General features: G+C 38.5%; 4 protein-coding genes across 7 annotated transcripts; 1 reads left to right on the top strand and 3 right to left on the bottom strand.

The window, feature by feature from the left end:
• Nucleotides 1–3192: 3192 nt before the first annotated feature.
• Nucleotides 3193–6484, bottom strand: KCNJ11 (potassium inwardly rectifying channel subfamily J member 11). The gene has a single exon (XM_082057380.1). It carries the CDS (start codon nucleotides 6364–6366, stop codon nucleotides 5164–5166), a length of 1203 nt encoding a protein of 400 aa, XP_081913506.1. The 5' UTR covers nucleotides 6367–6484; the 3' UTR covers nucleotides 3193–5163.
• Nucleotides 6485–11624: 5140 nt separating this feature from the next.
• On the bottom strand, nucleotides 11625–92129 carry ABCC8 (ATP binding cassette subfamily C member 8). 4 transcript variants are annotated; one of them, XM_082057771.1, is made up of 39 exons: nucleotides 91919–92129; nucleotides 90391–90532; nucleotides 87551–87672; nucleotides 81673–81839; nucleotides 79158–79400; nucleotides 78146–78334; nucleotides 73046–73210; nucleotides 70870–71025; nucleotides 64671–64805; nucleotides 63041–63203; nucleotides 58346–58386; nucleotides 57885–58030; nucleotides 53367–53472; nucleotides 53035–53145; nucleotides 51012–51087; nucleotides 50817–50922; nucleotides 46042–46077; nucleotides 44419–44454; nucleotides 41269–41367; nucleotides 40023–40107; nucleotides 38298–38378; nucleotides 35732–35869; nucleotides 33322–33447; nucleotides 32522–32621; nucleotides 31685–31932; nucleotides 30484–30644; nucleotides 29528–29597; nucleotides 28704–28861; nucleotides 27429–27521; nucleotides 23765–23867; nucleotides 22235–22348; nucleotides 21488–21608; nucleotides 21207–21337; nucleotides 20432–20510; nucleotides 19431–19539; nucleotides 17769–17872; nucleotides 16840–16973; nucleotides 15400–15462; nucleotides 11625–12305 (listed from the first exon to the last, which is right to left on the bottom strand). In XM_082057771.1, the coding sequence occupies exons 1-39, from the start codon at nucleotides 92106–92108 to the stop codon at nucleotides 12168–12170; spliced, it is 4785 nt and encodes a 1594-aa protein (XP_081913897.1). In that variant the 5' UTR covers nucleotides 92109–92129; the 3' UTR covers nucleotides 11625–12167. The 4 variants fall into 4 exon arrangements, 3 of the variants coding, with proteins under 3 accessions (XP_081913897.1, XP_081913898.1, XP_081913899.1); XM_082057772.1 differs by lacking the exon at nucleotides 73046–73210; XR_014184554.1 differs by lacking the exons at nucleotides 11625–12305; nucleotides 17769–17872.
• Nucleotides 92130–107631: 15502 nt separating this feature from the next.
• Nucleotides 107632–155854, bottom strand: USH1C (USH1 protein network component harmonin; the record flags this gene model as incomplete). The annotated part of the gene is made up of 21 exons (XM_082058293.1): nucleotides 155799–155854; nucleotides 151881–151948; nucleotides 149742–149885; nucleotides 149029–149167; nucleotides 141808–141916; nucleotides 141675–141699; nucleotides 140922–140979; nucleotides 140098–140201; nucleotides 138762–138846; nucleotides 138283–138342; nucleotides 137945–138001; nucleotides 135956–136098; nucleotides 135284–135349; nucleotides 132277–132401; nucleotides 129597–129673; nucleotides 111987–112028; nucleotides 111632–111685; nucleotides 110903–111002; nucleotides 109407–109516; nucleotides 108658–108713; nucleotides 107632–107731 (listed from the first exon to the last, which is right to left on the bottom strand). Exons 1-21 carry the CDS (start codon nucleotides 155832–155834, stop codon nucleotides 107632–107634), a joined length of 1758 nt encoding a protein of 585 aa, XP_081914419.1. The 5' UTR covers nucleotides 155835–155854.
• A 5714-nt stretch (nucleotides 155855–161568) lies between these two features.
• OTOG (otogelin) lies at nucleotides 161569–269226 on the top strand (the record flags this gene model as incomplete). Its single annotated transcript, XM_082059239.1, has 54 exons — nucleotides 161569–161653; nucleotides 169746–169796; nucleotides 171825–171917; nucleotides 172138–172292; nucleotides 172683–172801; nucleotides 173207–173412; nucleotides 174950–175080; nucleotides 175888–175994; nucleotides 176899–177008; nucleotides 177840–177965; nucleotides 178641–178749; nucleotides 179613–179659; nucleotides 180484–180629; nucleotides 189639–189771; nucleotides 190768–190945; nucleotides 192739–192863; nucleotides 194301–194513; nucleotides 196108–196273; nucleotides 196770–196844; nucleotides 199099–199142; nucleotides 200184–200337; nucleotides 213278–213385; nucleotides 217633–217771; nucleotides 218006–218140; nucleotides 219188–219334; nucleotides 219991–220110; nucleotides 220983–221099; nucleotides 222555–222711; nucleotides 223746–223772; nucleotides 226514–226681; nucleotides 228808–229086; nucleotides 237459–237576; nucleotides 238269–238348; nucleotides 238751–242562; nucleotides 243184–243352; nucleotides 244318–244454; nucleotides 245514–245603; nucleotides 245977–246160; nucleotides 248970–249190; nucleotides 250100–250238; nucleotides 252353–252547; nucleotides 253422–253634; nucleotides 254384–254488; nucleotides 254853–254963; nucleotides 256135–256236; nucleotides 256685–256783; nucleotides 257468–257508; nucleotides 258707–258782; nucleotides 259714–259892; nucleotides 261112–261216; nucleotides 261644–261763; nucleotides 262993–263038; nucleotides 267604–267683; nucleotides 268954–269226. The coding sequence occupies 54 exons, from the start codon at nucleotides 161569–161571 to the stop codon at nucleotides 269152–269154; spliced, it is 10593 nt and encodes a 3530-aa protein (XP_081915365.1). The 3' UTR covers nucleotides 269155–269226.
• Between the last annotated feature and the right edge of the window lie 11633 nt (nucleotides 269227–280859).

Here is a 280859-nt window from a genome sequence, read left to right as displayed (position 1 = left end):
TACTTTTAAACCAAATCATTTCCCTGTGACAATTATATTAAAATAGGGGTGTAAGCCAGTAAAACGTGCAACATACTGTCCTCTGTAGGCACCCAGCAGGGCTAAGAGAAGGGTGGAGGCAGCAGTATCTGCAGCCTCTCAAGAATGTCTTCTGCTCTTTTAATAGTTCTCCTCGGAGGGGGTGTGGAGGTTTATATCACGTATCTTTCTCCTGCTGCTGAATCAAAAATAGTACACTGAGTCATTTGTTACAGGCAGTTAGACAGTCACCAGCCACGTTGAGCATGGGTTCCCACCACCTGCTCTCATCTAGCTTACTCAGGACCTCCTTCACACAAGGATCTTCTTACCTCAAACAGTAGCTTTGCTTGAGTAATGTCTGCAGCGCTGGTTAAATTCCTCTTTCTGCTACAGCACATGCTTTCAGCAGGTTGGCAGATTACGTCCTTTGATCCAAAAATCCACTGAAATGGATGGGATATTTTTCTACTGCCTTCTGGGAACCTTGGGTCAGGGCTGTTGGGTTGGAGAGGTCTGCCTTGGAATGGGGCAGCTGGCCCTGGATGAATGCAGGGCAACACGGGCACATGCACTGCAAAGAGCATTGACCCTGCCCATTTTTAAGTGTGAATACCAGTACAACTTGGAGCATGTGAGAGAGAAAGGTGTAACCAGGGAGCCTCAAATGCACTCGTCTCCCTCAACTCAAACCCAAAGAACTAAACCACTTTCACTTCCACAGGGACTTGCAAAACAGGGAATAATCTATGGTAGTTTATTAATATCCAGTTCCTAGGAATAGATATTTCCAAGCTTTGCACAAGGAATCTCTGTGAAAGTTGCAAGTTTGGCAATTTCACAGAGATTTTTTGGGTTTCTTATACATATATATATTTTTATATATACATACACATATATATATATGTCTATATAGACATATACATACGTATATGTATATATAAAATTTTATTTTCCAAAGCCTTCTTGTGCTTTATCCCAAATCAAAACAATCTGTGCTAGCAGACCTACAATAATTACTTTTAGGGATGACTGATATACAAAGAGTAGAAGATAAAGGAAAACGTGAAGAAACAAATGCAGTTTTCAAAGAACTATCAATTATTCAGTAGATTTGTATTATTGACTATTAATAAATAACCACAAGAATAAGAATCAGTTGCCACAAATCCCTCCTAGCACTGCTTCCAACAGGGCTCTGTTGTACCTTGCTCGACATGCAGCAATATTTACTCATGGGATTGAGCAACGCTGGTCATGCCCAGCTTGCAGTCTCGCCTTACAGGGCACACTGACTTTTGACATTGACTTGGTTGCTAATCTGTTCTAGCACGAAAGCCCTGGCCTTGTTAAAGACTTTTATACCAGGCTCTCAGATCTGCCCTTTAGGTCTTCGATCTCTTATCTCTGCATCATCTCACCTTTCCTGGTGTGAAGGGCTTAAAAAAAAATAGTTTATTACTTCTTGACATTGTCTGTGTGACATCCACTGTGTCACTTGTAGATTTCAGATGTGTTTAGTTTGTGCCCCTGACCCTTTTCTGACTTAATATGCAGCCTCTTGAATTCACTTCTTCTTTGTATCTATTTTATAGTGACGCTGTCTTAGTGAAACACACTGCTATAATACTACAGTTACTTGGGGGGATAAAGTGTTTTGGAGGATAAAGAGACCAATTCAGACCTTGTTATATTCTTATTTTGTATATTGTAAGTGTTCTCCAGTCTCTGATTAATAAGCCCTTGATCCTTCTGTCCCTCCAAACACCAGTTCTAAAGTGCTAAACAGTGTGAAGTATGACTGATCATGGTCTCTGTACTCTGAAGCCCATGAAAGGTAATTCCCACAGACACAGTCGGTTCCACCACACCCTAAAAAAAGCAATGGGTCGTGACAAAACCCACCACTTCCCACTTCTTGTGTCCGTGTCCTCCCCTCAGGATAAGCCCTGAGCATGTCACCTCCAGCTTCCCTCACACTGGTTGCTGTGCAGAAGACACGTGGAGAGGTAGTGGCGGTGGGAGCCACAGTGCACACTCCCAGCTGCTCGGCAGGATCCCAGCTGCGATATCACCTCCCAAGAAGCAGACGTAGGCTGAGAGAGAAAGATCAAAAGCCCACTCACTTTGCACTTCAACTATGGAAAACGCAGCATTTGCTCATTGCTAAGAATGAAGACTTTTCTGTGTCAAATAATAGCACTGACACCTACAGAAGTACAACTTTAAGAACAATTTCAGATACCTGTGTTCCCAAATACTTTGTAAATGACAAAATGAAAGGATTCTCGCAAAGAAGTAATATCCCTAGTACAAAATAAGCACACTTATTGTTCCTTGCTCTGCCCTGATATGCTTCCGAGTATTTAAAATAGTGAAAGAACAGAAGGAATTGAAATTACAAGAATCCCCAGATTCAAAATCACCAACACTTTGATTGAAATAATTCAATATGGTGATTTTAATAGTGCAAATCCTGCCTTCCTCGTAATCTTATGATGCCTATTTATTGCAAGACTTCAGAAAATGAGGCGGATTCTTGTAAAAGTAGAGAGTGACATAAAAGATGGTCCTGAAGGCAGCCCAGCAAACGCAAGCTGTTTCCTCCTGTCTTTCCCCTCCCACCTCACAGTGAACAAAGAGAATTTTCTACCTCACTGTAGCACAGATTTCCCTGAGGGAAAAAGAGGTTTGCATCAGTTCCTGAAAATAGTTCCATGGTAGTGCTGCTGAAACTGCTCCACATTTGGGTCAAATATTGAAAAGAGCTTTACAATACTACCAGAGCTGAAGAGGTTTTATGCAAGAACCTTAAGGTGTATCTTACACATAGAAATAAGAAATAGAAAGAAGCCAAAGATTTGAAGTCACTGGCAAGCTAACTCTATTAATATTTCGTCTATGACTCTTGTAAGAATTGAGCAGTGGTATTGTGACAAGTGATAGAGAACAATGCACTTTCAAAGGAACAAAGGTGTCTGGGAAATGCAAAAAGCTCTACTGCTATTTGTAGTAAGTGCCCCTCTGATGGGCAACAGGAGGCGGAACAGAGGCAGCAGAAGGGAAAACTGGAAAATAATGTGACAATTAGACTCAGTCTTACAGAAGTAATTTAATCATTAAAGGCATTTAATAGTTCCTATTTAAAAAAAATAGGATTTTTTTTTTGTGATTACAAATGTAAATTATGCCTTTCCAAATTTTCTTTGCTGACTACTTGTTAAAGGCAATTTGTCTGCCTTTTCATTGTGAAACACACACCACATTTGCAGAGCTGTTCACAGAATAGTATTGGTGTTTGGGGAATTTAGAAACTCAACAGGCATTTACTCTCTTAACTAGCAATCTGATAATGCTGATACAGGTCTTCATAAAACTGAAATACATAAATATTGAAAATATAACTACTATTTTGCCATTTTAAAACAACCTTTGATTTTACCCAAACATTATTTCATCTTAGAGATGCCTGAAAACATTCTATCATCAATATGGAAGTTTTGTTGCACTTTTGAACAAGTTTGTCATATTGTTACACTGACAAGGCAGCAAAAATTTGCCATATTACTGCTGACACAAAACATTTTATGTGTCTGTTGTGAACCACATAACACACAAGAACTTAATACTAGAAGCTCCTTGAGTAATCATGTTGAAAGTAACTTGGTGCCTCTCTGCACAGTTTGTGTAACCAGGTATTGGATCAGCTTTGTAATGCTTAGTTCAGTATTATTCGGACAACATTATCTTTTTTTCACTTGAGTGGCAGTTTGCCCTGTTAATAGCACACTGTAGTTAATACTGTTGCTATCTTCTAATAACCCTCCACAGAAATAAAATCGCTGCTGTTATTAATATCCCCAGACAGAAGATTTGCAGGAGTGTGCTGAGGGGAATTTCTCCCGCAGTCACTGTGTAACTGAAGGGGTGAACACGGCTCCTTCAGGTTTGCCGGTAAATGGCAGATCCAGAATTCAGCTAAAAACTAAGGCAGGCACCGGCTGTGTATGGGGTCAGGATGTAAACGGAAATGGAATAATTTTCTCAGCAGGAGTATGTTTTGTGACACAGCATCCCAGAAGTGACCACGCTGTCTTACACATCCCTCCATTCCCTCAGCACAAAAACCTTAGCTTGTTTTACAAAAAAAGGGAGCAAAAGGTTTTACCTACTGCATGCAGATATAATTTCAGCATTCAGCATTGCCTTTCATCTAAAATATCTAATTCTATTTATATTCCCTGATTATCTAACAGAATTCACTCTGACCTAAGGGAGAGATTAATTTTTTTACTGGGTATCCTATTGCTGTGTGGCTGAGTGTGGGGAGATGTTGCTTCTCTTCATTTAAAAACTAGAATACAGAATTTTTCCTATTTATAAGTAATTTCAGTTGCATACTATCTGCTACTCTTTTTGAAGGCAAAGCAAAGCATTGCTTACTATCAGAAATGTACAGTCCAAAAAGGTATTCCTGTTTTATTTTGGAAGCAAACAAGGTTTTAAAATAAACAAAAGTAAATATTCAAATACATTTCATATTGCATGAGGTAGGCGTGCCTTCATACAATATGGATGAAGCAAACCCAGCAGTTAATTTCTTTGAGACACCAAGTATAAAACACTGACACTTCCAGACCTCATCTTGTGTCACAGATAACATTGCCTCACCCTTTTGTTATCACTTAAATCCAGCCTACTTTATATTATTAATCTTTTCTTTTGCTATATTGATTGTTCAAGTTAGAAAAAAAACAGTTAAAACCTATTGACTTGAGGACACTGCAAGACTCAAAGTACTGCAATCTCTGAGGAAAAAATCTACATTTATTTTTTGAGAAAAGATGTCATTACCTGCAGATGAATCAATGAAAAATGATCGTGCAATTAAATAGGACAGTCTGAATTGAAATTTAAAGCTGCAGACCATGATTTTCCTACTCCCAGTGCTTCTTGAAATCCCTCACACGTTTAAAAAAATAGAATTAGCTTTAGATTTATCCCACAATAAATAACATGATAACATACCTTGTGCTAGCAACCTGAATTAAAGAAAAAGAAAAAAGTAAGAGGCCACCTCAGTGTTTTGAGTTTATGAGATCTTTCAGACACAAAGCCCTAACAGAGTTTCCCAGTGAAAAGGCATCAGGAAGGCTTATCGCTTATGGTAAACTTGGGCTTTAGCTTGACGGACCTTTTCCTCATTGTGCCTTTAGGAGACAATGGCATGGTGTCCATAATGCTCCTGTCCTCCTCCAGCTGCCTAGCAGTACACGAAGGGGTGGGCACTTTCACCGTGTTGCCAAATTTAGAGTAGTCCACAGAGTATCGCCCATCTTCCTCTGCCACGATGGGCACAAACCTTTGGCCCCAGAGGATTTCATCCGCCAGGTAGGAGGTTCTGGCTTGAGTGGTGATGCCAGTGGTCTCCACCACTCCTTCCAAGATGACAATGATCTCCAGGTCCTCATGGTGATGAAGGTTCAAGGGGGAGATGTCGTAGAGGGGGCTGTTCTTGTCTATCACGTGATAGATGATGAGTGGGGAGACAAGGAAGATGCTGTTGCCCCCCACAGGGTTCTCCATCTGGATGTCAATCTGGTTGAGGGGCACCACCTCCCCCTCCAGGCTGGAGGTCTTCTTCACCACCTGCATGCGGATGGTGGCGCTGATGATCATGCTCTTCCGGAGGTCACCCACCCGCAGCATGAAGCAGAGCTTGCCCTCCCGTAGAGCAATGACCGCGTGCTTGCTGAAGATGAGGGTCTCGGCCCGTCGGTGCGCCTGTGAGGTCTTCATGAAGATGCAGCCCAACATGATGGCATTGATCACCAGCCCCACGATGTTCTGCACGATCAGCACCAGGATCGCAGCTGGGCACTCCTCCGTCACCATGCGTCCCCCAAAGCCAATCGTCACCTGCACCTCGATGGAGAAGAGGAAGGCGGAGGTGAAGGAGTGGATGCTGGTCACGCAGGGCACAAAGCCAGACGGGCCACCTGCCGCCCCCTCTGCGGGGTCACGCTGCAGCCGGGTGCTGTGGTCCAGGTCTCCGTGGGCGAAGGCGATGAGCCACCAGACCATGCCGAAGAGCAACCAGCTGCAGAGGAAGGACATGGTGAAGATGAGCAGCGTGTGGGGCCACTTGAGGTCCACCAGGGTGGTGAAGACGTCCTGGAGGAAGCGCCCCTGCTCCCGGATGTTTTTATGGGCCACGTTGCAGGCACCGTTCTTGCCCACAAACCGCGCCCGCCGCTCCCGCGCGCGGTACCGGGCATGATCCGGCACATCCTCGGCCAGCCGGGTCAGCACGTACTCCTCGGGGATGATCCCCTTCCTCGACAGCATGGCTGCCCGCCGCCGCTCCGCCGCTCAGCACCGCCCCGTGCAGCCTGCGCTCCGCCGGGGGCGGGAGCGAGGGGTGGGGGAACGGCCGCGCCGCGGGGGCCGAGCGGGCGAACGGCGCCGCCGCAGCCCCCGCCGCACCCGGCCCGGCAGCGCGGCCGCGGCGCTGAGGCGGCGGGGCCCGCGGCGGCCACCAGGCGGCGCCGCCGAGGCCGGGAACGGTCGAGCGTGTGGGGCCCAGTGCGACCGTCCCCGGCCTCGTTGTTGCGGCCCCCGAAGCGCGACCGGCCCCGAGGCGTAACGCCGCCGCGGTTCAAACGGCAGCGGTTCAAAACCGTTGGGTGCCGCTCCTCGGCGTCACCCTTGTGGGAAGGGAAGAGGGGGGCGAGTCCCGGATTGCTCCACGGGGAGCGCTGGGTGCGTTTCTTTACCTTTATACCCTTTTTTGTGTGTTTTTGTTTGGTTTTGGTTGTTGTTTTTGTTTGGGTTTTTTGTTTGTTTTTGTGTTTTGGGTTTTTTTTTGATGGTTGGCTCGTGTTTTTGTTTTCCCGAGGAGGTGTGCGTGGGGTCGGGCTTTATGCCGGGGAGGTGTGAGCGATCCCCTTTCCCCGGCGCTAATGTCTGTAAATATTTGTTCAGGGGTGGGTTTGCTGCCGGTACTTGGCTGCCATGGGCAGCGGCTGCTTTGTGGAATCGTGTGGTTTCAGGTCGGGCGATTATTCCGTGAAACAGGAAAAAAAAAAAAAAAAGTGCTGGGGATCTTTTAATAGGAAATCTTTAAGGCAAAACAAATAAAAAACAATACTGAAATTTGCCTACACATCTTTATGTAAGTAGGAGAAAAGCATTCAAGTAGTGAATTGTGCAGGCAGTGGCAGACAATTTGCTTGAGGAGGCCAAGTCCAAGGATGTGATGGTTAAACAGAGATGGAACTAAGGGGCTCATTTCCACTTATAAAATTTCCTAGTTATGTAGCCTTCACTAGGGAAGGATTTTTCTGAAAGAAGTAGCTTATGAAATGACATGAGTGGTAATGGCAGCTGGCTGCACAGGAAAATGTCTAATGTTCAAATAGCGGTAGAAGTTGCAAAAGAGTCATCCATCCACAAATGGTTAACCCACAGTGACATGAGCTTCCAGACACATCAAAATCGCCAGAAGAGGCAACAAAAGGAGGCAGGAAAACAGAACCTGTGTATGACAGGATGATGTCCGTGTGTGTATAAATGCATACATGTGCATGTATGTAACAATGTATCTTTGTGACAAGATGTGTTACTTAAAATCTCTCCAATGTGAGGGATCCACTGTTTAAATAGCAATCTATTCATGTGTTTACTTAGTCTGATTTAAATATTTGGTTTCTATTTCAGTTTACACACCAAAGTTGTAGAGCTGCATCCTAGGATATTCTGGATAAGAGACTTTTCTTTAGTGTTGGTGGATTTATGATAATATGTTTCTAATTGCATTTGTCCATGGACTTGGCTCCAAGTGCTTTGGCACACTGTGTAAGCAGCTACTGGCAAGGCAGTTGCCCAGTTGGTGGCTGGGAGCCAGCTAGTTGGGGTTGAAATTGACTTTCACCACCTACAGCTACTTACTGCAGCTACTTACAAGACCTATAATAACTCGCTAAGAAGTTATTATAGGTCTTGTAATTAAATTATTACTATTACTTTATTTCTACTTTTTATGTATGATTAGTTGCATGGCCTTGGATTCCTTTTGGAGGGGTCAGTTTCCCAATACTCCACACTTCCTCTTATTCTGGGTTGTCTTTCTTGCTGCTTTGATAAATAAAAATGACAATGAGGTGCCCTGGCACTAGGCTGCCAGGCTGCTGAGCTTAGTATTTGTTATATTTTTCTTTCTAAACATTTTTTTTTTTTTTTAAAAAGAAGGTATTTGGAGGTTTACTCGTCAAGTTGTGGTTCTCCAGTTGAGGTCAGCTCATAGTTACTTCCAGCATTTTGAAGTGAGCAAAAAAGGCTCTGTAACACCATGGAGTACTCACTGGTAACATGTCATGCTCTTTCGTAGAGATGGAAATGGGTAATCAAGAGGCAGTCATGCCTTTTGTGCCACTTTTCCTTGCTCTTTTCTAATCGTGGCTTATTCTGTACCTTTTCCTCTACAGAGTAGTAACTTCATGAATGTAAAATGAAAATAAGTTTATCAGGGAGGAGTGTTTTAAAGGTAAATATCTTCCAAGTCTGGTGCTAGGAGTGACCCATGGAGCCTACTACAGCAAAGGATGTTGCATGAATGTGCTCACCATGTTAGTTTTAGGAATCCTGAGCTCTACAGAGCTAGAAGGGTGTTTCCTTGCTTCTACTTCTGTTCTTTATTGGGACTGTCATTTGCCACTTCACTCACCTCTGAGCACTTGTTGGCTGAGATGGGACAGCAAGGCAAGTGGCTTCTGCTGAAGAATTTCTAGTGCAGAATAACAAGCAACCCTGTCTTTGTGGATCAAATAACAGATACTTAAAAGAAAAAAAGTGACAGATCTTCTGAGTGAGCCAACATATTTGTGTTAAGAGCTGTTGAACAAATTAGGCTTACAGGAATGAACAATCCCACTCTATCGCATTGAATCATGAGGGGTAAGTTTTTCCACCCACAAATTAAATTTTAAATTTCAAAACTCCCCCTTACCCCAATTTATCCTAATTTTAATGGCTATGAAAGAAGGTATTACTGTAACTGTTAAATTTTAATTTAGTTGGCACCATGGTATTACTCTGCCTTTAGAAGCAGACCTTTCTCTCACAAGCTACATGGTGTTATCCCAACATGAAGTAAGCCTCACAAACCACCTTGCTGTGTGAGAGGGTAGATAGAAGAAAAGAGATCAGAGTGGGTTATTCAAAGCCACAGGGGAAGGCATGAGCAGAGCTGGGATGGGGGCTAGTGTAGCAGGTACGGTGTGCTTCCTGGCCTCCCTTAGAAATAAGTAGAACAGGATGAAATGGCCACACTAAGACAAAGAGATAAATGCTATAAAGGTTTTTGTGTAACGGGAACATTCATAGATTGCAAACAAAATAAGCCCTGGTTTCATCTCCATGGGCAGTCCATCCCACTAACACCTTTGGGACTGAGCTGAGTCCCATCCCAGAGGACAAATGACAGTCCAGACATTGTAGCTCCCCTCAGCAGCTTCACATGGCTGTTCTGGGGCTGTCTTGCACGCATTTTAGTACAGCACTTTGCTTAGTAATGCAATTGCCATGCACAATACATTTGTGAGCCTGATTCAATAGAGACTGCTGGAATAGCTATCTTGAGGCAACAGGTATAATGACTCCAATAATGGCAGTGAGCCTCCCATCATAGAAGAATTTTCTTGGGTACTGCTTCTGGTCCCTGTTGAGATTCTAACCCTTTGGAGTTAGTGGGCAGAAACTCCCTGGGTCTTGGTCCCATATAAACAAGACTACATAAAATGTGCTGAGGAAATGTGAAGTGTATTCTGGCCAAGTGGTAGCTAAGAGCTTTCCTTGTTCACACATAATTATCCAACAGTGTGCTACCATTTAAAAGATACATAATTGCTGGATATGAACCAGCTCGCCCTGTTCTCCTGCAAGGCTGCTTTGTGAAATATGAGCCCCATTTACAATGGAAACATATGACACTTGTACTTTGTGTTCTTATTTCTCAATACTGCAAGATATAATATAGTCTTCTTAGCAACATGCCCTGTCCTTTAGTCCCTTGCATTCCCTTCCAGGTAAGGTTGTCAGAAGTCTGTGGAATAGGAGCTAGTCCAAATTGCAGTGTCAAATCCCAGGCACTTTTTTAAAAGCATAAGAAACCTCTCTCTCTCTCTCCTCTTGCCATTAAGATCCAGGGTCTTTCACAGGTGGTTGCAAAGCTTCTGAGGATCTCTCTCTGCAGCATGAGTTTGAGATATCCTGCACAGTGGTGTTCTCCTCAGCCTGTACAGGATGAGATCCTGCTTTAGACCAGTGCTGGGTAGCTGGGAGTTGGCATGCACAGTAGCTGTAGTAGAAACCTGCTCTGCACTCACTGTGCCCTTCTGCTACACTGGAAGGATAGTCATCTGTCTCCCATTTATTCCTTCTTAGCCCTAATGGACGCCTGGTATCCCAGAGTGAAAACACATCAATAGTTCTGTAGCTATTTTTTTCTTTGATGCTGCCCAGCAAAACAATTCCCCAGAGGAGCAGACACCTCCTGGCTGCCCATTTTCTCTGCTGTAGCAGGCAATGACAGAGCTCATGCATTTCATCTGCATAACTGTATTCTACCTCCTCACTTCTACCGTTGTTCATCCTACTCTCTCCTGTTGGATATATATTCTCTGGCCCCAGTTTAATGCCCAAATTGCCCAAATTTGTATTGCACAAATAATAGCAGGCAGATGCTGCAAACACTCTGCTGTGGAGCTGGTAACACTACTTAAACAGCAACAGTTTTCCTTGCTCTCTGCTGCAGTACTAGAAGAGAAGTAATGCATTAAAAACATCATGTATCCCATGAGAACACTGAGATGTCTTTTTCTAGAAAGCAAAGCCTTTGGAGAAAAAAATAACAGATTCCAAATCAATTGATTAGTCTCAAGAGATTAAAAAAAAAGAGAAAGGAGTTTTCCCAACTGCTAGGAATTCTTCAAAAAGGGGAAGAGGACAAAAATATATGTAAAGCCCAAGTTGCTACACAAAGAATAATAGTGAAAATCTCGTTGTAGCCTTCCGTTGGGTCATTGACATTCAAACCCCTTAGCAATTAATAAATCCTGGAACAATTGATAGGGCAGGGATGAGTAGTAGTCTAGCCAAATTAGGATCATTTCAGTAGTTGCAAGTTATCTTAATAAGTATACATAATTTATTGGTAAAAAGCACAGTGAATCTAGAAAAACTGTGACAGTGGGTGAAATATATTAAACTAGGAGACGATGAGTCAAGCTCTCATGGCTCTGAGCTACAGTGAAAGGTTTAATGCTGTTTATTGACCAGATTAGGAGGGATAATTTCCAGATGAATTGGTACATCTGTACTGGTCTGGAAACAGTGTGCAGTAAACACTGATAGTTGATCACAGCCTGCCTCCTCTTAGCTTCTTCAGAGCTTGGGAGGGACTCTGGCTCAATCCCACCTGGAATCAGTACAACATGATTCAATGGGGTAGAGGTGAGGCAGCCTAAGAAAGACTAAAGGAATCAGCTTGTGATATATTTCTAAAAGGTATTAAAGTAGAGACCAAGACACACGGGCACTATCAATAAACCACAAAATTTAAAAAGTTTTATAGATTTTATATTTAGATATTAAAGCTTTACAGAGTCATATGATTAAAAGAGATACAAGCTTTTGAGAAATACCTTTGGTATATAATTTTTACTTTAGCATTTAGTCAGTCATGAGCATTATCTACAGTACTATGACACATAAAAATAACATGTTAATAAAATGACAGGAGATGTTTAAGAGTTACATAAAAACTCCATGCTGGCTATTTTTATTTTTGTTTGATGTATATCCTGTCATATTTCACCCATGTAGCTTGTTGTTGTTGTTGTGGGTTGTTTTGTTGTTGTTTTTTTCCCCCAACTATATTTCATGATTCTTTGGTAGCAAATAAAGAGCAGTAGTATACAAAAAAGGAAAGTACATGGATAATTCATTAATGCTTCAAATGGAGAAAAATGGCTCATTTTATTAAAAAAAAGAAAATCCTCTGTTTATTATGAAATAATATTTATTTACAGGTATTTTACATTTTTAGAAAATAATACAATTGTACTTTAAAATGCTTCATTTTTTCTTTACTACTTATCTGCTTGTACAAAAGAAGCAAAGACACTGTCTTCTTGTTCTAGCAGAACCTCAGGCTTGTCATATTCCAAAATAACCCCTCGCTTCATTACAATAACCAAATCTGCATTGAGGATTGTGTGCACACGGTGCTGAAAAACAAATAAACAAAATGCCAGTTCAGTGCATCTATAAAATGTATTCCAGGATAAGACAGACTTCCAGAAATTAATTTTCCTGACAAGTTCAAGTTTTATTAAGGCTACTTATCCTAGTTTTCATCCTGATTTACTGTGCAAATACTGCAGATAAATACACAGACCAAGAGCCACATGGATATGCAAGTACCTAAATTGCACATAGGTACTTGAATATGAAGATTCATATGAGTTCAGACTACAATGTCCATACCCCACTGTGGTGCCACCACCCGTTGGCAAGAGTAGAGTGGGAACATGGACTGTAAGTGTGGTACTGCATGCGAGTACTCTCTCAGTCCTGTCTAGATCAGGGCGTTTCCTGAGCTTGCTGAGTAGATCTCTCTTCTAAGACCTTGTCCATGTCTTCTCTTGAACTTTCATAGAAGTTTTGCATCCACATCCTTTGGAAAAGATTCTTCCAGGCCTGCTTCCCGCTACATGAACAAATATCCTCTATTGTATGCTCTGGGCCTCACTGCTCAGAGCTGCTTCTGATGTCTCGTCCCTTGCCTCAGGATTTCACAAACCTCTCTCACATGTCCTTATGTTGTCCTTTTCCAGGCAGAAGAGGCCTAGCCTACTCAGATGCGCCTTAAGGGTTAAGGAGCAGTTCCACACCTCTGGTCAATCTTGTGTTTCTCAACACATTTCAGTTGTAATGTGTCATTACAGGGATGCGGAGACTGGAATTACATACAATATTCGAGGTATGTGTCCACTATGGACCTATACAGTGGTATGGTTTATTTTTTGTTTTCCACCCTTTTCCTATTAAGCCCTAACGCTTGATTATTTTATTTGGAAAAAACTGTCCCAGTATTTTCCACAGTGAATAATGAGAATAGTTCATTTAGCTTTTTGCAATGGCATCATCTTTCCTGAGGATTCCTTTCATGTATTGATCATCAATCATATTGATAGACTTCTTGGTCCTGGTATGTTTTAGGGATTTGTGGATTCCTTATTAGTTTTGATGGCTTCCAGAAGCTCCTCTCATACTTTGTTTTTCTTTTTTTTTTTTTTTTTTGGCCTGCCTTATTGCATTTTCCCATGGAACATGCCAGAACTTACGATCATTTCTGTTTTCTTTATTTGGCTATGAGTTCAGCTTTTACAAGAACGCCTTCTGGTTTCCAATAGTCTTCTTTTTTGTTTGTTTAGCCATACCAGCTTCTTTCTATCCTTACTCAGTCCTTTCCTACTAAATAGCATGCATTGGCTCTGGGATTTTTGCATAAAATCTTTCAATAATTTCCATGATCCCTGTCAGATTAATGTTTATTTGCTTCCTCTTTCAGGTGATTCCTCCTCATCACACTCCGTTCCTCCCCCCCTTTTAATTTTTTTTAGCAAGCCTCCTCATTTTTACAGAATTCCACTTTTTGAAGTTGAGTGTAACTGTATTGCATTTTTGGGGTCTGCATTACTCTTGGAGGGATATTTAAGACTACTGTGGTCCCTGTTACAAAGTCACTCTTCACCTATAAGGTTCCTAATCAGGTCTTGGGCACTCTCAGTACCAAAACAACTCTTGTATTTCCTTCTGTGGCTTTCTAGCCAGATGTTCCATAAAATAATCACTGATGGCATCTACAAATCCCATCTCTGCTGCAGTCTCCTGTGACATTTATCCAGTCCACAGGCAGGGGGAGGGGACTGAAATATCACATTCCAGTCGTACTTGTTGCCCTTGTTGTCTGATCTCTTTCAGTGTAACACAATCAGTGCTGTTATCCTGGTAAAGTAACATAGGTGATAATATATACCCAATACTATACTCTTCCTATTCTCATTCTTCCTAAGCACAAATTAAAAATGTATGGCTTTGTTGGAAAACAAACAAACCACAAGACAAAACAAACAACAAACCCCAAAACAAAACCACAGAACTCACATCACACCAAACCACCACCACCAAAAAACAAACAAAAAACACAACAAAACAAAAAACAAACCTGAAATCACTACCCCAACCCTCTATATCTACTACAGAGCATTTTGAATGCAAACCCACCTGCTGTAAACCACATTTACCTTTCAAAGTAAAAACAAAGTGAGTTTATTCCAAAATGCTGTGTTCGAATTGTGCAGTTTGAAACTCACTAAGAGAGTGAAAGACTAGGCTCTCTCTTCCTATCCCCAAACAAAGCAAAAGAAGACACATAAATACAAAATGCAGTCCAATTCAGAATTTTCACACAGAGAAATTGGGAAATTTCATGCTTATGATTCCTTAGCTTTTTTTAATAATGACACAGTGAATGGATACCATAAAATGAATCAGGTTTTCTATTACACGTTTGCTAGGTGAAAACAAACAGATGCTGTAAGATTCCTGAGCATAGACTTCTTGACTTGTATTTAATTTTTAAATTTTAAGAAGCCTAATGACTTTGTTTCACCTCCCTGATATATGAGTATTTTTAGAACATAGAGGACCGAAAGATATGTATTGCTTCTGACATATCTGTTGAGCCAACTGCTTTGATTCAGGTCAAATCTCTTTCATAAACAATTTTTTTAATAGATACTTGAGATCTTTGTATAATCACTTTAAGAATACGCAAACTTAAATTCACCGTCAACAGGGGTGAAATGTTTATTTTTAAAAGTTAGTAAGATTCTAATTATTTGTTTAAATTCTGAAATAGAATTGCTTTATCCAGTGGCAGAACTATTACAATTTTACTTGCCCTTAGTTAAATGATTATTTTAGCTTCATGAAACTTATTCTTAGATTTTACAGCAGTCAAAGTCATGTTATATTTTAAATTAGCCTAAAGTGGGTAACAGAAAATAGACCACATACTTATATTACATGCTTTTACAGGCAATCAGACATAGCATTATGCAACACATTTAAGAAGCTGTTGTTTTGTATTTAAATAAGAAAGTAGTTTAAAATGAAAAAGAAAGCTTACACTTAAAAACCACTTAAAAATAATTAATTACCAAATTAACACATTTACTAAGACTGACAAGAATTGACTAATGTGTCATTTCTGATTCATGTTTGCATTAGAACGGCAGCAGAGACTGTACTTACTGCTATTGTAACCACAGTACGGTCAGCAAACGCAGTCATGACTACCTTCTGGAGTATGTTCTCCTATGTAAAGAAAAACATTTTTTGCTTTTCAAACAGCAGAGGTTACAAAATAGACACACAGACACTAAGAAGGCTTAAGAAACCACAGATTAGTCCATGCTTTTATTGATCCTTCATTGCAGAAATGAAGAACTACATGTCAGAACCAAGTTGGAGCCTGGTTTCCAGTCAGGCAGCCCTGCTTGCTCCTGCCACACTCACTGCCTCTGGGCTTCAGCGCATGCCAGAGCTGTGCCCTGGCCCCGATCCCCCGCCATCCTGACCACAGATTTACAATGAGGAAATCCAAGGTCAGTTCAGGGTCCTGCCAGGCTGCCCGCATGCTGGTGCCCCTGTGGTGTGTTCTTCTGCTGGAAGCCCAGGAATGTCCCAGCACACTGGAGACATCTAACACCGAGGGGTGGCAGGGATAAGCAAGGGAGTGTGCTGTACCTGGCATATTTAACAGCAGAGATTATATTTAAAATGGTCTTAACACACATAGTTCTCACTCAAAGAGTACTCATCCTTCACTATTTAGGAAACGTGTTGTGTACCAAACTCTGCCTAGAAATGTCACTAGCACAGATGCTTTCATTTGCTATTACCTGTTCTTTAGATAGATATCTCAAGGGAGGGACTATATCCTCAATGTGTCAAGATTCAAAATGTGTTTTAAGTGGGCTGCAACACAGTCTAATTCCCAACCGTACTGACATCCAATACATTAACATTTTACAGAACTAAAAATTGTAGCCATTATAATAAACTCCTCCAATTACATTCTTTACTCAAGAATAATCACGAAGACTGAAATAATTATGAACAAGACTGAAATAATAATTCCTCATTTTTCCTCATAATAGAGGAAAAAATCCTAAGAATGTACTGTTCTATTTGGCTAAAATCCAGGCAGTGTACTATTATTGTGTGGTTTAACCTCTTGTCTAGCAATTTCTGGCAATTAATGCAATAGTCTTTGCTATGTCTCTCGTCTGTTTCCTTGATGCTACTTTCAAGCCTTGTAACTTTCTGACTTGTCTTGCCCACCATGCTGGAGAAATTTCTCTGCTTGCCAATTTACCCTTCATTGACCATCCCAGTTGACCCTCCAAGCTTTGCTTACTTTAGAAAATCAAACTGCTAATGAAAATAACATGCTTCATTTTCCTAATGCAAGCAATACTGGAATAACTATTAAACCCCTAGTAAAATAATTTAAAAGCTCTTTAGATTAGTTAGCAATGACTCACAACTACCTGGACTTGTAAACACATGTGCATTAAAAACAGTGTAAACATATTACAGAGTATATAAAATTGCTTTCCACCTTCACATATTAGCAGTTGCCTCCCACCCCCCCAGGAAAACAAGAAATCAGAAACACTGCAAACTCACTGTTGCCATGTCAATAGATGCTGTGGCTTCATCCATGATGAAGATGCTTGTCTTCCGCACAAAAGCCCTTGCTAGGCAGAACAGCTGTCTTTGGCCCTGGCTGAAGTTTTCACCCCCTTCTGTGACTATAGCATCTGGAAATGACAGAGCAAACCCAGTATTTATAGGGTATGCACAACTGTGTATCTGAGAGGGTCAGATCAGAGTAGAGCATATGCTTGGAAAATCTCTCACCTTCAGCATAAAGATTTTCAAAGTAACGTTTCCTAAGTCTACAGCTGCTGATGACCCAATTTTGTCTGTTTATTTCCACTGTTCAAAACAGCCAGTACTTCTGCCTCATTATATTCTTTACAGCTATTAGACATCAAAGTAGCTGAGGATGCTTAAGAGTGACTTTCTCTGGAACACATGTAGTCTTGGACACTGCATACCCTGGTCAAAGTGCCATCCATCATTTCTTTACCCTAAGGCTGTATAACCTAATATTTTAAAGGTTTGTTTGTTTGTGGGTGTTCGTTTGTTTTTTAAATGATTAAATAATTCACACCTTTAAGTTTCTGAAATCTTCCTCCATGGATATGACCATTGGAAAATACCAAATAACATATTCTGTATGACACCTGATTTGTTGACACCTTATTTGAATTCACAAGACTCATAAACCTCAATACTTCATAATGAAGACAGACTGGAAAAGAAAAAATGACCCTTGATTTGAACAGAAACAGGATTCTGCCCCACAAGTGCAGTTGATAAGGGAGTTAGATGGATATAGAGCCTTTGTCTGCAGGCAAGCACTTTTTGTCACCTTCCATAAACCTTAAAAAGCTTTTTCTTCAGCAACTACATTTTTAGTAGATAGTAAATGTGAAACAGGAACATTGGGAACACTGGAAGCAATCTTCTCAAGAAGGAAGTCTTATTACCTAGGCCCCCAGGGAGTGCTTTCACCACATGCTTGAGCTGTGCTATTTCCAATGCTTCCCACAGCATGCTGTCAGTGCACTTCTTCTCAGGGTCCAAGTTAAACCTACAGTTAGGTGTTATTCAAGAATATCAGTCAATATAAACTTCTGCAATGTATTTCTTCTTTTAGCATGCTTAGAAACAAACTTGCAAATAATTATAATCATATACTAAGGATCTAGGTCTGATTCTGATCTATCATTGGTATAAATCCATCGAATTTTGCAGTCTTGGTCAACATGTATACCAATGTGATTAAGAACAAAGTTTATCTCTTTCAGTTGAGCAGAATGGGAAAAGCTTTCTGTTCTGCAAGTATCTTTGTGGTTTTAGAATTTATTTTGTTCTGAATAAAATAAAGAAATTCCCACGTTTTACTAGAAAAAGCTCTGAAGAAAAACATCTGTGAATACAATCAGTTTAAACTAACATCCATTTTTAACAAAGGACCAAATTCCACCATCTCTCCTTTTAAATCCAATGTCTCTTTGTTCTTTATTGGTATAGAAATGCTAAACAGAACAACCAAGCTTTGTACTGAATTATGAAATACAAGTCTTCACTACAACAGAACAAATCTTGGATTTCTAAACAGATGAATATTATTTTAGCTTGCTGGAACCCAGAAATGATAGCAACAAATGTGAATATCATATCATATTAATATACAGAATGATAATTAGAAATATTCAGTGGTGCATAACACTTTCTATTTTTACTCCTACTATATGTACTGTGAATTACTGATGATGGCCTATTTTTTTTTTTTTTAATAGGTTAATTTATAAAACAAAGGTATACAGTCACCTCATCTTCTGACATGAATTAATCATGCTCTATTCAGGCAAGTTCAGGAGATAATCTTGGGATTTACATTAAGCTGGAGTCAGGAAACCACAGAAGCCTCTGTCATTTTCGGTGAAATCTAATGACTTTTATTTAGAAACTGTAACTGTAGGAGATGTAACTCCGCACTGAGGAGTTCCTTTCTAAGTTAAATGCCACAGACATAGGGATGGACATTTGTTGGAAACTGTGGAGCTTTTTGCCACTGTTTCTATTGCATCATCCTCTCAGAGAAAGAGGATTCTCCCAGATATTCTCACAGGTGAAAGAACATCTCAAAGACTAGATGATCAACATAGATAGAAGCTCCAGAATAAAATACCCCAGACCTCCCCCAGTACTTCTCACATTGTCTATTGCTTCCTATTTTTTTACATTAATTTATTAGCCTGCATTTTTTCCATCTCATTTTTAAAGACAGGGAGACGAAAACAGATGTAGGAGAAAGTTTCAAGAAGTGCTGGCTGGTTATGGGTTGATCAGTGAGCTAAACTAATTACTTGATCCTGGAGGAACAAATAGTGACCTTGTCTGTGTCACAGGCATGGGATGCCTTCTGCGGGCAGCATGCTGACCAGGAGCAGGCACTGGGAAGGTGCAGTCTGGCAGGGGTGGGTAGAAAGCAAGGACAGAAGGCAGTGACCTCCCTACACCAACTGAGGAGACTGGAATTGAACAGTTTGCTATCAGCAATTCTGTAAAAGTCATCATATGGTATAATATATAACAGCAAGTAAGTCATTATATGGTTTTTATTGCTTGTGCTTAATGCTTACCGGATTGTTCCGCTGAATAAAATGGGATCTTGGAGAATGATTGACAGCCTGGATCTCAACGTCTGTAAGGGGAGCTTAGCGATATCTATACCATCAATGATAATCCTTCCTATTCAAAAGAAAATGGATAGTCTGCTACACTGTTTATCATGCCACATAGCTGCTGGCAAAGACATGGCTCCCTTTCAGCTTGCAATACAGTACAGCAGGAACAGGCCTTGAATTCATATCCCCTTATTCACTACTGAAACATGTTTTAGTTAAGCCGCAAGCACAATTGTTTTGAGTCTAAGCCTCAGCTGGGAAGAAAATGAAGTACACTTGTCATATTTTGTGAATTATTAGACACACTACCTATCTGCTAACCAGTATAAACATCTGTCAAACAAGGTAGGAGCTTACATCAACCTTGGAACTAGTTAGCAGGGGGAACAAGCGTTTCAGAAAGCCAAATTACTGTTGAAATTTTATCTCCAAGTACAACTGTCTGGGTCTGCATAGGGGTCCTGTGAGCGATGTGGCTGAGAAACTGAGGCTAAAGTTTTTTGAGATGCACAGGAAGACACTCCATGAGGTACATGGAGATAGCACACGTAGTAGGAAGTATGGCAGGAAATTCCAGGGCAGCAGACCAGACTGCAGTCCCCAGTTGCTGACTTTTCTGTGCCCCATGGGTCCTGTCTGTGTCTTGTGCGTTGATCCTTCATTGCACTTGAACACTTTCCCCTTCAATGCTTTGCTCCTACTGTTATTTAACAGCACAAAAGGCTGTCAGATGTCACTTAGACGTGGACTTTTGCTTCTGTCAAGTAGAATTTTTATTAAGCCAGCTTATCTATGGCATAGCAGTTAGGTGAGAGATGACGCTGTACTTAAACAAGGCCAGAGAGTGTGTCCTGCAGATTAAAAAATCATACTTCAAAGCTGTGGCTGTTAAGGAAAGGGCTATCGAAGCACCTTGAGGAGCCAAGCTTGACCAATATGAAAGGGTGTAATCTTACCCTCGAAAGTGTCAACCATTCTGAAAAATGCAAGAGAGAAGGAAGATTTTCCACTGCCTGTTCGGCCGCAGATCCCAATCTGTGACACAGAAAGCAGATGAACATTAGGTGAGCAGAAACAGATTATGTCTGTATTTGACAGTTAAGATGAGTGGATGGAGGAGCAGTTTCGATCCACATGATTCTCATGTCCTCCTGACAGTTCAGTCAGACTGAACTGGCCATAAGAGAGTCTCTAAGTTCACTCTTTGTCTTGAGGAGTCTCAGCATTTACAGACAAATCAAGGCCAGTCCAGGAAAAGCAGGAGAGTGACATGGGAGCAGGAGGAGGACTGGCCAGTGCAGCAGGCAAAACTTAGGATCCTGAGGTGGCCTTGTTTAGCAAGAAGGATACAGACAAAAAAGGACTAAGAAGGAGAAAAATAACAGAGAGAAAAGAGATGCAATGAAGCAGAAGAACAAGATGGGAATAAAGCTGAGAGCACCACATGGGAATGATCAAAGTGGGTTTAACACAGTAAGGGGTCACTGTCACTTCTTTCAGCACCATGTGCTGACAGCAGGGCACTGGGATACTAAGAAGTGGTGTGTAACTCTAATGTGCCTAAACACGCCAAACTAAGAAACCCACAGACTCCTTTCCAGTGCACAACATTCTTTTAGAGCAAAATTTCTGTAATTCAGTCATCATAACATACTGTGGTATGGTTTATTAACTCTGATTTCTGTGATGCGCTAGTCTAAAGAACTTCTCAGAACCACTGCAGTTCTTTACCTTTTGTCCTGGAGAGATGTGGGCATTGACATGCTTTAGCACTGGCTTTAAGTTGCTGTCATATCGGACACTGAGGTTCTGGATTTGGATCTCCCCTCTGTCTGGCCAGTTCTGGGGAATCTGTGAGGAAGCTGTACCAAGAGCACAGGGAAAAAAAAAGCCCTCTCATAATAAATTCATCAGCTCATTAAGTGATTTACTACATTTTTCATGGTAATACACTGCAAAATCATAAAAATTTCGGCAAGCTCTTTCTGCATGCTGCACAAAACTGCACTTACAAAGGAGCCCTTCGTAATTTTCAGCTTCTGTTTTGAGAAGGCCATTGATTCTTTTCACTGCACCCAGCTGGATCTCCATGTCAGCCAGGTTACGAACCATCCAATTCAGATAGTTAGACACCTAATGTAAAGCAAATACACTACTAAATTCCAGTCTTTTAATAGTTTGCATCATTTGACCAGCATGCAGTTTATATTCCTCCACAATGACACTTTTTCAGCCTTAATAAGCTGAAGTTGTGAATGAACTGTACACTGCATGTCAACAGGGTGACAGCAATGACTAAAGGTTAAATTTCCTCACTGCAGCGCACAGATACTTTGGTACTATTTCATCTACACCAACAGGAAAGACGGAGGGGAATGGTAAAGAGATGAAAAGACATCATCTTGGTAACTTAAGGTTTGATAGTCAAGAGCAATGTACCAGGGCAAATACAACTGATGCACTAAAAAAACATTCTTCACAATGGGAGACAATATAAAACAAATATGATGCAACTTGGCCATATTTTGTTGACATATTTGAACTAACACCTCAATAAACATGTTATCTAAAAAATGAAGAAAGCATACACTCAAATATGCCAACCATTGAATGTGAACTGAAGTTAATACACAGTTTCAGTGATGTTACAGTACCCACTATAGATGGACAGACACCTTCGATCTTCCTGTTCATCTTTGTGCCCTGAAGAATTACAAAAACATGTTTGGGAGAGACAAACAGGGTCCCGAGATTCTTACCATAAGAGCATAGGTTAGTCCCAAGCCTACAAGTCCTGAAGAGAGTTTACTATACAGGCAACTGGTAATAGAAGTGACAGCTGCTATGAGTACCACACATGCTCCAATGTACTCCTGAAGGAATATGAATAAGCTCCATCACTATAAGACTACAAATGATTACAACGTTCTCATAACTTTGCATACCAAATAGCAAACCCGTGGCACAGTTTGAAATACAGGCAGGAAACACCACATAACTCCATAGAGACCCTGCCTAGGAACTCATTCTCATTGCCTTTAGTGTGGCTGTGCTGTTTGGAAATGCTGTTGTATGCAGGAGTCGTACCAACACTCCTAATCTTCTCCTGGAGAAGTCAACACAGATATCTTAAGCATGTAATGGAGTTGGCTGAAGCCGTGGAGCTGATGCTACCTGGGCTAGGAGAGAAACGCTCATATGATGCCCTCTGTGAGCGGATCCTCTCTGTGTCTGATGACTGACTGTGGGGAGGCAGTGCAGTTTCTGCTGGGTGGCTACCATCCATATTTGTTCACACAAGATGTTCTTGCACAGCATGTATCTATTAGTTGGACTGTGTCCACACATGATGGGCTTTTGCTGCTTTAGTTTAAATCACTAGTGATTTGACTTCCCACAGACAAGCCTTTGAGTAAAATTACATATCAGACTAGAAAATTAACTCAGTAGGAGGGAAATGGTCACTCATCTATGTTTGTATTGTTTAGTGATATAGGGACTTCAGATGGTCTAAGACTGAACACATAAGAGGGTAATAACATTTTATTTAAGTCTTACTGAATGTCTGAATTTATGTAGCAAAAGGCGCCAGCTAAAATGAAGCCCAAAGTGGAGGTATAAAGTGTGACATGAAATACGAGTTAACATACACTAAGCACATATAAAAGAAGCCCATGTTACCACAACAGCAGTACTACACCTGTATCTAATAGAGCCTGATACAAATATCACTACCCACAAAACAAAATTCTTTGATTTGCTATTTATTTTTAATAAATAATTTTTCAAGCCATGCCAATTTACTGAGCACTTTAAGGAAATGGGCACTTGAATATGTTTGGTGTTCTTCAGATGACCCAAAACAGGCACAAACCTGTCTGAGTCCTTCTGCTCATTAAGAGAGCTTCCAGGAGGCTGAAATGTTCCTGGGGACCCACAAGCAAAGGCCTGCTGACCCTGACTAACACAGTCCCATAAAGGCATCCTGGCTGGCGGCACAGCTCCACCAGCTCTGAGCCCTCTGCACACACAGAGGAGCCAATGTGACCTATAAAAAACTATTCTTGTCTTGGAGAAACAGCTGCAGGCTATGGGGCAAATCTGTACTCCATTCAGTTTCCAGGACAGGTTGGGCACATGTTGATGACAGATAGAGAGATATACATATCAAGTGTAAAGGCATAACTTCAAAACGCAGCTGAGGCTGGCTAACTGTTGAATGCCTCATCAAATTGCTTGGAATGAAGTCTAATAAATTCATTGTGTATACACAAAAATGATGTACTTGCCATGCGGACTTCTAGCCAGCGATTGGCAGCTGTAAGGAAAAGGGAAGCGATGTTGTTGGAATCTGTGTATTCAAGAAGTTTTTGTCGAAATTTGGCTTCATACCTAAAAAGGAAAACAAAAAGAATCAGGCCTTGGTATGCTGAAAAAATGAAAAGTTAAATATAATTTCTGGGGGTATATGCTCATGGGCAGCTTGACACAGGATCTAAATCAGCCTATCAATAGTTCGGAGTGACATCATCTGTAGACTTGTGTTAGACAAGTGCAAACTGCATTTGTAAAGTATCTTCATGAGTAAACATGATATTATTGCATTGATGAAACTCTATGTGAGACTTCTAGATCACACTGTCTCTTTTCTAAATGTATTTTATTACACTGTAAGAGACAAATCTGAAACTAAAAAAATTAAAAATATATGTGAAAGAGAAATAATACATGCCATGTACTTGTGAAAAGTAGTATTAGTACTGCAGAATGCAGTTTCTCATGTAATCATATAAGCTTAAGCTTTAAAATTGATATTACTGTAGTGCCTAGAAATTGTAACCATTTAAATGTATACACTCTAAGTATCTCCAGTCATGGTAGCTTTAGTGTTAGATAAGTATGTTTGTCCTTATCACGAAACAAATGAAAAGCACTTAGGAAAACAAAAGTCCAAATACATGGTACAACAAAAAGTAACAAACTGGAAGGAACTGTGTTTCCCACTCCCCCAGATGAATTGGCCACGGAATACAAAATAAGATTAATGGCAAATAGGTCTGGTTACAGTTTATTGTAGTGGATCCGCACCCACTCATCCGAATAGCTGCCTCAATAATTCTGCCTGAAGCCAGCAGATATGGAAGACGATCCCATGCTACAGCTATTTGTGCCGGGGTCTTGGCAAGTATGCAAGTCAGCCAGTCACCCCTTCTAGCTGGGCATATTTATTTGCATAGGTGTAAATTAATGTGATGTTAATAATAAAGTGTATCAATAATTATGTCTAATGATAAAGGAGAAGTCTGGCACAAAAGCCTTTTCCAGGGTGGTAATAGAAGCTTGAATGCTTGAAGATCTACTTTAGGCACCCAAAGACTGACATTTTTCCCCCGTTTATTACACTAGTAAGTTTAACAAACTTGCTAATCTCCCCCTATAAAGCTTTGCCCTATTTATATCTTTAGCTATTACATTTGCAACAAGCACTACTTATTTATAAACTCAGCTCACCTTATGCTGATATGAAAGATATGACAATGTTTTGTTTAAGTATGAAGTACATGGCTTAGAGAAGCTTTCAAATTTCTTCACTGCAGAGTATATTAATCCTTCTTCTGAGTACACTATAACAAAGTTACAACTTCACATAAATCATTTATGCTCTTGAGGAAAAGAAGTAAGTGCCACTTTGTGGAAGCAATTTAGCTGTTCACAACTTAGCCATGTGCCACGATGGAAGAGGCATGTCTGCTGTGTGCAATGAAGAACAGCCCGGGCTGGCTCTGAGAGTGCTGGTGTGTTTGCATAGCCAGGAATGGTTGTTCTGCAAGTGAGCATTAGTGTCACGCAGAGTCAGAGCTGGGGAGCCCTGCCCTTCCGCAGTCCCCTACCACACGGACCTGGCCATGCTGCTTCTGGAATCAATTCAGTCACATTTAACTTTCATATCTCTATACCATGAGGTATTACGTGACGCAGATACGCCTTAGAAGATGTGAGGTATGCGTCATGAATCAGTCATGCATATGCACATGGATGGAGGTGCAGACAAAGTTAACACCGTTGGCGGAATACTACAGAAATATTAGAATTTCTCTTCAGAAAGTGTTCCTCGATTATCAAGCCTCTCAGAATACAGACCAGTCTTTGCAGATGCCTTCACATTTGCATTTTACTGATTATTTAGCACCAACGTTATCTGAAGTACACAATAGCAACCTAGAAATCGGGCCAGGGCATCTGCTGAAGGTGTATTTATAGCTGCAGTAGTAGCTGTCTTTCTGATCTCCCCCTTGGCTTTTTTGTACATCTCTTCCTTAGGTATTCTGAGTAAGTGCAGGACTGAGAGTTACCAAGGGTAAGGGTACTCCACGAACAACTGGCACCTCCTAACTTTGACTGGATTCCCAAATTAGTGTTATTTTTAGAGATGCTCAAGCTAGCAAGTCTAAACTCCACTCCTGCTAATATTTTAGGCAGCTGGAAAGCTACACAGTCCTAAATATAGCTAGGTTACCAGCTGATGCAGGAGGCTGGCGGGCAGATGGAATACAGAGTTTACTGAACACACATGGCTGTTGGGTCAGACACACTTCAGTTACTGCAGGATTTAAGAAAAATGAGGCACCAGACACAATTCTTTGACAGAAGAATTCATTTCAAAGTGGCAGGAAGAATCAAGACGTAATACTCTAAATAACTGAATATATCAGCTAGATGGCATTGAATTTTATTTATTGTATCAATATCTGAAAATATACAGCCATAATACTCTAAAGAACCTCTTGACAAAGTAGAATATATAGATAAATGAGAAAAGCAACTGTTAAAAGAGAAATTGAATTTATTTAAAACTGAATGTAAACATAGCTACAAATCAGAGAACACCGTTGGCACTTAAAATAAATAACCAATAACAGTAATTAATATAAAATACTGTGCTGTTCTACCACTCTTTGGGAAACTACCTTCAGTCAGAAAGAAACAAACTCTTAAATTGGTTGTTATTTCATTGAGCTATTTATATCTTATTTAGAATAATTTAGGCAAAGTGAACTTTGTGCATTGCTTCTATTATAAAATTAACATTATAGGTTTGGAGGAATAAGTACTAGCATTTCAAAGATAGAACAGTAACAGTAATAATAACTGCCAAAACATGTAGACATCTAGATGTGGTATGGAAGCCAGTTGACCGCATTTGAGTCAACTGGGAAAAGACAAGAATAGCACTAGTGCAGGGCAAGCAGCTGGTAGGCTCAGCAGTAGTTTTATTGGTACCTCTACAAGTATCGGTGTGGCTGCTGTTTTTGTAACACGGACACACAATCCAGGCATGTATCAGGTATGCCTGGGATGCTCTCCTGTGAGCTTATGTGGACAGGAAAATGAATCAAAACAGGTGATGAAATACTTTGTCTCCAGCTTGTGTATTTTCAAAATCAGTATAAACAAACACCTTTTTAGCTAGCAACCTGAAAAATAACTTAGGGAGCTACCGCAGCCTCTGAAGTCACTAGCCTGCACAGTTTATCTTACCAGGACATCAATTCATACACAAATCACTCTGGCATAACAAGCTAGTGCATATTAGTTGTTCCATGGAGACTGTCCAAGTGCATAGTCTGCCACACTGCATGCTGCAGTAATTTCAAGCTAATTTAGCTTCTTAAATCACATTTGCCCACAAGTTTTTCCAGGCTGCGTGCAAGTGTATGGAGAGTTACTGCAGGGCAGCTGACACACATTAGCTTGTTTTTCTACAGTAACTCCTTCACATGCAAAACACTTAAAATTGATCAGTGTTTTGGAGTTCCCCCTTACCAGTGTTTTGGGAAATCTGGGTTTTCCAGCTGATCCAAGTAACAGTTACTTATAACTGCACAATGGCAGAACAGAATCAGAAATAGAGATTCAAAAGTACGGTAATGTATTTTTCTTAAAAAAATATACCTGAAAGCTCGGATGGTGGTAAGACCTTCAACAGTCTCTGAAAAATGAGAAAGCAATGGTAGCTGAGTGCTGTCATCCAGCTGCTGCAGGTCCCTGGAGAAAATTATGAAAATAATTTTATAAAAAGCCAGTTTTGTTGTGCTGTTATTCGCTTGAAACAGGCCCAAGGAGTGAAAGGGAATATCATCACAATAATTATATATGTAAGATTCAGATAGATTGCAAAGCAGTGCTGCATGTCTCTGACCAGGGATTGAAGACCCCAGAAGGATTTTTCTTTTAACATTTGAATACAAACAGTGCTTGAGTTCTGAATGGGTCTTTTCCCTCATTTCTGCTATATACCTCTTTCTTATACTCAGATGTTTATTCATTTCAACACCATGCTGGATCTATGCTGAATGTAAAATTAATGGGATACTGCAAATAAGAGCTCAAGTTAAGCAGAAGGCAAAATGTAACTTCCTCTCTCTCCCCTACCTATCCCCAGATGACAGCACAACTTGCCATGGAGCTAACAGTATAGCTCATACACTCAACAGAATAAATGAGAGTCTGCACTCATCATTAGGTTGTGCTTCTCAGTTTCATGTTTAGTCATCAAATCAGTGGAAGCACATGTGGGGTGAAATTCTATTTAGTCTCAGTTCCTTCCAGCAGGAAGTAAATAGGTTACAGACTCCCTCTCGACTGTGCATACATGAAAGGATAAATGCAGCACTGCTGCAAACGCTTCTTGAGCACCACTGGGAGGGGAAGCTGTATGGCTGTAGAAAGAGAAAAATCACAAATATGGCTAAAATTTTCCAACTGCTTAAAAACTAAAGGGCACCCAGAACAAAAGAGGATGCTCATGCATACTGGATCTTTAATGGGCCACAGTACCACCATGGTTATGCTGCATTCTCCAGCCTCTCCCTGGCTTTACAGATTTCCACTTCCACCTGGATAGGCAGACATCAGTTTCCCTGTTCTGTCACCACACTGTCTTGCACCTACCCGGCTCACAGGCCTTAGGGAGGACAGGATCCAGTTGTTTTTAAGAAACTTTGATAGTGGACAAAGACCCTGCTCGTGCCTCCCAGAAGTTCTGCTTGAAGAGCTGCAAAAGCTCTTGTAAAATGACACATTTTCACTATAATGAATTTGGTTCACTTCCAGACAGGGCCATGGCTTTGACGGGACTGAATTTAGACTGCACTGCAGTTCTGCAATGCAGTCATTCATTGAAGAAAATATTTCAATTGTGAGAACGATACTCACTCATGCTCTTACCGTGATGCAACTCGGAAGTACTTCTGGATGAAGTAACACATGATTGCGAGGGGAACCAGGGCAATGACAAACATTGGTGTGACGTATGAGATGACAGCAAGAGCAGACACACACAGCAACGTGGAACGACTCAGGCACTCCAGGGTAGCCGGAATGTGCTGTAGAGATGAAGAATAAGCACACAGACTCTTCCATAACATATCAAGTTTAAAACAGCGTTGTTACTTTTTCCTTTCTCCCACTTAACACAATGAAAAAAATATTGAGGATTTGAAGCACTATAGCATACAGGTCTGCTTTTGGGAAAGTTTGAAGGGATTTCTGTGGGGCTGCTTCACATGTCTGCTTTGTGGGCCACAATCCTCACACAGAGGATTACAGATAGGATGCAATAGATTATTTCAGTGTCTGCATTGATCCTATGAACTGGCACTGCAGACTGGGGTAAATGCTGATAATCTGAATTTCAGTCATTTGTATTTTGGGCAACAACATTTTCCTTTTTCCCATTTAATTTGCTCATATATGTCAAGTGAATGTGTTTACCCACTTTAAAAAAAAAGTAGATCCTTTTAACTTGGGGATACCACTGCTGATCTAATTTCGCTTCCCTTTTCTATACAGAGCACCATAATCAAATAAATGGTTTTCAATGTGCATTTAAGATGAGGAATTAATTCTGAACCTAGAAAACCATGATGCAAATTGATATAGTAACCAAAGTTAGAGATTATGAGTGAACGAGACTATAATAAGTTAAAATTCAGACTTTCAGACCAGGAAAGATAGAATAATTTGGGAGCTTGAATATATTTCTTCAATACCTGGTCGATAGTATTGCAGTCAGCTGAAAATCTGTTCAATATACTTCCCAGTGGTGTTGTTTCAAAAAATCTAAAATAAGACAAGGAATGGAAAAGATTACAATACTGATACTAGAACAGAGGGGTTTGTTTGTTTTTTGTCTTCCTTAAGCTAGGTACTATATCACAGACACAAACAAATAAACTGACAAGCACAGTAAAGTGTCTCATTTTTCCTCATAACCATGGCTTTCCAATAAAATGGCAGTCTTGAATGGAATCCATCAACAGCAAGGATGTCCTCAGCTCCCTCTACTGCCTAAACTATGCAGATCACATGATTACATTTCAAAAAAATCCTTTCAGATATGCAATCTTAGGCTTTTCAATTAATGAAAAATACAAAGTTAAAAATTTTTCCTCCTGTTCAGTAACAGCTGAATCAACAGGTTTGAATCAAGCTACAACTTTCTTTCATGCATTAGAAAGAAAACTTATGCAGGACATGAAAGGCCTTTACTGGTATCTCTACACCCGAGTGTACTCTACTGCTGCCTGTGATGACACTTGTGTAAGCTCCTTATCTTTTACAAACTTGTCCAATCACTGTCTGACAGTAAGTATTTCCAGTCATTCCAATTATGATGCACGCTATGAACGAACTGTACAACATAATGATCAATAATTCTGTTTTCTCCCTAATTAAAAACAACAAAGAGAAATGAAACATGCAAGGAAGTAAATCTCTACAATTGCAGTCAGGCAGGTGACGCATTTGACCAGCGTCTCAGAACCTGAGCAGCCTGGGTACCATGTTCAAAAATTGCTCAGTAGTTTGATACCTGGTGATTGTCAATAACGCATTAAACATTGTGATTCACAGACACTTCTTAATAAAACCTGCGCTTATAGAACTGCCTTGAAGTAAGAAACACAAAATGACTACAACACAATTTGTATTACAATCAGGGGAATACCTCATTGGAGCCAAAATAATTTTATTTAGTAAAGAAGAGTGTAGCTTCTTGGTGACTTTCAAGCCAGTCCACTCCACTGCTATTGATGTAACAAGACATAATACAATCCCAAGACAGCAGAGAATGCTGAAAACTTTTGAATATGGAGAATGGTTGAAATCCTAAGAAACAAAGAGAAACAAAATTATTCACTGTAAATTATGTTGAAAAATTATTGTAAAAACACAAACACAGGACTGAAAAAATGTACAGAGTAAATACTTTTTCCTCCCTAAATTAAATTGCAAATTATTTTCAACCATCTTAAACCACGGTTTATTATCCTTCGGATGTATGAAAATAAGTGATTAATCAGAAATTAAAAATCACAGAATACCCAAAAAAAAACCCTGAAAGATATATTTGATAATTTCCTCTGCAAGGAAAAAAACATCTTCAACGCATTTATTATGGCTTTGTTGTATTGGTATTTTTAATAGGAACATAACATAATAGTTTTTATTTTGAAATACTAATTTAATATTAAAACCCAGCATCAATAAAGCGTATTTTAGAGATAAAAGCATGACTACAGTGAAATCATACAGGTACCTCCTAAACATAAATGTGGATTATTTATAGGCACTAAATCCTGATGAAGAAAACAATCCAGTTCTAACAAAATCCCTCCACTATTACTTTATACATACAGAATACCCTGCTAGATAACACTGTGAGCACTTCCATGTGAAATTCACATAAAAATCTACCCAAAAGCATGCTCGTCATTGAAAATAAATAAATAAATAGATAGATAGATAGATAGATAGATAGATAGATAGATAGATAGATAGATAGATAAATCTGTGTTTCCCATATGTTCCAAAGCTGAAAGTCCTACTTGCAGTGAGAATGCAACAGTACAGGAAAAAAAAAAGAAAAAAACTATGATATCAAAATTACTTTGGAGACCAAGATTTCGGCATATCAGCTAGAGGATGGAAACACACTAAATGTAGCAAAAGGAGAACAGCAGCACACAAAACTGAACTGATAGTTTCATTGCACTGTGTACCAAAAATACATGGATCTTCAAAATACTCTGGAGTGGCTCCATTACTTAAAACATAGCACGTTGCATACAAATCTTGAAGCAGAGCTTGACAGTGGGAGATCGGCGCTGGTTAAACCAGAAGAGGACGGTGCCTCGGGTGTTGCGTACCTCACAGTGGGAGCAGTTTCTCAGCTCTAGCTCTGTCTTCCCAGCAATGGCATCTGAGGTCCAGCGTGCCAGGCAGTAGTCGATGGCCACCATCACCGTGTGCTTCAGCAGCTGGGACAGAACCAGCAGCGGCAGGAGCAGGATTCCTGCTGCACTCAGGTACTTTCCACACGCTCTCCAGGGCATCTTTGCTCTCTGATGCAGCACTGAAGACAGGTTGTCTTCATCATCGCTTTCTGTTACTTCTTCTGCAATGTGCACAAAAAAAGTACAACCACGCTGACTTACTCGTACATACCTTTCACAGGGACTGGTAAGTGGCAGCTACAAAACAGGTCATCTTTTACAGGATGAAGAGTGGCCTTAAAGTCAAGTTACCTGCTCAGGCATGCATATATTAACCTGTTAAAGCTATTAGTAACACATGCTAAAAATATGTAAAAAACCTTAGTACTAGGCGATCAATGTCTTAAAGCCATGTTTTTGAAATTTAAAAAATATTGGCTTGGTAAAAATTAATTGCAATTTTCTCCTAGGTAAAACCACGGTTAGATATTGACAGATTTGAAGGTCACCTAACATAAATTATTCAATATTATTCCTCTTTCATTATCAAATCATGTTTAAGCGTAACAAAAATTTTTGAGGAAGCTATGACTTCTGGATGCTTGAAAACATGATAATCCAGAGGTAAACTCAAGAGAAACAGCACTCTCAGAAACGATGACCCACATGAAAAGTAATTAGTCTCTTGCCAGTTTACGTTAATTCATTCTAAAATAATTTAACTGTGAAACAGTAATGTAGTGGTACTGAGCTCAAAGGGTGCCCTTTTACCTTCATCCTCTTCATCATCTTTCAGCAGAGCTTCACGGGAATACATAGTCCTGCGGAGGTTTGTTCTTTCCAAAACAGTTTTTCTTTCAATAATAGTCTCCTAAAAAGGGACAGTTTGTGTGTTTTCAACCAGAGAAGTAATACAAAAATCACTAGCTGTGACAAAACCTGTTTTCCAATCAAAATGTCAGAGAAAAATTAAAGTAAGAATGTTACAGCAGGCAGTCATAAGTGATTGATTTGCTACCTCTGTGTAAAACTAAAGGACATAAATTAAATATCTGACATCAATTTCAGACTGTCAATCCCAACCCTCCTGGAATCTTAACTTGGACAGATACCCCTGAATTAAAAAGAACTAAGATTAATATCTCATTCTTCCTGTGTAGTAGTATTAAAGACAAAATGTGTTAATGATTTAGAGAGCTTGATATATGCACATCTGAAAAACTTCTACCCAATGCAACGAGTAAATTTAGGCATATTTATAGAAGCAGTAGTATTGCACATTACCAATGCTTTTCCCCTAAAATGTCCCAATTTAATATTCCTTCAACAAGAATATTTTGATAGGGCTCCACTAACAAGAATGTGTCAGAGGCAACAGTATCAAGGAAGTATGAGATGTCCAGATAAAGAAACTTCTCTTAATAAATCAATAGTAATGCTAATAGTAATACTACATTCACATTAAGTTAGAAATCACAAACAGCATGTCAATCCTTACTAATGCTTTCAACCTAAAAAGAACCACCTGTCACATTTTTTTACAAATATTGATTGCCCTGCCCATCAAAAACCTTCTCCAGCTCTTGGTCTTGTCGATTCATTAATGTCTTCCAGTGTTCAAAGAGCTCAGTCTCTGATTTCTGAATGTCCTTGAGTGTTCCTTCTCTCTGGATGTTTCCATCTTTCATTGCAATTATCTAAAAAGTTTGAAACACAAGTGGTGAGATAAATAGCCACGTATCTCTCTGTATTTTAAAGCTGTGTTGCTGTGCCTGGACAGAATTTTTTCTTAAATAAAGAATATTTCTGCAAACAAATTTGTCTTTTTAGAAGACAGTGAAGTTATCTCTCAAATCCTTTCTCAGGATGCTGCAAAAACAGAAACTTCCTTTCCTTCATGCATTCAGAAAGGAAGGCTGCTTTTAGGTAAGAAAGAAGAAAAATGGGGTCCCTGTCAGCAGACAGGAGAGTGCATTACTCTTCCTAAATACCAGTCATTAGCAAGATAAGATTTGAGAGTTCTCTTAGCTCCTAAAAGAAAAAGCTTTTAGCACCACACTGTGCGCAGCGTGTTTTGCCCTCATTCAGGCAATTAGATATGAGCATGCTGGCTCCACCGTCTGTTTGATATCATGGACCTGATAAGGAAAAGCTAGGGAATTTGAATCCCTAAAGCTTTTAAAAGCATAAATAGTGGATGCATTTGAAAAAGATTATACATGCAAGATGAAGTCTGCAGGGTGTGGTGTGCAGGTTTATATCAGTATAAATACGTTATACACACAGTGTAAGTGCCTTCACTTAGATCTGACAAGGAGAATTGGAAAATGAGGCGTGTAGATTATAAATTCACGTGACATCATTAGAAAGTAGTTAATGCAGTATTTATTTTTCTCTCTTCCTGGAAACTCAGAAATTTCCATGGGTGAGGGGTGGGAAATAATCTATGCCATTTATTGGGCTGGACCAATTGGTCCTGCAATTGGGCTGGACCTTGAATTATTCCGAGGGTTTTGATACAAAGATTTAGGAGGGCCATCACACACACTTAAAATTCCATTTTCATTTAAAATTCTTTAATAAAACAAAATAAACATTCCTGCTGCACTCCACTGGGAAAGACTTGCTAAGGCTTAATGAGATCTGTGCTTAGGAAAAAGACCTGAACAATTTCTTAATAAAATTCATTAATATAAATCCTTCCTGTGCTACAGGCTTTTTGGTACAGTATATTTCATAAAACATTACTGAAACACAATTAGAAGATAATAAAAACAAAATAATTCTCAGAGTATCTTATAAAACATGAACACCTACAAATGAGTCTGACATTCATAAAGAAAATTAAAATGATTATACTGATACAAGGCCATAGCTGTGCATAATTAAGCAAATGCAAATACATAACAATTGAAAAGGAGGAAGCTAAGAAGGACCTCAAAGGGAGGAGAAGACAGAAAATTCCTGTATCCTGAGAGACGCTAACCAGAAAACCAGAACTGTGTTGAGAACAGTAGTAATTCATAAAGGTGTACAACTGAGGGACAAGGTCACAGCAGATACCATAAATGCTACCCACCAAAAACATCATCTGAACAAGATTAATGTCTATCCAAAACTTTATAGCAAGCTGATATGAAGAACAGAAAGCAGCTGAAATATGACTGTTTCTTGAGACAGTAACTGCTGCTATAGTCTGTGCAAGCTGCAAATGAGAGAGAAGTCCTGCTAGGAGGCATAACTGCAGTCATCAATCCTCACGGGCAACAAGACCTGTGATGATGTAGCTGGATAACTGCAGGAGAACTAAGTGCAAGGCCAGTGTGAACCAATGAACTAATAAATAAATAAATACAAAACTCAAACCTTCTTTGGCATTTGCAATTGTAAACTGTTATAGAAAGCATACCTTCATTTTTCCTCGTAAACGAGAAGACAGAACAAAGAAACCTAACAAAACAATTGAATACTACACATTCTTAAAACTTTGCCAACTTACAAAAGTTAAAGATGTTTTTGATATATTATGTACTAGTACTAACCACAAGGAAATACAGTTTTTTCCTTATATTTCCATGCATCTCGATATCCAGAAACACACTTTGTTTTGTGACAGCACAGACACATTCCTAGTAATATCCCAGCAGAGGCAAATATGTTACTCAAAGATTTCACTGTTTTGAGATTAAAAAGGAGCAAAATTTTCCAGTATAACTAATGATTTTGGATATTCAATGTATTTTAAATGCAGCCTGCTTTCATGAGAGTATTAATTATCAGCTCTATGAAATTCCAACCTATTTAGGTGTTCTAAGATAGGAATCCTAAACTCACTGGATAATTTTCAAAAGATCTTTATTATGCCTCTTCTCACTAAACTACTACTTGGTGGAAAGATGAAGCAAAAGCACTGTTTGTAGCAAGACACATTCATACCATATTTTTGCCTCCTCCGAAAAAAAAAGGGAAGATCTTTCATACCCAGTCAGCATGGGGCAAGTACTGCAGCTTGTGAGTCACTAGCACAATGGTCCGCTTGTCTTCCCGTAGCATTTTCAGGATCCCTTCTTGCATGAGATGGTCACTTAGGTGGATATCCAGGGCAGAAAATGGATCGTCCTGTCACACAGAAAAGGGGTCAGCTTTTGCAGCCAGCACGTACGGGATTTAAGAAACCTGACTGATTTTAATACCTGTAAAACCAGTTTGATCAATATAGATGATCAAGAGAGGCCATCAGAAGATCAAAATTGTTCTGAGGAATGGTTTTCTTACATTATTATACATAACAAACCTTGACCTGTTTCTTTGCAGCAAGTACTCAGACATACAGTAATATCAGCTGTGTAAATGCTATGATTTGGGGAGGCTTTCTGGGAAGGCTTCTCTCAACAGATGTGTTCCATAGCCTGCAGAACTGCAGGAGCTTGTTTCTCTCAGACTCAAGACAGTGCAGCAATGTATGTCTCTGGCATATGTTACATAACTGCTCCAGGGACAGTGACAAAGAGCACATTTTTATTTCCCTTCTACACAACTGCCTTCTGGTTATTCTTTTTTTTTTTTTTTTTTTTGTCCATAAATCAAAACTCTATTAACAAAGAAACACAGAAGAAGAAATATTGATCATTTTGATGACTCTGCTCACATGCTCGATTTACAACGTAGATTATCTTACTGAATCAATGAATGATATGCAGTTAATTTAGCCATAAGATAACCTGTACCATCTTGTGGGGAACTTATTTACCTAATCCTATCTATATGGAATTACAGATCTATTGTATCTTCTTGCACTAGTGTAAGATTTACCTAGTATTATTGTTTCATACTATTACATTACACTAAAAGCAGGATTTCTTAAAAATCAAATTTTGTTTTCTTTTCTCCAGACATTTGCTGATAAAGTAGGGTTGAATTTGAATCAATTCTGCTTTCTGAGTGACATCATTGCTACGAGTTAGTTACAGAGAGGTATAAGCAAAGAAGTGAGTGATTTAGAAAATTCCCCTCAATTTTGCAACAATTTATATTGTGACTGTATTGTTGCTTTCATGCATCTACAAAACCAAAAACATCTGAGATCAACAGTAAGATAAATATGACCACTGAAATTCTAATAAATCACAGCATCATATCATTTCAAAAGTGCCTTTGAAACACAGTAACTTCAGACTGTGATGCAGAATTTATTCTCAAAAATGAGTGTGCACTGTGCTGACTGAGCAAGGACGTACGTTGTCAGCTTTACTGCTGCACTTCCCTGATCTGGCGCAGAGCTAAACGTCATTCTGAGCCCCGAGCTTGTGCACAGCCACCTTGGATGCAATGCTGCGCTTCTGCAAACTGTAAATGCCAGTTCACAGAACATGACACTGCACTGTGGAGTCAGGCAAGGCTCTTCCCTAAGGCGACACTCATCATATATAATTATAATGATGCACTGATTACAAAACACTGGAAAAAATCAGTTCACGCTACAGGACTAGTCTGACATGTGACAAATAAAACATGCTGAATACATGTAATTAAGAATAAAATACGTAATGAATTATCACGTGACCTTTTTCATATCTGTAACGATCAGAAGAAGTTTACAGAATACAAAATATTACTGAATATAAGGTGCACACTCATGAGAGAGAAGTTTCATAAGCATTTGTTTACAAAATCAGTCTTAAAATAACTGAGTATTTGCAGATAGTAACGTACAGGATTCCTGATTATTTTTGAAAGATTAATAACTGGAAAAACGTTTCTTTGTAGGTACTCTCACATTATCAAACTATAAGAGAACCTGCTACTATTAGGAGATTATCAAGCATCCTCCACAAAAGGACAAATGTGACAAAACCAAGTTACAGCCCAACACTGGATTTGCTGATTTGCAGCACTCGGCCCAGGTGCTCTCTGCCCTCCTGCATTCTGGTCAATGCCTGGAAATGCCCTGCACATGAAGCAAGTGTGCACTGATCAGCCTAATTCGGGGAAAGGTCTAAATAACCTCCCAGACTTTTAGGGATGACCTCTAACATGCACAGCTTTTCTAATCCCTTGTGACTCATGTCTGGCTGTATTCACAACAGCTGTATTCAAAGCTCCTTGAAAACTGAGCTTAAGAAGGAAGTCCTAAACTGGAAAGCCAGCAAGGTCACTACTAGTCAGTGTGTAGGATACATCTGTTTTCCCACCTACTAAGTTTTTAGAGCCCGCTCTCACTCCTTTTTCCATGGCACTTTTGTAGAAGAAGGGACAGGATATACAACAAGCAGTTCAGGGTAGGAAGACAGCTTACTTTGTTGAAGAAAGGAAACACCCCAGACACAGGACAACATTAATTTTAGGCCTGAGACAGCTTAGGAATTTTATGAATACAGCTGAGACTATGCTTCTTACCTGCAGGCTAGCTAACAAGGGATATAAAATACTGCACACGTGGCGTAGCTCAGTGAAGCACAGTGTTCTGTGTGTGTTTCCCATGAAATACTCTAAATGCTCGCATCTCATTGTGCCTGTTTGCAGCACAAACATAATGGCACATACTCACCAGGAACACAACATTTGTCTGCTGGTAAAGTGCTCTTGCCACGCTGATGCGTTGGCGCTGCCCTCCAGACAGATTAATACCCTGGAGATATGCAGGAGGAAAACAATCAGACAGTTATAAAAACATCAACTGAATATTAATATTTTGATTGGATTATCCACAGAAGACTTTCTGGACAGAGAAACGCAGGGAAATTTTTCAAAAGCGTGGGCCTGCAGTTCAGCTGGGACACAGTACACAAGTTGTTAGAAAACCCAGAGCACTCTGTCTGGAGCTGTACTCCATACATACCAGAGGGACAGAAAATGTTTAATGGTTTGTGGTGACATAATGGTGTAGGTGGCGTAGATATTCTGCAGGCACTCTAAACCAGACTCCTACTCAGAAGTTACCCTTATGAGTCTGTCTGTCTCCTGTTTTTTTATTTATTTTTATTACTGTATGCTGTCATAGTACAACAGCTCCATTCTGTACTGTAGTCAGTGATTGCTAGCTGGGAGGTCAGACCATGCTAAGGTGAATGCTAGCTGCTTGCTATTGTACTTGTTTCAGCCCTTAGTGCTACTACCACCCTGCTCTAAGTTACTAACACTTGTCTTTCCTGTGATCCACCTGCCATGTCACAAACCCCTTAAGCACTCAAACCGTTGCCACTGCCAAATGATGTTACTCCACATTCTCACAGAATGGCTGGGGTTGGAAGGAACCTCTGGAGATCATCTAGTCCAACCCACCTGCTAAAGCAGGGGCATCTGGAGTAGATCGCACAGGAATGCGTTCAGAGAAGGAAACACCACAACCTCTCTGGGCAGCCTGTTCCAGGACACTGGCACCCTCAAAGTAAAGAAGTTTCTCCTCATGTTTAGATGGAACCTCCTGTGTTTCAGTCTGTGCCCACTGCCCCTCATCCTGTCATTGGGCACCACTGAAAAGAGTCTGGTCCCATCCTCTTGACACCCACCATTGAGATATTCATAAGCACTGATGAGATTCCCTCTCAGCCTTCTCTTCTCCAGGCTGAACAGACCCAGCTCCCTCAGTCTCTCGTCATAAGAAAGATGCTCCAGACCCTTCCCCTCCACTTCCCTCTTCCTGTCAAAAAAATGTTTAGCTATTCAATGAATTGGGTTAGGAACTAATCTATGTAAAATTAACATGGCAGCCATTGTGGATAGTAGGCATGGAAATGTATGCTTAAATGTATCTGGGGGCGTGGTTCATTTGTTTTTTTGTTTTATTGTGGTTTTGGTTGTTTCTGACAGTGCCAGTACACAACAGAGTAAATTGTTTACAAATTTGTGATTTTTTTTTTTCTTCTCACTCCCTAATCTTCCCTGATGTGATAAAGCTTAGTTTGCTGTTTATTAAACACCTGCTCTTTTTTAAATGAAGGGCCTCTCAAAATCTATAAATTATTTGTTTTTATGTTACTCCTAAAGAAATAAAAAAAATGCACTGTGAAGTCAGGATATCTGAGATAGCAGCCACAGAATTAGTCAAACAATCTGATAGCAGCACATTTAAATTATTGCATCTCACCATAAATGACAGTGTTCCCATGTTTACTGAGAAATGTGCTTTCAGACTAATGACCCAAACGTACACTCAACTAAAAGATTACCTTTGTTGCCAAATAACCAGTAAGATTTTAAGAACACAACAAAACAATAAAAAACCCCTCCATGTACTTAAAACAAAAATAGAAGCCTGTAGCTGTTTACTGACCCTCTCTCCGATCTGGGTTTGGTCTCCATGAGGGAGAATGTCAATATCAGGCTGGAGGGAACAAGCATCAATTACTGCTTTGTACCTGCGGAAACAAAAAAGGTAACACAAACCTCACACAGATACTGCTAAAGAAGCACATTTCCTACCCTGCAGAGGAACAAAAATTAACCAGCTGGAAAAATCACACAGTGGAAAACATATTTGTTAGCCACTAATTGTTCTAATGGGATCTGTTTCAATCACAGGCAAATAATATTTCAGCTAAGAGAAAGCATCTTAGGTCAGCTTCCCAATTAAAACTAGTTAATAGTTAAAACAAGCACAACTTCTTCCATGGCATATTGTTATTGCTTAGCATGTAATTTTTTTCATGCCCAGGGCCTTTGTTTCTTGTTTCAATATCCAAGGGTGACAGAGGAAAAAAAAAAAATGTGTGTAGGATGTGAATAAATAGCCAACCACTTCTTAAGGGCAGGAGGAATGGAATACCAGCAATTAACTTTTGAATATTTAAACATGTTTGGTGGGCATTTATACTGAATAAAAAGGCAGCCCATATATACTGCAATATGCCAAACACTGAAATTGTAATAAACAACATTCCCACTCCCAAATGGCTAATGTCCTTCCAGTACAGTTAAACTAGTCAAATAGGCAGAAGAAGAAAAGACTCCATGCTGTACAAACACGGTCCTGAGAAATGAAAACACTTCAATACTTAAGTTCAAGTGAGACTGAACTTCAGGAAAAACATGGTCAAAGGGGGACCGTGCAGAACTCAAGGTCTTTTGTCATGTTCAGAGATGGGCACCCACATACGTGAAATGACGCATAGTGGAGACCTTACCACTCTCTGTAACTACTCAAAAGGAGGTTGTAGCATGGAGGGTGTTGGTCTCTCCTCCCAGGTAACAAGTGAGAAGACAAGAGGAAATGGTCTCAAGATGCACCAGGAAAAGTTAAAATCAGAATTAGGAAAAATTTCTTCTGAGAAAGGGTTGTCAGGCATTGAAACAGGCTGCCCAGGGAAGTGGTGGAGTCACCATCCCTGGAGATGTTTAAAAGATGTGTAGATGAGGTTCTTAGGGACACGGTTTAGAAGTGGTCTTGGCAGTATTAGGTTAACGGTTGAACTCAATGATCTTGAAGTTCTTTACCAACAAAAACAATTCTATGACTCTATGCAACTTGATTATTTAGCAAAAAGGGGAGTATAGCATGTAACAGTACTGAAAACTGTTACCTCTGTTTGTTGAAAGGGCTTTCAAATGTGATATTCTCTTCCACTGTGGCATTGAGCAACCAAGGCTTCTGTGATGCATATGCTACTGATCCTCTTTTCCTGGAAAAAACAAACAAACAAACAAACAGAATTCCCAGCTTACCAATGCAGTAAGCATTTTTGGAAATAATTTTCTTGTAAAGGAAGAAACTGGTAATAAGTCTTCAAAAATGCTCTTTCATTTTTGTCCTTTAGGACAATCAAGAGCTCTCCCATCAAGGAAATACATAAGATGTTAAATTTCCAACAGAATATTGTAATTGTTCACCTAACTGAATTTCAGTTTGTTCCCTATTTTTCTGCTGTGAGGTGGGTTTTGGAGAAGGTATCTCAGTCAAACTGCCTCTTGAGGAGTGCAGATAGCAGAAAGAAAATTATCAAAGACTCTTTGGATAGACCAATAAAAATTGTAGCATATCACTAGTTAGGCAACACATTTCAGGAGGGACATTCTAAAAATATATTTTTAAGGTGTTTGAAAAAAAGTAACAACTCAACATATGCACAAAGGTAATTTTTCAACCCAGCAACCACATTTATTTTTCCTGTTCTAAGATGTGAACTTGAGTCATGAAGTAAATGGGTAGCCACGGGCAAAATCTTTTTATGTCTATAAAGACAAGAAAAGAGAACACAGACAGAAATAATTGCTAAATTTCCCCCTGTGGAATTGCCCCCATAACATATCATCAGAAAGGTATGGTCAAGAGGATCTCACCATGTATATTTTATGTCATAGGGATTATTATTTTTACTATTTAAAAATAAAAGTATATGCCTGCTAGTGAAGCAGTGGTACTTTTGTGGCTGTTGTGCACTAAGGACCTCAGCAAGGCAGAGCTGGGAGAAAGGCAACAATTTTTATTAGAGCAATTGATACTGTTGGAAAACTCATTGGGATATCACTCTTTCTCCAGGAAAGGGCCAAAAGCAGGATCATGCGCCTAAAAGCATATCTGTTTTCTTTCCATTTCTATCAGCTAATCCAATAAAAAGACAGGACCTCTCACCCAAGCGTAGCCTTTGTCTGCACAGAGCCATTGCAGCAGCCTCTTTCTAGTTGGACCTGAATGCAATTCAAACCATGAGATGCCAAAATGCACCAGGAACTCTGCCTTTTTTTTTTGTCAGGAGTTAAGGTCACTTGCCCTGCTTAGTTTTTTTTTTTTTCAGGCTTTCACCAAGCTTGCTTAGGAGTCATAATAGGATCCAATTTTCTTTGATGACCTGAAAGTGACACTACCCTGCTAACAAGCTTCCAAGTTCAAATATCTGATGGCTCATTAGAATTTAATTATGTTTTATGAATTCTCTTTATTGGAAAATGAAACAGAAACAAGAAAAAAAGTTTGAAAAAAAGACAGAAAAACATCCCCTAAGGAGCCCAGTCCACAGTCCCAAAATCTAATTCAAAGACTGTTCAGTTCTGCGTCAAGAGGGAAGCACTTTTCAATTAGTATGAAATCCTCTTCCTGATGATTCAGAAAAAATTGCTCTGAGCATTCCAAGATGAACATGTATTCCCTTCTTTTCATTGCTTGAAACTGTGCCTTTGCTGCTCTTAATCCTCAATGTAATAGAAAAGTTACTTCTAATTTATTTTTTTAAACATAGTAGCAAAGTTTTGAGGAAAACGTTTTTACAACCTTTGTAAAAACTGCTCTTTTGTTCAGTGAAGATACAGGCACTGCCGGTAGGATGCACTCCTTGCTGAGAAGGAGCACAGTGCCTAGGAACACCATTTATATTTGCTTACCTTCCGCTTTTTGGCCATCAGTGAGAATTAATCACTGCAAGGAACTTGGCAACAAGCAATGAGCTTGCCAAAATTCATTACAGATTTAGAATTTAGAAAATCCATCTTAAATTAATTTTAATTGCAAATTGACACTAGGGTGACAAGTAGATCATATTTTGACACAGCAAAAATCTTGCAAGTGCTTGATCATATGAGAAATCTATGGCATGTCTACAGTGCTTCTTATAATAAAGAGGCAGTCAAACAAGACTTTTACTGAAACTGAGAGAAACGTGGCTGAAAATCCAGGGAAAAGAGTATTCTGAAACAGTGTGCAACACTTCCTCCGAAAGCCTTGAACCTACCTAGGGTTTCACACTTAAAAGCCTGAATGCAAACAAATGGCTCAGCAGACAAAGACTTACGAGGAATTTAGTTCGCAGGTGGAAGTAACTGCCTCCTCCCCCAGACTGCATAAACAAACATGTATTTTCATCAATGGAGGGTAATTTATTTCCACTGCTAACACAGGAGAGACTGACCACAGCCTCTTCATTACCACAAAGGGGCAGAGAGCAAAATCCAAGCTTAGAATAAACAGGGAAAACCTTCCCTGAGTTCCCTGGAGAGTATGTGCTTTGGCTAACATAGGATCAAGCCTGTTCATTAATGAAGAATCAGCAACAACATTGTCGAGACTGTCTGTTTGAAGTTATTAATCTAACTCTACCTTCACATTTCATTTTGTTAAGTCCAGTAGGCTCAGTAGGCACTCCAGATCACTGAAAATAAGACTAGTTAAGGGACATTCATATATATGACTCTTAGTGCCTTAATAAGCCTACCAAGTCTGAAATGTTGGTGATTTTTTAAAAGAAAATGCATTCAATACGGTGGAGTTATTATTATAATGACGACAAAGCCTTTCCTGTGTGTTCTGGATTGCTGACTACAGTTTTATCTTGATTATTTTGCAAAATTATTTAATTTTTAATGTCATTCAACAATTCAAAATCAAATCTTCTTCAGACATGAGAGAAATGTGCACTGTCCAGTCCTATAATACTACTGCATGAACAACAAAAAAAGTGTGCTTCCATTATTTTCAGCCTGATGTTAGGTAGGTAATAGGACATTCTGACATGGCCAGTTGTGAGTACTCAGGAGCATATTTTTTTTGCTGTTAGGAAACTACAGGGGTCACTTTTACTTCTGAATCTTGCAGTAGCTACATACAGAAACAACCCATTTGCCTTCTAGGGAGAAGCAGCTCTTAACGTGCAGCCACCCCTAAAGAATATTCATAGCGGCACAAAATCAGTGAGGTTGGAAGTGGCCTCTGGAGGTTCCCATAAGTTTTTAAAGTGTTGTACCTGAATTCCGTGTCAACAGGAGATTCTTTCTCTGGGCTGCAGAAAACAAACACAAGGGTTTTTTTAGAAAAAGAAAAATTGTTTTAGACAATGCAAGTAATACCTTAAAGTAATATCACTATGCTATAATTAAAAATACAACAAAATGACTGCCTAACAGAAATAAAACTCTCTTAAGTATGCTAAAATTCTGTACTCCATTATAGTGACCTAAAAATGATACAGTTAAAGCTTCAGTTTTGAGAAGAGCTAAACGACCTTGTAGGAAGTATTCAACACCTATGAGCAAATGCTCAAGACCTCACATGACTTTGACTCAAAATACTCTCCATTCTGAGAACATTAAAAATGTTCTACAGGATGCTAGTACAACAAAACCTCCAAATATATTCCTAAAGCACTCAACATAATTAGGTTTCCCAGAACTTATGATAATGTAGGTAATTTTTTCATACAGTCTAACATTCTTTCCTACTTTTTAATATGCTTGCCATACTGTTGTACATGTTATCTCACTGTTCACTGTCCATCCACATAACAGTTTCAGACATATGAATGTCTAATTCTGCTCATTTCACATGTATTTCAGTGGGTTCAAATGGCTTCACTTTAACTTGGCCCAGAAATTGCAGTCTCTCTTATACAGAAAGAACTGTCAGATCTCCGAGTATCCTTCACCATGAGGCTTAGTTGTTAGATACATGAAACTCCCTCTTATACTATACAGAAGTTTTGCAGGACTCAGTCTAACAACCAGGTAACAAGTCTGAAATATAACGTAAATGAGAGAGAAGAGGCTGATAAATCTAAAGAAAAGGCAGTAGAACAGTTGGTGCATCTCAGAACCAAGAAAATATTCTGGTCAGTACCAGACACACAGTTTAGCATATATCAAGAAAAGGGACATCATATGACATTTTTTCCTCTGCTGACTTCAGTAACAAAGTTCTCACTGACTTGGCAGGGATAGGATTGTCACTTTTACAACATTTACCATTCTGGAGGTTTGTGTGCCACACTAAACAACAACCACATTGGAAAGCTTTGTGCTCAGTTGATTTGGTAGATATTCCCAAAATCCAAACTGAGCTATATTAATCAGGTAAAAATAATTTCCGTGCAAGGATCTCTTGCCAACAGATGGACTAATCTACTGTATGTCTCAGTTTGTGTGTGCCTAAAGAATGCTAGGTATGAATATAAATGCTATGTGTTTAACATAAACTTGGGATGCAGAAAAAGGAGAAGGGTAATGGGGAGAGTTTGCTTTAGTAGGTGGAACCTTTAAAGCAATACTTAATACTATTTTATAAAGCGTAGCTTTAGGGAACAACCTGGTACAGACTTTAAGACAAAAATTTTCAAAAGCATACAGGAAAGTTCGGATACAATTTTCAAAATCACCAAGCAGTAAAGTTTTCAAAATGGAAATCCAGCTCTTATTTTCATGAGCCACATACGTGGTTTCAAAAATTGTATCCTAAGCTAATTAATACAGTGAAAGTGTCACTGATTTTCAGAATTCTGACCATGGAAATCTTAAGCATGGATTTTAGAAACCTTTGGTCCTTTGTATCGCAATCGCTTTAGTAGGAAGAGCAGTAATAGCATACAATACCATACCTGACATCTTCCCCCGTCTCGCTGTCAGAAGTACAGCTGCATCACAAACAGAAAGCAAAGACTGTTTACTTAAGTGAGCACAGGCAATCTGCCCCAGAAAGAAAAACTATTAAATTCCTCTTAGTGCACAGACTGCAAACAGTATTTATCACAGAGCTGCAGTGCAGCATCTGTTCCTTCTACACAAACCGACTTGATTTTAGCAGTCAAAAAAAAAATTTGGTGGCAGGTTTTTTTCCTTATAAACATTTAATTTGACTCAACAAATAAAATCACCTTCACTCTGTCCTGGAGGAGCTAACAGAACTGAGAATTCCTAGTGTGACAAGAACACATTTCTGTTAAAAAAGGGGCATTTTCAGTGAAAACAAACTGATAAATTGTGATACTGTATCTTTCCATGGCAGTAACTGCACCTCTGCAGCATATAACAGGTTAGTTCGAACCCTAAATCTCACCTTCAGTTGATTTGCAACATGCTGCCCTCTGTACCAGCCCTATCCTTGGGGGGATGTGTCTCTGTAAGAAAGCGTGGGCAGGTCTGAGGGACAGACAGGTTTTGTTTTCGCTGTTTTTGAATGTGTACCACTGTGTTCGCAGACAGAGCTGTTTTACAGCATGACTGGCCATACTTATTACTGATGCTAAATTCATTTCCATTGGAAAAAAATGAAAAAGCTCTATGTTGAGTGGTATCACCAAAATCGAGGAAAAACAAAGTTTTCCACGGTTTAAAAAGAACAGTCTTATTAACTTTATGCTCACATCAACTGCTTATAAATATCCAGGAAAGAAAAATATACCTGGAGTTTAAAAGGTTGGTTTGAGACACTTCCAAAAAGTTAATGCATAGTAAGCAATGGCCATACCTAAACTCAATTTACTGCAGAATTTGGGAGAGTCAGCCAGCCACTAGTACCTTTATGCCAAAGGCCAGTGCACTGAACAAAGCTTTTCTGCAGTTACACTTCACTGCTCTTTAGTGACCATGTAAACTCGGTGGCACCTTCTCTAAAAACCCATTAACCTGTTGCATATCATTAACTAGCAACAGGTTATTTACAGAAACTATCAAGGGGCTGAAATAGGAAATATCTTTTCCAGCCCTTCCATGCACTGCACAAGGACCCTGAACAACAACCATAAGTTCCTGCTTTGTGGAGCACCCCAAAGAAAGCCAGGCATCCGTTCTACCAGGGAACACCTGGTAACATGTGACATGTAGTGTTTGTGCATGACAGCAACATCCTCTCCATGGTGCTCTTCTACACCAGCCTGTGAGATGAGCAGAAAACTGTGCAGATCATATATTGATACTCCATCAATGTAGCTGAAGAAGCAAAGAACAGCGGGGCCCCTGGAGGCCAGCACAATTTCCTGTGCTTCCTGCAGCTGTGCAGCTTTGCTGCGGTTTCCACTCAGACACCAGGGCAAAGCACAACACTCACAGGGCACGAATGATTCTCCGAGGGGAGCACGAGGTGCAGCAGCGCACAGCAACATCCTGACTACCTTTGTTAACCATGTTCTTTCGCTACACAGCCACAGGTGCCACAATTTTCATATTCAAGTATTGGTAGATCAATTCCCCAATATGTGTTTCTGTACCGTACCTGGAAAAATTAAATCTCCATGTGCAGTTGTAGTTCAGCTGTTTCAACCCACTTTTTTCCACTCTGACTTTGCTTTATCTCTCCTTTCCCCTTTTTCCTACATACTCTTGGAAATTAAGGATGCATTTATCTTCTACCAGTGTTGAAATGTCAAAATAATGTGTGTTTGATAATGAAGTCTGGATCAAATTTTTCTAGGTATATGCAAGTCTAAAGATGCAAATATATGCCACTGAGATTTTCAAGCCTTCAAATCACTGTTTCCAACTTAAAATAAAGTATCTGGATGTTTCTGAAAACTCTAGTAAACACGCTCGTGAAAATTGATGTAATTTTTAGGCATTGAAATAACTTTAAAAATACTGTCATTTGATGAAAACAGTCAAGTCCACATTAAATAGAAGAAAACCTACTGTTAACAGCCTTAAAAAATCTAGCACTTTCTTCAAATTATAAGGACTCTACATTCACATGGGAGTATATATGTCCTGTTTAGAACAAATGACATAGTTTTGTCTGAGCAAACTATTTCTCATTTAGGTCAATTTACTCCAAAAAGACCTACGCTATAAACTGCTCTGTGGACCAGAACCGGGACTATTTCAAGTGAGATACCACCCAGGAGAAATTAGCATGGCATATACTATAATTATTTACTCAATAACCAGTCAAATCAATACTATTTACCATCTGTTCAGAATGCAAATAATGATTTCTCTATTTTTGTTAATCTCTAACCATATTATAAAATATTTATGCTGAGATGCTCTCAGCCTGCTTTCAACAAGGGGCAGTAATCTGAGCTGGATCTCCCAGACACACACCATAATACAAACAACAAAATAAAATCACAAATGAGCCAGTGCTCACTTCTGATAAGCTGCTTCCTAGCCCAGGAATAAACTGCATTTATTTTTAAGGTTTTGAAACAAATAATTTTTATAGGAAACAAATAAAGATGATATAAAGTTAATCCTGTTTTATCAATAGAGCATGGAGGCACAGAGGAGGGAAATGACTTGTGCAAGGTTATCCATTAGACCAAGGGAAAGGCCAGGAATAGAATCCAGATTTCCTGAGCACTGAGTGACATGTCAGCAGGATGTATCCTCCCATCTTCATAGCTGTGACCTTGGAGGAAGGGAAGGGGAAGGAAATTTGGAATGAAATAATTCAGGACTATTCCATAATGTGAATGACTGAAGCCAACCCTTTGTCTCATCCCAAAGAACTGTAACAAGGATCTTACTGATTTTGGTGATGCATTTAATCCCCTGAGCTAAGACTAAGAGCTCTATTGATTACTTGATAAGATTACTCTCCTTGAACTTGGGATAATGTTGCATGTACCTGGTCAGGCATTAGTACTTTCTTATCAAATTAAGGGAGCTTTGATCAGATAGCTTTACAGCACAGGTGTGCAGCCTACACTGACCACATCCATCATTCTGAATAGACCAGAGGACACAGCAGCAGCTCTGAAAGATGAGACAAAACATAATCTGCCCCAGCGCAGCCAGCACTTACAGTGCTAGGATTGTTTCTGCCACAAGCCCCTTTATACATATCTGACAGATAGCAAAGCAAACGTGATAACAACTGAATTTTACCTTGTGATACTTTGGCACATATAGAAGACATGAAAACCAGTTCTGACCTTTACACTGTAGTGAAGTACATACTTCTAAACATGTGCTATTTAAAAACACAGTCTGATCAGAACCATTGTGTCATCTGCTTTAGTTTAGCATCAGACATTCAAATTACACTTCTTAATCATGTTATGTCATCTGTAAAAAATTACAGCGTTGCTGAAATAAAATTAGTTCACCTAATAAGGCTGCATGGACTGTGTGTGGTTCCTCACCACGGTCTGACCATCTGCTTAGGGAAATGTGTTTTAATGGATAGACCACCACAGTCTGGAACTTTGGCTTCTGTTCTTGTCTCCCGCACCAGCTGAAAGGGTCACCTTCCTGTGTTTCATTTTCCCCACCTATAAAATAGGGAACCTTCCTTCCTTGTACTATTACTATTAAAGCATGTGCAATTCTGAGTAGTACGACTGGCTTACACATGAAGGCTGGATATAAATAATCTCTCTCTACAAATACTCAAAGAATTTGCGAGAATTGTTCAACAAAATCAGTGCAGAACCCACTGGGTAACAATGACTCTCTGTCCATCAGAGTGTGTGGTCTCGGCACACAGTTGCACTGTTGTTCCTTCATTCCAAATCACTTGAAATAAATTAATTGCTTCTCTAGGTTCTTCTGCAATTTGTCAACCTCTACCTACAAATAATTGTATCCCAAAAGGGACAGCACAGTCTGTATGGCTAGGAAGTCTAGTAGCGTAAAATAAACAGGCCCAAACTGTTCACGCTTACTGATCAGACAGTATACTAGAGATGGCAGTAATTTACCACAAGCCATGTACAGGAGTTACAGTATATGATACCTTCTGTCACTTAGTTTGAGGGTGAAGAGACCAAGTCTTAACAGTACAGCTGCTGGAGTTCAGAAGCATTTTTCTTCCTCCCTTCATGGCCAGTACGAAAGTTAAACACAAGTACAGACCATATCTGGCTGTCACAGTGCAACTGCTGCGTCCCCTGGGGAAAGGTGGGAAGGACACAGCTATCTCCCTCCTGTCAAAACAGGCAGGATGCTCTGGGGGAGTACCATGAGGTCACTGCCACTTGTAAAAATCTCTTCAATTTCTCAGGCACTAGACCAGTGCTGGGATGGAGCACATATCTAAAAGGATGATCCAGGGATCACTCCTGGTGAGCTGGCACCTCTTTATAGTTTCATTCAAAGACAGGTGCTCAGGCCTGAAAGTGCAAATGCTGTTCCGCAGCAGCACAACACTTCAGCTAATTAATTCTGATCGCAAATTAGTTACAATTTCACTCAGGTTATGTTGCTGGAGTGCAGAATGCACAAGTATGGTTATATATTCCAATTAATGGAACAGATAGCTTGTTTGACTCTGGCTGAGGTGTTCTTCCTGATGTGCTCCCCTACAGTTAGCGTAAGGTTTTTGTCTGGAATGTATATCTAACAAAATCTCTGACACCACAAAAAGGTTCCCAGGATAGATTTTGGCATTTTTCTGTATTACTACTCAACTCAAGCTTGAATTTTTAAATAGCACTACCTGCTCCAGAATATGTTCCCAGAGATCTTCTGCATCTCACCAAGTATGGCTAGCAAGAGAGATGACTTACCGCAGCCAACCTGTCCTACAATCATCGTTAGCTGACCTGTGGGAGAAGAAGACATAAATAAACTTCTGATTAACCACATAATCACAGAAAAGTATCTGTTCTGTACATTTGATGTCATTTTGTACCTTGAGGGATTCGGATATCAATGTTGGACAATGCTGGAGGACCTTCGGGTGTCCAAGTGAAAAATCCATTTGTGATCTATGCCAAGATGGAGAGAAATAAACAGAAAACCAGCTTTAGAGCTGACTTCTTTTTTTCAACATCAGAGACATCACGCCTGCCTTCATCACACTGAGCACAGGAACAGAATTAGCCTTTGCTCAAAGCAGGAGACAGATCTTTAAGTGACTGATTTTCTAAAGGCCTGTATTCTGATGTGCACAAATCTCTGAACTCAAATAAGCATGACAAATAAAAAATGATTACAAATTCCTGAGGAAAAGGTTGCTATCTAGGGTTTCTTTAGTTTCGTTATGTGTAAGATGGGCACATTAAATAAGTGAAATTATTATGATACCATTAAATTATAGGCAAAGTCATGGTTTGCTCTCTGCAGAGCACTGAATGTCACTCTAGACACACTGCAGCATAGACAATAATTACATGGTCCAAATTACAAGCAGATTTGCAGAACTTTCCACAGAAATTAGATGTTGCTGCCTATTACAGTATTTTCCTTTTTATTTCTGATAGAATTCTCAGATAACCTACACTTTGCTAGATACAGAAATCTTTTCATTGAAAAAGACAAAAAAACAAGAAACAAAGACTGTTCAGGCCTTTAAACAGAGGAGATTTTCATGGATATTGTGAAAAACAGGAAACAGGAAACAATTTTAAAAGGCCTGTATTTATACAGGACCCTCTTCTCTCTTTTTTACAGAGCCACTGAAGCCTTCAAAGCCTTTCAGCAACACAAGGTACCACATTCTTTGATCTGAGTGGAATGGGACAATTTTCTCCTACCTTGGAGAAAAAAAGTGATATTGTTATCTTGGGAAACAACCTGAAAAAGGAGCAAAAGAAAGTGCAGTGTTCCTCTCTCCAGATTACTGAAGGCAGCCAGAAGATCCTCTCTCAGAAAATGCCCCTCCACGGGCAACAGACAGACAGACAGAACTTAGAAACTGCAGAAATTCCCTGACCCAGGTGCCACCAGTGACAATGTCAGCAGATGGAGCCATGGATTACAGCTGGTCCTGGGTTTCTGCTCATTATAAACACTGTCCTTAGAGTGGTTACTGCTCTGTCCCCTCCTGTGTGACAGACTCCTTTGTTGTTGCCCCAGGGTGTCTTTTGATCCAGCACCCTCATCAATACCCTCTCTCAAATATTGCTCTTATTTTCCTGGAAGTCTATTCAAGAAGGATCCTGCACCAAAGCAGCACGTCAGATGACAACCTCTAAAAAAAAGAAACACCATAAAAGCACTACCAGTTGTCCTACTTAGTCCCACGAAACTGAATTATTCATTCTTTCATGTTGGAAATGCAAATGTAATAGCAGCCTTGCTAAATAAACAGTGTCATCACTATAACAACCATCACAATTTTTATTACTTCTTCCAAATTAAGAGCATCAGTCTTCAAAGTAGTGTGGGTAATTTTTCTTCAAAGAACTTAGGTCCTTGGGAATTAGTATTTAACTTCATCTTGAAAGGCTACTAGGAATTCTAAAAGAGGAAGACCAGTGACAAAATTATTTTAGAAATGTTTAAACCAAATTCTTTTTGGTTTTGTTCACATAGTTTTTCTGTACAGGCATTGGAAATGGAAGAAGTAGTCTGGCATACATAAAAGGCTGGACCAGATGATCTTTCGAGTTCCCTTCCAACCTGGGCTGTTCTACATTCTAAGTTGGATATTTTTGTCATGAGAACAGGGCTAATGACTTAAACACTTCAAATGGAAAATTGCTGAGTGAAATCTAGAGGGATATACACAGTTAACCACAACACAGAAATCAGTAATCAATTATTAAAATGGAAGACAGAAAACAAATGTGAAGGTTAATCTCTAACATGAGCACGAGCATCTGACAGTTCACATCAAGTGCTGGTTCTTGAATTTGAAGCTGCCATCAGAACACAAAAGTGACAATTAGTGAGCTACAGTAACAGTGTTATTAGAGTGACCTTCATATCACCTTTACACAAAAATCATCTGGTTCTGTGATGTTAATGGGTCTTCTCATGTGAGAGCTGTAATTGTTCCAGTCGTCCCTGGCAGGCCTCTTGCGGTTGACAACCTTGAGCGGCTGTGCAAAATCAGAAAGACACAAATATGCAGTCATTGGTGGCTGTACCGGCAAAATGTCCTAAACACGAGCAACCATGTTATGGCCTATACAGTTCAGGGTATTAAAAAGAGTTTTTGTAATTGCAAGAAATAATCAGTAGGAAATGAAAAAGTAAAAAAAAATATTCTGGGTTCAAATTACTCCAGCCACTTCACCTGCAATTAAACATAATTACTCACCACTGCCTGGTATTTGCTGTGATTATCTGTACTTATTAGCTCTGAAGATTTATCATGCTCTTCTCCAATTTCTTCACTTGACAGGAATTCACTCAGTTTCTGCACACTGAAAGGGAAAAAATGGTATTACACCTCAACCTGGAATACAAAACTTTCGTTCACTGCAATGTTTATTGTAGAGCATCCCTTTTATTATTTCAACCACTATCTGCTGTATAGTTTGTTTGTTTTCATTTTGTTACAAGTGTATGAAAATGTGCGATGAGAAGGTGCAAGGAAGGTGACAAAACCTGCCTTGTTGTCTGTTAACAGCCCTGATATTTTAATGGTTTGTGCAGACGCTTCTCAGGTTTTTTGCTTTCTGATACCACCAGAGAGATTGGATTCGATGATCCTTGTGGGTTCCTTCCAACTGAGGACGTTCTATGATTCTATGATTACGCAAAAGATGTTTTTTCGCACTTGGTGGGATGCAGACCAGCTACAACAGTAGCTCATTGTGAAGCCACATGCTGAACCAGAGTTAATACCATTCGTGTCACTGAAGTGTTGCACAGTCAATCCTAATGAACGCTTTTAGGAACACTAGGAATCTGATGAAATCTGCACACCATGAGGTAAATTCAGCTGGCTATGATGAAATACAAAGTGAGGTAACATAATAAAGCAATATACCTTAACAGAAGTGTTCAACAGATGAGATATAAAAAGAATTCTGACAACTGGCAACAAAATAGAACGCATAAAATCTTTCCAAGCTGTTTAAGATTTAATTAGCTAAGAGATAATGTGCCTTTATTTTGACACTTAACAGATCATTACATCAATTTTGTCTTTGTACCTGACTTTATAAAATGTCTCTCTAATCTACTCATAGGGCCAGCAAATGAAATTTGTAAAGGAAGTGGACTGAATTATGCACTCAACATCAAAGGGGCTCAAGTAGCTGGAAATAAGTTAACTATCAGTCTCCAAAATGATAAAGTGCCAGATGGCCTTAGGTTCCTAAAAATAAATTTATGGAGAAGCACTAAAAAAATTTATTTCAATATTTAGCCTTAGGCAAACCGTGGAGAAACAGGCAAATGACGCCACTGTAGCATAGTGATCCATGACTACCTGCTAGTATACAAATCTTAAAAAAAAAAAAATTAAAAAACACAGCATTTAATTTACATTCCACTGCCAAGCATTTCTGCATCAGGAGACTTATGTTCCTCCAAGAACCTTATGAGATAACCCACTGGTGCCAAACCAGTGCCTGCCCAAGGCAGCACAGGACAGCCTGAGACCAACTGCCTGAACAGCTGGCGCTTGTCCTGCAAGCGGAGATTGATACCACCTGGGGTCTCCCTCGGAGAGAACTGATTCTACAGTTATGTCAACCTGGGGTGAATCTAGCTAGAGCAGCTACTGCAATCTAAGCAACTGAAAAGTGGGAGGATAGCTATTTGGGATGGGACAGGAGGAGTACTAAGTCAATTTATGCTCAGTGCTGGACCAAAATTTCTTAATGGGAAGGTCTGTTAAATCAAAGGAAGAAATCAGAAGTCCCACCACTAGACATATTTATATCTATTTGCATAAAGCTCTGGAAAACAGGGCTAGGAATGATCTTGCATTTATGTTCAGTGAACCAGATATTTAAAAGAACATTTTAAATGTCTTTAAATGAACCAAATTATGGTTTAGATGCCACCCAGATGGAGCTGCTTTGCAGCTGCACCTACATTCTTCATAGGAAAATTACTCTGACATAATAATAATTGCTCTGAAGGTCTAAAGAGCAGATAGAAAAGTCAGCCCTATGTCTGCTCTGGGGTCTAGAGGGGGAAGAAGAGAAGACAGCAAACATATGCTTGGACCATGCACACCCAAACAAGACCATGTCTCTATTAAGCCATTCAATAATTTGATTTTTGCTCTCTGGTTGTGTATCAAGGTGGCTGTATTCCAAGTGCCAAGACTTCTCTCTGCAAGCCCTTTGCCCAGTGCTCTGCTTAATGCCGGAATTGCTTTTCCTGTGGCAATTACTGAGAAAACACAGTTTCGCTGTGAGAAAATCTTTTGTTAGAGGCAGCAACTCGTATTTCAGGATGGCACACCGTTCTACACTCATAAAGAATAAAAAAAGTACTTTCTCTGCAGAGTTCTTGCTGACATTGCAATTTCATTGGTATTCCAATATCTCCATGGGGGACCTTATATTTAAGCTGCAGAATAGACGTATTGATTAAAACATGGTTATTTGCACAGCTGACTGAAAAAGCTGTTTCATATTAAACCCAGTAAGATACATAATACCACTCTTGCTACTTGACCTTTGCTGATGGAAAATGGTACACTGTAGCTTTGTCCTTGAAGACCTCAGATTTCAGAAATACATCAATTGGCTGCTTAGTTTTAATTTTCAACAGCACAAACACTTTTGAAAAAAAAAAAAACTTTACAAAGCTATAACAGAGTTTCTCATCTCCCTGAAGAATTTCAACAGTTCTCCCTCTCAGAAGCAAACACCCTGACCCTGTAACTTAGAAAGTTTGCAAGGGCCCAATGTGGAACAGAAGCTTTGGAATGAGTCAGTTGTTCTGATAGCATCCATGACAATCCAGGGGGATGCTTTGCAGCTGGGCACATGTGTAATGATAAAAGATATTGACAACCTTATTTGTGGAGCATCAGAGACTACAGCCAATATCAGCATAGCAGGGATTCTGAAGTACCTGAGATGCAAAGCCAGTAACACCCTCTTAGTATCCTGTATGTGCTGGTTTCACTGCTGGATCATCTTCACTTAGCTCCTCTTTGTCTCTATGGGAGAAGCTGTCTCATGTCCTTGCTAAAACCAATTAGAATATCTCAGCCTAAAGAAATCTGAAGTACAATTTCAACAAGTTAACTTACCTTTACCCAATCTTACTGCTCAGCTGCTTGTTAGAGGAAAGGCATAACAGCAGGACAGAGTTATAGCAAGTAAACATTAGTTGTGCTCAATTAGCACAAACAATTTTCTAATAACTGTCTGCTTTTTCACATTTACCGAACTATTTAAGCAAGCATGTGTTTGCATGAGCTGAAAATATCTGGCACATGCTTCCAAAATATTTCAGAGAAGGATGCACTGCTCAGAAGGCACATGTAGAGTGGCAGCAGCAGCACTAGGAGCAATGCACTCTGGAACACCACCTGGGTCACTGCGATGCAGAGAGCCAGGAACACAAGGATCCCATCAACTTTGTTACGGAGGCTGAACTGCAGTATTCTTGTCTGCACTATAAACGGCAAGAAGAGAACTACAGAATAACTCATGAACGACTGCCTGGCTACCAACAATTAATACTTGGTGAATACTAACCACTTTAGACTTGTTCCTGCACCATTAACAGTCACACAATTCATTTACAAATAAATCCTTAGACAAGCCAAAATAGATGTCCATTACCATTGGTAGTGCAGGCCCCCAGATACTTTGCTGGCTGCAATCTTGCCATGACTCTAGGGACTACCACAGCGGCTGCAAAACATTTCATGCCAGCCGCTGATGTGCTCAGATTTCACACTTGTTAGGAGAGGGGACACAGCTGTGACTTTGTACTGTCAGGGAACCTTGAAACAGCGAGGCCAATTTCAGCCTCCTGCTGTAGTCTCCTTTCCATCTCCAAAGTGACACAAAGGCAATTAAGCAAGGGCTGGTGTCCAATATCTGTGCCATAGTTTAGACAATCTCTTAGGACAGCTATATTGGAGGCCACAAGGACATCCTAATAAAGTAAGAAGCCCAAATTCTCTCTTCCTCCTCGATCAGTCAGGTAGAATTACACCACAGATGAAAAAATTAAGAGGTTTTTACACAAGTCTGTTGATACTCAAAACTCCCAGTGAAACATCATTTCTACTCACTGATATTTCAGTTTTCAAACACTCAGACTAACATGTTCGTAAGAGAGTAAAATTTAATCAAGTTTGGAATAGATATTTAGTCATTAACTTACTCCTACATTAAACAGTGATTTTTATTTGGGGTTTTTTTTTTTTTTTATTATTTAAGTCTAACTTTCCACCAACAGGCAACCTCTCAGGCAGAGGCGTGGAGGACAAGTGATACACAGTGAAATACTTGTGCTCCTGTGATTACCTTTTTCAATTCTACATCCTTGACGGAGAGAAACATTTGGGTGATTTACCAAATTCAATCTTCGGTACATTTTCACTTCCTTTCTTGTTACCACATATATGTTGCATACAGTACCAATATATTAATAGCTCAACTCATTCTACACAATGAAGTACTAGCTGTGGACCACAAAATATTGGTTGTGACAATTCTGTCAGCTAAGAACTTGGCCCACATGGTACAAAACCAAGGGAACCATGCAAGGTAAAAAACTGAGAAGCAATTTACAACAACCGATAAACAATCACAACGTATTTCTAAACTTACATTTCAAAAATGAGCATTAGACATATTCTTAAAAGTCAGGGAGGTGGTAACAAAGTTATTAATTTTACAGTTCTCACCTTACTAATGCTTTGACAGTGGATCTAACCACACTGGAGAGCAGGAACAATGGAGACACAAGAATATGAAACAAGGAGATGGAGGCAAATGCCACGGACGGGGAGAAGTCAGCCTTTCTTGTCAGATGAGCATGGACTACAAATGTCTACAAAGATACAGACATCATCATCATCAGTGTTTTGCCATAAAGAAGGAAATGCACAAAAATTTCATTTTTCATAAGCATTTCATTTTTGGAATCTTAATTTATAGATTACTAACAGTTTGGGACAGTGCAGCATACGGTGTATTCCTGGCTGCTTCTGGCCACAGCTGACAAGTGGCCTTTGTCCATTCTTTCCCAGAAGAATTGCAAATGTGTAGCAGGTTTGCATCCTGAACTCCTCCTTCCTCATTTCCACATCGCTTATACTTAAAAATGCAGTTGTAATTAACACTACTTAGAAAAGTCCATACTTACTATAAGTACAGCTGCAATTGGTATTGCTGCATTCATAAAGACTGTGAAGGAAAACATGTAGGAACATTTAGAAACAATTTCCATTCAGACATGCTAAATGTTAAAATACTAGTAGCACTCGTTTACAATGGTATTCTATATGCTTAAGATAGGATAAAATGCACAACTATATACAGGCATCAGTACATCGTTTTAAAATGCCTACAGTTTACTTCCCTTCATGTCCCCAGAACAGACAGAACCCAGCAGTGCACTGGTGACTCATCTACTGTTCCTGAGCCGCAGCCAGCTCACCGGCAGTTCGGGCGAGGGAAGCTGCAGGTCCCCAGCCCATGACAGGCAGAAAGGCCAAGCTGGTGACAGGTCTGACAGGCAACTGGAATACCTGTCAGTGAGAGGAAAGGTGTCCCAGCAGAGGCTGCCCAGGTCAGAGTGCTGGGACAGCCCTGTCGCTGGCTGCACTCCCAGCTCTGCCCCAGCCCGCAGCCCAGTGGCACGACCTCCTGGGAGAGCCACCAGCACCTGCAGAAAGGTGTGACTGCCCCTGGGGCACCACTTCTGAGGTACGGGGCTTTGCGCTCCCCTCGGGTTTCAGGATGCACTTCAAAGTGTACAGAAAGATTTGCAACCCTGCACTGTATCATTGACTTGGTTTATTCTTACAGAGGACTTACTCATAATCACTGCTGCTTTGGCAGGCTTGGCTCCTTTGTGAATGTTCTTGGGAGCTTGATACAGGTTCTGAGCGCATTTAAATGTGGTACAGCTTTGATTTCACCTGTGCCCTGAGTTATTAAAATGCGAACAATGAACCAGTTTCCTCCCTGACCTCGAGCAGTGTCTGTCTCGGTGCTCCGGATTCCCTCACTGTAGCAACTCATACGCTATAGCATTCAGGGGTTATTAAACACATAGATGGAGAAAAGCAAGCAAATACCATTTCTGTATAGGGATCTCTTTTAGATGGGGCAGGAAAATGGGTTAAGGATGCAATAAAAAAACCAGTTATCCATCTGGGAGCTTGAGTCAGAACCAGAGCTACAGTTTTACCCCACATGTCTGTCCCCTCTTTTGCAACCTGAAGATATCACTTTTCATTTTGACATTTGCTCAGTTTTGTTTCATGAAGCAAACAATAGAGGGAAATAATAGAATCTATAGCTAAAAATATAATTAAATTATCGGTACACATGTAACCAAAAAGAAAGTGGCCAGCCACTTACTTTTTGTTTAAACTGTGCCTGATCTTTTTCTCCTAGTAGGTACAGCAAATGTTCAGGCAGTAAAAGCACTCCCCAGTCACTGCACCTGAAGTAGAGTGTCACCATTTGACCCAGCAATGCTTCTGGTTGACCCTTGGCCATCCTTTTCTGGCCATAAAACCCCTGAAGAACTTAACATCCTATCACACATTCCTTTTCCCTACATTTAGATCTTTAATGAATCCTGTGACATACTTGTAAACTCTGTAGTCAAGCATGAATAAAATAGCTGTGTTATTTCATGTAGCTCTAATTCCTTGACATAGGAGAGTGCTTGAAAATACAGGTATATTTCTTTATATATTACCAAAATAAAAGCTTAGCCTTTGAAAGACAAATATGCATTAAAGCCTTGACATGCATGGTTTACTCCTTCACGTCCAGGGGAAAAAAAAAAAAAATTCTGAGGAAAATGTGCTGTTCTGTGTTGGAATACAAAGCAGTTTCAGTTCAGACTCTCATTTCTCTTAATAATTCTACTTCCTGCCCGGTTTTCCCACTTTGTATAAACCTGAGGTAGTTACAGCACATAAAATTTGAAAAAGTGAAGCTCACTGCCTGCATCTATGGACTACTTAATTCTATTAAATCCCTGCATCTGCAATTTGCCTTTGAGATTGATGTAGTACACGAGTTTGCTTTTATGAATGAATCTGACGAGGGAACCTAGCAAAGCTGATAAACTTCTCAGAGATGGATCCTGCTTTTCTGCTGCCTACAGGATGAGATCACACCTGTCAAATGCAAACCTGGACAGATTAAATATACTGTAGGGTTGGCAAAGCCCGCTGCAGTTAAGGTAGCTAGGGTCACTTGGTGGCTCCCAAGAAGTCAATCTGAATTTTGCTGTTCTGTGGAAGCACCGGTACATCTAAGGACTTCAAACAACTTCTTTCAAGCAAGCAAATAAGGGCTTATTGAGACATTAGAATTTGGTAATTTTATTTTTATTTTTTCAGTTATGCAAATGTCCAGAATAATAAAATGTTTTCTAAAATAAATTTAGTTTGCAGCTAAGACTTTTGGTTTAATTAGATTGGGTCAAAAGTACTTTGTTACTGGAAAGAGGCAGACTGAAAACCAGAAGAAACATTTTCAGTTGTTTCTGAATATTTTAGGATAGTAACTACTGTTACTTTCCTGTGAGAAAGCCTGGAGTTATTTTGCTTCTGACAGATCAGGCAAAAATTCACAGAAATAGGAAAACCATTTCTTTAGTCTCTGTCTTCCCTGAATGTATAGTGTATATTAAATCCTATAAAACTGAACATAGGATAATCTTACTAATGAGTAGGAAAAAAGTTACATAGGAATCTTCTTTGCTACAGTTAAAGAATTCACTGTCAAAACTCAAAAAGTGCCACTACCAACTTTACAAAACAACTTTGATTCTGGTGGGTACATTTCATTAAAATTATAGGGAGAGTTAATGTCTATAATAGCTCTTTTAGTACACATGAACAATTCCATATACGTATAAACTGGATCCAGGCACAGGGGTGAGGCAGATGAGATCCAATTTCCATGCGGTCTTGAAATGGAATTTTCTTGTGGTCTAGCAAATACTACCCTGAAACTTGTAGGTATATTTTCTGTAATCCAAAGCAAATCTATTCCTCATTAACAGAAGCAGGTCCAACCACATTCTTTCATTCATGCTAATTGTATTTAACACTATAAGGTAAAAAAATAAATAATAATCTTTGGTTTTGTTCTATGAAGTGTCTGCCATCCTCTTGTGAAATCACACCTTCACTATAATATTAGCAAACATGCTTTGTGCTAATTATGCCTATCATTCTATTGATAGTTATGGTAAGAAAACTGGCAAGTTCTCCTATATTTATGTTCCCCATGTAGTGTGCTAAAGTGGAAGTTTGTAAAGATCAGTGTAAGTTCTGCTAAAGACAGAGAGTGCAAGGAACTCCTAGGCTGAAACTATAGGAACTATTTGTAAGACAAAATTATATGCAAGAACATTAAAAAGCTGTACTGGTTTACCCCAGCTGAGAAACTGATTCAGTGTGTCTTACATACACACAAGTATCAGGCTTAGTACAAACAAGAATGCAAACACAGACATTAAGTGTTTCAAGAAGCTCCAGTACTTATTTAGAACTGTTTCTTTCTAGAATAGTCCGTACTCTTGGGAAGAATACACCTTTTTGTAGCTGTTACAAATGATACTGTGAGGGAGGATTTAAAATCAAATAAGCCTCCACAGCTCCTTCAGTCCTACAGCTGAACCTGTGGCTCTGACTATAAACAGATTTCAGTGCCACATGAAGTAGTGCAAACAAAGGGAGCCCATCTGTGTTGATCTGGGCGTAGGATGGAGTTTCTGGTCAGACAATCTACTCCAGCTAAATTCTGTTTTACATCAGAATGGAAACTACTCTCCAAGCACAGAGAGCTCAGGACCCCCCGAGAGAAATTCTGGTCTCACAAGTCAATGAAAACCTCAAATTAATGTCAGTTAAATTCAGTGGGATCAGGATCTTTCCCTCAGGGTGCATTACCTGTGTGATCACTTGGCCGGGAAGAAAGTCAGCTGCATGTCTCTTGGGTGAAAGAAATCAAATAATAGTAACCTGGAAGTTATTTTCATAAGGAATAACCTTCCTTATTAATCTATAAGGTATTTGTACAGGTAGCTTGTGGCATTTGAATACTTCTCACTAAAAGTTCCCATTTCATTAATATCTTCCAGGTTTTATGAACAGCATTTTTCAGTATGACTTTACTATTTGTTTCTGAAGTATTACAGTAGCAATTATACAGGTATTGCATATGATCTCCATAAATACATAGTTCAATTCACCCTAGGTCTTTTAAAAAGGATGATAAATTACTTTAAGCAGCTTGAAAGACAACAGGAAACAAAAGAATCTGGATATGGAATGATGAAATTGCCAGGATTCTCATATTTTACCTTTTTAGGATACAGAAATGCTTTTAAGAATCATTTGCTTTTATAAGAAATCCAAATCGAGTAAGGAAGTCTAAGTACCATCTGTTGAAGCTTCAATTAAAAGACAATTCCTGTCAGATATTATGATACATTATATTGTGCAAAATGCAGGAGGAGAAGAAAAAGAAACATCGACAAAGGCTTCATCCTCAATATTAGGCTATATAGGGCAATACTGCTGGCTGAAGGTAGCCTGTGAAACACTTGTCCCTAAAAGCTTTTCTCCAGGAAAGCTAATGTTATGAAGCATTAATCTTGACTTTCTCTTTTAGGCATATTTCCCATACAGGCAAAATTCTACTGAATTAAATGGAAAGTCTGACTAAATGGAAAGTGAGGAGAATGGATAAGAGCCTAAAGCAACTGAAACAATCTCAACAGAGAAATGGTAAGCTCATTAGTAGCTAATAATGCAGTAGTACTTCAGCTGAACAATGGATCAGAATGAAAGAAAAGACTTACTGGATATGGAGGTATAAAGGGCAAAAGACTTGAGGCTAGTCATTTCTTTTTGTCTGGTTTCCTCTACACTGCTATGAAAGATGTGTTCCCAAGCATAGAGTTTAAGGAGCTTAATGCCTCGAAGCATCTCATTCGTCTTCTTCAGCCTCTCATTGGAGTACTCCTGAAACATTTACATACATATTTACTTAGTATAATTAAGGTACTTCTCCCTTAAACATAAGGATCATGCAAAAACTTTATGCAGCCCCTTGTAATCAGCCAGGTATACTTTACTAGTTCTGTCCATTCAGCTGTTACTGTTTTTCACAAATATGAGCTTCCCTAGAGCTCAAGGGAGGAGGCAGTTGGTTTGCACTCCTAAATCATATAGCTTGTACTGAAAATATTACTCCTCTGTCAGCTTTCTGATCACTTGCAAGGCAGACTCTCATGACTTCTGCTGCCCAGCACGTTGATGTACAGAGGAGACCAGAACACAGCAACAAGCTACCACTTGGCACATCGCTCTGCCCAGCCAATGTGATGTAGAACATCGATGCCAGGCTTCAAAGCAGCGAGGCCACATGAGCAAGAAGCTGTGCTCCTGTAGGAAACCTTGACTCTGAGCAGAGCCAGCTGGCTCAGGCACAGAATTACACTGGTAATATTATATTCCCAGTAAAGCACAAGTGGAAGTTGTGCTGCTTCCAGCTTTCAGGCTAGCTCAATGATCTTTGTACTGTGTTATGCTGCACAGTGGCGACATTTCTAGCACAAAACACGCTGGTCCCATCTACAGGAGTATCTATGTGACACTGACTGTCTGCTTGGATGGTATGAGGAGGAACGCTGTCTACGTTCCTAGAAGAGTGAATGCTGTTGATGTGAAAGCATTGCTTTTCACACAGGAGGGTGCGCAAATAACTCCCATTACCATGTGTGATTTGTCATGGAAGAGATTTCAGCAAGCTGTCTGTGTCCTTTACAGGTTTGTATGGCTCCCTTGGCAATGCAACAATCACTGAACATGGGGATGAGGTTCAGAGCAGCTGGCATGGTAATTCCTATGAACCAGGGTAACTGTCTCAGCAGTGGTGCAGGTGATTCAAATTATAGGCAAGCCAGGTGAGGGATCAAGGAACAGCTCATGACTTAGCAGACCTCCAAGCTCCCTGGCTAAGGAGCATGCTGCAGGACTGCCTGGAGTTTATTTAAATAAACCAGTCTGATGGACTTCCACATCTATGATGTATTTGGGGTCTGAGTTTGGATGCAGTACTCCTACTTCCTTTCCCCTTGGACAGCTTGCCCTGCATGATTCATTTATTTGTGCAATATCTGACTGCATAAAGCCATTTCAATCTATGATTAATGACCATTTACATTTGCAAGTTAGAAAGAACTTAAGCTTTTTTCTTCCTTAGGGAAACACATACTTGTTGGAAGAACGTAAACCCCAAAATCTGCATCTTCGCTGCTTATGCTTATCATGCTTTCAAATTGTTGAACTTGACATTTTTGAACATTAAAAAAAAAGAGAATCAGTTCCTGGTCAATGTCTATTGTTAGCTTTGTAGTTCCAAACATAGACCAATGCATAATTACCAGAGGTGATATTTATACCATGTACAAGTTTGAAGACACTTACCAATGTGCTTCTCTGGGCCTGTGAGAGTTTTGTTGCTACAAAGTACTGAACAGGTGCAAGGACTATGATTACTGCTGCTCCAATTAAGGCACTGATTCCAAGAAGGTAGTAGAGCAGAAGAACTCCTACAATTATCTGTTGGGAGAAAATAAAGTGAGAGAAAGGTTTGGAATGGCTTCACTTTGTGTGTGCACCACGAAGACCCATCACAGCATAACTGGACAGCATGTTCAAAACCAACAGCCACCGCAGCAAACCCAACCCCCAAACGTCGTATGTACTGCATCGCTTGCACAGTGGGGTTTGATCAGTCAGGACATTCTGTCAGAAGACCAAATAAATCCACCTAGTGTTCCTCCCAACTTGTCCATTCTGCATATTTCCATTTCATGGACTCCCCATTATGAAAAGTAGAAGGCTGTACAGATATGCGTATCTTCCATAATGTTACTCTCATGGCTATTTAAAATAACTTTAATTAAAAACAAATACACTTAATCAAAAAACTTTAAATAGAATTTTATAGTTATTTTAAAATACTTCCAAGTAACAACTTGAGATATTCCCTTTACAGTCACTATTAAATATTTTTCCCTACTACCCAGATGACACAGCATGCATTTTCTTTGACTTAGGATTTTTATTTTCTTCTTTGACATTTAAGCATTTTCACGCCAGGGAAGAAATTATATCTCCCAGTTTGATCATAGCTCACTAGTCTGCAACACATGAGACTTCCACAAAGAAGGAATGCTGCTTTGCTTACTATAGAAGCTAATATGAAATATTATTAAAAATACAACCGATCTTTTTAACATGACATTGTTGCTGACCAGTCCATAAAAAATAAATGCTATAAATCATATCACTAAGGACATCCACTTCAAATAAACTCCACCATAAACTTGCAAAGCATTGTTTTAAGGATGCACAGTATGAGCCTGGCGATGACTTTTAAAAAGATTAGAGAAACAGCTTAAGAAAAAAGATTTGTCCTTGGATAAATAAGAATCTACAGAGCCATAGTCTGGGTGGAAAGGGATACTGTAAGCAGCTCAATAAATGCAAACAAGATATACAAGCTACCAATGGTAATTACCACTTTTCTAATGACTCACTCCTGAACAATCTGGAGCACTGACACTCAAATATATTTAGCAGTATAAGCTGATAGATTAATCAGAAGACATAGTGATAGAAAGTTAATTTCCTACATCATTTCCCTTAATTAAAAAAAAAAAGAAATTTCTTTAAAGCATTATCTACCACTCTTGCTATATTTGCACACTCTCATAACTCTCACAGAATCATAATCTTCCATCACTTTGAAGCTCAGTCATAAACCCATCCATTCCCACACACGTTTATGGGAATTGCGTGTTTCCACAAAGAGAAATTGAGTCCCTAGTTTCCACATTACCATCTTGACATTTTCACATATTTAAGGCACACAGAGAGAAAATATAGATTTCTTTTTTCTTAACAATCCTTTGATGACTCTCTGCAGATGAACTGAACTAAAATGTGACTCTTAAAATGAGTCACAGTATTTACTCTCGAAACGTGGTAACGTCAAGTCCTATTGTATATACAACAGAAATCTGAAAAAGCAAAGGTTAAACTGTAAATTAAAAATCTTTTCATGACGAGTAAGTGGGCAATCTGCGTCCATCTGAAGTCAGGAAATCCATGACTGTATGAAGCCAAGGAAAATATGAAATCCTCAATCAGATCACCCGGCAGAGCTCTCCTCCAAAACATGAAATGGTCTTGGTCTTTACAGATCAAGATACTAATTCCTAACTGCTTCTCCATGGGCAGACAAACTGGGCAACAAAATACAGGAAAGCATTGTACAGTGCACAGTTAAGAGATGTTCAAAACTACAAAGTCCATGTGGAACACTGACCCCTTACTACTGGTTGATCGTCAAGGACACTATCAGACCAGCTGGTTCTAGAAAGGGCCTCAGATTCCCACATAGAAGAGGAGAAAGCTATTCTAGCTATTGCATTCTGAGGGAGTTCCCAGCTCACAGCTGCTTTTTTCCCTGCCCCCCTCTCCCTCCTATTGAAAGGGTCAGTCTTTGCAATAAAAATTCTGTGTTTTCAATAGATTAAAAATGATACTATTTTCATATTTTGTATATTGTGATAATAAGGGCAAACTTTTAAAATATATTTATCGTATATGGGATAAAATAATATATTCTCAATTTAAGTATGTGAATACTTGTATCTGAAAAGTGCTGAAATCTGTACAAATTATTGCAAGTAATTCTATATTTATCATACTGCACACTACACAGTCAAAAATAAACAGTACGTACATAATATCTGAACTGCCGGAGGACAGTATCTGGCAGATGGGAAGGCTCTCATTAAAATCTCTGAGAAGGTAACGATAATATTTTAAAAACCTATGTAATGACACAGTTTGCTTTCCTTTCACCAAAATCCCAAAGGTCTTACCTGCCAGATAAATATATCATGAGCACAAAATTCACCAATAGCTCTGGTCATTTTATCTTGATCATTTACTGAAAACAGCAAATACTTTCTGCCAAAAAATGCTTTGTGGCAAGTTTTGAAAGAGACAAATGTCCTTTCATCAAAACTGTAAGCTACCGCTGCCAATGAACCATAGATACGAGAATACAGGATTTTTTAATAATCACAATATCAAACAAGGGGGGTGGGGATAAAGCCTTTCTAGCGCCTCATTTGGCTCCCAGGTTTTGAGCCAAGCCTACTGAGGGCATCTTTCAAGTTGACAGACATCCCCAGGCCTCTCTTCATGGGTTTCCATGGCCTTCAAACAGTAATTTAAGGCAATGATAAAGCTCCTATTGATTCCAGTCAGAGCAAAGATGGGGCTTAAATTGCGTGGACTGTATAGAATACCTAACGTTATGAATGGCCACATCTTCTAAGTTGAGGATAATTACAAAATCCACTGCAGATACTGAAATGATGATTGTTAGGTTACGAGCTACAAAGCAATTAAAAATCTGTTTTAAATAATAATGAAGCTTGTTCAACTTTTTATTAGCTATCTCTCAAGCATCCACTAATTGTTTTCACTGCCTCATAAACAAGGTATTGAATGAATGCTGTGGAAACTTGTTTTGGATAAACCTTTATGAGCACTGGGACTCACTGATTTGAGCCTTGCAACACATGCACGATCCATAAAAAAGGAGCATGCTTTGGACTGACTGTCCTGATCTGCTAAGGAGCATCACAGGGTGAGTTTTAATGCAAATATAATCTTATTTTCAGAAGACTGTCAGGAAATCTTTATGAGTTCACGACTTACTAGAGCAAAATGTTGTTACAGAACAGGCAATTAAATTGGCTTAACTCTCAGTTGCGCTAAAGCTCTGCCTTGAGCTGCCAGAGTGGTCTTATGAAAAGCATGCCTGAAATTAGTACCTCTCACATAGCCTGTTTTACTAACAGACTTACAATGGAGACTAAGCGTAGGGGATAATTGGACCCTAAATGTTATCATTAAACAGGTGGACTCTTCTTACTGCCTCATAGCTCTTGCAGCAATACCATTTTATCAGTATACAATCACTGATTTTAACTGACATATAATCCTCTCCAGAGTAGATCAGGAAAACTTGTCTATACCCCAATGCTCCTGCACAAGAAAGAGACAAATGCATTTATACTCTGTGAATGCAGCCACACTATGACCTGTATAAATATGACTACAAGCACTTTAAAGCTTAATATTTTAACAGGTATAGTTATATACCACCAACACATGTAGAATAAATGCAAACCCTAGGCCTAAATACTCAGTCAAAAGAAGTCATCAGTCAGTAAACTGCTGACAGTTTACACCCTAATGTGCTCACTATCCTGATTTGAGGCTTTACCTAACTCTCATTGGAGTTGGTGAGAGTTTTAGCAGAGATTCAGACAGATTGCTTCTTCCTCCAGGTCCTGCTGCAGTCTCAGAAGCAATCTACTCCTCAGTCCCACAGAGATAGCAGAAGACATATGGTAGCATTAGGTTTCAAACACATATTAATAGCAAAAGTGTGAAGACTCCCAGAGTATTTCAAGAGGACACTAATTGGTTTTTCAGGGAACAAACAGTCCCCAAAGACTGAGACTACACAAGAGGACACAAGATGCATTCAATAACTCACTATCATTGATAATGCAGAAGGATCTGCATTGCCCCTTCCCAGTATTTTCCTCAGTAAGGAAGGAAACGAATCCAGGAAAAACAGTTAAACCAGGGTTTTTTTCCCCAGGTTAGGAAGTTCATATAGCTTACCATACAATTAGATGACTTTAAGACCATCACAAAGAAGGACTTGCTCATTTGATCTGTAGCAGCTTGACGAAAACCTCTTGTTTTTCCACAGGAACAACAATAAAACCCACTCAATTTTAATATGTATCTTCACTGTCAGAAAATAATCCAGATCTCCTGATGGCCAGCAATCTAGTGCTTTACTCTTTGAGAGGCATTAATATAATTTATATAATCACCTGAATGTCTGGCTTTCTTCCCCATCCCCAACTTTTCAATGTAGTATTCTTATCTGCTCAACATCTCACAGAAGAAAATCACTTGTATCAGGTGTTGATGGACACAGAAACAGGAAAGCAACAGTCCTAAAGCCCTGTTAGGAACTGACTGGAAATACCACCTGCCAGTTGTAGTCCATATACAGTCTCAGGAAAATTATTTCATTTTGGGGCAAGAGCAGGAAATGCAAAATGCAAAGCTGCTGAGTAAATTACTTGCAGCTTTCTGACTTCCACACCAGCCAAATCAGCCTCCGTGCAGTGCTGGAACCAGACCACCTTGTGACATGAACTAAATGACAATTTTAGGAAACACTGAGTGAATTTAAACTCTACTACCTCTTTTGTTTGTATTTACTTTTAGCACTGAAGCACTCTTAACAAAAATACACTGCATAGTTGGAAGAAAACAGGAAGAATTGCACTGAAGCACTCTTAACAAAAATACACCACGTAACTGGAAGAACGCAGGAAGATTTGCAGGGTAATGTATTAATATGGTATGAAACTATGTGCTTTACAGTTTTCTCAGGAAATTCCTAAATGGAAGTACAGAAAGTTTCTATGGTTTTGTTTAAGTACTGGCTCTTCCAAACTAACTGGCATTTTTTCCCACTGTTTCCGTAAGCATGAACTTCGAAAAATGATCTAGCCTCCGACCTCCCACTACTCTGTGTCTCCCTTTTACTGGCATAAACTTAAATAATTCACATGGCCATCTAGTGAGACTGACCACTGCACAGACTCAGAGAAGTGCTACCTCACTGGAAAAAAAGATTAGTTTTGATCAGATTAGTTTTCAATAGCTCTGCAAGCTCACGTGACACAATGCACAATCTATAGAAAAGGGGTAAAAATACCATGTTTTAAATGTTGGACATAGCGTACAAACTCCTGTTTCAGTAAGGGAACAGGCTTACAGTAATTCACACCAATGGTAAAAATACCCTCTGAGACGGGACCCTGCTTTCTTCGTCTTAAAGACCTGATACGACACAGTTGTATTTGTTTGGGCATTACACATGCTATGAGGCTTCAGGACATTGAAACAAGAGTCACCAGGCAGTTGAGCATGGCTCAGAACAGTGATCTGTTCCATGTCATGCTGTTGGAAAGGAGATTGAATGGATGACAATGGTATTTAGAGACAGAAGACCAAAGACAACAAAGAGAGTAGAGTAGCAAAATAATTTCATATTACAAATGAATCCGTGGAATTTTGTATGCTGGAATTTGTCATCCATGAGGCAGCAGTAGCCCACATGTCCAAAGGATTATCTCTAAAGCAATCGTATTTTTTAATAAACTGTCAATTCTCTTGCTTCTGCTGGGATTCAGAAGACAAATTATTGCAGTACAATTCCAGTTAATGAATGCACTGGAAGAACACAACCTGCTGCACCCTATAAATTCTTGTTACAAATACAAAGCCTGTTTGGCAGTAGTCAAGACCCTAACATAATTCTAAATATCTGGACTCCTTTCACAGATGTGAAATACATTACACACCATGTTTACATATATTAACAGCTTGAATCTTATTCCAATATCAACTTCTTTAATATCTCTGCTTTCATTAAACACATAAGCAACCAATCACTACAGACTGATGCACATTAATAACAAAAGCACATTCATCTCCTTACCTGTACTGGCATGGCCCAAAGGTTAGGGCAGAGAAAAAAGAACCACATCAGCTGATTTGTGTCTATGGCAACCAGGTTACAGATCTGGCCTGCAGTCATCTCCCCCATGGACATGTTAGAGGTTGAAAGCTGCATAATTTTATTGTATATTTTTGTCTGAAAGAAAGACCAAAAGGTGTTAGCACAGAGAAACAAGAGTTCTAGTTCTATGTAAAACACAGGCATAATCTAGCATGCTGAGAGAAAACAACGTTTGCAGTAACTTGAATGAAGAGCTTCAAGTTTGGCCTTTTGCGTTATGATGAAAATTTCTAAGCTGCTGCCTTATTATTCACCAACAAAAAGCACAGTGCAATTGGGTACATAATAGTTGTCTAAGTACTCCCTTTTTGCATCACTGTGGATCAGCAAGAGAATGAAACCTTTACTGCCCAACAGGCCCAAGAACCCACATTAACAACTATGATTTATACCTCCAGCTTCTCCATGGAGTGTCTTTGCTTTAACTAGTGCTGATAAAATACTTTATTAGTATATTCAATATACAACAGTCAATATGTTATGATCATTGTTATTTTTCTCTGACAATTGATTCAGGTCCCATCCAACCTCAGGACCATATTCCTGGCTGAAAATGTTGCTACATTTTGGGTAGAGAGCTCAGCCCCATTACAAAGTTTAATTCACAGACAAGTAATGTAACAGGTCCAATTCTGTACTAAATTAAGTAGCCACCTCAGTGCAGAATCAGGCACCATGTATAAAAATAACTTCTTACAGAATAATGAAAGTGTAATTTTACCAGCTGGTTTGGTACAAGGCTACACAGTGATGCTTTGCAGTCATGAGGCAACTGACAGGAGGCACCCTGATGCAATACGTGCCTTTGGATCAAGTGCCAACTGTCCATCATTAAACATAAAGTCATATAGGTCACGTTGAACAGGTGCAGGTTCGCACAGGGGAGGAAAAGAGATAAAAGGTTTAAAGAAAATTGAAAAATTATAGGGAAAAAAGTGTATAAAAATACTGGTCCAGAGACTGCCATTAACGCTAATCCTGTTGCTTAGAGTGACGGCTAGAAATTTTCCAATTTGAATGGTCCAACTGCTGGTGTTGTCTGCACCTCTGTGTAATATCCAGCACAGAGAACACAAAGCTCTTCTTCCACAAAATTAATGTAGCACTATTTTTCCATCAGTTCTCCTTTTACATTTGCTGTGGTCCATGTATTTTTTAGTTAGTCGCATATCTTCCGCTTGATACAAGATGTGATTTTTTATATATATTCTTGGTCAAATTTTTACTTCTTTAGGAATTTTCTACTTCAATCTAACAAGGGAAAACAAATGGATCAAATCCAGAAGTCTGGCTGGCAGCTGACAAGCGCTTCCAAGTGTAAGATCAAAAGAGGATTAAACAATTACACTGCTATTGAAAGCATCCATCTATCTGACAGGCTCCCACAGGATCTGGGCAGTTCAGAGGATAAATAGTGTAACTTACAAGGCTGGCTTTCAAGCTGTCAGAGGGCAGGTTTCAGCCAGGGCACCTGCCAATATCACACTGTAATCTTACACCTAATTCTCTCATTTCCAGGCACAGATCTTTGTATACGACACAGAACTTTGATCTGCTGTTAACAGTTATACAATGATTATGGACTCCATTTTGCCGAACTTACTTATGTTCAGTGATTACAGACTCCACAATGCCTGGTAGATTTTGTGGCGTGACCCACGGAATAAAACACTACTCCATGCATTGTGAATACAACCTATCCTTTCCTCCAAAGTATATTTACAAGACATTTTAAAGCTATATTATTTACTTGAAATGTTACAAAAACGTGCCTTTGAGATGGGAAAGGTATAGTTCACAACCTAAATTCTTTTCAAAAGGTACATTCAGTTTTACTGTCAGCAAATGTGTGCTCAAAGGTAAGAAGAAATACAGCATAAGATATTAGAAATAAATATTTATATAAAAATATCACATAAGATGCAGAATAAAGAGAATACAGGTCTAAGTTAACACAATCTTTAATGTCAACATTTACATTCAATACATTTCAGGAGAGAAGCATTTCAGAATTTACTGACTATAATTATAATTGGTATTTACAAATACACACACGATTGTATGAAAATAGGTTAATTAATAATACATTGACTACCTGTATTGCGCCTCTCAAGTTGATTCCTGTTTCAATAGCAACATAATATGATGCTTGGAGAAACGTCCTTTGCAACAGAAGGGCAAAAAATAAGAGTACAGCCAAAACATAAGCATTGGACAGGAACTCTTGAGACGAAATAAAGAAAACGCCAAGAATTTTAGTCTATAAAAGAAAGTTAGAAATCAGGTGCAATGGTAATTTAAATACCAGATTTGTATAATCAATAAGCAGAGATAACTACAGTGTATTACTTCAAAAGTGCTCTCAACCTTCCCTGAAACCTCACAGTTTATCAATTCAAGGAAACAGTCATTTAATGTGCCAGCTTGGTAAGGTTTATTTAAATGCAGAATGACACTTACAGGATTTCTGATATCCTTCCCAAACTTCAGGACACTTTGAATAACTCCATGTGATCATTTGCTAAAAGATGTGCACGGCCCATTGTCAGAAAGGTCCAGCTAACATCCTTTCAGAAAAATTAGTCTCCTTATTTTAGCACCTCTGGTTACCAAACACTAAAATGCCCCTCACGACTTGCCATAAACACATCATTCCAATTCCTGGAACATCAGACACACATACTTGGTGAAAGCACCAAGATATCTGCCAAGTCTCAAATGCATTATCAGCCCATTATGGTTTACAAAGTCACCAAGCATCTACATGTTTAAACTCCAACAGCTGTCCAAGCACACTAGTCAGCCTGCAGGAAACACAAGGAAATAACTGAACATCTACTGAACCTTTTGCATATAAGGCAAATAAAGTTTTTTTGAGAAGCTGATGGAACTGATTAGATGGGTTTTTTTTTCAGAAATGGCTTTGGGGACATTCAGTGTTCCACCTTCATGACGACTTCAGAATAATATCACTTTTTAAAAGTGCCAGTAGGCTCTAACCAGTAAAAGGCTGAGCAAAAAGCCACTACTTAAATACTTAAAAGACCCTAGACTCACAGAGTCTCAAATGTCTCTTGCTACCCTGGGACTTAAGACTTCTAGAGATTTTTAAATAATAAGTCTGTAGGTTTGGTGTACCATTGGAATGTGTTGTGTCAGCAGATATTCCTAATACTGGAAATGCTAATCCTAGCATTGCAATGTGGAAGATGCTACCAGCAAAATATAAAGGTCATCATTCTGTCAGTCTCTTCTTTGGTGTGAAATGATTAACACTCAGCGAAATTCATGTCATAAGAATGTTCTGGGATGGCCATAAATATTGATACTGGTGTTATAAATAAGCATGAAGAGAGTGACAGAATTTAAGATGCTGTCGTGCCCTGACTAACTGTGGCACTGACTAAAGCAGCTAATACTGTCCGCAACACCCATGTGATCTCAGCTCCATGGTAGTTTATATCTGTCACAAAGAACCTGAAGAACAGAGCAAATATTGTATCTTAGGATTTATCATCTCTTTGCTTTCAGTTTCACAAACAGAATTCCTGTTTGAAAGATACAGTTGACTCATTACAACATGTCCTCAATCTAAACTATCTAAAATGAAGAAATGTCCCTTTAAGGGAACAGGTAAAAGATGGTCTCTGCTGTACTTGAAGCTTCTTTCTTTGTCTGATTCTGTCCCACTGTGTGGCAACTCTTTCCAATGCTCTCAAACTCAGTGGCACATCAGACACAAACAACGTTTCTCTCCAACTTATCTTTGCCTTCATGAGACAGTGTTCTAGAAGGCTTATTTCTAATACCTAGGAAGCTCTCAGGAGAAAACAATTAATAAGGCAAAGTTCTCCTTTTTTGACTCATTACAAGTAAGGCTATAACACTGACAGGAGTAGGACTGGTATAGTTTCTTCCAAAGTAGACCCAGTTGGCTAGGTATGTGCAGGAGACATGGTGGGATGGCTCCTACGAGTGGAGTGTGGGAATGGAAGGATCCAGGCTCTTTAGGAAGGACAGGCAGGGGACAAGAGAAGAGGGCGTCACCACCTATGTCAGTGACTGGCTAGAATGCATGGAGGTCTGCCTGGGGATAGATGAGGTGCCAACCAGAAGCTTATGGGTCAAGATTAAAGGGAAGGACAGGGACAAGTGACATTATAGTCGGGGTCTGCTACAGGCCACCTGACCAGGAAGACCAAGTGGATGAGGCCCTCCATTAACAGATAGGAGCAGCCTCATGTTCACAAGCCCTTGTCCTCACGGGGGACTTCAACTGCCCTGATATCTGTTGGAGGGACAACACAACAGGCCAGAAGGAATCCAGGAGATTCCTGGAACTCACTGATGATACCTTCCTTCTCCAAATGGCAGAGGAGCCAGTAAGGAGAGGTGCTGTGCTGGACCTTGTTCTCACCAACAAGGAGGGGCTGGTAGGGAATGTGAAGTTCAAGGGCAGCCTTGGTGACAGTGACCATGAAACAGTGAAGTACAAGATCCTGACAAACATGGTGGCCTTCTGTGACAGAGTTACAGCATTGGTAGACAAGGAAAGAGCAACTGATGTCATCTACCTGGACTTGTACAAAGCACTTGACACTGTTCTGCACAACATCTTTGCCTCCAAATTGGAGAGACGTGGATTTGATGGAAGGACCAGTCAGTGGATAGGGAATTGGCTGGATATTTACACTCCAAGAGTTCAGTCAATGGCTTGATGTCCAAGTGAAGATCAGTGACAAGTGGCGTTGCTCAGGGCTTGGTACTGGGACCGGTCCTGTTTGACACCTTTGTTGGTGACATGGACAGTGAGACTGAGCGCACCCTCAGCAAGTTTGCCAACAACACCAAGCTGTGTGGTGTGGTTGACACAATGGAGGGATGGGATGCCATCCAGATGGACCTCGACAGGCTCGGGAGGTGGGCCCATGCAACCTCATGAATTTCAACAAGGCCAAGTGCAAGGTCCTGCACATGGGTCAGGGCAATCCCAAGTGCAAATACAGGCTGGACAGAGAATGGATTAAGAGCAGCCCTGAGGAGAAGGACTTGGGACTGTTGGCTCAACATGACCCAGCAATGTGCACTTACAGCCCAGAAGGCCTATTGTGTCCTGGGCTGCATGAAAAGAAGCGTGACCAGTGGGTCAAAGGAGGTGATTCTCCCTCTTTACTCCACTCTGGTGAGACTGCACCTGGAGTGCTGCTTCCAGCTCTGGGGCCCCCAACATAAGAAGGACCTGCTGGAGGAAAGCCATTAAGATGATCAGAAGGCTGGAGCACCTCTATGAAGAAAGGCTGAGAGAGATGGGGTTGTTGTCAGGAGAAGAGAAATCTCTAGGAAGACCTTATAGCAGCCTTCCAGTATAAAAAGGGGGCCTGCAAGAAAGCTGGAGAGGGACTTTTTACAAGGGCATGTAGTGATAGGACAATGGCTAATGGATTTAAATTGAAAGAGGGTAGATTTAGATTAGATATTAGGAAGAAACTCTTCGTTATGAAGGTGATGAGACACTGGAACAGGCCTCCCAGAGAAGCTGTGGATGCCCCATCCCTGGAAGTGTTCAGGGCCAGGGTGAATGGGGCTTTGAGCAACCCGGTCTAGTGGAAGGTGTCCCTGCCGATGGCAGGGGTTGGAACTAGATGATCTTTAAGGTCCCTTCCAACCCAAGCCACTCTGATTCTATGTGTGGATTCTCCTGAACTAGCTAGTCTGTTTACAGATGGTTTGAATAAAAAGTGTTCATACCTTTTCAGAAAGATATTTGATTTAATCCAGTAAAAGCAATTTTCAAATGTAAAGGTAATTATCCTCTTAACAGAAAAAAAAGGGATATAAACCAGGTCAAAACAGAAGGAAAAGCCACTTTGACACCTTTTAGCGAAGGTAAAATAGGCCCTTAAGAGTCACTCATGGACTATCACCAACAGTGAATATTGGTGTTAGGTGATCCCCAAATGGTGTAAACAACGATAACGATGAGGCTGCCACTTAACCAGATACAGCGAAGATGTTGGATGAAGCTCTGTTTAAGGCCTATCTGGACCAGACCTGAGCTTTATTTGCAATAGCATTAGCTGACACTTTAACCAGAAAAATTAAATAGGATAATCCATACATTGTGATCCAGTATAATTTCAGCTGAAAAAGTGTTCCAAACAAATTACCAAGAAGCAGAGCTCAAAAGCTTCCACAGTACTTTGCTGCAACGTAGACCTATAGTCTTTCTCATTTCCTGCTTTAACTGGTTTCCATTGAATGTACATGCTATATTAAAGTTTCCAAATATTAGGATAAGGATTGCAAAATGGATAAACAATTAATTTTAGCCTGAAGCCTTTGTTAAATTTTCTGAAATGCATCTGATGTATTTCAATATTTACAGTGGACCTAATCCAAAGTGTACTTGAGTGAATGGGTATATTTCCATTAGTGTCAACAAACTTTGGAAATGGACTTATATCAAACAATCAGTAAACTGCAGAAATAAACGAATCTTTCTCACAGAAATCCAGCCTTACTGACCTCACCTTATAATGAGAAGATGCTACTTGAGGTTGGTTTGTTTTCTGTTGCTGTTTGTTTGGGGTTTGTTTGTTTTTTGTTGTTGTTGATGATGTTTTTTAATTAATAGTTAATCAAGAAGTATGCCTGCTTCTTCTTGGGGAACATTCATTTAATAGAATCCTTTAAAAATATTTTTTCAGTTGATCTTTCAAAACCAACATCCCCAAAGGAACTAGTGGAAATTCGTCACAGTTAAATTAATTGGCATTTCATTGTGATGACAAAAGCCTGCTTCGGTCCTCTTAGACACCACTCATTTTTAGATATGAAAAGCAAAGCCTATTAAGAACACACTTTTTCCTTTCTGAAAAGCACTCTGTCACATACTTGATTCAATCTCTACTCAAGGCTATACCTAAAATCCTTATGATACTAGCGGGGTTCTGCATATGTTTCACCATTACCTTGAATGAGGTTATTTTCCAAAATGCAAGCCTGATTAGATGCGTGGGTAACCTATTTTGTTCCCCATCAGGGCACAGAATTGGATAATAGGTAGCACATGCATACTGTCATTTCTAGAATTCACAAATACATTGCAAAGTCATTTTCTTTACTGAGGTCACATAATACATAGTCACAGCATCACTTTTTTGACTCCTCTATTTTTACAACATTTTGAGAGTACCTGTGGGCGGATGGTGTTATTTCCTTTTCCAACATTGTGAACAATGCCAGAGATGCAGAGCGGACCAGCAAATCCAAGCAAGTCAGCCAGAATACGGAACGTGCTACTGAGAAGTAAGGGTCTCCCAAAAGCACAGCAGAGAGCACGCCAAATTGATCTGGAACCTTGTGGAGATGATGGCCTTCTGTTCTGTTCAGAATAAAAAATAAATAAATAAGGATTATGTTATACATTAACCTCAGGTCTGATAACTTATTGGTACTTTCAGCCCTGCTTTAGCTCATTGACAACCAGTTTCAATCTTTGAGCTAGAAAAGTACAGGAACTACAATGATGGTTTCATTTGTTTTTGTAGAGTCGAAACAAAGCATTAATTTGTACTCTCCTCCACAAAAAGAACCATAATTTCTTTCCTGCTCTTAACAGGGATCAAATAAGTGTGTTGTTTGTGGCTTGCTGTGGGAGAAAGAAAGAGGGAGGGAACTGACAGGTTTTGTTTTTTTGTTTTTCTTTTTAGACAGGAAGCAAAAGACTTCTCTTAAAATCCTGAATACACTCAGCTCCCACCAGGGGCTCAAACAGAATTTGAGCTGAGGTAGTTTCAGACCTGAATTCTCCTACAGACAAACTGTAACTGAAATAACATGGAAAAAAATAGTCCTGTGACGCTTCATTGATATTGACTCTGCAAATGAATGATTCCAGGGTCTTATTCAGAAGAACGATAGAGGTGTTCAGTGAATACAGTCCATAATTACTTTCCCCATCAAAATAGAGGCCCTATGGATTTTACACACATTTAATGAGTAATGTGTTTGACATACATGTTTAGGTTACTTGTACAAGGTACAACTGAGCAAGTGATCTCTTAGTACAGGGAAAGCTATGCTAATGAATACTTCATTTGTATCATGTCTGTTTATCTAATTTTATAACATGTTATTAGTATAAAAAGTAATGAAAAATGCAAGCACTGAGTAAGCAGATGGACATAATTCCATGATTTGCATACCTTCTGTGCTTCAAAGGCCTCATTAAGGCGAATGTAATTGGTCAGAGCTCTCATAGCAATGGGAAGCTTGCCGATGGTTTTCAAGTCTATAGGTTTTTTATGGGCAGTCTTGATGAATGTATTCATCCACCAGTATGTTCCTTTGGATAACAGATTCACAAATGGCTGTAAGAATCGAACACCAAGGTCCTGAAGATCCTCAGGAGGTTTAACTTCTTTAGGAGTTTTGAAGAAAACATACCTCTGAAATTCGGAAAAATACCAAAAGAATCACACTAAACACACAAAAAATAAAAGTCCATACAGAATATATAAGAGATAGAGGACATCACAGATAATCAATGAATCAGTCTTGGTTTCTCAAGAATACTCAAGGAACTTAAGCATTCGAATTCAACCAATTCAGCAACCCAGTTTCCTCAGGTACTGAGGAAAATCAGTGGCATCCAGTCTAATAATAATAACAACAATAATAATCCTAAACATTCACTACTACTTTGTTTATGGGGTACAAATTTGCATACTTGTAGGTAAAAAAATACTCATTTTACATGTCAAATAGAACAGCCTCAGCCTCTCACTCTGAGTTCCAAACAGCGCAACATGGACACACGAGCTTGGGCACAGCCCTGAGGCTGCCACAGCGATTCATCTTCCACACCATCCTGCCTCACGTTTAGTTAGCCCAGAACATGGAGCTACCTGTGCTGTCCTCAATGGGTCTAGGAAGCCACTGAACCAGACAGTGCATATGGCAATAACAAATGTTTTCCTTGGCTTACATGCTAAAAGAATGAGGGCAGACTGCTGATGGTTTCCTGTTGTCAAGATAAAATTTTTTCAGACATTCCTCATTTTTGGGAATGAAAAGCCAAACCTCTGAAAAAATACACCCTTCCTTTCTGAAAAGTACTCAAACACACATTTAATTCAATCTACACTCATGACTGTACCTAAATCATATTAATCTGAGTAGGATTTCTGGATTTGTTTCACTGCTATCTTTGCTCCAACCATAACTGGAGAAATAATTCACAGATCCTAGAAAAAATAACAATGGGGTTGGGAAAGGCCATCCAGATGAACAACAGGAACAGCAGAAGGAAGGGAGAAGGTACAGTTTGGATTTTAAGGCAAACGAGTCAATTTGCTGTCCTCTGGAAGAAGATGGGGGAAGGCAAGAGAAAAAAGGTGAGGCCAATGTCTGCTGTTTCTGCTGGCACAGATGCCTCAGCCCTATTTTTACTTTTTTCCCCTCTTGCTCCCCCCAGAAGTGGCCAACTCTCCATGCAGCCCAATCCTTTCAGCAGCTGCAGCAACAAGCCTGGCTCTCCAAACTCTGCCACAGACACAATGGGCAGTAAAAAACAATCCATACTGCAGGCTAATTCATTCTGTGCATCAATGACATCCTTTAATAATTAAAACCAAACAAACAGAACATGAGAAAGATGAACACAGGCAGTGACCATTTTTTATTTTTACTTGTGACCTATAATTCCACAGTGATTAAGTCTCATTTAATTATGCAGCTCCATTATGAGGAGGTTTATGAGCATGTCTCTCCGATATCACTTTTCCCATAAACCAATCCACTGTTTTTCATTTATGAGATAAATCATGAACATCCAGCACTGAGGTTTTTATTACTTTTTCTTTCAAAAAATTTACTCAAAAGGCTGCTTTTAGACATATTTATATCCTAAGTTACCAAATAAACATATAGACACAAAAAATCCCCCAAGAAAAATCACAAAAGAACAAATATGTAATAGATGCAAATCACATTGCTGAATGCATTACTGAAAAGAGTTCATATACTAATGTGAGGGAAGAAGCGAGAAAATTTCCATGGAAACATTTCTTTCCCTCCTGAGACTAAGTTTAATTTGTGTACACAGTTAAGTGAGGGACAGGTGAAGGGAAGAACTTCAGCATTTATCTATCCAGCAGTCTCCAAAGCCAACTCCCAGTTTGGATTATGACTGCTGACACCACAGAGGGAAAACACATCTGTGTGTGTGTGTGTGTGTGTGTGTGTGTGTGTGTGTGTGTGTATAGCTAGGAGGCCCGATAGCAACTTCAGCTGCCCCAGTAAATCACTTATTGTGATTGTCTCCTGGAAAATTAGAGATGCTATTTGTGTGTCTACTATATTCTCTGATAGAGTAGACAATTCCTTTCACCAAGTCTTTCCTTCTATCGGAATTACTTGTTTCTAATGACTGAAACTGTGAATCTCAATAGACATTTTTAAACCAAACTTGAACAGATAAAATTAATCTTATTTTAACTACAATGGAATACAATTTTTTTTTTAATTATGGATTCATCTGGCCTAACCTTTGATTCTCAAAATATATTTCTAAGTGTCTTTTTCTCATTTTGCATTTCACGGTAATGAAAGAAAATAAAGAAATAACATAAAAACAACGACAAAAAACACAACACAAACCAACCAAACAACAAACAAACACACACACCACAGGAGAAGACTTCTATGATACTAACTTACCCTCACCCTGATGACATTGATCTCTACAGCTAGTAGCATTCCATATAGAACAACCAGGAGTCCTGTGAGGCAAAACCGAAGCTGAGAAAATCCAACCCCATTATCACAGAACTTGACAAATTTGATGGTTTTAGTTATGAAAGCTAAAGTCCAGTAGAACAGCAATGCTGTAGGGGGAAAAAAAAAAGTTAATCAGCTCCACACAGCAAAAAAATACAGTAGCAGTATTAAATATTCATTCCAAAGAGTGCAACAAGAATATATAAAACCAGAGAGTGGCTTTTCTCATATGAAAACAGAAGCCTAATTCAATTCCACAAACATGAAAATATTACAATAACATTAGCTCCAAATTCCTTTCCTATTAGATTCAACGATATTTGGAAAGTTTCACAAAGTGAAATCTGCTGAAGGAAATCTCCATTGGTTGTAAACACATGTCCACATGATGAGTTCGAGGGAGGGAGCTTCCCCACAAGTCAAGGGGGCTCTGAAAGATGCTCTTCAAATTTGGTTAATTCTACAAGACTGCTACGAATTTGGCTTGAAGGAAAACAGATCTCATTCCCTCTGCAGATCTTTGGGATGTATGCAGAAACAAATATTAAAATATTTTATTCAAACTGCTCTGCTCTATTGTTCAATGCAAATTCCATATATGTAGTTTATAATGCAGATATACAGGCACACCAAGGAAGGGTGTCCTGGCATTTGTAGGATTCATCTTCAATTTAGAGTTCTGCCGAACTTCTTGTCTGAAAGTGCTCATGCTACCATCGATTATAGATAAATAATCCCTGCAGTAAGCTCTAGCAGTTTGGAAACACACTCCATGCCATTCACCACACCATAAGCCAGCTCCTGTTCCCCATTCTTAAGGAAATACCTCCTAGGGTTATGTTCTTTTATGCAAACCTTTCATTGCTGCTGTGCCTGCCATGGTGCAGCAGCTGGAACGTGCTCTAACTGCCAATAAAAACATGGATATGCTTTCCAAGGGTCTTGTTGCAATACCAGGCAAAGTCTTCAACCAAGACATTAGCAACTGTAAGTCAAACTCACAAATATGCATAATCATCAGGAACTTGCTCAAGTTTCAAAGAATTTGTGGTGTTCCAGCTACCCTGAGGCACCCCAGTAAGCCCTGTGAGGAGGTTCTGTGGGGCTACCCATTTCAAGCAAAACTAAATTCAGCACAGAGAGTCCATATGGGATTTGGGGCTCCAATCCTGCTTCTATGGAAATCCATTTCAAAACTCTCATTTAAGTGGGAACAGTAAACAGGATAGTACAGGAGCACTGGGCATCAGACATTTGCCTAGACAGTCTATCTTTAATAGGCTGGTTTGTAAGAAAAAAAGTACTAACAGCTCAGGTATTTCAGCACTGTATTTTAGTGGTTGATGCAGTTGCACAGAGGATGTAAGAGAGAGAGAGACTTAGAGAAACCCTCTTACAAAACTATAGCCTTCTTATGTCAGGCTTCCTACCATCTTCTCAATTTATACTGCATCAAATCTAATCTCCTCATCCTGCTTCAGATTGTTTCTGACCTTTGAGGCACTACTCCTTCCTATTAGTGATATGTCTGACTAAACTCTCACTTCATCCACGAACACGTTCTACATTGTTCTACTCCTAACCACTTTTATCCTTGTGTTTTGTCTCATTCTTCTTACCACAGGCTAAGAATGCATCCTTCTCAGAGCAAAGAAGACTTACACAGACATCACACACTGAAAATCTCAGCCAGCAGAGGACACCTAAAAAACCCAACCAACTCAACTGGTATCTACGTAGAGTTCTTGGAATGAGAAATTAGAACTAGCATAGTCACTCTCCCATTTAGGATTTAAACAAGGGTCTATAAGGGATTGTTTTGTTTTGGTTTTCAGTAGTGTTTTACTAGAACCTTCATTTCTATTTTATCTGAGAAGTATTAGAAAGTGCCAAATGCAACATTCTCAGATGAGAAGTGACCTCTCACTGTCATACCTCCTAGAAGCATTTGAACTTATTTAGCTTTTCATTTTTGAATACAAGTGTACATAATCTAGCTTGGCAGATGTTCACAGGTCCCTCAAAACAAGGCTCCCTGGAAAAGATAGTTATGGCTCTTTCTTTTAAACTGTGTTTTTATTATCTGGCTGACGAGTGCATATTGACCAAGAGTTTCTAGAAATTATCACCAAGAACTTCCACTGGTCTGAATTGCCTGGTGATCAGACACAGAGGCGTGCTTTCATTTACTCATTCACTTCAGATCTACTCTAGGTATCTATAGCCTAAAGGACCTCGTTTTTTTCTTGGGCCATGTATGCTGCCTCATCCCACAACACAACATCACGGCATAGATTCTTACCTGGGGCCAGACTGCTGAAAATTGAGCAATGTGGAACTCAAACTGGTTTACACCTTTATTGGATTAAGCCCAAGATCTGAAAAAGCATGCACTCAACTGGACAGGATTTATTAATTAATCTGTGTCTGTTTGGAGAGAAATTTTGTGTACTAAGCAATAAACATTATATTTATAAGATAACAGGCAGTTCAATTTTAAACAATAAACTAATTCCAAGGCAATTAATGACAATGTCAAGGTACAAGAAATTTATATTAGAAAACTAGATTACTTTCAAGAATGGTAATGCAGTCCTACTAATTACAACTTGTTTAAAAAAAGACAATTTTCTTAAATAAAAAAATTCATATGTGATCCCATACTACTATCCCTTTTGGATTAAAAACTCAACGTGCTATTGTTATTTCAGAATTCTATCCTACTGCTTAATTTCCAAGGTTTATTTATCTCTAAAACAAACTAACTTTAGAAATAGTGCCATCAGATGCTACCATTCAATTCTGAACGTCAAGAAACCTAGTAAATTTTCCAATTCAGTATGAAAACTATTGTAAAATGTGTCCTGATAAACTGTACAACTCTTATGCATCCATTCCACACCATTGTGCAAAGAGCATGAAAATCAGCATTATTACAAAAGTCCCCTTGTGAACAGTCCTACACTGGAAAAGCTATGTTTGTTGAAATAAAATTACAGTTCAAAACCTTACAGACAAAAAAAGATTCAGTCAAGATCAAAAAGTACCAATAGTCTGGACACAATCATTAGCTGCAAAGAATATATATTCCAAACCTCATCAACTTTTTTTTTGTGTGTTAAATAAGATATGACTACTTCAAAATAGCCAACAGCCTGGGCATAAAGCTGAGTGGCAGGATTAGTGCAGGAATTTTGTTTCCTTGTCTTGCATACCCCAAGGGAACGTGCTAATCCCCAGGTCTGTTACGGTATCTGCCTCTTGCTTGTTTATGAAGAGCTACAAATGGACTTGGTTTCTTTAAGGTACTGAGTGAAAAAGATCTTAAAAAAAGAAAACAACTCAAAGTTTCACAGGATTGGAAAGTTTTATCCTGTCCAGAATTAATGAATAGGCCTTTAAAGGTCTTCCGCACTTGCATCAATGAGATTTTCCTGACTGGATTTGGCAAATTTTGGGTAAGGCTGTGTTAGGCTTCACTTCATGAGGCTACCAACTCTTTGCAAGTCCAGGCATCGATCCTGCAGCTGAGGCAGATAATGCCCTGCAGGTAGGTGGAACTTCAGTGATGCTCAGAAGCAGCAGATGCCACATAAGGTCATTGACTTTACTCTGTGTATACTATTAGATCTCCTCTACAACATTTTACCAACAAAGAGCCCTCTTTCAGCTCCTAACAAAACCCCTGTTTCTCATACACTCAGCAAAAAGTTCATCACAACTTAAGCTTTTCCTCATGGTTCCCATTTACCTCATTTTGTATTAGGCTCTAAAAGAAAGTTCCTTCATGGCCGCGCTGCGCTCAAGTGGTTGATAGCTGAGCATAGATGTAATTTAACTGTCTCATACTGGGCTAATTTGCATAAAGATATTATTGCCTAGTCCCAGATGCCAATACAGAGTAGTTGCAATTAATATTGAAAGATGACAATCCTCACAGTTAGATAACAATAAATTTGGGCAGTCAAGAATGAAGACTTCCAGAAATGTCTTTCTTAGGTTCTCTCACAAACACAGGGCAATGAAAGGAAAAACAAAGTCAAAAGTAAAATAAAAATCAAAGACTATCAGCTTGTGAAGACTTTGGATTAAAATTCAAATCAGACCAACTAGGTAAGAAAGACTGTGGTATTATGATTTTCTTCTTGCTTAAGAATTAGCTACTAGGATTATATTTTCTAAAGGACACTATTCCTTGGAAATTCTTTCAAAATGAAAATTCAGCATTATTAACTTTAGTATCAACAACACTTACTGAAGCGGTGGTATTCACTGGTATAACTGTTTACTATTCAAGTATTGTCCAGAGCTTAGCCAGCGTCAGCGCTCTAAATACCAAACAAAATTACCATAAAAGAGAAATCTCTACAGAGAAGGGATTATGCAAAAACGGGTAATCAACTACCAGCTGTAAATTTGTGCTGCCTTTCTCAATGACTTAACAATAGGAACGTGGTAGCAACACTAAGTTATTAATTATTGTGTTACACATCTGAAATAGCAAATAAGCCCCAAACCAACCAAACAAAAAACCAACACCACACACACACAAAACCCCCACTTAAAAAAAAGCAACAACAAAAAACCCCAAACCAAAATGCACCACACACACAAGACAATCACTGCTTGCTTTCTCTAGGTGATTGTAACAGGCTAGCAATACTTTCCTGAGATGTAACATCTAGTCCTGTGAGAAGGCTGTGTTGACTTATTAAAAAAGTAAACAAATGAGCCCACATAGTTATAAAAGACAAGAAAGGAGGGTACAAGAAGAAAAGTAGCCCCAAATAAGGCAAAGATTGTCAAGCCTAGATAGAAATCTGAAGTTTTTGAAGACTAATTGATTTTTGTTTGTCTGTTTTGTTTTTACAGGAGTTACAGGCTCCTTCTGCAGAAGAGGACCCTTACTTACTATAACATGCAGTTCACAATAATCTTCAATATTTAAAAGCTTTCTCAAATCTGGTTGTTACTGACTTTTTACCACCTGACAAAAACTAGAACAGAAGTTCGATACACAGAGCTAAAGGGACACAAGACAAACCTTAGCAGGATCCGTTAATACAGAAAAACAGCTCAGACACAATTTGATGACCCAGGACCACCAAAGAATGAGCAGCTAACAGGATAGCTAAACATGTAGACATCCACGGTCTGCCTTCTACTTAAACAGCAGAGACCACATCACAGACTGCATAACTGTCAGCGGTAATGGATTTTCTACAGCTAGCTACGGTTCATTTAGAACCTTGCAGAAAATACACAGTATGCTAAGTAGTTCTTATATGTATCATTTTCCATTCAAAACGAAAGCAGTTTACAAAGGGAGTTTTAGGAACAGGAAGGAAAAACAAGTAGGCAAAGTAATGTATCCAGGAACATAATGCATGTCAGCGATGTCAGTTGTTTCCTTGACTCCCTGCACATTTCAGTAGACAACACAGATGAAGATGGCTTCAGTCTTACATCACACTTAAATGCAACATGCTGACAAGCATGGGGATTTGTATAGCTTTTACAGTTAAGAATTTGATGTGCTACCTCTCCCACAAATCCATTTTTTTCCTAGGGAAGCCTCTGGCCCATTGGATCTCCAAGAACACTGTAGAGAATACTAACGGAAGTTAAAAGCATTGAAAACAATGACCTGTTTCAGGAAAACTAAGAACTGAGTCTGGTAATGGCAACTAGCAGACCAGAATATAGGTGTAGCTTTAACCATAGAAGCTGCCACCAAGACTGCAGGGACCCGTCACAGAATGCACAGACACATTGCACCACAGTCACACTTCCAAGTCATCTACGTTGTGAGACGTACCAATTAACAACTTCGGGAAATTGGATGTTTCGATATTATGGTAATAGACAACTGATGTGATGGCCGCCAAGAATGCCATCCCAGCCGGCATGTACAGGTGTAAATGGCGCGATTCTGAAACCCTTAAAAAGAAAAAAGCGAACATTAAAATCAAATTATTATAATTAACTATTAAAACCAAACCCTCTTAAGTATTTTAATGTTTCCCTTTTAATTTATTAATTGTATTCTGTACCAAATCCTGATCTAGGATTTTCTAGAATGAGTTACAGATGTAAAGCTCTCCAATTTTCAATTGGATTTATGCTCCTAAATCACATAGTTGGATTTCAAATTCCTCCCCTGTGCTGAAAATGAAATGTGTGCACTTCTATTTCCTACTGAAATCAACTGGAATGTCGTTTAAATTAGCGTAAGCAACCCAGCTTCAAAATGAGAAAATTTAATTTAAGCTAAACTAGTTTGGGAGCTGTCCATCAAAATATGTAGATAAGACCAACTGATAGCACAGTTTAAGATTTTCTACAGAAACACTTTGTGGAAGCGTTTCTGTTTCTTTTTCCAGTTTGGGAGAGGGAACAGCACCACAGCATGGAAATGACTTTAGTGAGTTTGGTTTCCTGTGACTGCAGGCCAACAAACAAAACCTACAACAGAATCGTACACCCTTAAGTTTTGTCCTATAAAGCAAAACTCTCCTGATGCTTTGATTCGGGTAGCAGCAGAGGGGTCCAGTCAACTGCAGCCCTTTGGGAATATGGGAATTGTTGGGTAATGTTGCTGGTTTGTGCAGAGGTGGGCAGAATCATGCTTTCCACCCTCTGTCCTCCTACTTGCCATCTTCTCCTCCGCCCCTTTTCTTTCTTTCTTTCACAAACATAATTAAGTGTCCTATGCTGTCAAGAGGTACAATTTCCTCTGTCTCTCAACCAACTCCAGCAGAAGAGGCACCAAGAGGAAGTCTTCAGGACACAAACACTCATGGAAATTCACACCTTGTCCTCTAAGCCTCATGGAAAATAAATTAGCATTTCTGGATTTGTTCTTGCTGCAGCAAAAGCTACCTTTGTGTACTTTGAAGAAAGGGTCCATGCTGCCAGGGAGCTGCAGATCATCACAGGACATGACAAGTCTGAGAGCAGAACACCCCAAATGCCCAACGGATCCGCAGGAGCTCAGTAGGACAACCTCCCTGCATCTGCACTCAGAGAGGAAAGCCCTCCCTCACACGGCCATGGTGGTGAACTCTGCAGAGCTGGCTGGACCCGTGCTGACAGCCCGTGTCATAAACACTTAACTCCTCTTGTTGACAATGAGTTGTGTGTGTACACAGCAAAATGAGAAAAGATTCTCCAGTCTCTGAATTCCTAGAAATGCCAGGGTTTTTTGCATATCAGGGCTGAATTCTTAGCAAGTAAAAACAAGCAACAGGAACAGATTTCTCCAGGCAGCCCAAGATTCAGTAGGTAACACTGCAGAAGTGGGAGGTTTTTAAAAATTTATTTATTTCACAGAAAGAAGCTGCTGGAATTCCCCTATATAACCATATCTCCAACAGGCTGCATCTACTGTTGAAGAGTCAAAGCCTTTGGCTCCCAATTGCTGTCAAAAGGACTTGCAAACACAATCCATCTTGGTCTTAGAAACCTGCTGAGTCTCAAAATCTGCTTTATTCACTGGAGCACTCACTAGCCTGCTGAGTGCTCGGGAGGCACGACTGTGGGTTGGCACTCCCCCAGTAGAGCTAGGAGCTTCGATTCTCATCAGGTGACACTTATTACTTAACGACAGCATTCTGAGTCAAGTTAAACAGCAAATAAACATGATGAGAGGGATTGCTAAAGAGCAAAATAAAACCGAGAACTCAAAGCAGGAGATTTTGCTCTGAGCATCCCACACTCTGATAACTTGAATAAGTATGAGAAAAAATTATTTTTGAAAAAACTGGCACTGAGAAACATCCTATTTATATAAGTTTAAGAAATGTTATAATAATAACAATGAAATCAACTTCTACAGCAGAATACTGCAGTGCTTCTCACAGTGGTTGGTGGATAGTTACTATATAGATGGCTAAATGGAGAGGTTTTGCTTTATTTAATGATGAGCTTCAACTTTATAAATCTTGGGTTGCAAATTCATAACAGTTATGAAAATCAGACCTTTCTTTGGAGGAAGATGATCATAGTCATTGTTACGCAACATTAGTTTTTTTTCATAACAAACAACTCTCCTCTAGCACTTGTTTCACTTGGAATAATTTTTCCCTACTGATTACTGTATAAAGACATCTTAAGTGGAATAACAAACAATGGATCATGCTTATATAATGTGAGTTGCTCTGCTCAAGGTGACAGATCAGATGTACTGCACAACCATTGCAAAAAAACTCTATGGGGTGTGAGATAAGGCCAGCAGATTTGCTCCTTTTATTAGGATGAACAGAAGTCAGTTTGCGGGAGAATGGTGTGAGCTACCGTGCACTGGGGAGTCCTGCCCGAGTACAGACTGTGTGACTGGGTCCTTGGACATAAAACATATAACGAAAATGTCACCATCTGCTTGAATTGTTAGGATCTATCTATGATTACTCTTTGGAAAGATAGTGTCATTAAGCTGAACTAAAAAACGATTAAGGTCAGCTTTGCATGCGTACATAACTTGGCAAGGTCTGTGGAATTTCTGATACGAGGTCGGTAGGTTAATCAACAAGAATACAGATTACATGTTTAAAATGACAAGGAATATGATCTAGATGAGAGTTTAGATGAAGAGAAAATATCTACCCTGAAACCTTGAAAATGCTCAGTGTTATCAAGAGAACGTAGACATCCACTTACCCATCGGACACTATGCCCTCTGCAATTTCACACACCAGCACAAACAAGAGGATAAAAGTCAGTATCCAACGTAAATTGTGGCCAGGAAAATGAAGCCATGTGCTATGATGTATATGTACTTTAGAACTCTGACTTCCCCATCCTAAACAGGAAAATAAAATTATAGAGAGCTTTCTTAACAACAAGAGTGACCCACAAAGCTCCTACATATATATATATATATATATATATATATATATATATATATATATATAAACTATGTATGTAGCAAACTAGCACACTAAAGTTAACACAACTGAATTGTTAAACCTGCATGTATCAGAAGTGTGTTCTCATTGCTTCAATTCATGTGGAATAATATCAACAATGCAGACACAACACAGCCTTCCCATACTTTTACCAACTTACTGTCAAGTAATTACATGCATTAAACGTTTTCAAATATATTACCAGTTTAAATGAACATTTTTACAAATACACTCCAACACTGTAATACATACATAATTCTTTCTTCAGTGCATTTAATTAAATAATTTACACTCTGTCTCACATTTTTTTTCTTTAAAAGTGACTCATTCTCTTGACCTAGATGAAAATTAGCAATACTGAGAAAAGCCAGGCAAGCACAGATTACCCATGGCAGTTCTTCAGCTGACCCCGTTTTAACACTTGTGCTGTTATTTCAGCCCCGGACCTTTTATGATCAGCCTAAGTGAGTGTTAAATCCCACAGCTCCTGCCACGGCTATCTGGAGGACAGACCAGGGTACGGAGAATGGAACTCAAAGCAGTGACAGCCACATGTATTGAACCACCGGGCCGCCTACTGGTAACCCCAGTTTTACGTTATCAAATAATACCCGCTGCAGATATGACAAAAGTTACAGCAGCCGGGCAGCCCTCCTACTCGTTACCAGTAATGAGGAGGGCTGCCCGGCTGCTGTAACTGCTCAGTAACTGCAGGAAGTATTTGAGATCCTAAGACTTACTTGCCAGGTTTTGTGGTTTTTAATAGCACATTTATTTTTGCTTCCCGCGCTGCTAGTCGAAACCAGGCAAATCCCGCAGTCTCCTCCAGCATCCAACCATCCCCTGTGCAAGGGGGTTTCACCTGCGGGGAGCCCCGCCGGCTGCTCCCCCTCAGAAAGTCCCGACAGCGAGAAACGGGCACCGCTGCCGGGAGCGGACAGGCGCCCGGAGCGCGGGCGGTGCGGGCGGCAGCCCGGGCAGGGGCGGTCACCGGAGCATCCCGGAGCTCGCACCGCGGCCGAACAGCCTGCGCACCCCCCGCCTCCCCGCACGGCTGCAAGGCAAGGCCAGGCCAGGGGAGATAGTGCACGGCCAGGCCAGGAAAGCGGGGGGGCGACACGACATTCTGCGACACGGCAAAGCGGGGGAGGGAAACCCACGGCAAGACAAAGCAAGGCGGGGGAAACACGGCAAGGCGACGCGCGGGGGGCGTGCAGGAGAAAAGCGGGCAGAACGGAAGGCAGAGGCGGACGGGGCAAGAGAGCCCAGCAGGCACTCACCGATGAAGAGGATGGGGAAGGTGATGAAGAGCAGGAAGACGTGGGGCACCACGTTGAGCGCGTCCACGAAGCAGCCGTTGTTGAGCACGCCGTGGTCCACGTTGTAGGCGGTGGAGTTGCCCTCATCGCCGCAGAAAGCCAGGGCCATGGCGGGACCCTGCGCGCAGCCGGGCGCCTCCTCCGCGCACATCCAGGCGGGGCCGGCGCGGGATGCGCGGCCGCGGGGGCGCCTCTGCCCGCACCTGCCGGCGAGCGGCCGCGGAGCGGCCCCGGCGCTGCCCCTGCGCTGCCCCTGCGGGCGGCCCCGCCCCGCGCTCCGCCCCGCCCCGACGCCCGGGCCGGGCGGGATGGGGAGCGAAAGCCGGGGAACGTGAAACCCCAAGCGCCCGCTGCCCGGCGTTGGCGTCCGAGGGGTCCCCCGAGAGGCCCGAGGGGGTCAGGGAGAGTCCGGTGGAGATGGGGTCCGGGACTGGAGGAACATGCGGCCCTTTCCCGACATGACTGGAGACCAGTGCGAAGCACAGCGACAGCCCGCAGTTACCTTACAGCAACATAAAACAGTGTTCCAGGTTTCCTGGGGCTCAGTAATTCAGCGGTTTTTGCATCGTTAATAAGACAGAACATTAAATAAAAGCCGCCAAAATTAGCGATGCCACAGGAACTATAGCCTACAGGAAGTATATATTTAACCTTGATAGCTTTGTGCTTTTTTTCCTCTATTATGATGAGGATATTATTAGATTAAATCTTTTATACAGCTCTATCCTGTCCTCAAAGGAGGCTTCAGCATCATGTCCTAAACAGCCATTACATTCGTGCTTTACTGATTTTTGCCCCTAAAATGAGTTTAAGTCTTCCTCCCCGCCTCCCTCCCCTCCCCCCAAGACTGCTGCAGTCTGTGGGAATCAGACCATTAATGTCAGTGGGTTCTGCATCACTCCCTAGGCAACTTTATGTATACCAAAATAATCATAAATCAAACTTTTCAGACCTTTTTGTCTCAAGTAAAAGTTAAGCTTAGCTGAGCCAAAGCCAAACAAAATCTCTAATCAAGTACCTCCATGCTGGGGGAAAACACTGGAAAGGAAAACATGATGTGCATCACAAGCCTGCACCTGGCTTACACTCCCAAGCACAGGTTGAGTTAAAGCCTGAGATTCAAATATCTCTGTTAGGTAGTCATGAAATACTCAACATTAAGATTCATAACCAAATCCTTTACCTTAGAGCTCCTTTCATTCCCAGTCTTACCCATTGCTTAGCTGAGTTTTAATACAACTTGCCACATCCTACAACAGAAATTGAAAAAAATAATGCCCACATATCTAGGCTTAACTCTTCAAGATGCAAAACTTACAAGCTGGCTAAATGCCTCTAAAGGAAACGGCCTCACAAATGAAAAATTTCCTTGTTTTTCCTTTAATGATAAAGCTATGGATGCTCAAGATAACAGAGAGCATTCAGTCTCTGGGACGGACACCTCCACTAGTAGACCTGAAAATTACTTTTGTCATGCTGCTGTTATTGATCTAGCTGTCAGACAGGAGGAAAGAAAATGCAATTCTCTTCATGCAGCATCCTATTTCCTATATAGGGTCTATTGGGGCTAGAACAGTGCAATTAAGAATAAAAATTAAAAGACAAACCCCAAGCCAAATACTGTATATATGTATTTTCAAATGTTAAAATTAAACCCACACTGGAAAGATTATAATTATTTTAAGTTTTGGACAGAACCCAGCATTAATCTGAGCTTCTGGTTAAGCTCATCTCTGTTATCCAAAGTTATTTAATAAACAGTATGTGCAGTTTACATGCAGATAATTTTAAAAGCATTTATATTATAGTATTTCCTGAGGCCCCAAGTAACACAAGGGCTCTGTGTTACAGATGAACAAAGAGCAGCAAAGAACTCTTGACAGTTTGAAATCATGGGGTAAAATTTGGGGAAGGACTCATCATCATCTTCCCTGTGGCTGGAGAACTAAACACAGAAATTGAAGTTTACTGAAGTCTCCAAGGGAATCCGGGAACAGAGCTCACATCCCCTGCCTCTGCACGGTCTCTGAAGCTTGAGACTATCTTCCTTAACTACCAGGTGGCAATCACAATATTTCAAAAACCATATTTCTCAAACAACAAAACACCAGGAGACTCCATAGTTTGGAATTTGAACTTTATCTTTTCAACGGTTTTCAAATGCAGCCACAATTACATAATTCATGTGGTGATTTGAAATTAATAGTTCTAGCTCGGGTCCTACAACAGATACGTAGCCATCACAGAGATAAAGTTGAGTCAGAAATGTGTTGGCAACCTGAACAGAAAGGTGATGGATTAAATGGGGTAGAGTCTTGGATTACAATTAACTACTTAATGAAATACTGAAAAAACCCCACACTGACAGAAATCAAAACATTTGGTAAACTGAAATTGATAAGATGAGCATTCCTAGCAATAAACACACACACACAAACTCTTTAAATAGCTCACACTTCCAGTAACGATGCCACAGTTCTATCCCTGCTGTAACAATGAGATCAAGAATGCTGAATTTGGACTAATACTGATTTTGTTATTACCTTTTTTTTTTTTTTTTCCCACTCAAAAATGGTGAAAGAGCTATTCTGTGATTTCACAAAGTAATTCCAAGACACAAGTTTAATTCTTTCCTGAAAAGCTTAGATGTGACTGCCTGTGGTGTCAAAGGACTGAATCTACCTACCCAGACTATTTTTGCTAGCCCAGTGGGCCTTGGAGCAGGTCACAGAGGAAGTTTTTTCCCCTCAAAGCTGCATTTGAAGCACATGAAGCTTTATGAGAACAGAATTACTTCTCAAAGTACAGAAAAGACAAAGGAACAATATGAAACCAACAGGTAAACAGCTATATTTATCTGTGTGTTGCAAATGCAACCTAATTTTTCACGAAAGTCCTGTTAGATCTTGCTTCCCTCATTCTTTTTGGACTATTTCTGTATCACAAGAGGTCACTTTTCTACTTCATTTTTTTCAGCACATCTATTAGAAATGAGAAATCAAGTTAGACTCTGGCAGCCACCAGCACATTCAATAGGTGACTCGAAATATTTTGGAAGAACCTTGACTATTTGAAAATGAATTCCAGACAGACAATGGCAAAATTTTTAATTCAAGGAAAAATAACTTCTTACGCTCGCCTTGGAATTTGAGTTCGTCTACAGGATGCAGCTGGGTTTTGGTATTTGCAGCAAAGTATTGACACTTCATTTAAAACCCAATAGTTGTTTTTAACAGATAAGAATATACATTTAAGTGGAAGTTTCCTTTTTTTTCCCTACCTTCATCATTTGTTTCCTGCTCCTCTTCCTGCCCCTAGGTTTTGCACTGACCTTTCTCAACAGTGCTATGTAGTGGAAGTGGTCTATCCCTAAAAATTATGTTTTGCTACTATAGATCACTCTGCAGGTTATTGCTTTTGTTTGTACCTAGAAGCAGATATAAAATAAAAATAAATGTTTGAAAGTTCTGAACAGTTACAGCCTGTATTCAAAGTTATTTAGTTAGGCACATCAGTTCAGGCGTCAAGCAGGAAAATTTCACTTTCCTGGGTATTTTAAAGTCATTAATGAGACTAAGTATCAGGAGGAAATCTTAATCAGAAAAAAAAATAGAGCAAATCCTTATTGTGATTCAGAATTTGCTAAACAAGATACACCAATCTTTGACTTTTGCTTCCTATTAAATTCTACTCTTACAGGTAGGAAGGAAAAGCAGTTTATGTGAATGGGAAGAAATTAATGATCCCTTTCAAGCACACATTGGGAAAAGTTGAGAGGAAAAATGGGTAAAATCACCTCCAGAGAAAACTGTTATTTTATTCTTGTGGAACAAATAACTCCATTCTATTATTTCACAGAAGATACAATTTGACAAAGCAAATTAAATTTATTTGTAAAAATTGTCTAAGGTACTATTAAAAAATAGTGCAATAAGCATAATAGTGCAGAGGTTCACAGAAATAGCTGTTTTTCTCTAAATAAACCCTAAGAATTTTTAATTGTTTGCCCTCATTAAAAATAAAGGAAGAACTTAAGAGTAAGCAGATTCTTTCCTCCACTTAATCTCCATAGAATGCCATTCTCCTTTACCTATGATTGAGAAAACCACCACTGAGGACAACATTCTCCACGGACAGTGCTCTGGGCATCCTCTTCTCATCCCGAAAGAAGAGGCAGCCTTTCAGGAAAAAGTTTGCTTTTCCTCTTACCTGTCCACTTACTTCACCTACAGCTCTGATTCATCTTATAAACATTTTGGAAATTAATGAATTACCCCAGCTTCAGTTAGCTTGGTTGGTGCTCAATGCTTCAAAATCTTTTAAGTTGAGCTGAGAAATGCTGAAGCAAGCAAAGCAGCAGTAATTTTTGAAAAATCACGCCTAAACCAACTTTCTATTTGCTCCTGACTAACCTTGTATATAGATGTACTCTTACAATCTCTGCATGATCTGACTGATCACATTGCACCTTAGCTTGTTTTCCAGCATTTAAATGGTTAATATTTTGAGTACTCCCTGTGTAGTACTTGTAGTACAAGTGTTGTGTTTTCTCAGGAGAATAAGTTGAGTGCTGTGGACTAACTCACGCCAATAAACAACTCGCGTGCTGGCTCCAGGGTGGTATTCTTCAGGAAATGTTATTTTAGTTACTGATTAAGTTAAGTGCCTTTATGATCCTCGCCTTGTATAGAAAAGATTGTTCTGCCTGTTTATACTACAAGAATCACACACACCAAATAAACACGTAACCAGCATTAATTTCGAAAAGATAACAGCACTAAAAGTCACTGGCCTTTCCAGGAACAATTCTGAAAACCAGGAACTAGACTGAAAACTAAGATTTGAATTGATTGTTAAAGATTATCAGAAACAAAATGAAGTTACTATCTTTCCTTTTCAGAATAGAAAATGGGCTTCTGTTCAGGCACATTAGAGAGTGGTAGTTAGTTGATTTGTTTATTCACCACCTGGGAATTGTTCCAGGCTATCCTCAAATTATCCAGTGGGTAAAATCGACAAAACAATTAGAGGGAAACTAAAAGGTATCAGTTCAGGCTTGGATTTGGAATGTACTTTGCTTGTGCCACTATTTGTCAAAATTATACAAAAAATTAATAAAAAGAAAATGGGTGTTGAAGTTTAATGAGATCTTGCACTACAGATTTTTCTTCTGTTTCTGATTGCAATGTGGCATTTGCTCTAGTTCTTAAAACAAAACAATAAAAAAAAAATTGTGGATTTGTTTAAAAAAAATAAATCATGAGTGTGCATGAAAAAGCTTGGTCCTACATAGCCGAGACTGTTTATTCCCTGTTGTGATTTATCATGTAACTAATTAATTGTCAAAGCCTATTTGAGGAGTCTTTCCTCTTGAGTTCAGCCCACATGCAGACTACATTAAGGATTTTCAGAGGCTCCGGGGAATTACAACAATCAATACTCATATAAAATATAAAGAAAATTAATTTACTTTCTGTTTAGTTACTGAACTCCTAGCCAGTGGGATTTTTTTTTCTTATGGTTTTGCATTTTTCCATGACAATTTTAACCTGAAGCTCGTCACCTCTTGGAGTAGAACAGTTTTGTTTGTGTACGGCAAAGTGCTGCACCTACATTCACAGACACAGAAGCTTTGCATAGAATTAAGTGTAGCCTGTGACACTGTTACCTGGCAGCAGTAAATCCTCAATGTCCTTACTTATGGTGAATGGTTCACAGCCTCAGCCTTCAGCCAGAAGCCCTCTGCCCTGCATAGGAATTCTTCATACTGCCAGTATTTAGGAAGAATCAAGTACCTTTTGTAAAGGGAGAAAAAAGGTAGCTTCACAACTCCTTGCAGTAATTAAATTTGGTACTACTCTTTGCCCTCTATAGCGGGAGAATTTATTTTATTTAATATTTTGTCCACAGTTCCTGCCCACAGATTTGTAACAAGGATAAATAAGGCAAACTGAATACCAAACTATCAAACCAGTGTGCACTATTTAAAACAAACAAATAAACAACCACCAAAAAACAACCACCAAAAATGCAACAACTGAAACCGGGCAAAAAATGCAACATGAAGGGGGCTAAAACTATTTGTAAGTTTGGGTCATGTTAAGTTAGTATTTTTAGCTAAACAGAAAAGGGAAAATTCTAAATAGGAGCAAAAGCAACTATCCAGCACCTAACACCATAGCAGTGTTAGTACAAGATAGTGCACAGAAAACCGGCTTCACTGAGAGGGGTGAGGCCACGGTCCCTGATCAACAAATAGCTGAGGAGTCAGGCAGGTGCAGTCTCTTGTTAATGCCAAAAAAAGCTGAGCTGTTCAAGGTAATGCCACAGGTCCTTCACCCTGTGAAGAACACGGAGGACCTGCCTCAGGGAATGATCCTACCCTGAAATGTGGAACTCCACTCTTACAACTAGGCATTCCTTAAGTGGCTGAAATAAGAGGTGGGTGGGAGCAGTGCATATTCAAGGTAGTTTTAATGACAATAACAATTTGCCATTTTTAAGAGTGAATAATAGAAACAAGAGCTTTGTACAGCTACAGCATCCCCCTCAACTTGATGTGGCAGAGAATTAGTTGAAAATAGTGAAGATAATAGACTAATAATAGATTAATTTCCAGCAGCATTTAAAATAAAATAGTATAGCTAATCTTATTCCTATGTAGGATTTTGTTCTCTGTGAAATTTATTGGGGAAAAAAAAAAAAAAGAAGCTTTAGAGGTGGGACTGTGTTTAAGACCTGTTCACTTAAGTGCACTATTATTATACAAACGGCAGCAAACAACTCTAGGTATCCACTTCGCTGCAGGATGTAAAGCAGCTGTAGATCTCTCTACAAGAACTGCTCTCAGTTAAGTATGAGATATTGGTAGAAATCTTTTGTATCTAAATATGAAAATTCATGTTCTAACTTTAAAAAATCCAAATAAAATGTTCTGGTTTAAGAAAAAAAGGTTGGAAAAGTTGTAGGGGGAGTTTGACTGGTTATAAAGAGAATAATTCCTTTTCCTTCTAAAGTAACTCTTCAGCAGATGTACTAATTTTTTGCTAACTGCTGGTAATACTACGCTAAAGCAAATGCTTCGTATTGTACATCTCTTCATAAAAGAGAAGCCCTACTCTTTTGTCGTAGAAGATTTTCTGGAAAAAAATAATCCATTTTCTCATAGTCAAATGTTTTCTTTTTACAACAATGTACATTCCACCCGTTTCACTCTATGACATTAGTTAAGAAAACAGCTGTGACTTGTGAGCACAGTGGTCAATTTGCAGTTTGCTAAAACTGTAAAAGACCTTCAGAGTTGCACACAATTGTGACTGATAGAGCTAGAAAATCACACTGAGGATATAATGAGAACTGACAAATAGCACAAATTAACATTGTGTTTGGTTTTATATTTTTTTAGAATAAATAACCTATGTGACCAGCTCATAAAACATAGCAAAGAGAAATGCCTTACTTTACAGGAATTCGTTTGTAGAGTTTGTAGGAAGTAGTTTGCAGGGCCTCCTTGGTAAGAACCTGATGCTGCAATACAGTCTCAGGTACTTCTCAGCAGGCACCTGGGCAGCCATATGCAGGCACAAACACAAGTGAATGTATCAGAACCACCTATGCAGGGCACAATTCCCAGACACCTATCTTCCTTCCCATATGGAATTGTTCCTGATTCTCTCTTTTTCCCATGTTTGTAGGTAACCTGTCTCAAAATGCTTTCCGCAGGCTATATTTTGTGTTCTGTGATAAGAAGGCAATACGAGCTAGTGGAAGCTTTCTGCATGTCTGCATTTTAGCAGTCCAAATGTGAACGGGGATGTCATGTGCTGAGGCTCAGCCATGGAAGTTTTGCATGTACAATCATCTCCTGTCTGTTTTTCATCCCCAGCCTAACAGCAATGCAGTGGAGACAAGAACCACCACATCCAGCTGGAAAGCACTGATGGGTGATGATTTTCTCACACATGCCAGAGATACATCCTCAGCATATGCTCAGTATAGCTGGGCAGAAAAAGTAGAAATGCTTTCTACATATTCCCAATCCTGAAACTGGCCAGGGCTTCTTGAACAAATGCTTGACTGCCTATTCTTTCACCACATCATAAAAGAGCACTAGCCATTTCCCCATTTACTTGTATTTTGATCAATAAAGGCTCAAGATACTGTAAAATAAAAAATGGATTGTGCTAGAATTGGATAAAAACTCTGCTGTCTCCCACTATTGGGAATGCAGCTGATTGGTCATTGCCCCATGATTAAGAGACTACATTGATAATAAAGTCTAGCTGGGATTTAATCCTTGGATGTAATCTGCTTTCTAGGAAAATGGTGACATGCATTGTATAAAAGTCACTTGCATTGTCCTAGTGTAAAGTAAGCATTCTGTCCCTTTGTGTCATTTATAAATCTAGGCACTTTTCTCCATCTATTTACTATGGTATTTTAATTGTATCTGTTCACGTACATATGGGTTTAAATACACTATTAGAAAAGGCAATACTGGTTCTTTTATAATTGAGAAGGTGTGTAATTCATGAAGCCTTTCAATGACACAACTGAAAAAAAAAAAAGTGTTTCTGAATCTGTCTGGCTAGAGGTATAGAAGTGTGAATATTGGCATCGTTTAAAAAACCCAAACCAACCAACCAACCAACCAACAACAAAAGAAACCCCCCAAAAAACTCTGAAATCACTGCTGAGAATTTTTTATGTTGGTTGGAAAACAGACTGTTTCTGTTGTCCTCCCAATCTGGACTTTGATGCCTTGAAAAATACCATGATTTCTAGACCACAGCATGCCCTATGCACTGACTTATTTGTAATAGTGCTGATTTATTTGAAAATAGAAAATTTGCACACTCAGATGTGTGAGAGTAATGGAGAAGCTGCTGTCCTGAGTGAAGAAAAAGCAACCTGAACTATGGAGCACAATGAAGTCATCTCAGTTTCTACTGTTCTTTCAACCAGCTACAGTCTCTGTAGGAATGGCTATTACAAATGATTGCTCTGGACTGGAATTCTCTCACCCAGCTTGGAGAACTCTTTAGTTTTTGATTCTTGTTATGCATGTCACTATGATGGAGCTGCCTGATTTTCACTAAGGAACCATTTACAACTTCTTCTGTCCTACCAGGCTGATACTTCAAAGATCTGCTTCATCATGATCCTTTCTGAATAATCAAAACAGAAACACATATCTCTTCTTCTGTCTCTTTCTTGCTGTCCTTCCTTGCTGTTGGAATTGCCGCTGACCAAAAAAGTATTCTTGGGTCTCGCTCTTCTGAAAATTACAGGTTTTACGCTAGGAGAAGGGAGGGTAACAAAAAAACCCAAATCATTGTTACTTGAAAAATCATAATCTACTCAAAGGATAACCCTGAAAAGCTATTTCACTCTGTAAAGGAAATACTTATAAGAAGATTTTAATCAAAGCTTAATTTTGCGCCCAGTGTTTCTAATTGGATGTTTTCCATCCAGTCTTATTTACACTCTGTTAAGTGGTTCTCAAAAGCCTCAAGCTGCGGCCATTATGAACATGGCGTCTCAGTCATCCTCTTGCTAAAGCGTCCAGAACTGCTTAGGGGAAAGGCAGAGGGAAGACAATAACTCAGAGAAAAGTAATTAGAAACTTTTTTCTTTGTGGGGGGGAGGGGTGGGCGGTTTACATAAATAACTGTTAACCACTTTCTCTCTCACTTCCCTATTGTTTAGAAAAGTCCTTGTCCTCACAAAAGCTGTCTAAAAAACTTCTGTCTTTTACAGTTTATGTTGGGAGGATCTCAGTCTCTCTCTCCCAAACTCTAAGTACCATACAAACAAACTCTGTTATAGCTATTGAAGGCTAATGAGCTCTGCTGATGTCTGGAAGAGAAATGGTGAGAAAGGATAAGAGGAGGACAAGCCAAAAAAACAGGCAGAGGGGGCTGGCAGGAAGAATAACATTTAAAGATTATTTGAGAAAATGAAGAGGAACTGAAATTCACATGAATACTAGAACCTCAGTATTAACAGCTTCCCATAAGAAGCATCTCCAGGGCCAAGGCACGCTTTGCCTTCAGATTTTGACTTCAGGCCCCAATCCAGCAAAGTGCTTAAGCCTAAGCAGTGTTATTGAACCCAGCCTGTGTCAATAGGATTGGCTCATAGGCTTAACTTTAAGCATGTACTTAACTACTTTGCTGTATCACAGCCTTGCTTGTTCTAGTCGATGGTTACCCTTAGAAGTGGGAAGTTATCTATGAAACACAATTACCTTTTAAATGGGTGAGTGATATCTATTGCTAATAACGCAGCAGGTTTTGTGATACTGGATGAAGCAGCTATCTGCTGTACATCAGGCTCCACATTTTTCCATGTAGACAAACAGTCCGAGATGAACATCAGCCATTCAGACTTAGGGACCCAAGAGCTGCCAGTCTGCAATGTACTTGTTTGAAACTAACTCCTTAAAACTTCCTTTCAGTGGTTGTTACACAAACAGTTTAGCACCTTCACTGGACATTGTCATAAACATCCAACATCACAGTCCAGAAAGCATCTTTTTTTCTTACATGTAATCCATGATCCTCTTAAAGCTGAACATACTTCAAATTTCAAAAAGTTCCTTTCTAGAGAACAGAAATCTTACCGATTGCTTTTCCTACATCTGTCTCCACTTCCTCTTTCATCTTAGATGCTTTCAAAAATAGCGCAAGTCACCTTGTTGTAAATATAGATAGACCCTGAGCCTCACCAAAGAGCTGTATTATGTTTCCTCCACTAATGCAGCAAATGCAGATCTAGTAATGGAGGAGAAGTATTCCAGCAGAGGCCCCTAGTATTCCAGCAACAGAAAACTTTCTTGCCTTCCTTAGGAAGAAGTAAAGCAAGCATCCTAGTCAATCTCCATGAAAATGCTTTGCATGACTTGTGAGCAGCCCAGGTGGCACCTCCTCAGAGTGAAGCCTGCAAAAAGGAAATTTTGGAAAATGCTCCAAAAATTTCTGAAGGTCAGAAAACACAACAAAACAAAAAAAAACCCACCACAACACACAGAAAATCCCTGAGAACAAGAACAATGGTTAAAGATAAAATGGGCAGAAAAACACTAGGATCAAACACTTATTAGTTTATTGTAAATTCATAATAAGGGATTTTAAGTCCATCTGATTTATAATCCTAAAGGTCAACTTCTTACAGGTAAGATGCTGGCTTCACTTCCTTAGATGGTGTAAAGGTGACAGAGTTTGCTCATGTCAGTACGGATCCGAGGGGGACATTTCCTTGGTGAGAGGTGGCTAAGAATTCACAGCAGCTACCCCAAGTTTGATCCTGCTTTATCGAAGTCAATGTACAGCTAAAGCATACAGAAAACATGTACCAGCTGCAGCATTCCAAGCTCCTTATAACCAGACAGACATCCTTTGACATGAAACCATGGTTTGCAGTCCTGTTTTTAAGAGAAGAAGGTTTATAAAAACTTACATTCAGTGGTTCAGCACTTGTGAAGTGCTGAGATTATTTGTACATGTGTGCTACTGAAATTAAATTGATTTAATAAAATCTTATTGGTGTGCATAAACATATACACCCCTCCTTTATGTATATACATTTCTTTAGGAATAGAGCATTTTAAAAATCAACTTATTTGAAAAGTATGTGCAAGTTTTAAAAGATGCCATTGTCACACGCTAATGGCTAAATTATGGGTTCTTAAAGTGGTAGAATGGCAGTAATAAATAGATCAAAGACTTCTAAATAGTAATATGCTTATGAGTAATACACAAGGGTATTTCCTACCCTGCAATGCATGCCATGGTTCTGATCCATAAGGCTTCACATTTTTTTGCCTGCACACAGGCACGCAGAGGCTCACAGAGCAGATGTGAAAGTCGCAAGTCTCTAATGTAATTCATGCTCCAGTTCAGCAACTGCGAGGGTATGCAGAAGACAACGCTGCAACTAACGCGGCCAAGAAATTCCTGAGAGAATAAGAATGATTGTTAACAGTTCTGAGAAACTCTTCCTCTGGGTTATTATCCCATAGAGAAAGATAGTGGTGGTCTTAACCAAACAAACAGCTCTGAGAAAGTAGACATATTCCCTCTGAGATTACAGAGAATGAAAAACAAAACCCCATCTTATGTTAAAAGCAGTTTGAAGCATTCATGATACAGTCGGTGAAGTACTTGGACTTCTTTCTGCATTGTGTGTCAGGTCAGAGTTTCCATATTCCCAAAGGAAACTATGCACTGGCTGGAAAAAAAAAGAAGAGAGAAAGTCCTATTTACCCTACTGTTATCTTTCACAGCTGGCTTGATTGGACAGAGGTGAGGCATGGGCACACATAGTGACTATTACAGCCACCAGAAAACAATGCAGTAGCAACTCAAATGGGTGCCTGTTTAATTGGTTTACATCTGGCACACTCTGCTCACACATACCCCAAAGAAACAGAAAGTGAAGTTGCTTGAAAGCTCTTTATTTTCTTGGAGCTTTCTCCAACTTGTTGAACTAGTTGGCAAACGAAAGATGTGATCCAGCCCCAGGGCACCGAAAGCTGGAAATAAAGTAAAAAACTACCTGACTAATAGCTTATGAAAATGGTACTATTTCAGAAGTGTCAGCCTCTTATTTTCTACCACCACCTCCTTACATTGCTTACTTTGCCATCCTAACACAGGTTAAACAAAAGTAACACAGGTTACAAAAGTAACACTTTCTTATATACATGAAGTAATGAGCAGTAACTGTTTCCTCAACTGCCTCTCATGCATGTTAAGCTGTATCCAAAAAAATCCAGTTAACATGGTAGATGGGGGGAAGAACGCAAATTTTGTGACTGAGAAGCAAGGCTGCAACTCAAGTGTTAGTACTCCCACAGATCTCCCAGCTCAGTCTTCTGTGCTCCTTTTGTCTCTGAAAAAATGGTATCAATAAAAATATTTCAAATATCTAACCTTCAAGTTTTCTTCATTGTTTCTTTGTGCACTGAGACAGTAAGTAGCACAACTGAGCACTAATTGCAGGCTGAAGTTCATTACTGGTGTATTGCTGTGGCTCTCTATCTGCTGGTACATGGCATCAGAGCATCCCTTAAGAGAACATTCGATAGCACTACTCATCTCTCTGCATTGTCATACAGTCCAGATGGTTGCAGTATGTATGCACCAAAGAACCAGAGCAGCAGGAGTACGTACATTCTGTGGTGATTTTCCCTCTGGTGCTCATCTTGATGCATTTGGATTAGTCTGTCAGTTAGGAAGACTACAGCTCTGGGTAGATGCACCCAAAGGCCTCACAAACAAAATAAACTGGAGCAGCTGCACTCCGTGGCTTGCCAATTATCAAACGACCAGATTTGCCCATAAAATCTCAGTAAAGGATTACTGCAGCTCCGCCAAGTAACTCCCTGCTGTGCAGAGTGAATTTTCTTTTGGATTCCAAAGGGTGGCATTCTGTTGCAAATGGGTCTGTTATTAAAGATCAACTTGGAAATCTGTGTTCTTTAGCAGAGTAACTACTACTATGATGTACAAACCCAGAGACAAAGATGAAACGACTTCTTCCATTTGGCAAATGCAATTTTATTTCTGGATTAGTTGTAAGAGTTAAAATTTTAAACATTCTCACGTGTATCCTAACAGACACATTAATTGGCATACTGGAACAATACTTCAAATGAAGAAAGTCAGTGTAATTAATCATCTCCATATAAGTACAGAGTTCTCAGGAACGTAATTGTTATTTTTCTGCGTTACAGAGGGAGGGTTTCCAAACCTTGAAAAGGCAAGACTTCAGTGGGAATTTCATATGCCAAAGAACCATAAAAACTGGCTTTCATTAGTCCAGGTAAGAAAAATCTAAACACAATATGAAAAAGATAATACAAACTGGCAAACACAGGGAAAGAAGGAAGGGAAACAATTACATTTCTTCATAATAGAAAGAAATTACTAAGTCTACAACTGTAACCACACTTAAAGTCAGGTTAGTATAGATTTGATGGTCTTGAGGAATTTATTTAAACAGAAGACACATAGTCACCAAAAACAAAATGTTACACTTGGTGACTTTCCTGCAGAGTTTAGTCACGTATAGAGCCTCACTGAGAACAAAGTACATAACTGTAGGCTGTGAATCACACCCAAATTTTCCACCCATGACTATACGAGGGAGCAATATTTGCCACCAAGACAAATACTTGGTAGTATAACTGTGACTACAGATAATGTTTTTATCTGGACTACTTGCTAGCTATTTATTTTGCTGGTAGAAAAGATTCTTTATACCATATAAGCATCACTAAAATAATTCCTTACAATGCTAGCACTCCTGGTATTACAGGTTCTTCCATTGTCAGGGTTTTTATATTCACAACAACTCATAACTGAGCAACAGAAATGGGCATTAAGCGAGCTAAAAGAATATGAGTGAGAACAGAAGTTACCTATATAGATTCCCATTTCTCCATGGAAAATCACTATGTATGGAGTAAAAATATAAATCTTTTTGCACCCAAACTGGCCTGTGAACGTGTAATCACAAGTGTTGCATGTGGGAACAGACATCTGTGTTCTATCTTCGTTTGTCTCTTTGGTGTCTATTTCCAGGAAAACTGGAAGATAATTTTCAAAATTAGGGGCCCCAAAGCAGCAAAAAATAGACCAAGTTCTCACAGACCAAACTGCTCACTGGCAGTCCTTCTCAGCGATCCTGCAAAACACTTCTTGCTGTATGTCTACAGAATGATTTGATGTTACTCAAATTACCTGAAGAATCTCAAGTCTCTAGTTCAATTTACGGGTCTTTTTGTTCACATTTCTTTAAAATAAAGATGCATTTCATGTGGTTAGTTATTTCCTATTAATTTACAGAGCAGCAGGTTTCAGCAGGGGAAGGGCTTCATTTCTCCAGTGTAGTCTTCTTTAAAAAAATGTCCTGCAGCAAAAAAAAGACAGACATCATGAAACATATGCTATTATCTGTAGTGCAATATTTAATCTTTCTGGTAAGCACAGTTTTATATAACTAAATCTCAGCTGACTCATTGTAACTTGTATTGTAATAACTGAGAAAACCACAAATACCCACATGCAACTAGAAATTTTACCTCAGTTCTACAAATCTGTGTGTGTACTTAGAGTAATTAGAGTATAGATAAACTATACACAGTAAACTAAGTTTGTGACACAAGGATAATTTCAGGATTAACCCATTGCATAGCGACAAATGAACACAGGCAAACTTCAGTGAAAATGAAAGTCATACTTGTTCTCAGGCACACTGTCTTATAATACAAATGGAAACTTGTTCTTTGGACAAGCCTTACAGGGAAGTAATTTGTAGTTGCTTATGTATTTATGAATTCACAAAGCCACAGCAGTGGTCCACAGATAAGGAAAAAAAAAATTGATTAATCCTACTTCTTTAGGCAGTGCCTATTTATTTTGTAGTCTGGCAGATGGTAACCCAAATCTACAGAGGACCTCTGGGGGACATTATGAAGTAGAAACTAAATACTAATATTTTAACAGGAGAGGCATGGCAAAAGCCCAAAGAACACTTCAGCATGCCAGGAACAAAAGCAAGCATGGCATGCAATGCACAGGCACATGCTGACAAAATAACGCAGCCTCACAATGGACAGTCATGTTAACCCACGTCTGGCTATTCACCATGAGGGAACACTGCAGTGGCTACAGCTGCAGGAGATACCCTTGTCTGTACACGGGTGCACTGCCTTCAAAAACCTTTCTGTGTGTGTTGGGACTGACTGCTGATGGGGAAATAGTAGGGCTAAATACATGGGATATGAAAACAAAAATAACAGTGACAGTTATTCCTTGCTCGTCAGTTTCAACACAGTTTTACAGCAATTTTCAGTTGTTGTTAGCCAATAAAACTATATTGATTTACAGCAACTAACACTCTGCTATTCTACATAGAACAAGTGTCTGTGTTAACAGTGACTACAAAACTTTCCTCTGCCATTTTACATGAAAGTAAAGATATCTTCAAATCTTTTCCTTCAGTCAACCTAGAAAATATCAGTCTTACTTTTGAAACTGTTTATACAAAATAAAGCAAGTTGTATCAACTTGATACCTCAATCACACTTTAAGCCATGGATTCTTCTGTTTCACACCTATGCTGATTATCTTTAAAAAAGGACTTTCTAAATGTCACAAATTGCCAAGACACCCAAATCAATTAGCTCTTTTGAAAATTTTACACTTAGCTTGCCTTAGACAAGGATAGTACCTGCAATATAACTAAAAACAAACCAAAAAACAAACCAAAACCAACATTAAATAGCTGGTTGTGAGGAAGGATGTTTATGGACATTTGTTTCCCCAGATTATGATCCCTGGGGCTACAATAAATGATCCAGATTAAAGTAATAAATTTCTAAAAAAATAAAATAATAATAATTTAAAAAAGAAAGAACCCCCCCAAATCCTCAAAGTTTAATCCAAAAGTATGAGTGTGTAGTCATGCACAACCAATTCTGAGAATCAAAATTTGAAAAGTCTGAGAACCACTGCTGTAATGCATGATACCTATAGCTACTTCTAACTATCAAACTAGCAACCATGTGATGCAGAAGGTTATGCAGTCCATAGTAAGGAAATACTTGAAAAATGCCTGATAAAAAAAGCAAAACATATAAACTATTGTTACTCACTTTTTAATCCCCTGAGAAAGCAAGCTTATGCACTTACATTTCATCATCATATTCTTTTGGAGGCGATGCTGCAATGACCAAGTCAATCCAATCCTGAAAAAGAAAGGCACAGGCAAATATATGCTGCTAAATACTGCTTTTAGATGTGGTTAGCAGATCATGGAGTATCAGACAGAGAATCAGGAAGGCAATCTGTTGCTGGAAAACCACAGGGAGCAGCAGGAAGATATCTATTAAAGACTTCCATAGGAACATCATTTCAAGATTGAGCTGTTTGATTTGTATCCTGAAATTAAAGAATCTACCGATCTTCCAACAAACTTATAAGTAATTATTCTAAGAATCATCCTGTATTTGGTCATCTTAGCAATTAATACAGTTCTTGCTGAGAAAACACTGTAGCTGAAGTGCAGCATTACTTGCACATTAAGAAATCAAAGATAAGATATTATCATAAAATTCCAATCAGCTTGCAAATAACTTTCAGTATCAAAGAGAGATTCTACAGATAAATGTGTTATAAACAGTCAGAATGTAATGTGTTTAAATACCAATCTTGACATGTGGCTAAATGCTGTGAACTTTCAAAGTCAATTACAAGTGTGGTTTTCAGAGATGCCATATACCAATATCTTCGGCAGATTTCAGCTCACTTTGGTGACACATGGCATACCTATTACTCGTGATGTTTGCAACCTTATTTGTGTTGATGTGACAATGTCATGAAAGAAAAATATATCTCACAAGTGTCGTAGGCAGAATGAGCAAGTATTCCAGGTTACTTACCCCACCCATGTTCCAAGCTTTTGCTAAAGTTGCCTGTGCTTCTGCCAGCTTGCTGTCAATTAATATCTTGCCATTTACAGCTAGTATTTCGTCCCCTTTCACTATGCCTCCTGGAGAAAAGACCAATATTGTATACATACATGTGAGTCTTTTCTGTCCCATATTTATGCAGTATTGAGCATAATGGAAAGTGTCTTCACTTTTCACATGTGAAGGCTTCCACTAAAAATTGACACAGACAAGAAAGTTTGCTACAGGCAAAAGGACTTTTTTGGCATGGAAAAAACACACTAATCTCTTATTGATCATGACCAGTAAGAAACTAGATCAGTAAGATCTTCCATAGTAGGAGTTTGCCTTTCTGGGTAATCCATCTATTACAGCTCACAAATTGTGGTTGACTGTAGGCTGTTACTACTATGAAAATGGCAGCATTACTTAAATACTTGAAGGTGTAAGTGCTATTTGTCAAGGGTTGGCAGGACTATGATTAGTTTGCAAAAGCATGTGTAACGTTTAGTCTTTAGAACTGATTTTGACTTGCTAATCTGGATTAAAGCACAATCAGCTAAGTGGGACTGGATTCAAAGGGGAAAACACAGATGGTAAGGGGATGGCTTTAGCAATGGGAGAGCTCACAATGGTCAAGAGTCAAAGAGAAACAGAATACTTGAGAGATCAAGCGGCTGAGATGTTTTCACAGCAAGAGTGACTTGAACAGCGTGCAGGTTAGGACAAGGTCAGCAAAAACAATGTAAGCAGATATTGTCCTGTCTGTCTACCTGGTCATCACCAGGGTTCTCAAGGAAAGGATGAGAGATACTGGCCACCAGGAGCAACCTTTGGATTTGTTGGTATGCACGTTCTTGTGCCTCCTGGAGAGCTAAGCTGTTAGCCAGAAGGCTCTGGCCTTTAGTGGGATTTTGTGAGCAAAGCCAGGTGTCTTACAAAACAAGTTACTCTTGAAAGTAGCACTAAGAACAAAACTAAGCAGTGTAGTGTAGCCATGGTCTAGTAATAGCTTTGCACATGGAAGTACTACAAATACCATTGCTTGGAAATTAGGAAACAATGGAGACCACACTCAGCATTCCTTAATTAACAGAATACCCCAGAGAATCAGGTGTAATTAAAAAATAAATAAATAAATAAATAAACATATAAAAAACCTGAAAAACAAGGGGTCCTTATTAAGAGATAGCTCTACATTTTCAGGCCACTTTATTGAAAATTCTGTTATGATAAAAATACAATAGCAGTGAGCATTTCTTCTTAAACACTATTTATAAAGTTTACATAATTATTAATTTAAGCAGTAGCCTTCAGAACATGAGCCTCTCTCCGAGCTGCCCTCAGCGCCAAGACAAGACTCGACTGCCTTGGACAATCTAAGTGCGCTCCTCAGTAATCGGCAGAGCTACGAAGTCAGCCAACAACGCTCACCCAGTGCAAGGAGCCACTTTGCAGCAGCATTCAAACTCCCCATTGTTACTCACCATGTTTGTCTGCAGCACCACCCTCATAGATGGCAGACACGACTATCTTTCCAATTGGAGAATCAATTCCTCCCTCAACTGCAAGGTCTAGTGATCCTTCCTATTATGAAAGAATTTTAGTTCAGAAACGGGCTGTTAATTTTTGCTATCAACAGGACCTTAATCTTTCCTTCTTCCCTCAGTTCGAGAAGGACAGGGAACTGCTGGAGAGAGTCCAGCGTAGGGCAATGAAGATGATGAAGGGAGTGGAGCACCTTCCTTATGAAGAAAGGCTGAGGGAGCTGGGTCTCCTTAGTTTGGAGAAGAGGAGACTGAGGGGTGACCTTATTAATTTTTATAAATATATAAAGGGTGAGTGCCACGAGGATGGAGCCAGGCTCTTCTCGGTGGCAAACAATGATAGGACAAGGGGTAATCGGATCAAGCTGGAACACAAGAGGTTCCACTTAAATTTGAGAAGAAACTTCTTCTCAGTGAGGGTGACAGACACTGGAACAGGCTGCCCAGGGAGGTTGTGGAGTCTCCTTCTCTGGAGACATTCAAAACCCACCTGGACATGTTCCTGTGCGACCTCACCCAGGCGTTCCTGCTCCAGCAGGGGGATTGGACTAGATGATCTTTAGAGGTCCCTTCCAATCTCAAACATACTGTGATACTGTGATAAATGGGACTGTACATTAAATGCTTACACAAACCCTTTAAGTATCAACCAAATAATACAGTATTTACCTTTTTAATTCGTAATAGCCGTACATCTTTTCCCACGATCTGCTCTGGGGTAAACTATTAAAAGATACAATGATTAGTCATTTCCAACTTGGAAGTACAAAATAATTAGTCTGATCGATGTAGTTTATGGGAAAAAAGGGATCTCCTCCTCCTCCAAAGTAGTGCTGGAGGAAGATCAGATCATCTTTTTCTGTAAGAAAGTTACTTTTCAACATTACTGGAAAAGACAAATACACAAGCCCCAGCAAACCAACAAGCAAGAATCTTACCCCCTCCCAGCCCTTAAAATCAAGGATGTGTTTTTTCCAGTGTAATTCATATTAAACGGTGAGATGTATTTGAATTATCTCCTTACCATTGAATATGGATCAAAATCTTCCAAATATTTCTGGAAGCCCTGAGGATAAAACAATACTTAACTGTAAAAACATCAGGCTCATGCACACACTTAACCCACAAACCCCATTTTATTTATTAGTGAAAGAACATATAATTCTGTAAACTATGAAAGAAAACAGTAAATGGAGAAAAGTACAGAAAGGCAGTAAACAGTCCATCCTGACAGTCAGAAGACACTTCAAAACCTCATGACAGAACAACAGTTTGAGTTGGTCACACTATGGAGCAATTCTGACGAATAGTTTACCACTCTGTCAGCTCCGCGGTTCCTCTGACAGAACAGCCACAAATCTTGAAAGCATTATGGGCAGACGTGTTCTGCCACACTCTTCTGAGGAAGCTTTCTTGGGACTATGACCATGTTGGGCTTTCTCTAACGCAAGCAGAAGTGACAGGCTCCAATTCGCCTGCCAGGAACACAGTGTCTGGGTTGTGGGACTCCCTTCCAGCCCCCGGTTTCTCTCTTCCTTTCCATGGAGTTTCAGGGAGCTGGTTCCATACTACAAGCAACTGCAGGACAATACTGATTTTGTTTTCATTTAGTTCTGCGGAGGACTTAAAAGTTTTGGCAGGGAGTGTCTGAAATAGGGAAGATGATATTGCAGTTAGGTAGAGCAAGGTCTAAGTTTTGAAAGGACCCACACCTTCTTAGAACTTACAAAACCCACTGCATTACCCTGTCGGACCAACACTGCAGGGACAGGGTGAAAGTTCCCTTTTCTGCAAAGATGAGAGTTTCTGAGTCAGCAACTGGGAATCAATGCTGTTTGGGTGGCGGCTTCTGGAGGAGGGTTAGGAGTTACTGGGTGAGACTGTAAGGGCAATGCTGGAGATTTATAAAATCTCTGCACTTACCCTGCTTGTTAAGGCAAGGACTTCAGGGCTTAGCAGAAATCTTTACTGAGGAACCCAAATGCTGTATCACCGTTGCGGCTTCAAGCTTTAATAACCTGGGGCTATTGGAACAACACAGAACTAAACAACCCTTTTCTGACACAGCAGGCAACCCAGTATCTGATGCAGGCCAGCAGTTTAGTGCATGATCAGGCTTGGGATTTTCATTATTGCCCTCTTTTCTACTGGATCCATCTGATGACAAAGTCTGTTCCACTCTCAGACTCAGCTAAGCCTTTTTCCACTTGTAAATCTAATGTACAGCTAAAGGTTGCTCTGGTGTCTTTAAGGGCTGATTGTTAAATGACAAAGTTGCAGCAGAAGACACTAATGCCTCCTCCTGTTCCCACATTTATCATCTCTCTCAGTTGTCTGTATAATTTTGGTATGACTATGAATGATCCTCTGGGGTCAGATCTCACCCCTGCCACCACTGCTTCTGACAAAGTCTGGTCTGCATTAGCAGCCCCCCAAGTGTACAACAGTGCTACCCATTTGTCCAGCCCCATGCACACAGACCAGGCAACCAGGTGCTGATGACTCTGGCGTAGACTGGCAGTCATTACACAGAGGAACATCGAATCATCCAGCGTAAGCCCTGGCCTTCTGCAGGCTGCCTCTCTCTCCACCTTTTCCCTAAGATCAGAAGACCAACTTACGCAAATCATGGTTTCATTCTGTCTTCTTCTGAGAAGAAACATTTTCCAGGGTTGAAGTATGACCTTCTCTTGCCAGGCTCCAGAGAGCTAAATTTTCAGGCCACAACTGCAGAGCTTTTGCTTACTGCCATGTTTTTGTTTGTTTAATAGGAAAGTATGTAGAATGGGAACAGGAGACACCTTATTTAGCATTTAAACTAGTATGGGTTGCATTGCATTTGTTAACTGCTAACTTCGAGGAACTAAATAAATGGGAATTTGATCACAGGCTTCAGCAAGGGTAGGATTTCATCTTGGGGGAAAAGCAAGCAAACATTAATTCATTTACAAAGTGTTTTAATATTATGAATAGTTTTACTAAAACTGTAGGATAAACATTTTACAATGATAGCTACCTAAACAACAGTTTGAATAGCTGGATTTGTTTTGACCTTTGGAATCATGGGTGAAGTAGATATCTATGGTCTTGGAGCAAGTAACATAGAGGAAAGAACTCCCATCTCAGCCAAGTCACTAATTCATTATGTAATCTAAAGGAAGTCATTGAACTCTCTTTGTCCCAGGTCGCCCTCATGAAAAACAGATGTTGCCCTTGAAGAAAGTTCTCCTGGGAAAATAATTTTTAAAAAGGAAAAAAAAAAAAGAAAAAGAAAAGAAAATCACAAAACACAACACACACACACGCACCAAAAAACAAAACTAAAAATCCCACCACAAAAAAAGAAAACAACCCTGCAAACAAGGAAACTATATGATCTGGATCCAATAATGTACAAATACAGCTCTGACACAACGGAGACATCCACTGAACTGTAATAAATCTTCCCCGAAATAGGCATCACAAATTTGGAGAGCAGGGAGCACACTCCATACCCAAGCAAGGACCGATAAACCAAGCAACACCAAGTGGAAACCACTGTGCTAAGCCTACTCTTCTCCTACTCAGAACATCTCAGGCAAAGGAGTGAAGACCACTCTAATCCTTCCTTGACGCCTTAACGTTCATTGGACGTTGCCAAACCAGATATTAGCTTTTTGCTGTAAATAAGTATCACCTACTCACAAATAATCTCACTGCTTTTTTTGTGTTCTAGGGACTGAATCACAAGTGCACTTCTTTGTGCTTGTTCCCTATTGTGTAGAACCTGGAACATTAAAATGTTTGACTGCACTGAAACAATTATCTATCTGGACTTCTAGATGAATGGCAAACTTAATACTTAAAAAAATGCCAAACAAACAAACCCACAAACTCATAAGCCAATGGTACTGCTCACTAAAGTTTCTGGTATCATTTGTCAATAGTAACTGAGACTTGACTGAAATAAAAAAAAAAAGAAGAATGAAAAGAGAAACCTGTGACCAGATTACAAAATTTTCCTAAAAACACATTTGCTGAGAACAGAACATACTAACACTCAGTGGCAACAGAATTCTCTCAAAGTTCGATTTATCTCAGTCAAATTAAGTCTTCCCTTCTAGAACTCGATTGAAACTGATCAAAAGAAGAAAATAATAATTATTAATCTTAATGGCTTACCATTCAAAAGCTCACACTGTGAGCTCCAAACTGTGCACCAACATTTTCATATAACATGACAATGCATCTAACTTAGCTTGTACTAGTAAAGGTGTTTTCCACAGAAACTGGCACATTTAATGACAGTAGGGAAGTCAAGCATGAAGTTCACTTCAAGTGACTGTCTATTGAACCGCCCATCAAACAAAGAGGAAGAGATGAAAACTTAATCACTATGACAGAGAAAAGCAATAAAAGTAGTAATACCACAGAAAAATCCTACATAATACAGAAAGGCCATATAAGTGTTTTCCTCCACCAGTTCCTCAGATTTCCTACCAATAACTATGCTAGTGTAATAGCTCCATCTGTTAAACTAAGAAAATATATATATTATTATTGAAATTGCAACTGGAGACTAAAAGAAACAAGGAAATCTTAGGAATATATTAAAAAAAATAATTTTCCAGTATCAGATCAGTTATTATTGTTCAACTATCTTAAAGATTGCACTAAACATATGAGCAGTTACAGATGGTGCAACCTGAAGGATTTATTATCCTCTCATTTTTCATCTGTCTAGACTAGCAGGAGCCACAGGAACACACTGAAAGTTTACAAAGATTAGCAATTCTCATGCACTAGGGCTGCCTCGCATCCTCCCTTTTAGAAACTGAGCAACAGGATTAGAAAGCAAAGTTTTAAAACTATGATCAGTCAAAACAAGAAGTACCACACAAAACATGGAAAATGTTATTTTACTTGTTTTTTGTTAGATCTAAATGATGAATTGTAAACCACCATCCTTTTAAACATTTCTTGTGGCTGCAAAAGAAAGAAAATTGCCAAACCAGATATTAGCTTTTTTGCTGTAAATAAGTATCACCTACTCACAAATAATCTCACTGCTTTTTTTGTGTTCTAGGGACTGAATCACAAGTGCACTTCTTTGTGCTTGTTCCCTATACCACATCAAAATGAGAGAACACACACAGTGAAATAGTACTGAAGTCAAAGAGGAAAGAACTCCAGAGAAACTACATCAATAATGCACATTTCCATACCACAAGACTTCTTAAAAATATTTTCTACGACTCCTTTTATCCCTAATTTCTGCAGAACAGTGCTGGACTCTTCTCTAAGAATTTTGGAAAAATAATTGAAAAGAAACGTAGAAAAAACACTAGACAAGTAATTTCCAAAATATTTTAAAAATCATGATAAATATATGTTCTACCTTTAAGATTTGCTCCCCTAGCGAGGAATATTCTATACTGAAAGGTGAATTCCATTATTAAATTCCTCATGAAGGTGATAAGCTGAAAGAAGAGACGTGTGTTTGGGCCCATCCTGAAAGAATCAATTACCTAAATACCAATTACTAGTACAATTTTGTTTTACTTAAGTAAAATTCCTCCTAAATTCAATTGACTTATTTCTGAGTGATCTTGCTTCAATGTGGACATCTACAAGTAATTTCACAATATTGATTAACAACTGCTGAACTTCATTGTGTTGGGCTTCAATGATTTTTAATCCCATGTTGATTCTGTTTTTCTTTTGCTTCCAGTGCATTAACAAAGTAGTACACTGTAGTTTGGAACCACTTAAAATACAGAACCGCTTACTATGTTACAAAAATTTTCAAAAAGGAAATGGGCTAAAACTCCCCCATATATAGGAAAAAAACACCACTCACACCTCTCCAGCCTCCACTCAAAACTCTCCATCAAATTTCAGAAGACTCAAATATGTTTCCTGATACGACAACTTTCTACAGACTAAACTATGGTATTTACATTTCCAAACTCCACTTGCTTTAAAACAAATAACTATATATCAGTTTCACTACTGATTCAATCAGTGTCCTACAGTCATAATCTTACTTGGAAAAGCGTATCTGCTCCTGAGTTAATGAAAGATTTAATGTAATTAATTAAATTAATTAATTAATCCAGAGAGAGAGTTTTCATCTTGAAGGACTTCTGTTCAAGTCTGGCAAGATCTTCCACAAAACTCCTCAGACCCTCTCTTTCAATAGCCCTTTCAACACGGCTGGGTTTGGTATAGTTACGGCAAACAATAACTGAACTTTCCAGTCATTGCACATCTTACCATACAGCATCTAAGCACCTGTCTCGGGTCTCTTGACCTGATAAAGGGGCTGGAGCACAAGTCTGATGAGGAGCGGCTGAGGGAACTGGGGCTGTTCAGCCTGGAGAAAAGGAGGCTGAGGGGAGACCTTATCACTGTCTACAACTACCTGAAGGGAGGTTGTAGCATGGAGGGGGTTGGTCTCTTCCCTCAAGCAGCAAGTGATAGGACAAGAGGAAATGGCCTCACGTTGTGCAGGGGAGGTTTAGATTGGATATTAGGAAAAATACCTCCACCAAAAGGGTTGTTAGGCACTGGAACAGGCTGCCAAGGAAAATGGTTGAGTCACCATCCCTGAAGGAGTTAAAAGACAAGTAGATGAGGTTCTTAGGGGCATGGTTTAGAGGCAGACTTGACAGTGTTAGGTTAACGGTTGGACTCAATGATCTTAAAAGTCTTTTCCAAGCAAAATTATTTGATGATTCTATGACTGCAGTCATGCAGAATCAGGCTTCAAATTGTGCAAATCAGAGGAAAGCTTAAATATTCATTCTTCCTTTCAGAAATGCTGCATCCAATCACAAAGCAGGGAGAGAGGAAAAACCTTTAGTAGCAGCAAGTGCATCCAAGCTTTCTAACTCACACAACAGAATGTTTGTAACAATTGGGAGAGCAGAGACTAATGTTCATGTTGGTTTTGCGCCTCTGAAAACCTGACCACTAAATCAAAACAATCCTCTCCTGTTCCCTGAGCCAAAATTCAGTTAGCTTTGCCACAAGTGTACTCCAATTGACTCTAGTACAGCAGATACAAACAGTTCACACTGGTTTTGACCCAGAGCAGCCATAGGCAGTCAAGTCCACCCCCAAGCTTTAATCCTCACACATCATTTCCCTGCTTATGTGAGAATAAGTTCAGTTTCATGAACTACTAAAAGACCTGGGAATTCTGACCCAAATTCAGTTAATATATAAAGACTTAAGTCATCATAGGGCATTCACTGTTCCTATCTGGCCCAACTACCTTTATGTTTTATCCATTCTTGCATGTTTATTGTAGGCTTATGTTCATGCTTTTCATCATCTTTACTAGTGAATTGCTTGAGTGCAGGCTCACTTGATTAGCTGTTTAAATCAAGTAAATTAATCAAGATCAGTTTCTAGAGTTTGGTACTCAGTACAGCTAAATTCAGTCAAAAACAAGGCAGAAGGAATTTTGTGCATTATGTCATATTAGACAAAGTCTGTGAAATTCAGCAAGACAAGAAATAGGGTAGCAAAAGATACTTTGCCTTTGCTGATACTTCACTAAAAGAAGCTGAACCAGCAGTGTATATGAACAACTGACCCAAATAGGGAATCCCAACTCTGCAAACAAGAAACATTCCTTCTGCATGAAACTGAATTATTATTCTTACACATTTCTGGAGACAGGCAGGTACCTCCTTGTCTGTTTTGTCATACACTGACCTTTTCATCTTTTATCTAATAGAAGTAGCCTCCCTCTTTGCTTTGGTATCCATACAAAAGCCTTACTCCACATATTACTGTGACTTCATTGCAGCCAGGATGAATACTCTTTACAGCATTAAGTTCTAAATGGAAGTCAGAGGTAAGACGTCTACAAAACCAATTTATACACTGATGTTTCTCTCAAAGTCCTATCAGAATACTGCTCCCACTGAAACTGTAATCTTCCAACTAAGGCAGTTTGGGAATGAGAATGACTGACATTTTATCAGACTTGTGATTTGGAAAATGTGCATGCATGCATAAAAAACATAAGAAATTTCTCTGTGGAGGTGGAACTTATTGCCAATTTCTTGAACCAATTATAAGCAGTCAGTGACAAAAACAAACAAACCAAAACAAAAACAAGAAACATTTTCAATTTGTACTAAGGCCTGGCTTATATTAACTGCAGATTATTATTTTACTCTGTTCATTCCTCCTCTAAGGAATTTCATATTGCTCAGAGATACTGAAGGAAGTATCTACGTGTTTATTTTTAGCCCATGTACCTGCCTTCTCTTGAGCAACTGATAACTGCTTTCACTTACAATTTAAATTCATTTGTAATATAGAAGTTTCAAGACTAATACTGTCTGTGGGAAAATGGTTTACTAAGTATCACTTAAATTTGTTTAACTGCAGCTCCAAATATAAAGGAACAAGAATATATAAATTATTCAAGCAGAAAATGAAAAAAAAAAACCCATCACACTCCAATGAAAGACAGCTAAGAATATTGTGCCTATCATTTATTGTTAGATAAAGTATACGCTTGTAATTAAATAAATTAAATGCAAATGTGATTTATTCTCCATCATTTAGAAAGCATATATGTTGCAATACACTGCCTTGCTCATATAAACATATATGTACATGCAAGTCCACACACATGCATATAACAGACACACAACTCTAATTCTAGCAGCATAAGTCATGACGACCCTCAAGAGTAAATATTATTAATTGGTCCACCAGCTATCTTAAATGAATTTTCAGGTCTGGCACTTGGGAGTTATCACCTGTCAGACCCTTGGCTCACCTTCCCTCATATACCACAATTCCCAAAGATGCTACATAGTTGGTCCTAATATATTGAGCCTAAGGGCTTTTTTCTTCATTTACATGTGAAGGAGAAGCAGGAAAAAAAAATTAGAAAATAATCTGATCGTGACTCAACTTTGCAGTAACACAGCATGACCAGTATAGTGGAGTCTAACGTAAAACACACTTTCCCTGCCCGCCCCAGAAATGAAATGATGCAGTTTATATTTCCATTACAAGTATTTCATTACTATCTACAAAGGAAAAATACGGTGTAATTAATTTTTACTACTTCATTTGCATGAATAAATGAATATGTGAATAAATTAAAAAAAGAGACCTACAGAGTCTAAGGCTCTACACTGCTTTGAAATTATGAACCCCATTGTAAAAAAAGTGTCACTACGAGTGACTTTTAGATCACAAAACACATGGAAAATATCCTTTTGTACTTACCATCAGTGATCACTTGAAAATCTATATGAATTTCAGTTAGCAGAAAATGAGACAATCATTGATTCCTTGAGAACAAGTCAACAACAAATCCAACAGTACTGTAGCACTCAGGAAGAGAACATTAAAAGGCTTACCAGGGCCTCTGATTTGATTGTTGGCCTGACCATAAAGTTTGGGTCAGGATGCAGCATTACTGGTTTAGAGACTATTGGTACCCCTGGATGTCGTTGGGTAGGTGGACTTGGAGCAAGTTGCTATGGGGTTAATTTAAGAAAATTACAGTTCACAACATGATTTCTGCAAATCCATCATTTCACCAAGATGCCTCAATACAAATAGTTTATGGTAATGAATTTAATGACACTAATAAAATAATTCCATATGCTTTTTTTTCTAACTAAGACTTACAAAGTTAAAACACCAAAACGTAATTTCTCTTGATCCAAACAGCATCTTTTTCCCCTAAACTCTGAACTTCATCAGCAAGATTATGGAAAAATCTCATCCCTGCTTTTGGCATTTATCCCATAAGGGCAATGAATGGAATGAGAAGCTACAGAAAGGAAAAAAAAAAAAAGCTAAAGTTAAGTGTAAGAACATAGTGAACCTGAAATGAGATTTTAACTAATCTATGGCTAAACAGACCTTTTCAGATGTAATTCACCATGACTGCAGCAATCACCTTCCATAACGAATTTCAAGTCAACTCATTCTGACTTCAGAGCAAGGGTTAGTTACACTAATTACCCACCCTTGACTCTACAAAGTACAGATACCCAGAGGCATCTGAGACTCAGACATCCAGCACGTACTAACCCAATTCTAACTTCTTACTCAGGCAAAACTCCCACTGACGTCAAGCAAAGTTTGACTCAAGAGTTCAAAACTGAGCCCTGTGGGTTTAGTTTCTGACTTAACCCCAGCAACTCCTAGCACGCTCTTGTCAATGTTTCTCATAGGAAATGTGATGTATTCCAGATATCATTCATATAGTACAAGTTGTATCCTCTGAAGTGATTTGAATTGCTTCCAGCAAACTGGTTAAGCCTTTTTTTCTTTTTTTTTTAATTAACTAATTTAAGAAAAAAGTTTTGGAACCAGATCTTTTAAAGTCCCTGTGGATATCCCCCAACTAATGTTGTTCCACACTGTGAAATAGATCATTTTGTTTTGCCTTCTCATCTTAGAAAAATCACCAGGTTCACAGCTATCAACTTGTTTAAGTTGCACTGGAACTGGACGATTTCTCCTGGAGTTGCCCAGTTTAGAGACAAGACTTTTCTAGAGTGCCTCAGAATAGGGGAACCTGACATTCAGCCACCCTGAATAAAAATCAGTACAAAGAGTTACCCATCAAATGTTAGTTACCCTGAGACGAAAGCTTGCTTCTTAGCACCCATTATGTTTAATATATAGTTTGATCCTAGCTCCTTCTGCCTGTCTTGCCAGAAGAACAAAGTGTATGCTCCATGACACACACACGTGCAAAACAAGCAAACACGGACAGTATGTTGCTGAAGTGTTGAAATATGAAGACCTCGGACCATTAGGAGTCACTTCTGCTACCTAGTATTAGGTATCTTGTAACATAGCAAAAGATCCATGCACATGAATGCAAGCGCTGAATTTTAAATCAGCCATGCAGAGTCAAACCCTCGGCAGCCCCTTGACATTAACATTACATGTGAAGTTAGAAAACGACAGTCATTATTAACAGTACATGACATACCAGCGGATTGCTCGATACAGAAGATACTTTGCCAACGTGGGAGGTGTTTCTTACAACCTAAACAGAAAGAGACTAGGTTCATATGAAGTATACAGCTAATAATGGTTTTGAGAAACAGATAGATTTACACCAGATATTTTAATAGTTAGTTGTCAAGAACTTAACTGACAGGATTTCATTCCTTTTGTCAGTTATTTGTTCAACCTGAATTTGAAATTGAATGATCTTGGGGAAAAACTTTACAATACAGAGAAGATTTACCATTTTGAGTAAAATTAGAAAAGTAAATTTATTGTCTTATTTTCGACATTAGCAGGCACAAACACAAGATCTTTTATCACTGAAGTCAAATAAATGCACTGCTGCTTATCTGTGGTGTTAAAAAATGACTTTTTAAAGAGCAGCAAGGATAAATTGTCTAGATTGTAATTTTTCTTCCATGTCTGTAACCACATCAGGAATACTGGGTTATATACTTTAAAACAAAGCAGTTTTGGCTCATTATTAATACTTTACTAAGAGCTTTAGTTCTTTCCTCACATCCACTTATTATATTCAGTGAAAACTGGCTTATTATTTTTGAAGGCTCAGTTATTTTTTTGTTGTTGTTGTACTTCCCTTATATATTTGTCTTTTCTCTAACATATCTAGGAGTAAAAAACTGCCAGAAACATATTGGAATATATGGGTTGGTGGTCAGATCCAGTATGGAATATTACTTTTTTTATCTGAATATTTTCTGTTAGTGTTAGGAGAATGTATTTTCCCTCTGAACACCAGTATTTTATACACTTGTGTCATTTCACACCATTTTTATTTTGCAAATAACATGGGAAACCTGTTATCCATAAGAATACCAGATGCCTCCATTTGAGTGGGTATAGTACATTCTTGGCACTTCGAACATGTAATCCATATAGATGAACCACTATCAGAGGTCTACTTAAGTTTATAAGAAGAGATTCATAGTTCACATTAAGGCAATAACTCACATAGAAATAATCTGCCAGTTTCCCCTGATTAATTTAAATATCCTTTTCCACCCCAACCAGAATCATGCCAAAGTGAAGCCTGGTATTTCCAAGTAAGCATGCAAAAAAACCCAACCAAAATATCAGCAGCACAATCCATGCAGAAAACTGTGTAGGAAAGAAGTGACCATATGGGATTCTCTTCTAGTGTTTGAAACAAGAATCTTTTCCCATAAAAATGAGAACATGAATCCCACTATAGTGCTTAGCAAAGGGAACTATGATAAAACAGCTGCCACTTATCTTCTAAAGTGAGATCTGGAACAAGATTTCTTATATTTGATCTTTTTTTGGACTGGGATTGTAATAAGGAGAAAGTCAGAATATCTTCTCAAATAAATCCCTAACTCCTGTGTGTCCAAAAGAAGTAAACCCCAATTACCAACTCTTGTTCATTTAAAAGTATTTTACCGGTCATTTATACTGTGTTGAGGTTTTAAAAGTTTGAACTTCTGATTTTAAGCTAATTTTTTTGGTCTACTCTTCTCACCTGATAAAGCAATTTGATGGCATATTTAAAACACTTTCACAAGTCGTTTTCACTACAGACATTTTTCTTAAATTTAACCATGAGTTAAATCTGCTGCCTGCCATTCTGGTTTTTTATATCTTTAAACATTGAAGTCCAAATCGTCTTTTTAGCTGATACATTCTGCCCAAAATACCTGCATGTGGTAGGGTTACAACATATGTAGGGAAGAGATAGTAAAACCCTCTCAACTTAAAAAAAATTAAACTACCTGTGGACTGCTAATCTCATTCCTTCTTTTAGAAGCGCATATGGCTTATGTGTAGGTCCAGTGGATAAAGTGGATAATGGAGCTGGGGAGGGGCGCAGGGGAATGGTAGAGGCACATGCATCCAAACAGATGACGAGATCACCTGGGAAGCTGGTGTTACTGCCAGGGCTGGACTTCTTGGAAGTGGAACATTTGAAGCAGGAAGCAGATGAGCTGGTGATGCTGGAGTAACAGTGGGTGGTGGTGGCGGAGGCGGCGCCACACGTTGTTTAGGCTTGTCAACTTCATCTAAGTTGATATCATCAAGATCTGTGGTATGCAGTTGCAGGCCACCAGCAAAACGCCGCATGGATGTGGCAGAAGGAGAAGCAGAAGGACGTCCACTTGCCAACTACGCGCAACAGAACAGAAATCTGCCTTAACAGTTCATCTGCCTGCAACAGCTCCGAACAAATTAATGGCAAATGCTAGAACATCACTTAACTTGCACAGGAAGATCTTGCCTTCTCACACACAGAATATACAGAAACCTTTTCTCTGAAAGCCTTTTTAAAAGCACTCCCTGGGATTCCAGGTTAAAAAGAAGAAAACTGGAGTCTGGGCTGTTGGGGTAGGAGCAGATGACACAAAAAAAAAAAAACGACAGAGGAAATACATCACAGTGTTTGTCTTAAAAACAGGGTAGAGGCCTGGAAATACAGTGATTTTAATCTGTACTGTTCCCCCTTTATAGAGTAAGGGGGACAAAGACCTAAGAGAAGACAGGCATATTTAGGCAGTGAGAGAAACCTCCACATAATCATTCCACTGTCCTAGAGACCTGCACTGAAGAGCCACATGGATCTGAGCCCGAGGCCAGGAAGAACAGAAGATCAGCTGCTTTTTTCAGAGCTGCTCCAGATTGACCTGAAGGAAATTCAGGCGGGAGTGTTCCCCAAGGGTCCCCTTTGTGGTTGCAATTTCTCGGGGGTCCTGGGGGAGTTGAGCAGATTGCAGTGTTCCTCTGGAAAGCAGCTGTGCTTGGAAGAGAGCCAGAGCAGCAGGATGGTGGGAAAGCCACACTCCACATCTAGAACCATCAGGATCTAAGGCACCATCACCATCTGCAACTCCCTTTGTTTAAAGGGACTATTTAAAACACAAAACAAACCCTGCTCTTGGGAGTTTCTTATCTTTTTGCCCATTTTATTAACCTGCAGCTTTATTCTATCCAATATAAGGAAGCATCCAAGAGCTCATAATCAAAGAAGTTCTTATTTGCATAAGATACTGAAAAATATGGCTGGGTATTCTGCTGTCAGTTTTATTATTGGTAGTGTGTCCCATCTAGCCCAAACAGCTCACCAGCTAATAAAATTCTTAATTTTGTAGTGATAATATACTTTAAAAGGACAAAATAAAACCAGTTCATTAAAATAATTTTAAAAATCCATAAAACATAGGAACAGTAAATGCTATAGATTGTAATTAATCAATTACTGACATTTTTTCCCCTCTGAGAATGAAGGCAAGAGGGAAAGATCAAGACAGATTTTTCTCTGGTAAAAATCCTGTTGCTTTTATGAGACAACTAGTGAGCTATTTAGAAATCATGCAATATATGGAAAAGCCAGAATTTTACCTCAGGAGACTCATTCTCCACAGAGGAAATCTGTTCTAACCGTGTCTGACAAAGTCTTTCCACCCAGTGCTGCACCTTTTCTGATTCTTCCAGGTCCTCTCTTTCTGTCTCAGATACCTTAACCATAACATCAGTGCATGAAAAAAGGTTATAGGTATAGTTACAAGATAAGTACGTTTCAAAAGTATGAAATGCCATTTAAATTTGTTTTAAAACTAATTACGCTTTCCTATTTTGCTGCCTTTCATTAAATTCATCACTACACATGGACACACATTAACTGCAGAGGTATCCTCATTTGGGCAAAAACTGACTGTAGAAACAAGCAAACGTGGGAACAGAGTTTTGCAGTGAAATAGCAATTTTTTTAAACTTCATTATCTTTGACATGATCAAACAAGTGTCTTGCTAAGGTAACTCCTTAGCACTTAGCACACTCAAGATTCAGCTCATTTTCTTTCAAAGTAATTTTGCACTTGATAGGAGAACACAACATACCTCTTGCACAAGACGATTTATTTTCAGTTGTTTTTCTTTCTCCAACATTCCTTCTTTCTCTTTGGCAAGTTTTTGCTCAAACTCCATTTCCTTTTTATTCTTCCTTTGTTCACACAGGCTGTCACTTTTTGACTTCTTTCGCTCTTTCCCTTTCTGGGAAGTTTTGATGATTTTTTTTTTTTTTAAACAGATTTTTACAGCAGGTAAAAACATCACAAACTTCAAGCTCAGTACATGAGTGTCTGCCCCGAAAATTTAATTACAGCCTGTGCAAGTATGGGGGTGGCCTTTTAAAAGAAAATCTGAAGTCCATTTCCCCAGCAATGTGCAGGAAATTCAATGTTATTTGGAGGGCCTTTGCACATTAACATAAGTTGGGCAACACCAGACAGTTTGACGTTTTTGCTCCTCTGCAGAGTTAAAACATTAGGGCACACATGTCACTACAAAACTTCAAATACTCAAACACTTCTGGTTAGGTCTTGATTTGCCATGTCTCTCTGTTCTGGCATTTTGTATAAAAATACAAGACTGCTTTCAGGTGACAGATGCTCATGTATAGGTTGATGTGAATATTCTATGCATAGGTCATTTCATTCATGCATATGTCCTAAAACCAGCACTGCATGCTTTAATACAACAGAAATAAGTAATGACAAAGGAGAGGCTTAGATCAGTGCAGAAACGGAATTGCTCCTAGGAAAAAACACTGCATCACAAAGACCAAGTAGCTCCTACAAACACTGGATAAAATCTAATACAGCACAAAGCAGCTCCAAAAGTTTACATGTCGAGTGCAACCAAAGGGGAGGACCACACAGTCTTTTTGGAGACTTTACTGTTGCCTTCAGGATACACCCAGCTCCTTATTTCTGCTTTAGTGATGTCACATTTCTGCTGTCCTCTCCTGTTTGTACCAACAGAGCCTAGTTCATATTGGAAAGCCCATGTTCTCCTTTTATTTATGAAAAAGTAAAAATGAGGAGTAGCTGGCCACTTAGTGTCAGCTACTGCCAGTGCCCAGAGAGGAGACACTTTGGGTTTGATTTTGCTCTGCTCATTATCATCAGCTACTGACTTTTCATGGTGGCTTTGAGAATTCAAAGCATGAATGTGCTCCACCTGAAGTAGGATTGTCTTCCTTCCTCCTTTTACATGTAATATTGATAATAAAGCCTTGGAAAACATATTTTCCCTAGCAGCTACAATAGTCTATTCTCCCAGTTGAGCAGTTAATTAGAACATGGTACCGCTGAGTTCAGTGGGACGCCGTCTATTGCTTCATAGTTAAGTGGTGGTGGTGTTGGGAGAGGGGAAAAATGCTATAATCATTGGAGACAAAAATTAAAAGAAAATTTTAAAAGTCTAGCTTTTCACACTGATGTTTTAGCATAAACATAATTCTGTTGGCATATTTTATTCAGGGCTAATTAGTTTGTAATACAGTAACAACTGCTTATAGTATCTTATCCTCTAATAAATCAGAAGATACATTTAGTACTGACTACTAAATGTAACATCTGGCAGACCAACTTGCTAGGTATCAACATTTGAGAAATTACTGAATTTAAAGGTACCATAAGAAGTACACATACCAAAGTGTTTCAGACTATGACTAATATCAGATATATCAGAAAATCTTAGCTGCATTCACTGCATTCAGATACAACAGGATGAGTCATCCTTTCCATCCATTTTCCCAATGGATTAGTTTTACTTCCTATTATAGACATCTTTAGTACAGAGGGAAATTTTGGTTTTAAAACAAAACAATAAAATCAACTAGCACTTTAAAGTAGGATGAAAACCTCATCACTTCCAGATTAAAAATATTTCCAAAAACAAAAGATTAAAAATAGATATTTTCAAGTTTCTAGTCCACATTGTGTAGTAGAGTTCAACTGAAACTGGGTAAGATCTTCATTAATATATGGAAAAGCCATTTGAATGCTCTGTAAACTATCAGCAGCAATACAGAAGCTCACCTATTTGTGTGCAGAGACTGAGTTTTCATAATCCTAACTGTACTGGCTTTCACAGAAGTTACAGATTCATGATGATTTACTGTCACTAGCAGTAAAAAATGGAGAGTACCATCTTTTCCTATTCTCTGTTAAGGAAAACGGGCATTTCCTGTCCACACAGAAGGTTAAAGTGATAGTCCTAAACAGTGACACAAATATTTCATCTGTCAGATACAATCCTGACCTCCTCAGAAGCCTTCAGTTCTCAGAATATATGAACTTCAGTTCTCAGATATATGAACTCTTCCTGACACTTCTACCCCTGTGAATTACTATCAGCCATCACAAAAAAAAAAAAAAAAACACAACACAAAAACAACAAAGCACCAAAACATGGAACACAACCACAACCGCCCTATTATATGGCTAATAAACACTGAAAGAAATAAAGATAACAAAGCTACAGCGGGAATAAAGTATTATTTGAAACTAACATTAAATTTGAAATAGCAATACTTTAGCAACAACTCTACAGATATAAAAGTATTCTAACAAGCATAAAGATTTGCACTTTTTTTTTTGCTCATTCTGTGTGATATACATGCCTAAAAGCCTTTTGCCTTCAGCACTCCTCTCACTGGGAGATTTGCAGACATTACTGGGAACTGCATACATGGTTCCCACTGAATTTTTGTCTCTACTTTATTTTTTTCATACATTATTCTGAGGACTTCTGGAGAACACAAAGACATGTACTGCCCACCTGTACTGAATATCTTCTGCCAAGTACTGACATGCAATTCCCACTGCAGCTGGCAGAACTTGAAAAGTCCAAAGAATTCAAAAGGACAAACTCCTAGGCAGATGCATCCCAAATGCATCTTAATTTCTGCACAGGTAAAAAGAAGCCACACTTGACTACAAAGAATGTCTTGTAATAACAGAGAAGAAGAAAAAAAGAGGAATTAAAATTTGAAACCACAGCAAACACATTTCATATCAAACTCTGTACCTTCCGGATTGTGGGAAACTTTCCTTCATACCGATAAAACCATCCAAAAGCTATAAAAGGTAAAGGGAAAGTTGTTTGAAGAAAAGTCAAGGACTGCGTCAGATTAAGATCAATCCATACTGATACATGTAACTGATGAAAATTTATTTGAAGGCGCAAAACCAAAGGTTTGATATTACATGGTAAGTTCTTAGACAACATCTTGATCAATTGTGCTAGTACATCTAGTCATAAGACGCCCTTTTTTTACTGATAGACATTTTATGTTAAAGCAAATGCAACAAGTAATCTTCATACAGAACCATACAGCCATATGCATTCCTAAGATTTCTTTGGTCACAGTCCTACTTCACACTAGTTTTAATAAGCCTTCTTAAAATGAAACGGGTATTCAAACACATTCAAGCTTGTGACAGAACACAGTGGTGTTTGAGGAGACAAGAAGAGCTCAGTTTCCTAGGATAAAATATTACAAGCCAAATGCATAAATATTGCTAAGTAAAAACATACAAAAGAATCCATTAACATAATTTTACATTAGAAACACTGATAACAAACACAGCTGTCAATGTAATCCACCCTTCTGTAGGACTGACAGATTTTGTACTTGTATCAAGGTATCTTTAGAAAGCAATGACAGCAACAGTGTCACAACCTTTAATCTTTTCACGATGGACCGCGAATTTTGCCCCAACAGAACCAAATGATCAGCTGAGTGTCAAGACTGACTGTCAGGAAGAAGTGGAACACAGGAAGAATCTGAGTCAGGATAGGAAGTTAAGGCTGAGCGGCAAACCTGTTTGTCCTGCTTCATGATCACTTCATCCATGTCATCTGTTTCAAGCTGGTCATGTGCAACTCCCTTTAAATCTACTAGAGAAACAAAGGAGGAAAGGAGTGAGGAGATAGAAATGATAGTCTAACTGGAGGTTTCCGTGAAATGAAAAAGAAATCAGCCATGTGTTACTAGAAGTTCCCATGAAATAAAAAGAAGTTAGCAACAGGCTATTTTTCCACATAATTGAAAAAAAATCAGGTCCTGCATACATCAAAATCAATGTCCAACCTCCTCCAACCCTGAAGAGCAGCTAGGATCTGCACGTTGCCATTAGTCTGCTCTGCTATGAAGGGAAGCCTGCAGAGATAGGTGGCTTTTCCTGTAATTAAACCATGAGCAGTTCTGGGATACTTCTTCAAATCAGCCTTCTAGTGTGCTGTCACTGAAGTAAATGCTATACAGAGAAAACACTGTCCTGAAAAATCAGAAAACTAAATGGATAAAAGATGGTTGCAGAAGCAGCACTTGCCCATCTCAGTTTCTCATCCATGAAAAGTTATGTGACTTCCCCAAAGTCACACAAAAAATAATCAGGTTAGGAACAGACCCAGGTCTCCCTTACGTTATACAACACCTGCTGCACAAGCACTTTCCACTTCTTCATTTGTCTAATACCGTTTTAGCACTCTCCACATACTATAGCTCCCAGCTTAGCTTCTTAACTGCAAATTAAATTCCAATCATCCTAAATTCCTTTGGGCAACTAAGTCAGACTTACACTTCAGGGCAATTCCTCATGGCAAAGGTGCAGTTTTCAAACAGTACTTCCTCAGTCTCTTGACTAATTCTGAAGCAGACTGCCCAGTGATATCAAATCAACTTTTGGGCTGTGCAGATGACAGCCTGTTTGTGAGAGATTTGCTGCAATGGAGGAAAAGAGGAAAAACGAAGGAAAAAGTAGAACAGGGGAGGAAAAAGACAGATTCAGTAAGGAAAATTATAGTAGGCAGGAAATAGAAAAAATAAAAAGGAAAAGGTGTTTCAAAACCTACAAGTAAACCACATTTGAAAAAGCAGGATTTTTTTTCCACTCTGACAGGTGGTCTATTTAAGATATGAACAGATCTGCTACTACACACAGCACCTCACAAACAAATGCCTGAATTTTGCAAATTCTTAGAAATGTGCCTGGCTTGCTTATGTTTAGGTCACCAGGAACTGATTCAGAAGTTCTGTTTGTATACTTTTAATTAATACATGCTTACGTGCTTTGCTACCCAGGCTCTTCGCATGCAAGATTACTTTTTTAAAAATTATTATGCCATTATAATTTCATTTCCAAGACAACTGTCAAAAGAGCATGAACTGACGAAAGTGATATGCGGAAAAAATGATCTGGTAAATGCTTTAGCCTGGGAAGAGATAAATTAGATGTGAAAGGCATGCTGGCAAGAAACAGATTTGTTAAAAGATCTAGGAAAAACACTTGAAATAAAAGTTGCTGATTCTTAAGAATCTTTGATTTTTCTCTTTGTTGTCATGTCTCACTGTCATTTTGCAACAGTGCCTTCTGCTGCATTTTTTGATCACATTCGATATATTAAGTTGTTTACTCTTCCTCATGGAAGAGAAGCAAGGGAGCTTCAATACATTCCTGTAGCCCCTGAAGACTACCAAAGAAAGAGAGGACTGAGGTCATGCTGAAGAGATGAGGAAAAAGATCTTTAAATTCTTCTGAAAACTAAACATTGAATTCATTTCCTCCAAGCCAAAAGCAGATATTCCATATCTATCTTTTTTAGTTAGAAGCAAGTAGACAAAAATACCCAAAACCATAGTCTCCACCCTCCATAACACACTGATTTAGAGTAAGGGAGAAGAAAAAAGGTAATGATAGGAATAGTATGAAGTGCATTTATTCAGTCCAAATGAAACTGCAAATCCAGCACTAGTTTTCTACCTTCAGACACTCCACCTCCCAAGACCTCTTCCCAAATATAAAAATGATGTGAAATTATTTGCTGATATTATTAATGCAGAAAAATCAAAGCTAACTGGAAATGAAAGAACAAAAACAAACTCATCTCCCCTTCTTCATGCCTTCCTTTTGAAAAGTAACAAAACCCAGTAACAAAATGCCCACAAACCCTAAAATATTACTTATACCATATACTTATACCATAAGTAATATTTTCTTCACAGACAGGAAAGCACCGGGTGTATGCAACTTAACATTTGAATATCAGCTTATCCACATGGACATAAAAGCACAATCACATATCATGTAAAAAATGCATCACTACTTCCATTTGGGCATATAGTGGAAATCAGCACAAGTCTACTGATGCAAGAACTGCTCTGTGAAGCAAAATCCAACAGAAACAAGACAGAAAGCAATGCACCAAAACCACAAGCTAAAGAGGTTGATACTTCAGACAATTTCTTAGTGAGCTTTCTTTTTCTTTTCCTGCTGCTGCTGATTGTTAAAAACCATGGCTGTTTGAATCGATGTAGATTCTGCAAGCTAGGTACCTGTTAAATAAGAGCTATTAAATTCATCTACCATATGCCTCCAGCCTTCTGAAAATGACCAAGTCATAGCTGGCTTGGGCACCAGCTGGTGATGTATTCCACACAGCTCCTGATGCGTCTGAAACAAATGCTTTCCCTAGGAAGCAGACTGAAATCAATTACTTACTTTTGTGTTTGGAACGAGGGGCAGCGTGCACTTCTGCAGTCACAGTTTTTAGAGATTTGGGAGGTTCTTTGGGAGCCCAGTCTTCTTCCCACTCCTTTTTAAATTTCTCTTCCTCTGCTGTTATCCTATGGGGAAAAAATGCAGCTAGGAATTCTGAATACTAAAGCAACAGCATCAATATAAATTCATTACAATCACTGTTTTGTACACCTGGTGTTCTTCTCTTTAATATAAAGCATAAAAATCTGCCCCTTCCCCCAAACTAAATTCCTTACAAAGCTACTAAAATAATCTGTAGAATACAATTTAACTTAGTAAAATATTCTTATTTAATATTGAAACTTCTGAGGCAAGTTATACAAACACTTGCACAGATATTAAGCCCAGACTGATACTACTGCAATACTGTCACCTTCACTAAAGCCAAAAACCATCTCTCACTTAATAATTTTTCATTTTTAGAACTGGGAAGTACCTCTTACAAAAATAGTTTTGATTAAAATACTAATTGACAGAATATCTACCATGTGCCTAAATCAGATGTTACAATAGTAAATTACACCTAAAAAGCATGCATCTTATTTTTATATCTTATCTCCATTTTGATGATTGCTTCCTAAACGTATAGTCTGAAGCTACAGTAAAAAGTGACTCTTCCAATAAAGAACTGAATACTGTTCAGACACAAACCACATTAAATTCAGCATTCTAGGGAAGAGAGAGGGAAAGAGACACAACATAATTGGCACACTTCAGGGCAAAGGAGTTCATACAATGAAATTACCTAGAAAGGCACCATGATCAAAAAAGGACATTTTGAAGGAAATAGCTTCTAGCTTCATATGCAGTGCCTTTAAATAATCAGAGATCTATTCTTGCCTGTAGCCTGTCTTGAACTCGTAAACTGATATATGGTGTCAAAATTTACCGGGTCTTAGGTATATATGATGCTATTTATACTTGGATTATATTTTGAATCTCCAAATAAGCTAAGCCAAATTTAAAAAAATACCCACATGTGGTCAAAGCACTATTAAATCAGCAGCTAAGGTCAGTATTTAAATTTGGAGGCATAGCAGGGAACATTGGACAGAATGTTTGCATTTGTTTTTATGTTTTCTTTTAATTAAAAAAAAAAAAAAAAGGGTTACCATGTAACTTGCAGTACATGAAGTTAAGGACCTCTGCCATTTAGGCCCATCTGCAAATTTTTCCTAAATGCAGGATACTATTAAAGGGCACAGTGACTTTATACGAGGAATTCCTGCAGAAAGGATTTTAAAAATGAAGCAGGGAATCATCCTCAAACACTCATAGGAAAGCATTATATTTTAGCAAAACTGCCTGCTTGCAATTAAATCTATTATTGAATTATTAAATGTAAGCTTTAGATTAAATCTAAATTCCTATACTACCATTCTCCCTCCTCTACATGAATGAGACTGACAACTGCCTTAACAGTTTGGATTGTGCTATGGAAAAGCTTAACAAGTGCCTGAGCAGCACTTGGAAATTATACAAGGATAAAAACGTGCTAGACCTTACAATGAGCAGCCCTCAAGGCAGCCTCATCAAAGTCCTCGCTGAGCAAAGATGCACTTAGTTCAGAAGGATACTGCAGATACTAAACATTCATTGTAACAGACAGGAAATTTGGATTTGGAGAATGGAATCATTCTTCGCTTGTGATGGTCTGTTTTTATATCAGCTATCCATGGCTATTGCGGGGATTTCTACAGTTGACCACAATAAGGTACAGGGTGTTACCTATTCCCCAGGAATTGGAAAAGGAAAACATGTAAGAATTCATCCATGTGCTGTAGTAGAGCTGACAGTAGGAATAACAGAAGATTCTTCTCTCGTGACAGCTACAAAATAATATTATTTTTTGCACCTCACAGATTCAGAAATCCCCACACTTTTTCTATCAGACAATCTTAGCTAATACAGGCATATAAACAGGGACTTAAGTGAATGAATACAAATTAAAAACTGTTTTAAGACATCAAAGGTGCAAAGCTGATTACTTCAGGGTCAAACTTCACTCTAAATGGCTGCATCAAAACAGATATTGTGCAATTTCCCAGCATCATTGAGAATGGAAATTACTGTGATAAAAACAACATGTTATACTGGTTAATTTTAGAGTTCCAAATATGAAACAATTCTTAAGTTACATTTATAGTACTGACTTCATTATGGTACAAGCTTTGAATGAATGTAATAAGTACCTAGAATTGCAGAATAGACTTGGATAAAAAAGATCAGATTTCCTGAATAAAATAGGTTATAGAACTTCCTGATTTTGGTGCCAGTTTTAACTTAATTCTCTCGCTAGAAAAGCAAAAGCCTGCCTAAAATTTATGATGACTGATATTTCTACTCAAGACAATCAGCATCACATAATCCTTATTTTAGTCTAAATCTGCGTAGCTTTTGTTTTCAGAACTGCCTGACAGACCAAAAAGGCTATTAAATTCCACACTGTGGACACTCATGAACAAACTACCTGTGTTTCGCTTTCTTTTTCTGAAATACAAGCAAAGTGGATATGTCATCATGCCCCTGAGTATATGCAGGTTTTCCGACTCTTCAGTCATTCTTCTGTTTCTTCCCCGATCCATTTCCTTGCAGTATTAATTCTTTTTTTTTTTTTTTTTACATTAGAATTAAATGCAGTGGTTTGGTGACAAAGTAAACAAGTTCTGAGACACAGACTTTCTTGATCCTAAGTTTCTCAATAAATTTATAACATTTAAAAAATAAGTACAGAAGTTGAATTTCACATTGAATTTATTATCACTATAACCCTCATGTTTTCTAAGTGTTAATTTTCAGATCAGTTTCTTATTCCATAACTGTGGTGTACTAATTCATATGAATCAGACCCTACCTTTAGCTAAATGGAAATACACACAGTTTTATTAGAAAAGAACATGCAGAATGTTTTCAGCCAGCATATAAGGACTCTTTTTCAGGCAGCACTTTCAGGCAGGTTTTTACTTACTGCTCTATTTCTCTGCGATATCTCTCTTCTTCCTCTGCAGCTTTTTGGGAAATCTCCAGTTTTCGTCTAAAATTATACGAATTAGGACACAATTATAAAAATAATATTTTGTGAGTAAGAACTTGCACAAAGTATGTCAGCATGCAGTTTTTAAAAGATATAGACAGTAAATACATATGCACTGCGGAAAAATGCTCCTTTTTAGAAGTTGTCTTTAAGATACAATGGGTTCAATATACTTTTGTAGGAACCCTGAGGCTATTCATGACCATCTGGATAATCGGGGGATAAACTACTTAACTCTGTAAGTCAACATCTCCTTCTGAGACAGTTCCAGAGCATGTTACTGTAAGAGTATAAAATTTGTAACTGTCCTGCTAAAAATAAAGGATAAGGGAATGGCATCAGGAAAATAACTAATATCACATTGAACCACAGGGGTCTGATAGTCAGGGAACAAAGAGACCCTTCTATTCAAGATGTATTTTAATGATATTAACGTTGAAAATCCAAAACATGAAGAGCATCACAGCATAAGGATTTATGAACAGAGACTGCAACAGCAAAATTAAGCTTGTCTCAGTTGGGAATCTTCACACAGTTGTTCCTGCCTTCCCTGCCCTTCCCAAATCCAGGCTAAATTTCTCAGACTGTCCTATGCAGAGTCCTTACAATCTCTCTTTCTCCTGCTGCTCTTTGATGATTTTGTTAGTCTCCAGCGCAAGTCGCTTCTGATGCATTAATTCCTGGCGTTCTTGCTCACGGAGACGTGCTTCTCTCTGTCTTTCTTCTTCAGTCATGAACAGCTCTTTCCCCTGTAATCAGAACCGCCACGCAAATCAGTTGTGAAGAAGCCTCATCAATGTAGTTCTTCCAGGAAATAATTCAAAACTGATTACGTACTAGCACATCTGCCATTTCCTTACATTACTTTTTCTGAGGAATGCTTTCTGAAAGACCCTGAAAAATCTGACCACAGCATTCCAAAGAACTACTCCAGTTTCAGTCTCAAAGTTATGTTGTGCTATAAACACCTCAAAGAGAGGCATGCAACTACTAAAGTCCGTGACAGTAGTGGAGGTCTCATACCAAAGACGTGCTCGGTGTGTCACCCAGAAGAAACTCCACATTATACTTTCTTGAAATCTTAGCAATGCAAAGCTATAGAACAGCACGTTGAATGAATCCCAATGTGGAAGACAACTACAAAGTTACCATGTTTTAATGTTCTTGTGGCTACTGTGGAAATGTACCATCATTCAGGGAACCCAAGTACATGGAACAAACATTGCCAACAGGCTACAGAGTTGATGTGTTTCAGTTGCGTTTGTTCCTGTTTCATTTGTGTTACAGTTAAGACACTACCACTATTTTCTATTCAGGAAAGATATTTCCATGGTGCTATTTGTGGAACACTTCGATAGCTCTTATCAAATTTTCACTGCCAAAACTAAAATCCCTTGTTAATTAGGAAGGTGGAATTGTTCATGTCTCTAAGGCTCCGAGTAGACAGCCTGAACAAGAACAGGCAGTGAAGAGAGCCTTTGCATCATGGTCTTGTCTGACTGAAAAACAGGGCTAGAGAAGCTGTTTTGTTTTGCAATATCTTCTTCAGTACAGAGATGTGTACTGAAAAAAGGAGAAACAAGCAAGGTGAATTAGGGTGGAGCAGAAGAGTTCCATAGCAAAAAAATCCTCATTTTAAGGATGAGATCCCAGTGGTACGTGCTGGAGTAGATCCCATCTTTTCTAATAGTTGGTAATGCACCTGGGAGTTGAAATTAAAGTCCTTAGGATGTTGAGCTCCTGAAGCTTAATCAACTAGTCTGAAGCATTTGTTTAAACAATGCCTACAACGCCCTTGGACAACTGCATCTTGTTACTGCAAAAGTAGTTTAATTAAATCATTAATTCCTTAACATAGCTACACAGCCTACATGAGCTCTTAGGAAGTAGATTAAATGATTTATTAAACCTTGTTTTCCCTATTCAGTTGCAAGACAATTAGAAAAAAACATCTTCGATTAGTCTATGGAACTTGAGTATCCTCTTGTATATAACTACCCATTTTACTATAAGAAGAATTAAAGCAGTAATAACATTAAAGCATTTATTGAAAATCACACTGAACTTAGTGGAAAGATTTAATTAATTTCAGTTGGCTATAGATCAGACCCCAAGGGCATATGGTTCAGTTGTACAAAACAGTGGAAATGGAAAACTGAACAATTTTCAATATGTTGATACACTAAAGAGATCAGATAAATAGTTACAAAAGGAATTAATTAGCAATAAGATTAAGAGATCAGCTATTCATGAGGAAAAATTGACTCCAATCCACCTTTCATGTTTCAGCAGAAGCAGCTATCTATTAGAACAGAAGCTCTTCAACACAAGAATCCATTATGTTAAAGTTATTTTCAATTCCTTGTCAAGGGAATGGTTTTGCATTGCCCACGGTCATGAAACTGCTTGAGAACACTGTGGATATTTACCAATGAAATAATCAAAAGCCAGTCAACACTACCTTTGTTTAACGTAATTTAGTGGTATAGACGTGATAATGAAACACATCTTTACTTCTTATCTATTTATTTTTACCATTTATGTGCCCCATAGTAATTTTCACAAGTGTTCTGCTTTTATAAATATACTACTTACAGCGCCTGCCACCACAGAGATAGTCAAAGTACGACTACTTTTGAGGACTCTGACAGCCTGCAAATTAGAACAAAACAAAAGTCAGTCTGAATTAAGTGATAAAAAGCCCATATATATATGATGAAATATGCTGTTTGTCAAGGCTGGAATATGCAGAAGAGCTATCTGAACTAAATAGAGTGGTATGTATTCAAATCTCCAGATTCCCATGTTCAACACACGACCTCTTTGGTTAAGTAGCCCGATACCAAAACACATTTCTGGAGCCAGGAAAAACAGACAGATGCTTAATAAACTGACAACTACGTATTCAGGGAATTAAGAAGAGTCAACCTTACCTCTTTATGATCCACATTAGAAAAGTCTACTCCATTTACCTCAACAATCTGATCGCCGACCTAAAAGAGTTAGTCCAAATGTTAGTATGGATGCTAAATGACTGCATATATTAGATGTAAACAGAAAGGGATATACTCTTTAACATTCTTAATACAATCATCATAGGTGCTGGCATCGTACAGGGAGAACAGACCAGAAATTGGCCAGGCTTGCACATCCTCCCATATTAGCATTTCCTACTGCTACTGTTTGAGACTAAATACTGAGCTTGAGGAACTGCTGGTCTGACCCAGGGGAGCACTTCTCATGTTCTTAAAAATTAGGAAACTAACTTAATTTGAAATGTAACCACATAGTATCTCATTCCCATGGAAAAAACCCTACAGTCAGGGACTTCACAGTGATACAGAATCCTTGGAGGAGAAAATACCAAATAAGATTCCCTTGAAGTACCTACCTTGGAAAGTGGCATACTCACCTCTAAGCCCACCTCTGCTGAAAGAGAACCCGGCTTAACATTGCTGATAAAAATGCCTGGTTTTTGCGTTGGACCACTGGAAATGCTGGTGTAATATAAAACCCAAATATTTATAGGATAATATTTATAAAATATTACCGTAATAAAGTAAAAAGCCTTAGTTGTTTTCTTTTTTTTTTCCCAATTACAGAATGTTTTTGTGTTATCAGCCTACTCTGAAACAAGTACCAAAATTTGCTAACACACAACAGTTTATCATCCTATTTTTCTCTTCTTTATACCACAAAACTGTGATTTAAGAAAAAGCTAAAAGAAAAATATTCAAGCTTCTGGATTTTTCCTTAGCTATTGAAACTAACATAGCATACTGACCTACACTATCTAAGGGATTAGGACACTAATGACATAGGAAAGCAATCATGTAATACAATGAAGAATTACTAATTGCTTGCACTTTTACATATAGTATACCACAGTTCAATGAGTATAATACAATGGTATTTTTCAGGGTTATTTATTAGAAGAAAGAAGGATGTTTCAAATAGGGGTCAACATCTAGCCTGGAAATTTTAAGCTGCACTCTAAGGTGGGCCCAAACACAGCAATGATTTTTGTAGAGAATATATCCAGCAGGTGATGTTGAACCACCCCTGCAAGTTTGTAAATAGTTTTTTTAAAACCTCAAGATCTTCCAAATAATACAAAAGAAAACTTATGCTTCAGAAAATATTCTGTGCAGTTCCATCTTGATCACTTCAACTATATATTCCTAAATCTATAAGAAATCCTACAATATCCTTTCTGCCCCCAAACCTCCATAACTAGCTGCAAGGACAGGAGTCTGAGAAGTTTGTGTTCATATTTCTAAAAATCTAGCAAATTTAGCATTACTTTCAGGAACTGGATAGAGCTGTGTGATGGCTTCTCAGTTATGAAAAAGGTCACAAAAAGCTCTCAAAGTTCAGAGACTGAACATGACACTGGACACTGCTGGAACTTGCTACATCACACAGCAGCATTTGAAAGTATTTTAAAATGTAAAAACATTAAAAAGATCCAATTCTATGACAACTTGTATTAAACAGTCACTTTCTGCGTGTTCTTACTTTTAAATTTAATTTTCTTTTGTTTTAAGTTAGAACTTGTAACACAGGTATTTATAATTTGTCTAATAATACATTAGGTGTGCCTAATGACAGATATCCTTCGATTCCAGATTGCCTTCCTGATCCAGCGTGGATCTCCATTTTTGTGATATCAATGAAGGATGGAAATAATTGCCTTGGATGTGTCACTTAACAAACCAGGGTCATTAAATAAGAAAACACATACCCACCTGCATCCCATGCCTTTTGTACCAATCAAGCTAATGAAGACTTTCTTCTCTTTATTGTCTCTCCCTCCAGATGAAGCAAGACCAGCGACACTGCCATCTCCTTTCTGCAGGGGGATGAAAAATGCTGCAGATGTTACTCTGTGTTGAAGTCTTATCACAACTATAATAAAACTTCATTAAGCCAGGATCAAACCCTGCCAATATCAAGATAAGATTCCTCCAAGTAATGTCATTTCAGTGGAGATGCATGGCTGAGCTGAAAGACTGAACTTTCTATTTGGAGAAGATTGTTTAAATAGTCAAACACTGCCTTCAGAAAAGCGTGCAGGAAAGTGATATGGCAAAATAATCATTTAGATGTTCCCTGACAAAAGAGTTGGAAAAAATACATGATAGTGCTCATTATTTAACTAAGTCTTTCTTCCTGAAAGCAAAAGAATGGTAATTGTGGTCTCTTTTCATCACTGCAACCCATAGAAGTCACTTGCATTCATACTTGTCATTCCTCCACTAATATAGATAAGCCAAATAATCTCCTAAAAATTTATACAATAGAACTACAGCCTAATAAGTTAATAAGCTCATGCAAAATAAAGCACCAATTACTGAGTAAAAGATATTTCATTTGTATCCTGCCCTTTCCTCATCTAATGGTTCCAGAATAATTTCATATCACAAAAGATGTTTCTCCCAGAGCACTTGTAACAAGATATTGCATCATAGAAATACATACAATAATTTCTGTGATAGGGTCAGAGGAGAAAGTGTTTCAGAACCATTACAGATTTCCCAGAAGACATCATAAGAAAATACTGATATCTCACCCCAGAGTCTGATACAAACTGGTCCACATATTGCCATTTAAGGGGTTCATCTGCTGAACTGGAAGGAAAAAGTAATTTAAAATAATGGGAACAAAATAAATATGAATGTATTCAAGAAGACACTTTGGAATGTGGCCTATTTTGCATCCACAGGTTTCTTTGGATACTATTCACAACAGTTGTTTTATTTTCCAGCAATTTAAATAGAACATCAAGAAAAACAAATATTTATGCTAGTAAAGCTGGTCAAATGTAAAATTGAGAAAACCTCCTCAAGTGAAACAAAGACAGAGAAAATAATCCTAACAACTTGAACAGCTTAATGTCTCTGCAGAGACACACCTCCCATTATTAACATTTCTCAAACATCCTGCTTCAAGTTTCACCTTTGCAACAAAAATTAGAAGAGGACAATAAACTGAAACTTTTCTAAGCTCTGCAGCAATATCAAATGCTACATACATAGAGAAGCAGTGGAGCTCTCCATTAAGCTAGGTGCATGGATAATGACATTTTCAGGTAACATCCATGAGTGATGAGGAAATAGAAATTTGTTCAATTAAGTAGGCAACTGGCATACAGATTCATCAAATAAGACATGTGCCTGTTTATCACAAAGGATGTGACATTTTAATCAGCTACAGAGATGCCTATTCACACATTTTCAAATATGCAGATAAACACAGAGGTTCTCTGGATATTGAAAAGGCTATGTGAAAATGAGTAATTTGTTTTCAAATTAAATAGCATTACCTTTTGACAGGTATCATGCCAATATCTGAAAAATAAAAAGAAAAATACTCTGTTAAGTAACACTATCTACAGATCACTAGTAATCTATTAATAGCAAAATTTAGTGACACAGGTAATTTTTTATGTTACTTACGTCTGACTTTTATGGACACTATTTTCTTGGTACGAATGAGGTTTATGACTTCTTCATGTGTGCATGATGAAATGGAATATCCATTTATACGAACTATCTCATCTCCAACCTTGAAAATGAAAACAAGAAGAAAAAATAATTTGTGAATTAATGTTTTAAAGTTTTTAAGCAACGATGCAATCTGGCAATTATTTTGATGCAAAGATTTAGTAATGTTGAGTCCTGAACACTTTTTGAATTTCAGGCAATGTCTAGATCAGATTTACCTGTATTTGTTTTATCTAAATATTTAACACCAAAAGGGCAGATTAATGGACAAATAACTGTAGAAACAGATCTACATGGTACATTCAGTTTATCTCCAAGACTCATTGTTTAATCCTCAAATAGGCCAGCTTTACTCAGAAACTACGTATGCTCTGGTATATAAATTAAGCACAAAGGCCATTATCCAGCACTGAAGACAATTCCCCCAAAGCAGGGAAGCGCCACATAACCTGCTCCCAGCTATCAGCCCTGGCACACGTTATCACCCAGATTGCTCAGGAACTGATGGAGAATGCTCGCTGGCACAAACCAAAGGCCACGCTGGGGACCACACTAAAGTTTATCAGCAAACAGCAGCACCCCAAAAATCTACCTGACAGCTTTCACTAGTGTAGAATAGACAGGGTGCCCTAAGTGTCCAGCTGCTTCTATAAAATTTCAAATCTTATTATTGGAATAGACAATAGAATTAATAGTACTAATGTTTATTTGTGATAAAATGACTATGTTATTGGAAACCTCTTATTTCAAAAGGCTTCCCTTCCTCTAATGTAAATCCAAATTTGACATGACATGGTAACTAGACTAGAAATCTCCAGGTTTTTTCTGAACTCTGCCTAATTATCTCCTTCACTAGGTAGACTGAGAATGAATCAGTGATGGAGACATTGCCCACTTCATTTAAGGTTGCATCTTATGAGTTGCTCAAGATAACACTGAAAAATGCCAGGCCCTGGCTAGAGCATCATAAGCAAAGACTTTTACATGACATGAACCACGTGACATGACTGTGTGAAAGCTCATGCATATTCTCTTCCAACAGGCAATGCTAATCAATCCTTTGCACAGTAGTATATGCAAATGATTACCAGGAAGTGGCTTTAACAACAAAACATCAACAATACCCTCTTATACCTCTGTACTTTGATCTCCACAAGAACAAAGCCAAGTACTGCTCTCCAGTAGCATTTCTTATGAACTACTGTGAATTTTTATTATCTATCAAAATGCCACCCTGATAGCTGACAGGACTTTTCTCATTAACATCAACAGAATAGAATTTTGTTCTTAAATCAATGAAACTTTGTGTTCCTCCTTACAAATATGTCTGCTTTCATAGCAGCATTATCCCTAGTTAATTATTTCCTAACATTTTTTACTTAAACACTCAAGTATCGAGCTGCCAAATTTCAGTACAGGCTTAAGTTTTCCATGCTGGTACCGCATCAGGCTGATTTCAAGTTTCAGGAGAGTTAAAGCAACTACTTGTGAACAACTAAAACTGTGTGGAATGCATCATCATGCTCATTAAAAAAATATCTACAATTGCTCTGTTGAGAGGCTCTGTGCTTTCACTTTAGGTTTGGAAAAGGTCTTTATACTACAAATCAAGAGCATAATTTCTACAATCTTAGTGAACATCTTCATTGACTAAAAAGTTTAGGGGAAGAAGCAGGTTCATCATAACAGCTTTGGTGACAGTTAATATGAAGACTGGCTATAGTAGTTCTGATCTGGGGGGAATTTCCGTTTCATCCACTTGCTTTGGGACTCCTGGTGCACCAGCCCCTGGTACCGAGATCAGTTGTGAACACACTGCCAACCACTGCTGCAGAAGATCAGAAGAGCTGGCTCTGGCAGAATGCAGGTGGCACAGGAGACTCACCAGGAACAGGGAGAGATGAGAAGCTTCATTCAGCTCTAACCACTAATGCAGTGCAAGAAAAATGACATTGTGCAAAACCCACTGTCTGCTTACAGAATTAAAAACTTCATTCTAATACTGACAACAGTACTAGAATAAATATTGTAACCTTAACATGTTTGTCAAGACTGTGTCACCTTAGGTAATTCTGTGATCAGATTTTTTTTTAATATAAGTGTGTGGGGTTTTTTTGAGTCAGATACTTTTAGTCTCCACTACAGAAACTTTCCAACTTTACTGTCACTGAAAGGACTTGCCACTGGAGTAAGTAAACTACTGTGGCCATACTAACTAAATCATACAGTGTATCCACTGTGTTCTCCATCACACAAATTTGATGGGAGTATATCTGTACCTGGAAAAAAAAAAAAAAAAAAAAAGTGAGAGTTTTGGTCACTGAGGACTAGTTTCCTTGTACCTTGCTAACAGTTTTAGGGGGAAAAAAAAGGGCACATCTGGAGACTCCTCCTCTGGCACTGCACAGCTCAGCACTAAAAGCCTTATGTGAAAGGAAGGAGTAGAACTGGAAGCAGGAATTCCTCAATATGGCCTATGCCTTAGAGTCTGTTTCATTAACACACAGTGACAGGTCTACCCTTGGGTGACAGGACATTGGGCATGCCATCAGCTGCTGAAAAAAATCCTATGTTATAAGTATTATTGTTCTTCCTGTTGCGATCTGTTCAGCTAAAAAATAAAACAAAACGCCCCAACAGTAACAACAAAACCCCAAAACACCACAAAAAATACCAAACAAACAAGCAAGCAACAGCAAGAGAGGAAATCACCCACTTCTTTCACAAACTTTCCTGCTTCTTCTGGGAAGTGCCATATGCTCTGCAACAGCACACAAAACATTAACAACATATCCACTGTACCAGCATTGCTCATGTACCACAGTTTCCTCTCCACTGAACTTGAAGATTTTTATCTGAAACAACACAGCATCAGAAGACCACGAAAGCAAAGAAAATGCAAGATGTGACGGTCCTACAGGAGGGAACACGGTTGCAGAGGCAGAACACAATTGTGGTCCGAGCCCCCAACTAGCAGGCCTGCTGCTCCACCTGCTGGGCTCCCCCAAATCTCCCCCAGGCAGCGACCTGCCTGCACTTTGCAGCACTCCTAACACCTCCACTGTTTTCACTTCAGCCAGTCAGATTTTTAACATGATCCTTAATAAGAGAGGAAATATGTCAGTACTAAAGGCTTTGGAGCATACAACCCACCAAATCAGACACAGAAAAGCACAGGCAGTCTGGTGTCACACTCCTGATAGCTTGTGCTATGAAAGAACATTCACTTAACCAAATTGTTCCAAACATTTCAAACCACATCCACCTACCCATCCATCCATCCCATGGATGCCTGGCATCCATGCCATTGCAGTCCTCTTTCCTCTGCAAATACACCACTAAATCTAAGCTAGTTCCCCAACCCAAAACCAAGAATTTCAGCCTGGAACTCTTCCATTGCCCTCAAAGCTTCAGGAAATCCATCGTAAATAATGCATTTTTAGGACTGGGATCAGCACTGGCAATGCGACTGTACTACCGAGAAGCCAAGTAGCTCAGAGATAAGTCAGGCTTATGGCACTATGTATAAAGACTTAATATCCCCTAAAAACCATTAGGACTCTTAAACTATTTAGGATTCTGCCAGCTATTCCAGGAAGCGGTATGAAAGTGAGTGACCTCTGCTCTTCAAAGGAAGGTTGAGCTCCTCAATAATAAAATACTCAAAAAGCTTCCTCCATTCCCATCTCCGTCCGCTCTCTGCATTACTCACTTGCAAAAATATTGGAAGTTTGTGTATAACCTCAAGTACACAATCTTGACCTCATTTGATCTACCTAGACTTTCCTGTTGATCTTACATATTTGTGTTGGTGGGCTTTATGTTTGTTTTTAGCTTAGCTCAAGATCCCTCTTTCACTCATATCTTCCGCATCATGCAGGCTATAACAGACCACAGAGCCTTGGTTTGCACAAACCCAGCTTTTTAAAGGGTAACCTAAGCTACTGTTGTTAATTGCAGTGCCCTAACACAGAGAAGCATCCCAGTGTTAGGACTGCAAATGGCAGTGCTATTTGTGAATCTTCATATAGCTTCTGCATCAGCAGAGCAGTCATCATGCACTAAGCAAGTCAGATCTCTTATATCATCTCCCCAAGAGGCACACACCTACAAAATCATAAATGTGGCCAAGAGCATATTTTATTTTTTCCTTCCATATGGGAATGAGCTTTTACCATATATGTATTTTTAATACTTCTCTTTGCTGAGCTTGAGAAACAAAACAAAAAGACAGTCTAGTACTCTTCACTCATCCTAATGACATTTCTGTTACTGACTGACAATGTATTAGTGATGGTGCTTTAGAAATACCCAAGTCTAGGCTGAACTACAGGAGACATGTAGGCACGTAACAAACTGCTTCTCTTTAGGATGGTTAACAGCTTTTCCCGCAAAAAAAAAAAAAAAAGTGTCAATAATAATAATAATGTTGTTTTCATATATTTTGTTACTTTTGTACTGGTATCACTGCACACCAACCTTCTCAATCAGAAACAGTAGAGATAAAAGTCTGCAGGATTGAGCAGGGTAGACCAGTAACAATTATTTGATTATATATCACTGTTTCCCCTCTCCCTATCAAACAGGGAGATGACAGACTTCCAAAAGAAAAGCTGCACACTACACTTTTCCCAAGTAAAATGCCTATTATTTGTAACTTTTACCATGAGAAATACAATCGTTAGTGCTTTGAGGAAACTGAAGCATTTTTACATAATAACATCACTGTTTCAAATTTCACATTTTGTATACCTCTTCCACTTTCATCATTCATACCGATCTCCATCTCTTTGTATTCAGCAGAATGCCTGCAGACCTAAGTATAAGAAAGCAGGGGCGGTAGGGGAAAGATGAAGTACATTTCTTCATGAAAGGACAAAACATTTGCCTTTTAGAGAAACTGTAGTCAAAAATTAGTCGAAACTACAAATGTCTCAGTGAGTCTTCATGATTAGTCAGTCATTTTACTGTAACTTGGAAAATACTTCAAGAAGAAGCCATGCGAAATGAATTGGAATTTTTTTTAAAAAAGCAGCAGGATTTAAAACTGATGGTGTAACAGAAGATCATTATACCTTTCTCAGACAGCATTTTTGGGACAGAAAATGTGTAGAGATTTAGTTAAATAAAGCAGGTGGGTGAAATTTCAGAAGCAGTTGGCTTTAATGTGAGACAGCAATTTAGAACAATGGACTGCCTGTCAGCTCTTGTTATTCAGCAGGGTTCAGATGGTGCCTAGTGCCACCTATTATGAAGGCACTTGAGGCTGAGCTTTAACATCACATATCAAAACCCAGAAATCAGACAGTTACACAAGCTGCAAAGCACTATCTGTTGATACCAATACATATAATCTAACCCTAATGAATTCACAGTCAGTCTCAAGCATATTTCTCCCTTATTGTCCCTACTTTGTCTGCTGAACTCTAACCACCTTCTGAATTGCAGTACAATTTGTACAAGCCAGCCCGAAGATCCTTTACAAGCCCATTCACTGTCACCGACACGTAGTACGATGACCTCAGTCACAGAAAGCCAGCAGGGCCTTTTTGTGTTCCGAGGAAAAATGAAAATTAACAGTCCTATAGTAGCACAACAACGGAGCGTAACTCTTTGTCTATCGATCATGTCCAAACATATAGTCTGAAACAAGTAGAGAAGCAGAGCTGCAACACAGTTTTAAGATTAATGTACCAGCATGATGGTTAAAGACAGTGGCTGTCAAATCCTTTATTGCTCAGCATCATTAACACCTTCCAGTTTTTCAAGGAGATGTTTTCAGAAGCCACGTAAGTGACTGTTTTTTGTCTTTTTCTCAGTTTTCTAGCAGTGGAGGAAGGATGCAGCTGGAATCTCTGAGATGACCACCATCCTGGTCTACGTTTCCCATTCTTACTGTGTAATGTGGTGCATGAGGTACACGAGCTTTTGTAACATGAACTCTGGAAGGGTGCATCACTGCGCTTTTCCAGAGGTACCCACTGGTAAATCCCATGCCTAAAAGCAGGTGACCGACACATCTAGCAAGGTGCCCCATACCACTCTCTCAATTCTAACTAAACACAGAATTTGTTGGGGTGTACTCCTTGAGTTTTGTTCTAAGAAGGAGTTCTAAAAGCACCCGGGGACCCAGCCATGCATCTATCCAGAGCACACTGCCAGAAAATGGAACTACTTCAATGGTGATTCCGAATGGGATATACAGGTATGAATGCACAAACAAAAGGGCATGTGCATGTAAGCAGACAAACATTTCTTTAAATTTTAGAAAGCTCTCAGCATGAATTAAACAGGCATGGAACCCTAGCTTTGACTGCCTTGTCAACAGAGATTTTGTTTTTTAAATCTACGAGAGTCGAGAGGTTACACTGAAGCATATCTACAAAACACATCTTTAATTAAACACTGTATTGAATCATGCCAGTCTAATACATTTTGGACTAGTATTAAATGCAGTCCTTAAATATCAATACTTACAGCAACTATCCACAGTTGAGAAATTAAAATTAGCCAGGCCTATCAGACTTTCTACTCAGAAACACAGACCTTTAATACACCTAATCAACATGAAGAGCACACAAAGATGCAGACATTTGCCACAGCAATTGCACAGTTCTCTCTTCACTAAGATAATATGAGCAAGAAGTGACACATTAAAAAAAACCCAAACACACAACTTCATTAATGCAAATTGCTAAGTACTGATTTAGAGAAAAATGTGTTTCTATATATAGTTGTTTTTGCAAACCTTGTTACAGTTCATGTATCTAAAAATTAATCACCGAAAGTGCAATTCTATGCAGCACACAGATACTGGAAATGGTTAAAAATAGGTTCTTTCTTTAATGTACTTCCATTGCATAAACCAAAACTACCATAATTTATTTATGAGGTTCAAATAAACACTTCACTACACAAATTATACCTGTGCAAGGTGGAATTAACATTTTTTGTGTTTATATGCTCTGTTCTACATATAATCAGAATTTGGCAACTTAAAACACTCTTCCCCAGTCCAATTAAAGATTTTTTTCCCCTCTGTTTATATTTAACTGTTGCTACTCATGAAGTGCAAATACTCCAGAAAGAAGAAACAATTCTCAGTGCCCACTGCCCTAATATTGTAGTAAAAGGCTTTCTGCAGCACAGCAACCACAAATATAATTTTCTTACCTGAAGTCCAACATTGTCTGCCTGTCCTCCTTTAACTAACTGGGAGATGAAGAGGCCACAGCTAAATTCCACTCCACCTCTCACACTTATTCCAAGTCCTTCAGGATGCAAACGATCCAATCTCACCTCTTTCAGCTTTCTGCAAAAATGGAAAATACTTGACTGTTCAGCTGCATAATACTTTGTGGCAATAATGTTTCATATGAAGTTAGACATAATTTTTCTCTTATAACATTTAGGCATTTAAAAAAGCAAGCTGACTGATGTTTGGATGGATATGTGTTAGCTAAAGCCATCAAGTATTTTTCATAAGACATCTGAAATAATTGAAGCTGTCTGCTTCTAGAGGGTTAGAGCTCTAAGAATTTTTTTATTATGAAATGCAGGAAAAGTGAGAAAAGACTGTGTAAACTGGAAAGCATTGTATTTTACTTCCTTATGCTGCTTTTACTAGATTAAACTACAGGGTGTTTCAAAAGTTGGACCCAATTTCAAGAGGTAAGAGTTTCAAATTGCATCCATCTTTTTGAAACAGCCTGTACTTAACAAATAATTTCAGGTAGCTCAAAACTGTACTGCTAGCAAATACAGCAGAAGTAAAATAATTATGCCCAGCTCTGCACAAGTGACCAATATTTTACTTGGAATTCTTCTGAAAACTCAGTATTTTCTGCTTGTATTTAAATTAGCTGCATTGTTCTGCTTACTCTTACCTTGATCTTTTGGGTGTAAGTTGATCATATTCCACCTGGTGTTTTAAAGGAATAAGCGGGCGGATAGCATCAAATAGAGGCAATCTGCTTGGTTCATTAATCACAAGTTTTAGGTCCCCCACAAGCACTGGGAGATTCATAGATCTACAAAAACACAGTGAGAAAACAAGCACAGGTAATCAACACACCAACACAAAGCATCATTAATAACTTGCTGTACACGTGGCTTCAGTATTTGCATGTCTCTTCAACCTACTAAAAAAGTTATTCACACAGATATTGGTTTAACCAAAGCAAAATAACCCCTTAGAAAGCAGGGCTTCTGTAAACAAAGAGCACTAACAACTACCTGCTTCAAAACAACTGAAATCTCCTATATACTGCCTTTATCTTTTAAGGTCATGAACATCACTTCTATAGATGACATCTTTAATTTCATTTTCAAAGTTCCCAAAACATGTATGGAACAGTTTGGCAATAACTCCACATCAGATACACCTGCCTACCAGATTTTTTTTTTCCTTACTAGTTAGGAATCCTTCTAAGTGAATCCAGGCTATGAGCTCCTTCCTTTCGTGAACTTAGGGAACGGACAAATTGTTTTGATCCAGGAAAAAAATAAAATCACAATACTCAGTAGCTGAAGACTTGGTTTAAGTTGTTTGGGTTTTTTTCAAATCTAGATTGAAAGGCCATCAACCAATGAACAAAATCTACAGAAGTTAAACCACTGTGAACATCTGTTTTATGAAAACTATGCAAAGTAGTCTCCTTGATGTTGTCAGCACTGAGATAGATATAGGTCTAGAAAATGTACTTCGTTACCCAGCTGTGAGAGTTGAGGAACAATTCCAAAATGTTCAGTGGAACTATTCCTACAAAACATCCAGTTAAACTTAGTCTATATTTTTTTGCTGCTCCCTCTCTTATAATTCACATTTCTTGGCATACAATATTTCTGAGGCATATGCAATGAAAATATAGATCAGGAACACATATTACATGGGATTAGAGGCCAAATACTTTTGGAAATGTTATTCACAGTGAAGCACACGTTAAATGTTAACTCCAACAGCAATCACACATTTTTGCCCTGGAATACTTCATAATATATTCAAAACAAGTGATACATCATCAACATATGTTCACAGAGATATTGGAAACTTTGCTTCAGTCATTGCAATTTTGGAAATTGAAAAAAGTTACTATATGCATTGTTAATTTTGTAACTGCAAGAAGATTTTAAATAATTAAAAGGTACTGAATCAACTTGCTTTCCAAACAACAGGCTTTATGAACGAAGAAGCAATTAGACAGACCTGAGTGAAACGGAATCAGATATGCAGCTGAATACAACCACAACTATAGCTCAGTGCAAACATCAGATGGAAACGTCTACGTTTCACTCAGCTGAGATGCCATTAATTGAGATATGAATGGAAACAACGTCTATTGGAGCCACTTGTCTATGATGAGTGGAAAATACATTCTCATCTTCTTTGGAAAACAATGGATCAGAGGCTGATCTCATTTGCAATTATATAGGTCCTAAGCAACAGTGGCTTAAATCAGTTCAGCAAAAGGACTGGTAATAGGTCTATCACCTTACCATTTTTTTCCTGTTACGTTGTAATAAGCCAGAGTTGTTAAACATGCCAAACAAATTCTCAGACTAAATTGTTTCAGCTTTCAGATAAAACAGTTGCAAATATTGTTTTATCTGAAGAGTTAGCAAAAACCTTTGAGAAGCAAACTCAATTAAAACCTCTGTTGCAAATAAACAAACATTATTTGGAAATATTAATTTGACTAATGCTCTCTTCCTGCTTCCTAAGAGCAGTTTTATCATCCAGGTGCTTCCCCCTCTCCCTTCCACCCAATACAAATCCACCAAATTCTTTTACAAAACTGCCAACTCATAAACCCAAAGTAGCGCTATGGGTTATTACAGGCATGCTCCTTCCTTGTCTGTAGGCTATGCTGTAAAAGTGTAAGACTTTATTACACAGGATAAAACTATTACTTCAGCTACTTTTCTAGCAGTACATAGAAAGACCACTTAAAATCTTGAATATTCATTCTCTAAATTTAAAAACATTAGTAAAATTCTACACAAACATATATCAATCTAGATCTTACTGGTGGTACATCCGCAGCACATCATAAAGGTAATCCTTCTCCGCTTCATTGTCAATTAGCAGATTAACCTGAAAACCCAAGGACATTATAGTAAATCTCTGACTAAATAGTCACAAATGTTGAACGTATCAGTTTTTCACAAATTCCTAAGCCATAGAGAAAATATTTCCACAGCAAAAGACTTTTTTTTTTTTTTAGGAAAAAAAAGATAAACACAATTTTGCAACAGAGCATTACCTCACATGTGAAACTTGTAAGAAGACCTTCTAAAATTAGTCTTACAACAACTGGACAAAGTGGTAAATACCAACATATTCCGTATGCTAGACTTCCCCGCAGCAGTAATATTATTACAACATTATCATATTTGCCTTACCTGATAATCACTGTACTGTTGAATAAATGTTTTCAGAAACCTTTTTGGCCATTCATTAATATAGCACATGCTGTCACAGATAAAAGCACCACACTGAGACGATTACAATCTATGTTCTATCACCCAAACCACTGATTTCAGGATCTCACTTATAACATTATGCAAACTGCTGCACTTCTGTTCCTCTGTGCTCCGGCTCTTAACTGATAGAACTTGCTAGTTATTCTTTCCTCCCCCACTAATAGTACGTTTACTTAAACCAGTGTCATGTTACTATGCCTGCTCTTGGATAATTACAGTAAAATAAAGGAAAAAACAAAACCAAAAAACACCCAATAATTCTCATATGAGGAGTTCAATTTATATTCAGTGACAGTGAGACCCCTTACTCATCTTAGTTGCAGTGAGAGGTCACATCACATTAGTTTTACATTTGGACAAGCTTAATGTTTAGGAAAACAATTTACATCTGACCTAAAGGCTAATATTACTGTCACATGAAGTCTGAGGACCAATTTGCATACTTAAAGAGAGGCCCTTTCTTTCTAGGTTTGCAACAGTTTGCACTGTAAACTAAATACATTTTTCATACTCCCCTTTGGCTCCCTAAAACCATTAAGACTTCACATAAAAGTGGTTTTCTATTACTTTTCTCCTCCGAAAAAGTACACTTTGAAAATACCTAAAGGCCAAAAAGCTACATGCAGAACAAGATTGCTTGACAGCAATACTAGTGAGTAAACCAGTTTATTCACAGTGAATTTCAAAACAGAAGAAAAAGTCTGCCTTAAAAGGAAACAAAATGGTTACAATCAAAACTGACTGTTTCACCAATATTGTAGGCAGACTCAAAGCAAAGGTGGTAACTTGTAAAAATAAATCCAACATCCGTGTTCCCCTTCCCCATCAGGAAATATAAAACACAAAAATCAGCTTCAGTTCTGGTGCACAGAACTCAATTTCTAGTACGAGCTAAGGTACTGTATGAGCTGTCTCATGAAGAACACTAAATGTTTAAGCACAACAAACTTAGCAAAGAGCAAAACTACAATCACCTCTGCTCCTGACTGGGAAAGCAGCCAGTAACAACATGACAGGTTTCTCCAATGGGCCAGCTGATGGACACAGCCCCACTCCCACTCAAGAACTGGTGGTCTACATGTAAATTCTGCCATTTCTTCACATAAAATATGCAGCCTTCCTGTCTGAATCCTGCACTTCTCACCCTTCGCCAGCAACATACTCTGACACAAACAAACACCCCAGTGACTTCTTACAGATTCAGAATGCTACAGCTGGGTTAATCTTCCTGGGCCATCTCTCTAATTAGGTTATTCTTCTCCTGCTGCCTTCTATTCCACCAATTATCACTTCATTGTAGCCACTTGCATCTCTCTCCATTTTCCTAATTCATTAACCCCTTGGGACAAAGTCTTACTCTGCTCATAAACAGCTTCTAAGAGCTGACTCTAATTTAATAAATCCTAAAAGATCATGCCCTGGCTTGTTAAGAAAAAAAAAAAAACAACAGTGGTGACATGGTGTAACTTGGATCAGAGAAGTATGTCTATTTCTTGAGAAAATAACTATGGATGTATGGGACAGATTACTTCACAGCTTTTAAACTAAGCATATTTTAAAAACCTGGATGCAGTCCTGGGCAATATGTTCTAGGTGGCCCTGCCTGAGCAGGGTGTTGGAGCAGATTACTTGCAGAGGTCATTTCCAACCTCAGCCTTTCTGTGATTATCTAAGGTTATTTTTGTAGTAGTTGTATAATTTACAATCTTGTAACACACACACACACACACACACACACGCACACACACACAGAGTTGCTTATGCTCTGTTTCTCCCTATATAAATTGCACTGTTCTTCATATAAATTAATAAGGAATCATCACAAAAACTGCACCTGCATACAAAAAGAAAAATAAAATCTGGCAACAAGTCTACATAAATTTATTCAGTAGAATTTGTGAGGAAAAAGAGTTCAGATTACAGTAAAGCAGTACTGTAGCCCAATCTGTCAGCTTTGAAAGAGTAATACAGAGCTCTATTTAAGCTACACAGCCTTTGAAAAACTGTTGAGGGAAATGGAAAAACTAGAATATATTAGAAACTTTAATTGCTGCTTGGTTAATATGGAGAACTGATTAAAATTAATAAAAAGAAATATGAAAGTCACAAAAGGACAAAACTCAGATCCTGTGGCTGAGTATTTTCACTGATTTTACACACAAAAAGTAAGTATCCATGACACCAAAATTGCCACAGAGCCCACTAAAAGCAGGATGATACAAAATAATTTATTTAAAATATTTGTTCCAGTATCCTCTAACTCAGGTAAAGTTTTCACGCAGATCTGCATCCTACTTATTTGCGCCACCAAATGCTGACAATAAGTCTTACATTATCAGGGGTGTGACTAGAACGTTTTATGAATTATAGCAGCAATGAAAGGGAAAAGGTTTAAAGTTCAAGATGGTAACTATCTGCCTAGGAAGCAGTCTTTATAGATATGTTGCGCAACCCACTGTTGAGTTACACAGTAATAGGTCGCAAGGCAGAAATAACCTACTAAATGGTTATAGTCATCACTATGGAGTATCCAGGTCTTTACCGTTTTTGAACTTGTCATATAGGTGGGGTTTTTTGCAACCCCTCCTCGATTCTAACAAGTCTTTAGTTAATGAGCTTATTACCAGATGATACTTCTATAAAACACATTACATTACTTCTCAAAAAATTCATTCCCTACCTGACAAAAAAACTAAACCAAACCAACCCAACCACAACCTCCCCAACAAAACAAACATGAAACAGTACTGAAAGCTTTAGTGTGACAGAATCCTAAATGGATATTCAAAAACATCTCTTAAACGTGTTAATCATTTTTCTCTTCCTTTCCTTAAACTGGGCTTTTTGAACTTACTTTGCTCATGTAGTTTTGCACTCTGCTAAGCACTTATTTAACTGGGCAAATGACAAAACGACGTGCCAGGCAGGCCGAGTCGCTCCATGTATCAAGTGCATTTGCACATGACTGCACACACACAATTGCACTGGTGAATGTTAAGGTGGCTCTGAAGTCCCCCGAGTACCGGCTGGCAGCGCAGGTCTGCAAATGTGACCCGCCTAGGCCTGGACTACAGCACCTGCACTTTGCCTTCCTTGAACTGTGTGCAACATTTTTTACATGATATAAAATAAAATTGTATCAAGGCCTGAAAAAGCTCACGCACCGGGGAATGTTCTTTCTTTTCTCTCGCTCTTTAAGGGTCTTAAGTTTTAAAAGCAGCCCCTCACAGCAGGCTGACACCCGCGTTTCTGCACCATTGGCACAGCAGCGCCAAGTCCCCCGAGCTTCTCCCTTCCCCGTCGCTCACTGTGGCACAGAGGCAGCGTTCGGGCAGCCGCCCCAGGCCCTCCCGGCGCCAAGAGCCGAGCCCCAGGCCGCGGGTGGCAGTTCTGCCCGCAGCCTGTGTCTGCTCGGTAAAGCCACCCCTGGTGTCCGTGGACCCGCGGCCCCGCTCTCTTACCTTGTGCCGGAACTCACGGGCCACCCTGCGCTCCATGGTACGCGGGGTGCGGGCACTGCGCGGGTGCGGACGCTGCGCGGAGCGGCTGCGCCGGGGAGGCCGCGCCCCGGGGCGGTGGGAGGCGCGCCCGCCGCCGCCTACAGCAGCAGCCCCGGCCCCTGCCGCTGCTCCCGCACCTGCGGTACGAGCCGCCGGGCAGCGATAACCTCCCCGCAACCCCAGGCTTTGGCTGTCCAAGCGCAAAGCAAAAGAGAAAAAGTGAAAGAAAAGCACCCCCCGCCCCAGTGCCAGGCTTATTTTTACAACTGGTGATTCTCATACGGTACAGACCTCACATCTAAATTTGTCTTTTGTATTTGTAGGTATGTATGTCACTAGCCGATTAATTAACAAAAGCATGAAGATGTGAAATCTAAAGCACCCTAACACCTGGAGGGGGTGGGAAAAGTGGTTCAACAAATTAAAGTAAATATATATTTTTTTTAATTTTAATTTTAGGTAAGCAGGGTGAATCTGATGTATCACTTATCTAAGTTCGACTTCCACCAGCCTTTCCCACTAACAGAATATTGTTTCTTACAAACGTAGCCTCTGACATGCCTCCTGTAACTGCCTAAGAATCGAGCTCAGAGCACCTGAAAAGGAGGAGCCTGTTTCAGACTAATCTCTTTCAGGTTATTTTGTCTTGGGCTGGTTGTTCTCCCACTTTCCCTCCAGCAGTACACAATAATAAAGACTTCTGCAAATCAAGGCTGGAAGCAAGTGGAGGAGATCTGCTCACCTATGCCCCTCAGTCTCCCAGCAGAAACAGCTTTACCCACATAACTCTAGAGAGAGTGGAGTTTATGTAAGCACAGTTACCTTTCCTGTTCCTCCTTCCAACAGTGTGGAAACTTGTACGAATACATATAAAGGCATCATTAAAAAATTCCATACTGTCAAATACAAACTGAAATCTGTTTTATTATTTCTGTGTGATAAGCTTTGTAAGCTACACCAGCACTTTAGAAATTGCTCTTACCCCTTTCAGAAGATGGCTTTCCTGTATCAGAACATTTCAATGGTATGTACAGTACCCATTTCTCATATCAGGTGTCAGGAATAAGAGAAGAATGCATTTTAAACCTGCATACAAACAAATACAAAAGCCGTTTTCAGAAAACAATCTTCTCTTAAAAGTGCAACTACTAGTACACAAATTATTTGTCTTCTACCTAAGTTCCAGTACCATACAATTTTGAAAAGCTATTCTATCCAAGCATTAGACACTTAGCTGTAGAAATCCTTCCCCACATATGCAAAACAACATAGTCTTATATTTGAAAAGGAAGGAGATACATGAAATTTAAAGGACACATAAAATACCATGTATGTTTCCTTTAAATTTCGTATAGACTGTAACAGTCATTGATATCTATCAAGTGCTTCTAGAAGACTTTACAAGAGTACATCTTTCACAAGCTGAAAGGTATGTACATTTGAAAAAAAAGTAACTTCTTTAATCATCCAGAAAATGTTTCCAGGAGTCTGAAACTCCTCTATGTAGTAAAATATTGTAGAATTAACTTCATTTGGTGGTATGAAAACCACTTACAGGATAATGAACTTATTCGGCTGTTAGTCAGCTCTCTTACATGAATTCCCGTGCTCTACTGTGCATAAATACAAAGAAAACAAACTCACAAAGCTATGCTACGCTCCCAAACTGGAAATTTGATAATCAGTACATTTACAAGATGGGTCTGAAGTTACCATTACTTCACATATGCCATATGAAAAGATGATGTAATTATGACTGTTTATTAGTTTTGGAAAATGAAAGCTTTCATAGCAAGAAATCAAATTGCATCTAAATTAGCTTTAAACTAGTTTCAGGTATTGTTTGTTACCGCTGGCATCAAGGGAAAGTGAATAAAGTGAGCAGACATTTAGTAGGCAAAGAAATACATTAAAATGTATGTTGTGTAAGCTGATTCCTGTTGCTTTTGATCTACTTTCTCTACTTCCATTCATGTAATCGGGACCAGAGAGAGCTCCCCAAAGCCAAGTGCGTGATGCATTCAGAGTAGACAGACTCTGCTACAGGCTGAGGCTAGCACACCATTCTAAAAATCTTTTTGGGGTTACAGGGAAAAGGCTGTACCTAAGTTAAAGAATATTTTTTCTCTTTCACTTTCTTTTCTCTCATACACATTCTCCATCCAACATTTACAGGAGAGAACAGAATTCTCAGTAAAAACATCACTAGTTTTCCATCATTTCATTAGAAATAAAACACTTGTTGCAGTAAGAAACACAATCCACAGGGACAAATTACAAAGGCAGAAAAGAGATCTTTTTAATGACTTACTGTTAACAGACTTCCCAAAGCAGTCAGAAAAGGCCCCTTTTCATCTGAGACAGTTTCTCACCTAGTACGGGCAGCTTCTAAAGCTTTTGTTATAAGATACGCAAACCTGAAGAATGATGGGGAGAGAGGCAGCAGCAGATGGGAAAGGGAAAAGAAAAAAGGTCATAGTGATAGGAATAGGGAAGAAAAATAATGGAAGATAAAACAAACAGCAAATTGAATCACAAGAAAAAAATATTTAAAAATCATAAACCTGGGAAGGGGTCTACAGAGAGCTCCAAATCCAAGAGTGTCAATTTATAGTGAAAAAAAATGTGTCAGAGCTATGGAGATAATCGATACACATTAGCCACATGCTGCATTCAGTTCATGTCTTACTCATGTCTTTCATTACTGAAGCTCTGACACCTGTTTCGGTGGGTTAGGGCCAGTGCCCCGTGCCAAGCACGGCCAGGACCGCTGCCGGTGAGCACAGCGGGCAGCTCTGCAAGCTGCGGGTTTCAGCCGTGCCATGTTCCCGGGAGCAAGGGTGAAGCCCCCCGTGTGTTGGCGCTAGAGGTGCAGCCTCACACCGCACTCCACCGCGGAGCTTTCAGCCGCAAAACCGTAACACTCATCGTTTCCTAAACCCCAGAAGAGCAGAAAAGTGGAAATAAACGCGAGGAGCCGACAAGGCCAGCGCCCGGCACAGAAGCTCCAAGAAAAGTGTTGGTGGGGTTGGAGCAGCGCGGCTACCCCGAGGCCGGCAGCTCCATCGCAGGGCGAGGGGCGGTGTCCGGGGTGGGTGTTCGGGGAAGAGCGGGGGGCGGAGGGCGAGCGGGCGGCTGATAAGCCCGCAGGCCGCCCCGCCCGGGAGGGCGGGATGAGCTCCAGGGCGCAGGTAGCGGCGGGTGCTGGGAGCCGCAGCTCCGCGGGCAGTCGCTGACCGCCCGCATGGAGACCCCGCTGCTCCTCGGGGCGCTGCTGTGCGCCTGGCTGCTGCTGGGTGAGCCTCCCGCCGGGCATGGTGCGGGACGGACAGGACAGGACAGGACAGGACAGGACAGGACAGGACAGGACAAGACAGGACAAGACAGGACAGGACAGGACAGGACAGGGCAGTCCCGGCCATCACTAACCTGTTGCCTTTACCTTCCAGCCCTTTCTCCGTGGGGCGCCCAGGCGCAGCCCCCCATCGGTGGGGATTTACCGTTCCCCAGGTGAGAGCTAGGAGGGGCCTAGCCGGTCTCCTTCCTGGTGGGCGGCAGCCCTGAGGCAGGTCGGGCTGCCTGGGCAGGGTGGGCTGCCCGGGCCGAGCAAACCCTGTCTTGTTCTCCTGCCCTTAGTCGAGGCAGCGCCGCGGGACCTCGGAGAGGGGACGGCCTTGCTGCGGCAACGCAGGTAGGGGATGCGGGCCGGGTGCGGTGAGGGTGGAGGGTGGGCACGGTGGGGCCGGGCGCTGGGGAAGGGGTGCCTATGTCTCTTTGGGGAGATGAGGTTGCCAGGACGTGTGGCTTTTCTCTGTGGGGGCCCCTGTGAGGAGGGCTGCCCCTTCCCACGGTCAGTGTCCTCAAACGATGCTGCTGTTCCTCGTGACCCAAGATGGCACCTGACTTTCCCGCACTGTGCTGGCGTGTGGGGAGACTCCTCTGAGGGGTGGCTGGTGGTGCTGGTCTGAGGGATGGGAGTTCTGGTTGTCATGGGACTAATGTATTTCTCATATCTTACCTGATCGTATCTGTACTGGTACCATCGGTATTTCTGATGGCTGTTATATTCAATGTGGTTCTTCAGCACTTGTCTTTCAAACAGTGTTGAATGTGTGTTTTATCCCAGCCATAAGGAGTGTCAGTCATGAACCGAAGGATACTTGAGGTTTAAAGCATTTAAGTAGCAAGTGAAGACAGCAGCTAGAGCTTCAGCTTGTTCGGAAATACTTATATGTTGTATGAAGCATCCTTTTTCAAGGAAAGCAAAGGTCTGGTCTGGTTCATCCAGCAGTAATTGCTTTGGGAGCCTTTTCACTTCTCAGTAAAAGTCAATGGGCTGGCTGTATCAGATGGCTACACTCAGTATTGGTTTATGGATGTGGTTTATTTTGGCAACCAACTATATCAGTCATGGCATTTTGCTGAAATGTAATTATGGTGTGTGGTTCCTTTTCCCTTGTTTGAGGGTGGGATGTGGGAAGAAGAGAGTTTGGTTTGGAGCCCTTGTTTGTGGCTCCACAGAGGAGTTGCCTTTCTTTCTGCTTTCTTCCCGCTCTTTCTGGGAAGAGCTCAGCAGAGAGAAAAATGTGCCTCATAACTGCAAACAGGTAACAAAATCAACCACGGATAAGAGCAAATGCTTGCGGATTGAGGTCTGCCCCCTCCCAGGAATTCAAGATACAGTAATGGGTGCTTTTGTTTCCTTCTATGCTAAGCTACTGAGCAGAAAACTTAAGTAAGAAATATGCTTAGGAGAAAGGAAAAACAAGTCAATAGTGGTTTTAAAAGGTAAGAACCTGAACAGCAGTTATACTAGCTATTTGAACTGTTTAAAACTAACAATAGTGCATTTTTACATATTCATGCTTTTAATAAGCTTCCTCTAGAGAAAGGGATAAAGCAATTCTAAACAATGGTAGTTTAGCCCTCTGCAGGATTTTCTGTCCATGAAGACTTAGTTACTGACGCAGATTCCAATATCAATTCTCAGTCATGTATAAGTAGGTATCTAGAATGCAGAAAACACCTATTTTAGAAATACTTTACAGAATCATACACAGGATTAAGATATGTGAATGATAAAATGCTAGGGCATGAAAATTAAATGCAATAAATCTAACCAAGTCCCTAGGTAAAATTATGTGGACGTAGCTGGTGGTGTTTATGATGTCTTTTTGGAAATATTTTGCTCGGTAATTTGTATCACTGTAGACATCATACATTGTAGCTAATGATGTTTATCAACAGTTACTGTGTTTGTCACTTGATTTTCCTTAATTAAAACTATATGATTAACATGTCACTGAAATATGAACATTTTAGAGGATATAGCTGCTGCTCTTCATGAGTTGAAGTGAAGAAATAATATGAAATGGCTATAACATTTGTATTACTCTATTAAATAAGCTAGGTAAATGTAATTAGTTGCTTTGCTGATGTTGTAGTTCAGCCCCAGCCTTCCCCCCATGCCAAAAGCTGGCAGCTAAGCCATGTGTGGCTTTCTAATCTCTGCCCTGCCCCTGGGTGGGATGGGGAGGAGAATCAGAAAATACAGGCAAAACTTGTGGATTTGGGATAAGAACAGCTGAACAGAACAGTGAAGAAAGAAGAGGGGGGAAAAAAAAGCAACCCACAAACAAAAAATGAACAAACAGAACCTGCAAAGCAGTGGACACACAGTGCAACCACCACATGGCAGTCCCAGTGCCCTGCTCATAAGCAGCGGTGGCTCATGTCCGAAACGCGAAAAGCACCAAGCCCAGAGGGAGACTGGCACCCTCGACTGCCCCCTTTGCAACTGAGCATTACCTTATCTCGTATGGAATACCCCCTTTGACTAGATGTGACAGAGTAGAAATTAACCCTATCTCAGCCAACCCAGCACAGTTAATAGGGAAAAACTTATTATCATAAGTAATTGGCTTCTGAGGATTGTAAAGTTCACGCTAAATCGAGAAAAGTGTTACTCAGCCTAGATGTAAGCAGGCCTAGAACAAAGATGAGTGGTTACAGAGAGGGTGAGCAGTGTGGTTTTAACAAAAGCATACTAATTAGGAGGCATACTGCACCTGTTGTGAATATGGCAATATAACCACATCATGACAAAATATCAATGGATTTTTGTAACTTGGCTAAGCAGGTTTGCTCTTCCGTTTTCTCAAGCAGATTTAAGAATTTGTGATGTAGCAGAATGTTTATACTGAGTATTATGTTAAAATCCACCTGATGGTGTAGAGGCTGTGATTGAAAATAAAAGGAGTATGCAGAAGTGCACAGAGGACTGTTTGGAGATGCAGTTTTAGGCATTTTGGCTTAACTGGCTTAAAATCTGCCTGCTGTCTTCAGGCATAATGTACTTTGATGCTGCTTTACTGGAGTCCTGAGTAGAGTGACTACTTTTTACTTTACAAGGGTTTTTTTAATAACTTTTTAGTAAGCCAATATGCAGCAATGGGCTTACTAAAAATGGTAAATTTGCTGATAGACTGTGAAGAGATTCTTAAGGTGTTGTGGTTATAGCTGCTGATTTCTTTGTTCTTTCTGAAAGGGATCTGGAGTGGCAGTTTCTAATGCTTCATCTACTACGATATCCTTGTCTCAGAAGGGGAGACTTGACAGGATGAAATGTGGATCATCGAGTAAGTTATTCATGCTTCTATATGGAATAACTTCAATTGTCTGTTATATTCTGCATAATTATTTTTATGAAGAAAAAAGCTGATATAGCTCATACAAGCCTTCAGGGTAAGGAAGCTCTACCTTGATTGCTCTAAAAGGATTACAGGAGTGTGACAATTTATCATGGGGTTTAACCTAGCTTTAACTTGACACCTGGTTCTAGTTTGATAATTTGAAAGACTGTCTAATACTTTCTAATAAAGACTTTTCAGCAAGGCAATCTGCTCCTGCAGTGATATACACTAAAGATGTGGATTGCTGCCAAGATGTCATTAAATTACCTGTCCTGTATCTCTTCCATGCTGGGAGGTTTTTTGTTTGTTACATTTTTGGGTTTTTTTTTGCTGAGGTAGTCCGTGAATGCTTTTTGTGTGCGTAATCTATGGTTTAGCAGGATTGGGTACTTGTAGCCACCAGTTTGGGCATTTGCTTGAGGATTTTGCATCTTGGCATTTTTGGTTAATCTTATTTTCAGCAATGGACAGGCTTAAATGTCTTTGCTCAAGGCTAAAGGTCCTCTGTGTTAGCTTGTTTGTAGAGCCTGTGTCATGCTCGTATTGTACAAAAGAGAAACATGAGGCAAAGTAATTCCAGTAATTTTAGTTAGTGATGCAAAACCTCTAGTTTCTCTTCAGTCAGCCTGATTGGTTACATTGGACACGGGGCCTACCGAACAGTGAATAGTCTGGGTTTGCATACCCTGGCTTTATAGCACAAAATGTCAGACTGGTGTGTGGTCTGGACTCTTATCTATTGTGATGAGGGTTATGTCATCTCCAAAAGCATTTGATTTCTTTTATACATACTGTTTTCAGCAGCTTTTGAGAAGTGTGTAGCTGAATGCAGAGGAATAGAAGGGTTTAGAGAAGCATAGCATTACTCAAATAAAAACTAGCACCTATGATACTCTACAATATATACTTTATATATATATAGTGTATGGTAAAATTGGTCTACAAATATAGCAGTAAAACTCTCTCTGCTTTTGAGGGTTTTACCAGCATATTGACCAAGAAGTAGTTATTTTCTTTTTTTTTTTTTTTTTCCTTTAAACCCTAAAAAAAGCAGCTTCTGAAAAGAAGATATGTAAATAGTGCTGAGCAATTTGTTGCCATAATAATTGTTTGGTTCTCTGGGTTTATTTTTTTGCAAGTCAAAATTCCTCTAATGGTACTAGTGGATTTCATGTTCTGCTTCAGAGTAACCAGCTAGAAAAAAGACTTAAGATTCATTGTGCTGTTTTAACAGAACTTTTGAAAATGGTTTGTGTGCAATTTATTACTTCTTAAATAGGCTTATTATTTAAGAAAGGGAAGAACAAATCTAGAAGGAGGGAGAATGAAATGGGTAGTGAGTATCTCATGCTAACTCACCACATGTCTAAGCTTTCAGAGGATGTAGTTACTATGGCAAGAATTAGGTTTCATTACCCTCTTCAGGTGTAATAGAAAGAAACCATGAAGTTTATCCTAGGTCGTATTTCTATGGGGCAAAAATACTTGATAAGGATTTTCCATTTCTAAGATATTTTCTCTGGCAATATGATGATGTTGGAGACAACAACAAGCTTCAAAAATTGTTGGTGATTGCCCACATTGGAAAGCCGTTAAAATCAGGATTACTAAACTCTTTAAACAGTGGAATAGCTAGAAGTGAAACTCTCCTTTTTAAATCCCAATAAACTCTGTGTGGGAAATGGAATCCATTGTTGCCTGTGTGCAAAAGGTGAACTAAAAACCATACAAAAGAACAACCTGATCTGCTTTGTGCAAGACGTTTGGTAACATGCTCTAGATGCTTAGCACAATAGTTTCATTTCGGTCCTTCGTGTTTGAAGAGAGATGCAAGCTTTTGTAATTCTGCCCATGGACTGGAATTTGTACCAATCTAGGGGTATATGAAATAGTAAAGCTTTTGTGTGGTGTGGTTGATTGGTTGTTTCGTTGTTTTTTTAAACCAGCAAGGTTAGGTTATCAGATTATTTCTTCCAGTTTAATGTTGATTCTATGAAATTTTTTCTATGACGTACTTAGAAAACTGTGATTATAACATACCTACATTTCATCCTATTACAGTCAATTCTCATTGCAATAACATGTTTTTCTTGCTTTCTGCAACTCTGGGTATATAAATAAACCAACATGTTTTACATGGAATTTTTGTACGATGGGTACTTGATTAATTGTGCCATAGATTTTTTTTTTTTTTACCTTTGTGCTGTATTAGACAACTGAAAGCAGTTTCGAGAACTGTACATTTTCTTATTATGTCAAGGGAACAAAAAAGTTATTATAGTAAAAGTAAATGCTAAGGGACAAATTTTTGTGTTAGTTTCTTATATCCAAGGAATATGGGATTCGAGTTTGGAAATGTTTACCAGAATAATTGACAGCAGTTAAGGCATAGTTTTCATAGTTGTTAAACTTGTAATTCCTACCACATGCCGAACAAAAAAAAAACCCAGGCAAAAATCTCCAGAGCCAGCACACATTCAGAACCTGGGACAGGCAAAACAAGTTATTTCTGGAAGTAAGTTTCAAACTACTGCTCAAAATTCCTAACAGGTTAAACACTTCAAATCATCATGTGTTGAAATGCTGTAGCAGGCACAAGTCTTTAATGTTTAAAGTCACTGTTACTGTAGAAGATCCTTGTCCTTTACAGTATGTGTGCTGATTTCAAAAGATGCGGCAGAGCAGAAAATCTACAGTTAGCTGGAAGGCTCTTAGTATTGAAGGATTAAAATTAGATCCTACATGTTCACCTCAGAATCTCAAAAAGGAAAGTTTTGCATCCTGGTGTAATGAGCCCTTTGTCCTCATTTCAAGGCTGTATTGCATCCTGTTGAAGCCTGTATGCCACAGAAAATTTCTGCCATTACAAGCAGATGCTTTCAAAGACTATGCAGTTAAGGATAAAAGATAATGCAAGAAATATTTGTTGCGTTAGTTCTCATGTAGTCAAAAGGGTGCCTGAAAGCTTTCTAGAGAAAGTGTGCAATGGAAATTGTGCAGAGTTACAAAACATAAAATTTCAAGAACATTGACAGCAAAAGTTTAAATATTTAATTTTAAGCATACCTTCTATTCTTTTATGCATAGCTATAGATCTCCTTGGTGTTTCTTGCAAATTCGTATCCCAAAATGCCTCTTTTTTTAAATCACTTTTCCATTTAAGAATAAAATTTGCTGATTTGTAAATAATTGAGCTTTTTCATAGTTTGATAACCTTAAGGCAGACTTCTCTTCTACACTTGCATAAAGCTTTTAAAATGTGTCATTTTGTAAAGAATCCTGGAAACTATAAAGTCTCTGTATATTTCTGCAAATGACTCTAGAGCTCTGAAACTGTTCAGACCGAAGCTGGTAAATAGGCAGAATCATAAGAACTAAGGGAAAAAGCTGGACCTTGTACCTACCTAGCTTAATTAAAACTTCATCATTTTCAGATCTCTAAATTAATCTTTCATTCTTCAACTTTTCTGTCCAAACGAATCTAATAATGAGATTCTGAAAGAATACCTGTCCTCAGTGATTTACGTAAACAATTTTTTTCATACCATGTCTTAAAGAACAGAATCCCAACACTAGGAAGTGCTTAATGTTTTACAGAAAAATAACCACAGGAAGGTCCACATCAGTCATAAATCTTTGAGGATTAGTAGTGTATTGAAGATAATGGTGTATTACAACAGGGTCAAAATTCAGTTGGAGCATCTGGATTCACATGATGGTTAAAACAAAAATGAGGCTGTTCACAGTTGATGTGCATGGTAATTTGAGTAGCCAGACATGTTCTTGAATGTGTTGGATTGCTTTTGTTTTACTGAAAAGGTTTAATGTAGATGTCTCTCTGACTTAGTATCTTAACTTTCATATGGGATACAGATACATGCTTTGTTTGCAGTTACCTCTTTGTGCTTCAAGAGGGCAGCTGTTCTCTACTGGCTGTATCTCATTTCATGCTGAAGGGCTTCATATTATATAAACTACTTTCAGCTATACTTTTTTTCATTCCTAATAAATATGTTAGAAGATCAGAAGAACAAATAATGGGTGACCTAATCAGGACATACAGTTGATTTGCAACTGAAATAAGTTCAAGAGATCTTAAGTACTCATTAGAACAGTACTAATGTAAATGGGCACAATATCATAGAGACAAACCTTCAAGATATATGGCATCTATAATAATATTGCAAAATAAATCCTTATTTTGATGAAGATGCAAGATGCCTTTGAATAGTAATTATATGAAATTGGCAGAACTTGTGCTTGGAGCCCAGATGAATAACATTTGAAAGGCCAGCCACAGTTGGGTGGCACTGTACTGTATTTCAAAATGGATATTGGAATTTTCTCTTGCCAGATATACATGATACTGTTAAATCATCTCTTCAGAGAGAACAGCAGTAGCATCTCTGTGAAGTCTGGACACTGATCTCTGGAAACACTTGAAATTAAATGCAAACAAGCTGGTTTATAGTTTCACTTTTTCAGAGGCTGTGATAGATAATGGGCATGAGGTTGGTTCTGCTATGGCTTATAGGGTGCCAGCTCTGGCCTGAAGGCTCGTGCTGCCTGGCACTGAAGACTTAACAAGGGGAATGGACTAAATGGAGATCCAGGGGCCCAAGGGACTAGAATAACCCCATCCACATATTGCGTGGGGTTGCAGCCTTTTCAGTAATTACCAGATGATTAGAGTACTTAAGTAGTGGGAGAAGCAGGGAAGAATTCAGACCTGCATCATAAGATGCTCCCAAGTCTTCTCCCTGTTCAGTAAAGAAGGAATTTGAGACAAGTCGCTTCACGGCAACGATGGTCATATTATCAGAGTGACTTGCAGGTGGTAATGGTGTCACTGGTTAGAAATCATGTTACTACTTAAGTGAGTTGAATCATGTTACTTAGGCCTCCCACTTTCTGCTAGAAGAGTCTTGCCAGTTTTCAATTTCAGATTCCAACCCAATGCACTCAACTGGCTTAATGTCAAAGGAAAAAGAAGAGCAAAAGGCTTTTTAATAGTGTTCACTTTTAGGTAAATGAAGCATACCGTATTCTTCCATAACCTTTCCTAATTTTAACCTTTGCTTAGTCTTGATGTTTGTTCCCTTTCTGCAGGTTTTAGTGTTTCTCGTGTCCCTAGGAGAGATCTAAACTTGTGGTATGATCATATGGGTTAGCCTATTTAGGCAGCTTATATTCCTTTAATGACAAATATCAGAGTGAACCTTTTTCTATAGGATGTTTATTCTGGATACATGAGGAAGTATTTATGTGCTAATTGAGCAGAACTGGATGATTAAAGGAGGCCACATTGTTTACAGTAGTAAGATCACTAAATGTGATCTGGATCAACACTATTCCTCTCATTACCTCGTTAAGGATAACTAATCCTACCAACTAAGCACACAGAGCTCTTCTATGCAGTGTAAAGAAAGATATTATAGTGATTTAAAAAGGGATATAAGCGAATACAAGAGCTATGTTTATCATGTTGTATTGGGTTTGTGTGGCAAAGTTTTGGTAGCGGTCGAGTTTCAGGGGTCTCTTTTATGAGAAGCTGATAGAAGGTTCCCCCATGTCCCATAGAGCCAATGCCAGGTGGCTCCAAGATGGAGCCGCTGCTGGGCAAGGCTGAGTCCATCAGCACCAGTGGTGGTGTATCTGAGATAACATATTTATGAAGAGAAAAAAGTTGCGCAACAGCAACCGCAGCCTGAGAGAGAAGCAACTCTGCAGACACCAAGGTCGGGCAAGGAGGCGCTCCAGGCACTGGAGCAGAGATTCTTATGAAGGCCATGCTGAGGCCAGCTGTCCTCCTGCAGCCCATGGAGGTCCATGGTGGAGCAGAGATCCACCTGTGGCCCATGCAACCTCACGCCAGAAGAGGTGGTTGCCTCCTGAAGGAGGCTGTGACCCCATGGAGAGCCCATGCTGGAGCAGGCTTCTGGTAGGACCTGTGGAGAGAGGAGTCCACACTGGAGCAGGCTTGCTGTCAAGACTTGTGACCCCATGGAGGAACCACACTGGAGCAGTCAGTTGCTCAAGGATGCACCACTTGGAAAGGACACACACTGGAGCAGTTTGTGGAGGATTCTCTCCCATGGGAGGGACCCTACACTGGAGCAGGGGAAGAGGGTGAGGAGCCCTGCCCCTGAGGAGTAAGGAGTTGCAGAGACAATGTGTGAGGAACTGACCGCAGTCCTCATTCCCTGTCCTGCTGCGCTGCTGAGGAGGAGAAGGTAGAGAAAAGTAGGACTGATATTGAGCCCAGAAAGGAGAGGTGGGGGGAAGTTTTAAGGTTTTAGTTGTATTTCTTTTTTCTTGTTACCCTACTCTGATTTGATTGGCAATACATTAATTTCCCCAAGTTGAGTCTGTTTTGCCTGTGATTGTAATAGGTGAGTGGTCTTCCCCTGTCATTATGTTGACCCATGAGCCTTCCATTATATTCTCTCTCCCCTGTCCAGCTGAGGAGTGGGAGTGAGAAAGCGGGAGGGTGACTTTGGTGTGCATCTAGGATCCAGCTGGGGTCAACCCACCAGACTTGTTTTCTTAGAATCATACATGTCCAGACAGAAGAGAACTTCATAATGAGGAAAATGCTTGAGTCATTTGACTTCAATTCAGATTTGACTAAGCCTCTTTCTAAAAGGGAGCAAGGGAGATTCCTTCCCAGTGACAGCAAGATCAGCTGACTGTGTGCACAATCTGAATAAATGTGGCTTGAAGCAGGTTACCTGAGCTGTGCTTGAAGGGGGATCATTCAACCAGAAACATCAAAAGGGGGCGAACTTCCTTTACAACAAAGAATGAACATGACTTGCAGACTAATTGCAGATTATTGTAACTGGACAGGCAATGGGGCATAATCTTAGAGAAGCAAAGAACAGAGACCTGAGCTCTGATTACATAGGTTTTGCACCACTCAAGATGAAAGAGATCGATGTCTGCCTCTCTTGACAGGAGGAGTAAGGCTTTTGCATTAGTGACAAGATTGCTCACTGTGAGTATGTAAATGAGATGCCTCAGGGTAAATAAGGACCTTTCTACATGGTGCTTGCATAGTTTTAAATTGAACTCATGCTGGCCAGGCAGGGAAAAGGACATAGATATTTGGAGCAGCTAGGCAAAGGAGTGTTCTCTTTTATTTTGTCTACCTGCCTTGGTTTTCTTCAGCATGGCCTCCTTTTTTTTTTTTTTTTCCTTTTTTTTCTTTTCCTAGGGGATGACGTGGTGTGTGTTGAAAACAAAGGAATTGAAAGTGATCATTTGGGTATTTTAAAATTATTCATTTAAGTAAATAGCATTTATAATGTTTATGCAAATAGAAATGGCCATATAAACACCAATAAACTGTACCAACAAATTTTGTCAGAACTCAGTAGGCAGGGGTTCTGTATATTTGTAATTGAAGATAATATTTTGTAAAATCACATGGCCTAAAGTAGATGAACGTGTTAAGCTTTTTTTCATTATGGTACACTGTAAGTTTCTTGAAGTCTTCCTCATTCTAGCATTATAACCAGTTGTGAGCACAAAGCATCTTTCTTTTAAGTTTCTAGAATCTCACAAAGCAAAAGGGAATTTAAATATGACCTTTTTCCTCACTAAACTTCTACATTGACCACACTTTGGTAAAAAAGAAGTGAAGTCTAAATAGCATTCAGTCCATGAATTCTGACAAGATTTTGCATGTGAATTGAATGTTGGATGCACAGTCACTTGGTGTGAACATCTGAAAGCAATTTGTGTGCAGTAGATAAACTTGCAAACCAGGTGAGGTTTTTAAGAGGCATTGGGAAGTCTTGTTCAAGCTAAAGTAGGAGCTTAAAAGGAAACTGAAAAGTGTTGGTAGCATCTTGTTAAAAATGCTGTTTCTGATTGTTAAAAGAGCTCTTAGTATTGATGTTACATGTTGGCAAAACAAACTAAATACGTGCTGTAAAAGATGTTGCTAGGAAATTAGTATTGATAAAACAATAAAATGAGCTTCTAGAAGAGGGGGGAATAATTAGGTAGGGAGAAAACATCCTTTGAAATTGATCTATTTTACTGTTGCTACTGCTGGAATCAAGAATTCAGCATCTGTTTAATGACAGTAGGATGTCACTTATCAACTCTTGACTTATTAAAAAACATTTGTTTCCTTGCAAACAATTTATAGAAAACCATTTCATTCTATAAAATAGTTCAGAATCACTTTTTATGTTGATACTTTTTGTGTATGTTTAGCAAATGTCAATAGTGTGAGAACAAAACCTAAGATGGTGTGACCCATGAAATCCTGAAACAGTGGTCCATGTCCTGGAAGGCTTTCCTCTGGGGTCTAATTCTGTCAAGACTGAATCATTTGTGGAGTTTATTTGGATTGTTAGAAGTAGTCCTTGCTTTATTTTGCCTGCATCAGCAAAACTAGGTATGTTAGGACCGGTCTGTATGCTACGGATTATTAGATATTTCATAAGTGAGGCTTTTACTGAAATGGGAGAAGAGATCTTTTTCTGTGAATGCTGGTTTTCAGGACAGTGCTTAAAAATTCATATGAGAGTCCTTTTTTCCAAGAATTACGTGTTTATTAAGATAAAGCAAGAAGACTGGGTCTTCAGATTTCGATGGGGATCTTCCCAGGGAAAATAAAGTAAAAAGACCCAACACTTCCCTCCCTCAAACCCAAACCTGTCATTATAAGTTAAGGCACTTGCTTTTTCTACAGTGGGCTCGCAATACTTAAGCATTAAATTTTTCCTGTCTTAAAAGTTTATCTCAAATAAAATCAGAAACCAGAGCAGTGGTCTGTGTCTTTATGGAAAGCGTTTGTGGTTGGTACACTTAAAAGTTGTAAGATGGAAAGAGGCTGGGCAGCTGAAAGATTCACAGCTGGGATCTCAGCATTTGTATTTCTAGGGCAGTATCCTCTCATCTTGATAGGGCTTACCCATACAATGTTATCTGTAGCAGTCTGTTGTTTAAGTAATAGGCACCATGAATTTTTTTTTTAATACTTGTTCACTTCCTCTATTCATTGCTTAGGTGATTAAAAACACATCAGACTAACAGATATCACAGCCATTTTGATTTGGCTTCTCTAAATGTACAATAGATTTGCTTCATCTGCTTTTATTTCTCGAGGTGTAGCTTTTGCCATATGTATCTTCTTTGTGGAGGCCTGTGGGTATCTCCTGGACATTTAAATGCTAAGCCACCATCACCTGTCATTCATGGAGTTATGTTTGGTGACAGAACTGTGTCTTAAGAATGAAAATGATCATAATTTAACATGCTTTGTTTTTTTTCCACGCAGATTCGTTCACATGTTTTAATGGAGGTGAGTGCGTCTACAGAGAGCTGTGCAACTGCAGTCGATTTAATGCATCTGGACCAAGATGCCAGACAGGTGTGTAAAGAGAGAAAACTGTCTGGGTTTCTGGGATTGTAGCTGTAGTTCCAACAACCACAAGAATGACCACCCTCTGCCTAAAGGTTTCTTCGTACCCTACTATTTCTCCCTCTCTTTTTTGTGGTGATATTTCATAGCTTACTGTGTATGTTAATCTCAGCTACAGATTGAATTAAAAAAACCAGTGGTACTTCTCAAGTGACTCTCCTTTTGCTAGTGTATAATACAGGTGCCGAAAGAGATCATATATGCAGAACTTGGGGTCAATATAATTTTGAAACTTTCGATGGACTCTATTATTATTTTCCTGGGAAATCCACGTACGCACTTGTGAGACATACTGAATTAGATGAACAGAGTTTTTCCATACAGGTAAGGGACTGCACTTCTACATTCTGTTGGTTGTTGTTGAGCTTGCTAATAATGCATTAATATTTGGACATTAAAAATAACTTGCAATGGTAGTATGGGGTTCTAGAATGTAATATAGATGTAATTTTAATGTAATGTGAGCTACCAGTTACTATAGCACAAAACGTAAATAGCTGGAAGGAAACTGATGTGTGTACTTCCAAACCTGCTTCTGCTGTGAAAAGACTGCTCTAAAAAGAGTACTAATTGTACTCAAGTTTTTGAGGAAGAGTGGAACCAAACTACTTGTTTGCATGCTGAAGGTGGGTTTGGGAGTATTAGTTGTGTAATGTGGATTCCAAAGAGGTTGATTAAAATCTTGACTTTAATGCTAGTAATTTTATTTGGCAGGTGAATAATGATCCTGAGTGCCATTCTTCTCCTTACTCCTGCAGAAGGTCCATTAGTTTATTCTTTTCTGGAGATGAACAGATAAAGATGAGCAGTGAAGTCACCTACAAAGGATTTGGGTAATTGCCCTTGTGTTTCTTATGCTGTAGTTACACTGTAACTAATCTTGTGATACCGATTTGATAACAGAGACATAAACTGGATCAGATATTTGTTGGTAGCTTAAAAAAAAAACCTATCCAGACCACAGCTGTAATAATTAATTGCCTTCTACAGAATAGTGTCTGAGGATGGTGATATCTAAATGACTGCTACATGTTATTAAGAAACATAACCACTGCCATCAGTCCTTTGATTTTTTGCTCTTATTTGCAGTTTTCATCTTTTTTTTTTAGTGGAATTACTTGATATTTATGTCAGGGGTTTTGAGATGTATGAGGAAGTCATTAAATCAGCATGTAATTTATTTTGAACAGTGATACTTTCTCACGTAAAGTTGTTTTTGATTCTGTCTTATTTATCAGAGTACAGTTACCTTATATTATTGGAAACTTACACATCCAGAAGCTAGCTGGATACTTCCTAGTCAGGCACCAGTATGCCTTTACTTTGGCTTGGGATGGTATGTCTGCAATGTATATCAAAATGACACCAGAGTACCTGGGCAAAACACATGGGCTCTGTGGAAACAATAATGCTGTCCTACAGGATGATCTTGAAACCAGTTATGGTGAGTATTAAAAATACTTCCTCTTGCATTAGTAGAGGTTCGTGTTTATTTGTTAGGTCTTATTTTTGTGTGTTTTATTTTGGTGTGTTTTTTGTTTGTTTGGGGTTTTTTGTGGTTGGCTGGTTGGTTGTTTTTTGTGTGAACTAAATGTTACTTTGCTTAGTTTTAAATTGTAATGCTAATTGAATATAAGATGGTTAACTTCTGGAATGGAAAATAGCATATGGAAATACTTGTGGTAGATGATATTGTTAGTGAAGAGGGACAATTTCAATATAGATGGGGCTCTGGGGACAAAGGTCTTCAAAAGCATGACTAAAAGCTGTCTTACTCCATTACCTGCAATGATAATGCCTTACTTCAGTCTCCTAGGAGTTGAAAGGTAACATCTACTTTTAAATGTTCACTGCCCTCTTATATGTAGGAGCCTGTAGAAGCTGAAGATACTGCAATTGGAAATAGATCGGTAATTTTAGTTACTAGATCAATTTGATGAAAACTGCCAAATCTCATTTGATCAATTATGCTAATGCTTTCAGAAGTGACCAGTGATCCTTGGGTACAAACTTCACATACTTCAAGAGTCTTGGCTTTCAATAAATACTGAGTGATGACTTCTATAAAGAACCCGGGGAAAAAATCAGGCCCCTGAAAGTTAGTTCAAGTTAGGTAATAAAGACCTCTGGAAATCATTGCTTTGGGCTGTTTAAGTCTTTACTCCTCCTTTAAAATAAGCCCTGCACTACTATCAGCTCTTACTCCCATGGAATATATATTGCTCACTAAATCAAAATGCTTAAAGTAATACCAAGACCAATAGCTCATTGTCCTCATTGCCTACATTGCCTCTCACCTTCCTCAGGATATCAGTCACATAACGCTGTGGTTGTAGCACAGGTTGATACACTGCATACTAGCTTTATCCAATTAGCTTGGGAGTAGGAGTAATAAAGATATGGCAAGATGGCAAGATGTGCATTAGTGGGTAATCCAAGTAGGAATCAGTGTCACCACTTGTCTATGATGGATAATACCTTTCTTAGCTAGTTTAAAGCTAACATGGACGTTTCTACTAATGTGAAAAAGTCATGCCTTTACTTGGTTAATGTATGTAATAATTTTTTACCATTGCAGTGATCCAGGAATCTCATCTTTCTTGGACTTCAGACTCTCTTTGGGGAGTTTCATGTAAAGCAGCAGCATAGACCTATGTTTATACTATTATAGCTTTCCTTTCTTTCATTCAAGGACCATAGCAGACGCAGTCCTGCTCCCTAAAACCCTTCCTTGCTGAATCACATAAACTGCTTTCTGCCATTCTAAAGGCTGCCTACTATAGTCTGTTTTAAAAGTATTTTCCTTTCCTAAAAGGACCAGATTGTCTTCAGACTGACAGCTGACTGATTTAGTTGTAGGAAGGGTTTGGAGCTCTCTGCGTGATGTGATGTTTTGATTATTGAGATGTTTCCCTGGGAAATCCTATAGAAATGTTGTTTTTCTTCCAAGTTGGTGTGTAACTGTTGTGTGTCTTGTTTAGGAAAGCTGACAGACGATGTAACAGAATTTGTAGAGAGTTGGCAGGAAAATCCTCCACAAGGAACACCCAGTTGGGATAAATCTCTTCTCAATGAACCACCCTGCCTGACACAAAGCTATGAATCTCTACAGGTTTGGATCAACACAAAAGGATTATTACACTAGTTGGTGATTCTAATTAGAACAAGACTTAAGGCTTTGAAGGAGACTGGGAATATTCTCAGTTCTTCTTTGGAGAGGTGGATTAAAATGGTTGCTGCAGCAGAGCTTCCCTTGTCTCCTCTACTCCCCTCTACTTTTCTTCTGTATGAGTTTGTAATTCTTGATCTTTTCCAATGTTGTATTGTCTGCATAGCAGCCAAAAAAAGTGTTTGAATCTGGGCCTAAATGGGTGAAAGGTGTAAAGTAGTAGTGCATTCTAGAGCTTGTTCTCCTTCCTTCCCTTAGGAAGGATAGAAAGAAGCAGGCAGGCAAAAACAGAATTAGAGCCCAATTAATGTCCCAGTGTTGAAAAAATGAGTTATTGTCACTTTTTGTCCATCACATTGAAGTAGCTTTACCTTTTAAGGAATATTTTCAAGATATAACCCTGAAATGAAGTGCTTAGAAACTAAAGCTGATGCCAGGCATGTTTTATTTCAGTTGCCTTTTACTGTGTGATTTAACTGAAGACTATTTCAGGTTGTCTGAGGCTTAGCTGCAACATGGTCTGTGCCTTTCTTGGGGAAGGGTTCTGTTATACTACCACTGATGTGACCAGTGTTATGAATACTCTGGCATGGAACGCAACGTGTTGCTAGCCACTGCTTCTGGTTCATGGAAGGAAAGTAATTCCTTCTCACAGACTGAGATTCTGTTCTGATTTTTGATAGTATTCTATTCTGAATAGGTTTATTTATGAAAATCTCTTATTCACAACAGCTATCTGATTAATTTCAGAGGGCATACACTCTGTGTAATATCCTGTTACAGCCCCCGTTTAAACAATGTCACGAATATGTGAGTCCTCTTCCTTTTATGGCAAGCTGCACCAATGATCTTTGCATGTAAGTGAATATTTTTGGCTGATTCCAAAGCCATTATAAAAAACACTGTCCTTCTATTATGAGAACGAATTGTAAATGTTAACAGAACTAATGTGTGCCTTTTCTGCATGTCAGTTACTATCTAACATTCTTTGATTATTTTGCTTTTTTCACTTGTTCTAGTTTTACTGCCAGAAATTTCTGTGGAGTTGTTTCTGGGCTTTCTGCTTGTTTGTGGCTTTTTGTTTGTGTTTGTTTGTTTTACTATAAGGATGACCAAAATCAGGACCAGATACTTTTCTAATTTGTTAATGTACCTTCCCTTGAATATGGCATGTATTTTGATTCTGAGCGTGCAACGTCGTCAGAATTTCTAGCCTTAGTGAAAAGTAATAGTGAACAGATCAGTTTGGCATCTGCAAGCCATATGTTAATCCAATGAAATGAGGAATTTGTTTGCTGTTTTAATTTATGCTGTCATTTCACAACCTGCTGTAATCCTTGTCCAAGCAGTTTTGACTAGTTAAATTAACAGGCAGGGCAGGAGAAGGTAATTTCAATTTCTTGTACCAAGGTGACTCACTGGTAGAAATCTTTTTGTTTTCTTGTTATTTTTCTGAAGGATGTTATTCCTTTTCTAAAAATCAAGACCTTTATTCAAGTCTGTTTATACTGCTGTATCCCTGGCTTTCATGGATTTATTCAGGAATTTAGTGTTGTGTCTCAAATACCTTGGTGACCTGTCTTCAAGTGCATCAGAATGTCTGATCCATTGAAGACGTTTAACCTAGCCAACCAACACAGTACTTTAGAATATTATTAAAGTAGATTTAGACATTGTGGTAGTATGCAGTGCATTTGTGAGGTGTTTTTTGCATGTTTGAATGTAGTTAGAAAATAATATGTCAATTTTTATTTGTGTAAGGTCAGCAGTTGATAATGCAACTTGGTGTCGAGCCTTAACTGAATATGCTCGAGCATGTGCCCAAGCAGGAAAGCCACTTCATGGATGGCGAATGCGCTTTCAGCAGTGTGGTAAGCAGATGCTTTTGTACTTGGAAATACTGCTTAGTAGTTGTATTTTGAAAAGAATGCTCTTCATACTTCCACTTCTTTGTCTTACCTCCTATTTTGAACTTGCATAGTTCTCAATGAAAGTGTAACTGTGGACTCAGGTCAAGGCTACTTAAATGCAATGGAATTTCTTTTTTACATGCGTAATTTGTACTGAATGTATTTAAAGTACTAAACTTATTAGGATATGTTTTAAGAACCTTCGTACTAAACCACCAGAGATTCTTTAAGCTGATTAACCGTTTTCTTTTTTCATAGAGCTATTCTTTCAAATATTGTCAAAGTTGTTGTGGCTTTCTGATATAGAAAATGTATGTCATGAGTGTTTAAAAATAAATTTGAGTCACACTTGCATAAATATTCATCTCAGAAGTCACAGAAAGTAAGTTTGAAAGGGATCATGTAACTGGCTTGCCTGTCTGGAACACAGGACCAAAACTGCTTTGTTGTTCATGACAGATTTTGCCTGTGTTTTCAAAAATGTTTGTTAATGGATATTCTACCACTTCTTACACTGATCTGAATATCTAAATACCTCTGCTGTGAGAAGGTTTCCCTGAGTCTCTCTTGGTGTATTTTAAGATTATTCCTTCTCAATGCACCTCTAATGGACAGAATATGAATATATGTATATTTTCAGTGTTATGAAAGCCATTATTTCATTGTTCTACACAACAGACACTCAATTGACTTACCAAAAGGTAACTACTTGAAAGAAATGTGTGCAATCTATTTAAGGCCTGAAGCATTAAACCAATACCTTTCATTTCTCTGCCTGTTCCTGTTTTTCAGTGATTGCCTGCGTTGAACCTTTGACTTATAATGAATGTATCAACTGTTGCCCTGTTTCATGTCATCAACAGTCACAGTGCATTGGCAGTGAGCTTCCCTGCATTGATGGATGCTACTGTCCAGATGGTAAGTTTTGCTTCTCAAATACTATTATTTGATTCCATACAATTTTCAGATTGTTCTCCCCTAAGTTTACCTACATGGTCTGGCTAGATTAAGGTGCTCACAGGAACTCTATAATTAGCTTTGGCATACGTTTTATCTTTTATGGGCTAGTAAAGTCTTATAGCTTCTGGCTCTCTAATAATGGAATAATTAAAAAAAAAAAAAAAAGACAAAAACCCCACTGAAATTAAGGACCAGACAGTGCTTTAAAACATAGAGGCAAAGATTTGTAAAGGTGTCAAGAAAGAAGCCAAAGGCACTCAAAGCAGAGTGGTGTGGTTTGCATGTGGTGGGTTTTTTTGTTTATGGTGGTTGTTGTTTGGGGTTGGTTGGTTTGTTTGGTTTTTTGTGTGTGTATGTGGTGGGATTGTTTCTTGCCCCTTTTCCTCAATATTAAATACTTGTTATTCATACTATTGTTAGTGTATGTCAAGCAATTTAGGGACTTGGTCCATGTAATGGAATTGGTTTAGTATAATTCAAATTCGCTCTTGTTCTGCAAAAATGACTACCAGATAGTCCAGAGTTTTATTATCATACGTGACCTTTTGTGTTGTTCTTGTGTATATTTGTTAGTGCTTCATCAACCATTTGTAGAGATATTTATCTTTTTTCGTGTTGTTTTATTTCTTCTAGGCTTAATTTATGAAAACGGGTTGTGTGTCAAGCCTATGGACTGTCCTTGTGACTACCATGGAAGTTTCCTTGAAATGGGTTCAGTGGTTTATGAGGAATGTAATAACTGGTTAGTAATTTTTCTTTTTGTGCTGTGGACTTAGTCCCTTCATGGTCATAAGATAACATCTTTAAGGACTATTTTAGTTTAAAATTGTATGAAGTTGGTAAGTCCTCACTGTTTTTACATACAGAAACTATTCTTCCATGTGTATTTTTCAAGGAAGGAAAAAATGAAAGAGACTGTAGAGCTATTAATGAAGAAGAGCAAATAAGAGATATTGCAGAGAATAATGTTTAGTACTCTTTTCACGTTGAACTATGCCTCAAACTAAAAGGAATCTAGAGTTTGAAATCTTAACAGGAGAATTACTTCGACTTTACTTTTTCTCCTGTTTGTGTTGTCTCACTTAGACACAAAGAGTCTGATGTCATTATGACATTAAGCTGCTGTTTGGGGAATTTCTGAGTTAATTTTATACATTGGGAAGAGAAGTTTATAGATGCTGCCTTTTGTTGGATCAACTTAATTGAAGAAGACAGATGAGCTCACAGATGTGCAACTTCTTTTTTTACAACAGTTCCATTTTTTTTAAAGTCAGAAAATTCAAATTGCTTGTGTTTATTCTTCTCAATTTTAATTATTCTTAACTTTTATAATTGTTATCAAGGAGCTAAAAAAAGAAAAAAAAAAAAGTGTTATTGAATGTGTGGATGAAATTTCACCTGATCATATCCTTTCGAAAAGCTCTTGCCACAGTTTCCAGACATTCTAGTGACTTTGATAGCTCTGTTGTACCCTCTGTGAGGCTTAAGACTCTTGGTGCTCATTTCATAGATAAGAAATCCAGGAGGAACAACTGAGAGACAACCACATATACTTTACACACACACACACACAAAAAGTATGAAATCTTTTTGTTTTTATTTCAGCACTTGCATAGGAGGAAAGTGGATTTGTACAAATCTTACATGTCCAGGTATGTGGAAGTCTTGAATACCTAACTTTTTTTAACAACTGAGTTTTTACTTGGGGTAAAATATACCATTCGATCTTAATATGATATTTCACTATATAATTAGTAATTTGATTTCTATCTACATATAAACAAATCTACACACACAGTAGTTAAAATACTAAAATGGTCTGAATATCAGGTATCTGTGTTTCAGCTTATTGCAGTAATGTGTCTCCCTGTACAGCACTGTAACATCTCTGGTAGTAGATGGTACTACCTGGTTATTCTTGTAGTTCAGCTAAAGTTTGTATTGCTGGCTAGCAATATAGTATCTAGGTATTGCACAAATATCAGTTAATCCTTTTCATAACATGCCTGCGGAATGAGGGATGTTATTCTCACTTCATAGATAGGCAGCTAAACTACAGAGATGAAGGTCAAAAGGATTTTGCATGTTAAAGGTACCATGGCCTCATGGTTCTTACAGCTGCCAGTAGATTCAAGCACTAATCTCAGAGTTATCAGTTAACTGTTGGAGTGTTTAATGTTTCTGCAATTTGGTTTTTAGATCCACAAATCAAATGCAACACCCAGAATGTAAGGATCGCACATATTATTGCTTCCTTTTGTTTAGTTATCCCAGCCTGGCATATAGTAGGAACTCCGTAACAAAAACAAGGATAAGGTTCAGTTCCGAACAGCTTTCATAGTACTTGGCTATAATAGGAATACAATTTCATAAGTTATACCGTGCATCAGAGCATATGAACTCTACAGCAGTAATAACTGGTGAGAGTACACTGTCTTTTCTACATATTAAATTAGATTATTTTTATGTTTCTCAGCTGAATGCTCAGTTTCAGGAGACATTCACTTCAAGACCTTTGATGGGCGCAAGTACACTTTCCAAGCTACCTGCCAATATATTCTAGCAAAAAGCCGTACATCTGGAGCATTTACCATATCCTTGCAAAATGCTCCTTGTGGACAGGTAAGGCTTAGAACCTTAATGTAATGTTTATACCCTGAAGGGTTTATTAATTGAGGGAAAAAATATTTAAAAAATGAAAGCTACCTACAAGTTAATATATTAAAATTAATCAGTAGCAACAGTTTTCTTTACTGATGAAATAGTTGAACAACAACAGTCCAGAGGAAGTCTGTGCAAAAATTCTCATGTTTACTTGGGATAAATAGGAAAGATTATGCTGTCATTCTGATTCAGCATTCACTGAGGTCATTCAGTAGCATATGGTGGTTCATGCAGCAAACCCTGAATGATGACTGGATTTCTTGAGCCTTCTGTGTACATATTAGTAGATTTGCAGCCAGCACAAAATAAGTTTCATGCTTATTACTGCTTGAAGAATTACTTTTTTGTTCTTTGAATATAGATTCCTCTTTAAGCTTTGTTCTTATAACTTGAAATTCAGTTTTACTTACATCAATATGTAAAACTTTGTATAGCTTTTGGGACAGTTCTCTGTGACTTGGGTATATGTATGCATCTGTGTTACTGTTGTTTAGTTGATACCCTGTACAGTTGATTTCAGCCAACATGCATGTGCGTATATACCTGATACACTCAGTGCTCCTACTTCGCATTCAAAAGTTTCTGATACTGTACACCGAAGTCACTAAATATTTAATCTGCTTTATGTCCAAAACCCATTCTCTTTCCTTTGTGTATGTGGATTTCTGAGCATGTATTATAACAATGAGGTATGGATCGCTGGTAAGATTTTCACTGCAGCATTTCGTTCTTATTTGTCTTCATAGCTCTTGTAATTTTGAGGAAGTTAAAGCAAGTTAGAATGGATCTTAAACATACATAGGAGGTGTGAGAAGTGTAGCTGACTGGGTTGAGCTGCTTTCTGGAGTCAGACTTTTCTCTCTGACTTTGAGTTCTACATATGCATGTAAGGGCAGAATTTGGCCTGTGTTTGTATTAGGACCATAATGGTACTGTGGATGGCTCCTTACTAAGCTTCTGGACTTGGTGTAGGAGCAAGATGTTGCACTTGGTATCCTGGCCAGATTTATGTTCAGCCTCCCATGGTCTTGTTCAGTGGTTTTTACCTAAAAGCAATTGTATGGGTATTTGAACTATATGTAGACTTAAATATGACTCTTTTTATTGTATTTCTAGACTGTCTACTGTATGTTAGGTCCAAACTTCAGCTTGTAGCACATTGAGCTTCCATATAGTTGCAGTTATGTGCCTCACATAAAATCACATTTAGCAGCATTACTTTTTACTTCTGTGGAGGTAACTACTTACACTCCATTATAGTAGCGGTACTGTTTAGCCGTGGTCCGATGGCTGAACAATAGACAGCTGCTCTCTCACCTTTCCTTCCTTCAATGGGAAGGAAAGGAAAACGAAGAAAGACTCATGGGTTGAAATGGAAACAGCTTTAATAGAACAATAATAAGAATGATACAGAGCAACCCTTAGCTACTGAAATGCATGCTGCCAGCAATGAATGCTAGAGGGTGGACACTGTGAGGACAGTGAGTCCTGCAAAACGTGGGGATCACAGTAGTGCAGGGAAACTGGGGAGCAGAACCCCTCATGGATGGCAGCCATCAAAGAAGGGCTGTCCCCAGCAACTTCCTGCTTATATATGGAGCATGACATTCATGGTATGGAATACTTCATTCAACCTGGATGTAATGTAGGTGCTGTCCCATCTGTGCCCACCTCCTACAAATTTGCACCTGCAACTGGATGGCTGAAGAAGTCTGTGGTGTCCATGACAACAGCCAAGATATTAATGAGTTTGTAAATTCTCTTCATACTGAATCCCAAACACTGGATAGCTACTGGAAGAAAACATTAACTCTCTCCAGAGCACTAGCTCATTATTATCAAACTAAATCCAAAACAAAAGACCGTGCTAGCTAGCAGAAGGAAGTAATATTAAAGTGGCATTGACAAGTTTAGTATGATGGAAGTTATTTATTTGCAATCCAGGTAAGAGATGGAGTCCCCCTCTCATCTCAGTGATAAAAGTTGAGAGGTGAGAAAAATAGCTTAACTGAATAGAGACCAAATATATTTTCCAGATAGATGGTCTGCATTAAAATGTCCCATTTTTTCTTCTGTGGTTCCTAGGAGAAGTGTGTCAGGACATCAGGTGAGATATGTAAAAGGGTGTAGAAGTTACTAGTGTTGAAAAAGTGAATTCCTGTGTTGTGAATATGTCTGCTTTATTACACTCTAATAGCCTCTAGCTCCTTGAGGTAAAAGAGTTACAGTGTGGGCTGTGAAATGGTAACTCAGTGAAGGCGTGAAGATTAAAAAAAAACTTCTGGGCTTTAACCTGTGTGCATTTTCCTACATGTTTGGAGGAATTTGGTCATCCTGCTGATATTTTGTGTTGATAGGAAGATTGAGACTGTTTCAAGATGCAATATATCTGATCGTTGCTACAATTCCCCATGTCAAGTGCATGTTTGACTTAGCTTATTCTGATTTTAATGAGTTTAGCTGGCTCCATTCTGTGCTAAGCTCGGGATCCCAAGGAGCCAATTGTCAGTATCACCATCTAGAAGAAAAAAAACAATAGCTGTGAAACAAAACATACACATAGGCATTCAACATAGGCATAAATCTGGTAAGTCAGAATAATTTTCTCAGAACTTTGCTGGGTCCAAGAAGTTTGAGAAAAGTGACTGTATATTGAAGCTGTGTCTTGTAGTATATGGTTGAAGATAAGCAAAAGGGATCCCCAAAAAACCACTCCAGGCACCATTTTTATCAAATGAAAGTTGAGGCATGATTGACTCCTTGCAGAAGCCCACAGTAATTTACCTTTCAGCGTGACCTGTTGAAAAGCCCATCAATGGCCAGCAGAGGTCTGGAGCAAATGTCTGCCTATGGTATCGTGCAGGGTATATATTGTGGGTCTCACTCCTTTTTGCATTACAGAACACTTACCTCTGTGCAAAACAGACAGAAATGTGCCTTTTGGTTTAGTTGTTCTGGTGATACTTTTGTTGGGGAAAGTGATCATCAGTTGGCTTCCTGCAGCACTCATGGGACTGCGAAGAGCCTGTGGTAATTCTTGCATCTTCTTCACCTTGACTTAGGGACTTTGCTTTATGTGTCTTTGTGTCCAAAAAAAACCCAGATTCTCTTGGCTTTTACTACATGTTGGGCATCATATTTCAGCTAACTTTGGACAAAGCTAGCCTGATCAGTCCCTAATAGGTATATAAACTTTTACAGATGTTTGAGTGAAACATTCTGGACTTTAACAGGCAGGTGGGTGACCAGAGGCTTATGTGGTATATTCTGGGGCTATGTGCTGCTAATTTAATTATCAATGTACAAGTGGTGGGAGGGTAGTGAGAACAGTTTGTACAGTGTAATGCAAGAATGTGGGGCTTCTGTGCAGCCATTCAAGAGTCTATCAACTAGTTGGTACCACTTGGCAGAAGAGCTGCTTTACAGTTCCCTAGACACCATCCATTATTTTTTTTTCCCATTTATAAAAAATACTGAATTGAAACAGGAAGCTGAAAGATTTGTAGAGCAGAATCTCATATTTCTTGATGGTTTGAGTTTTTATGTTTTTTTTTTTTTAAAGAAAACCAAACCAAAACAAAAAACAAACAACCCACACCACAAGTTATCATTCCCATCTCATTCAAGCAGATTAATAAATGTAGAAAGAAAATACCTGGGGAGATTTTAGCTCTCAGAATCACAAAGAACCCAGTCATGTAGAGCCTTAGAGCTGGTGACATAAACAGTCATCAGGCAACAAGTTATTTCAAAACGATGTGAAATTTTGTTTAAGCACTTTTTTGGAAGGAGAATCAGTCAAGTGATCAGCACAGCTTAACCTTATCTGAGTTTCAGGTGACAACCTCATCAGCTTTGTAGTTTGTATGATGAGAAGGTCTTCTGAATATAGAAATTTTTTTAAAGTGTCTAGTGAGAGAAATGGCCATTCCTGGGAAAACACCTGCTGAAAGTTGGCAGGGGCATTTCTGTGAAAGAAACAGTTCATTGGAACAGAGAATAATTGTCAGGCAGGATTTCTCCTTTAGTTTCAGCATGAAAGAATAATAAAGCTTTTGTCAGTATTGTGTAGTAAAGTATATACTATGAGGGTTTATTCTCTTGGCTGTGGTCTGTTATACATACCAGCTGGTATTCTTTTTTTTTTTTTTCAGCTTCTTAAAAGGTCGAAAAAATTGTCATTTTATAGCTACTGTTGCTGAATGATAAGCACATAAACCTAATTTCTTAGTAAAGAGGCAAGACAACAAGATAAGCTAGTGAGTATCACAGTATCACAGTATGTTCGGGATTGGAAGGGACCTCAAAAGATCATCTAGTCCAATCCCCCTGCTGGAGCAGGAATGCCTAGGTGAGGTCGCACAGGAACATGTCCAGGCGGATTTTGAATGTCTCCAGAGAAGGAGACTCCACAACTTCCCTGGGCAGCCTGTTCCAGTGTTCTGTCACCCTCACTGAGAAGTTGTTTCTTCTCAAATTTAAGTGGAACCTCTTGTGTTCCAGCTTGATCCCATTACCCCTTGTCCTATCATTGTTTGCCACTGAGAAGAGCCTGGCTCCATCCCCATGGCACTCACCCTTTATATATTTATAAACATTAATAAGGTCCCCCCTTAGTCTCCTCTTCTCCAAACTAAAGAGACCCAGCTCCCTCAGCCTTTCTTCATAAGGGAGGTGCTCCACTCCCTTAATCATCTTCGTTGCCCTACGCTGGACCCTCTCCAGCAGTTCCCTGTCCTTCTTGAACTGAGGGGCCCAGAACTGGACACAATATTCCAGATGTGGTCTCACCAGGGTGGAGTAGAGGGGAAGGAGGACCTCTCTCGATCTACTAACCACTCCCCTTCTAATACACCTGAGGATGCCATTGGCCTTCCTGGCCACAAGGGCACAGTGCTGGCTCATGGTCATCCTGTTGTCCACCAGGACCCCCAGGTCCCTTTCCCCTACACTGCTCTCTAATATGTAATCTCCCAACCTATACTGGAACCTGGGGTTGTTCCTGCCCAGATGCAGGACTCTACACTTGCCCTTGTTAAATTTCATTAGGTTATTCCCCGCCCAACTCTCCAGCCTGTCCAGGTCCTGCTGGATGGCAGCACAGCCCTCCGGCGTGTCAGCCACTCCTCCCAGCTTAGTGTCATCAGCAAACTTGCTGATAGTACACTCAATTCCCTCGTCCAAGTCGTTAATGAATATATTGAATAATATTGGCCCCAGCACTGACCCCTGGGGCACTCCACTAGATACTGGCCTCCAACTAGACTCCGCACCATTGACTACCACTCTCTGGCTTCTCTCCCTAAGCCAGTTTGCAACCCACCTCACTACTCTATTGTGTAGACCACACCTCCTCAACTTAGCTGTGAGGATGCTGTGGGAGACTGTGTCAAAGGCTTTACTGAAGTCAAGGTAGACCACATCCACCGCTCTGCCATCATCCATCCACCTTGTTACATTCTCATAAAAGGCTATGAGGTTGGTCAAGCATGACCTACCCTTGGTAAAGCCATGCTGACTGCCCCTAATAACCCTCTTATCCTTGATATGCCTTGAGATGGCACCAAGGACAAGCTGTTCCATTACTTTCCCAGGGACAGAGGTGAGGCTGACCGGTCTATAATTACCTGGGTCCTCCTTCTTGCCCTTTTTGAAGACTGGAGTGACATTTGCTTTCCTCCAATCCTCGGGCACCTCTCCCGTTTCCCAAGACTTGGCAAAGATGATGGAGAGCGGTCCAGCAATGACTTCAGCCAGCTCCCTCAGCACCCGCGGATGCATCCCATCTGGACCCATGGATTTATGAATGTCCAGACTATTTAATTGCTCCCTAATCCAGTCCTCATCGACTAAAGCAAACTCCTCCATTGACCTGGCTTCATCCAGGGTCTCAGGGGTACAGGGCTCCCCAGGACAGCATGACTTTGCAATGCTGATGTCTGTCGACAATGTCAGGCCAGGAGAGCTGGTTGAGCTGATGAAATATCTCCAGTTGTTTTAGTGACTTTTAAGTTTCATTTTATCATTTCAACTGTTGGTGAAAGATCGCTGCTGCACTATTATACTTAGATATGAGGAAATTCAGAAGGTAGTCTTTAATCTTGACATGCCACTGTGTCTACTTGTGTGTCCATGGTAAGGGACTGTTAGATGATCTACTCTGTGCCAGTTCAGTATCTGTCAAATCCACGTGGTAGTATTCAGAGATCCTTGCAGCTCGAGTAATTGTTTCAATGAGTAGGTCAACATTTGCCTTGTATTAAGCAAGTCTCAATGAAAGCTGGTGAGAGCTGGATAAAAGTGTAGATTTTTGAACTGGGCATCCTAATCTGTTTGCATTGTGAATGGTGCTATTTGCAGTATAATTTTGCTGGTAGTGTAACTTACCCAAGGTATGGATATTTTAAATAAATCTTGCTCAGTGTCTCTTTCAGCACTGAAGATGCTTAACATTTTACCATTTCATCATCAGTTATGCGTTCACTGTAGGCAGTTGTGGAGGGGTTGCTGTTAGATGGAGACTTGTTACTGAACCAGCCAGGAATTTCAAGGCCAACTCAAAGCAGTAAACAGGACCTGCTGTGAGAGAGAAGCAACTCCGCAATAACAAGGCCCCAACGTGGTGTAAATCAACGGACCTATCAGCAGTGAGACTTCAGCGTGTGGACAGCTCGTGAACATAGATGATATCCAATTAGCGAATGCATGCTTGGAGCGTGGACGTGTGATCAGAGAATAGTTGCATATATAAGGAGGCTTGTTTTTATAATAAATGGCTCTAGCGTGATTCACATTGAATTAGAGTGCAGAGTCCTTTATTCACTCCAACAGGCAGTGGGACCGGACAGTGCACCCTTGCATTTCTGCTAGATGCTTCTGCACTGCAGCTTAGGGCCAGATCCACTCAATGAGAAATTTCCAGCAGTGAGACTTAGGCTGCTCCTTGACCAAGTGATTTCAGACACCTCTGTGTATGTTTTGGTCTGTAAGACATTGAAGATGCATAATCAAGGTGAGAGTAAAATGGACAAATAATGTGTCAAAAGTGACTGGACCCAGTTTTTTGTCATTTTTCTTGAAGACCTTTCAAATCATTGCAAAGTCTTGCAGTGATGGAGGCTGAGCGAAAGAAACAGCAAGTTGCGTGCTTCCCCCTTTCCTCTGTAGATGGAAGGGGATAGATAGTCTCTTAACCATATTTAGCCACACTAAGCCAATGTAAATAAGCTGATGCCTCAGAAGCTGTAGTAAAGATGTTTGAGTATAGCAGGAGTGGCAGAAACTTAATTCCTTCCTAGAGTAAAGAGACAGTAGAATGTCTTTCAGCATGTACCAAAGTGAATTACAGGATGCTGACATGGTAGATTTCAAGTCAACTCTTGATTCACCTCTGTGCCTGATACTCTGGGATACACAATTTTTCTTTTTAAAAAATCCACAAGTGATCAAATTGGTTCTGTTAAGAAAAATCTGGTAATCTGTGATTAGCGATCATTCTTTCCCTATTGGCATCAAAAGCCAAAGTACCTGTAGTTATTCTGAAAGTGTTAGTCATCTATCTGGCTAGTTGCCATGTTATTTAGTACAGGTGTATTTGTTACTGTGATACGTTGAAAACATTCAATATTCAGTAGGCCTCAGACTTGTGATGCATTCCACCTGTGTGGTGTGGTGTCTACTTGAAGATCACTACAGTAGCATAAAACATGCAGGAATATTAAGTAGTTTGGAACTTCACTGAGGTACCAGCCAGTTTCATGACTTGCTTTAAGCCTTTTTTTAGGCTGTCTCGAAGGCTTTTCTGTTTGGGTGTTTCTTCATGCTAAAGCTTTTAAAATGTTGACTATTTGGGCTTTGTGGGCTTTCCTGTCTTGTGTGGGAATCATGGGAACCTCTAAAAATCATTAAAAGGAATGGCTGAAGGTTTAAAAACAATGATGAGTTCCTTAGAAAATTGAAAATAATGTACCAGAATCAGGAATGGAAAAAAATCCAACCTAACTAACATAGAACAACTGTACTGTAATTGACTTTGTTTTGATGAAAGCAGTTAACTTGAATTCAATGCCTGATAGTTAATCTGTTGTGACATTTTCTTGTGCAGGCAATGTAGCTTGTTTATGTTGTGAAACTTTAGGACGTGAGCCTCAATACTTTGTTTCTAAGGATTATTTTTGGTAATGTTGACAAGTGCCACTGAACAGACTGGGTGTAGGCAAGGTAGATGAGGTTGATCTAGAATTTTTTTGGAGTATGTTTTATCAAGACTGAAACACAATATTTCATGTCATGTTTTTTCTATATGATGTTTTGACTTAACTAAAGAACTGAAATGGAAATAGGAATAAGCCATGGTAGTAACAAGTTGGGCTGGTTGGATGTTGTAATGTTGTGTGCTGACATGATGCTGTCTTTCTTTTATCAATGTTCATCCAGGGAGCTTATGAATGTACTCCACAACTCCTTTCAGAAATAATGGACTTAAATGATGTTTCAAATTATGATTCACAAGATGGTTCTGCCTTTTGCTGTTGTTTGCCGTTAAAATAATTTTGATCTTAAATACGCTTTAAAAGAACCTGGGTGTATCAGAACACTTCAATGTACAAACTTGTGTTTCTATGCACTGCAGTGCCCCAGTGGGCCTTTAATCCAAGGATGTCATGAATTGCAGGTGTCTTTGTACTGAGCTATGTAAGAATTGTTTACATTTATTTTTCCAAATTCCACTCTGAGTTGTATTTGCATAACAGGTTAGAGTTATATTCAAACATACATGCGAAATCATTCAAAATATTAAGTGCTCTTACTTAGCTGTAAAGTGGTATGTTTTACAAATGCACTCCATGAAGAAGCAAGATACAACTGAAAATTTCTAATTCCCCACTAATTTTAGCTTTACTTAGACTCCTAACATTCATCCTACTTAAATGTCTTTTTAAAAATTTGTTTTGCTCTTACTTGTAGAACCAGGATGGATCATGTATCCAATCAGTCAGCCTTATTCTTAAGCAAGACCCCAAGAGGCAAGTGACACTGACTCATTCAGGAGATGTTTTGGTATATGACCAGTACAAAATTAACCTGCCTTATGCAGATGGTAAGGAATAATATAACATCATGTAACTCCTATCAAACACTAAAGCAGTTTTTTAATGGCATGTATGTTTGTTATGATACCGTCAGTATTGCTAACATACTGAAGTTAAGTGGTATATTGTTAATACCAACACTGTTAATTTCTTATTGAAATGTCTCACAGACTAACCGCTGATGTACTTTCTACACTGATGGTAGGAGTTATATAGTAGCTGTATTAGCCTAGTGTCTCTTACGTTAAGATTATGTTCTGTCTCTAACTAAAGTTCAAATGCCATCCTTCACATATTCAAGGTTAGTTCTTTTCTGAAGGGAAATTATTTTCTCTGATTCTTGACTGAATAATTTATTTTTTCCCTTTTTTGTAAGCAACTCGAGTAAATTTAAGTGGAAGGAGCACTCCTACCCCTTACAGATAAGTTACGGATTTTCAGAGAAAATATTTTTTTTTTTTCTTTTTGCTTTGAGTTTTTAAATCTCTACCTCTGGAAGATATTGTCAAGTATTCCACATATGTATATGTGACTGTGTTCTGAGAGATTCAGTGTTGACTTCAGTGAGAGCTTTATGTGTGAATTATTAGCACGTTTGATGTTTGTGTGGCTTTGGCTCTGGGAGTTTCCCAGGAAAAGGCTTTAATACAGGCAACACAATGCTGGTGTTAGGTTTAGGTTGTCTAAAATAAATGGTCTGCAATGTTTGTATCTTTCAAGTGATTCGCTTTTAGTTAACCTTTATGAATATTCCAGTGAACTTCGGATGCATTTTTTAAAAGTGTGGTGACTGTCATAAGTTTCTTGTTTTCTTCTTTAAAGTCTGAATCAGTGTAACATTTAGTGAGAAATCAACAATCAGGTGAAAATAGGGCATTAGTAGTGAGAAAATGTAATTTACATTTAAATCACATAAAACTAAAACAGTGAAATGATAAGAGACAAAATGCAAATTACAAGCAGGTTTCCTTTGCCTTTCAACAATCTCTGTTTTTACTCACCAGAGTTATTTGAAATACGGAAACTCTCCTCTCTATTTCTTCAAGTAAAGACACACATTGGATTACAGATACTGTATGACAGAGAAGGACTGAGGCTTTATCTTCAAGCTGATGGACGGTGGAAAGATGACACTGTGGGCCTTTGTGGAACCTTCAATGGAAATACAGAGGATGATTTTTTGTACGAAAAGCTACAAGATTTCTATTTGCCAGTATATAACTATCTACAATTAGAATGGATTAAGCATGTACTGAATGGATAGATACCAAGAAAATTTTAATTTGAAGTTTTGTATTAGTGAGATAGATAAAAGGTTTTCGTTTGCTAACAGAAAATCTGTAAGTTCAACTCCAGTATATCAATCCAGGTTTTGCTTAAAATATTTTAATATAAAAATACAATTAAATGTATGTGGCTCATAAGTGCTGGTTTATCCAAAAAGTTTTGTTGAAAACATGAAATGGCCTATTTAAGGAACTTTCCACCTCCCTGCAAACCTCCTTCTGTCTCTCCAGCTCCTGTTTTCTGCTGCAAGTTCTGATCTGCTTTCCGACACGGCCTCTGTTGTTCGGTGTCTGCACACCAGCAACAGGAATTGGCTGTCGCCTGAGCTTTGCTTTGTTGTGGTGCAGTGAAAGGTGGTCAGAGCTGCCTGAGCACCTCTGGCAAGACAGCTGTTTGTTCACCTTCCTTGCAGCATATTTCCTACAGATTCTAAAGAAAATTGACTTCCAGAGGATCAAGAAGCCTAATGGAAGTGGGAGAAGGAGAACATGAATTTAGATCATGACAGAATAGTTCTTTGACCAAAAAAAAGAAAGAGTAGGAGAACATCTTTCTCTCAACAGTTGAATTTTTGAAATCAAAACTAATAGAAAAATGGGAAAACTTTCCTTATTGGATCCCTTTTAAAGCACATGCACACACATAAGTATTCTAGTGGATTTTTGAACAATTTTTATCTTAAAAAGTATTATCAGAATATTGTTTATAATGAGACTAGGAAACATATAGACAGGATCTCAGTGCAGAGATATTACTTACGTAAAACTGCTTAAAACATTTCTGTTTGAAGCAAGGAAGCTTTGTACTGTGGTTTTTGATGACAGTCTTTGGACTTGTCCTCAAATAAGTGAGAAATTGTTCAATAGTTGATATTTGTGAAAAAGGCCCTTAACTACAGGAACTTACACATTGTGCTGCGATGTGACACCAACCATAGTGTGCAAGCATCTTGCTATGTACACAAAACACCTGATCCACATGAGATTTGGGAGACTTGCCATGGAGCGTGGTGTCTTTTGCAATGCCTCCACACCCAACCTGCTCTCCCAGAATTAATATTACTGGTTGTATGCCTAATGCAATCTTTTCCATAGGCTGTAACATCCCGTATTTAAATGGTTTCAATCAGTCTCCCTGTACAGTATTAATGTGCCTTGGTTATTTCCATCAAAGTCTTACCTTTCAGCTTCTGCTGTCCATCTGCTTACCTGGATATCTATCCAATTGCTTTTGCAGTTATATCTCTGGCCCCTTGGATTTCTGTTCCTTCCTCTTTCTTGAAGGGACTAGAGAGCCTGGGCAGCCAGCTACCTGGGAAGAGACAGAAAATTATAGGTAGAGGAGAGATAAAGATGGATCAGATATCACTGAGGAGACAGAAGTATGAATAAGAGCACAGACTTTCAGGACAGTGGTGCTCCCTCCTTGTCTGTTGTAAAAATTGGTCTGTTTTGATCTGTCTTTCCTTACAGAATATCTAATGGCTCTAGAGCCAATCTTCTCTTTCTTTCCTGGGCCTTTGCCTGGAGAGAAAGGGAAGAGGCTTGAAACTTAAGCTGACAGTGCTTTATGGGAGAATGCCTGAGAATATGGAGCAGTGGAAGGGGAGCTCAAAAAGGCGGTGGTAGAACTGAGACCATTCTGTAAATTAACTGTATCTTTTGTGGCTGACTTCTGTTTTGTAAAAGATCTCCAGTTGGAGTAACTGAAAGCACCCCAGAGCTGTTTGGAAACACATGGAGAACTTCATCGGCATGTGTTCTTGTGCATGATAGTTCGCAAATGGATCCATGTGATGTTCATCTGCAGGCAGGTGGGCAGTGAATGTCAATTGTTATTGACAAATGCTTTTTGACTTGTTACATCTGTGCTGATTTTCCTAGCTGGATCAGTAATAACCAGTCCTACCCATTGAAAAAATTAATACTTATAGGTAGCATTTGTTGAGTTCAACACCCTAACAAATCACGTATTGTATTATTTAAGTATTCTCTGATACTTGCAGAGGCACTTGGAATGCCCCCTTTTTATTTCTGATATGCAACTACAATGTGTAAAGCTAGATGTGCATTAAAGGTTGCTGGTATGTCTCACATTGCTGATGCTGCTAGTTAAGATGGAGACTCAAAAGTATTGTAGTATTCATTTTTGAAAATACTGAAACAATGAAACATTTTATTTTAGTTGTCTGTTAAGGAGAATGAGTAGGAGAAACATAATTAGCATTCCCAGCCTTTAGATTCAGCTGGAAGGGTACAGCTGGGGAATGATGCTAGTGGTTGATGCCATGAGGACCACAGATGGTCACTAGACCTTTAATCACTCTGAACTTTGTAGATCATCAGTTATATCCATTTCACAGTTCCTACCGCTTCTTGTCATGGATTCTACACTTTTAGGCAAGATACAGAAGTAAAATACTAAGGTTTTGCCTGTAATTTCAGCAGCGCTAGGAAATCATCACAACTCCTGCTACATCATCATCCTGTCTTCTGAGTATTTATGCAATATGCAGCACTAAGAAGCTGCATTTTTGGCAATGGGTTTGGACCTGAGTGTAGAGAAAAGAGACCTGCACAGGAAGTCAGAAATTGTGGAAAAGGAAATTTGAAGTCCTAGTTATGCATCTCTCTTATTTTTTGTGGGAAATACACATTTATATCTTTCTGAGTATGCTAATATAATGTATTATTTCTTTTGACCACTATTGCACAATTATTTAATATATTCAGAATTAAGATATTCAGGTGAGTGCTGTGTTTGGAGCTTCCTATGTACAATTTGATACCATTCTTGTTTTCCTGTGTGATAATGCTACCCCAAACTAGCAGCTCTGGGTGCAGTTGCAGCCTTATGCAACTGAAACAATGCGTAACAGCAGATTATGCTCTGAAATTCTGGGAATGACTTAAACTGAAGGGACATGTGGTCCTATGTGTTTATGAAAGGCACTGGGTAGCATGTGTTGCCTAACCCACGTCCATGAACCACTTTAAAGATAGACTGTATGTAGGCACTGTCTGTGTATTGTAAAGTATTCCACATACCATAAATAACTCCCAGAACAAGTTCAAAACCATGAGCAGCTAAGTTATTTTCTGTCCTTCCATACAGTTGTATAGACATCAAAGACAGAAAGATATATATGGCAATTGTATATAATCGTGATCAGTTCCATTGTATAGAAACACTTTTTATTCCAAGTCTTTAAAACTCCCTCACTGACACAGTGTTTAATCTGTTTGTGTAGCCTCTTATGCAGCGGAAGCTTGTAGCATCCTTATGAAAGAACTTTTTGCTCCATGCTACCCCTATTTGAGTCCTGTTCCCTATTTTGAGCAGTGCAGAAGAGACACGTGCAAATGCGGACAGGTTTGTTTTTGCTCTGCTCTGGCCCATTACGCTCACCATTGCCGAAGATTTGGAGTTGTAATAGATTTCAGAGGAGGAGTCCCAGACTGTGGTGAGTTGCCTTTAACTCCAAGTCTTAAATAATTACTGTTTGAGGACTTTAGAATGAGAATCAGAAAATAAAATCAAGTCAGTATAATCTTTTAAATGAGAAGAGGTTTAATTCTAGCATGATCTGTTGTGTACAGGGCAAGGTTCTGGTTTTTTTTGGTCAAGACAGAATTAGTACCAGTGTTTTTAGAGGATTGTTCCTTATAGTTGGCTTTTTTTAGTTCTTTTGACTTAAGAAACAATGCGAAGGTTTTTTTCTGCAGTAGTCGAAAGGCTTCAAATGTATACAGAATTAAAAATATGTCTATATCTCTTATGTGGCTTTGAATATCTCATGTTGATATTATTCATGAGCTAGGTAAATAGATTTGTTCTTTTTCTCATAGATGCTAGGTTTATCTAATTCTTTAAATGACTGAAATGAAAAATGATGATGTATTAAGCAGTTTTAGCTGGTTTATTGTCAACTTTTGCTATCTCACAATCTCTTGTAGTTTATTTTCTTACTGTTAGTGATACCGACATACATGGAGTGCTGATATAAGTGTAGAGAATTGGTGTTGTTGATATTTAATTTCAAATGAATAGAAGAATAGAGAGAGTGTAGAGACAGCCAAGAGTGACATCTCTGTTATCTGCCCTGTAATGCCTCACAAGTAAAGGAGTGGGATAATACTATTAAATTCTTTAGTTTATATGAACTTTTAGTGATGCGAAGATGGTGATAGGATACATAGTGCCCTCATGTACATTTTTTTTTTTCTAAATTGTGGAATTGGAAACCCTATAAAACAGCCCTAAACTGACACACTTGATGTTTCAGTAGATTGGGCTCTACAAACAAAGCTGAAAATATTTTTTAAGGAACACTCAAGAATTTAACATCTGGTAGTTTTGATCATATAATGTAATTATCCATGTTGTAATGCATGATAAAGAGGATTTTGGAAAGCTGGTCCAGCTTAGGTGTCTCAAGTTGGAGTATCTGTATGTATATCTGAAAAGACTGGCTTACTTGTAGTCATTATGGCATGGATGGCTGCATACACTGTGACTCGATGAATTGTTCAAACCATTTAATTTTGGGTTTTTTTAGAAGCAAAGTTTTAATAGAATATATTTTTAAAGTCATGTTTGTGGGGTTTAAAATGTGAATCTTTTTAGTATTTCAAGAACTACAGATGGATTTTTTAAGTAGAACTTTATAGGATATATGTACAAGAAAATGTCAAATGCTATTGTGCAACATCTGCAAAGTACACACATTTTATTTATTGCTTTTAGTGTTTTCTTTAAGATGCTGTCAATTTCCTAAAGTCCATGCACAAGAGCCAAGTGTTGTTAGAGGCGGGGGAAAAAGCTTCAACTGTTTGATTTCCCTAGTGTAAATCTAGATTAACTATGCAGACTTTATTGTACTTGTTATTACTGCAGATTTACATCTGTGTAGTTTACACAGCATAGTGCCAAGAGAGCAATTTTAGTGGAATTTAATGTGATGGGGAATGAAAGAATGGAGATGTTTATCAGAAAACTGTTGGGAGGTACTTGAGTCTTTTGCACTGTAATTTGAGAGGTTTTTTTCATTTGGACAGCTCTTTCATGTGAAGATACAAAGGAGTACAGTACTTGTGTATCTATGTGTGGCAGAACCTGCCAAGCGCTGTCTGTGCCAGAGACATGCAGCAGTGATTGTGTTGAAGGCTGTGCTTGTCCCTCTGGAATGTATTTGAATTCCAAGACGGACCGATGTGTACAGAGGTAGGTAAAGTTGCAGTTCTAATAGTCACGCTCACTGTTTTAAACCACTGCATTTGCAAGTCAGAGTGAAAAACTATAAACATGTAACCTTGTAGATACTATTAATCTGTAAACTTGGTGGGATCTTAGACTTACACAGAACCTGTGTGTTGATCACAAAAAGCTTTTATAGTACTGCCACTCATCAAGCATCACCAAAGCTAGTTGTTGCATATTGTCTGGTTTTTGGCTTACAAGAGATACAAAAGGTGTTCACCGTTGTGTAAAGGTTCTGCTTTGTTACTGATTGGGTTTGGAATGTGCTCGAATTATATGGCAGTATGCATCAGTAGTTACTGAGGTCAATTTCTTGTATTAAATAAAACGACAACAACAAACCTCACCAAAACCAACAAAGCAACCAATTGAACTTTGCACAGCAATTATGTCAAGGGGAGTTTGTTTCTTCCTTCAATTAATCACAGTTGCATGTTTTGTTTTGTTTTCTCTACTCCAGAAATGAATGCCCTTGTTATTTTCAAGGAATTGACTATCCCCCTGGAGAAAATGTCATGACATCTTTGGGTAAATGGTAAGGTACAAAACATGTTTTTTCCTGGCTAAATGGTGTTTGCTTTTTTTAAGAGCTCTGTCAAATAATTTTGCCTACCCTGTTGTGGTGGTGGTGTTTTTGTGTGGGGTTTGTTTATTTGTTTTTATGAAACATACAGAATAAACCTACATCAGTTTTCTATGCGTGTTTAGACAGATCTTCTTAAGAAGTTAGGTTTTCAGGCTGCTGTGCTTATAATCCAGTATACTGAAGTGCAAAGTAGAGAGAAAAGCCGCTATGATTTTGTAGACCCATACTAATGTGGAAAGCTCTAGAAAACCCCAGACATTTCCTGATTGTCCATTCAAGTCTGTTCAGCCAAGCCTTCGTTGCTATTCTCCTTCCCTGTAGCAGATTGTAAATCCATTTATGAAGAATTATTAAGAATCTGTCTTCTGCTAGTATAGAGCAATGTGACTTTATTGACTAAGAAACAACACAAGTAACTGTCAACTGCAGCCAAAGGTGAATAAGCATTTCTGTTACTGTTCCTTACATTTAGCATTTGTTCTTGTCTCTTTGCTTTTCCATTTGCATCATTATAATCATGCCATTAAAGAAGATAACTTGTTAAAGTATTCTGGCTGCTGCCAGACGCATCCTTTTCAAGAATTAGTTTTGTCTGGAAAAGGTTAAATAATGTGGACAAGTTCTGTAAAAAAAAGCTTTCAGAGTTCTTTTTCTTGAAGTAAGGTTTGAGCTCTCACTGCCTGTATCAGTTAATTAAAACCACAGCACTTACTAAAAGCAGAACAGACAGAGTCATGTCTGTGATAGATCAGCGTAATACTTTGGTTTGTTGTAAAGGCCAGTAAGACATTAATGTTGTCAGACACCTGTTGCAATGGTGACACTTAGGAAAAACACCCACTCATTCTCACTCTTGTGCATCTTAGTGTCCATGAATGATGATTGTTATAAATGATTACAATTGTCAACTTAGTTTATATTCACTTTAGGGCGGTTTCTCTGGAGAGTACTGGGCAGCCCTTTCTGGCCATGGGGTTGTCCAAAGTTTGGGTGCGCTGTTGCCTGCCTTCCTGGATATTTCTGTTCATGGAATATGTGCCAGACAGCGCTGGCAGTCATGGGAAAGGGCTTCTCCTGCTAGATTCTTTTGTTTCCTTTCAGCCTCCTCCTCCAGGGTCTAGTTTAGCTAATTATGCTAAGCACTATGGTGAATATTTGGCTGAATGCACATTGATCATGGCATCATCCAGAAATGCCTTTTTTTACTGTTTTTTTTTTCTTTTTTAGAAAGTACTACAGGTGAAAATTATCTTTGTTTATTTCAGTGGAGGTATTTGGGATCTGACAGCTTATGTCTCATGTGAATGTGTTAATTAAATGTATCTACTGGTATACAGCTACGAGTCTTTAAGATAAAGTAAGAGATCCCTATCTTCTATTTAGTCATGACTTCTTTGACATGTCTTAATAAGGCTGTACACAGATCTGTTGAGACGAAAGTCTTTCAAACATGGCTAGTTTGTTCATGATCGGTGAGGATCGTGGACATCCATTCAGGAGCAGCTGAGAAAAGACAAAGTTGTCAGTCTATATTAATGTATTTTCCTTGCAGAAAAGTCATTCCAGTTCAGTACAAAAAATTGTTGCGGTCACAATAGATTGTGTTTGTATTATATTCAACACGGGTTTTACCTTCAACTGTGGGATAATTTAGAACTGTTGGTGTTGTCAAGATAGTCACATACACTAGTAGCTTGCTTTGCAGCAGACTTCTAAGCTGATAATGAGGAAAATGGAGCATTTATAGTAGTGTTAAGAATGTTCATGTAAGAGTACATACTCAGGGCTTGTTGTGACATATACACGTGTGTGTTTAGGTTTGGTTTTGTTTTGCTGCTGTTGCTCATTGCATTTATTTTTTTTTTAGATTATGATGATTCCGTTATGTACAGGGCTTGGTTTATACTTATGCACTGATGTCTTTGGGAACAGTATAGTGGTGTGTTTCTTTATTGTTTTAATGTCAGCCCAGACATTTTAACTTGTAGTAATATTATGCAGAAAGCAAAAATTTGAAGAGTAATTAATGTTCTTTAGGTGTTAAGGCAATGCCCACTTTATCCACAGTTCAAATGTTCAATGCAAACATATTTATACAGTTATTTTTTATTTATTCATACTGAATGCTTCATTATTAAACAGAACACATTAATATTTCAGATCTTCCTGGCTCTCATTACATCTTAATGTATTTTTATTGCAGTCATTGCAGAGATGGAGTAATGAATTGTGATAACAACATAATAGGTGAGTGAAGATAGACAGGGAAAAGATACTTCAAGTCCAATTAATATTTATAGTTCAGTCTCCACCGTGGAATCCCTTATCTGCATTAGAAGATTGTGCTAGATGTACAAATGGATAACTTGCAGGAGGGGATCTGTAATTTGGGAATTATATATTTGTGTGACTGAAAGCAAGGCTGGTGCAAAGCAGCAGCATAATTGTCCAAAATGCTGTCAAATCTGAGCAACTGTTTTTTTCCCAGAACTTTAAAATACTAGTTTTGGTTTTTTTTAGATTGCTAATATAAACAAGCTTAGCTGCATGATGAAAAGGAGCATTTCAGTAGGACAAACACAGGTTAGCTTTGGCTCTTAGAAGATGGTTGTAGGAACTGGATGCTGGCAGTAATTTTTCACAGATATTTTTTTCTTTGAGTAACTGAAATATGAAAATATAATGTTTCTTTTGTCACGCTTAAGAAAAAGAATGTAACGAGTGCTTTTCCTATTACAGTATATTTTATATGTCATTAAGTATTATTGTCCATACTGTTATGATGCTTCTTTTACTTCCATGAGACTTTTATTTGAGGTTTCAGTTCTAGAATTGCCAACTCTCTGGCTTTTAGCAGAAATCTGTTCCCCATGTACTTGAAGATGGTGGTTGTACTGATTGGACAATTATCCAGAGCGTCTCTCTCGAATAAATAAATAAATAAACAAAAAACCCAGCAACAACCAAAACCACTATAAAACACTGCCACCACTTTGTCTATTTCTATTTCTCTGGCAGTAGTTTGCATGTCTGTTTTGGAGGGCTGATACCTGACTGTTTAGAAAATCATGTCCCTTACTAAACAAATATATCCATTTCAGTATTTTATATGAGATCTATAGGGGTTTGATGAAGCTAACTGTGCTCAGGTGGGACAGGCAATTGGATGTTACACTTTTGCGTGTAATATATTCTGTGTACATATTCTGAATCTGTTGCACACCTTTATGAAATAAAACATTTCAGATGTGAAGACTAATGTGTTTGTCATTTCTCCGCCACCCCCAGTGCACGGCTGCCCAGCTGGACAGATTTCTATTAACTGCAGTAATCCACAAGTTGATCCTGAACTCAGCAGAGAGAGAACTTGTGAGAACCAGCTGCTAAACCTCACTTTCTCAGCACACCTTCCCTGCGTTTCAGGTTGTGTTTGCCCACCAGGGTGAGTACAAATAGATTTGCATCTTTTGATGCACAAACATAGGTGACTACCTTCAGTACTGATCGAGTAATTACTTCTGCTGAGGACACACCACATTTCTACTTGGAGAATTTGAGGTGTTGAGGGGTGAGAAACCAACTCGTGAAGGCTCACCACACAATGATACGGGCCATTGAAGGTGTAAGAAATAATAAACCAAGATGCAGGTGGAGCCAAAGATCTAATTGCTCACAATAATAAAAGCTAAATAACAGGAATATAGAAAGGGCATTGGAGTTATTTGATATAATTCCTGTACTACAGCAGAATCATGTTTACCTAGATAATTTTTTTCAGCTGTCTAAGCTCTTATTCGGACACTTCACTGCAGGAAGCTTATTTCTTGATTCCTAGGCATTATTTTCAGTATTCCTTCACTCAAAAGGATATTTGTAGTCTTGGGTATTTATGCTGAAAACATGCAGATGAACTGCTATTGTGTTTTCAAATCAAGCACTGTATTGCTGAGCTTTTTTTTTTTTTAATATAGAAGTAGCAATTATGTGTTTAAATTATGTTGGTTTTTATGGGATTTACTCTCTTAAGCACAGAGGTTGAGGTTTTTGAGTATTGTCACTATAAAATTACTGTTTATGCCTGGAGAGCCTCTTCAAAATGAAGAGTAAAAGCCAGATCCTCAGTCGAACTGAGCTGAAACAGCTCAGTTGACATCTATAAGTCTGTGAACTTATTTATGTGTACATTTTTGTGTATTATGGTAAAAGATTGCTATTCAGACTTCTGTTTTTTGCCTTAACGTGACATGCCAAACTATTCACATGAAATGGAGCCAGTATTTAGTCCAACTCACAGTATGGTACCGTGGTGAAAAAGTGCAGTGTTAAGATAGACTTTGAAAGTAACTGAAGGCAGACATTTTCAGAATTGCAAAAACTCATTAAGTTGGACCTGGCTGATAGTCTTCAAAGCCAATAGTTACCTACAGCAACGCTGTATGGCAGGCAGTTGAGCAGAGAATAAAAAGTTTACATGATCTATTAATATTTTGCTGTGCATGACCACTGAGATTGTGAATATTTCTGCTGCATCCTGGTGTAAGTTAGTTCTGGAATTTAAGCAATAGAAATGTTTTTTAGCATTGGAAGGCTCAGTGTCAACTATCAGTGATCCCAAAGCTCTGATAATACATTTTTATAGTTACAAGCGAGAGTTTGATTGTTTCCTGGAGATGGAAATACAAAATGAAGAAGTTCTGTGTTTACCATAACATCAGCAAACTTAATTCTCATCTGCTATGGGTGTGCACTGCCTGTAGAGATATTGACACAAATTTTTTTGTTGTTTGTTTTTTTTTCTTTCAGGGGGTAGAGAGAGGCATTTTTGTTTTGTAGGATTTTATTCTCAGTGCTAGGATGGAACCCGGAAATGGTGTCACAAGTCTAGGATGTAAACCCAGAATATTGATCTATACCGATGAAGCAGAAATTACAAAGTATTAGTTTATTTCTATGTATTTAACATATAGTGCCAGGTTCTGGCTGACAGGGAAGTGCTTATGCAGTGTTTGAGGGACAGTTCCTCAAAAGACAAGGGAGCAAGTTTCTAGGTTTTGCCAGTGCCTTCACGTGAAATTTAACATGCCAGCGTCTTGCTTCCATGATCACAAACTGCATGATTTGGAATATAAAGTGTAATCCAAGAATTGTGTATTTATTTTAAAATAAATAGAGAATTACTGTAAATACTGTTCAGTTCTTTCCATTAGAGAGTCACTTGCAAGCTAGTCCAATCTGGTATATTTTAAATATTTGGCCCTGGTGGCCCTATACTGCATATATACTCGTATTTTTATTTGAGATTGCTTTAAGGAAAACTAAAATGATCCTGAAGGTGTGTGGTTTTAGGTGTGTTTTTGGAAACACAAGAGACTTCTGCTATGTATTAATTACTCAGGCTTTTCATTTAAAGAACAAATCTTAATGTATTAGTTATTTTAATAGTAGTTGCTTTTGAATAGAAGCTGCTGGATCTGAGTTGCCCTAGTGTTTTAAGTCAGTCACTGAATTCACACTCCAGTGATCTGATCTGTACTGCGAATTGATCACATGAGAGTCAGGGCAACACAGTAAGACCAGGAGAGGACCTAATTGTTGGAAGAGGAAGCTGGAACAAATACCATTCCCTTTGAACAGTATCTTATCTTACGTTCATGACAGTTCAAGCAGTGCAGGATTCAAATGCATTGTGAGTTTGTTCAACTTCAAAATCACCGTTCTAGGCAATCACTTCTGACTGGGGAAATATAAAACTGAAGTGATATTGTGTGTTTTATAAGGCTAAAAGTTACGGAGTTTTTTTTTAAATCAGTTCTTTACCTGAGAGCATAAGTTTCATTCCCTTATTCATGCTTTTGTTCCTGCTCGAGATCTTTCATCAGTTCAGCTCTGTTGATTTTCTGTAAGCTAAGCCGATTTAAGCAGTGATTAAATTGGTTTAATGTGTTTGATTAGTTTTGGTTGATATAGGTAAACTAATGAAAAAGAACTTGGTGTAGAAAAGTGAATACATCAGAGTTAAGCTACATTTTTTCAGGAGGAAGGATTTTACCAATCTGTTTAGTGGGATGATTATTCTTCAATGGTACTGTGAAAGATATTTAACACAAAGAAATTGAAAGAAATTGTATTTGCAGAAAGAGAGGTTAAGATTTCAAGAGGGCAATATTTTTATTTTTCAGTCTATTTTTCTAGTGTCTGGAGAGTGAAATATTCTTTCAAATACTTTACTGTTTCTAGCATTCCTTCTTTGTTGTGCTTAGAGTCCATTCAAGTGGAACTTGCATAAAATTGATATTAAATACAAAACAAGTAAATCATAGTGAAAAGTAGCAGTGTTCTCTGAGGAGGATTCATTTGACCTTTTTAGTCTGCAGTGTCAAATTCAGATGTCAGTAACAATGCTCTAAATATATAAATTAAAAGGAGATCATTCCCATTCAACAGGTTACAGTTCTTACAGTATAAAAAAATTATGATCATATACTTTCCCTCTGTTTTAGGTGTGATTGAGGTAGAACACTAATTCTCCTGGAACACACATCCTCATGTTGTTCCACCTGGCTTGGCTGACATATTTAGTAGTATTTAAGATTTTGTGGTTTTTAATCTGTCACTGTATCAATGGCAATTTCCTGTATTTCCATGTTGCATTTCAGAAAAATAAGTAATGTTATGTTTACGACACAGTTAATAATTTTTCAAGTTCAATCTTTCAATTATACTTTCTGCTTCTGGGTTCCTATGATTGAAATTTTTTCACTCTTTAACTACACTATATATGCATGATTTGAGACAATGACACAGTCTTTCATCAGACTGAAGAAGAAACAAAGAGAAAAGACAGAGAAAAAGCAGTAGTATCTCCCCATATTTTTGCATACTGTGTGACATGTTTACCACAAATGTAGATATGCTGGTTTGTGCCTGTCCTGTTCCACTAGTTTTCTGTGGTCTCCAGTCAGACCGTTAATGATTTCCAAAACAGCCACCTCCTGTTCACTGTTCCTTATGACCTGCTCTTATTGTTGCTGTCAAAAAACCCCAGTCACTTTCCCAAATAAACTTGTGTTTTCTCACTTCCCTCATTGATTTTACCCTTGACTACAGCATGAGTTGGATTTGACTTTATATAGTGTACAGTATAAAAAAACACCCCTGTACTGTATATACAATGTATATAGTTTTTTTAAACTTATAGCTGAGAGTTGGCTGGCACTTTGGTGGCTACTTGGTGCTGTTTTGTATGGTTGTATGTCTTGGAATTTATTAACCATAATGCTGCAGCAGTGAGGCCAAAATCATGTTGCATACTTAACTATTTTACCTAGTTTCAGTAGCATTTTAGAGCAGCTTCCCTATTATTCTTGTGTGATCCAGTAGTAGTGGTGAAGGACTCGTGTAATCCTTGGGGCTGCAGGAACAAACTCTGTGTTGCATTGCCAAGGATCCCTGGAAGGGATTTGCAGGTGTTCCCTGTGTGTTGTCCTAAGAGGCACACAGAAATGAAAAAAGACTGAAAATTGAACACAGGATTTGTTGTTAAAGGATTACCTCACAATGCTTTTGAAATATTGATTAATTGATTTGAGAGATAGGATGTGTCAATATTACAAGTTTGTCTGTGTCATGGTTCATTATATAGAACAGGCTCTACTGGATATAATGAATACCATGCCTTTAAAAAAGCCATTTTCCCCCCTCTCTTAATAGAGTGCCCTTCAGAATAACCAGAGGTCATTTTTTTTAATATATAAAAATGTTAGAAATTACAGAACTTACAACACTAATTTGAATGGCTGTCTCATCATGGAGCAGTGGAGTTGCCAAAGTGCATGAACTAAGCAATATTAGTTCAGTCCAGCTAAGCTGCACACCCTGAATCTGATACCTGTCATCCATTTTTTTTTTCTGATGGATTAATCTTAAGTATAGTGGGTTCTCGTAGCACTTTGGGGTTTAAAGAAAGGACAAATGTATCTTTATGGCTAAATTTCGGCAGGTAGTTTCTGCTCCTTGTTTCCTCATCTTAGCTGATGCTCTGAAATAGCCAACAAAAAATGTTACTATGATGAAGAATATATTAAAATTTGTAAAACTGATTATATGTTAATTAAAAAAACCAAAACAACAACAAACAAAAAACAAACAAAAAACCCACAAACAACAAAACTAGAAGGTATTAACAGTTTGGGTTTTTTGGTATAAGGAATTTTCTTCCTTATATGTGAGCTTTTTAAAAACTTTCTACAGAACTAACTGCATCTTTCAAAATATCTCTACTAGAACAGAAAACTGAACATTGGGGTACACCTGCTGTATGTTCTTTTTATCCATTTATTGTCAAGCACCTCATTCAAGACCTACCACAAGAATAGCACTGTCATTTTTTGAAGACAGAGGCTTTTATTTGGACTGACTCAGTTGAATTGTTTCATAATATACATTAGTATTAATTTTAGATCATGTTATCACTCCATATTTCCATTAATGGAAATATTTATTAATTTCCATATACAGTGTACATTAACTCTATCTTGCCATGAAAAGCAAGAGGCCCTTCAGCCCCTACATATGAATAACAAATACAAATCTTGAGGGTTATGTCAGTAACTTACAAGATATACTGCCACAAATACAAACAATAAATATTTCTACTACTTCTGTTACTACCTTATAGTGTTACCTACCTATTTGATCTTCCACTTTTTTTCCCTTTTATGGTTTTGTCCTCTCTATAAGCTGTGTTAATTAAACCAGTTGCTATACTGTTAAACTAAATCATTAAGTCCCTGCTAGCTTCTCAGTATTTAGGAACTTTACTAAATCTTTGTCATGATTAACTTTGTTTGAACTCTAAATCATAACCAAACTTTCTCTCCTAATCATGGTTAAAAATCTAGCTGTAATTTTCTCCTCATTTCAGTGACATAATTATTTCTTTTTCCCTTTAATTATTTTTTTCCCTTTCCTTTTTTCTCAATGTTAGTAGAGCAAGAGGATAAATTAATTCTCAGTTGGGCACTCGCAGCAGTTTTCTGTAGGTCCAGGTCACTTAACTTCTCACAGCTCAGCAAGATCCACTGCCCAACTTGGTATTTTAGGAGGAGTGTCAACAGACTCTTCTTAAAAATAATGCAATATCACTGTCTGAATGACCAAGAACACAGAATTTGGGATCATAATTCTAAGCAAGGAAAGAACACATACTACTTTGAAATAGTGTTCTCCATTTTTCCAAGTTGTATACTTATTTTTATGACCTATGAGTTTCTTTGAACCTCAAGAATACAAAATGACATTGCAGTATCAAAGTGTTTTTTTTTTTACTTTCTGTCAAGAATTACAGCAAGGTGGCAATAAACCAGGGCAGATGCTCCCTGTTACCCTCTTACCTCCTGCCACCCCTTTTCCTTTTTATTGGAAAGATGATAGGGAAGATAATAGGGAAGGAAGAGAGACTTCAAGTTGGAAGGTTTTAAAGGGTTTACTAATGCTACTAATAAATAGAGAATATATATACAAAATACACAAAACCAATATTGAGTGCTCGATGTGGAGTTGGCGTCACTCCAGCAGCAGTAGCTGGGTTTGCGGAGCTGGCGGCTCCAGCAGGTGCAGCTCAGGCCCCCAGAAGTCATTGGTGGGACTTCACAGCAAACCAGAACCTGGTTGCAGGATGCAGGGCCTGAGGCCTGTAGACCACAGGCGGACAGGCAGGGTCCTCTCTAGATGCCGGCCATGGTCAAAGAGAGCTTGACCTTCGTGATCACCCTCTTATGTAGGGGGTATGATGATTATGGGATGGGATACTCAGTTGATCCTTAGTTGGTCAGTTCTAGTCACCTGTTCCATCCACCCCTCCTCAAACACGCCCCTCTCACAACAGAACGTGGGAAAACTTATCAGTCTTTCTTGGCTACCATAGTAATAAATCTAAACATGAGCTTCCTCAGCATTCCGTTGGTCTTCTTATCAGCACTGAGTACAGCATCCTAGGAAAAATATGCAGGCTAAAACTCAGAAAAGTACGGCCATCTAGAAGAACTTAGCTGAAAGAAAAATCACTAGAAGGGAAGTGGTCTTGTTTTTAACAAAACCAGGACACCTTTGCTATATTCTGTAATTGTCTATAACTGTGTGAGGCACCTTTTTAACTAGAATCTCTGAGAATTTTTTATGTAAATTTAGGAAAAAAAAAATTCCTCTGCCCCAACCCACTGCCCCAGAAAAACAAAAAAAACCCAACCCAAAACAACAAACAAACAGAAAAAAACCCAACCAAACAAACAGGGAAAATAATTAAAAGCTGAGGTCTCATTTCACCAACTTTACAGCCATGTCTGTAGACGTGGCTTGTAGTTGATACTTCACAGAACGGAAAACATTAACTGGGATTTTAATTTTCTTGGTACCTAAGTTTATGCAAACTGTTTTTCCAGATTCCAAACACTTCATATTGGCACACTGTGTTATGTTCATTAAGACATCACAGGCATTTGTGGGACCAAGTTTAGATGTTAGTGTTGAAATACGTACTCTTGCTCTTTCCAGGCTGACCACAATGTTCTGTAGTGTGGTAGGCCAAGACTTCACCACTGTAGACAACTGTTATAATTGATGGCAAAGAATGGTCTCCTTTGTGCTGAACCTGGACTGTAGTAAATTTTGGCCAGTTTACTCTAGTTAGAATGTTTAGGTCTTTTTCTATCACTTATTGTTATCAAAAGGGAGAGCTATGAAAAGATAGTAAACTGAAAGCTCTAGTATCCTGTAGTTGTAATGAAGTTTTGTAACTAAGAAAGGAAATTTTCCTCCAGGCTTTTCCTCCAAAAATTTCTAAATTATCACTGTATTTCTAAAGTGGTATATCAAATAACATGTAAGGAGCTTAAACACATTCTTCAGAGGTTTTCCTGAAAAAAAGAACATTCATCACTTTCTAATTTGCACAACGAAAACAATTTTGTTATCTTATAAATGCATCTATGGACAAACAAATCTAATAATGAGGGAAGAAGGCAAATCAGTTTCAAATACTTTTAGAAAACTGATTTTTATCAGATACTTTGACTGTGTCATGTCTTAAAATATGTCTCCTTAGATCAGAGGTGTCAAACTCATTTTCACTGGGGCCACATCAGCCTCGCAGTTGCCTTCAAAGGGCCATATGTAGGGGTAGTTACATTTATACAGTCCTGAAATTACATTCAGCCCTTTGAAGGCAAACGTGAGGCTGATGTGACCCCCGGTGAAAATGAGTTTGACACCCTGCCTTATATGTATTTGAAGTCCTGTCCTTTTGGTATGTGTTTAGTATTGTTTTTCAGAAGACCCCCTGCTTCTCAGTTTAAGTAAAGCTCAGAATTTTTTATTATTAGCATTAAAATAAAAGCAGTGTTCTGTTCACACTTCTCTTCTGGATGACTCCAGCAGGGGGATTGGACTAGATGATCTTTTGAGGTCGCTTCCAATCCCAAACATACTGTGATACTGTGACTCTGCTGCTGCTATCATACTAAGTAATTTTAATCTTTTTCTGGTTTAGGCAGAGTTTTGGAGAGGTCTCTCAGGAAGATTTAATATTTTTCTGGTAAATATGGACACGTTTCTGTGTTTGTATGCCTCAGGAAGTCATATTTATCCACACTGGGTTTTATGCTGATTTCTATTTCTGATGGCTATAGAATTATAGTATGTGAAAGGTATTGAGTTAGAGTTCTTTTCCAAAGAGTAAAAGTGCCTCCATTGCAGTGCTGTAACAAGACAACCTGGTGATATTCCATCCTCTTCTGCTCTGCAAACTTGCTGCTCTCGTTGGTATATTTTAGTGCTTGTTATTTACTCTTGCAATACTTCCAAAACCCTCTTGCTCTCCTACTATCTAGTTTACAGTAGCTGCAAACAAATCTGTGGGGGTTTTTTTCTTTCTTTCTTTCCTTCTTTTTTTTTTTTTTTTTTTTGGTACTTGTATTCAATTTTCACTAGAAGTTCACCACTATCATTCAGACTCTCAAGCACCTTTTTATATTGCCTTCTGCTTTTCCACTTTTTTAAAAAGAAGACAACAATTGAATTTTCTGTCATTTGGTTTGAAAGAAAGAGTTCTGTTACATTTTGAGTTACTTTCTGAAATTCTTCTCATTACAAAAAGAGACTGGGACTATACTTTGACATATATCTGCAAATACACATTAATTCCTCAAAAGCATAATTAATAAAAAATAAATGTACAATTATTTTCAAAAGAGCCAGTGATGATAGACCAGGAACAGCCACTCTTGGCTAGTCACAAATGGCAATTCTCACCTTCCCATGAAGTCCTGCCTTACATGGTATTTAGCACTGAATTGTGGCCACAGTGTTCTTGAAGAAAGTGGTACTATTTGAGGGCATGTAGAGAGAGGTTTTAATCTAGTGTACCTAATTAAAAATATTTGAACTTTGAAAAAATTGAGTGCTAGCCCTGAAGTAACATTGGTAGATATGAAGTGCAGCTGAGATGACACAGAAAGGTATCAAACATCGCACCAACACAGTGGCAGTCCAGGCACCTCTTGTTTGTGAAACAGGCTGGGACCAAGTACAAACCTCAGACCTCCTTCCCCTCACTCTCGCCTTGGAATATGTGCTGCTTGTGAGGGTGCAACATGTACCGCTTGTGCTTTTTGGGGTGATCCCCATCTTAGAGCCCTGATGCAGGGCTGGGGGAGACCCCTCTTCAGACTCTCAAGCACCTTTTTATATTGCCTTCTGCTTTTCCACTTTTTTCTGATGGTCCTCAGTCCCTGCTCTCTTGTTTTGTTCCTTCCATGCATCACAAACTACAAAAATAAAACATCTATAGGGGAAGAAAAGGTACTAATAAGAGTATTCTTATTTTTATTCTTTCAGTCATTTTTGTTTAATTCCCATAGTATTTTTCTCCTTAAAATGAAAGATGTCAAGACAGAGTCCCTCGCTTGCTTTGCTCTGACATTGCAGCAAAAGCTATAACCAGGTTTTATGCTGCTCTGAGTATTAGACCTGTGAGATGATTTCTCCCTCTTCTGTCCACATCAATCAGTAGAAGGTGTGTGGAAGCAGGAGCTTCTTTTTGCTCAAGGTGACTTCAGAGGAGGCACAGGCAATGGATGAGCCAAATTTTCAGAAGCCTCTGTGGAAAAGGTTGCAGAATATGGAAATCTAGATGAATTCCTGTCATTCTACTCCTTGCTTTTGTTTTTGTTTGGTGTTTAAGCTGCTACTACCGTTTCTGTGAATTTTCCTTTTTTAGGGCCCGCTCTGCTTAGCACCAGCGGGTAGAGCTGAATGCAGAGGGGTTTTCCCAATACAGGGTAAAACTGCAGGAGTGCAGGAAGCTGACTGTATCCCATTTGAAGCATCAAAATCAGTTGTTACACGGGATACAGCAAGGATACTCAAAACACTTCAGGCATTCTGGAAAATTACTTAGTATTCCTTTGTAGTAAACTAGGGGCTGAGGAGGAAGGAAGAGGTGGACTGTGAAAAGCTCCCCAATCAACTAAGGAAGCTGTCAGCAGCAATATAGTAACTCTCTATGCCTAAACAGTGAAGCCATTAGGTGCTGCAGGAATGTCATTGATGTCTGCTGTTTTTGAAAGATTTGTTTATCCTGTTTTCTGGTTGGGGAAGTCGTGGGTGCTGGTGGAATTCTAGTGTTAGAAATGTTAGCTGATGCTTATTTCATTCTTTTTACCTCCCTTAAACTCTATTACAGACCTTTGTGGGAAGATTTGTGAAACCCTCAGAGAGCAGATGTGATGTTTGGGGCAAAAGTGTTGTGGCTGCATAAATCAGTTGGTGGTTGCCTGTTGCCCAGTGGAAAGAAAAAGCCGTGCAATACACAACCTGTTGTAAACTGCTCCAGTGGAGGCTGTGAGAGCGTTATTTTTTAGTGTTTTGGTCTGGATTTATGGGTTTTGCAGAAGCAAATAGGTGTTTGTTTACTCATGAGAGACATGTTGCTTCTAATGATACCTTTACCAAGACTATTTATATATTTGTGTGTGAGTGAACAGAGCTATAGACAACAATGAAATAGTATTGAAACTGAATGTTGAGCATGGTAAAGTGTGAGAGCTCTCATTGTGTCTTCGCAGATCATTGTAGGTTGGACAGTAAATACAGACATCAACAAAAATGTCTGGTGCTTCAAAGGGGAACTGTGCGAGGCCTCTCTGTAGGGTACTTGTGATGAGTTCTTAGATCACTGAAATTTATCCATTTGCTTGGCTTTACAAGAGAGAAAGCTGTTATCACTTGTTTTAGCCAGGGTAACAACATGAGGCGAAAACTGCATTTAGTGTTACCTTGTCGGTGTGATGTTCTTTGTTTCTGAATGTGCTCTGTTCAGTTTTGAGCAGCTTTAAACCAGTGGGAATTTCAGTCTCACAGCTGATTGTCTTCAGGTGACACAATACTTGAAATAAGTACAAAGAACACTTCACATACCCTGAGGGGAAAATTACAGTTTTCCAGTTTAATGGAATTAAAGAAGAGCTACCGAATAGTAAAATTTCATCTGATAAATGACACACTGAAGAAGAGTCTTAAGTCTTAACACACAAGTTTTTAATTCATTGATATGAGTAAATAAAGTGTTCCATCCTACATGCAATGATGAAATCTTTCCTTTTGGATACAGGGAAACAAAACAGGGCTGTCAGCCTGTTTGTCATGGATGCGCCTCACACCTGCCATCTCTTGTCCATAGCGCAGGGCCCTGCCCAAATTACAGTGCTAAACATTAGAAATGCCATATCTGTTTTCTTCAGGAAACTATTAGGAACACAGGAAAACCTGTATAAAATGCGTATTACTACAGACAGCTACTGGAATTTTAAACAAACTTCCCTTGTAAAAAACAAAAGATAATCAGCCCAACAGGACCATTTTAAGAAACTGTTTATTTCCCAATACAAATAAATTTCAAAAATTAGCATTTAGAAACAAGGATGTTTGCAGAATGTATGGTGGCTGTAAGAAATTATTTTACTGTGTAACTAGTATGTTTGTTGCTCCAGTTTCCTATGTTGTATCAAATTGGATTTTGTCTAGGAACAGATAGAGAGCACAGAACAAGTTTGAGCTACATTAGTTAGAGTGAAAGGCTGCTGTAGCTTATCAGGAGTTTATGTTTCACAATTTTCGTTTGACAGATTGATTTGTAATTGAAGGTGCTCTTCTATCTGTTATTGGACCTTCAGGTCCTCTACTGATACCTGTTTGCCTATCCAATAGAACTACAGGGTTTTTTTTTTAAATGAATCAGACTTTCTAAGAAATACAGTTTTCTTGGGCTCAGTGAAAAGATAGCTTTTTAAATAAAATAATTCAATATGGTGTATTTCATGAGATTTGTTTGTAGAATCTGTTTGAAATATCTCTTTATCTCTTCTATTTAATTTTTTTCTGGATATTATTAAAGTGACAAATATTTATTTTAAAATTCAGATTGGTTGCTTTATTTAGTCCTGCCAGGCAAGAATTCATCTATTCTTTCTCAGTTTGTGGAATCTTTTTCAGAGGTTTTTTTTTAAATCTTCAGTTTTCATCTGTTACTCTGGGAGTCATGATTACAAATTACATGAATTTATAATATTACACAAATTTATAATATTAGTCTTGAACTGTAAATAGCTATGCATATGGCTATCTGTGTTATCACGAAAAACTCCTTTGAAGGCTGTGAGGATATTTCTGCCAGTAAAGGTAAGTACATTTGTGATTACTTGCATGAAGATAACAGTTGTACAGAGATATGTACTCAATTTTGTGCAACTGGGATACCTCGTTTGATATTGATTAAATTGTTCACAGAGCCAGAGGTGTAATTACAGCTATAGGAAAACTATGCAGCAAATGAAATCTCTTTACATGAGGATACCAAAAAAAAACGGAACAAGAAGAAATTCTGATTTTAGAATTCGTAGAATAAGTAGGCCATTGATTTCTTTCACCTTAATCTCATGGAAGATCTCTTGGCTTTAGTTAAATGTAAGCTAGTTGTCTGAGTTGCAAGAAATTTGGTGAAATTTAGAGCTCTGGAAAATATTAGTTTCCTTGGCCTTAAAATTTGTATGTTAATAAATAAGTCTTCACAGGGCTGGTGGTTGAAGGACTAGTGCCCTGAGTGCTAGCACTTTCACAGGTACCTGATTATTTTATCTTTAGTAAGGAAAACACAGAATTGTTCATATAATTTTTGATGAAATGATGCCTTTTTGATTTCAGAAGATTTTAAATGTTTTCTTTTCAATACTAATAATGCTAATAATTTAGAAGTTTAAGAAAATATTTTTGTATCTAGATACCAGGTGGACTTCTGCTGAATGTATTTTTTTTGTCCTTTTTTTTTGTAGTCTTGTTAAACATGGGGATGTGTGCTTAGATGTGGATGAATGTCCATGTTTGTGGAAAGGAAAGGAGTATTTTCCAGGTGACAAAGTCATTTCTTCCTGTCATACATGGTAAGCGGAGATCTATTTAGGTGATTATTTAATTTTAGTTGTTTATTTATGGATCGATTTGTTCCTTCATGTTTCTTAATCATAAATTTCATACCAGATTCTGGTAAATTATTTACCCTAATTTTGTATTTACATTTGTTCAAAGAGCTACCAGAATGACTTTCTTTTTTTTAGGGTTTGTTGTTTCAGGGGGCTTTTACCTAACAAAATAACAGCGATTTGGGATTTTTTTTTTGTTTTTTTTTTTAAGAGCTTGATTTAGAAAAATATTTTTTAGTCAAGGTGATCTACATTAACATTCCTTGGCCAGTGTTCCTAAAGTGCAGGTAAAATCTTTCTAACATTACACCTGAGTGGCATATGTTAAAGCTTCCTTCTTATTCATTTTCCCATTTAGCATTGAATCTGAGCAGTCTGACGACTCAAAACATAACCCTGTGGCCATAAGTATATGCCAATGATAAATTAAGGAGAGTACTGAGCTTAGTAACAGATGAATTGGTTGCTGATTTTGCTTGTGTGGATAACTGATGAATCAGTTGGCTTTCAAAGGAAGTGTTCCAATAGACAAGAGTTGATAGGATCACTCAAATACATGGAGAAACCTATTTCTTTTACTATCCAGTGTTGTAAATGCAATGCATACCCCATACCTCTACAAAATTTCCTTGGGCACTCTCAGTAGAACATGGTGGACTACTATTTCCATGAGCTTCACAAGAGCTAAGATGTGAAAGTACACCACGTTTGCATGATCTGGAATAAACTTGTTTCACGATGGTCCCTGCCTGTTTTCTTCTCTGACCACTGTTGGATGTTGCAAGCTGGCACTGAGCAGCACTAATTAGTTAGTCTTACCAGAGCCTCAGAAAAATCAGCCGTATTGTCAAGTATCAAGACACTGTGGTAGTGGTGTAGCCTTCAGCTTCTCAGCAGAGCAGTTCCTTCCTTTTGTCCCCTTCTTTTAGCTTACCAGGAACATTTAACTGGTGTCACCTGGTAAACTACTGCTCCTGGCCTGCACAGCTCAGGACAGCCTGGTATGGTGAAGGCTGGTCCGGTCAGCACTAGTCACTGCCTTGTCTGGATGTCGTTGCCCCCTCCAGCCTCGTGCTGACTGCCTACCTCTGCCTCTCGTCAGGTCCTCACTATCTGCTCTAGAAGATATTTGTAGCCCTTTGGTCGACTGGTGAAGCGACTTACAAGCCATCTCCACTGGGCAGGCAGGTAAAGCGACCCGGGTTATTCACCCCTTCATTTCCAAAGGCCTCTCCAATTGGACCTGGTGTGGGATTGCTTGCATCAGAAAGAACTGTTATATCCCATTTAATCTGTACGAGACTTCACCAAAGGCAGCAGCAGTACAGGCAGAAAGACACTGAATATTTAGGCTTTTTTTTTTTTTTTTTTTCTGAGGCCAGGCCCATTAATTAATGTACAAATACTTAAGATTGTCATGGCTTTTCTAGTCTTCCATGTCCAGAAATGAAGACAGATTAAGTGATAATGGTGATAATGGCTTTTTGGCAATCAGTTGTCCACTGAAAGATGGGAAGTCTGCAACAAGCCCTGCTTTATGCAAAGTGTTGACAGTCCTTGAGATTGTGATGTGTCTATGTAGGGGTATATTTGATATGTTGAGGAAAGGTGTAATTTTGCTTATACAAAGCATGAGAATGCTTCTGTGCAAACAAACCCACTTAGGCACTCACAACAGTTATTATAATAACTATAGTGATATTTAGTGCACAGAAATAGTGTGCATTGATACTAAATATCATCCTATTAATGCCTGATGTATTAACAACATGACTATTAATCTGACTTGTCTATTGAACAGTAAAATGACAAATAATTTCTTTAATTGGCAAAACTACCAGTGGACTGCCAGGAACTTTCAGCCCAAGCTCTGGGTTCTGACTCTACTGGGGTTCTGGGTTTCCCAAGTTTGGTTTTCAGTGCAACTGCCTGAAATTGTTATCATGTGCTAGCAAGATTAAATACAAAAGGTTATAACAGTAACTGAAGGTATCAGAGCAGCATTTTGGCACTGTGTTGAGCAAGCTAAGCTGAGTGGTGTAGTTAGCTCTGCTGGTTTGCTGTCATGTGTTGAGACCATGGAGCAAATGCTGGTTAGTCTCTGTGAATTGCTGAATTGGGTCTTTGGTGTTCTTAAATCGTGCTTGGAAATACTTTTTTAAAAAACTAGTTCAAGTTTGGAAGATGCTAGTAGCTCTGCTTTTCCAGCCAGGGCTCTCCAGATTAGGGATGTCAAACTCATTCTCACTGGGGGCCACAGAAATGTAGCTACTCCTGCATTTGTACAGTCCTAAAATTACATTCAGCCCTTTGAAGGCAACCATGAGGCTGATGTGTCTGCTCATGAAAATGAGTTTGACGGCCCTGATCTAGATTCTGTAACTGAATGTTAGTTTACTTAGTATGAAACGAGATGGGTGCAGAGGACTTTGAAGACATTGTGTGCCTCTCAAGCCCTTCCTTCTGGCTGTAAATGTGCTAAAACTCCTGAGAAAGTATGCAAAGGATCTCCCTGCTCTTTACATGTTAGGAAATGCTTCTGCATGAGCCTGGATGTGGAGGACAACTTGAATAGGCCAAGAGAAAAACTAAAACCTGATGTCTCACAGAGGGCACGAGAAGCAGCCCTTATTCTTTCAGTTCAAATATATTTTTCTTCTGTTTACCTCTCTCTCCATCAACTTGATTAGGTTTCTCCCTTAGGTACGGCTCTGGGGTGACTGGAGTTAGCTGGACAAGTCCTACTGCCATCTGCTTGTGCTTTGATACAGCAAACACTTCTCACGTGTTGTACTTTGAACTTATTTTAGCCATGTGCTTAATGTATTTATATATGTAGTTATACAAAACACAAACTGTTGGGCAAGTCAGTGATGGGATAAGGGGAGTCTTGGAAAATGACTGCAGGTTCCTGCAAGTTACACAATAAGGCAACGGAAGGAAGCATTGGAGCTGCCTAGATTTTCTAGATAATTGCTGCTTTTTTTCGAAAACTGTGGTGTTCTGACTCTGTCATATATGATAGAAATGTGAACAGAAAAGGAAAAGTTATACTGACAAAAAACTTCATATTGCTTGGTGCTTCAGCATATGAGATGCCAAACGTCAGTGATTTATAAAATATTCCTGTAAGCCAGATTAATACTTCACTTGTAAAATATGAAGCATTCATTTAATCAGGAAATTCAGAATTCAATATTTTTGAAAATAAACTTAGATATGTGCCAAAATTATATCACATACTATATTTAGTTTAACCTGTATTTATAAAATATACCTGCAGTGAAGCTATACCAGCACACCAGCTCTGCTGGTTTTGAGGGAAGTTTAAGTGTACAGGTGATTTAGAAACAAAAATAACATTCTAAAAATGACTTGTGGATACAGGAAATGAAATTCTAGAAATTATTTATAAATCTTATGTCATTTCCAAAGATGTTTTTTAGATTGTAAGAGGGTAATGCAGAAAGAGACATAGTATCTAGTGCTACAAATCTTTGCTGTTAGGCAGTTACAAAGCAAAGGTAATTTAGGAAGGTCTGGACAGTCGTTTAGTGTGTGTGATAAAAACATGTTGATGCTTAAGGTGGCCATAGACAGAAATTGAACTATTCTAAAAGCGTCAAAACTATTAGTCTAGGGTTTGGGGATTATAATACCTAGGCATCTGAAAAAAAGCCCAACAATCCAAACCGCGGTACTTTTAAGGTACCAAAACAGCGCTACTGAAATTTTACCTTTGTAGTTCAGTGAAATTCTCATTCAGGCAGAGAGTGAATCAAGACTGTAGTAATAGGACACGTTGCTTGTTGACTCTAAGATTCAGCTTATATAGAAACAAATTTTTTGTGAGAAGCTGAAAAAGCAAACTTTAGCCTTGTGGCACATTATTGTTGTGAGTTACTAGAGAATAAATTGTGGCATTTTGTTGTTTCAACAAAAGAAATGCCCATTCGGTGTCTGAATATTTTAGAACCTATAAATTCTAAGAGGAGGAAACACAGGCTGTATGAGTTCAATACGTTCAACATTTTTTTTCTTCCAGAGAATCAATTTATATATGATGCTTTTAGTTAACATTTGAAAATGCTTCTCTCCACAGTCATCATTCTTGCATGGCTTTTGGTTTTTTCTTTTCAGTGCAATAATTGTAAGCATTTGTCTGTGGTTACAGTTGATATTACCATTATTGGTCATACATTTTTCAGTGTTTGCCAGCATGGATCATTTCAATGCACCTTCCATCCTTGCCCATCGATGTGTACTGCATATGGGGATCGGCATTACAGAACATTTGATGGACTAACGTTTGACTTTGTTGGAACTTGCAAGGTTTACCTGGTTAAGGTGAGACTTTTTTGTAAAGCTTCTTCAAAACTGGATTTAAAAACTACCTGTTAAAAACTACCCTTCTACTTATTTCCCATCTGTCATTTTATTGAGCCCTACATACTATTTTTTAAGCTTTGAATAATACATAACATAATAATTATATGCTCAGATTTCTGCTAATTGAACTGTGTAACCATATACATATTTATATTAATATAATTAAACCGTTCCATCTCTTTTTTTCTTTAGGGTACTTCTTCAACCACTTTTTCTGTTATTATAGAGAATATTAACTGCTTTAATACTGGAGTCATTTGCAGAAAAAACATTTTCATTAATGTTGGAAAATCTTTTTTAATATTTGATGATGAAACTGGAAATCCAGTAAGTTTCAGTCTCTAATGCTGATCAAAAGGTAGCATATGTTCTTTTCTGGGTGTTTTTCCTTTTGTTAGCAAAAACTTACTGTGCCACTTAAGTTGCAGAGGTATAAATATCTTTACAATGAATGCTGCTCGCAGCTGGATTGGTCAGTGGAAACCTTAAACAAAATCTTGCCTATATTTCACAAAAATGTTAGATGTAAGTTTAGACTTATTAGATATAAGTTTAGACTTAGTTCCTATTTATGTTCTTAGGAGAAGAGTTTAGTCTGGTCTGGAATGTATAGGAGGAATATTCCTAAGCAGTTGTAAAAAATAAACTGCAGTCCCTGGTATATACTCCAAAACCTGAATTTCATTTTTGTCTTGGCCAAACAGCAAACTCTATTGCTGTAAGTATTTAGTATTTTTAGTAATTCTAGAGTAAATAGTACTATTTATGGTTTATAGACTATTGTACAAGGGAAGTCACGACACTCTGTGTGAGGTATTGTATAATTAAACCAGACATCTTAGTCCGTGGTACAAATAATTTGGAATCTGATTGCTATTGTATGGAGAGAATAATGCTTTATGTAAATAAGATGTCAATCTCTGGACATATTTAGATAATTCCTTATTTCAAGAAGATGCTCCATGCCTCTTTATACCTATTCACATTCAAAAAAAGCACGTGGCTAAGACCTTTTGAATGCAATGATGTATAACTAAGTGAAAATCGTAACCAGGAACCTTAAGACTTTTTTTTTACCTCCCAGATGAACCATTAACATTTTAATCTTCACTCCAGTTGCTGTTACCCATCCTGTAAATTTGACATAAAATCAACTTTTATAATAGGAAAATCGTAGAAATAGAACACAGTTCACAATCAAAATCCAGACCACTTTTGTTTAAGTGTTTATCCCTGTATGGCCTTCTGTCAGTTTTTGGACATCTGTTTGAGAACTGTGTCATTCATTTTATTTGGGTGTTTCATTTCCTGTCAGGTGAACATTTTGTGAAGACATCACATACATTATAAACTTCTTTGTTTTATTTTGAACAGAGCTTATCTAGTTACATAGACGATCTGAAAAAAATACAGTTGTGGAAAGCTGGATTTTTCACTGTTGTTAATTTTCCTGATGAGCATGTTACCATTCTTTGGGATCAGAGAACAACAGTTCATGTACAGATGGGTCATCAGTGGCAGGTAAGTGGAAGTCAATGCTCATATTGCCATTTATTTGAGGTACTTATGTAAGTTTTACTAAAAAAAGACACGTTATCATAGTTCAGAGAATAGATGGTGTTTCAGAAATCATGCAGGAACTCCATGGCAGAGTCAAGGAAAGAATCATTTAACTACCTTGTAAATTAAAATATCCATTCTCGTTTCTTTTTTTTTTTTTTTTTCCCCCAGTCACTATTTACTGTCTAACTTCTGTAACAACAGAAACAACTGTCTTTGAGGCAATATTCTCCCCAGTACTCACTCCTTATATGACTGAAGCAGGTGTTATTTTGCTAATGCATAAAAATGCACATAACAAGCAAACAAGTGACTCCTCTGAACAACAGACCAGCTTCCTTCTCAAAGGCTTGGAGATACTTCATTTGAAAGGAAACAGTATTGATGTTAGCAAAATAAAATATTTCCCATAGCTTGATTTTCACAAAGAGCTGAACTGTTTTGGCTTAAATTTAGCTGAAAAGGATAAAATCCTGACAAATTTATTATTAAGCAACTAAAGACAGTAACTTAACAAGCGAGTTTTGGAAACGGTCCTGGCTGGTAGTGTTTTGTGTCATGTGAAAGTATGTTTATATTTAGATAGATATATATAAAATATATGTCTTTTTTCACAGGGTAAATTGACTGGATTATGTGGAAATTTTGATTTGAAGACAGTAAATGAATTGAGGACTCCAGATAATTTTGAATTAACAAACTCACAAGAGTTTGGAAACAGCTGGACAGCTGTAGAGGTACATAGTAAAAATAATGTGTTTGCTGGTAGATTTTTGGCTGCTACTTCTTATAGTTATCTAGAATGAAATAAGAATTTAATTCCTGGAAGTATCAATCAGATGGGAATGCAAATCGAAATATCAGTGGTTCTTGCAAATATGGTAATCCATTAAGGAAAAGAAAATAATCACCTTTTTTTCTACACAGAGCTATAGTGTGTAGAAAAATGCTGTGCAATATTATAAATCTACAAGTCTTATTAAAGATGCTTAAACAGTGAAGTAGTTATTTTTTATGTATTGGAAGAGCTGTGAGTTCACTTTAGACTATGTTGTCAGTTTAGCTGATCTTTCATAACTGGGAAATATTTAACTGTGAAATCATAGCAATGGAAAGAAAAAATATTCTTTCCATATGCTGTAAAGTTAAAAATTGAACTTTTTATATGTCATGTGTCTAGTGGTGTTCATAGAAATGTTCCTTCCTAGTAGCTAGAGCAAAAAAATCTGATTTCTGTCACTTTTAATGCATGTCTTCCGAGTGAACTTTGTTATTTATGTAAGTTACACTATTCAGGTACAAGGACTGCAGATTGGGACTGCATGGCGGCTCTTTCTGGAGCTCTATGTGCATATGTGGTTTTCTGCTGCTTTCAGACAAATGAAACATTTCTTCAGATTGTGTAATTTTCCTTTTCTGCAGATTATAATCTCCTTTTAATTCTGTATCTTAGTCTGGCTTAAGTTTCATAAACGATGCATTTGTTTTGTGTTTTACGTGTCCAAAAAAAATCAAATCACGAACAAAAATAAACAAAACTGTTTTGCAAGTTTAAACACAAAGTGGTTATGAAACAAGTTTCTCACCTTGATTTTACTTTCTGATTAAGTGTGTTGACAGCTCTGACATTCGAAATCCATGCAGTTTGAATCCCCTCAGAGAGCCATTTGCCAAGAAGGAATGTGGAATACTATTGAGTGAAGCATTTGAAGCTTGCCATCCAGTGGTAAGTTGTGGTCACGTATAGAAAGATAAGAAAGTGAACATATCACTAGAGAGAAACTTTACTGTTCAACTTGCATCACTTTAAATCTTCGTCTTGTCTTCCATAATGTAACAATTTTGACTGCTATAGCAGAAGAGAACATGAAGCAAGTCTAACTCCTACCTATTTTGATTTTAAAATGTGAATGTTTAACTGGACCTGTTATAAGGACTATCTACACTTAGCTGACCTAGACAGTAAGCCACTTTGGCACCAGTTTAACATTCTACGTTATGGCTACTCCTACAAGTCACCTTTGTAATTAATGCAGAAAAAATTAAACCAAATTTGTGTTATCTTTTTTTTTTTCATTGCAAGCAGTATTTGCATGAGCATAACCACTCGCTTTATTTTGCTTGAACGTATTACATAGCATGCACATTTTTCAGGCATATTTAAGTAAATTGTCAGTTTCTTCTAGGCAGTATCAGATGTGAAGAACTCATTCCTGGAAAAAAAATGCACACATTTCCTCACTCAGGCAGCTTCCTAAGGAAATGAGCCATACAACATCTTCTGGTAGTCAGTAGGCTCAGGTTCAGTTGGAGAATGAGGGGAGACTGATTTCCAGTGCCAGGTCTCATATGGAAAATTACATGTGCCAAGATGTTTAGGTATTGAGACTGCGTGCATAGCTTCGAGAGTGTAGGTGTCAGAATGGTTCTTAGGGAGAAAGTATGGAAGTCAACCAGGAACCTTGCAGGGCAGGTTTGTATGTTATTTTGGAAGAAAGGGGAAGCTAATGTTAAAGTTGTATTAATGTAATGTCGGTTTATTCCACTGTATAACATAGGTAGCAACTAAGTTCCTCATAAGTGTGTAAGTATTACTCAAGTGTAAATCCCTGTAAAATGTAATCCATGTAAATCCATGCAAATTCGCATTGACAGTTTTCCTTGACATTTTGTCACTTAAGACTTCAAAATAATTTAAGGGAAACATCACAAATTTGCCTTTGAAATTGTTTAATAATATGAAGAGAATGAACCACTCTCACATGAATAGTTTTGCTTCTACTTTATTATTTCTTACATTTTCTGTATATCTAACTTTCTTAACACTTCTTAGAATTATAGATGTGTGATCAATTTAGAGAGAGTTTGTCGTATTCCATAGGATTTTTTGTAGATTATTGTGATTTAAATATTAGAAAACCATACAAAACACAAGCTCACATCAACATGTTAGCATGCCTATTTTTAATGGGTCATTGATTTAATTATGTTACTAAGTACAGTACAAGATTTTATGATGTATTCTAATAAACTGTTTTTCTTGTGTTTCAGGAAACATGGAAATTATTTAATACTTTGAAGCCTTATATATTAGTTTTTGAAATAATCATGGTTTTGTATTGAGTTGATTGTTGGCAGTGTCTATATGAATATTTTTGATAAGTGATCCTTACATTTCCAGATTGACGTCACCTGGTTTTACTCAAACTGCTTGACAGATACGTGTGGTTGTAACCAAGGAGGTGACTGTGAGTGTTTCTGTACAAGTGTATCTGCATATGCGCATCAGTGCTGCCAGCATGGAGTTGCTGTAGACTGGAGGTCCCCTAGAGTGTGTCGTAAGTTTACTTCACTGGCGTTGCCAGTGGCTGCTGCTGTCCGCATTCATGAGACCGAGACCTGAAAAATCAAAATTAAGTTGCCTGGGGCCATGAATTGAATCACTAAGCCACAGTGATATAGGATGAGTGGCTGCCTCTCGTTGTCCTCCATGTTAATTTTGGTGTAGGTAGAGTATGTGCTTCTTTCCATATTTGTGGGCCCTGCTCTTCTATTTTTAATTCCTTGTCCTATGATGTGAAAGGAAAAGTCGTAGAAGTCTGTATTAGGATATGGCATGCATCCCTCAAACCAAAGTTGCAAAGTTAACAGCTCAAGTAATTCCATCTTCAGGAGGACATCAGTTTTTACCAGGGTTTAGAAAACATTAATAGCTGCCTTACTGCTGCCCCCAGAGTAAGTGTGAAATATAAGGTTCTCCTGAAGAAAACCAAGTATGCTTTTAAGCAGAACATTGTCATTACCTTAATATCCCTATTCAACATTGCTTAGATGCTGTGAAGAAATCTGAGGCCTTTTTCTGTGGCACTTAGTGCAAATACCTAACAGGAGACAGTCATTTCCCCAAGATGTGATTAAAAAGTGTGAGATAGAAAGAATGGAAGGAAGCAAGCATTTTTCTAGCTTCGCAGTTGCACAGAAAGTATGCAGCTTGCTCGAAGTCACACAGAAAATGGCCATAGAGTGAGAGGGTTACTCCTCATTTTTGATGGAAATGGTACATGCACTTTAATGTGAGCATGGAAAGACAGCAAAGCTTAGTCTTAACCACTAGAGGTCACAAAAAGACAGCTGTAGATATCTAAGCTTGATATTTCCTGCTAGAAAACACTATTTTATTTAAATCAGTGGATTAGTATTTTATTCAAAACAGTGAAGTAAATATTTGGTAATGATTTTTTTTAATAAATGTTTGTGTATGATGTTAGTTGGCCAAGCATTTGACATACCCTTCAATCTTAAAGAGTAATAGAAAACCTGTTTATGTGCAGAATACTTGCAAATGCATTTCTTTTCTTTTTATTTTTTTTAGCTTATGATTGTGAATATTTCAACAAAGGTAAGTCCTAAAAGAGCTGATAAAATGACAATAGAATCTTTGGTTTCTTTATGTAAGTCTTAGTACTTTGTGTAAAAATAATTGTGTTAATGAAAACAGTTATGAATGATAAATTATTGAAATAGCCAAGATTCAGTTTGACTGGTTTATTTTGCTTTTTGAAAGACTTTTAATTTTATAATCTTTTTTATTCCTGGGCTTTTGCCAATAATATGTATTTAATTCATTTCCTACGCATTTATGGATCACGATTAAACAATAGTACTAGTGGCACTACTTGCTTAAGGCATCCTGCCATTCAAAACTGATACCCAGTGGCTCTGTTAAACTGATCATGATCTCTTGTGCAGCCTCCAGAGGGAGTTAGCTATTAAGTTATTTTGCCATTTTGTGCCCAAATGGGGAGTAACTCTCCATTTAGGTATGTCTGACATAGCTTTAAGTTCCTGAGTGACAAGCATTGCTGTTGCATTAGAATGGCTCTGAGAGAGAGGTGCAGAACTTGTACAAGGTGTGAGAGTAAACCGTGAATCTGCACTGGTTGCTGTACTGCTGTGTTAGCAGTGGAATCTGCATTCAGACTATTTTATAGCTATATTGTGAGTGTCTGCATAGTTAACTGTGGCATACATAAAAGCACCGCAAGCCAGCCTGATGTGAGGAGCAGTAGGACTTCTGCTATTTATTCTATAACTCTTTTTATCAAGCTCGTATGGAAGCCTGTCTATCCAGATGGCTTGTGATATTTTGGTCTTCTGTTAGACACCATATACCAACCTCTCACCCCCAGAAAGATCTTGAAGAGGGACTGAGTTTAAATTAGAAGAGACTTGTGCAATGTGCCAGTCCCAAATGATATGGCAAGAAATTTTCCAATATGATTGCTGAAAAGATTTTGAGTGGGGTCAAATTGCTAACGCAGTGGATTTTTATTTAAATCACTATTTAAGACTTTAAATTCATTTAAATAAAGGCAAGCTGAATCTAAGAGGTGATTGAAGTTTTACTTGTCCTTTTTGGTTTGCTTTGGTATATAAGTGAAATACAGATTGAAAATGCAATGCCTCTAACATCTGTGGTAGTAGTGAAGTTAGATGATAACATACACTTCTGAAGTGTATTTTTGATTTTACTTGTTACTGGATTCTCACTGAGAGAAATTAGTTGAAGTAGTGGGGAGCTGTGCATGTCACCAAATTGCAATAAACATGGTTATCGTGTACTTCTTACTTAATATCTTCCGACTGCTAATCCAGCTCATTCAACATAGGATGTTTCAGAGCTGCCAATGGGGAAAAAAATCATCTCGAAGTTGATGATTTTCTTCTCTACCTCAAATATAGTAGCATTCCCCAGAATCATTAAAAAAAAAAAAAAAAAAAGAAAATAGAAAAAATTACTTCACTATGGAGACAAGGTTAAGAAACTCTTAGACGAGAGAGTTTTTCTCTGTTTAACTTTGTAATGAATCCAGAGTGAAATCATTCCAGTCCCACTAGAAGCAGGAGCGGAAACTTTGGTCTTTGGTCAGGGGAAATTCTCAGCTGGTAGCTGTATTTTCTCAAGTGTTAGATGGGCCTGATATATGAGACTTAAACATATAATAACATTTCCAGAACAGCAGATGTTTTAAGTATTTTTTAAAATGTTTTTCAACTCCCTGCACTGAAGGTAACGAGGTATCACTGTAAATGTTTAGCGAGACATGGCCTTGTGTCCTAACTGGCCATTAGAAGCTAAAACTTTGGTTGCAGTGCTGCCTCCTTAGAATTTTAAAACTTTTAATAAATTTTAAGATTAGGGAGAACCAGAATATGAGGGCAGGCTGAAAACTGCAGTCCAAACTATTAACCTGTTGGAACAGATTTTAAGGATCAATGGTATTAGCTGCAACTATCAGCTTAGAAGTTCTGTGATGCTTCTACCTCAGATGTGTGCTTGCTGTGTCCTGGCTTGTCGGTAGAAGGGTAGTGAGGTGAAATGCTCACAAGTGGTCTCAAATGCCTTGTTCTAACAGAGAAGTTCACAAAAGTTGTTTGAAATAGCATTTAAAAATAAGCTTTAAAATAGTTTTCTGCAGTGAAACTGGAACTAAGTAAGGACGTACGATGCTGTAAGATTTGTGAAATGATAATTTCATAAGCTTTTCACTTACTTATAGGAAAAACATGAGCATTCCTCTGCTTATGATGCTGATTCTTCCTGTCTCATTTCCCAGTGGTTACATGTGTATCTACACTGTTCAGGGGATTTTTCAGTATTTGATAACAAAATACCTCACACTTTGGACACTAATAAAACAGATTTTAAATAATAGTAAAAAGTATATAATCAGTTCAACCATACAAATAAACAATTTAGAGGGATCCCAGGGTGGTCTGTAGAACACTTTTTTTCTAAATCAAATAATGGAGGAGTCAGCTAACTGTAATAAAGTGACTCTGAAACTGAAGTGAATGAGAGGGAGGAAAAGGAGAAGCGAATCTTGAAAATTGAAACTAGGTATTTTGGCCTGTTTGCAGCACAGGTGTTTTCTAAAAGAGTTTGGCTTTGTTTTGTTTGTCATTAAAGTTTAGTGCATGGCACTTAGAGCTGTTTGAGAGTGGAGAGATGTGGCTTCCTTTATGTACTGTTTCATAATATTTAGATCTCAAGCATTTGTGACACGTGGCATGAAAGGTAATTCTGAATTTTTTTTTATTTGTTTTTTTTAATTATTATTATTTTTTTCCCCTCAACAGCTCTGGGAAAAGGCCCATATAAACTGGTCAGCTATTTGGATGAAGAATTTGTAATGGCAGTGAGACTGGTGGATGGTGTTGTTTTCCCAGTGAGAGAAGAAGATATTGTTCCTGGACATGCAGCGAGCTTTATGCTGACTTCAGGACTTTATAAACCCAAAGCACATGGTAAAGTCATTGTAACCTAGAGGCTTAAATAAGGCAGAGTAAATTCTGCCCTTGTGAACAGGAGCTGAGGTTTAAGGGTAGACCTGGGTCAAAAATCTTTTCTTCATCTGTCAGCTGATTGTGCACCGTGATGTTGTCTGCCTAAGTTTTAATTTGGTTGGTTTTAATTAGATGATTGAAGCTTTATAAACAGATACTTTTAGTAGAAAAAGAACTGCCCCCCTCTGCCCCCTGCCAGCCTTCAGAAGCACCAAACCAGTGCTGTAGCCCAGTGCTCCAGATATGTGTTGCTCTATCCACCTTTCCTCTGGCAGAACTGGGACATGGAAAGGAATGGGAGGGGAATGACAGAAGGAAAGTGCTCCCTAATTCACTTGCTTTGCCAGCATCCTTCATTGTCTGCCTACTTGTACAGAGATGCCAATTAGCACTAACCTGAGCCGCCTGAGGGTGTATACTGCAAATTTACCTCCTTCAGTTCCCAACTTAGGTTTCCACTGAAGGAAATGTGTTGCTTATTCAGCAGACAAAAAGAGTCTTGCATACCTTCAGACAGGTGGAGAAAGCTTACAGGAGCATATTCAGCAGCACTTTGTGACATTGCTTAAATGCTAGAGTTGTCTGCATACACAATTTTAATGCCCACTTGAGTTTCAATAAAGTTTTACTACCCAGAGTCCCATGTTTAGCTCTTTGGACAGCCTGAAGGTGGCTGTCTTTGTGTAATCAGAAAAGAGAGATGAGTCAGTTGAAAAAACGACAAGTGTCTGCTAGTAATACTGTTGTCTGTAGAACTGACACGAGAAATCATGTAACACAATATCCAGGACCAGATTTCTTTTATTAGTCATAGTTGTGAGACACTTGTACATTGTGTTCAATTTAGCTTTGAAAAGGGAAGGTCAGTCTTACTGTTCTATTCCCATATAAAAATCTCTTGCTCAGAATTTAACCTAGCAAATGGAATTTGTACCTTATAGTATAATTTGAGCAAAGGACATTTCATAATTTGGCCATGGAGGAGTTTATACAGTCAATGCAATATATTTTGTATCCATGTCTTCATTTATATGTCTGTGTTCTTGGTTCATTGTTGCCTCAGAAAATGAATGTGTTTCATCAGTTTCAGACAAATAATAGACAATGGAGAGTTTTGGGCATTGATTTGGGCATTGGCTATATGGCAGGTGTTATAAATCACACTGACCAAATAGCTACTTGCTACAGACATTTAATAAAAAGATAGTCAAGAGTGCAACTATGTTTTTCAATTTAATTTTTTATGCTTATAAAACAAGTTGATCTTCCAGTGATGTTATACTGGAATGTCATGGTATATCTGTTTAATAGAGATCATTTGTTTTCTATGCATTATTTTTTTCAAGAAGTGCTGCCCAACCTGGAGTTTTGGTTAATTTTACAGTAGTTTAATGCCTGTTTTCAAGAGAATAGCAGAGCTTACAGCAAAACAGAATGAAGTAATTCTGTGAGCAACAGATGCCTGTAACAAGCTCCAGATCTACCACTCTGCCATTAGTTGTACAGAGACTTGCTTGAAGTCAGCACTGCTGTTTTTGGGTGAAGTATCCTGTGCGTACCATTTGCCAGAAAACAGACTTTACTATTAACATTCTTAGGGGAAGGGCTAGGGAGCTGACCGCTTAGAAATTAAGACATAAAGCTGTAGGCTGAATGCAAAATACATTTTCGTAATTTATTTTTAATGAAAGGCTGAGCTCTTAAGCTGTAAACTCCTGATGGCAAACGTTACTTGTAAAACCATTTAGATTAAGTTTAAATTTGTATTAAATAAATGGCTTAGGGAAGGCTGTGAACTGAAATTCTGCTTGACTGCGGGGCTATATTCCTTTATCCTGATGTAGGCAAATGGCTTAATCTGCTTGTATTCCTGTCAAAAAGTGTAGGTTATTTAGAAAACTAAATATCCATCAGAATCCAGCACTCTGAAATCCGTGTATGGTATATTACCTTATCAGATTCAGACTATTTTCACTGATGGATACAAAGTTTTCATTGCTCATGCTGCTAATATCAGTAATGGTACATCAGAATGAGTTTATTATGCGTGTATCAGTAAGTAAATGAGTTCTATGTGCTTTTTTCAGATTCCAACTTGATTTCATTTGAAGCAGCTGACAGACCAAACTATTTTCTTCGGTTGGCCTCCAATAATACTCTTGTTCTTTCTAAATGGGAAAAAAGAGAAGTGTTTCACAACAGATCCACATTTATCATTCACAAGAATACATGGCTTTCAGGATACAGTTCTTTTGAGTCATTTGCAAAACCAGGATACTTCATCCACATTTCATCCTCTTCAGTTGACCTTTTGAAGTATCATCATTCAGAGGAGTACAGACTGTCGATACTTTTTAAACTTGTAGGTAGGTAATTAAAGTTCTATTTGATGAAGAGCAGTTTGCTGCCTGTGAAAATACAGTTTAAATGATATTGATATTTTCAGAAGTGATGAGATTGCTTACTTCTCCCTTGTATAACTGGGAGCCGTGGGTAATCTGTGGCACCCAGGCTCAAAACTTTCTTCTCTGAGCCCTGTAGTGAGGATGAGATTCTATTTTCTTGCTAAAAGCCATTAAATAGCCCAAAATACAACTTTGTTATATTTGCCAACTGGTTTTGGAAATATATAGCCTTGTGTATAGTTTCTGGGCAATACTGGCTTTGTAGGTCAGGAAATTCTTAAGGAGTAGAAGATTCATGCTGATAAATAATGGGTTCATGAGGGGAATAGAAAAGAACTGAATGCATCTCTAAAAGCTAAGGTCTGTGGATGACATTTTCTCCTCTTTTCCCTCTAACTGCCGCCAAGAGAGAGTTTTCTCTACAGTGCGTTCTCATTGCAAGCTTTGTGGCCTCCTTGGAGGTCATGCCATCCAGAGCCAAAGACATTGCCTGTAGATTACACCTCTCAAAACTCATGTTTCCCCTGAAAAACGCCTTGACCCTTACCCACGTACCCACTCACAGAGGCTCTCCCTTGTGGGATGTTATCCCCTAGTGTTTCAGTTGTAAGTGGAGATAAATGCCTCTTCTTGTGGATCTAGATGTCTGTTTCTCTAGTGTTTCTTGGACAGCTACAGCTCTTGCATACACAACATAAACTGCTGTGAGAATGTTTCTACCTACTTGAGAGATTCTCATTCCTGTAATAGTAGTGCCATTCCCCTGAGACATAGCAATCAGAAATGTAGGAGATATTCTTAGGACCCTGTGTAGGAGCTGGATCCAGAAGTTGCTCCTACAAGAACTGATGACAACAAACATACATTAAAAATAATTACTAATCTTTCTTTTTTTAGATGAGTAAGGAAAATAAATTATAAGAGTAACATATTGACTTAAACACTTGGGAACCATGTGCTGAACTGAACATGGCCTTATAGGTCAAGAGCAAGATGCAAGAATTATATTGGCTTATAAAATGAAGCAAAGTGGGTTATTCATGAACCCACCATTAGTGTCTTCTTGTCTTGATACATCAGATACATCAAGCACATTCATAGTACTTCATTTATGAATTTCAGTGACAACTACTACTTGCTGAAAACTTGGCCTTTGTGTGGTATATAAAATTCCTGAATCACTACAAGTGTTTATGTTCAAAAGCTTTTTATCATGCTGTAATTTTAGATGCATTAGTAATTCATTTATTGGGGTAGCAGAAGTATTTTAATAAGTATTCTTGGCAGTACCATTTTTAAAAATCAGTTCTTGATTCTCTGAAATCAAAATTTGTTTTACAAAGAAAGGAAGCGAAGTATTGTTACAAATGAAGCACCGCCTGGCCATGTTTTATAGTGACCATTTTGAATCTCAGCACAGACAAAATCTGCAGCAGGCACTGACTTCTGTGACAGAAGAGGCCAACTGTATGCCTCATGGAGCTTGTTGTTATCAAAACATTGAATTAAAGTGTTAATGGTGGCATTGTGAATCTGCCGATGTTTTGCGGTACATTATGCTGACAGCCTAATGCAGCTGTTTAGTGGCACGCTCCAACTTCAGAAAAAATGACAGATTTTGTCATTGCCAAATGCCTGCTGCCTCTTGACAAATGCTTGTAATCACAGAGCTGTTGAGGTTTTTGAACAGCAGAATTACAGAGCTAATGCTATTACCAAGATGTTCGTACAGCATTTCAAGCAAGGAACTCTTTTTGGACATAACAAAAATATCTCCTTAGTCTTTTATCTTTGAGAGAGGAATGAAGAAGGTTAAAACATGTTCCAATTCTCAGTGGTCATCCATTAACACAGAGTGGTGTGTCTTTTCAAGTGTGAAGTCTTTACCCTCCAGTCATTATACCAAAAAATCCTATCTATGCCAATGGAAAACTAAAACAATTTACCTCAGCAAGTGGGATCAGATCAAATGATCAAGAGGCATTTCATTAATCACCACATCCGAGGGCTTGGGTTTCAGAGTTTTATAAGCAGAGAAACATAGGGCTCGAATCTTTCTCCAGTGTACTTTCACAAGGGCCAGCCTGCTGATGTAGGGTAATTACATGGTCTAAAAATACAGCAGCATTTGTTTAAGTTAATGGAAAAGTTACACCAGCTCCAGAGTGCACAGGCAAAAGCGTATTGAGTTTCCTGCTGACTATTGTAAATGCTTTGCATATTAGATCAGAAACTCTTGAACCGGGAACAGCTATTCCTGCGGAATCAGGGGATAAATATCGGGAGCAGAATAATAGGCCCAGTAAATCCCCTTGGCCAGAAAGTTCCTCATGAGACTTCTTCATGCTCTGTGACGCACATTCAAAAGGAAGAATTTTAAACGACCTGATCGCCACAGCAATAGAAACATGTTTGTTTAAAGTCAGCTGATGAGTCACTTTTTCCAATTTCATAGCAATAAATATTCTCACGTTGGAATACGTTGACTATAAATTGCACAGATATGATGGGCTAACACTGCAAAGTATTTTCCATGAGAAGTCACTTCAGCTTTTAAATTGGGTTATCTTCATTATACTTAGATTTGTCTGCCGTCCTGTTCCCACAAACATTTGAGGGTTTGAGTTGATAACTGAATTTAATATTTTGCATTCTATACAGGAATTTTTACTGGCAATGGATGGTATGCATTCAATCAAAATAAAGAATACACTTACTTAGTCTTACTAGATGGACGAGCACAGAGTAAGAGTGATCAGTTCACATTTGAAATTTTTGGGAAGTTAGAGGATGTAGAGACTTGATGATCTTTTTATGGGTATAGCTGCAATTTTCTTACCCTTTTTAAAAATAAGGTGCTAAGCTAGTTACCTTTTACCTTTCACAGAATTATCTTAATATGCTTTACCTTTTATGATCACTATGAGTTAATTTTATATGTGTTATAAAAATATGACTTGTCCTATATAAATTCTGCAACAAAGTTTTAAATGTTAGTTATGTGCTCTAACAGCTACCTTGCTGTAAACATAAGGTCTGTCTCAGAGACAATTTTCAGCTAAACTTAAAAATCTCAGGATGCAGCACGTATATGCATGCTGCACGGAGGTGTCTATCAATGCTAAAATTTGATACAAGGCATTTTTAGTTGCTTTTAATGTTTGTATCTTAATTAACTGAAACACATTCCAAAACAGTACAAAACTGAAAAGGAAATTAGTTTTAATGAAAAACTTCTTTTTACAAAAGCATCTTGCATCTTAAGTGATATTGTTGACTATTTCAACTTCAACTTACTCTGATCCTTTTCCATCAGTAGAATTAATTTTCTAGAATGTTCTGCTTTACTTATAATGAGTTGGTCTTAAGTTTGATTTGAGCTCATATGCTTTGTCAGTCCAAAAGATCATGACATGGGGCCTGGGACTGGGTAATGCTGAGCAACTGCTGTTGTACCTGCAAATCCCGGGTATGTCACTGAACATGTCCGTTCGGTAGCTCTTGGAATCAGACTAAGGTTACTGTAGAATTATAACATTTATCCTATCTATACCACAAACAAAAACACTTGACCTCTTGTTTTAGACTGAATAAATAGGAAGAGATGAAATAGTTACATTAGCAAGATGTATTCCTCTAACATCATAATAAACTAAAAAGTATTTGAGAGCTAGATAATTATACTTTGCTTTCAGTGATATTTTGGCTGGACACAAAGTCAGTTTTTCTGGTGATATTTGCTTACATTTTTCATTGCAGAAACTTAGAAGTCAGGGGCAGAGTTTGTTAGTAGTTTGTGTGCGTTGAGTAGATAGGATTTCATGTTTCTAAACTTGTAACTGAGGAGATAGGAAATCTGTGTTAGTAAGCAAAGTTTTGCTGCCTGCATAAATAAAACTAATTCTAAAGCAACTTTTGTTCCTGTTAGATTTTTTGAAATCTTTGGGAAAAGTAGCAAAACAGAAAAAACTGTCATGTGAGGATGAATATCCAAATACTTTTTTTTTTCATTAATTTTAAAACCTCTTTTGTTTTTTTAAATAACCTTTTATTAATATTAGAACATTTCAAATTTTAGTTTTCGTGTTTTTTTTATGTACATACCCATTTTTTGCGTACAGCATGAAATATTCACATTAATAATATGCAGATTCTGACAATTGCAAATTTTGTCCCTATGAGGTAAATGTCAGCATAGAAAGAAAAAAAGGCAGGATGGACTTGTGAACAGTAGAAATCACTAATATGTGAAAAGTGACCAAGATATTATGAAAGGTTTTTGTGACTCGACACAACTCCACAGTCTGTCAGTGATTGAGACACCTAAAATTCTATATTAAATGCTAGCAACTGTCTTTATTACCACAGAATTATTTTTGAAATCCACAAAGAATGAAAATCATAAGGTACAGGAAACAAAATGCTTCTCTGATGTCCAAGTGAGACAGCAATGGAGTTGGGGAATGTGTTTTAACATGTTGTCTTTGGCAATGTGTATTCCTGCAGTCATGCAAAAGGTTTCTGCAGTAACATATTGACACGCTCAGCTCCTGTTCAGTAAGAGAACAGTGGGCTCTGTTGGCATGTCAACTCTCATCCAGGGCATAATTTACCATTTTGTGAAGGGTTTGCTGTGTCACTGAACAGAAGGCAAATGCTGGTAGACTTCACCAGGAGGCATGTGGTTATTTTCAAATTCCATGACAAATATTTTTGAGGAACACATGCCTGATATACGAAGCTTGACTCATTGTCTGTAACCTGTGTATCATTCTTCTGTTGTGAGTGAACTATACTGTTGCCCAGAGTACAGTAAGCTTGTATTACTGGTTGCTGGAGGGGGAATTTAAGTATTAAAAAAGAGGGAAGCACGTGGTGGAGATGGCTGATGAGTATCCTGGCTAGCATAAATCATTCGTGCCATGACACTGGTGAGATCCCCAGTTTCTGAGCTGTGGTAGTACCAATAATGCTGAGGTTGGCCTGGCATGGCATTTAATGTCGAAAATCAATAGAGAGAGTGAAAGGAATATTTCCTTCAGTTTAGAGAGAGGAATGCTGGACTGGCATTAAAGCACTTCGTTACTGCTTTTCCTTATGCCCTTCTGATTGTGAGTGTTGGGATCATATTTAATGTAACGTATGAACTAAAAGGTGGTAAAATAATCTATTTTTTTAGTGAGATACAGAGATATTTTATTGTTCATTTGGCCTAGACTTGAATTCTCTCCCTGCCATTTTCTATCTAATCTCTATTTAATCTAAACTTTTAAAGCAGGAACTGCATCTTGTTGTGTGGTTTTGGGTTGTTTTCAGCTAGGTCCTTGGGCTCCTTAGTCATTCTAGAAATGATACTGCCAATAGTGAAAACTTCAAATATGATGAATGACTGAACTGACATTCTTCTAATGCTGGAAAGGCGTTTTCCAATAATTCATAATAAAGCACAGATTTCACTATATCTGATGGGTTTACACACACATACTGAAAACTTCTGTGATACTAGAAACCAATTCATGCACTATATTCGGCTCTTGCTGTGGTGGTTTGTTCTGTTCTTTCATGCAATTTACACACTAAAAACCTAAAACAGCTTGGCCTGTATTACACAGTTCTCTAAATGCCTTGACTGGAAAATTAAATGTCCATTGGTTCTAACGCTCTTATTTGAAAACACTTTTGTGACCAGGTTAATGAATTCATCTGTTGTCCATATTTCTTTCTGCAGAAGTAGAGACAAAATTTGCTGACAAGCATGACTTTGCTCATTCTTGACTGAAAGTGATGTTTATGAACCACTCAACAAATGCTATGCCTTCACATAGAAATTCCCCCTATTTCCTACAAGGCATGCAACACCAGCAGTCTCTGTGAACTTAATCTGTAGGAAAGCTTGAGGGAAGCGTGGCAGTCATTTCATAAAAGTCTGTATTTGTTTGGAGAAAGGGAGATGGTATGTTAATCCCAGCACCTGGAAGTGTTAGTTCACGATCGCTGTTTCTGCTAAACTTAGAAACTAACGTTTGTTGGGTTACAGTTCACGTTCTGCAAAGCTTGTCCCTTTATTGTGTTTAAAACCTCTGATGTTATTAATGGTGAGGTTTACGGCAAGAGTTAGAAGAACATAGATCTGTCTCCTTGCTTAATCTATGGTAATCTGATGAATGAGATTTTCTAGATTCTCCTTGGATGTACTGTTACTGCTGGTTATTACCACAGTGATTGCCCGTGACAAACAGATCCCTGATATTTTCTGTCTTTTTGTCATGTATCTTCTTTTGTCCTTAAACTGTACCACTCTATCTTGTCAGTGCATACAAAATCCCTTACATTAGTCAGCAAAATGTATGGAAATAATTCCCTTCCTACATTAGATTTAAGCGACTTAATTTGATCTCACTGTGACCCAGAAGAATTCAGTGACATGTACTTAGCTTTTTATGGGAATGTAACTTTATAAATGCATTTGTTACCGTCATAAGAATCATGTTTTCAAAAGCAGGGACAAGTTAGATCCTTGGATAGAGTGGCATGTAAAAAGGATACCACTAGATGGCAACACACACACTCTTTTGTTTGAGCGTGATTTATGTGTTCGATTTAAGATAATTTTTTGTATTAAAAAGACATTAATGGTTAATGATGGCAGAGAGGTAATTACTCGTAAGTGCTGATGTCCCTGAATTGCAGGAAGAACAATTTCTTAGGATCTTCATGGGAAAATTGAGTGTCTCCAAGAAGATGTAAAAGAGCTACTCTTCGTATCTTGGTCAAGCAAAACTTAAACGCAAAAAGACTTCAAAAGACCAAAAATGGAAACTTCTTTCTGGTCATTAATGTAACTGTTGTTTAAGAGCAGCTACTCTTTGTAAGATGTGAACAACATGGCTCTAAGAACAGGTTTGCCAATCTAGAGGGGACCCGTATGTCACAATGGTGGCCTCCTCTGGGCATAAATGAGTGTCGCTGCTGTGCCCTGGGCTGCTGCAGGAGGGGCTGGGGTGGGCTGTCACAGGTCAGGTACAGAAATCCAGATGTGCTGTCAAAGTCATGCAGGCATTGGAAAAGCCACGGGGCTGACGTGGCATTGTGTGGGAGCTGTTCTGCACGCAGGTGGGACAGGGTTGTGGTGAGGAAGCAAGTACGGTGCTGCATTTGAATATGCAAATGCATCACCCACATGATGGTTGCCACCGGTTTGTTTCAGATTTTACACTTCTTAATTTTGTAAAATTCCTGTGTATATTAATAAGCACTGGAAGCATAGCTGATCCTTATTTCTGTTTGTTCTCACTTTGAAGTTTAACTCTTCCTCCATCCCAATTTGTACTTCGGATTTCAATTATGTGAATTTGAAGTCTTTCAATAGAAACACCGTCTGCATAGATACTCTGAAGGCGGTTTGGTTTGGTGTGTGGGGTGTTTGTTGTTGTTTGTTGTTGTTGTTATTGTTGTTCCTCTCTCTCTCTCTTTTTTTTAACTTACCATAGTGTTTCATTATTGGTACTATGTTGTCCTGTGAAGTGTATGTTTTGAGTTAAACTTTGCAAGACCTACCAGTCTCATCCCATCTGAGTTGCTTTGTTCATTGTAAGAGCGGTTAGAATTTCAGATTCAACGTGTTTTGAGGTTCGAATTATTTCTCTTGGAGTAATTACCTTATACTGCTTTTGAGAAGATTAACTGTTAAGATACATTGTTTTAAAGAGCTTAAGTTGGCACCATTTCTGCTTACTTTATTTGGAATGGTGTTTATTCTGGCTTTTAAAATACAATTGTATCATACAAGTTATGTACACCTTTGTGCTATATCAGCAAATTTTACACATGAAGTAAACAACTGTTACGAAACATTCTTATAAAGAGTATCAGTATATCCAACTGTTGCTTTTTATTTTTATTCTAATAACAGTGTACTGAATCAATATAATCTCAATTTTGCATTTTGTTTGAATAACCAAACATCTAGTTTTATAGTTGATACAGTTGTTAAAAAGAACAGCTCTAACTTGCTGGCTTTATTTTCATGTGATTGTAATATGCAGTAAATGCGGATAATTCAATGTCGTATTTTATAATACAAAGAGTAAAAAAGGCTACAGAGCCAGCAATCTTTAATGTAATCTGAATAAGCATAAACTGTCTATGTCTTAAAGAACTTAGTAGTTCAAAAAATATTACCAATTTTATGTGGAGAGAATACAGGTAGAAACAGTAAGAGATTTAGAGCTGCAGTGAAGGTAAAGCATGCCTCTTAGTGATGTGTGTCTGCGTGTGTTTCTAGAAATCTCTGAGAATAGCAGATCTTGATTTTTTTTTTTTTTTTTTTTCAGATGTCAAATTTAAGTTTCTATCACGTTCTGCATGTGAATGGCATTATGATGCCTGTACAAGCCCTTGTTTCAAGACATGCAGGGACCCTTTGGGAAAAACCTGTCAGGCGGTACCAAAGTAAGTGTATGTATTTTTATGGAAAATTACATAATTTGGGTAATATACTTATGCAGCATAGTAAGAATATGAGGGACCAGATGTAGGCTCAGTATAGCAGGACTGTGTTCTTGTATAATGAGGTAAGTGAAGGAGAAAAGTAATGGAATAAAACCTGCTTGGGCAGCTACATGAAAGTGACATTTCAGTTGTTAAGTATTGTCAGACTCTGGAATGACTAATATATTTTAAATTCTAAAGGTATTATAGAGTATTAATTAAGAGAAGTGATAACAAGTTTGTTGCAAATAATTGTGCCCCTACTTTTTCATTATGGCATTGCAACCGCCATGTCTGTCCTTCCTTGCCTTTTCTTCCCAACTGGAATTTGTGCTAAATCTGGTAAAACTGACATTTGGATTTTGGTATGCAAAAATGTGTGGCATGTCTTAAGCAATAGCATTCACTACTGAACCTGAGACCGTTCATTTCGAAGTCTGGATATCATGGAGTTCATGCTTTAGCTTAGATCTAACTGAGAATGGAAACAGCGGCAATGACATTTTGAAGGAGTGCACTGACATGATGAGATTTAGATAGAACAAGACCATTTACTTAAAAATACTTAAAAAATAAATTGTATTTTCCTAGAATAAAATGCTTGATACAGAAGGTACTGTTCAACTAATTAATACTAATTGTTTTTCTTTTAGAGTAGAAGGATGTGTCCCTGCCTGTCCTCTCAATATGTTGCTGGATGAAATCACTCAAAGATGCGTGTATTTTGAAGACTGTATGTTTGAAAATTTATTTATATTTTGTATGATACTTAGTATATATAAATTCTTAGGTCTTTAGTAAAATTTTCAAATATGGGTGCTTAAATTCATGTAACTATGACCTTAGTTACATCTTGAGTTCACTGAACATACATTTTATTTAAAACAATTTAACTCCTCAAAAGTCTAAGACAAAATTTAAACTATGTTCTTTCTTCATAAAACATTTCAGTAACATCAGATGTACAGCAAATGATTTAATGAATTTATTTTTGTAATTTGTCGAAGAATTTTAGAAGTTTAAAAGCAATTGAAAAGATCAGGGTTATGTGAGTTAACATAACTTCCTTCTAGTTCTGCTACCTTCCTGACTATAGTTATTCATAGATTTCAGACTACTCTTGTGTCGATTTCAGGCATTGAACCTGCAGATGATAGTCCACCTTTGCCACCCAGCATTCACACACCAACAGTTTCACAAATAACATCAAGTACAAGTTTGGCAGTGATCAGTGAAGCAGTATCATCATTTCCTGTACCTGAAGTGAAGGACGTGGAAACAACACTTGCTTCAAAATTGCCATTCACTGCAACTACAGGGAAAACTGAATTTTCAGCTCTCACATCTATTACAACACTTCCAACTATAACTTTATCATCAAACATTTCCTCAACAGAAATTACATCTGGGAGGAGCACTACAGCAATGTCTGGGACAACACAATCTAATGTAAGCTTGTCTTCTCCTGCTGACATTTCTCCATTGTTTCCGTCTACTGTCAGTTCAGAAACTTCCACAAAGATACAACTGATCAGTAGTGGTTCCACTAAACTACTGAGGGCTACAGAACCTCAGACAATAACTGCTACACATGCAGTGACTACAAGCACAGAATCAGAAAGCAGACCAATTTCTACTTTTATTTTTACTGGGACACCACTTGGAACAACAGAATTTCCAGTCAAAACTAAAATAATAGAAATACCAGAAATAACTACGAGAACACTTCCCATGAGAGAAGCACAGGCAGAACCAGGAGGACTTACATCATTTACACCCAGTTCATTTGAATCAATAACAGAAAAGACTACTGTGTATCTGCCCCAGTTTTCCACATCACCCCGTCAGGGCATGACTTCATATATGCCACCAGTAAACCTAACACGAACTTCAGAAGGGTCAAAAATAAGTGTAGAGCAGTCTTTTACCACAGTAGCTAATGTTACATTAGCATCATTTTCTCCTGTGGTCACTACTTTGTTAAAACCAGTGTCTTCAGCAACAACAGAAGCAGCAGTTTTAACTAAACAAAGCATGAAGACTACGTTTTCACCAACATCCACACCACCTATTTCATTAGGAAAGGCAATTACAGAACCTCCTGTTGAAATGGTTCAACACCGTACTGGTACTGCAGAGGTAACTTCCACTACGACTCTAGCTCCAAAGACAACTCTGCAAACTCAAGAGAGATTATCAGAAACAACTTTGTTATCATTTACAGCTCATAAAAAGGAAACTCCTAAAACAACATCTCATGTGGAGCATACATCAAGTTCCTATTTCCCTCCATATTCAGTACATCCTAGTTCTACAACTGAAAAATCTGTCACTCTTTCTACAAAAAGACCTTCAGTGTCTGTTCCTACTCCTGCTTCTCCAGCTTCAGGTGAATTAAAAAAAACATTTAAAACTGTTTCAACTACAGGATATCCCTCATACATAGTTCTAAATACAACAGAGTTCCTGACTACATTATACACTAAATATCCTGTTGTGGCTGAGACTACCAGAGTGACACCTTTGTCTGTTGAGGTAACATCCAAAATGACATCTCCTTTTGAATTATCAATGAAGTCAACTTTGTTTTCTGGAAAAACGTCTACTGAAATCAAGTCAACTCTGGCGTCAAGTATGGTGAAGACCAGCAGTTCAGGATATTCGGGTACTGTTACTACATCAGCAATGCAAACCTCTGTTTCATCAAAAGAAACCACCACAGTTCCTTTCGTAGCTACAGAAAGAGAGTCAGCTCAAAGAACCTCCATCACTGGATCTCCACTTAGTCTCTCTAGCACAACTGAAACCACATTGTTGACAACACAGCCTGATAAAACACAAGCGGAAAGAAGTAGTAGCATCTCTACTAGAAAACCATCTGCTTTCACCCCTTCACCATCAAGTTCTCTTATCTCTTCAGACATTTCTCTTCCTTCACTACCCTCATATGGAAAAGAAGCATCACTGACAGCTCTCAGTCCTGTGCATACATCCCATGAAATGATCTCTTTATATCCAAGAACAACCCTAGCAAAATCTACGCTACCAACAGAAAAGACTTCTCCTGTCCCGACTTTCTCTACTTTATCCACTATAACAGAACAATCAAGTCCAATAACAGTGGTATCACATGACAAATCACCGGGCAAAGCCATTTTAAATATCACTTATGCCACATTCTCCCCATCCTCTGAAATCAGCAGTCAACTCACAACAACAAAAAAAGTAGTGACAGCCAAAGACAAATCAACTCTGTCCCTTTCTGTTGCACTTCCAATAACGAAGTCTTCTTACACTTTCTCCACGTCTCAGTATATAGCAGATAAATTAGTTTCTTTATCTTCTTTAACACAAATGATACCAAAAGTAACAACTGCACCAAAATATCCTGTAGAAACTAAAATAGTTTCTACAGCATTGAAATCTACAGTCCAAAGTATTACGGATACTGTAAAACTTACAGCAGTTACTGCTCAGCCACCCTTTCTTCCATCTTCAGTAGGCCCCTTCTCTCGACAGACATCTTCAGGAGATAAACTTTCAGTACAGATTACAAAGAGCATGGCTATACCACATTTTTCTTCTCAGACAACTGTAAAACTTGGTCACCAGACTCCTGCACCTTTGTTGACAAGCCAAAGCAGTACCCCAATTTACCAGTATCCTGCAGAAACTCTGAGAAAATCCACTGGTCAGCCACAACATGTTTTTAGCACACCTGAATCTATGGTAAAATTGACTTCCTCACTACCTGAAGGCATTCATTCAAGTATATTACCTACCTCAGTAGGTCCTACACAAGTTATTTTGCCAACTGCAAAAGAGTTGCATCTAACTGATTCAGTCATGCAGCCATATGTGTCAAGAACTTCCTCTGTTTTACAGTCTACAGTCCCAACTAGAACAGTGGCTGACTTGATTTCTGGCACCAGGATTCACCCTTCCTCACCAGAAGTGCTTGCAGCTTCCTCTGCATTAGGAACAGTTAAAAAAGAAGCATTTCCTTCATTTTCCACACAAAAGGCAGGTACTGGTCTAAAATTCACACGGCAGTCCTCATTTACTGAATCACTTTATTCAAGTCAAACTCTTGAAACAACTACAGCTTCAGCAGAAACTAAGTCAATCTCTTCAGTTTTGTTACCAGAAACAACAGAAATTCCCGTTGTGATGGGGAGTGGGCCATTCACATCAGCGGGCAGAACTGGTACAGAGAAAACGGTGGTGTTGCCCAAGCAAGTCACACTTTCAACCACTGCCTACAGTTCCACGTTCCTAGCAAGTACAACGTTGTCGGCTGTGGCCCATTCATCAGCTGCAGCCTCAGCCTCTTCAATGATAAGCAGTACTGAGAAGAATGTTAGTATTTTATCAGCAACTTCAGAAAAAGCAGAAGCAGTAACAGAATCCATCACAAGCTCTGTGAAGCCCACCTCTTTTTCTGTAACTTCAGAAGCAAAAGGAGCCATGTCCCTTGATACAGTAAAATCTGAAGAGCCAGAATTAGCAGAAGTCCAAGCTGTCCATACTCAGGGTGCTCCTGTTACCCCCAGAACACCTCAGACATTTTACTCTCCATATTTCACAAACACAACTGCAGTTCCTTCTAACCTAAGTGTATCAGTACTGTCCACCGTACGTTCATCCTCTGAACCAAAACCTTTCTCTTCTGTAGCTGCATCATTGGTCAGTACTACTCAGACTTCAAAACATGAAATACCATCTGAGGTGCAAACACGTTCTATGACTTCACTGTTAATGGTTCCTGACCATTCAAATGACACAGCAGCTCCATCAGTTTCTTCATTTGCCTATTTATCTACCAAACCACTTTATGGCTTGACTGCAGCATTTTCTGATGGACTGGCAACAGCTGAAACCATGTCAGGAGTCACAGCGTCGGCTCTTATGCTGCCTAGAGAAACAGCATCTCTTCAGACTTGTACAGTGAGTAACTCTAAATATTTGTCCATTTAGTTTTGAATATTTTTTGGTTACTTTTACATACTGATAAAAAAAGTGTGAGCCATACTTTGGTCTCTAGGATTTAAAACATCTTTGCCAAACAGGGAGCCCTATTATTTTCTCAGTTTTATCTGTAACTGTGGATTATTTCATTTGACATAATGGTTTTCATTAGTGCTTTAAAACACTGGTTTGGGCTTCAGTTTTTAAGCATGACTGTTACAAGATTTTTTTTTTATTTTTTTGCAAAATATGGCAGTTTTTTATTATGATGCTCCTTTAAAGTATGTTTTCCAGAAGTCCTTGTTATTATTCATACTTGTGCCTTTCCATACTTTTCCTTCTCAATTTTTTTTAATGTAAAGTTAAAAATTCCATAATGCTGTTCTCTGCTTTAGAACAGGACAGCTGTTGTAAACTGTCCTCAGGATGGTCATGTTTTCAAAGGTGCTCTTCACTTGTAGCTTCCATCAGTTTAACAAGGATTCATAAGTATTCTGTACCTGAAGAGTAACAGCCCCTTTTTTGAGCAAATACTCTACAATATTGTGATACTAACTTGGTAAGAATGGTAACTTATGTCTTTTGTTAAATATGCTCTAGCCAATCACAGAGAATGAGTGCATAAAACACATTTGCTTGAATGGACAACTGATCCAAGTTAATAAGTCACAGAACTGCCCATACAATGCAACTCAACACAGCTGTGGAGTTTTAGGATTTGCTGCTCAAGTGAATGGTGACAAATGTTGCCCAAAGTGGGAATGTGCATGTAAGTTTTAATTATGCAGTACTTTTGAAGTACTCAGGTAACAATTTAATGTGTATGTAAGGCTTAAGAACTGACACTTCTGTACCATGGCATAGAAATAGAAGATTGTATGAGTTACTCATTGTCCAATGCAATTTATAATTCTACTTCTACATCCATGGATAAGAAATCAAAATGCTTCTTTATTGTAGGATATTCCTCTTACCCAGCTTTAGGTATCTGCAGTGGAGATGTCTGGGTTTGACTTACATCTGTCTTTTTTTCTGCCTCATCAGAGGACACCTAGTCAAAATAGTCAGTGGATTTTTTGGTTCATCTTATATCTGCTTCAGGATGAGAAGATTTCATAGACACTGTTAACAGTCTGGGGACTCTGGAAGTACAGCTATACTGTAGTCACTCCCATCGGTTACTTAGAATTGGGCCAGAAGAATCCAAACCTTAAAGAAAATTCAATTTAATCCATAATAGCAAAGAAAGGATGCGGAGATAAGCAATGCAGATTTCTTCTTATGCTCTAGAGTTTGAGATAACTAGTAGAACTCCAAGACTTTTGAAACACAAGCTTTAGCAATAAAACTGGGAAGAAGGAAACTTTCAATGTGAGCTCCTGCCTTAGGAACAAGACTAGAGAGGATCTAAGGATCTGGCATGATCCACTGTCATTCATGGTTTTGCTAGTTTGGGGTTTGTGAAAATTACAAACCTTTACTGGCGAGAAGTGTAAGAAAATGACTGATTGCAGAGGCCTGCATGTTGTCCCACTGAAATATGCAGGATTTGACTCTGCTGTCCATTTACAGAGATGCAACAGTATCAAATATACCTGAAAATGTGTGCATGTGTGAAACTCTAGTAATCTGGTTAGTCTTATGAAATTTATTGGTTTATCTTCCGGTTTTGTAATATTTAGAGAGATTCTAAAATAAGTTTAGAAAACCCACATTTATTTTTATTTTTCTTAGGTCGTTGCACAATTTTCTCTGATCTGAGCATTGTAACCTATGATGGAAATCATTTGGCTTTATTCAAAGAAGCATCCTACATTGTTAGTCAAACTCGAGATGAAACTATAAGCATCCATGTCCTTGACTGTAAAATGGTAACTTAACATTTATCAGCTAACAGATGGTGTTCAGTACTGCTAATAAGGTGTCTCTTGGAAGGAAGGGCATAGTAATACTACATAGTTGTGGTTAATTATTCACTTCTGTGCAATATCTATGAGTTGTACTTCTACTTGACAACAGTAATGAACTGTACAGCCTTTTATCACCTGACTGTATGTGCATAGTTCCTTCCAATAAATTTGCCCTGGAAACACCAGTCTTCAGAGCCATAAAAGACTGTAGGATGGTCAGACTAAATTAGACCATCCTGTGCTTTCCAGGTCTCTGATAGGGGCAAATACTTGTTGTTTCAGAGAGGGAAGAGAGAAACCCGAATGGGTATCCTGCCTAATGGGTAGTGTAGATTGGCTATATGTCATGAAGAGTTAATTTCTTGTGGACCTTTAGAAAATACTTTAAACCAGGTCTCTTCTATGAAAGCAAGGTAAATTTTGATGTCCGTATAGATGTCCATCACAAAGTTTTGTCCTAAGTAGTACCTTACGGAAGTTAATTCCAGAAGCTCACTATGACTGATATGAAAAAGGAAATCTGTTTATGACTTTCAGATTTGTTTTTCTGTTGTACTCAGTGCTTTCTGTTTTGTTCAGCACCTTGTAGCTTAGGAAGTATGGATGTATTTCTGATCCATTACTTCTGTATTGTTCATATATCGTATAGATTCATCATTCCCAGTCTCACTCTTGCTCACCTTCAGATATGTATCTAATATTTTTGGTGTCCAAACAGCTAGTCTGCTATATTTTTTCTTTCCTGAAAACTTTGATTTCTATTGTAATTTTGGGTGATACAATACAGTTGCTGAACACAATGGGACCATAGTATTTTGTTTGTTGATTTTGCAAGAATGCTACTTACATGAACTTTGTAGTCAGTCCAGACTTGAAACTACAATCAGCAGCAGTTTTCTCCTCTTAAAAATATAACCACCAAAATCCTTAATGTCTCAGTACTTGAAACCAATAAGCAGCTAATGTATAAAGATTTTGGACATCATGACAAGGGCTGATGCATTTTTGCTTTCTCCACAGAGTAACTCAAATTCAACTTCTTTGTGCCTGGCAATGTTGAATTTAACCTACGTATCAAACCAAATTATTATCAATCGTTTAAGTAGAAAAGTAAGTATTTTTAGAGTTAGTTTTTATTTGCCTTTTAGATAGCATCTTCTGTAATCAACTGCCACCTCATGTGGATAGTGACGATTAGAGTACGACACAATAGGTAATATAATTAATTGTTCCAACTTTGTAATTTAGTAAATGGCTTTTAAGTTGAAAGAGCCAAACAGTTAATGAGGTTAATGAAGTTGCAGAGCAAGTCACATAAACTCTTAGTTGCTGTAGTACCTATATTATCTTTGTGCAGGTGAGCCTGACTTCTTCTGAAATTAGTTATGAGTTAGATGCCTAAGCTGTCAAGAATCTGGCCTTACTTCTTCTACCTACAGCACTTGGCACCTGACGTTTAACATCTTTTCTGTGTGTATTTCAGATAACAGTAAATTCAAGATTTGCTTGGCCTACTGTTAGAAAATATGGATACAAAGTCGAGGATTCGGGCTTCAAGTATGCAGTTGAGACCCCAACAAAAATCAGAATTCAGTGGTTTCACAACACAGGTGTGATGATTATTGAGTTTAATAGTACCAGAGAACCAAGAGCTTTGGGATTATGTGGTAAGTATGCAGTGGTGCAGCAAATAAAGGCATTCAAATACTTTGCTAGGGAGGCACGTTTTCCTAACTAGAAAAGTTATCTTTTACAGGATCTGGCCCAAAAGAGTTATTGCAAATCTTTGTGAAGTTTAAAGTAGTATTAAAATTAAGTTAATTTTGTAAATTGTTGAAATTACATTTGATACATATCTGTGTAATCACATTTTACCTGTGGTGTTGACTGTAATGCCTTTGAATCACAGGCATGATTGCTGTAACCCAGCCCAAGTAAGTCAGGCATAAATTCATAATGTCAAATAAGGTCATTTACATATTTAGTGTTTGATATCCATCTGATAGGAAGCAATATGTTCTATATTCAGTTTCTAAAGGTCGGAATTCACAGGAAATGTTAACTTGAGAGAACTAATCTTAACTTATCTGTGGGAGGAAACAGTTCAGAGGGACTTTCTTAATAGTAATGGGTTAAATATCCATAATGTTGCACTCTGTTAGGTTTGCTCAATAGTTTCACATAGTTTCTTTCTAAAAGCATAACCTTGAATAAGCTGCTGATGCTGTAGCTTTTGCAAGCGTGTATTTGTTGATGTAAATCCCTACTGTGACACCTGAATCTGTAAATTTATCTGCTGTGAACTGGAGCTGGAAACCAGGGTTACAGAGTTCATGTGATTACAGTGGATATCTTTCCAGTTTCAGAAAGGGCAAATGCCTGTAGCTCAGTATCAAATACCAGTGATAGCTCAGACCAGTTCCAAGTCCTGCAGAGAGTAATGTGCTTCTCGCAAAGGAAGACCGTTTGAATTTACTGCCATTTTGAAATTGGATAATTATCTGTAATTTGCCTTAACTTTTGTTTTCAACAGTATTCTTGCTCTGACTAATTGTTATTGTAATTAGATGGACAGAAACAAGAAAGTCAAGACTCTGTTTTTCAGTAACCCTGATTCAAGTTATCCTGAAAGTCTCTTTTGTCTTCCCCTGTTTGATTATTGCAACAGGGAGAACTGGGTACATTACATTCCTGGTTTACAAGGCACTTTAACTAGATGACAACACATTTCTGTGGATGGTGTTCCAAGTACAAATTCTTCAGAAAATGTGCTTTATTTTTCTGGTATTCATCTCTGAGTGGGATTCTCTGTGTAAATCTGCCTGTACAGGGCAGTGTGGTCTGATTTACCAGAGCCTGCTTTAAATCAGCTGGTTGTACTGCATCTTACAGGGTAAACTGGTCTACCCTGATCTTCTGTCCGTACTGTTTTAGTCTGCTTCTTGTATTTGAGCTTTCTCAGGTGTCTTTTGGCTGAACTGCAGTATTGGTAGATCCTGATTTCTCACCTTCATGGAAATTATAAAACTGAAGGCACTAGCGGAGTTTTGCAGCACAAGCATCCTTTTGGAAGGATCTGTGTCAGAGGCAGCGCTGTCTTTGACAGGGAAGGGATGGGGCAAACATGGCAACTGTTGAAGAGCTGGTGTGGGCGATGAGGAATGTGGGGATGGAGCATGGACATCTCTGTAGCAAAACTGGTGAAAGAGAGTGCAAGCATGTCAGTTTTAGCTGCAACCAGATCCTGCGAAGCCTCAGTTTTGCTGTGTTAGATCTCCTTGTCAATGTGTAAGACAAGTAGTGGAAAAAGATATCCCAGACATGATAGCAATCTTTTGAAGTCTCTCACAACCATCAAGTACTTCCTATTTGTTTTGCATACAATCACAACCTCAAAGTTCTACTAGAAACCTTTTTTGTCAGATAATGGTTACAGCTTCAAAAGCTGTTCTACTGTCTGAATGCCTGTTGCTGTATCACTGGGTGTCAATGGCTTGCTCTTGTTGCCAAGAATTGGTGAGGAATGGTAAAATAGACCAGCTCTCTAGAAAATGGTTAAATCTACAAATAGTTTTTGGGCAGATAAGGATTTAGAATTGTCATGCAAGTTTGTGGAGACATCAGAAGAAAACATTGTAGAAGTCTGATACAGAAGGCTTGGAAATTGTGATGAGGAAGAAAGAACGGGAGGCCAATCCATCATTCTGCTATTTTGTACCTGCTGGCTCTTGAAGGACCTTCCAGAGGAGACTACTACAATACGTGAATGTTGTGTGTCAGCCAAAGTTACTCTGTATGTGTGACATTGCTTCCTTAGCTCTGTTTCAAAATGGCTAACTGCGCTGGTTTAAACAGAAACAAAATGTGATGCTGCCTTCTGAGAACTGAATGCAGAAAAGTTGGATTTTTTTTTTCCCTGTTGAGAGGTAATACAAGTATTCCTAGAACTGCCAAAAGCTGCACTTTTCTGGTGCAGTTTAAGCCAATAGATACTTAAGATTTCTCAGAAGCATGAGTAGAATAGCACAGTATTTCTGAAGTGCAGTATCTGATAAGCATCTTTTATGGGAGTTCCTTTTTCTGATAACATTTTCAGTTTTCATTTGTTGCTATACATGGAGGTGCTTTGTAACCTTTTTAAAAGTACATTTTTGGTGCTTGTGCAACTGAGTGATGAAGCCTATGTGCCATAGCTGGGATCTCTGAACAGATCTTTGATATCTGATAGATTTCCTTTCACCCATCTTAATTCATGGATGTATCTTTTGCTTTGCTTAATTTGTCTGTGTATTTTGATCTATTAGAGACTTTCTGTATCTGTTGTGAGTTGTGATACTGTCATGTCATATAAGATTTTTTTAAAGCTGTTTAATTACTTGAATATGCCACTTCAAACTTACTTCAGGATGAACCATGTGGTGTTAAACTGCTTTGGTTTTGTTTTTGTTTGTTTGTTTGTTTTATGGTACTACACAGGTTTTTGTGATAGAAGCTTGGAAAATGACCTGATGCTACCCAACAGGACAGTTTTAAGCAAAAGTGATCCTCCATTGACTTTTATAGACAGCTGGCAAGTGCCAGGCACATTGAAGTATGTTGGAGAAGACAGGCATCAGGAAACTAATTGCTCAATCATGGACTGCTCAGAGTGCTTAAGACTGGTGTTGAACCAGACCTTCAGCAGCTGTCACCCTTATGTATGTTAACTATTTTGGAAGCTTACATTTTGAGAGAGATGCAGTTCTGATATAGTTTTGTGTAACTGATAATTTTATTAATGTGAAACTAAATGTAACCACATCTGTGGAAGGTGATATATACTTTTTGTATCTGAGTTGCAAGGTAAAAACAATTGAAGAGTCTGGCAGCTTGATAGGAGAGTTGCAATAAGTAACTCTTTCAGAATTCATGAAGTATCTCTGTTAGTTTTGAAAATGTCATCTAATTTATAAATTAGTCCTAGCTAATTCAACTGTATCAACATGATGTAGAGCAAAGAAAAATAAAATAGTTTTAGGATTTAATTAATCCTTAAGAGTTCAGTAATTTAATAAGTTCCAAATGCAATAGGTAACCTGAGAGCCTGCATTCTCAAAGGCTCTAGAGACAGGAATTCCAGCTTAGAGAGATGAGAGGGTAGAACAGACCATTTAATGCAAACCTGAAGCAACTAACAAACTCAGTGTGCAAATAAAGTATGTATTTGTGTTCATATGAGTACATTTGCCATTTCACCTTTTGCATGTAGTTGCATTCGATGAAGAAGGGGCCAAATATGGATAAAAACATAGAGGTGAGGAAGAACAAGGAACAATGAGTAATTGTGGCTTCTGTTGGAAAAACTAGTCGCTCTTGCCTTGCCACTTATAAGAGATGAAACTGAGGAATATAAGGATGTCTTATATTTTTTCAACATTCGAGAAGCCTTACTTTTAAATACTAGTAGAGTGTCTTTGTACACCAATGAAGGCTGGTGGCCTCTTGCTTACTGTGAATCAAGACATTTTGGCTTCATTGTTTGTAGCTGATATTTTAAAAGGTCAATCTTTTTCCTACCTAGCAGGGTCTCTATGAAGTTGCAATATTTTTTATTCTTTCTTTAATAGGTTCCACCTGAGCTATTCTGCAATATGTGGGCTCAAGACACTGAGTACATTCAAAATCCGTGCATTTCGCTAGCCGCCTATGTGGCTATGTGCAACAAATTTAATATTTGTATAGAATGGAGGAGCTCTGATTACTGTCGTAAGTATATATATCTGTACCTCTGATATTCTCACAGAGACAAAATTTGCCTAATAATAAGTGTTACTGTAAGTTGAAAATACCAGTGCTCCTTGAGTCCTCACATACTTTGGAGGTCATTAGTGAGATAATAAATTAAGCATTTGTTACGATACAATTCAAAGCAGTGTACAAAAGGAATCAGGATCACTGTAGCTATTTCACAGATGGAGAAATTAACCTTGCTCAGAAATCTGTCTCTGGCTTACAATGTACTTAACCCTAGAAGTAAAATCTTCTCACTTTCAATGTAGTGTTTGTTTCTCTTAGGCACTTTATACGGATAAAACCCAAACACAACAGAATTGGTTATAGAAAGGAGGAAGCCACAGAAAGTTCTGTGGTACTTTGAATTGGAAATGCCTGCTTGATGCTGCTCCAGAAATCTGTGTCTCTGGAGAAAGGATTAGAAAGAGGAAACACCTCTGATATTAGATGGAAAGTGAGGAGCAAAACCTGAGAGCTAGAGTATCCTGGCTGAAGGCATCTCCCATAGCAACATACTACAATGTAAGGCCAAATGGGATCTGTGGTTGTCAGTAAATAGAAAATTTGGATTGCAGCATCTCTTTATGCTGTCAGTGATCACCTAGGAAAAGCCATAAGCAGTGATAACATAGGGAGGTCTGTGGTTTCAGCGCTTGAAAAAAGGAAAGACTTATTGATGAAGCATGATCCTCAAAAATAAGAGAAGTCACTGTACATAGAAATCATAAGTGATGTCTTTTTTGAAGTGATTTAAGGTGTGTTCATGTGTACAGGCTTCATGCAGGTACATTGTAATGCCCTGCAAATAAGAGTGTTAGAGTCTAAAGCCTAAAACCAGACAATTTTGTTTCTTTTAAAAAAATCTTCAGTTTGTATGGATTTTACTAGCAAATCGCTGTTTAAAAAGTATATTTACAGATATATTTTGTAAAATTTCTTAGGTATTCCATCCGTGGTGAAGGGACATATCACTTTCTTATTTTTATACCACAGTGGCCTCTGGTGGTGCATGTCTAGCAAGGAAGAACCATAAAGTCTCGTCTGGATTTTGTAGTCACTAAGTGTCGATGTGCTGTGGGCTGATTATGAAAAGCCTGGGTTCCTCTGTTTACAGGGCTCTAATAGAACTTTCCTGTGGGGCATTGTGGCCATTTTCAGTAGTTAGGAGCTGAATAAAATCAACCTCCTCTCCCAGTTCATCTTTCAAGTCTAACCTGGAACCTTCTTCATTTTTGAGCAGACAGCCCCTTTATGAACTGGACTTTGTTTCATTACCATGACTCCAGGTGGTGTTGCTGTATGATTTAGGTATCATTACATGGTAGTTCACAGAACCACACTGTTGGCATTTTTAGTCATTTTCCGTTTGCCATTTTTATGCAGCTTTAATCACTGTTTTGAAAAAATGAAAAATCATGTTAATTTTTCAACAGGAAAAGTTAAATCAAAATTATATGCTTTTTTGGTCTCTTCTTGCATGCACCTGTAACATGCCAATGAATTTACATTAGTAGGGTAAAGAATGTTAAATTTAACTGTGTTCATTGACTTCAGACACACGTAAAAGAGAGAAATTAATGTGGATATCTATTAAATATAGTAGTGAATTTATCCCATTCTTTATTATTCCATGTAAAACAATGCTGAATTTGCCTTTACATATATATTTTTGTAATTGACAAAAGCTTTGCCCTTTAGTGATCACTGCATTTTCTTTAACCACTGTGAAGTATTCAGAATGATCCATAACACTGTATTATTAATCTGTGTAGTATTTGCAATGTTTTTAAGTTTAATTCCTTTGTGTCAGCACTGATGTGTGGTCTGGTATCTCTACTGCCAAAATGCAAACCGAAACCTGATGAAAATGTTACTACAAGAAGAAGACAGGTAAAGGTGCTTGCAACTTCCTTTAGTTTGAATTTGTCCTGTAGAAGGTAACTGGTCTGTATTGGTGGTTTTGGTTGGTATATCCTACTGAAATGGCCAGTATGGGAAGTTAACAAGAAGACCATAATATCTTCTCTTGGGTATTGCCTCATGTGATTGCAGCTGCAGCATGAGTGATTTGTTTATTTCCATCCTAGCCTTCCCCTGCTCTGAAAACTTCTCCTACCGGGCTTGTATAGCTGCCTGTGAGGTTGCAGATAGTTGTCAGAATAACGAGGTTGCTTCTCTGGACTCAGACTCCTGCTCAGTGTTGACAGAAGGCTGCGTCTGTGCTGCAGGGACCATCCTTCACCGAGCTCACACTGCTGTCTGTATTCCTGAAGAAAAATGTGGTATGTTGGATGTGATTTTCTTCTTTATTGTCTGCAAGTTGGTGGTCAGATGCGTTAGTAGTAGTAAGCTGAGTTCTGGCCTGATGTTGTGTAGATTCTGCACATGTCATTCAGTTGAGGACTCTAGGTGGTCAGTAAACATGAACTGTACAGGTGAGCTAGCAGGGAATGTCCTTGTGACACCTGCTCTCAGCTGGAGGATGTTCCTCAAAATGGCAGGCTTTGCTTATGTTTATGCGTTCTAGTATCCAAAGTGCGCTAATCTTGGCCTTCTTTTCACCTAGCCCTTTGCCAAAGGGTCCAAACCTGTTGATACTAAACAGGATTCAAAAGACATGCAACAACAGTTAATTACACATTTTGAATAATGTATGTATATGTCTTATGTTCTTTTTGATAGCATTGATATTTATTTTCATTATAATCCTGCCTGAGCACATCATATTTTGGACCAATACTTAACACTAACAACACTAACTTGACAACACTAACTTCTAATAAACTTGCAGTTTATTAGAAATCAGATTACATAAAGCACTGTAAATTAATAATAGTTTTGCTGTGTGTGGAATACAAAAGTAACTTATTTTTAGATCATTGCTTTGAAAACAAAGGATTGGATTAGGATTTTAAGTGACTAGGCTTTCAGTGGAGGCCCTGACCCTCTGGGGGGTATTGAGTGTCTTGCTTTTCCATGCAAACTCAGTCTCAGACTGTCTCCTCTTTCACTTTTTTGGGGGGTGATGGGAATAGGTGATACCTTTAAAACTTGGGGGTCTTTAAACTCCATAGTTCCACACCCCCTGTGGAAGAAAGAGGAGGCTAAATTTTGAAGTAAAAAGGGATTACTTCTGTTTTCTGTTGTCTGGTCTAGCTTGTACAGACAGCTCAGGAGCACCTCATGCAGTAGGTGAAATCTGGAAAACTTCCTTGAGTGGATGCTGTATGCAAAAATGTGTTGACAGTGAGACCATTATTCCAGTGGAGCACAACTGTTCAGATATCCATAATTTAGACTGTCGGCGATTTGCAGAAGTGGCCTTGCTTGTTCCTGATGACCACACATGTTGTCCTCACAAGATCTGTAGTGAGTATTCCTTAATGATTATGAATACTGCCCACTGGAATATGCAGATAACCTTTCTCCGTGGTTTGTTTTCCTGTTACATATCCTACTTTTGAAAGGAATGGAATTTACAGATTAGGTAGAAAACTGTATAAACTTTGTGTTTTTTGGCTCAATATCCAGTAGGTTTTGGGGGAGAGGCAGAAGGAGGGGATAAAGGTTATAAGGACTGAAATAGCTCTGTGTTTGTTGGGATAGGAATTGTGTTTATCTCAGTTGTACAGGCCACTGATTTATTTTTAATATCCAAATAAAAATAAATGATGTAACTAATTACTAGGGAAAAAAAATCAGATGATTGTTTATCTAATTTACAACATGAGCAGCAAAAAAGCATATAAAAGCTTTATTAAATCCTTATTTAGCGTAGAAAGTCCATCTTCAAAAAGAAATTGCAAGCAGTTTTCATATTTTGACCACCTGGGATCATGTTGCAGTGAGTTTTCCACAGGAAATTTTATTTTTATTTTTAAATTCTCACCGGGATGCAGCTGTAGTTTAACTTTGCCTCCATTGAGAGTGTTGCAAATGCCAAGCACTTGTGAATATTGCTTTTTTTTTTGCTAGTTTGTTGTGGTTTTCATATGCATGTTGTCATTTGGAGATTTGGGGTATTGAACTGCAAATACTGCTTGCTACTGCTCTACTCAATTTATAAATGCATAAGATAGTTTAGAAGTTTTTTTTCTTTCTTTCCCTTTATGTAACAGTTTGTAATCAGAGCCTCTGTGAACCCCTGATCCCCGAGTGTAATGACTTGGAAAAGCTGGTCACTTACTACAGTGAAGAATCCTGTTGTCCCAACTATGTTTGCGGTACGTTTATTTTGAAAAGGTAAAAAAGTTCACCCTGTAAAAGACTTTCAGTAAACTAAATAGAACAATTTAGAAGCAAAAAGGTAGTTCGTGTAGGCATCACTGCTAGTATGGCCATTTACAATATTCCCTTTCATCTAAAAGCTCAGGGTTGGTCTGTGCCTCAAGTTGAGCAGGTATAATGATGGTGTCTGTGTTAAATATCAGACAAGAATGTCTTTACTTTCTTGAGACACAAGGAAGAAGTTTTTCTAAAGTGTCTTGTAGTATTTCTGTGCTCTACACGGCCATTTCTTAGGGTTATAGCATAACAAAGGGGGAATGCTATACTTTGGATAAAGAGATACATGTGTTCTTTTTTCAGAATGTGATCCAGCAAAATGTGAACCAGTGGAGCAGATGCCAAGCTGTCAAGATGATCAAACACTAGTTGCTTCTCGGGTGGAGAGTACCTGCTGCATTTCCTATATATGTGGTACAGTATCCTGGCTCATTGAGACTAAACGTGCTTCTGCATATGCAATGCAACAATTATCTTGCCAGTTAAGGCTCCTTGTACTTCCTTTAGCTCTCCCAACATAGTCAGATTTTTGAAAGTGGTTTAAAAAAATGGGTATTAATTTTACAGAACTTAAGAAATGGCAAAAACCACCAAGAGTCACAAAACAGCTTTGTGTGCAAATAAGTAGTATTCCTGGGTCATGTAGAGGAGTGGTGGTGGAGTCCATGGATAAGGGATTTGAGGGCTTTTGAGAGACCGTCCATATGCAGTGTGTGGCCTGGCTGCATTATCTGAAAGAAGACTCAAGTTATATATGCTCTTGTTCCCTATATCCTGTTGTATCATCTATGGCCCATCTTATTGAATGGTAAATATCCCATATGAGAGTATTACGCAACTTTGTTCAGTTATTTTGGGGCTTGGCCTTTAATGACTTCATTCAACAATAAAATTGCACTTTTGGCATCAGTATAGGAGTTCCAATGTTACCATACAGTTGTTTTCTGTGTGATAATAATGTGCTAAAAAGGTCCTATTGAATTTATTCTTATTTTTGCACATAGATATCTATGAAGCGAAGGCAAAGTCATCTTGATTAGCTCTTCCATGTGCATAAATTTGAGTGTTAATAGAAAGCTTGAATTACACTTCTGTTATTTACAGTAATCTTGCTGTCTGCACAGCATCCTTCTGTCTCTTTTTTGGTATAATGAGTCTTTTCACTGTATGTATCCAAGAGTACCTATTGTGGTTTCATGTGTGTTCAAGTGGGAGGATAACACTGGGATCACAGGAGATGCCCTTCGTTGGGGATCAGAGGTCCTGTAATTGGGGCAGAAGAGCATTCCGGAAAATGACAGGCTAACTTGTTAGGAGAGAAAATCTAGCAAAAAAAAAATTCATAACAGCAAGGGAGAGAAAATCCTGTTGTTTATCTGACTCACAAAGTATTCATTCCTTACAGCAGGGGACAAAGAAAAGGCAAGATGCACTGAAAATGAGCCTCTTGAATAGGGACTATAAAGAACGAATGCAGAGTGTCTCTGTTCTCCATGTGTGTCTGAGACAATCTTTATGGGCATGTTTCCTAGGCAGTAGTAAAATGTCTTCCTATGTTTTAGATGTAAATAATTGTTTTCTCCAGCATGTGGGGCTTGCTCAGATCGAATACCCAAATGTCAAGAAGGAGAAGTTCTTATTGTGGATGGCAATACAACCGAGAGGTGTTGCCCTACATACCAGTGTAGTAAGTTTGACTTCATTTTGGTATTTTAAGTAATAGAGAACATATCAAATTTTGTAGTGTGGATGTTCAGTGCCAAAAATGGTGGATTAGAGTTACAGCTCCACTTGTGCATATAAACAAGCTATCATCTGTAGTCCTGAACAAAGAATCTTTCATTTTAAAACTTGATGTGCCTAAAGCATTATCTGAATATCTGTATCATGGAGACAAAACAGTAATTTTGGCCTCAAATTCTAGAGATTTAAAACTGTTTGAAATATTTGCTTAGAGCAGTTGTACTCTATGCTACTATTACCTGATGGCTAATGATTAAATGTTGACTAATTAGTCTTTTCAAGTAAGATGTTTTCTATAGGTATTTATCGTGAATAAGTAGTTTACTGTGTCTTGATTCATATATCTGTTCATCAACCTTGTGTTTATTGGACTTTCTGCTCCTCGATTTTAGTTTGCGAAATACATCGTTGTCCTGAATTCAAATGTATGCTAGGCATGTCTTTGGTGGAGGTATGGAGTCCAGAGAACTGCTGCCCCTTTCGGACATGTGGTAAAATGACTGATTTTCATTTTAGTTGCCTTAGACAATAAGACACTGACAAGAGCTTTGGCCTCTTGGGTTTAAGTCTGCTTTAAGTCAGCTATACCATTGTGATCTGCCAGTGGACAAATTATACAGAAACATTATGTGACAGTACAAGATTTCTTAAACTGCCCATTTTGTTTTTTCTGCTTCACAAGGGTGATAGCATACTGTAGAATTTGCCTCTTCAAACAGGTGATTTATCATCTTGAAAATTTTGTAAGACTTCACATATTATTTATGGCTTAAAACCAAAAGTTTAGGTTCACAGATGAGGAATTTGCCAGTTTACAAAGACGGTAGGATATCATACATCTTCAACACAATTCTCCATTGCTTTATATTGATTGTAATCATAGTTGTCACTGCTGGGAGGCTAGCGCCTAGAATGGTTACCATTTTTTTTAAGGTGTTCAGGGGTTCTGCAGTTGATACAGTGTTGTAAATTGTTGTAATAAGTAAAAGTGGTCATAGAAACTAGTATGAGTTTTCAGGATGGAATAGAAATCTGGACTCCCCAGATAGCTGTGTTTAAAAAAACAGCAGAACGTCTTCAGTGATTACTTGTAAATCAGGAATTTCTGTTTTCTCTCATGCTCTGTTTTAAGCAAATGGCAAATGGTTTATTGTTTTTATTGTATTTTGTTTTAGAATGTGCATGCGAAACGATCCCCAAACCTCAGTGCAAACTGGTATGAAATGCATCTTCTTTGGCAGTATTATTTTATTAATTTCTTAATAAATGCATCTATCAGTATCTTACTAGTAGGTTTCTCAGTGAAATATGAAAAGACTTCATTTTAAAAATTGCTTTACAAAAACATATCATTTTTTAAGAAGTCAGTTAAATGTAAATATCATGCAGAATAAAATGGCTGTATAACATTGATATTTCTGGAATTTTTACAGCTGTATCCTGAAGTACTTGTAGAGTGGAGCTGCATGAAACAATAAAATATAATAGTTAAATTGCCAGAACTAAATGCTTTAGAGCATCAGTGTTTTGTTAATGTTATTTGTTATAGTGAATGTGTCAAATGTCATGCACTCAGACCACTGACTAAGCAGAACTTTAAACTGTATTTCATTGTGACTTGTTCTGCATTACAAAAGTGTTCATTAACATTGCTGAGTTAGGTTCTCAGTACTGGGTATACTTTGGTTTTGCTTGTCATTATTTTGTCCATAAAATAATATTGCAATGGGAATAATTTATAATGATTATAATTTGGAGTCTTAGGAAGGAACTGGAAATAGTACTTACTTTTTAGAGAAGCGCAAAATGCTTTGTAAGCGAGGTTGTTGTTAGTACTTTAATTTTGTAGATGAAGAAACTTGGGCATAAGTAATAAGGGCTTGCAGAAAACTGGGAGAAAAATATTAATGTGCATACATATAAACAATACAAGGAAAAATTAAAAAGTACATCTGTGCTATGGTGGTGCTATTGATATCCATTAAGTTATTCCATGAAAGATTACACTCTAGCCTACATGGAGATTTCTGTACAAAGGCAAGCCATTGCATTTTGTTGTTGGCCTCCCTTAGTCTTTTCTGTCCTAAATGACAGAAACAAACAACTGACACCAACAACCATTCCTAGTTTTCAGGTGTAAAAAAAAATTCCTGTTCGCTTATCTTTACTAAATTAAATGCCCCTGTGGGTGATGAAAGTGGATTCAAAACAGGTTTCTAGAGGCAAGAGATAGTGCTTCTCAAAAACCGAAGGAAAAGTGTTTAAAAGTCATACACATAAGAAAACACTGTTGTTTCACTTTCTTTTGTTGTTTCACTTACTTTCTTTTGTTGTTTCACTTACTTTCTTTTGTTGTTTCACTTACTTTCTTTTGTTGTTTCACTTTTTTTTTTTTTCTGCTTTTATACACATAGGGGCAGAAACTTCAGATAGATGAACAGTTTCAGAACAGCACAGAAAATATCTGTAACTGTGTTAAGTACATCTGTGGTAAGTCAGAAAATAATTTAATTTTTAAAAATACCCTTTCAAGTGCTAAAGTTAATTAGGAATTATAAATCAGGTGTTCACTTTGAACATGGTCCTGAGGAGGAAAGAATTGACTGACATAATTCACAAATAGTATAAGAAAAAGCAAGAAAACAGGACCCATCACTAAATATTTGGTTGATTAGGACCTGTCCTTGTATTTTGTTGGTTCCTGCAGCAGGAGGTCTGTGCAGGGAAATGGCAGACAGTTTTGGGAGAGTTGGGTGGTGTTGACTAAGCAGCCTGCACCTTGCTGAGCTGGAGTAAGGACCCCAGCAAGAAATGAAACCACTCAATGTCCACGTGAAGAAAAGTCCCACTAACCCATTATGGGACTACTCAGAGGCTGGTAGACATGCTTATGTGCTCTACAAGATCAAGGATAGCATTCAGCACCATGCAAATTCATCTTAGAGCATGCCCAGTAGCATCTGGGAAAACTCAGGAAAAAATAATTCCTATGGGGCACCCAGTTGGCCGACAGAGTGGGGATTGCCCTTGCCTAGATTTCTACAACAAAGATGGGTACTTCTGAGCCCCCTGCACCCTCAGTAATCAGTGGGCAGAAATAGACATTTCTTGGGAACATTTCCTATCCTGAAGCAGACTTATAAAACAAATTTGCTGAAAAAGTCTGCACTGTCATTTTGTTGGTGCAGCTAGTAGAATATTGTATATTTATTTAAATTTCCTTCATGTTATATTTGAAATAATTTGGCAATTGTATTGAAGCATTAGACAACTATTAACTGTTTAAAATCTGACCCATAATTCTTAAAGAGGTAGAGTAGCTTTTTTCATTCCTGTTTTACTCTTTGAAACATTTTTTAACAGTCTTGATACCAAGCTGACTATCGTGGCCATGCTTTTTATTTTTTGTGTTTTCTTGTAGTGAGAGACAAAGTTTGCCTGAGTAATGAGAGAGGTGTGCTGCGTCCTGGACAGACAATCGTGGAACACAGTGCAGATGGCATTTGCCATGTTTCTTATTGTACAAATGTGATTGATCCCTCCACTAAATATTACCGAATAAACACATCTTCAATAGACTGTGCTGTCAAGTGCAAAGCTGTAAGAAATTCACTATTTTAGACGTGTACACTGTGACTGCTGGTCTTAACTGCATTTTGTTAAGTAGATTACAGTCATATGAACAAGATGGAAAGAGTAACACTGACATCTCCCTCTAATGATGTGCTACCGCACTTCTGATACAAGTTTACAGAAGTCTCACTCCCTTCACTGTTTTCTCCCCCGTGTAAACCTTCTCCAAACTAATGTATATTGCATACTGCCACCTGGCATCCCTGCGTGACTTTAACTGCATTATGCGCAAACTGGTACAAATTCCTGGCAGACATTAGCACAAAAAGAATTGGGAAGATAATAACTATAAATAGAAGAATAATTATAACTGTGGTGAAAACAGCTTTATAAAAGAAGGAAATGATACCTTGTATTTTTACCAAGTATGGTACCTTACCATGGGAATATTATATAGATCAGTTTTTATAATTATGTACTTACTTGATGTCTAATGCATAAAAAGTCAAAATCAAAATTTCAGTGGTTCCCGAAGATCATAGAATCATAGAATCATTTTGGTTGGAAGAGACCCTCAGGATCATCAAATCCAACCACAACCTAACTCTGGCACTAAACCATGTCCCTAAGAACCTCGTCTAAATGCCTTTTAAACACCTCCAGGGATGGTGACTCCACCACTTCCCCAGGCAGCCTGTTCCAATGCCTGACAACCCTTTCTGGGAAGAATTTTTTCCTAATATCCAATCTAAACCTCTCCTGGTACAACTTGAGGTAATTTCCTTTTGTCCTATCGCTTGTTACTTGGGAGAAGAGACCAACACCCTCCATGCTCCAACCTCCTTTCAGGTAGTTGTAGACAGCGATAAGGTCTCCCCTCAGCCTCCTTTTCTCCAGGCTAAACAGCCCCAGTTCCCTCAGCCGCTCGTCATCACACTTGTGCTCCAGGCCCCTCATCAGCTTCATCACCATCTTCTGAACTCTGTCACATTTGAAAGTGGTTGAAAGACCAGTTCATTCTCTTAGAGTTGGAACTTCTCCCCACTTACTTCAATGAAGAAAAAAAGTATTTTATAAAAGCTTAATGAATGTACAGTGTGTACACATGTAAGCCATGTGGTTTTGAAAGTTATTTAAAAGCTGTACCTAAAATCAGATTCCTGAAAAAAAATCTGCTTATTACAGTAGTAAAATGTCAAGCTGCAAGATGGTCTCATACAAGGAATATTCTATTTGGTTTTGGCAGAACCAAGTCTATCAGCCTCCAAAGGATTTAACAACTTGCTGTGGAAGCTGCAAGAACTTGTCTTGTCTCCACACTTTCAGCAATGGCACAGTTTCCAATTTTAAGGTATGTTTTTACATCTAATTCCCTCAAAATATCTAGAAGTAAACAAAAAAAATGAGATACTGTACACACTTGGCCATATAAAATGTGCAAAGAGCAACTTTACTTGGCCGAATACTAGGAACAGTTTTGCATGTACACAAAATTAATTTATTGTAGAGTAAATCATATCGCTGTCTACAAAGATTAAGGCATTTTGATGTATCAGAGAATTATTATCAACTTGACTATTTTAGAACCTGCTTAACATTCTATATTTAGTGGACGTTTAAGTTCTGTAGTTAAACAGAACTTTAACATGCATCCAAATTATATTTTGCTGTAAGTATTACTTTTGATTCAGACAAGATCACTTTCAATGGAATTCTATTATAAATACTTATAGTACTGTTTTTGCTGAGCAAAGGTTCTGGTTTACAATTTTAAACAGCCCGGTACTGTTTGGATTTCGAACTGCATCAGATACGAATGCACTAACACAGCAATAGGACCAGTTCTGGTTTCCTCTTCAGTTGGCTGCCCGCCCTTTAATGAAACTGAATGTGTGAAGGTCAGTGTTAATACATTTTTTTCATTCCAGCTCTGATTCATGTTTGCACGAAAAGACTAACACTTACAAAAGATGTTTTTACCTCAAGAAGGGAAAAATGATGAGTTCTTGCAACGTTTGCATTTTGCTCAGACATTTGAAGGTGCAAAGCTCTAACTATACACATATAGTGTGCCACCTCACTCCTGGAGAAACCTCAGAATTTATGTATTTCTAATAGATGCTTGTAATGTCAGACTAGTCCTTGCACAGCTGTCTGAACTTGGATGCTTTTCCGGGCTGGACTTCTTTCTAGCTGATTTTCTGCATATAGCAATTTGATTCATCACAGTGGTCAAAAACACTGAAGAAAATTAAAGATTGTCTGAATATCAGTAAAACATTTCTACACTGAGACAGGAGGTTTTGTGGACTAATTTTCCAGGAGAAGCCAAAGCTCTATTTGAATTTGCAAAATGAGATTAGGGATACTTTCCTTAATTAATGATGGTACACAAGCAAGGAACTGGCCTAAAGGGGCTGGGTGGCTGTAGTTCTTCCTCGCAGATAAGAATGTATTCATTCTTCAGAGAGAGTCTCAGTTTCACAGCTGGTGAAAGGCCTTTTGCTGTTCCAGGCAAACTAAAAATGTTAAGGCAGAGAGAAAGATTATCATGGCTTGAGATACTGAGGTGGACATCAAAAATTGAACTCTCCTTCAAGGTAATCCTGAGAGAGCTTTGCAACAAGCCGCAGCTCTTCTTCCCGCTGTGCTCTGGGGAACGCTTCATTTCATGCTACAGCACTGCAGACAGCCATGGTCTCCATTATGGGGACCAAGTGGCTTCTCATTTAGATGAGACTTCTTCCTGCTTTGGTTTCACAATCAGTTTTTTGTGACTGTCAGTATGGCTTCTACAAGAAGTCAGGGATTTATTCTAAGTAACAGATAATGGAGTCAGTCTAAACACAGCTGTACCCTCTCCAAACCTGGCTTTTTGATAGCAGGTGATGTATAGTGGCATTCAGTGACAGCCGCTTAGTACTCACTGGTGTTAGAACAGTCAGGTTAGATCATTTACATCCAAGCCTTCATCCATTCACCAGAGTGCTGCATTTGCCTGAATAACACTGCAGAGCTTTATCTGGAAGGTATTTCTAGTAGTGCAGATATATGGGTATAGTGCAGATGTGTGAGAATGAATGATTGAAAAAAATCAATATTTTTCCTCCGTTTCTCTCCTGGCCAGGTTGGAGGCTATGTTGTACCATTCTTGGAAGGATGCTGCAAAACCTGTAAGTGATTAATGACACTTGCAGACTCACAAGTCTGTCTGATTTGTTCTTTCCTTAGAAATAAGGTTGATTCTTTCCTGCATGAAAGCTTGATGCACTGATCTCGAAAGACTGTGCTATTCCCAGTTTCACTCATGCTTAAATCAGAATGAAGTAGTTTAACATTGAAGGGGTTGCTCCACTGATAGTGACTGTGGCTGACTAAGTCACTAAAATTGCTACCTTGAGTATTTTGTAGTTCTCATGTAAAACTCCTCAAAATATTGGTTACTGCATTTAGTATAATAAAAGATACTGTGTTTCAAAAGGCACCTTAAAACATGCTTTGTCTACCTTCATATCTTCATGTTTGGTAAACATGAAGACTGATCTATGCAGTTTTTAAGTTAATGCAGTAAATGTTTAACTGATTTTAATATAGTCTTGGATTCCATTAATAGACATAGTTTAGAAGCATTCAGGCAACATCTTTAAAAATAAATTAAAATTTTAAAATTGCCCATTACTTGATTACCAAGATAAGTTTTGACATCTAAGAGAGCTAATAAAGTTTATCTGGAAAAAAATCATTATCTACAGAATAGGTTCCAAGTATGTTAATTCTTAATATAAATCAATGGCCGAGTACGTTTTTTCTTAGCACAATGGTACATAGCTGAAACATTTTGGCTGATTCTGTAAGAATTTAACCAGAATCAGACACCTAACCTGAAGACTCTAAGCTCAAATACTTGGAGTTGACAATGCTATATGCAATTGAAAAGGAGATTTTATACTGGGCAGTATCAGATTATCTTTAAAAAGGTGGAAAAATCTCACTTCATTTGCACAAGTGGCTGGAATAGTGATCTAAAAGCTGAAGGTGGTAGTGTGGGAGAGAGCTGGAGAAAAATGCAGCTATTTCCTGCTGGGTGGGATGGGACTTGAACAATCATGATGACCAGACAAGGTACCACATGCACAGTTACTGCACTGAGTTATATGTGGCCAACTGGGAGGTACCTTTCGGTGTTATTCATTATGTATTGCGTTTTGTAGTACATAGGTTATTGAAATGGGAAGATTTATCTGCTTTTATCCAGTGCCTGATCACTGTAAGGGAATGGTAACATCTCTTCACATTTTTTTGTTCTGATGGACCTGTGTTTGTCGTAGTTCTGAAGCTAGTCCTCCATAGTTTGAGATTAGTTTTTGATTATCTGATATTATGCTTCGGTGCCTTAGCAGCCATCTAAGACAGCTTCTGAACAAACAATTTATTAAGACCATTGAAAATCCATTAAGCTTTAAAATCCATTAAGCTACTTTTCAGCAAGGCAGAAGATCTTGCTAACTATACTTAGATCATAACCACACTCCGAAATAAAGACGAAAGTGTAAGTTGTTAATCTGGAGCATGCATTACAACGCAAAACTAAACCCTTGAAAAATCCAGTGATTTCAGAGTTGCATTTACCAAGTAGATTCATACAGTTTTGATTTCACACCTCTTTATAGACAACATAGTACCTCTGTGAATTCTGTAGTTCATTCTGACTCCAAACAAATCTGGCATGAGAGCTGTTAGTCAATTTTAATTGTGTGAGAAGTTTTCTGAGAAGGGTTTTCAGGTTGTTTTCTTTTGAAGTCTTTTACCATTAGAAACCATTGTGATTTTTCCTTTCAGTTTTAAGTGGTATTTGAAAATTAAGTCCCAGGAGTTCCATCAAAACCTAGAGGGTTTTTACAAATGTGGCTCAGAGGAAATCAGACTATTTCCTTCTTGTAGCCCTAAAGGACAACTTAAATTTAGGATACCAGATTGTCTTAGTTATACCAGTGTAGATCAGATTCTTACTAGTTTTTATATTAGGCTTAGCAATGCAACTAATACCTGGACAGGGTTCTAAGCTGCTGGCTGCTTGAGCAGAGAGGTGGGACCAGATGACCTCCAGAGGTCCCTTCCAGCCTCAGCCATTCTCTGATCCTGTAATATAAAGACATGTAAAAGTTGAATTCTTTTCTCAAATATACCGAAATCTAATGACTCCAGAATGTAACGTAATCTGATTAATATATAATATTCTTACCAGGTTCTACAGTGTCAGTGTTCCTCCCATTCCCTGTTAGCCCAGTCACTCCCACAGCCTATGCTAGCTGTTACACAGGTACATTTTCCTTAAAATAAGTAGGACCAACCCAAACAGCATCATTGTTGATTTCCAACAATGTACTCCCTGATAGGAGCAGCAGGCCTCACGCTCCCCAATTACGCCAAAAGCTGCAGTGTAGTGTAACTGCTCATGGTTCAAAGTGGCTCACATTTCGGTTGTGGTTTGGTTTTCATTTTGCACTGTGTGGGCAGTGCATTGTTGTTAGCCAACAATGTACTGTTGGTAGTAAGTACTTGCATAGTCTTTAGCTTGCTGCATGTGTAAAATTGCTGTGTTTAAAAATGTAAGCTAATTCCATTATGTTTATAGTGCTGTAGAACATAGAGACTAATAGCTTTGCTTGTTAAAGCTTACTGTGTAAATGTTTTTGCAGATGATGTGTTGTATAGTTTTGCTTCCAGTGGCATACTCAGTAGAAGCAGGTTATTCCTTTCCCATCCATAGTCAGAACAGTATACTGAAAATAGCAAGCCTGCATTTACTTCATGAAAATTGGAGATTATGTTTGCTCTTTTTATTAGAGCATGATAATTTTTTGAATTGTAACATGGTATGAATGCAATTGTTTTGGCATTTACTTTGTGAAAACTTCTCTCTGTATTTCTGTAAGAGAAATGATGTTGCCTGTAATTTTCTGTAAATTACACTCATGTACTACACTGAAATCTATATTACTCTTTTCATATTGACATCGCTTTAAATGACAAGGTTGTTGTAAGTCAACCCAAAAACAAAGCAAGGATTTTTAACCATACTGACTGTAAAAAAGAATCTCACTATAACATGACATGTATAAGATGCTTATGTATTTTGTAAGGTTGTTCATGGAAAAGTGTATTACATTGCAGAGCTTATTAAAAGCCACTGGACATTAAAGTACATGCATGGAAATACATTATATATGAGATATAATGTACTTTCACTATAGCCTGGATGAAGTCACATCTACAGCTGCACTAAATTCTCCATCCTACACACCATGGATAATGTAAAAGAAGAAAGGACATGAATAGGACTATGAGAAACATGAAATAATGGTGAGTTTTTTATTTTCAAACACAATTTATTTTTTCTTCATTTCTTAATTTACTTTTTCTCTAAGCAAATGTAATTCAATGGTAGTCAAGCAATAGCCAGCCATTTCCAATTGTAGATTTTTATTTGCTTCCAAGAAGTTTAGTTGCTGTGCTTTCTTTCATATTCCAGAAACATGTGTTATGTCTAGAAACAGTAGCAGGCTTTTGTGTTAAAAAAAAAAAAATGCAAACCAGCAAAAAACAACAACAAAACACAAACAAAAAGAAAAAATAGCCCCAACAGAAACAAAAAAATTCTTCTATTTGAGAAGCAGTATTACCTGTTTTGACATTTATTAGAGCAGGGAATTGGACATTGCACATGAAGATACAATAAACCTCTGTCACAGTTCAGTATTAGGTATTGGTCAAACGAGTTAGTCTTTCATGGCCCTTGCTTTTCTGGAGCTAACGGTATTCACCTTGTGTCAACATCTTTGGATTTCTTGACTGAAAGAAAATGCAGCTCTGTAAGTGGAGAGTCACGTGGGACTGTGTAAAAACTGCTGTGGAACTGTGAAAGCCATTATAATGGAACGGACTATTCATTTCTCTTGCAGATCTGCAATGTGATCTGGCTCCTTCAGCACAGAGAGGATCATGGTCAGAAGATTCTGTGCTTTCTGGTCTCTAACATCTGAACTTTATACTGAACTTCTTTGCTTCTCTTCAAATATTCAGGATTCTTGTCTTAAGTTTAACTCCTCATTTCATTTTGCGATTTTGTTTTATCTTTATTTCATCCATGTACTTTTTACATACTTCTGTGAGAAAATGTGTGTAAATAATGCTAATAAAAATGTAAATTTTAAAAAATTGTTTATTTACTGGTGGATATTTTCTCATTTAATAAAAACGTACAGAAATGTGTAGTCCCCTGAATCCTTATTCTTCATCAGATTCTACTGTTCTAAACTTTGTTTACACCACTGGAATGCAAATGCTGCTATTAAAGTTTGTTACAGTTATTTCATAGGTAATTCATTTTATGCATTATTAACAAGCCTTACAACAGGAGTGGATGACCAGTTTTAAAACAATTTTTAAAAGACAGTGGATTTACTCTTAAAAGGCTTCTGAATGAAGAATAGTCCTTTTATAATGATCATTGAAGATATAATGAGACAGATACTTTAATGCATGAAGCATAGAATAGTTTTTAAAGCAATACAATGTAATAGCTAGTGTCACTTTGCCAAAGTTTGGTATGTGCAGTGATGTATTGGGTATTTTCTACTTTGTGTCTCTTGACCCCAGAAAACATTCAGGAATGTTCTTGTCTCTGAAATTTTTAGGATTTTGAGCTGATATTTTTCAATCAATTCCCATTTTGCAGGTAAGGAAGATGGAAAATTCTGTAAAAAGGTGACTGTTAGGATGACTATACGCAAGAATGACTGCAGGAGTAACACACCAGTAAGTAAATATCACAATTTCTTTTAATAAAAGGAAAATAATACAAGAAATAAAAAGAAGGAAGAAGGAGAACACAAATTCCACATGGCTGTTGTCTGCATCTCTCACAGACTGAGGTTTCTGTGCTTCGTAGAGCTGTTGTAATGTTTCCCTACATTCTCATGCTCAAATAATAAGAAAAAGGGGGATGTGACTTCTGCTTTTGTATGCATTTAGGCACATGTTGATTTAGTGCAAATCCAAGATCTCAGTTCACCCTATAACACAATTAACTTTGATATAACTGAATCTTGCCAGTGATGTGCTACAGTTAAAACGGCTACAGATATGTTTAATTTTCCATCTGTCTAGGGAAAGTATTTAAATGCCAGCTTCATGAAGAAAGGAATCTTGGGTCGTGAAGGGTTTTTTTTAGACTGCAGCATGAGCGTACTGTGAAATGCGTAGGAAGAATGAGGCCCTATCTGCGTGTCTGCCGAAGGATTTACTGCAGGAGGACACCACCAGTGTCCTGCTGGGCAGCCAGGCAGCGGGAGCAGCAGCAAGAGTGCAGACAGACGTCTCGTGTGAGATGTGTAAGAGTGCCTGGAAAAGCTGTAATAAAAGAGTACAGGGAAACAGCTGTAGCCTCTAAAATGACTCTGAGAGTACATTTTGCAGAGTAAACTGTTGAGCAGCCAGGAAATTTAGTCTCGGTGTCTCATTGAATAGAAACGCAACTCCTGACTATTAAACTTGAAAAAATTATCAGTTTATATGACTGTTTCTGTTACAGCCTCTATTACAGTTTTGCTATAATTAGTAATAATTCCCCTTGGCTTTCCAAAGTTTGATTCCTTATATTCCTCTTTACCATTTCCCGTATAGCAACACTACATCAGTGTATCACTGAAATTAATACTGTAGGAAGTTGTGGAGAGAACATTTGGTGCTATGTTCAAGCCAAGTTTGTTAAAAATACTTTAAAATTCAAAACTGAAATTGTTTCTTGGTTTGTGATAACAGACAAAATCTGCTGTTACTGAAAATGACAGGAAAGTCATCATTAATCTCTGCAAGATAAAAATTGAGGCCTCTCTGCGCAACGTACTTTGGGGTTTATTACTCAGATATAGTGGGATTTTATAAGGGACTATTGGAAATGCCTCCAAATCTTTGGTTGCTTTGCCATTGGATCTGGGTGCCTGATATCTTTGGACATCCTTGAGAACTCCTAACTTTATTTCCTAGCTGCTTCAATTTGCTGATGATTCTTCATGTTCGTTACCAGGTGAATATTGTTTCGTGTGATGGAAAGTGCCCTTCTGCAAGCATTTACAACTACAACATCAACACATACGCAAGATTCTGCAAATGCTGCAGGGAGCTCGGACTACAGAGACGAACTGTGCAATTGTATTGTGCCAGTAATTCAACCTGGGTCAGCTATTCAGTCCAAGAGCCTACAGATTGTTCTTGCCAATGGTCTTAAAAAAAACCTAGAAGGAAAGAAAACAACAAGCCCAGCTATTCCCAGCATAATTTGAATAGTTTCACTATTAAAAATGAAACACCTGGTCAACTGAATTTTAGCAGGTTAATGCTAAAAGGTAGAAGAATAAAAATATTTTGAGGGTCTTCGAAATTTCTGAAGAATAGCTTTGCATTGTTTGTATTGTGGTTTGTCTTCATGTTCATCCACAGGGATTGTTTTAAGAGTTCTTGCAATAGGTGCCAACTTAAAAGGTGAAGTGATTTACATTAGAGACACCTCAAGAGAAAGAACACCATCTATTTTGTTCTGGAAGGCTGGCACACTCTTTTTCAGGCACACATTCCTGTTTTAAATCATCGACTGCCTTACCTGGCAGCAGTTCATTATTTTGAATGCATTGCAATTGTGCAAATACATTCAATATCTATTAAGAAAAAATGTTTGGACAACATGAGAAGAATTTTCAGTTTAAATCATATTCCTATTGTGAAATAGAGCATGTATGAGAAATTATTGTTTGTTTGTTTTTAATCAGGGAAACATTGTCAATACTAATAACTGTATGTAATATTCCCTGGTAATAGTTTCAGTTTTTATAGTGTGTTTTATATTGTAGTGAAAAGCATTATGGCAAACATGTAATGTATGGAACAGATAGAGTGTTTTAGGCTATCTAGATGAGTCTTTAGTAGTTTATCTTTCTGCTAAACAATATGATGTAAACTGAAAATACACAGATTTAACAATTGAAAAACATTTTACATTCCTATATACAGGTAATACCTGAAATGAAAACATTCAGCTTATGAAATGCACCATACTTAAACTGTTTCTTTAGAAGAATGAACTTTCTTTAGCAGTAACTTTAAAGATGTGCAAATTCATTAGGAAAAAGAAAACCAGGATTATGTATTTGTCTAAAAGAAAAACAAAGTTGAAAATCATTGTCACTGGTATAGCAGAATATGACTTCTTATGGCAAGTGTTTGATATGGAAAATGTACAATTGTAAGGTTTGACATTTCAAAAGCAATTTTGCTTATGAACTTGAACATCTAACATTTTGTTGTAACAAACTAGTTTTTTTTTCTTCTCTAAGCTAATGTTGCTGTTCTGTTCTTTTCCACCAAATGCCAAGATTCAGCAAAAATTCAGTAGCTTTGATTTTGTAGATTAAAGTTGTAGATAGGATCTCAAGTGTATCACTATGTGCTATAATAGAAGACAGATCTCAGCATAACTTCTTAAAAAGCTGCTAATCGGCAGTTAATCCAAAGAAAAATGTGTGGTTAAAATCAATCATGTGAACATTTTTGATATTAATTTTGTATACTGTACATTTCATTCTTACAATATCTAATAAATAACAGGAAGTCTTATTTTGTTACAAGTAATTTTGCTATCATTGTTAAAGATTACTATCATGTGATTCAACACATCGTGTTTACTAATTTATTTTTCAGCAGTGCACATGGTTAATTTTAGGGTTTGCTGCTATCACTGGTACTAATGATCTAACACTGCAGCAAGGAAGACCTGCATGTGGATTTTTGAAAATCTTTGGAATCTGAATCCTTTTCTGATTCCATCTCAGTTCACTTTCATCCTCTGAAATGCAAAATTCCACTACGCCATTTTATTAAAAAAAACCCTGAAAAATGGTTGTGTATCAAAGTATAACAACACATTTCTGACACTGTCAGGCTGTTTGTTCTGGAAAAATAAGGGAAAAAAGGAGGGTAGATTTCTGCATATTTCCTTTCCACAGCATTTCCCTAAACTGTCCCTTGGCATTGACTGCAATGAGTAGACTGTTTTGAGTTAAGTATAGGCATTTTGTTATAGTTGTGTGGTGATGATTACACTTTTAGGGCCAGGTGAGTCATTAAGATCTAGCTATAATAATATGTGCAGTCACTACCCATTTTGTAAGATGTGTTCCTTGTTCAAAGACATCTTCTAAGGAGTGAGAAAGGACAGAGCTTGGGAGGAGTGCATCCTTTGGAAAACAAGTCCTTGAACCCAAGTGCCTAACATTGAAGCTTTGGCATTTGCGAAGGTGAAGTTCAGCTTCCCTCAGTATGAGCTGGCAGATGCCACCCTAGAGGGTAGGAATTAAAAAAAAGAACTTTGGCTCTCAAGCAAGATGGTATTTGCTGTGAAGTGCCAACCACCAACATGAGGGACAGATCAGTGCAAGGATCCTCTTGCCACTCACGGTAATGGCAAAGTGTTCATTGCTTCCAGGAGCTCAGGGCCGCTCCTGTGAAAACCAGTCAAGATCCAAACTTTCAACTCGTGCTTGAAGAGCAAATAAACGCTGGCAGCGAGAGTAGAAAGAAGACTGTAGTGTATCCAGTAACTATAATCAAACACTGCTACTGCTTCTACTTCAGGAGTAAAATAATAAACATTGTGTTAAGTACCTACTTGTGATGTTGTAAATATTAGGCTTATGCTTGGAGAAACAAGGAGAAAGATCCCAACTGCCTATGGTTTGACAGGGAAGCTACTTTTATCCCTGCCTCCATGTTAAGTTCTTTCACAGATGCTTAGCCTATCTGTGGTTAGTTCAAAGCAACCCAGGGCCCTTACAGTGTGTTTATCTTATCCAGTGTGTGACAAAGCAGGAAAAATATTATGGAAAAAGATTTTGCCTAATTTGTACTTCCACTTCTTCAGAAACCAAAGGGACCTCAGCAAGATGTGGGTTTCATCAAACTCTCCCATGCAGGAGGTGTTTGGATTGTAACAAAATCTGAGTCCTAAAGCAACTTTCTTTTTACTAAGAAGTTGATTTTGCTTGATTATACAGGTGTAATATGAAGGGTATACAGCACTGAAGCTATGCTCTTTAGAATATGTGCATTTTACTGTCACAATTTTCTGTCTTTATTATCCTCAAAGGCACATGTGCACTTGGAGCTAATGAAATACTGGAGCCTTTATGTAAGTTCCTAAAGCAAAAAAGTTAAATCCTGTTTTCAGCACATAAAGTAAGTTGCTGGAGGGAAACTCATGTTCTAAAAGCATTGCTGCCACAACGTGCTCTGTTGTCACGGTTGTTCCTGTTGCAGCAATGCTGCCTGTCCTGCAGATACTGGGTAGTCTTCTGGAGAACCACCTCAGCTGGGTGACTTCTGGGGCAGCAATGGGTGTTGAGGCCGGAGCAGAGGGACTTTGCTCCCTCACAGACAGGGAGATGGGGCTGGAAGAAATACCTGCACTGCTGTTATGCACTGGCTGCTCTGCCAGAGGCAGCCTGAAGGGGTTAAGGAGAGGCCTCCTCCTCTGCCTCCAGCTAAAAAGCCAATTTGCACCAGCTGGAGCCTGTTTCTGGGGTCAACGGCGGGGGGTGCAGGTAGTGGTGCTGGGCTGGGTGTTTGGGGATAGGAGCAGTGTGGAAGGGGCAGTGGAGGTGTGTTGTGTGTGCTCTTTTTCCTTGAATGAGCCTGTTATTTTAGAAGAGAGGACTGGCCTGCTGATATGGGGTCTGTGGGCTGTAAAACAAGGGACGGGAGGTGAGTGGCCTTACGAGGTCTTTGTTCTTTCCCTGTGTCTATCTTGATGTGGCTGTGAGAAAGATTTGAAAAGGTAGGCTTTTCTTCTGTAACAGCTGACTTCCAGGTTGGGAAAGCAGCAAATAAATACATAAAAAAGCTGGTGGTGTTGGAAGCCATTGTGTTTGTACAACCATGTTGAATTAGCTCCTCAGGCTCTGCGGGGGGTGGTGGCTCTTGGCTGGAGAGCAGACCTGCCTCGCTTCTGTAAATCTGAAACTGTGGTGATTGTTGGGGCAAAACAGCTACTAATGCCCACTACTTTTTTGTCATTTGTTGGTGTCAAGGCTGTCTGCAGAAATGGACTTCTAGAGGCTGATTAACATAGATCAAACTCAGAATTGGTACTTAGGTGATTCCTGCAAACGAATGAATGCTGTTGGAGTTCCTCTGGCAGACATCTTGTGACTGCTGCTCTGCAGGGCTGGGCGCGTTGTGAAGTTGTTTATCGTCAATAAAGATACCAAATCCAAATTTTGAAAGCTTCTCTACTCAGAAGGTAGGTGAGAGACTAAGTAAGGGGGGGGGGCGGGCAAAGGGGAGAAAATATGTATATAATAATAGTGGGCAGGAATAGTTTTATTCTTGATCTCTAACATCACAGTGAATAAGTGTTTGTTTGGTTTGTTTAATATGAATGAAAATGCTGTGGGAGTGAAACCCTGACCACGTTCTTGAAACTGAGGCCTGTTACACTTGTTCACAAGTCTCAAAACTTTACTCCACCCCTGTGGGTCTCACATGTGTTTGGATATGTGGAGATTCTCCACAAAAGTGAGTCCTAATGTAGGTACAGAAACATGATAGGCAAGTATCTTGTTAAAACTAGCTTTTTAAAGTATTTTCAATCCTGGATTGTTTTCCATCTTTGAATAAAATATTTAGTGATTTGAGTATGGAAACATTGCTTGTTTGTCATGGTGCTGATTGCTTGTTGTTACCTCCTTTAAAAGACACTTTACTCGCATTACCTCGAGTAAGCTTGCCCAGCCATGATTCACAGGAAAATATAAATGATTTGGCAGCTGGAGCCTTGAGTATGATGGATATTGACCATTAAGAAAGGCCTTTAAAAAGAAATATAATTATATCAATTGTGCTATCTAAACTCTCAGTGTCTGGGTTATTATTACATGATCTGGTCTCAGGATAACAGCCTCTTGAGTAATGCTTCCTCTAATTAGCAATAGTGCAGCCTGGTGGTTTGGTAAGTAAATCTGAAATATTTGCATCTGTTGGTTTAGAGTCTAATGCAAACTATTAGTCACAAGTTAAATAACTTGCATCTCCTCAGATGGCTTCTCAAGTATGCAGTCCATGAAGTCAGACCAAATAATTTTTAAAATTTTGTCCTCACTCTTATCTCTGCTCAAGCAATCATCTTTCCCCTCAGTGCAAGTGGCTAGCCATGGGTAATTAAAATGTGGCCACAGCTGCTATGCAGATGGTGGTTTTTTGGTTGTTTTTTTGAAATCCCCTCTCATTGTGATGAAGACATCTAACCTCTTTAGAAATAGCACCTGACAGACTGCCATCCTCTCAGATCTGCTTTCTGTATGGACTTTTGGTAAAGGCTTTGATTGTGTCAGCTCACTTCAGCTGTTTACAACATAGATATCTGAATTAACCTGAGTATCCAGGCTCTATCCATCACTGAAGAAAGAGAGGTGCATCCAAAGAGTGACTCATCCCATCCTAAAATAAGATTGATGTGATGAATCATCCTTCAGATGTATCATCTTTCCTTTGCAATGTAGAGAGAAGCTGGATGGCAAGATGTCAATAGGCACCTCATTTTTAGGTTGTTAAAATTAGTTGGAATGAAATTCACCCTTAAAGGTTAAAGTCATCTTGACAGGCTCAAAAGTTAGCCACTCTGACAGTGTGTATGGCATATTTTATCCAATCTCTTGATATGAGGTGATGAATGGTAATATTTGATTTGCATTAAGCTGAATGTAACGTAATGTAATGTACTTGGTCCTGTACAGTTTTTTCTGTATGTCTTAAAGTGTGCTTACTTCATATGACAGCTATACCCAAACTATCCCTGTATCTCTAGAGCTGAAGAAAGATGTTGTCATCAGCCAAATCTTCAAGATGGAAAAGCGCAGCTAAATTTGAAAAATGTGACGTGTTTATTGCCATGATGAGGTGTTCTATTAGCTGGAAAGGATCTATAAGGTGAGCGGATTTTAAAGTACTTCTGTTTTATAGACCTTTTATTGTGTAGGTGTTGGCTTGATTCTTGTGGGTGATTTGTGATGTTGCTTTTTAAGCTTTTGGTTTCCAAGATCTTTAAGGTAATGCAATTTTTCAGCAAGTTATGAAACCCACCTGTGAAACATCTTTGCACTTTAGCTATTTAGAGTATCTGGAGTGGAGTTTCAGGCAGCAGAGAGGCTTTTCTATATACAGGCCTTTGCTGACTGCTTGGTGTTCTGTGGTAGTTTTTTTTGTTTTATTTTGGTTTTGTTTTATTTATTTATTTAATACAATTGCCCAGGAGCAGATTCTGACCTCAGGTACACACTTGAAAGGAACATTAGGTTGTTTTGGTTTGTTTTTGTTTTTCCTCAAGACTGATGTTAGTTGATGAATTGAATATATGAGATTTGTCCAATGTGTGGCTTGTGTAGTAGAAGATTGGAAAGAAAAAGAAATATAGCAGAGCACTTTAATAGAATTTCTTTTTGATTAATAATGCAGAAGTCTGATCTTAAGCATGGAATATCAAAGGCACAATATCTGAAGTAATGCCTAAATGCCAAAAGCATGCCTGTTCTTGATCTCTGTTCTTAATCCCCAAACTGTCTTTTCTGGACCATATTCCCTAGTGAGCCCTATGTTGATGTTTTATTTTACTAAATAGGGGAAAAAACTGAGAAGGATCCACTGAGATAATGGCATCAAAGTGCCTAATAGGCCTTATGTCTAATCTGGCTGTATGCAGTGTGGTATCCTTTGATGTCAAGACAGGAGCATCACTTATAATGTGCTCTTCCATTTCCTATCGGGAGAAGACAGCTGCTGGGTTTCCTTTCCCCTCCCATAAAAGAACCCCACCCTGCCCAAGCAAAACTATTTTGGTGTGTGGCAGAAGTTATCTGTATGATGGTTAATCCCTAAAGCAAAGCATTATTGGTAAATATTGCTGGAGTGATTAGAAGTTAACAGATAACCCAGGCAGCAGCCCATGAAGATCATAAATTTGTATTGGTTGGGTTGCTTGTACCGGCCAGTGTTCTCTTTCCAACCTCTTGCTCCAGAGGAAACTGCAAAAAGAGGGAAGTTTTAGATTAGTGTTTTTGGAACAGAAAATGTAATCCAGAATTTTGCATGTGAAACTTGCATGTTTAGCCAAATATGCCAACAGGCCATCCAATGGTGTAATAGCAAAGTCTCCCATCTTGTACGAGTCATAAAGAAACTTTCAAAGATATTGCTCGCAATTAATTTCACAGGCCAACTGGATGCTGTGAGGAAACACAAGGCTTCACAGGTGGCTTTCAGCTTATAGGAGAGGAATAGGCCATGGCTGTTGGTACAACTTACTGTTTCATGTAGGTTCTCCATAACCCTCTTTAAGGCCATGTGGTGTGCAGGCAGCTTGAGCACTGGAAGCAGATTTTGCTGATGCAGGGTTTATGCTCAGTTTGGTAAATAGCTTCCCTGTGCTTGTTTCAGGCTCCACACCTGGAAATCCCCTTGGCCTCTCCCAGTGCTGTACCTGTAGGTAGTTGCTTAAAAGCATTTTTCCACTGCCAGTCTGACAGGATTGCAGTAGGACCCACCGGGGCACAACTGACCCTGTGGAGAAGGGAAGAGAAGTCACACTCCTGCTTATATATTTCCCTGGAATGCCAAGTTAGGGATGGTGACTCCACCACTTCCCTAGGCAGCCTGTCTCAATGTCTGACAACCCTTTCCTAATTTTTTCCTAGTGTCCAATCTAAACCTCCCCTTTGTGTAGTATTGATATAGGTTTGCCACATGTATTCAGTCCCCACTGCCCATGTGTTTTGTTGGTGGTGGCACAGCAGGGTCAGAGCAAGCCAAAAAGGCTTTCCCCAGCAAATGCCTGTGGGATTTTTAATGGAGGCTTCTGGCTCTGTGAGTTATTTCAGATCGGGATGTGTCTGTGCTTTTTCAGGGCTGTGGTTTGGGACTTGTCTATAGGCAGCGATGGAGCGGTGGCGGCTGTGCAGGACACTGATGTTCATTCTCTGTTAGAGCTGGGTGGTGAAGCTTTGAGCTGACCACCAAAATAAAGAATTGTAGATAGTTAAAGCAAACGTGATTTCTGATGTTCTTTGAAGTAGCAGGAACTGGTACTTCATAGCCAAGTCTCTCACCTGTGTTTTTTTTAAGTAAGAAGAAATATTCTGCAAACCTGTATTTAATAGAATGTTTTGCAAATATTGCTCTGCTTTAAAATATATAGGTTTAGCACTTTACTATATTTTCTAGTAGCACTTGCTCTTCTATCTTATTCCTGTGTTGTGAGGCTGAAGAAGTATGGGGCCTTCAGGTATCTCTAGTAACGGGAGTTTTGCAGTTACTACAATGGACACAAAATGAAAGAAAATATAATTGAGTGCCCTATAAATGCTGTACTTAAGATGGTTTTTGGACTGAAAATCACAGCACTATTGCACATTTGTCTCTTGGCTTCATGGCTGGCAGAGAGGGAGGATGAGGAAGGGGGAAGGGAAGGTAGCGTTTTGAGGCTTTAGATTTGGCCATATTGTAGCACTTCTAAATCTTCTGTCAACACTGGCGTGACGTTGCATTCATTAAAAATGCATGACCTTTTTAAACATCCATCTGTTATATAAATAAAAATAATGCAGCCCTATATTTTTATGGTATGCTAATCCTGCATGGCCATGGTCTAATTATCAAATGATTTCATGCTACCCTGGTGGCAGGCAACGACCAGACCACTGAACACTTGCTATGGATCTCTTATTAAATCCCTCTTGCACAGTTTCATTCATAAATTTAGCATGGCTTTTAAAACAAAACAGCTTGATGCTTATACAGCAATATCAAATAAGAGCAGTATGTTTCCAGTATGCAGCAACATTTTTCAGATACTCCACTTCACACATGACTGCATAATTGGTGGCGAACTCCATTATTGCCGCCTTTTACCTTGAGTGGAAGCCACGCTGCTGGTAGGTAGTGCATACTAGTTGTCCTCAAAGTTGAGATGTTCTGGGTGTAACCTGTTTGTACCTTTGTGGAGCTTGAATATTCTACTTTCTACACGAAGCTCCATTTTGACAATAAGAGTCCTAAGCCGGTTATCAACACTCCTGGTCTGCACCCGTTTCTGTGTTCTGTTCTGGCCACACAGGAGCTAATGCAGAGGTGCTGGGGTGCTCATGGCTCTTGCCTCCTCTGATGTTCCTCCAGCACTGCCCTGTGTCAGCTCCCAAGAGACATGTGGTACCTTAGGGCTTTGGAAGCATGTCACATTACACTTGGAGAGCCAAAATCCAAGCAAGATGGTGGTTTTGTTGGTCAGGTTGTTAATTTAACTTTGGAAAGACTTAGAAATTTACTTGGTGGAAGTGGCTAGTGGAAGTGCTTGCTCATTGCTATAAAGCAATTTTTTTGCCTTGTTTTCTTTTTCCTGATGGAAGGCTTGCCACTTTCAGCACTTCCATATTCTAGTTCAAGCCACCATGCACAGATTAAGATGTTTTTATCAGACTTCTATGTTTGCCCAAACCAGCTTCAAGTAAAAATGAGATAGTACCACAGGAGTGATTCGCACCCTATTACCAGCATCCCAGGCCTCCTGCTGAAGTTTAACGAATTAATTTCCCTCTTCTCTGACACAGCTAATTGTGATTTAAGTATTCGTAACAACTTGAAATTTCAATGAGTTGTGTGCTTACTCACTGAATTATGTGACTTGCTCATTGCTTACAGTCTGTTTTTGTTACCAGGTCATTTGAAGATCAGAGTAGTTGAAAATATTTGCAGCATACTCTTTAAAATAAGATACTGCTCGTCTCTGTGCAAGAAAATCTTCATCTGAGCATTTAAAGAAATGTTTGTTAGATGTGGAATTTGGGCAAGATTTCTTCTAAATCATTTGAATAATAGGTGCCAGCCTGTGTCAGTGTTCAAGCCACTTTCCACTTCTCTTACTGCAAGCAGTGGGTCTGCTGAAGCCACATGCCGTGTCCCCAGGTGGCTGGAGCATTGTCAGTAGAGGTTAGAAATACACAGACAAGGCAGAGTGGTACGATGGGGTGTCACATATGCATATTTAAAAAAAAAAAAAAAAAAGAGGCTATATTTTCTTTTTAATGTTTTAATTTAATCTCCTTTGTGGGTTGTCTGAAAGCTGTGGCAATACAGATGGTAATGAAACAGCCCCAAATAATGAGAGCAGCCTGCCTTCTCACCCCCGGCTTTCTCTGCTTCTGCCTGCCACAAATCTGCCTCTCTCCCTCTTCTTCTTCTCAGATGTTTTGTTTTTCTCCTGGTCCAGCTGGCATGTATGAGGTACAGGTTGGTGGAGTGTAGATGAGCTGGGGTTGCCTGAACTGCAGTGTGGGAAAACAACTAGATCTGGGCGAACTACCTGAATTTTTACAGGCTAAAGTGACCATCTTTGTGCTCGGGCTGGTCCTTGCCATGTTTCTGTTCCAAAGCCTGTAAGTACTAGAAGCTTCCAATGACTCCACAGACGTATATGTATCTTTTAATTATAGATGCAGGCAAGTACCTGTTTCAACTGGGGTCTTTGATAGAACACATAGGAAACTTAGAGAGGAATACGTCCATGAAAGAAAACTTCTGTCCAAATTATTTGCTTGTCAAAACTATAAACTTCCAAATTACGATTTCTACAGGGAAGTGTTCTGGGTAAATTATTTGAGGCGGTGCTGCCACCAGCTAGCTAATAATAATAATAATGCACAGAGGGTTAATGTCTTTGCAGCTAAAAATTGTTACTTGCTCTACAGCAAATTAAGTGGTGGCAGGAGGGAGGAGCAGGAGCAAGTGCCAGCACCTGTGGCTCAGTCAGCCTGGTTCTTCCGTAAACAGGTAACTGAAAATGGTGTCACCTGATGTTCTGTTTGCACTTGAAGAGCATATAGACTGTGTATACTCTGCATATGTATATTATATATATGCACACAATGGAAGCATGGTAATTTGGTACTGGTGTCTAGCAAAGAGTGGACACAGATGTTTTCTCTTTATACCTGTTGAATGTTCCATTAAAACGCCTTTCATTTTATATATGCCTGTTTGTGCAAGTAGGTAAATTCAGATATTACTGTATAATATGTGTAGTAATAGGGCTTTTTATTCAGAGCACTGGTTACTAACCAGATTTTCTATTCACTGATCTTGTCACATCTCTGCTGGGTTTCAAGATGTTAAGAATATTTTCCAACTGGCCAAATCTCATACTTAAAATTCTAATGTATTGTACATAACATAAGAGGGTTTTAGTACCAGAAAAATTCCATTTTCCTCCGTCCAGTTTCAGGTTCCTGACCTGATTTTCTGGGCTTAATCCTCTTCCTGTTGAAATCAATAAGTACATTGTAATATAATGATTCACGTTCAAGGTTCAACCATAGAAAATTAAGGCTACATGCTGATTTTACTGCCATTGTTGAAAGATGATATCTTAAAATGTGTAAAAGCACAATAAACTCTTTAACTCTTTCAGCCCTAATTTTCTTTTTCCTCTCTTCAGATAGTCTAAACACTTGAAATTGGATTTTTGTTTTAGACCTAAAGATGGCAAGGAGATATGAGTTGAGAGCTGCTATTTGGAACATATTTTGTGGTTTCAAATGCTTTCTAGTGGGTCACTTGCTGAATATTGTGGAGCTTGACATGAGATGCCAGGAAAACCAGAGTCAACTCTGTGTACCTTTTCTGATGCATGACTATCATCTTATATTTGCCTCAGTTCCCTCTCATGTTAAGTAAGGCTTCTTTATAAAAATCCAACACTTTCTTTGAAAAGACATCCAAGTTGGGGTGGTTTTGTTCTTTATTTGTATAAAAATTGCAGTCACTCAGTTCAGTAATGCTGCCTTCTTTCCGTAACTAGTGCACATTAAATAAGACTGAGTGAATGTAAAAAGCAAGTGGGGC

The sequence above is a fragment of the Streptopelia decaocto genome (genome assembly GCF_964273445.1).
Source record: "Streptopelia decaocto genome assembly, chromosome: 7".
Classification (NCBI taxonomy): domain Eukaryota; kingdom Metazoa; phylum Chordata; class Aves; order Columbiformes; family Columbidae; genus Streptopelia; species Streptopelia decaocto.
The sequence above is the reverse complement of the archived record's forward strand: the minus strand, read 5'-3'. Positions and strand labels throughout refer to the sequence as shown.

Coding starts and splice junctions, on each gene's coding strand:
- ABCC8 (XM_082057771.1), bottom strand. CDS start 92,108: ATGTGCGCGGAGGAGGCGCCCGGCTGCGCGCAGGGTCCCGCCATGGCC. Junction 51,088..53,034: donor CAGATGATTTTTGTGTAAAG/GTGATATGAAGG, acceptor ATCTTGGCATAG/ATCACAAATGGATTTTTCAC. Junction 33,448..35,731: donor ACTTGCCCCATGCTGACTGG/GTATGAAAGATC, acceptor CAAACTTTTTAG/ATAATTGCAATGAAAGATGG.
- KCNJ11 (XM_082057380.1), bottom strand. CDS start 6,366: ATGCTGTCGAGGAAGGGGATCATCCCCGAGGAGTACGTGCTGACCCGG.